At 39.3% G+C, this 288,358-nt stretch overlaps 8 protein-coding genes and 2 long non-coding RNA genes across 20 annotated transcripts; 5 read left to right on the top strand and 5 right to left on the bottom strand.

Moving 5' to 3' along the window:
* Positions 1-109,245: 109,245 nt before the first annotated feature.
* Positions 109,246-118,076, bottom strand: SULT6B1 (sulfotransferase family 6B member 1). The gene is given in 9 exon segments (XM_039384244.1): positions 109,246-109,739; positions 110,645-110,801; positions 111,092-111,110; positions 111,112-111,184; positions 111,837-111,915; positions 111,917-111,964; positions 112,952-113,038; positions 113,286-113,401; positions 117,833-118,076. Coding segments are annotated over 9 exon segments (948 nt in total). The 3' UTR covers positions 109,246-109,614.
* A 969-nt stretch (positions 118,077-119,045) lies between these two features.
* CEBPZ (CCAAT enhancer binding protein zeta) lies at positions 119,046-135,569 on the bottom strand. Its single transcript, XM_027732550.2, has 16 exons — positions 135,411-135,569; positions 133,506-135,022; positions 132,257-132,488; positions 131,773-131,947; positions 131,058-131,146; positions 130,486-130,539; positions 129,708-129,810; positions 128,552-128,620; positions 126,820-126,886; positions 125,362-125,462; positions 123,384-123,441; positions 122,232-122,440; positions 121,456-121,539; positions 120,930-120,991; positions 120,762-120,843; positions 119,046-120,343 (listed from the first exon to the last, which is right to left on the bottom strand). The coding sequence occupies exons 1-16, from the start codon at positions 135,567-135,569 to the stop codon at positions 120,204-120,206; spliced, it is 3,201 nt and encodes a 1,066-aa protein (XP_027588351.1). The 3' UTR covers positions 119,046-120,203.
* Positions 123,929-126,452, top strand: LOC120323785. Its single transcript, XR_005564630.1, has 2 exons — positions 123,929-124,262; positions 124,371-126,452. It is a non-coding gene; the product is annotated as an uncharacterized LOC120323785 (long non-coding RNA).
* Positions 135,570-135,704: 135 nt separating the features above from the next.
* On the top strand, positions 135,705-146,244 carry NDUFAF7 (NADH:ubiquinone oxidoreductase complex assembly factor 7). Its single transcript, XM_027732549.2, has 10 exons — positions 135,705-135,780; positions 135,873-136,033; positions 136,130-136,210; positions 137,474-137,584; positions 138,549-138,759; positions 139,245-139,303; positions 139,970-140,083; positions 140,899-141,042; positions 141,382-141,555; positions 142,113-146,244. The coding sequence occupies exons 1-10, from the start codon at positions 135,705-135,707 to the stop codon at positions 142,323-142,325; spliced, it is 1,344 nt and encodes a 447-aa protein (XP_027588350.1). The 3' UTR covers positions 142,326-146,244.
* PRKD3 (protein kinase D3) lies at positions 143,009-188,439 on the bottom strand. Of its 5 annotated transcripts, XR_005564629.1 has the most exons (20): positions 188,353-188,439; positions 184,862-185,873; positions 173,587-173,725; positions 171,825-171,956; positions 170,951-171,108; positions 168,714-168,903; positions 165,889-165,966; positions 163,719-163,902; positions 162,104-162,227; positions 159,276-159,353; positions 157,359-157,635; positions 153,500-153,552; positions 153,053-153,125; positions 149,995-150,101; positions 149,239-149,400; positions 148,700-148,798; positions 147,691-147,958; positions 146,709-146,794; positions 143,958-145,902; positions 143,009-143,584 (listed from the first exon to the last, which is right to left on the bottom strand). XR_005564629.1 is itself a non-coding variant. In XM_039384249.1 (19 exons), the coding sequence occupies exons 2-19, from the start codon at positions 185,150-185,152 to the stop codon at positions 145,729-145,731; spliced, it is 2,673 nt and encodes an 890-aa protein (XP_039240183.1). In that variant the 5' UTR covers positions 185,153-185,873; positions 188,353-188,439; the 3' UTR covers positions 143,009-145,728. The 5 variants fall into 5 exon arrangements, 4 of the variants coding, with proteins under 4 accessions (XP_039240183.1, XP_039240184.1, XP_039240186.1 ...); XM_039384249.1 differs by having other exon boundaries at positions 143,009-145,902; XM_039384250.1 differs by lacking the exon at positions 188,353-188,439 and adding an exon at positions 187,889-187,927 and having other exon boundaries at positions 143,009-145,902.
* Positions 188,440-188,668: 229 nt separating this feature from the next.
* On the top strand, positions 188,669-191,731 carry LOC120323786. Its single transcript, XR_005564631.1, has 2 exons — positions 188,669-190,825; positions 191,308-191,731. It is a non-coding gene; the product is annotated as an uncharacterized LOC120323786 (long non-coding RNA).
* Positions 191,732-194,644: 2,913 nt separating this feature from the next.
* Positions 194,645-209,864, top strand: QPCT (glutaminyl-peptide cyclotransferase). Its single transcript, XM_027729761.2, has 7 exons — positions 194,645-195,060; positions 198,928-199,074; positions 201,442-201,723; positions 204,182-204,355; positions 205,189-205,288; positions 205,751-205,867; positions 207,935-209,864. Exons 1-7 carry the CDS (start codon positions 194,680-194,682, stop codon positions 208,078-208,080), a joined length of 1,347 nt encoding a protein of 448 aa, XP_027585562.2. The 5' UTR covers positions 194,645-194,679; the 3' UTR covers positions 208,081-209,864.
* A 2,712-nt stretch (positions 209,865-212,576) lies between these two features.
* Positions 212,577-230,493, bottom strand: SLC30A6 (solute carrier family 30 member 6). Its single transcript, XM_027729758.2, has 14 exons — positions 230,436-230,493; positions 227,743-227,829; positions 227,038-227,122; positions 225,510-225,552; positions 223,185-223,250; positions 222,708-222,788; positions 221,233-221,268; positions 220,302-220,396; positions 219,551-219,599; positions 217,451-217,570; positions 217,052-217,154; positions 216,698-216,745; positions 216,048-216,116; positions 212,577-214,450 (listed from the first exon to the last, which is right to left on the bottom strand). The coding sequence occupies exons 1-14, from the start codon at positions 230,436-230,438 to the stop codon at positions 213,953-213,955; spliced, it is 1,383 nt and encodes a 460-aa protein (XP_027585559.1). The 5' UTR covers positions 230,439-230,493; the 3' UTR covers positions 212,577-213,952.
* Positions 230,494-234,573: 4,080 nt separating this feature from the next.
* On the bottom strand, positions 234,574-274,175 carry SPAST (spastin). Of its 5 annotated transcripts, none has more exons than XM_027729762.2 (17): positions 273,688-274,175; positions 269,531-269,617; positions 268,222-268,305; positions 262,596-262,691; positions 255,751-255,938; positions 254,622-254,755; positions 254,200-254,293; positions 250,843-250,917; positions 249,708-249,779; positions 249,121-249,196; positions 248,532-248,623; positions 246,819-246,898; positions 245,972-246,014; positions 245,248-245,327; positions 243,305-243,375; positions 241,390-241,430; positions 234,574-240,137 (listed from the first exon to the last, which is right to left on the bottom strand). In XM_027729762.2, the coding sequence occupies exons 1-17, from the start codon at positions 274,094-274,096 to the stop codon at positions 240,015-240,017; spliced, it is 1,845 nt and encodes a 614-aa protein (XP_027585563.1). In that variant the 5' UTR covers positions 274,097-274,175; the 3' UTR covers positions 234,574-240,014. The 5 variants fall into 5 exon arrangements, with proteins under 5 accessions (XP_027585563.1, XP_027585564.1, XP_027585565.1 ...); XM_027729763.2 differs by having other exon boundaries at positions 269,531-269,614; XM_027729764.2 differs by lacking the exon at positions 262,596-262,691.
* Positions 274,176-278,153: 3,978 nt separating this feature from the next.
* Positions 278,154-284,448, top strand: DPY30 (dpy-30 histone methyltransferase complex regulatory subunit). Of its 3 annotated transcripts, none has more exons than XM_027729768.2 (5): positions 278,154-278,251; positions 278,732-278,804; positions 278,885-278,932; positions 280,755-280,897; positions 284,154-284,448. In XM_027729768.2, the coding sequence occupies exons 2-5, from the start codon at positions 278,769-278,771 to the stop codon at positions 284,224-284,226; spliced, it is 300 nt and encodes a 99-aa protein (XP_027585569.1). In that variant the 5' UTR covers positions 278,154-278,251; positions 278,732-278,768; the 3' UTR covers positions 284,227-284,448. The 3 variants fall into 3 exon arrangements, with proteins under 3 accessions (XP_027585569.1, XP_027585570.1, XP_039240182.1); XM_027729769.2 differs by having other exon boundaries at positions 278,167-278,274; XM_039384248.1 differs by lacking the exon at positions 278,154-278,251 and adding an exon at positions 278,336-278,356.
* Positions 284,449-288,358: the final 3,910 nt, after the last annotated feature.

Here is a 288,358-nt window from a genome sequence, read left to right as displayed (position 1 = left end):
AAGAAGGCCCCAGAGATACTCAGCTGTCATGAAAGCTCTGCATGCCTTTATGAGAAGAGTGAAAATCAAATGAACCAGTCATTTGAAGGGTAGTGGGAAATGACTGAACTTCCAATAAACAAAGTAAGAGAAAGAATCTTATGAGGGTTTGGTAATAACAGTCACTGCAAATTTTCATAAGAGGGTGAGGAGGGGAAACAACAGGTCAAGAAAATCAGGAGGGCAACTTGTTCAGCTGGCAAGCTCTGAGGTGCTATGGCTGCAAGACAGAGCAGCTAGACAGCAAAGTGTGTGTTTATTTCCCTTACAAAATGAAAACATCTGAATTGGAATACAGCTTAAAATAAAAGCAATGAATTTTTTAATTTTAAAGCACAGTCCCACATAGCTAATTCTCTGTGCATGTCACACACATAGTCAGGAGTCAAAGGAATATGCTGTTTTCCATGACTCATCAGCAGTGGGCACAGAGATTCTTGTAAACATCGTCACGCAGAATTTTATTCATTCTGAACAATCCATTAGGGAGTTTAGTGGACACTGTTAAAATTCTTCAAGCAGCACTCTGGAAAATCATGCTAACAAATAACCTACCTTTGTAATCTGCTGTGCATTGAATATAACAATAAGTCACAGCAGGTTGTGCATCAGTAGGCTACTGGCACATGCTTTGGAGGCATTCCGAGGACCAAAGCAGAAGGCCGCGTGTCTCCATCCATCTAAGAGCACTGTCAGCCTAGTAATGCACACCTTGGCCTAGCTAATTGCGATAGCAACATGGCTCATAAATTTCAAATTTTGGGTTTTTAAAAATATTTCTCAAAACATCTAGAGGTAACATTCTTCTCTCTCTAAAAACGGTAGGCAAAAAAAGAAAAATAGGTACCTCTTAAATGTATGATTTCTCTTAAGGGACGATTGTCAAAAGGCAGTATTAGATATTCTTATTATAGGAAACACTTCAGAGCCTATGCACTTACAGCCTCTGACACTGATAATGGCCACTATTGAGAAAGGAGTTTTATTCCATAGGGGTTTTTAACTCCGATAAAGAACAAAACACAAGGAGCTGACCTGACATACCGAAGGTCACAGAACAACCTAGCAACAGGACAGAGATGAACCTGGTTTCCTACATTTTAAACTAGCCACATAACAAGTGAAAAATGTAATGGGAATAGATCAGCAGGAGTTTCCTAAACCATTTACAACCCTTGTCTCTTCCTCATGTAGCTAATCTCCTACTGAAAACTGAACACTGAGAAAACAATTTCTGGTGACAAAATAAAGACAGCTTAGCAAGGAGGGGATACTGCCGGCAGAGGCGGGAACTGCATTCACTGCAGAAACTTAATTTTCTTCATCCTTAAATTCTGACTAAAAAGCCATTTTTCCATTAAGAACATAGAAGCAGAAGCCATAAGCTCTTTAAGAGAAAAACACGATTAAAGGCAGAGAATTACAGAAAATGCAAGAGATCAAGTTATTTGTTCCAAAAAGATTCACGCACAAGCAAGCAACAGCCATCATCAAGTTAACATTGTAACAGAGAATTATTGCACATATAGACTGATGAAGCACATTTGAAACTGGTAATTTTCTGAGCACTCGGCCAGTCTCAGTTTTCCTACAACAGGCTGGAGCAGATATAAAGACTCTGTCACATACAGGCTTGGTCCAGAACTGATAACTACCCTTACCTTCCCAATGAGAACCTGAATCTGCTAGGTATCCTTACTTAGGAGAAACAAGGGTTTCTGAAGAAAATAATCACCACAAACAAATTTACTTAGAGGCAGGTGGGTGAATCAAGGAAAGGATGCATCTCAGAGGTCTTTATATTCCTTTTTTTTAATGGGATAGTTTATGGTAACAGTTGAGCTGACATTCGTTTAATAAAATCATCTATGCTAATAAGATAATTATTCTTTTCTGGACTTGCTAGCTCTCAGAAGAGTGATGGTTTTACTTTAGGATATTGTATTTAAAAGAAAGAGGGGAAACAGTGCAGGATGAAAAATACAATTAGTCAAAGAAAGTCTTAATACCAAACAGAAACAAGCACATTGTATACATACATCAGATGATGCTATAAAGAAGATTAAAGCAACTTTAGCCATTGATCACCAGACTTGAAAAAGAAATAGAGGCCTTAAAAGCATCAGGGAAAGCTGAGTTTAATTGTTAGGAACTTCTATCCACCACAATAAGCAGACAATAAGACAAGCTACTAAGGAAAATGCTGGAATTGGTTATGAGCAACAGATTGGACACTTGTTCCTCTTAGACAACTTAAGAACAAATAGTTCTGCTTTACAACCACTGAGATCTAACTATGTGGTCTCTCTCCCTCTCAATAACACTACACAATATTGCCTTCCCCAGAGCTCATCTACCGAATGAAGTCTTTTATAAAACACTGGGTTCCCCTATAGCAAAAAACAAACAAAGAAAACAAACAAAAAAAACCCACCACCCAAACAAAACTAACACACCAAAAAGTTGCACAATGCCACCATCTGCACAGAAGTCTCCACTCCAAGAGAGCAATGTCAGGTTTCACTAAGACCCTCCAATCCAAAGCACCGAATACTATAATTGTGCAGACATTTTATACACAGCTCACTGTGAAATACATTAGGAAACTATTCTTTTGCATCAAGGAACACTTCAAAAGACACAAGCAAAAGGCAGTCACCATTAGGCAATAACATTACATTAACACCCTTCAATGTTACACTCAATCTCTCGTACTACACAAGAGTGTTCCCAAACAGGAAGCAGCTCAATGCTACCATTACAGCTGAATATATTCATTCAGCTTTCATTCTGACTAAGTATCCCTTGTTTAGGCTGAACTTCTCTGGTTTTGTGAACTCAGTTCGTTAAGTTTTGGGTTTTATTTGTGTCTGACAACTGGATAACTGCCTACAGCTATGAAGAAGGGATCTCCCATGTAATAGTCTGGAATATATTACATATGCCACATCGCTCAAAAAACAATGTTTCAACTGGCTTACCCGTGGCTTCCAAATATGTCAGTGCTCATTAGTATTAAGTTCCTTGTTTCGGTCCAGATTTTTAGCTTAAAAAATGCATCAAGTGATCTGCAAATCTAATTTCACATCTACAACTGAATACTGCAGTCTTTCTAAAGTAAGGTTGGTTTAGGTCACAGGGGAGGTTTGGGTCTGTCTGCCTTGAATGTATCCAGAAACAAGGACTTCCCAAAAGTTGTTCTTTATGTCTTTTACTATATTCCAAGCTTAAGTATTTATATTGGCATGATGCAAGACATCTAATCTCATTTCTTGGCACAGGATTTCAACTCTGAACTTGTGGCAAGGTGTTGTTTCTCATACTGTTCAGAATTAGAAGAGTAAGGACTATAGGCCATTTTCATAGTTCCTAGATGTGGAGATTAAAAAGAATGATGTCCCAACCAAAACTAGAGCATGCCAAAAGATAAATTGAATTATTTCAGTCACACATGGACCTAAAGAACACACAAAGTGTAAGAACAGCTGTAGCTTACATGAATATGAGTCATACCTCCTCAAACACGTGGTACCACAGCACTGCTGGTGGCCCTCTGCCACCCATAGGGAGTTTCCATGTAGCAAGCTAAGATGGAAGTGGTCAAATCTTCACCAAAGGATAGAAACTATGCTTCTGCTTCACAGCCTAAAGTCTTCTAGATTTCCTTCTAACAACAATCCAGACCACCAGTTTTCTATTTGCTCATCCAACCACGCACACGCTTCAGTTAGTTTTTTTGCTGTCTACTTTTTAGGGCATTGCCGTTATTTGACTCCACGACAGAGTATATAGTCTCTTTAAGCAGTGTATCAAGCTGCAAGATCTGTGAAAAAGTGTCTACCAAAAAATAGCAGAAATAAAATGCATTCAGTTCCTCTCACTGGACCAGTTGGACCACTAAAGCAGTTCACAGAATCTGATTAGATGCTCCATTCCATTGCCACTATCATATGTTATTGCTAGCACAATCTCAGCTCTACATCAAGGAAACTGTTGAGGTAGCTAACTCTCCTCCTGACCTTGTCCAGTTTACCAAAAATCATTCCAGTGGGAGAGTCAGCTGACCACAGCTGCTAATAAAAAGAAAAAGGTAGATGGGAACCACTTCCACAGCTCAATATCATTCAAAAACTTTACATAGGTAAGAGAAAAGGAATAAGGAGGACACAATTAAGGTATCTCATTTACCTTATTTCCCTCATCGTCTCTTTCCCTTTCTCTTATTTCCCTCACAGGGAAATAACTGTCAGGGTTGTGGATGAAGAAGACTACGAGAAATGGAAGAAAGAACAGGAGATCTGCCAGGAGATCTGAGGCACCCCTGATAATGAGACCCCTGTTTGAAGTTACTGAGATGTTCTACCCTCATGAACTGCAGGATTTATTGTTATTTACCCTTGATTGTACTCCAAAATGGTTTTCATAAAAAATCCCTCAGTTCTGTATCCCTTGTAACTCCTGTTCCTGATTGGTTCCTGCTTGCTGCATTGCAGTAGTTCCTTTTATGGCTATGATCTCATTCATGGGTAATACCAACCCATACTTTCCTTTATGGTCATTATTTGCATGCTCCTCCCTAGTCCCACCTTCCCTTCCAGCAGTTTCTATCCCTACTCTATAAAAAGCCAGAGCTCCTTTAATAAAGTGCCATTTTCCCCACACATCCCGAGAGTGGTGAACCCTTTTACCCTTTGGGACCATGAAAGGTAACTTCTCATTTTCTTTTTTCCTTGCTGCATCTTCCAAATGTCCTGGAAGGGTTTGGTCTTCAACAGCAAATTAAAGGTACACTGAAAGTTTTAGATGCATCTATGTTTATACTAAGTTGTTGAATCCGAAAACACACACACAAAAAAAAAAAAAAAAAAAAAAAGACCATGTCATCTTTTACTCACAGTAGAAAGTTTCTCCAACATAAAAAAAAAAATCCACTTGTGGGGAAGTTCAAGAGAAATGCTTGTCTCCTGTGAGCCAGCACCTTCACAGGCAGGGTGGAGAGGGTTACAAAGTGGGTCAACCACAAGCAGTCTTTGTAAGAATAGATACTGACTCCGATTCTGCTACAAGCTTCATTCAGTATGACATGAGGGACGAGGCATTTGGTGGGAGACAGATTTGCCCTTCTTCAGGCATAAGGCCACCTAGACATTTTGCTGGGAGACAGCAGGATATAAGAGTTCACTATTAGCTCAGAAGTAATTCAGAACTGCTCATTCTTGAAACATGCAAAGAATTGGGTAGCAATAGCACCTTTGAGTGGGCCTAGAGATTTTTATTCTTCATAGTTTTGCTTATCTATCTGGTTAATTCTGTTCTGGATTAAAAAAGAAATTAAGCATTTTTGAAAATACTCCCAGTAAAGTGCCCTAAATGCCCATTAGCTATTTTTGAGAATGCATACAGCATGAACACCTTGCAAGAGAAAACTTTCCCTAATATACAGTGCAAATATTTCTCTGCAGTGTAAAAGGGTTCATGACAAAAAAAAGAAATCAACCCTGTAGTGAAGAGATTATGAGAATTTAATCCACAGCAGCTGCTGCAACTTTGAAATTATAAAATTAGACAATTCTGGATTGATTACCTTATTTCTTCATCTGGCAGCATGTGAAAGTTTCACTCAAACCTGTTAGATGGCTCCAGGCCTCCCAGTGCTTTCTAAATGGTACTTCTTCCTCATATCTTGAGTTTAAAAACCTAACAGCCTCCCCCTCTGCCTAAAGAGCCTGAGGCAAGTGTAAAGCAGTCTTAAGGCAGCATCATTCTATTCTTTGTCATGGAATATCAGCATTTGTTATCCATTCACCCACTATATATGAAAGGACAATGGAATTACTGCTTGTGAACCCTGAGGACATCAGGGAATAATACAAATTTAATTGTCATTAAGCTATAAGTAGCCCTTGTAGCAAAAGAAGTTCAGACTTTCTCCACCAATTAGCCTTCTTTCCTCAAAGCCAGCACACAAAACTCCACATATCTTGACTGTGTCCTGGAAAAGAAAAGATCTTGTTTGGAAGACCTAATGCTCCTGACTTGAGGGCAGAAGGTCTCTATATGTCTCTGCTCATTCTACTGACCTGCTTACCTTCAGAAAAACAGTAAGGATGCTGACTTCTAGGCTAGATGAAAGTATTTAAAATTCTCATTTGCTACAGGTTGATTAAGATGTTTTAGGTCTCTAGCTGGAATTCTCATACTCGTAAGGAACTCATTGTTTCATGAAATGGAAACAGTTCTTGGCCATTGCTCCCTCCTTATGCTGCGTTTGGTGACAGTCAGGTCTGGGCCCAGTGCTGATGAGTCCTGAACGTAAATAAGCTCTGTAGTCACACATCACAGGATAAACGAGCAGGTAGTGAAGCACAAGTGACAGAGGAAAGCATCCAGTCAGAATCAACCTGTGCTACTACGAAGCAGAGCCGTCCACAGGCTGTTGCACAAACAGTACTCGCTCACAGCAGCAGTCCCATGTGGTTAAACAGTATTAAGTGCACAACCAACATTCTCATACAAGCCTGCCTAACTCTGCTGCCCCCTTGTTCACATTTTAAACATTTTCTCTCACATGTTTCTTTCAGCACAAACCCTTTACTCACACAAGAGGAACATCTTTGTGGATGCAGTACTACTAAGCACCGCAAAAATGATTCTACTGAGTTTGTCAGGAAGGCACACAGATGAGCCACAAGCATGCACAAGAACAAGATGGCCAAGGACAAGACCTCATCCAGCTACCAAGTTCCATCGAAGACAGGGATGGACAACAATTACACCCATATAATTATGACACTTGTCACCAGCAAGGAGGTGTCTTCCTGCAACCTTGCTGGCACCTTACTTAAGAAAAGAAGGTACAGAAAAATTTTTATCAAGTTGAACAACTGTCAGGCCATCTCCTGCTCAAGCCTTTTATTTGAGCTCCGGTTGGGCACTTCAGCAGTTCTGTTTTTACACAATCTTGGTTTTGGCCATAAGCATCGTCTTGATGTAAGGTTGGACCCTACATGCAACCAAAATGCCATGTTGGTGATTTTCGAGGCCACTTCACTATTTCCCGGTAAGTGCCCTAGGAAATGGATACCAGCCTTTTGTCCCTCTTTTCCCATATTCTCCGCTGTGAGCTCCCTATTTTTGTCACAGAGTTTAGACATACTAAGAAATATCTTTTTCAAGTAAACTTCTAAATGGACAATGTTCTAAGCTGCAGTTTAATCCTAGAAAGGAAGGTTATTATTCTCAGTAATTCAACTTAAAAAGTTTTGCCCTTGCTAGAGAACTGAATGGCAGCTTTTTTCTTTCATGCCAAAGGCCAATTACAGCAAGGTTTTATTAATACAATTTAAGCCTTCATGCCCCCTTTCTGTTTTTCACGTTGGGAATATCATATGTTTTGATAGTTTTGCATTGTGCAGTTTTTCACGGCTGGAGACTTCAAACACTGTGATTGTCCTGTCAGGAATCACACTGGGGGCTTTCCTTTAGAAATTCAGCCACTATGATTGCCCTGCCAGGACTCATATAGCTGTGTCCCGATGTGGAATGCCCTATAATTTTACTGTGCTAAGAATTTAACTCAAATGTTTACCTTGAGGGGAATATGGGGACACCAGGATTGAATTATTTCACTCTGACTTGTCCGAGTTCCAGGATGTGATTTCACCTCACTTGACAGGATTTGTACCAATTAGCAGGCACTGAGGGACCTTAGGCACATAACAGCTCAGAGGGGATTCAGTTTGTTTTTCCAAGTCGGTTATTTACATGAAATTCCCTTACAGTCCCTAAAGCTTCGGCTCAGGGGACTATTACAGGACTCTGCTTCTCAGAGCAGCCAAGGTGTTTGCCTGAGTGAAGATCCTGTGTATATGACTGAATCACATTTGTTCTGTTCCTCTGACTGCAGGTGCCAGTCCACAATGGGACATAACAAGCACATGAGTGCCTGTGTTGAGGGCCCTTTTGCAATAAGCAATATGTCAACAGGCTTGACTCTACTCTCTCCTTCCATTGCAGTGCAGCATTTTACTAAAAAGGTGCAACTAAAGTGCCACATCCAGACATTCCTGAAACACCTCCAGGGACGGTGATTCCACCACCTCCCCAGGTAGCCCATTCCAATAACTAATCACCCTTTCTGTGATGAATTTCTTCCTAATGTCCTCTTGTCCTGTCACTAGTTGCCTGGGATAAGAGGCAACTGACCCCCACCTGGCTAAAACCTCCATTCAGGGAGTTGTAGAGAGTGATGAGGTCTCCCCTGAGCCTCCTCTTCTCCAGGCTGAATAACCCCAGCTCCCTCAGCTGCTCCTCATAGGACTTGTGCTCCAGACCCTTCACCAGCTTCATTGCCCTTCTCTAGACCTGCTCCAGCACCTCAATGTCCTTTCTGACCTGAGGGGCCCAGAACTGGACACAGTATTCGAGGTGTGGCCTCGTCAGTGCCAAGTACAGGGGAAGAATCACTTCCTTAGTCCTGCTGTCCACAGTGTTCCTGATACAGAGCAGGATGCCACTGGCCATCTTGGCCACCTGGGCACACTGCTAGTTTATGTTCAGCTTCCTGTTGACCAGCACCCCCCAGGCCCTTGAAGTGCTTTTGCCATGGGGGACAAAAAGAAGTAGAAGCCAAGGGAATAGCGTTTATTGCTGCAACATACACCAACTTCTGACTACCATGGAAAGGGAAACCTTTTCCTGAACAAACTTCCTCCTGCAACCAAAAAGCAACTCAAAAAGTTGTGTATCCTTTCATTCTAGTAACTCAGTTATATTGTAAAAAGAGATTGTGATTCCTCTGGCTGTATCCACACCATGGAATGCCTCTCTACCATCTGCTTTTTGAAGACTGAGTGCTGATTTGAGCCAGCTAGAGGGAATTCCCATCTAGAAAAGACACCCGCTCAACAGTTAGTATATTGTCCCTTTTACAGTCTGTTTCACACAGACTGGGCACATCTGCTTTTTTTCCTGTCACACTGCACCCACGGGAACAGAAAACCCTAAGATTTTCCATTTCAGATTAACTCATTAGGTCCATACAACATAAAGCATACTTAATAATGAAGCACAAACATTTATTCTGCAAGAAAAAATTACACTTGCTGCTGCAAGTCACAAGTAAACAACAGACCACAAGTAAAACAAATTTAAATGCAACCTAAGATAGACCTATCAGCAGGAATTCTTCCCACCTTTCACTGCCCTTCCTCTAGCTCTTCTACAATGAAAGCTCAAACCACCACATCCCACCAGGGTCTACACTCAACTTTCCCCTAGAGATGATCAGGATGACTGAAGGTTTAGATTTCACATTCAAATGTCCAAGGCAACCTTCTGGAACCATACACCATAGATACTTGAAGTTGACTTCTTAGGCCCATCCCAGCCACTGGGTACAGGAAGGGTCAGACACTGATGGCTTTTCTGGAAATCAGTCACAACTGACAGTTTAGTAGGATTTTCTTCCTGCTCCTGATTATCCCATCAGTAGCTGCCTATGCTACTCAGGGATTTGTGGCTACCAATGCATTCATATAAAATATTGTACAAAACACATACAAGTATATTGTTAACCTCATGATTTCTGAGGTACTGACTGATTTTTAGAAATACTACATACAACACCACGGCCAGCAGAGACTCAAGTTAGTTTGCCAGAGGCAGTTCCCCACTCCCTTATCTTCCTATAAAATTCAAAATTTTGATCTTGACTACAGCTTTAACTATAAATATAGCAACCTTATACTTCATCTTCTGCATCTCCTTGCTTTTGAACATAGATCTACATGACAGACAGCTGCCTGCTCTGCCCAGAGGCCTCTAAGCACTCCATTGCACAGGCAATTGGGAGTGCAGAACCTCAGGTGAAGCTTATGCATGTGGGAGATAAAGCTTGTTGAGAAAGAAGATTTAAACAATGAAAATTTTTACAATCATTAAAAACACCATGATTTTCATCCTTTTTATAGTATTTTTAACTCACTTTTTCCCTACCCCAAAGATTTCTTCTTCTTCTCTTCTCAGAAAAGGTCACACTATGAAACAGAGTTAAAAACAAACTTCTGTCTACTCTCATAGCTTGTTCAAGGTAGCAACAGATTTTCTGACGTGCAACCACCATTTCAGCACACATCTTTTCTTATTGACTATAGCTGCTGAGAAACCTCACCTGTTAGGACAATTATCATCAATTTATTGATAGCATACATGCAAAAAAAGGACATTTGAGTTAGAGAGAAGATAATTAATGATGTTATTTGTAGTGCTTTAAAGGGCTTTATAGGGGGTCTTTGCAGTTTTTTCCCCCTCCAGCATACATGAAAAAGTGAGAATGTTTTCTCCTATTTAAACAGCAGTACTTTTAAAATCCTTTCAGCAACATTCTCTTCTGCAAGCTCACTCGTCTCACAGGTTCATGCAGATCCTGCCATCCTCAAGAGTTTGCTAGTTCTAAGTGAGGTAATGTATTTTTCAAAGCAGGTCTACACCAAGACTTCTGCTTTCGAAACATCCTTCAGTGTTTCCAGCATGGAACATGTAAGGTTTCATGTATAAATCTTAGAGACAAACATTTTTGCTGAGGCAGTTCAAATCTCTCACCTAAAGAATTTCATTTGCATTTTATTCACAAAAATGCAATTAAATGCCATTCATGTTGCTTTTAGGTATTGTACAGCATATTAGAGACAGGAAGTAGATGATCTAATCTTCTTTAGTAAAGGTATGCATGTCATAAAATGCCTTCTAGCTGCTCTTCAACTCAAGTCATTCATTCAACTCAGCAACGAAACAACATCTGAAGGACAACCAGAAATACTGCTTCAGTCCTGATTAATAAAGCCTTCTTCTAAAGCACTCTGTCATTTAGAAGTATAGAAGCATAGCCCCCAGAATGTCAGGAGGTGTAGAGGGGGACCGCACACAGGCAGTGTGAGCAAGGAAACTATTCCTTCAGGGCAGCAGAAAAATACTCCTGTGAGGTAACATCAGGGTGCTGATATGCTTTGGGTTTGTATTTGCTGTCACTGCACTGCCTCAATCCCTGGGCCCATGGCAACCTTCACAGGCAAACAACCCATGGTGCTGATGTTTGTACAAGTATTATAAGGATAAGTAACTCAGCTGATGTTGTTCAAAGACCAATTTCAAGATTATCCATTGGAAGATTCAGGGGGTACCTGCTATTATCTGTAATAAGAACACACATGCTTGCTTGCAGCACTGAATGTTTGCCTCTCTTAATTATTTGTCAAATTAGAAGAACACAGCTCATCACTAAGCTTAATAATTGAAAGGGACTATTTGTACTGCTTTTCATGTATTATATTTCCCAGCATCATGCTGTCTAGCTTCTTCTAAAAAGACCTGAGTGGAAATCTCTCCTGCTTCAGGGATACATGATGCATTTTATATTCATTTCTGATTACACAGAGACACCTATAGGTAGAGCTATGAGCACAGGTTTATTTAGAGCCAAAACAAAATGAAGCTGTTTTGAGAACTCTACTGAAGCTCACACAATTCTTTGTTGAAGACTTACATTTGAACTCCCTAGCTTTCAATTTCCTCTCAACTGTGCTATGTCTTTTAGATTCCATGTCAAATATAACATTCAGGAGTTTTTGCACCCAAGTCACCTTGCACAATATTAGCTCCCCCCATTCCCCAACATCTCCAAGCTATCACTAAACTACATTGGAGGAGCAATGAAGGAGCAGATAAACACTCATGTATTGCAAATACTATCTTACTTTGCAAAAGCCTCAAGCAACACAAGGTCCATCGTCTGCCTGTAGAATAGGAGGAATAATTGGAAAGAAATAATTATTTCTAAGTCTGTAGTCAATAAGATAATTAAGTAGCATAACATCCAAACAACCCCATGAAGTACATACTCAGCCAGAATTATCAGCAAGTATGGTTAAGTTTTTCAAAGACAGCTGTTGATCTCAAAAAGTCTTTATGTCAGGAGTGGCCAATCTCATGGAAAACACTTTATATACACTTTAGAAATTAGTACTTTAGTGCCTTGCTGACATTTAATAATAAACAACAGTACTGCAATAATATAAGTGCATAAATGTTAACACTTTTGAGAAAGCGGATTAAAAAAAAAATCTTCCATCTGAGTCAGCGTTCTCATTTTCAGAGGAAGCGTTTTTAACATTAGTCCTATGAGAAGTTAAATTCACTGCCTTCACAATAACACAGACAGAGCCAAGCTCCTCTTTTTATCTGCCTGAAGGCACAAGAACTTTCCTAGGGGCACAAATTATGGGACACCTGGGTTCTTTCATCTATCATCTTTCATCACAGTACCATCAGTTGAAGCTTTTGCTTTTATGCTCCAACTCTTCTTCAGTTCCCTTCTTTTCACAAGGCAAAATGTATGACTTTTTTTTTAACCCTAATAATGGTTAAAGACTTTTTTTCTGCTGCTATAACTGTGACTTCTTGCATCTCTTCCAATCTGTTCTTTATCCCTATGTTTATTTTACATGCTTGTTGAAGATGGCCAACATTACCTCTTTAATCTCAGATCTGTTGCATCTTTTTCTAACATATTTTGTGCAGTGTTGGGAAGAAAATTCATTGCTCATTTTCCTATCTGTTCCAGTGCTTAGGGCTCTTCCTACAGTGCTGACATCACTATTTCTAGCAGGGACTTGTACCTCAATTAAAAGGAATTAACATAGGCCCAGATTAATCACATTCAGGCTGGCAGTTCATTCATTACCTTTATCAGAACGAATGATGAGAATGCAGAAATGTTCTGGCACTGAGAGCATCATCTCCTTTGTCCTTGTATTCATCTGGTATAGTACTCTATGACAATGATAGCATTCATTGCAGTTCCCATCTTGTTGTCTTGCCTGGTCTTATTTGCTGTAGAGTTTCTGCTGTTTCTCTTTTCTGCCTTTAGACTCTTAGCTTGTGCTATTTGAAACTGTTTGCAATTCCCATTTTATGAAAATTCTCTCCAGTGTACAGTAAAATAATGTTCTGCTTAGTTAGTAACAGTGGTAACTGCTAGTCCTTAGTCTTTGCATAGCTGTATTTGAGTAGGTGGTCCCAAAACCCTGCCAGGATTTAATTTCTTTTCACAGCTCAGGTAATCCGGGTATTTTTCGGTACACACAAATATGGTTCACTTTGCATAATCGGTCACTAAGACAAACTCCATCATAGGAAAAGGCTTGTGATAAGATATTAATGCTATTTATTCACAGCAAATATCATCTGGCCCAGGGGACTAAAGATTCCCATGTGTGACTTCAAAGATAGGCAAGAAGGATTTTCACTTCAAAAGTCAAATGTCAGTATAAGCTTCCAACAAGCACCTAAAGGTAAAATTCTTCTGCCTTACACCTAAACTTTTACAGCTCTCCACAACTATTTTCTTTTCTCCAGATACTGCCAAAACTCTCTTCCCTATTTAGTAGATTTTCTAGAACAATTAAAATCTTGTAATTAAACTCACTGGGCCATGATTCCCATGTCTCCTTTTTCTTTCCTGCAAGTATATTTGTCCTTTTGAAACCTCACCTGTCCTCTATGAGTTCTCCAAATTAACTGAGAATGGATCCAATTAACCAGTTCACTGAGCACACCATGTTAAACTTCATCTGTCTGCTGATTTGAATATGCTCAGGTTCTCCAGAAATTCTTTAACAGGCATTTTCCTGATCTGTGACTTTCCCTTCTTTCCTGTCAGTTTTATCAAAGCTCCTGCTGTGTTCTTTTCTAAAGTGAACATTGAGGCAAAAGAACGGTTAAGCACTGCAACCTCCAGAAGTTTCTCCCAAAGGACAAACTGGGTACACATTTCCATCATTGCTAAAACATTACTTACATAAAATACATGCGTTCATTCTTCTCTACCCTCCACAAATGGCAGATGATGACTGATGAATAAACACGACTGTTCTGTACAGCCAGCAGTTTTGTTTTGGTTGCATTACCAGCTTTCATAGCCTAGTTTGCCCCTACATTGACCTTTCAGTGAAATAAAACGTACATGCCCATCTTTAACCAAGGTCATAGCGCTGCTACGGGTTAGTTGACACATCAGCCTGTTCATTGTATGAGGTCCTCAGATGGTTTCCCAAAGCTATTAATGAGATTAACTCTGGACCAGTGCTTAAATATAGTTGAGATCTATATCTTTTTCAGTTTCCTATTTATTTACTCCTTCCCAGTTTATAGCTATTCTTAGTCTAAAGGACTGATGGACCATTACTACACTTAATTGTAAAACTACCATCAGTTTATCTAAATGCTTCACTGTTACGATCTTATCAGCACTTTCTCAAGAATGGCTTACAAATTTATTTCAAAGATAAATATATCAAAATACAAGCACAGCCATTATCTCAGTAAAGCACTGTACATCAAAAGAATAGTGCTATCCTGTCGAACAATCTCATCAAAATTCTGTCAAACCATTTTGAAAAAGTAGAAAAAAGTACATCAAATATATCAAAGTGTGTGTACATTTGTATATCAAATGACAGCACATGTCCTGAAAAGTATAAACAAGACTACTGCACTAAGCAATATTTCTGTCACACAAAAAAAACCCTACTCATACTGCTTACTGAAAGTTGGACACCACAGAAACCAACATCGCTGTGTCTGAAATCACTTCTCCTTTAAAGGGAAAATTTTGCCAATAGCTTCTTGATAATTCAAATACATTTACAATCATGCAATCACAAGTTAGATAGTCCAAAACTGATGGTAATTAAATGAACAAGACTCTGCTGCAGTAAATAGAGGTATGACTAAGTGTCGTAAGCACCAGCAAAGTATTTCAGCCCCACAGCTCTTACTTGGAAAAGCTTAATCCTTGCAGATAAATGAGCAGAAATAGCAATGCTAACAAAAAAAGTCAGCATGAAATACTAACAAAGCTTTGGCTTGAGTAGTTTTAGAAATGCCTTGCAAACTACACAAATTGTACTTCTCTAACTTTTTTTCCACCAGAATACCTGCATTGCACTACCACCCTTTTCCTCTATTTTTGGTAGTTGAAGCTACAGTGAAAGCAACAGCTAAAAATTACTAAACTAATGTAACTGAAAGTAAAGTTTGGTATTTGAATTAGGAAACTGACCAAAAAATACCACAGTTCTTCATGAATTTATGAAAAACTGAATGGAAACACAAAGACCACCACCAAATAGAAAATGCTGCCAATGGATTTTCAGAATTTGTTCTGGCACACAAAGTGCTTCTGTTAATAAGAAGATAGTGTTTCATTACATTGTTCCTATAGAGCACATGCTTCAGCACAAACTATTGATTTCATAGATATTCACCTCATGACAATATTGATCTCATTGGAGAAAATCCCAATAATAGCAACCCCCTACCAACTGCAGCAGAAAAGAATTTATTTCTTGTTACACAAAGCAGTGTCAACTTTATTAGAATGCCAGATTCCATCCTCATGCAACATATTATTCCAACTTCACAATTTATTAACTATTTAAATTCACATTTCTCCAACCAACAGTCACAGGACACAGTTATAGTTCATTAAAATAGCACAATATTTAACAAAAAAAATTTCATATCAACATTTATTCTTACTCTGCATGTGTGTGTTTATATCTTTCCTAACACAGGATTATATTAAATATGGGGGCGGGGGGTGAGGAAGAAGGTGTATAATGGTGTTCAATGGAAAACTACAATCCCTATTAAACTAAATCCCTACTTTATATGCATATTTAGAAACATCTGTTTAAAACACTAGTTGTATTGTCATTACTCTTAATGGCCTTTGCTCATGCATATTATTTCTTGCATATTAGCCCTCACATTTTGTCATTATCAGTATACCTCTGTACTACATTGATAAGGGAACTGCAAATCCCCTTCCTCATAACACAGTTCTTTTTTTTCCTCTCTGCATATTAGTTAACTAAACAGTCTGTTAACCAGCTGCTAATCTCCTGTGACAGCGTGGCAGTCTCCCACGAGCTGGATAGGTGTGCATACAGTATGACTAATTAGGGTACAGTGCTAATGTGATGGAGAGAACGTAAACAGACGTCAGAGGCTGGGCAACCCCTGAGGCTGATGGGTTGCTACTCCTACAGCCCTACGGTACGAAACACTAAGTACACAGAGCATTAGGCAGACATCAGGTAATTTTTTTGGCCATATAGACACATGTATGAATTTATGATTGGAAAGTTGGAGCTGCAGCAGTCACACACAAACTGCAGAGAGCTACAGTGGCTTGCATATTGTCAGAGGTCATCTTTCTAAAGCTCTCTGGATAGTTTTCCTAGGTCAAGAGTTTCATTACAAAGGACAGCTGTGCCAGCCCTAACTGGCACTGCCACTGAGTGAACATAGATAAATGCTCTCGGGAAAAGGGTGAGTTGCTTATAATCTCACATTCTTCATGGGTACTTTACCAGCTGGCAGCAATGGATTAAAATGTATTCACTGCTAACGCTGATCTTTAGGATTCACTGAGGTGAAAACAAAGGGATCAGCCATGGATTTCTGACTCCCTGCATCTAAAACTTAAATATATTTAACAGCAGCTGTGCTAACATACCGAGACCAGCTACAACCTCCCCTCATTGCACTTGATCATGATCAGTCGTTCAGATGCAATAACTGAAAGTTTTAATTTTTAAGAACAATTACTAATAAAGGGCTTTAGGCTGTGGTTTGTATAATAGATAAAGGTTAAAGCATATGGGAGAAGTGTAACAAGTAGATCTCTGTACTTTATACTAAAAAATATTGTTTAAAAATAACAGTCCCTCTCTACCAACCCAGACATATGCCCTGAAATACTGAAGGGAGAACTGCATTTGTTCCTAAACTCTGTTTTGGGCTCAGTAGAGGGAGAAAAACCCTATCCCATAGACTTCTAAACATGCCATTACAGAATGTCAACATTCGAAACTCCATAGACCAAACTCAGACTTCAGCACAAGTTCAGTCCCATCCACAGTGGGAACTCTTAATTACTGAAAAAAAACAACCAAAGAAGACCCACATTTGATAAGGCAGATCTTTTTGCACTACTGCACAGAAAAATACTTAAAGCATAGAAAGTAATCCTTCTGTGGTATATAAATTAGCCTGTTTTCAAGAAAGAATACACTAAGCTTTATGCTTCAATTATGCTCTTTGACAAGGCCGATCTCCAAGGAATATTTAAATATAGATCTGTGGTAGAAAAACAACATATTGTAGGGGTAGTAATTTAATTAGGACTTTCATTGCTAAACTAATAATTGACATGGAATAAGAATGGGAATTGTAATATACTTGACCATAGAACTCTTGTAAAACAACCACAGAATGTTTTAAATTCCTAGTTGTCATGGTTTGAGATAGGCCCAAAAATCCAATTCCCTAGTCTAAGCCCCCTCCCCCATCTCAACCTAATGTGAGATGGGTTTTTCCAGACAAAACACACCAGACTCAAAGTGGGGGAAAGGGGATATATTACAATGACTGTACAAATAAATACCATATCATATTATACACACGATCACAACTATCTCTACCATGACATATGTATTTACAATGGATCAGATCTCTTCTCTCCTCCAAATAAAAGTCCAGGAGGGAAAGAAGGACAGATCCCTTCCAGTCCTTAAGCAGCAGCATCTTCTAAGGCAGCAGTCTGTCTGTCTTCTCCACATGCAGCAGCTGATAGCTGGATTTCTGCCAGCACTCACGAGGGAGGTATCCAAGCTCCCTCGGCCCCCTTGACGCAGGCAAAGGGATCTTCCGTGGGCTTCGTAACCCCAGACAAGGTCGTTTCACCACGTCATATCACGAAGACACAGGGGGGTCTTCGTGACGGTCTGGTATCTCCAGGAGATTCAAAACTCCTTGCAGGGCCTCTGTGCCCTTTCTCTCAGGCTGCCACCGTGGCAGCAGTGCAAGGGGGGGGGAAAGCCAAGGTCACCCCCCTCTGCATTCCTCTCGGAGCTCTCTAGCTCCTTTCTACAGTGCATGTTACACTTTAAGGCTCTTTCAAGTAAGAGTCCATCATCTTCCTCCTTCCAGGAGGTCTCAAAGGAGTTTTGGGGGGTGTGTGGTATCAGTCTTACCCCCAGAACTCTGTCTCTCAGCTGCTGACTCTTTTCCTCAGCTCTCCTTCCAGGAGTCTCCTCTGCGGTGCTGCATGTTGTTTCTGCTGCTCCTCCCGTTCAGGTTCTTATCTATCCTGGCTCTCTGCCACCGTTTCTCTGGTCAGTGTCGGCTGCTGCTCTGCGCCCATGGAGAAAAACATCTCCCAGCATAACTACAGACACTTAGCCCAGTCTAAGACTGTTCCAAGTCTCTGCAATCCCCCCAGCAGGGGCTGGGAGGGGGCCAGAGGCCCCAAGGGGCTCAGAGCCCCTTCCTCGTGTCTCTACAACATGGCCACCTCTCCCAACAACCAAACTACAACTCATCTCTTCCAGTGAGCTTGTGGAATGTTGACATTTTTTGCATGAGCGCCCATTGGGCAGAATTTCAAAACTTCCAGGGGTTTCCACCCCTTGCGGTCTACCACTTTTCTTAGCCTCTGGGGGAAAACAAAATCCAAACCACTACACTAGTTAATTAAGAATAAAGTTTAAAAAAATTATAATAAAAGAAGCTACTATTTTATATTATTCACATATGAGAGTCTGAACATTAACCCACAGAAAACAGAAGTATGCCAAAAATTGCAGTATAAAGAAAGATAACTTCAGGCACTCACAAAATCATAAGTAGACCCCAAAAGAACAACTATATTGGCTTTGAACTCCTGAGACTTTTCAACCTGCACAGTTTAGGATATTTTTCATGGTGTGATAGCACAGAAGGACTTAGAGATTGAGTTCTTAAGTTTTCACTACAAGAAATACTGAACGAACTGTCGGATTCCTTTGTCTTCACTAAAATGAGTATTTGTGCATTGCCCTCAAGGGACAAGACTCAGGCCTTTCAGTTAAATTAAAACTCCAGTAAGTATGACCAAATTTGCATCCCCAGTGGCCATTTCATTGGTTTCTATTTTGACACTTTTAAGGAGCTGAACAGGAGTATCACTTTCAACTGCCATTGCTTCATCAGCAATGTGGGCACTTACCCAGCATAACCCCAGACACTGCTCCTGCAGATGGTGGGAGTTCTGCCATTAGCTGGAGTGACAGGAGGCCCTGCTCCACATCTCCCATTTTCACAGCAGAGTCCCTCTTTCCACAGGCAAAATGCAGACATTCAAGTTCATCAGCCTGAAACCCAATCTTAGGCTCTCCATAAGTTCCTCAGCAACGCTCAAAGCCTTCAGCTCTCTAAAGTTCATGGATTTGTTGAGGTACACAACCTTACAGTCCCTAAGAATCTGCACTCAGGCTCCAGCCCTGAAGAGTTCACTTCAGCAGCCTTGTTTAATCTCAACAACGGGGAACAAGGAGCAACAAGATACCGGTCATCATCAAGCAGTGCACATACAGCTGTTTTATCTAATGCTCAATTGGGCTCAGCTGACACAAACACCTGTAGAAGGCAAGGCAACTCACTTCCCACCGAGCCCCTTTGCAAACAGCACTTCAACATAAATGCAATAAAAGAAGCCAGTGAACATATAATATTCATAAAATGACTCGTGGATTAGCCACTTTGTCCCCATTCATTATATATCATCATCTATGGAAAAAAATAAGCATTGAGTCTTAAATGTAACTGCATTGGAGATTGAAGCAGATCAGGGAGAACAGTGACAGCTCAGTAGCAGATGGAATGAAAGCATTTGCATTTCATCCCATCTCAAAGAATTTGTTAACAAAATAGAATATGAAGGTCAGTATTTCACAGTTCATAAGAGTCCCTATAACGAAATCTTCATAAATAGCATTAACATAATGGCAGACTATAGACCAGAAGAAATTAAGGATTGATTTCGCATGAATAAAGAAGTATTTATAATCTTCACAGTCTATAATTCCATCAGGTCACACTCCCTAAAACATTAATCAGATCATATGATATGAAGGACAAAAGAAATTGTCTCCTCCCCTCTAATGTCGATGAAAAAATATTTCTTACAGCATATTCTCAGTAGTTTTAAGTTAGTCCGACAATGTGTTCCAGAGCTTCACAGCCCTCCCTGATAAAAAGAAAAATAAAAGAAGTGGACTTAAATTTCATTTCTTTGCTCAATTTCATCTCCTAATATCGGCCTTTCCATATCTATGAGGAAGTTATCAAGAAGAGAGAGCCAAGATTCCTTCCAGGGACGAATGGCAGAAGGATGGCAGGCAAAGGCCATATATTGAAAGAAGAAAGGTTCAAGTACATAAACAGCTGTGTAGTCTGCATCCTTGGAGACAGCCAAGAGCTTACTGAGCACCCTGGTCTGATTCTGCCTTGGGTAGGGTGAAAGGGAACAGAGACCCCTCTGAGGTCCCTCCCAGCCTGAATTATCCTATGATCTTATTATATCTTGTTACATCTATGGACAATCTGAAATGATTGCATCTTCTGTCTTGTTTCTTGCATTTTTAAAGTATCCTGTAGGCAGTGACAGGGATAAGGATCTGCATGGATTTGCAAGATTCAGACAGGAGAACACATCTGGATGACATTTGTTCACCAGCCTGGTTTCCAACTTCACTACAGACAACTTTGTAGAAAGGCTGACTATTCATTTCAGTAGTCATCCATGGCTGAAAGGTGTCCTTGTCAGGAATGAATAAGATATGTTCAGTGTTCCCAACTCTCACAGTATATTTGAAGCCTGAGCCGCTAAAGGCACTTGAGATCCTTAATTTCCGGGTTTTTTTCCCACACAGCATATGTGTAAGTCCACAAAGATCTAGCATGTTCCAGATTTAAAATATCAGCTCAGATCCCAGAAGACATACCCATATATCCAGCATACACTGATTTCATTTGGCAACTTGTGATTTTGGTGCCTGATTTGTAAATACCTAGGGTTAGAAGTAGTGAAATTTGCCATACATTTTGGGCTAGGAGTTCCACCTAGCACAATATATACTGGTAGAAATGCAGAGGAGAACAGACAGAATGGAAAGAAACCTAGGCAATAAGAAGTATGCATAACTGCAGATAGACAGGGGAGGTATAATTCATATGCAAAATGTAACATTTTAGCAACTTAATTTGGTTTTGAGTTTATAAGGCAATAAACAAACCCTGAAAAACTCTTCTGAGAAGCATCACCACTCCCTTGGGCTGAGGTCCTGCCATTTATTTGCCAGACGACTTTATTGTCTCATAAAGCAAAAGCCTAGTGAAGCACAAGCAAAGTATTTCTTGCTCTGTAAAACTGTAATATCACACATAGTTATTTACTGCATGGTAGCCCCATTATTTTTGGTCTCCTCACAATGTTAGATGTTGGCATTTGAGGAAAAGAGCATTGCTGTCCCAATTAAAGAGAAACTGCCTCTTTCCCTTTCAAAAAAAAATTGCCCACTGGGAACTTCTGATTGCTGCACAATTTTTTAACATTCTGTCTATTCTGTTTAGGTGCTATTAATGGGGGGCAGAAAAGACAACATTACCAACTTTCAAACTTTGGTATAATCAGAAACTGAGCATATTTAATATGACAGATTTGTTCAACAGCATGATCAAGCTAACGAGCTGAAGTTCTGTGTGGGTAGAGAAACCATTTATTAAGTCAAAATCAGAGTCTCAGGCAAAGGTATTAAGTTATGAGAATTATATCATCAACAAAGTTTAATTGACTGACTGTAAGGCAGGACATGCTTGGCACACAAGTTTGTATAAAGACTTTTTTACCATAAGCACCATTGGGTTCATATTTGTATTAGTGTATTAGTATTGGTGTATTAGTAAATGCTTTGTTATCTTCTAGAACTGCTAATGTAGGAAAAATAAAGATCCATCAGCATAAGCAGATAAGAGAGCCATCTTTTACCTTGAATAATGCAAATTTTCCCAAGTAAAGATTTGTGATTTTATTTTCACTTTCCTCTCATTCTGTGCTTGGGTGCACGCACACCTGAAGGAGAGGGACAGCTAGCTGTTCTGTCAACATGCAGCACACGCTTTCATTTCAACCAAAACTCAGATTTTGGAGGCCATACTACAGAAAGAAAAGACAGGAATGGATGTGAAATTAAAGCAGAAACACAGGAAATAAGGGAAATCCTAGAGAAGGGATGACTGAAATAGCACAGATGACAAAGAGTGTGTCAAAGTCACAAACACTATCATTAGCGAAGCCTGTGTTGCAGGCAATAGGCCATGCTGGAGCCAGGCTGGTTTCACATATGTGCAGAATCCAGGAAAGAAGCCAGTTCTGTTTCAAAATAATTCAACTGAAGCAGTTTGCTGGACCTTTGTTCCCATAACAACAGCAATTCATTTCTCTCAATTCTATGGTTTTGGCACTGTGATGAGAAATATCTTATTCTTTCATTAAAATACTGGATGAAGAACAGTAAGTTACTAAGAAACATCTGATCAATTTACTGTACTTCAAAAATAGTCATTTTTGTTTTTCTTTGGGATATAAAGAGAACTTCTGTCTTGATCAATATCAGTGAATTCTTCTTGGTATTATAAATTCACACAAAGAGTTCATTATAACACAGACTATGTAAATACATTATTCCTAATAGTCTTGGCCAGAAGATACTAACAAATAAAAGAAAGAAGAGGAATGTTGTTGTCTCCATTTCATAGATAGAAAGCCTCTCCTGGGAGAAAAGTTTCCAGTTTTCAGTGGTGAGGCCTGAGTTTTTAATCTCCCCAAAAGGTTTGCATTTTGCTTAAGCCTTTCAGCTTCAATAGCCATTCTAGATACAGAATATTAATTTTGAAACTCCAGTTTAACATCTGGTCCTAGCTATACATATTTTTCCCCTTGCAATATCCCAGTGCCAGTAGTCTCTTAAAAATTTATTCCTTTAGCTCATATCACATCAACAAAGCCTCTGGCATATTAACTGAGAAACTGTGCACCTTTTTGCAATAGGTATATAAATAATTCTTTCATGTGCAGCCATAGGAAAAAGTACATACCTTACATTTTATGAACGCAGAACAACTGTAAAATAAAACAGATAAAATTTTAGCCTCATTGATGTCAGTGCCAAAACTTCTTGCTGACTTCAGTATGATCAGGTTTTCATCTAGGTTCCCAGATTTTCACAGGCGAACGTTTGCAGGTGAAGGCTCCCAGGCTGTGGTTCCTAACCCACAGAGCCAGGTCTGTGGAGATGACATGGAGAGGACACTCTTCTTTTAATTTCTACATGATAAACTGCTCAAAATCCCTACATCTTCATTTTGTCTTCTTCCTACAGAAAAATTTTAGGAAATTCTATACAATGCCATTTACTTCCCTGTGCAGCCAATGCCATTAATGGTCTAAAGGATGCAACCTGTCTCAGTAAAGTACAGATTTTGACTCTTCATAGATGAGATTTTAGTTCTGCAAGTTTTTTGAAGAAATAGGTTTTCATCTATTTTTCTCTATTCCTTCCCCAAAACTTCCCTAAGTCATCAGGTTAACCTTTACTAGTGTTAGTAACATGCAGTTGAAGGAGTCAGGGCATTCTGGGTTTTTTGCACTTTGGTATTTAGGACTGGAGAGACAGAAAGAGAGAAAGGGACAGCAGTTTTAAAAAGAAAGTAATTCTAGATTTTAACAAGAACTTAAAAATATAAGGGAAAATCATTTTTATCTGCATAGATAGATTTTAAAATAAAATTTCATTGTAGTAAGTCAAAACAGTTTGAGTAGTTGTAATGGCAATTAAATGGGGCCAGATTGGATTCCTTCTACTCCTTTCCTTCCCCTTCTCCTCCCAGCCAATATGCTCATGAACATGAGCAAAGTATTAGGCAAATAGACCACCCTGTATGGGTAGGAGGAAAGAATTAAGAAATTTAAAACTCTGGAAAAGATAATGCAGTGTAACCTACTTCATGGGATGGCAAGTATGGAATAATTTACACAGAAGAGGATTAAATTCTCCACAGAAATACAACACTGGATAGGAACTCCAGAGTTTCTGAGTCTCCTGCTGTTGTATATCTTCTACTCCTAAATTTATTAACACCAATCATGAAGTGTTTTCGGTTTTTTTCTCCACCACACAGTAAGAAAATTCTCAGAAACTCACTGCTTCAAAGGTTTGAAACATTCTGTTTTCTCCTAGCACCAGTAGTGTCTCTGAGATTAAACAGGGAGAGAGAGAGAACTGTAATGTCTGCTAAGATAGTAAAGGATTGTTACCACATCACCTCCGAGCTTGAATTTTCTGGGCAAGTCAAGATTTTGCAGCCCCTGCTTGTACAGCAGTACTCCAGTTCTCTGTCCCTCTTAAAATCTCTTGTTTTGTTCACATAGTTGAATATGGGTGACCACCTCTATAGACATGGGAAAATGTCACTAGTGCCTCATATCTATTGCAAATCTGGTGCAAATCTATTGCAGCTACCTCATGAGCTGAGTGTACCAGAAATGTGTCCTGGCCTCCCTATTAAGATCGGATTATCTCAGAAAAAAAAAGGTTTGTGAGAAGACAGACAACTCAGCCCTGAATTTTAACTCTCTAAAGTAGTTGAATATATAACAGGCTCGCAATAGTTGATAATGTCATATTTCTTTTAGTATCTGTATAAGGAAAGATTGAAGTGATGCCTCCCAACATCACTGCAGTTTTACTAAGACTTGGTCATAGAAATTTTCAGCAAAACAAATGCATTTACTGGTGTCCAGGCAGATAGACACTGTGCTAGATTACGCACAAAAACCAAGTTCAACATCACAGTTTTAATCAATAAGGGGGAAAAAGAAGTTACTTACAGTTTTGATAATGGTGCATAGATAAGTGGGACACTCTACAAGAGTAAAGCACGTTTTAATGGCAAAAATCTCTTGTAAGATTTACTTGTGCACTCATGGCAGTATAAGTATATAAGTAAGGTTGATGAGCAGAGGTTGCATCTTCTTTAGAACAACAAATAGGGTGGAAATGAATAAACCATAAGGCACATAAACACTTTTTTGGGTCTGAAAACACAATTCACAAAATAGATAAAGTCTGCAAGAAGTTTATAAGTGGGGAAAAATTGATAAAGACAATCAGGCGTAAAAATCTTGGTAGCATCTCTTCAAAAGTGTAAGTAGCCTCAGAAAGGAAATTCTGAAACAGCATCTCTGTTACGCAATTCTCTGTAAGGGTCTTCCTCAACAGATCTGATGACTGTGGAATTCAGAAAGAAATGTAGGGACCTGTCAGGCAGCCAAATTTATTTCACTACTGGTACAAGGGAAAAAAAGAATACAAAACAGATTTCATTAGACTTAGACCAGATATAAGGAAGAAGTCTTTATAATGAGAGTAGTGAAACACTGCAAGGTTGCCCAGAGAAGTGGTGGATACCCCATCCTTGGAAGTGTTCAAGGCCAGGTTGGATGGGACTCTGAGCAACCTGGTCTAGTTGTCGATGTCTCTGCTTATTGCAAGGAGAGTTGGAATATATGACTTTTAAAGGTCCTCTCCAACACAAAATATGCTATGATTCTATGAACTTCTCTTTTTTTCATCTCAACACCAATAGGGAAAGGCTCTGGGCTTGGTTGCAGTTGTATTTGACACTGCAAGAGGCAAAGTTCAACATTTTTTGTCAAAATAGGAACTCAGAAAACAGACTAGAGCAGAGAATATGATAGTGCATCACACTCAGAGAGTCACTTTTCTTATTGCAGCCATGGTTTCATATTTCCCATTTCCCTCTTAAAAAATAAGAAAATTTCTGATCAACACAGGATATTGAAAGGATTCTTCCTCATTGACACAAACTATAAGCAAGCAGCCCACTTCATCTCTGCCAATAAACAGGATTATGCCAAGTTAGACTTTTCACAAAGGAACATGAATTGTCTGCCAGAAAAAAAACAGGAGGCAGAAAGAATATCAAAAAAGGTTTTTTTCTATCAGAATTCTTGAAAACTCACCCACAATTTCAGTTTTTTCCAACTGATGTGTTACAAGTTCCTCCTTTGACAAGAGAGTGCTTAAGAAGCACAAGCCTTCCCACCACAGTGAGAAGACAGACAAGATCACACACTGACAAGATACCTTCAAAGCACAACACATTTGCAAATAAAGGGAATTCTGAAGTGGAAATTATTAGCATTTTTTATGACAGTGTACAAAAGGTCTCACTATCCTCAGAATCTGACTGCACTGGGTGTTGTACGAAGATGGTAAAAGACTTCTTTGAAGAAGATCTGACAAAGAGCTGTTCATAGTTCACCCAGCAAGACAGGAACAGGGCGAGGTCCAGACCAGACACCATATTACTATCCACTAGAATGACCTGTCTCTGATGAGTTTTAAACATTTTTACAAGTCTTTAAAACTTACAATTAAGTTTTGTAGATGTTAGTCCAGTCCTATTTCACCTTACACAGACACTTAAATGCCTGCATATTAAGTCAACTATTTAGGCACTTCAATAGCCTACTGAGGGAGAAGGGATCTTCCAGGACACTGTTCATATCTTGGATTACCTGAATCACATCATACTGCTGTCAATTCTTGAAAAGCTTTTCCCACCACTAGAAGAAAAGTTTTACCGTCTCTAGCTAAGGATTCGAATTCAAGTGATAGATTATATTTCTGTCACACTAACACCAGGACAGGGTAATGGTAGTGAGCCACAGATGGTCCATATAATGGCAGTGAGACACAGCTAATACATATATTTTTCTATTACTAGAAAGTGTCCCCACCAATAAATACCCTGATGTATTCAAAAATGTATCTTATGTATAATGAGAGATTATAGAGAGATTTTATATATTTAAACATATATGTAAATTTTGGCTATACATTTCACCTTTGCTTACCTGAATATTATATACCTTTGCAAACTGCAACTTCTTAAAGAAAAATATTACAAATTAAATCCCAATTGCATAGATCTGCTATGGACATATAGAGTGAGATCAAGATTTGGTTATTCTTGTACATTCCTTTATATTCAGAACAATCATTATCACTTGGACAATGACCATAGACACACTTTTTCTCCTGTCATTGTATTGAAGTTTTGGACCTGGTTGTGAGACAGGCAATCTATTCAGCCCTTTGGTATTATTTCAACCTGAATAAACAGCTACCCTAATAGTGCTGGCATCAAAAGTTTATTCATTCCATTACACTAGACCACATACATAACACAAGCATGTCACTTACTGCCCTGTGAGAGAAGAAAACAAAACAGAATAGAAAATGGCTGAATTGATGGATGGATTTTGCACCAGAGTGTGTATTGGTGATAAGAATGATGATTTTACTGCTGTATAAATATTTTATAATGCACAATCAATTAACAATTTCCAACATTTTCTTAGAGAGCTGATAAAAGTTATTAAGCTTCGGGCTCATTTCAGCAATGTTTAAATGAAACCTACAGCATGAATCAATCTACTGACATAGTCACCTAGGATTTAGGAATATAACTCAAGTAATTTTTTCTTATCTTACAGAGAGCACTGTGGAAGGTATTTCAATTTATTGTGGATAACATCTATCAAAATAAACCTGCTCAGGACATGTCCTGAATACAAATGAAGCAGTAAGAAAATATAAAAGAAATATGAGTTTTAATTAATCCTGTGGTGGTTCATGGATCCTGAAGCTCTCAGTCTGAAGACAAAGGTCTTCTAAAGTTTATATTCAACTTCCATGCTTCTATAAAGAATCAGACCTATTAAAACACACCACAGGACATTTGTAGATTAGGAAATCATAGAGATGAAACTATTCTGGTACTGTATAGAGCTACAAATTCCTGGATCAATAATAACAGTTCAAACCAGGTATTGCATGCTGGTCCCTCAAGTCACCACTCAAGGTACAACTCCAGCTGCTCCTCTACCACATCAGGTTTAAATATCCCACTCTGAATCTTATGTTATAATCCTGCCATGAAGTAGCTCGGTGTGTGGCCACAGGCTACTTGGCATTTTACTTTCAGCTCCACAATTCATCTGCTAACGTGAGAACCTCCAGCTCTCATAACCTAGGGTGGCAGAGACAGCATATTCCAAAGAACCAAAAGGCAAAAAGAAGGACAAATTATAAAGCAAACCCTTGGGATTTTTTAAGACATACTTGAATTTGGGCTGAGGAAGTAGGATTTAAGTAATGACTTTTTTTTAATGTCGAGTGCTAATAACATCAGGGAATTTATAGAAGAGCATACAAGAGGAACGTTAGCATTGCCTCTTATCACATCGTCTCCTGCAATGAGTTGCCTCAAAGCGGGCAGTGTGAACACCAGCCCTTATCACGTGAGCCCTGTGATTCCTATAATGGGACCAACCTACAGTCAGCCAAGACTCAATGTGCGTAACAAGTGAGCCAATACACAATATGGGTTTATTCTTTGGATACCAAACTATTTCAGCTCTTAGTCTTCTTCATCCTATGTCCTGGGGCATTCTGTCACAGACAAAGGCAGCAGGCAATATCTGCTTCCTTCACTTCAACATCAAAACTCCCATGGACAAGAGCAGGAACCAGGATTGGGGCTTCATTCTGCACCCAGCAGACTTCATGAGAGGTACCTTTTGCAAGCCACATGGGCTGCCCAAAGGTGGTCACAGGCCTGATGTACACTGATCAGGACACAAAAGGTACCCAACTGCTGCCTTTCTGTGTTGCTAGTGCTCACATCCAGACCATACATCAACTTCTGGACAGCAGCATTTCCACCTTGTAGCCATCAGTTTTCATATTCAAAAGGTTGAAGCCTACTACCAGAGGTCTGTGTCTATGCTCTGATGAAAGATTTCCATAAGCCAACCAAAAGGATTTATTAAAGCAGTGCATCAAGGCTCAGAAGAAAGCAGGAGGCAGAGAGTAGGCTGCCAGAAATTTCAGAATAACTCTCTGCAGAGGCATACCTTACAGACTCCTAAAGTTGTCAATACAGACATCATGAATACACTGCCTTTGTTCTTTATTTCCAAAACAGAAACACCTTGGGAAGGGCTCTGAGATCATTCACCTTCTGGAGGTTTGGCTGCCTGTGCTCAGGGACGAACTGGAGACAGCGCCACTATCTCCCTACCCCTTCCGCCTGCTGCCTCTGGAAAGGCTCCAGAGAGTGCTGCAGGAAGACCTCCTACCCATGGGAGCTGCTTTAATCTAAGCCTATACCCCTGAACCCCCACCAGTGCCGCAGCTCCCACAACTGTGCCTGCCACTGGCACCATGAGACCAGACATGGAACCCCACCTGCAGGCCCACATCCAGGATTGGACTCAGCCCAGCACCATTCCCAGGCAGGTGCCCATGGCCCAGGGTGGGGGCTGTCCCTGACTGCCCTGCTCCTGGCTGGCATGTTGGGAGAACAAGGACCTGGCTGCTCAGCCTGGCCCTGACAGAGTTGCCACAGCACCAGGTCCCCAGGCCCCCATCCCAAGGAGACATCAGCCCTGCAGGACCCTGACACTGAGTATTTTGTGAAGATTGTCAGAGAGACCTATTCAGAAAACACAAGGTATTTAGCCTCATAAAAACTCTATCATTGGTATATTAAGCTACAGGTCCTCCTCTGTCCATTAGCAACAGTAATCCCCTGAAAAATGAAAGATTTTTAACCAGTAAATTAATTAGCTGATAAATAGGTGGTTACAAACTATTATTCCTGGCTAAAATTAATGTAGCACCAGTATTTTGATAAATTCTGATAGGAAAAACTTGGAAGCCTCCTCACAATATTTAATAATAAAAAAAAATTAAAGTGCTGGCATTTTTATGGTATTTTAATTAATGAGAATCTAGAGTGGAATTCTCATAGAAATACAGTACGTATTGTGTGACAACCCTATTAATACCAGAGAAGTTAATTATGATTAGTGCTATTACACTGAGTACTAAATGAATTAACAATAATGAGGCACTCCTAATATTATCATCACATTTGTGCATACATTTTAATGGATAGGTTTTACCCTGATTAGAGCTGATAAATTATTAGCAGCAAACAAAATTATCTCTTCCATTTATCACTTTTTCTCTCTGCCCGGTATTCAGAAATCAAAGCTCATTTCTGAGAAAGAATTGTTACTCATGAATACCTAACGTATTTCCAACCTTTATCAAACTGTTTTCACAACTGTTCATTAAAAGAAACTTCAATCACACGGCAGTATTTCTACTCTTAAACATTTTAAGCAGGGAATATCAGCTTCTTTAAGCTTATTTACTTGGGTGTCAGCTATCTGGAGCCTTCCTGTAAGTCACTGGACAAAAGATCACTTAGGAACCTGAACTGCTAAAAGTTAACCCAAAGAAATGAACTTACTGGAAAACTTGAATGATGAAGGGGTCAGTTTCAGACACTATGGTGAGCAAGCAAGTCCCAAATTTAAGAAGGCACCACAGTAGTCAGAAAGGACTCTGGGCGGACTTGAACACTTCTGTCCATAGTTCCCAGTCAGAAGTAGGCATGCGCATGCTGCGGGCTTTGAGCACATCAAACCCAATATTGCCAGGACATTTCTAATACAGAACATGTTCTGCATGTGTGCAATAAATACAACATGTAAGGAGAAGGGAAAGGGGATGCAAACAGGACCAATAAATTTCCTGCAAAGTTGCAAGCACACGGGCAGCAGATACATGGCAAGTGCAGTGCTTCCTGCACATCCTCAGCACAGTGACCTGTCTGTGCACAACCTTGTGAGCACTGAATGGCTGCAGTATACAACACACACACCCTGGTCATTTCTGTAAGTTCAGCATGCCGGAACAGTATCAGGCTTGGCCAGGCCAGAAGACATTCTTAAATCTTATACCACTATAAAATGTTCTCACAATCCACTTTTGCACCATTTTGACTAGAAGATGAGATGCACCCAGGGAAACCCTGACAATTTCTATCCTTAACCTCTGATGGCAGAGTTGACTGGCACCATTTCTTGCTTTGCCTCAGTTGATTCCCCTGTTTCTGCCAACTGACATGGTTTTCTCTCCGAAGAACTGGTTCTGATGCAGATGCACACAGAAAAATAGCGATGAAAAAAAATTACTTTTAGACATATGGGGGAAAAAAGCAGGAAACTGCCAGAAGTAGAAATCTATATAGGAAAAAAGAATAAATCTGAGCTTGAGTGGACTATTTTTATAATGGCAGCTGTGTGAAAAATACTTCATGGAGAGGACAGCTTCTTTGTGATTTATGTTACTTCCTGGTGTTCATTTCTACTTATCTCTATTTGTTTATATTATCCTTGCTTGCAGTATGTTATTTCAATCACTATCACAAAGTAAGCTAATTTCATGTGATCATGAGATATTCTTTGGATCCTCTCACTTCTATACTGCTCTCAGAAACTCAATAGCCAGAGTACAACTAAGTGCTTCTTTAATACAAGTTCAAAATCAATGTAACCAAGTGTTTTTTGATAATTTTTTGCATTGGTTTAGGGAAGAAATAAAATTGTTTCTTATGGTAACCATTAAAAATCCATCTAACAACTCTGTGGAGCCATAAATCCTCTTTGAGAAGAGGTTCTTAATCTCTATCTCATCTTCCAAATGCTATTACAGCAAGGCAGTTAGAAAAGTAGTACTTGCATAGCAATACCTAACATACAAAAGTACACAAAAAATTCATGCAGAGTAGTTTTGGGGGTTTTTCTATACTGAGAAGTAGTCAGATAGTATTCTTTCATTTCGTGTTTCTGATTTTTACTGACAAAGGCACTCGGAAAAAAATAGATTTTGCTGTTCACTATGAAATACTGTTCTGGCTGACTTCCAGTTTCAGGCATATTCATGCCTTACAAAACTGTGGAATACAGTCTAATTAAAACTTGCAGTTTTCGGTTGCTAAGATATTAAAGGAAATAAATTTTAAAGTGCAATCAGGAAGTAACAGTGCTAACTTATACCAGTAGCTCAGCAGAAATAGTAGTGTTATGCTAGTGTATGTTACACTACAATAGTAGTGTAACAACAACCACTGAGAGAAAGCACAGTCATTCAGGAGACCCAGTCCAAGATCACCATCTCCAATTAGTGCCTTACTTCTTAAATAAACCTGCTCATTTCATTGGCCTTCCCAGTAAAGAAAAAAGCTCTTCTAGTAACATGAATAAATCTATTAGAACATAATCTTTAGACAGTATATTCTGCAGTCAACATCTGTACCTACCTATTTCACAATTTTGTCCTCTTTTAACAGATGGCCACTTAAATGTTCTGGTTTGCAAGACTGAGGCAGATCATTAAAGAGTGCAGAAAGGACTTGTCAGTATACATTGTGGTTATGGTTACAAAACTACGATCAAAACTAGCAGCACAATTTCAGATAAAACTTATGGTTCTCCTTGCCCCAGTAGACAGCCCTGCTGGTCTGCGTTCATGTCCTACTAAGCGTTCAGGCAGAGCTTGAAATTAATGCACAATTTTAAATAGGCAGCCGCCAACAGAAGAAGCAAACTGTGTCTTTTTGTAACACACTTGCAGAGGGGAAGAGGAATTGCTACTCTGGAACACATTTCTGTTTATCTCCTAGCATCACATACTTGTGAAAATCCCTTCCCCGGCACACCCAGCTGCTCTAAGCGCCTGCTAGTGCACAATTCCTTTGAGAGAGGGAGGGATCTGCTGCTCCTCCTACTAAGTTGAACAGCAATTTGCAAGTACCTCCTTCAGTTACTGATTGCTCCTTAATACTTTCCAAAAGCTTACCTTTGATAAAGAAAGGCAGAGACATAGATAGCTAGAGGTGTGGGGGAAGATAAGTAATTTAGATGCAGAATTTTAAAAGAGCGTTAAAACTTTTCTTAAACACTGGAAAGGTTTGATGTTTCTTGATAGAGAATTCCAAGTGATAAGGGAACATGAAGAAGAAATAAAAAAGAATGGCAGTGTAGAAGAGAAATTAAGAATAAACTGGACAGGTGGGAAAATATGAAGGGAGGCCAGAGGAAAAAGTTGTAGCAAAAGAAGAGATCAACTCTTCTCTGTGTGTTTCAGCTGATCCTCCCACCCCTTTTCCCAAATACAATTGTCCTTCTGGAAATTATTTCTTTCCTTCTCTCCTTTCAGTAAAAAGTAGTTGTACAGTGGACTTGCTAAGCTACTTGATATTTTTAACAGTTAAACTATATACAAGTAGCTGTATTTGTCAAGCAAGGTAGATATTGGAATGCTCTAGAAGGTTTTCACTGTGACATCTACAAATTATCAGCAGAACATTACAAAAAAATATACTAGAGCAACAAAAGATATTATCAACATTAACTGATAACAATGGCATAAAATCCACACTGGGAAAATCATGTACAGTTCAGTATTTTAAGATGTCTGATTCTTAAGCCTATGCATTTATGAAGTTGATTCAGCATTATTCTTTTGAGACATTATGTCCAGTCTGGATGTCCAATTTTTAAGGTAGATGTTGAGAAAGACTTTTAGACTCTGGCAAGACATAAAAGAATGATTCAAAGGCTGTAAAATCTCATTTGAAAAGTGAGTGAATGACAGAAGCTATGACTGTTTCATTTTTCCCTGAGAAATGTAAAAACATGATGAGAATACAGTCTTTCATGAAGACAGTATTTGCACAGAAAGGAGTTTAGAACACAGCTGTTAAGAACAGGGCTTGCTTTAATCCTTTACAAAAAGGCATGACAGGACGCAGGAGTAACAAATTATTTTAACAGATTGTTAACAAAACAATCTATCTCATAGATCATTGCAATCTCATATATCAAATTTGGATGCTTTTCCAAAATATCCTGCTATCTGTGTGGATGAAACAACATGCTCTGCATTTACAGAAGGTCAGATTATATCTTCCCAGTGGCCCTTTCTAACCTTCAAAATTAATAGTAGAGTCAATGATTCTGTGGGAAAAAGAGAAGCCTCCTGATATGAAAAATGTTATGAGGTCCAAATCCAGCATAGTCAACAAATACATACTTAAGAGCAGAGTTCCAATTATCTCAGTCAAAATGCTATTCAGTTGTTCATCTCATGCGAGTTGTTCATCTAACAGCTCAGTATTCTACACGCTGGACAGTCATATTGTAAGAAACCAAAAGAGCTTACAATTGAAGCAGAAAAAAAAAACTAAAAAGAGAAGAAGCATGGCAGAAATTAGATATAAACCTGTGTCACTCATCAGGAGATGCTGAGTGACGTGGAAATCAGAGACAGACCATGCAGGACAATAATAATGAGCTGATAATGAAACATGGGTCTTAAGGCATTTCTGTTCCCAGTCACAATGCCTCTTTTCCCATAGCATACCCACTAAGCTCTGAGAAGAATCCCTAGTTCACACACTGGCACACTTGTAATACACTCAGAAGGAAGAAGTTGGCTTAAGCAATACACTTCTCCAAAGTTGTTTATATTCTCCACTGTATTAGAGAGAAAAAACATTATGAAGGAGAGAAAAGCACTATTGGGGAGTTCCTCTTTCTTATTAAAAATGAACTGATTGTGATTTGTGCTGGAGACTAACAGTTGGAAGAGGTTTATTTCACCTAAAACCAGAAGACAAATCAAAATATAACCATTTGTATGTAGAAGGTGATATAGAATCACCTTTCCTGAAGTACAGAGTGCACACAGTATTCATCCAAATCTTTTAGACAAAATGCTGAGTGTCTAGCTAGTGTGCTTTGGTTCTGAAGAATAAGTGTTCAGTATTTGAGCAGAGAGAAATACAATGTTCCTCTCTTCAGTCACGTGAAAGGATATAGTCTAACATATCACAAAACCCTTACTAAGCCTTTCTTAGTGCAAGAGGTTCCTTTACATGTGCACCTGGTACCAGACAAAATATACATGCATTTCACCAGAACTTCAGCTTACACATGGATCATGCTAAGTCTTATTACAACAGATTATCTCCACGATGATGATTATGATGATGACTTAAACCACAACAGAAATACCAGTAATAGGATTAGTTTTCATCACAGCATGAACGTAAATCAGTATTGCCTCCTAGCTCTGCATTTATGAAAGTGTGAATATTAGGATGATGTTGAGGTACTTGTCAGGATATACCATTAAGTGGCAGCTGCTTGAAAAGTACATTTAGACGTATTTAGCCTACAAAAAATTTCAACACATCATCAGTTTGATGAATATAAGATGTAAATTAAGACATTAAGGCTCATGATGAAAAAATTAATTGCCAGTTACATGTACACTGGTTCATCTGTAAAGACAGCACAGTTGCTTGTAGTTAGTTTAGTCCTTGTCCAGGTACTTCTTACAAACACATTGACTTGCAGAGATACCGCACACCTTTGCTTGCCAATGAAACCATGATGACTGCACAATTCTTAATATTCCAAGTGCTACACAGTTCCATTTGTCAAAAGACCTTCCCTGTCTTTTGAGATGATCAATGTAAGCACACAGACACCAAGAGTATATTTACTATTCATTAGAGAACTTGCATTTTATGCATCTCTTAAAGATGTAAATGTCCAAAATTATTCCTTTCTTAAGGATCAATAGACCATCAGTATTCTTCCCAAGTTTATGGAAATTTCCTGTAACTGAAGGTCATGCTTGGAGAGCTTATCAATTTGCTTACCACCTTCACTGACAGATACTGATTTACTGATAAAGATGGGCCACCCATCTCTCACTCATATTCTGCCCAAGCTTCTATATAAGATATCGTTCAGGAAGCATTGTAACACTTCTTCAGCAATTCCAGTGCCCTAAGTTTTAAGACACTTCATATTCAGGATCTTTACCTGTGACAATAAGAAGATACTGTGCAGCTGACTTTCTTTCTGAAGATTCTGAGTAGCAAGTCCCTTCCTTCATTAGTAGCCAGACACTTCTAGTAGGCTGCAATGCTAGATTGGTTTGTCATCCTAGTAAAACTGTGGATGGTTTGGCTGCTGAAATAAGTTCTGTGACGCACCTATCAATTCCCTTTTTCTAATATTCCTGAAGTATTTTATTTACAAATACACCAAGCATTCGATAAAGCCTTTTTAATGTAAAAAAAAAAACTATAAATTGCTAGACAACATGGAAGTAAATTAATTATTTTTATCTATAAAACTTCAGTACATTTTATTATTATTGATCTATATTTAACTCTCATTTTTCCAGTAATATGTATTAATTTCTTGGTCAAGGAATTTATTCATCGCTTTGTCTTTCTGCATTGAGTTTGAATCTCCACAGCAATATTCTATTCCCATGTTTAAAGTCAAAGTTTAGGCAATTTCCTTTTTGGTTTTTTAATGCCTTATGATATCACATTCTCTGTTGACAATGACACTCCTTTAAACATATCAAATACAATATGTATGCCTTCCATTGTTCTGCATTTAAAATCAAGCACATGAAGGTAAATCTGTCTTATTTCAACTTTAAATTTTATAAAAGAAGTAGCTCTTTATAGACAGTTTAATTCATTAAAATTGTACAAAATCTATTAGAAGAGTTTCTCATTTTATCTAAATACTATTTATCAGGATTTCTAATTTCATTTTAATAACTCCTCTTACAAAGACTATAAGAGCAATGTCATACATATCTTTTGCATTAACATTTTAAAAAGCCTGAAATGGAGGATAGCTAGGGGCTTTTTTCTGTTCTATAAGTATACTGGAAGAAAAATAATCTTTTAGTGTAATATATTACTGCACACTAAAGGCGGAATTTTTCTTCCAAATGCTTAGTTTGTACATCAGTCAGTCTTAGATTTAGATGACTAAAAATAAGCAAAATATGTTATTTTCCTGGACTGTATATACACTTTGAAAGGCATAATTTGGAAAATTAAAACTTCTTTCTCATCTTTATGTAAGAGAGAAAAAGAAAGATGAAACATATCTTTCTTGCAGCTGTTTCATGAAAAAACAAGCTGTGACCTTGGAAACAACACTTCAAAGAACCAACATAGTTATAACTCACTATTTCATGTGTGCCCTTTAAACATATGTTAATTCAAAATTTAAGCCTCTGTTTCTCTTCACAGAAAATGCTGTTTAGCTACTATAACTCTTTGTTTGTTTGTTTGTTTTTTGTTCTTCTATCATAACATAGACATCACAAGCACACAAAATCTTTACAGATATAGTTAGAACTATGTCATACTGCAACATTTCCATGCCAATCCTGAAGTCAAGGGATCCTTCTAAGTATCTGGGAACAAATCTCACTGAACCAGGTCGAGCACTGCTGAATGTTAGAGAATTATTTCTTGGAATGTGCAAATAACACTAAATGACAAAATACTGCATTGCTGTGGAAGGTGCATCACATCACATAGCAAAAGCGCCTCGCATAACACCACTACTGAGTGAGAAGTCAAGAACTACTGCATAAAACATTAACTGTGTCAGGCTCTTGCGGTCATACTGAATTGTTCCAACGACAAAACAGGCTCAGCCTGCAAAAAATCCCGTGTAAACCATGATACCCATTTTTAAACTGCAAAAATAGAGACTCAGACTCAGGTTTTTTGAAATTTCTGGTTTGTTGCAATTTCTGGATTAGGATGTATGATATGTCATGTCAAAAAACTTGAAGAAATTATGCATGAGTAAGGAATAATTTTGAACTTTAACATTAACAGACCAGCAACATGCTTCTCATTCCTACTACAACTTTATGGTTGCAACACTGTAGCTTCCTATGAATCAATTATTAATGGAAGCTATCACTATTATTTTTCATTTCTCCAGTAGTACCAGCATGTGTGTGATAATATTGCACAAGTTAAACTTCCACCTCAGAATTGCTTGCTTGTAGTGGATGCATACAGCTGTGTTTAAGTGTGTTTGAAAAGAAAAAGTGACTGGACTTTGCAATTGAAGGAAGTTAATAGACTTGAGACATTAAAAACACAGAGTTCCACTATTTTTTATTTGCAGACTATTGAAGAAGTATTTTTCTTGTTGATTTTTACCATAACTCAGCTTTAACTATTTTTGACTCTATTTTTTAGTACAGAGATTTCTAAAGTTGATTTTGAAGCATAATAAGGCTTGAATAGTATAAGAGCTTTCTGAGTACTGCATTGCAAAATCAAAGCTAAGAAATTGTAGCATAGCACAGATATGTGTGAGAGAGAGAACAATATGGTAATTAATAAATTCAGCACTGTTTAATGGTTTAGTTCTGCTCAAGGACAGAGTAACATGAAGTAAGAATTGTGGGAGTAGGAGATGGATAATTACTAGAAGACTGCCTGTGACAATATAGTATCTCCCAGGGACACAGAAAAACTGCAAAACACTACAAATTCACGGGCTTCAACTGTTCTGCAGCTGATGTTGAGCAACAGATTCGGATAGTTCCTCTGAACACCGTACACCTCCCTCATCAAAGATCATTGTCTGTAAAGGCAAAAAATAAGCAGCCATCAGAGGGAGTAACATAATCTTTCTAGATTACCTCTGACAATAAACACTGCAGATTGCTTCTACCCTTATGTTTAATGGATCCATTATTCCAAAAATATGCTGAGCAAGAGAAAGCCCATAATGAGTTGTACTCTGTAGTCTGCAGTTACAGGGGACCAGTACAGGGCTTGCGCAGAAACTTTGGAAGCAGCAGACCTGAGCTCACTGTCAGAATATCCTAAGCTCGACTCAGAGGAAGTCACTCCTTAAGAAATGGATATGTTTCTCTCTGAGACCTTGACTTCTGCCAACCACATGTTTAACACCACTGACTTATTTAAAAATAGCTATGTTTGGTTGATTTTTTTCCTCAATGACCTTAATAAACAATACCTAGAGGTATTTTGGTCATCAGCTGTGTTCAAAATTAAACATTGCTGCAGTTCATTTCTTGGATGTTTTCCTTTTGATAGTACAATATTGTTCTTCAAAGCAACACAAAAATTCCCTGGAGATATTTTCCATATGAAGTTGTATGGAATGGTAAGGTAGTAACTGTGAAGCAGTAAAAAAATAGATCTAATCGATTCTTACTATTTCATCTACTTCTAAAATTCAATAGTTTGCACTCTCTGATTAGAGTATTTTCTCTTAAGGGTGAGTCCTTGCATAGCAATATATATGAGAACATCAGAAATTATTTACCAGGAGAATCACTTGTCAGATAATTCTAAATTGCACTCCTTCAAGGACCAATGTTTCATCAATTCTGCAACGGTCAATATCAGTTTAACTATAAGTCTTTTGAATTAGGTACTCAGATGACATAAGCCAGGGTTAACTCCATTACTTTCCTGTGGCACTTTATACAAATTAAATTGTTGTTTTTATAAGCAAGGGGGTGATTCCGGTTTGGCTATTACCATTTGATTGATTTCAGTAGAGCAAGTGTTATTTTCAAAGATACAAATAGATCAGAATGAAATCTTACTAATTGCATGAATTCCCTACCTTGCTTTAATAAGGAGTTCCAAATTAATTTAATGTTAGTTAATGAGCTTCTAAAATAAACTATTACTGGTAATTGTTTTCGCTTGTTTCAGACACTATTCCAGAGTAACCATATTTAGCAGTTATACTGCTTTTTTTCACAACCCTCTTGTTTATTTTTCACAGTTTTTTGGAAAAATCTTGCTGTCAATTAGCATGAATACTCAGCCTTTTCATTATTGATTTGATAAATTAGTGAGAGACAAATTCTGTTTTCAATGAAGTCACTAGAAAAAGCCTCATAGATTTCAAATGGAGTAGGATCAGTCCATCCAAAGGTGAGATATTCAAGCTTGAAGTTGTTGGGTAGGTATGTAGCTAATTAACTAGCAATCTCCTTAAAATCCAGAATGAAAAAGGGAGGCTTGGGTTTGTCACTACAAATTCTGTACAGGTCTCAATAAGTAGTTCTGACTGAAGTTTTCCTAGTCCTTGTATTCCAAAGCATTGCATAGCTGTAGGATGAGAGCTTTCTTATTTGATAAGGTTTATTTATGAAAAGAAATCCAATTTCACCGAGGTCAGATGTTCACCTGATGTATGCGCTGAGAACATCAAGAGTCTGACAAAGGAGTCAGTAACCATTGCTCTGACATGATTAACTGGAAAGCAGCCTGTTCACACTATGCCATTCAGGACAATGCACCTTCCTGTTCTGTCTCAGCCTCTTATCCATTTCTGAACAAGAGTCTTCACAGTAGGAAATGTTGATTTCATTAATGCTCTGTATACCACAGGCAGAAAAATCGGAATGCTAGTTGCCCCTCCTAATTAGGAGGTTTTCTACTTGCATTGAAAAATTAATTATGGGCAGTAGGATCCATGAGATAGTTTGCTTTTGACTCAGAATGCATTATCTCAGTCTGTATTAATTGGAAAATAGGAAATGATTTTGTGTTAGCTGAGGTGGAGTATATAAAGCCATGATCACCAGATTTATTAGATAGAAAAATAGTGTAGAGTTATGAGAATTTTTTTTACCTGAGGTTAAATTGTAATGGTAACAATGTAACCATGATAAAGCTGTTACTGCAGAAGTGATATAAAAGTGAGTAAAAGTTTAATCCACAAAGTAACCTTCGCCAAGCAATACGAAGCAAACCATTATGTATAGCTTATAGGAATATGTAAAATATTTGCCTTATTTTAAAAATGGCATGGTTGCTGGAGCTGCTTTATTAGTTTTTTCTACATGTATCATTCTATCCAGGTATAAAAAGGAGGCTGACTTTGCTGAAGATAACAAAGGACTTGTTCGAAGTGTTTATTTTGATGTTGCAAATAATAAGTGTTAATTGTGTTTTGTTTGGCTCCTGCTCAGGATCCCCAGTCACAGGAGCATTGGAACAAGGCTGACTCATCCCTACTCTTCTAGGATTTCTGCACCTACAGCTGTTTGAAATTGTCAGCTTTAAACACTGTGGGAAAATATTTCAGCAATGGTATGGTGTGGTGGTTTGACTTGGGCTGGACACCAGGTGCCCACTAAAGACTCTCCTCCTTTAGAGCGATAGGGGAGAGAAAATATAACAAAAATTGTATGAGTTGAGATAAAGACAGGGAAAGATCTCTTGCCGATTATCATCATGGGCAAAACGGACTTGATTTAGAGAAATTAGTTGAATTTGTTAGCAATCAAAATCAGAGCAGAATAATAGCAGTAAAACAAATCTTAAAAACACTTTCATCCCACCCCTCCCTTCTTCTCAGGCTTAACTTTATTCTCAGTTCTCTACCTCCTGCCCCCCCGCAGTGGTGCAGGGACATGGGGAATGAGGGTTATGGTGAGTTCATCACATGTTGTTTCTGCCACTCCTGCCTCCTCAGCAGAAGGACTCCTACACTCTTCCCTCGCTCCAGCATGGGGTCCTTCCCAAGGGAGACAGTCCTCCATGATCTTCTCCAGCATGAGTCCTTCCCACAGACTGCAGTTCTTCACAAACTGCTCCAGCGTGAGACCCTTTCCATGGGGTGCAGCCCTTCAGGAAGAGACTGCTGCAGCATGAGTTCCCCATGGGATTACAAGTCCCGACAGCGAACCTGGTTCAGGAGGCTTGCAGCCCCATAGGGACTGTTTTCAGGATCAGATCCTTTCCCTCCTATGTCACCTTCCTACTCAAGGTGACAATCAACATATACTTTGGAATAACCAAAACTACTTTGGAAGAGAATAGAATTTTCATCTGGTTTGTCAGTACTTCTGTGTGAGGAAGCGTATTATCCCGCTAGTAGGAATGGAACTAGCAAGGATGAAGAAATTACAGAATAATAAAATAACAAGTATTCCAACAGATAAATTCCAGTCCTACATCTCATAGTCCCATTGTTTTGCAATGCTGCAATAGATTTTTCCTATATGGAAATCTCTTTATTTAATTATTGCTTCTAAAGAAATGGGAAAAATATTCTGTTCATTTAAAAAATATTTCATCATCCTTCCAGCAGTATCAAAACTAGAATTTGTACTAGTCAGGGAGGTTTGGAACAACACTGGGAGAGAAAATGGGAAGAAGAATGAGGAAGTTAATTTAATTTAGAGTTCAGCTCTGCCAACACTCTTCACGCTGACTGCTACCTCAGTCAAAGATAAATCCTACTCATTTTAATGCAATTATTCCTTAGGCAAAGTACTTCTGGAGAGAAGGAGGAGGTGGGAAGGTTCATTCCTAGGTTATGAAGCAGTATGGATGTAGAATAACCCTCCCATGCTGTACTGTCATGAGGCCCAATTTTGAAAATGCAAAATGATGAACTGAGTGTGAAGTGGACTTTCCACTAAAAATCATATGCATTTTAAAAGCAAAGACAGTGAAGTCCCCTTTCTGGATGTTGTCTGCTTTATTGGCATTTGAACACCTGGAGTCATTGTTTTAGTTTTAACTATGATAGTTTTGTCATCATGTTCTAAAGAATCAGGATTCTACCTCTAAACTTTTATTCAATTATGATAATCTTACAGTAAATTGCTGTATATCTTACGAATGTAGCATTTTTTTCTACACAATTCTTTATATTATATTCTTCACATGAAATAAACCTTTAGGGCAATGAAGCTCATAAAGGGGCTAAAGAGTAAGTCCTATGAGGAGCAGCTGAGGAAGCTGGGATTGTTTAGATTGGAGAAAAGGAGGCTCAGGGGAGACCATATGGCTCTCTACAACTACCTGAGAGAAGGTTGTAGCAAAGTGGGTGTTGGCCTCTTCTCACATGTAATAAGCAATAGAAAAAGCAAATGGCCTCAAGCTGTGCTGGGGGAGGGTCAAGTTGGACATCAGGATGATTTTTTCCCACTGAAAGGGTGATTAAGCATTGGAACAGGCTACCCAGAGAGTTGGCAGAGTCAACATCCCTGAAAGTGTTCAAGAAATGACTAGATGTGGGACTTAGTGCCATGGTTTAGTTCACATCTTGGAGCTCTTTTCCAACCTTTATTATTCTATGAATAACTTTAACTCCTAGAGTTGTACTGTCTTTCAACACCACTGTTGCATGCTAAAAGTGACAATTTGCCATGACACTGAGAAATCTGTAAATGCACTTGGAAATTACAGTACTTGAATTGATAATTTCCTAAGTTCTATTTTATTTGGAATCCTCTAAGTTAGATGTACTGTATCAGAAATTGGATGTTATTATACACTACTTACCAGAAACCTCTCTTTGACGATGACTCTCACGTCTTGTAAGAAATGAGAATCCTACAGATAAAAGGGGTAAAAAGCTCTGCGGTGTAAGCATAGCTGTAAGCATGGCTATTTTACTTCTTTGTACTGCTGCTTCCCAGAACAAATTAAAATGACCCTGGATATAATGCAAAGAAATTTGTGTATAAACACTACAGAAAAATTGAATATTTTGCTAAAGTATCATGTGTTGCTTCCTGTAAATACAGATAAATAAAGTTATTGTTCCAGGCATGCCTCTTAATTTTTTACATAAATATTCCAATGTACATTGTATTAGGAACTTCCTCATATTTCTCCTACATCAGCCGGACAGACACAGGTGATTAATTAATGTCAGATACTGGCTCTGCAGTGTCTCTATCATCTGAATTCACTTACTTGGAATGCTTTAGAGGTTTGTCACTTGCTGACCCTCTGTTATATGCAGTGAGTGATCTGGGGAACCAATCTGTAACGCTTGGTTTACCGTACAAGAGCACAATTTTTTACCCAGATAGTACACTTGCTTTATTTCACGCTGGGCATAGTTATGCTATGCACAATACAGTGTATGTACATGCAACGCAGGCATTTGTTATGGGAAACATGGAAACACCTACTTGCTGTAATACTCTAGCATCAGCGTACACTGCTGTAGCAGACTAACATCAGTGACTGTAACAGACAGTACTGAAAGAACTATTGCTATGTAAAGGTTTTGTTCACAGAAACAAAATCCAGTTTTCTGTGTGATTCATAGAATAGAAATACTTCCATTAACAAAATCAGAAGTCATATTTGCAAACTGCACAAAGATGTCATTTACCCCCTGGTAGACTGTGTATTACTACATACTGTTGTGTATGGGCTGGCAGAACTACACAGCATTTAGCTCACTTGATGGATTTCTCCATTTTAAGTGGGTATGCTAAAGATTTTATTCCAGGCCCAAAGGTCTTTAAAGAATGACAGCCATGTTTCTCAATAATCAATCTAAAGCCTGAGATCAAAATAATGGCATTTTATTGGGAAAGGTTTCTCAAGACCTGTAGTACAGACTTAGCTTTGTCTCTGTAACCTTGGAAGAGTGAGGTGGAAACTGAACTTTGTCAATTGCCACTTCATGTTGATGGAATTCTCTCATTTTGGTCCAAAATGTCTCCAAAAAGATTAAAATTAAATTCAAAATGAAAAAATTCGATTACAAAAGTGTCAACCCCACCACGATCACAAATATGTTCTGGCTTAATTTGTACAACATGGTATGTATCTGCTGCACAACTGTTTAGAGCAAAATTTTGTGCAACTGCAAATACCTGAGGCAGTGAAATGCTCATCTGCAAACCCCCAGGTATTTGTGTTATTCAACCTTGTGTTGCACACTATTGTGACAGCCATTGCCTCCAGTTATGAACATGGGCTCATACTTGCAAAAACCTAGAGGATACTGAAAAGATCATTGCATTTGCACCCAGACCATTTGAAGAAACTTAGGAGAACATTCCATTTTAGACAGAGCAAAAGCGTATGCTTCTGTGTAGCTACAACAGAGGACCTAAATTAGTGTTACAGATTTACAGCTCAGTGCTGTAATTTATAAAGAGCCATTAAGTACTCCCAGTTTAATAAGGCCAGTCCAGCAAAAATGACACAGCATCTTGCCCACAAGATCTGCTAATTCCAAACCCCCTTGTCCACCTCTACTTATCTACTGTTTCAATTATTCTGCAACCCTTCCCCACCAAAAATCTGTGGTGCAAGTTGGTCAGCAATTTGTTATTCTAGAGAATTTACAAATATATAGTGATAATTTATTCATCTGGATTATGATTCATGTCAGTGGATTGCCAGAACAAAACAACAACTGTAGAACCTCTATTTTCAGTCTTCTGGCAAAGCAGCAGAGACTTATGCATCACCATTGCAACCTGTCCCTTTATGTGATTCATTGTGGGGAAGGTTTGCTGCTGATGTCAAAGACCTATTTGTTCATGCACCATTGACTTCTACTTTGCCATCATCCTGAGAGATTGCTTCAATAAATGGCCAGAAACAGCATTTACATCACAAGTCACACTTGCTGCTGTAATTACTTTCCTGTCCACCCTTTCCTGCAGAGTGGAGCTCAGAAGAACTAGTATCCAATAATGGATCTCAATTCACACTCGCAGAGTCTGAAACTTTTCTGGGGAAGCAAAACTGTACACGCAGAAGATCAAACACTTCAATTAAATTTTGGAAGAAAGGTGTACTGAGTGCTGGGCAGAAGACTTCCTACAAACTTACACAGCATGTACTTTCAAAAATGTAACATAGAAGATGCTTCCTGAATGACTATATATGAAAGAAAAGTGAAAAGCTAAATGCTACTGTATTATAGATAACCTACTCTGAAACAGAAGCACAACTGGATATCAGATAAAACAGCCCAACAGATGCAGTAAAATCACAAAAATCACAAGAGAGAAGTTACTCTCATGGTGCTAAGAAACTGCAAGTATCTCTCTTGTGAGAATATAAAATCTTTGATTCTTTAAAGTAGGAGAATCAAAGTCCACATTGCTTCTTAAGACAGCCAGAAAAGAAAAAAAAAAAAATCTTACACCTCCAAACTACCCAATAAGACAGGTCAGAGTGTTTCTCCCTAACAGAGGAAACACAGCTTGTCTGATGATAACAGAGCATACATAACTTTCTCCAAACAAAAAACACAGGAGGAAATAAAGATTTTTCAACATTCTGCAAAATCCTAATTAACCATTAGCTAATGGCTTGTAGACCATTAGCTAAATAAACATAAAAGCTTAGCTTTAATTTTAATAATTTTGTCCCAAATGAGTTTGCCTATTTGGTCCCTATGTATGTGACTGCCTAGGGTGTAGCTCTATAGCTGCTGAGACAATAGGATAGTGAAGTCACTATTTCATTATTGCTTCAGCATTACATATATGCAGCATCTTTCAAGACAGGCATATGTGGTCTTGCTGTAGATGCTCTGAAGGTGCTGCTTACAAGTTTAGCAGGTTTACTGCTTACAAGTTTGCCCTCCCTCTGTAGACAGCCCAGAAAGGAAACTTTCTGGTTTGCTGCTGCCCTTGCTCTGACCTAACAGAATACACGTTCTGAAGCCTGTCCTTTGCACTTTGTTTTGGCTATGGTTTTAACCACATGGAGAATAAATTCATCCTAAATTATAATTACCAAGGATTACTGAGCAGGAAAATTCCTATAACTTTTTTTCTCAAAAAAAACCCCAAAAAAACAAAACAAAAACAAAAACAAAAACAAACCAAAACAAAAAAACTTAGATAAACATTTGCATTATTCTCTGAAAAAGATACAGAAGCCAGAGAGACCTATCGGGAGGCCTTACAATCACGTAGGCTTTTATGTCTGGTTTCCAAGAATTTTAGATGTGTGTTAGGTTTTTGCACAGTCTCTTCCCCACAGCATTTTTCAAGTACATTTGAGATCAGCAGAGACATATCAAAGATTAATAAACTCTTTCAAGTCTATGAAAACAGGTAACTAGATACACAGTAGACTGATAAATGTCCAGATGGGAAAAAAAGGAATCATTAGGTAACATTTTAAATTATATTCCAACAAATGAACACATAAGAATTCTAATATATGACCCTTCAAACAGCTTATAATTAATTGAGAGGTGCAAATCCAGAGAAAGTCCAGCTTCAGTCTCCTATAACACATTATTACTGAAAAGAAGAAGACTATTGTAAAGACTATATTGCACAGTTTTCGGGTACTGCAGTCATCTTTAACAAGTCAGTGTTCCACGAGAGGATTTGAAAAGCTGCATTTGGCTGCATTTGTCACTAAAAAAAAAGAATGGGCAATGCCTTGGCTGCCTTACCACCATGGAGCTGTGGACAAATACTGATATTACTGGTCTGAGCAAAGCTGTTAATACTGGGATCAGAACACCACAGAATTCTGTTGGCTGCAATGTGTTGCTTTCTGCCATTCCTCATTATCTTTCATTGAAACTCGTATTAAAATATCAGAAAGTAGAGGTGAGTAATGCTATAATGTCCTGGTAGTAGCAATCATTTTTTATTATGATACTCAGTTTATTTTGTCAAACTATGTTAGCATCAGTGATTTGAAATAGCCATTAAGCTTAGTGTTGGATCCCAAAATATAATATCTGCAGAGAGAGATTTGAGTGGTCTTTGCAAAAGGCCATGGGCTACAGAAGCTGGGAAAAACCCTCTTTACTAACCTGTGGATTCTTCCTGCCTTCTTCAGCAGGATGTGAAGAGACTTCTTGCTTGATGTTATCACATGCTCTGCCCAAGTCAGAGAATCTGCACCCTGATCTCATCAGTCCTGTGCAGAAGACCTATTGTACCTTATCTCTCCCCTTGTGTTGCCTGAATCCTTGCATTCCGTAGACCGGAACACCTGTTCCCCTGCTGTAAAATCCCCTAAGATAAAGTGGGTTTTTCCCCATGAGGTAATTGTTAAGACCCCAAAAATTTGTTAATCTGGGTTTTTCCCTTATGTCATCCCCTGAAACCCCCTAATTGTAATAATTGCAATAGTTACAACACCCTGATGAACATGTAGACACTAAACCCTTTAAATGTGAACTTGTAATCCAATAAAGCATTCCAGCTTCTTGCCTCCCTGGGATTGTCTTAGCTTTATTGACTTCCGCAGTTTAGAGGGGTCACACATCTACAGAGAGATAAAGATAACAATTCTGTGCAAGGCACTGATAAGCTATTTACTGTATCACAAATCAAAGGAAACATTTTCACTGAAAAATAGGTATACTATCACCAAACATCTGTGTCATCCAGATCAGAGAGGCATACAGATGTTCAAATGACTTCACAGATCCGGAGTCTGAGCACAAAAGACAAGTTTAAAGAAAAAAAAAATACTGTGTTAACTACTATGTTCTTCCAATATAACAACTTTCAAACCGTAAATTACTTCACCCTACCCTCAGTAGTTTAGCCAGAATCAAACAGAAATGGTAACCTGTTCAGTTCATATTACATCTCAGCTCTGACCTTGTTTGGTTGGAAACCATGTCTGTAAATTCTGGGGGCAGGGGGTAGCAGGGAGTTGGAAATTAGGCTTTGGTCATCGTTATTTTGACCCAAATCATAGGTTGTCTTAATTTTCATCCACTTAGGGCCCATTCATTTTTGCGTGTCGTAGTGCTAAGGTACTAATCCTGTTCTAAGCATCGACTAGACATGCCACAGAACTGTGAACAAATACCAAGTGAATGGTCACCTCTGTACTTCTGACATATTTAGAAGGATACACTTCTATCACAAGCTTTTCTTTTGAGTCTTTGCTGGCTTATCCAAGTGTTTTCTAACACTTGACCAAATCAGCTCTTTACCTGAATCAAGTAAAATACTCAGTGGTGATCCAGCTTCCCTAAATTTGAGGTTGTGTCATTTTATTCCGGCATGAGGGATGTAATTAGCAACAAGGTACCTCTGTGATGGATTATCTCAGCTAAGGGTATCTTCTGACAGTGATGTGTCTTTAAGGAAATGGTTTTTTTCCTCTCCTCTTCCTACAGAGGCACACCACTGAGCAGAGTCACACAAAATTTCAGTCCATTCAGATTATTGCATCCTCTCCTTTCTTTGAATGGGGTTACTGTTTGTCAGAAATGTCAAATCTCTTTCAGCAATGCACTAAATTCTATCACGTGAGGACAGGTGTTTCTTTGAGTCAGGGAGAAGCTTTTCCCTCAGTTTTTAACCTTTCAGCTGTGGCCATTTTAAAAATGAAAATGTCTGCCTGTGCAACAAAAGCTCTGCTAACATTCTGAAGGTTAAGGTCACATACCACAAGATTCAGACATCTTTTCTTAAAATTTATTACAGTGGCTTTAATATTGTCTCTTTCTCCTGCACAACTGCCAAGGACTTGTTTAACTGTCAGCTTAATCAACTGTTGATTCAAACTAAAAAGCTAGATTTTGAAGTAAAATTCTTTCATGCTTTCATGTTTTAAGATTTTTTTTATTTAAGCCTGCCCCTTTGCTGAGTCAGTGTTCCCTTCATTTCAATGATTGCAGAAACTGCCTTTATCTTAATGATAAACTGGAAAGGAGGAAAGAAAATGAGCCTTGGCATTCTTTTCTTTGCTTCCATACAGGACAATTCTGAAAGCTTACTTTAAAAATAAAATTACATTTTTTTAAAAGTTGGTTGAGGTAAGGCTTTATGTCATCCAAAAAACAGGTCTGCTTCCTCACTGGGAGATTACTATTTTGCCAGCCAGTCAAATGAGTTTTCCTTTTTTTTTTTTCTCCCCTGGATATATATAGGGCTGTAAAGCACAAAACACAAACTTTCCTGTCCCTGGCCATGCACACTCTGACTTCTCTCCCAGTAACCTAATCTTCTGGTAGCAATTCTAGTCTGGGTTTTCTTGCAGTACATCTGGGATCTAGTTATAAGCTAGTAAAGGAATTAACAGTGGCAGCTCCAAGCTACAGCTTTTCTTCTCCAGCGGACTGGTAGCTGGTCCTTTTACAGAGTATCTCATAGATGGAATTGAGAGGGACGGTCCAGAAGTCCATTATACCTGTTTCTGGTTGTATTGTGGTAGCAAAGTTCAGACATCTGTCAGGTATTATCAGTGATGAGATGTCCACTGATCTGTTCAACACAAGTAGAAGATCAGGAATATAGAGTCCTTAAATGCACTAAATATTAAAACACACAAAGAACCATTTATCTGGAGTACAGTCTGGAAGCAGCCCTCACATATCATGAAGAGACTCTAGAAAAAAGCTTTCCTTCAAGTTCTCTTCTCCTTAACAATGTCCAAGCAAGGTCCCAAGCTGGTGGTAAGGGCCCACCAGTATTGTAGTCTCCTAGGCTACCTATACCTCATATCACTGTGAGAAACAAGCTAGAAAATTTCTACCCTCCCAGAATAGTGTGATTTTTCATCATTCTTACCCTATGTCCCACCAAAAAGAAAGATTTCACGCAAGAAAAAAAAACATGTTCCCATCACTCTACGTGAGATGGAGGAGAAATGCAGGTCTCACGACCAATATGCTCAGTGAATAATCACACAAGTCTAGTGAGGCTGGAGCATTTCTTAGAGCTGTGAGGAAGCAGAGGCTGCAGTCAGAAGTCTTTGTAATTATGATAGAAAAATCAGCTCTGTAGTTCTCTCTCTGCCTCTCAGACAGGAGAGGGACATGGTGGTAAGCTGGATCCAAATACACCTTCACTGGGCATTTTTGGTAATTGCCTGATTCCTGTTCAGCTTCAAGCTCTTTGTCTATCCTGCCTGACCTGACTCTCAGCTACTCTATGTTCAAGTTTTCTTTCCTGAGCCAGTTCTCAGTCCTCTGCCTAAACCCCCACAGGACTCTCAAACTGTCTCTTTGATCACTTCTCTTCCCTCTCCTCAAGGGATTCAGGAGCATTAACTGTACTTTCCAAAATTACTGTAGCAAGCTCTTCTCTATCATTTCATGTAAGAAACTATGAGGTTTTAATCATCAAGTTCATGTTCATTAAATTATCTATACTGCCTAAAATTTGGGCAATATTTTCCTCAGGGTACTCTGAGATAAACCATCAAAAATTAGAACACAGTGAAAATTAATGTGACACTAAGAAAGGAGAAAAAAAAATGGTACCAGAGCTCAAAAAGAACAATAAGCCTGCTTGCCTTCTAATCAGCCAAACTTGATCCAACAGAAACACTTTAGAAATGAATGTTAAACTAAGAATCTGTTAATATGTGCCAAAAGATAACTGAGCAAAATTCCCATTGACATTACTGGAAATGATTCGAGCTTCGCTCCTGTGAAAGGAAGACTTACAGGTTCCTAGGGAAGGTAGATTATTTTTTTTCTGCCCCTTATATATTATTTCTTTATTATATCCCCGGACAGTAAATAAAGATCACAAAGCCATCATTAGCTACAAAATGGGAAGCTCAAACCTGTAAATTTGAAAAGACAAATTTATTATCTAAGCATAGAAAAAAAATATTTTAAGCTAACCATTAAAGCAAGAATATTTCCTCAGTGGCATTAGATCACTAGATGGCTTTTATAGGCGTTAATTTAAACATTTTGCTACACACCACTGGTAAACTCCAATATTGTACCACTGGGAACTAATTGCTTGATAGGGTTCTATCACAAACATTCTGGTGAGCCTCCACAAGTTCTGATGCTGACCTTGCACATAGAGAAAGGTTCTTGCTTCATATTTACATGGGAGCAAAAGAGGAGAATTTTGCCCTTCTGCTTCATGATATATCATAAATGGTTTTCACTTTCCATCAGGGCAAAAAAAATTGTTCAGATTTCAGAAAAAACTGTACAATAAAGGCAAGATATCCCATTCTTTCAATGCCACTGAAAGAAAATGAAAAAAAAACCCTGAAGGTTCACCAAGACTTAGACACATTTACATTTTGATTAAATTTGTATCTTCTGTCTTTCCACTCAGGTGCTTCCCAATATCATGTCCTTAAACAAGTGCTTCTGAAACAAATAATTCCTTGACATTAGAGGCACAGATGGATTATAAGAATTTGTACTTGAAACAGAGGCACTAATACTGTCAATGAACCCATTTGGGGTTTTTTGCCTTTCCATTACTTATGCGAAGCACTTACAACAAAATACCTTGTTGTCAGTCCTGACCTCTTTGAGAAATGCAGTGATGAATTGCTGAGGTCACTTAACTGAAACAGCAGCATCAAAACATCTAAATATGCAGCTAAATTCTTACAAGGACGCAAGGTAGCAAGTTACTTATCAGAAAATAACAGTGCAAAACAAAACCTCCTCTTTCTCGTGTGGATGTTTTAACATTAGCTGTGTGACTAAACTTGTTCTAAAAGACCTCTGATTTTTTCCAGAGGGATTTATCTGAGATTGCACAATTAGGACAGATTGAACTGTAAAAACCCAAATTCAAATCCCAACCTGTGTATGAACTGTGTGAGCTGATTCATCTCTTCTAACCTGTTTTATTTAACAAAACAAAGCTGTAACCCTTAGGGTGTTAAGAAGTAGCATTAACTATGAGACTGTTCTGCCAATAAAATGAAATCTAATTTTTTAATATCTGATATTTAATGAACACTACTTGCTTTCTGTTCTGGAGTCTGAAATGTAACAGTCTATCTTTGGAGCACAGATCCAAAGCTCTTATTTTGTCAGTACCTTTTACCATAAGAACACAACTCTGGACTTAAGAATTGGGATGCCAATGCCTCATCACAATCCCAGGACTGACATGCAAATATTCAGGTACTGCTTGTCACTCCAGTGACAAAAGACATGCTAATACATTTGCACTGCTCAGTTTTTTTCTGTGGATGGCATCACTTCTAATCAGGGTATTATTTCATTTATTTTTACAGTCAACAAATCACTCATTCTCTATATCCAAAGAACAATTAATGCCTGTAGTCATTCTTTACTCATTAGATGTAATAGAATCACGAATCTGTTTCTGACAACTTTTTGAAGGTTATTAACCAGGTGACTTCTAAGTGCTTTATCTATGCCATTCAGTCTCTCTTCTTTCTCACTTCTGCTCCTGTCTGACAGTTTTACAGACCAGCAATTATCAGCAGATCCACAGCAGCAGCATTGTGATTATTAAAAATGCTACAGTTCAGAGCAATGTTTTTAATTACTCACCAGAGCCATGGTTGAGCTGGATGTGCCTGTCAGCTATTTTTTCCAAGATTCTTTCATTTCCAGTGGTTTGATAAAACCTTTTAGTCACAGATCCCAGATATTCTGAATTTTGAAATAACAGGTTTTTCTCCCTACATCCTCTATGGGCTGATTAGTGATTCAAATCTTAATATGCCTAGGACAATCAGTATTCTCAGTTTATGATACTCAATAGTATCTGCAGTTGTTTCTTGCGTTCAGTAGAGCAGAGTGCATGAAATTTATGTCTCAATGTCTGCTAAAATCTTTCTGGGATGGTGATTCTTCCCAAAGTGTCTCATTCCCATATGTTCATGACTACAAATCATCTTGGGTTTGGACAAAAAAAATTAAACATGAAATACTAGGACTGTATTGTCCATTTGGAAATTGTCTTAATTCCCATCAATCTGAAGCTAACACACGGCAATATAAAAATTTGTAATTAACACTATATCACTAAGCAGTGTTGGGCATGCTTTCAATTCTATGGTCAGTAAGTAACATCTAAAGCCTGTAAAGATCTACACCTTTTCTTCTGTACCACGTCTCTGTCTGAAGTGGAAGTCCAGTTCTACTTTGAGACACAAAGTTTGGCAAGTTAAAAGTAGTAGTACAACGTTAACTGGATCTAATAAGAAGCCTTTTGTTTTAGCTGCTCTTAGCAGTGAGTTAAATATATATAACACACTTTCTTCATTTCCTAAATGTTACAAAGGATATTTGTAGCTGTGTCTCTTTGGCTCTTTGACCATGCATTTCAAATGTTCCAGTGGCAAGGGTGGATGAACAGGAATGATGGATGGTCGACTATCTGATGGATAATGCCGTTATTTTCCATCTCAAAAACTGAATCCAACATAAATAAAGTTTCCTTTCTATATTCTTTATTTTTCCTCTGATACTCACTGCCTTCCATTTCCCCAACTATCATGATTTTTCCCAATATATGATGGGCACTATTTATCAAAAATGACGTTCTCAGATAAAAGCAGCTCCCAAATGTAAGTACGTAGTCTACAGGCTGTAGAGCTCACTTCCACTGCCTTGGCCAGGCTGAGTTTTCTATGTAAACAGTGATTCCCAGTCACCGAGTCTCTTGCACTGACTGCTGTGCTTCTGTTGCTAAAAATGTTTTATCATGAAAAATTAAATAAGAGCAGCCTTGCCCTGGAAATCTGTGAAGCAGTTAGTTGAAAGGGAACAGGACGGACATTCTCAGCTCCACATTTGGTTACTTTTACCCTTTCTTTGTTTCCTGTACTGAATCTTTATCTTACCCAGGTGCCTGTAGAAAATATATCACTCAATGTATGAGGGTTTTTCCCAAGAATGACCTATGGAAATGCTATCAGCTATGTGGGATTATTATTCCTGCGCACAGAGAAGCCAAGAAAATTACCATGAGCAATGTTTCCACTAAATGAAGTGTTTTCCTTAGAGTCAACACAGCTTTTTATATTTCTCACCCTCATTGAATATGACAGCACTAGAAATTCGGTGGTGCACTAAGGGGAAGGGATAATCCTCCTGTGTCCCTCACACACACATACACACATTATACGCATGAAAGATTCAACAGCTATTCCCTTAAAATACTTGGAACCCCGACACCACAAGTGGCTCTGAATCTAGAGGTTGTCTCCCAGATGCTTTCCCACATTCTCCAAATAATTTTGCATAGTGATGCTCTCAAGCATATCAAGGGTAGTTCTGATGAATAAATTTGCAGAAATCACAGCACTTAGCAGTTACGCCTGTAAATAATTTGGGGATTTTTAAAAGCAGACGGTATTTCCAAATGTTGTTCTTGACAATGGTCTTAATGTTCTGAATGGGATTCTTCAAAATTCCTAAAATATGGAATTCTTAAAGGGGAATGCAGGTGCTTTGATGCTCATTTTATGCATCCAGTATCGATTTTTGCAAAATGTTAAGTAACACTGAGATGAGCTCAGAATTTTCAATTCCCAAAGCCACTTAGTAACCTTGAGAGATTAGGCCTTTGTAAAACAGAAATCCTGATAAACTGATGGCAATATGAAAACCTAAAAGAAAAAGTCAGTTCAAAAAAACCCATTCTGGACTATATGGAGAAAACACCTTTCTCGACAGTCATCCTTTATCCCACTTGCAGACTGACTTTGCCATCTTGTTCTAACATCAAGATAAACTACTTTGGATGACTGTTGTCCATCATATGAGTTTATACCACCGTAGGTCAGCTGTGATGATAATTGTATATTCACAAAATGGAGAATCCTCAGTTGTTAACAGTTGTTAACAGTGTAGGTGGCAAGTTATTACTGTCTCAGACTGTTTTCTGTTTGATTAAATATGTAAGACCTGTAGTATTTTCTAGCCAGAAGGCAGGTGCTTTCCATAACTCTGCAATAGGGATAAAGCACAGATTTCAACAAGCAGGATCTGCTATGAGCAAACATAATGAGAAGCCATGGGAAAAGTTCAGACACATGAAAAAGAGGAAACTTTGAGTTAAAAAAAACCAAAACAAAACAGCCTAGAACTGTCCAAATGCTGCTTTGGGTTAAATAACCAATAAAGGTCTTTTCTAACCTAAATGATTCTATAATTCTATAATGTGATAGGATTTTTTTTAAAGCAGCATTTTAAGGTGATTTAAAGCAGCATGATTTTCCATCAATATATTTGCTTTGGTTAGACATGTCCTAGGCTGAATCTACAACAGTTTCCACCTGATGAGAGCTGAGCCAAAGACCTCCAGGACTGCAGGAAAGCAGTATCACCCAAAGCTCTCCCTCCTGTGAGGGAAGTGGAGGCTGAGGTACTATGTGCTCCATTTTAACAGGCAGAAACTTTGGCCAGAAAATGTTTTTCAGCATTGCAACTTCAACAACAAGAAGGGTGGAAACATTTTTTCTGGTAAACTGTTCCATGTAGAAGTTCAACTTGCTACCAAAATCAAAACTACTTTTGCCTCCAGTAGCCCAAAACCATTTTGCCTCAGGTCACCAGAGAGAGTGAATGAGAAGTCAGTCTCAAAATTTGAAAAATGAGGATTTTGTCATTTCTGATAGAAAACATTTCGGACAGAACTATCCTTTAAATGTAAATGAGAAAATTTGTTATAAACCCAATCTTTCTTTTTGTTTTAAGAAGGTATTTTCTTTCTTTATCAGACAAGCTAGTGCTTCAGCAGATACAAGTGTCATACTGTGGGCAAGAAGATTATTTCCTACCTTGCTAATATTAAAGCAGACTTTAGATGCACAGCATGAAAATATCTTCATTAGTCCATTTATCTAGAGAAGAAATACAAGCCTATTCACCTGAGTTTTCTGCAGACTTCACTTTCAGAAATTTCAGGGTTTGTAAATCCAAGCCTATCAATTGCATTTATTTGCTTGTTTTGTAGCTATAAAAATTAACACATTGTAGAGAGTAGGCCTTTCTGGCATAGTTCCTCACTGTTTTCTAGCTGAGAAACTGGGCTGACTATTGGTGGCTAGAGGAAGAGTAATTCTTAAAACAGTCCTAAACACATGCATTCCTAAAACATACCTAAAATACAATTCAAATTGTGACCTTTGAGCAATCAGGACAGCAGATCACTGGATAAAGAAAGTCAGCAGACAGCTAAGAGGGTGAAAATGTGTCCCTGAGAAAATCAGCTGTCATGCAAGAAGCAGTCAATAGCCACAGCCACAAAAACCTGAAAACTGAAGTCTTCATGATCTTGAATTAAAATATTTTACATCCCCAAGGGTTTCTCCTGGTGTAAGTCAAGGTGGTGGTCAGAAGAAAAAACTTCCCAAATTTGCTTAGGTCATTCTTGTAAATGATGATGCCAATTATGATGTCTCTGCATTCAACAAACTCAGTTTATTCACATACAAAGAGTGGGGGGTTGCATTACAATTCCTTTTTTTTTCTCTCTCTTCTTGTATAGCTTGGGTTATTTGTTTATTCTAACCGTAAATTCTAAGGACAGGTATCTTGGCTGAACTATGACCTCAGTCTCAACTTGCTTTTCTGTTCTCATAGAGCATTTTATTCATGCTTTTCTCGTGTTCGGAATAATTTCTATTCCTTCTCTACCAGTCCTCATTTCTCTTTTCCATCCAAGCCCTTACACATCTGCCTGCTTGGTGTACTGCCTTCTGCAATTCTTTCTTAACAGCCTGTTGCAGCCATCCATTCTCATACAGTCGATTTCTCTGGGGATTTTGCAATGTCCATACCAATGGGAACCAAATATGATCTTAGGATTTGTTGCACAAAGTGGTTCTGAAAACTTGCAGTTTCTCTTAGCTTCAATAAGAAATGAGCCTGTTCAACAATGCAGGATTTCTGATTATCATTGCTTTGAAAAATTATTTTTATCAGTGGAATCCTAAATGCATATCTGGCAGAGTGTAATCCTACAAAATCTGAGTATTCTCACTTTGGATATAATTTGTAGTAAGAAACCATACTAATCAAAAAATAGTTTGGGTTTTTTTTTTAAAAGCCAGTAATCTGAGACTGTTGTGTTAAAATTCATCATATACACTGGTTTCCTTTTTGTGATTCCTTAAGCATGCATGTCTCCAGGTGCTGTTTCTATTTACTGTGTCTCACTTCATTCATTGTTTATCAAGTGCTTACACTTCAGATCCCGTTTGGTGAATTTTTTGCAACATTGTGCTGTTGACTATCTTAGCTGTGCTCTTTGTTTGCACATATTTTCAAGTATCTTGTTCACCAAATACACAACCTGTGATTATACAAAATATTTCTTGGACTCTCAATAGCTTTTTTCCAAGAAGAAATGTTCACTTCTGTATTAATTAAGAAAGAGCACACTAGCAGCTGCTTGAAACAAGTGGAAACCACACACTGGAGCTTTCTAAATGGGAAGTCCTTTCTTCTGCAAAACAGAAATACCCAGAAGAAAACTGAAGGGCAGCTTCCCTGAGGGAGCAAGTTTGCATGGAAGCATTTACTAAGGTGTGAGACAGGCCCACAGTTTTCAAAGGTCTAAAATTACTGCATTCCTCCATAATTTTTTCTACATATGTACAGAGTGAACATGTTTTAACAATGACAGCAGTGGGACCAATGTCCTGGCTTTGGTATTGGCCTGTTTAAGTCTCCCTGCCTCTGCTTCTTACCTACTCTTCTGAGTTTATCTTGTCATGTATCCAAGTGCATTCCACAAAAGGAGAGGTGAAGCATGGTTTCATTTTGGTGGTAAATATCCTGCAGGGTCCTGAGGTTTTAAGCTTAGATAATTTATCATGCTCTATCATCCACCCTGTATCTGCTGCGTTTGTTTGAAAAGTAAAAATCATCAGAGCAGAACCTAGCTGCATTTTGTGTTTATAGAAACATGAAGTTTCAGTATTTGTTAATGAGATCAAAACCCCCATGTTTTATAACAAGGATGGAAGTCTAGAATGTATATGTCCAAAATATATTTCAGGATGTTTGACCTTCCTTTACTTTCTCTTTGTTCTATTCTAAAATTAGATCTTCACACCCTATTTCAATCAGCCCTGGACCTGCAAGATTTTCATATATGCTTAATTTTAAGCACTGGGAATAGATTCAGTGTTACTGAAGTAAGTCACTGCCTGCAGTTGTATAAGCAAGTAACACCTTGCAGGACCAGGGCCTAAAGCTTCAATAATATATGGTTTATTTCCTTAGTGCTTTTATTCTTCCAAATTGTTCTTTAATTCCTTCAATTTTCATCTCTCATCAGTATCCTCAGATGACTAGTTTGGGACTGATTAGCACATGAAGAAGCATCATTAAAGCCTACCTTTATGTTCTGCATCTAATTTAATCTAATCTAAGAAGTGTCTTATAAACCTATGTTTAACTTTTCATTGGATCAGTTTTTCTAACTTTAGAGTTCAAAGGTTTTATCCTTCCAGAACTCATAACAGGAAATATTATCACTACAAAGCAGATAACAGGCATAGACTGGGTCACTACTGTACCTCTTGGCACTTTTGGGGAATTTAACAGTTCCACTGTATGTAGATATATCCTTTGCACTAAAATTGCTGCTCCAGTGTCAAGTGGGTATTAGACACTCTATTCGTGTATAGTTATTTCGTGCGGAGTATTTATAAGCTGTTTAATAGTCTTAGTATTTCACCCTGGAGGTGGCTGCACTTCAAGTGTCCCTGGAACAAGTGTGTGTCCTTATGTTGTGCTTTGCATTTTGCAGGAATAAAGATGTTACAAATGTTATATATCAATGTATTTGAAGACAGTTATAAATACAATCTAACAATTTTTATCTCAAATAGATTTATCAAATTAAAAGCTAGTTAGAGAGATATGATCATAGGCTAAGACAGAAGAAAGGAGGTGAGAGAGAAATGAGGCAGAAACAGATGAGCTAGAGTTATGAAAGGCAGAACACAGTAAATGAAGCTGCAAATAAGAGACAGATTCTTGTTGCTGCACTATTGAGATTATGTGATAATAATATAGTAAGAGTGTCAAAGAGCAGAGGGATCAAGAGTCATTTTTATTGGCACCGTGTGCAATAAAAGAAAAGCAGGCAAATGTAACCAACCAAAGCCTTTGTGCAGTAAGAAACTATTGATTAAAAAAAATACTTAGAATGCTAGGTGGGATCAAAAAAGTTACAGGATCTCCAGAACCTTGACAAAAGTCAAGAAACCCAAGAATTTAGAATGAAGATGTGAAAGTGAAAAGCAGGAATATTGGAAGCTGGTTTTAAAGGAAACTAGGGGGAAAATCAGAATCAGAGAAACTGGAAAGGAACTTGAAGGACTTCAGAGGAAGAGATGCATAGCAGAGGCTCAGAGAAGCAGAACAGCACATAGGAAGCGTTCTGCATATGCAGTGCTACACTTCTATGTGTATACGTGTATGTAACATATTTCTGAGTAAGTAACACTACCTTCCTAGTGCAGTCAGGGAAGATCACCTAGTCCATCAGGTGAGATCACAATGATACAGAGAACAAGAGGGGGAGATTTTCCACGTGAAAGAAATGAGTCTGTAAAGAAAGTAATTAAAGTAGTATGACAGTGGAAGTAAAAGCCACAGCTACAGGGCCTTTTTTGAAGCAGTAAGCTGATATTTATTCAAGGGGAATATGGGTAACAGAGATTTTGAAATGCTGAAACTTTTGGATATGGTAGAACTTAATCAAAAGGAGAGGCAGACATATGAATAAAAGTGATCTTGGAAATAAGCATCCTAAGAAAAAGTGATGTCCATGTCTCGCACTCCACAAAGAAGTAAATGAATATTGGAACATACAGAAAAGAAAACTGGATAATGAGGAGGAAATGGGTCAGGAAACATGCAGCAACTAAACAAAGTAGTTGAGTGAAAGCACATGAATGCTCCTCTAAACATCAATCATGAAGAATATTTATAGAGATAAATTACTCTAAAGTGTTGAAAGAAAGTCTCATCTGTAATTGCACAAGTTAATTCAAACAGGAATATATGCTAGGAGAAAGCTATGCCAGACAGAGAATTGTTTAATGTTCCAGTGTCTGAGAGAAGTCAGTCATGATTCTGTTTTTCTCACCATGAGGTCTATCAGATCAGTCTTCTGAGTTTTAAAAGGTATTTATTGCTTTCAAACTTCATAAAAATGAAGTATCCATAATATTTTTGCCTAGGCACTAGGATGCGCCATAAGAATCCTCATCAATGGTTTGCACTCTCCAATAGCAGGGTGGAGCAACCATCTCTGAAGCTTTCCTGTATCCTATCTGGACTTTGGCTGAAAATACACCTCCTCCAGCTAACATATTTCTGACTCCTATTTATAGAAATAAGTTGGGTGAGTTTTTTCTCTTAGATATTTTATGCTTATATGCCACATCACTGACTAAGTGACCTGGCTATGCTTCTGTGTTATTCTCATGTATCATTTCATCTGGGGTTTAATGAGTTACCACCATGAGAACGTTGTAATTTCCCATATCACCACCAGAAAGTTAGTGAAGGTAAAATGTCCCAAAGACATGATAACAGTTTTTCCATGCCAACATGCCTTCACTTGAAAGGTCAAGCTCAGACAAATAATTTATATGTTTAAAGAGATATTGCCCCTCACTTTCAGGTACAAGCTTCAACCTGTTCTATATTTCAGGGAGAAAATTAGTAGAAAGAGCATCCCAGGAGTGCTAGGAAGGTGTATCCTGCTACCAAGAGGTTGATCCAGGGAGTAAAATGGTAGTTACACTGACACTTCATGACAGTAACCACATAGGCAACATATCAAAAGGAAAATATCTCAGTCTGCCCAGCCTGGTTTCTCGCTATGCATGATGCACCAATTCACTGCAGACTCAGTATAGTGTTGATATCATCTCCTGTCTCCTCACTCTTATCCTCCTTCTCAATATGAGGCAAAAACCCGTGGATGACTCCTCCACTGTTCTTTCCTCTTCCCCTAAACCACTTCCTTCACTCCACACTGTGGTGTCCCATTTTGTACTGTACTGCTATCTCTCTTCCTCCAAGTGATAAAAGGAGAGTCAGTTGCCACTTTCATAGAATCATAGAATGGCCTGGGTTGGAAGGGACCTTAAAATCATCTAGTTCCAACTCCCCTGCCATGGGCAGGGACACCTTCCACCAGACCAGATTGCTTAAAGCCCCATCCAATCTGGCCTCGAACACTTCCAGGGATGGGGCATTCACAGCTTTTCTGGGCAACTTGTTCCAGTGCTTCACTATCCTCACAGTAAAGAATTTCTTCCTAAAAGTTTTCTCCTTCCTACACATAACAGAAGCCTTGATTTAAATTTGGTAAACAACCAAATTGTTCAGATTGTGTATTTTGAAGGATCATCTCCACAGAAACAAATGAGCATAGGAGTAGAATGTCAAGCACGAGAACACCAATAACTTGATAAGAGAGAGGGAGCCTCCTGCTCTGGCTGTTCTCAGAAGTGATCAGTCCAGCTGTCCAGGCATTAAAACCATCACTACGAGTCAGTAGGAGCAGTTGTGATTACCTTACAGACTGAGGGGGTAGCAGTTACTGCCTAAAGGGATATGGGATTCGTTTTGGGGTACAGGGGAAGAGTATTTTGGGATCGCACAAGACTTGTTCTAGAAAGTATAGGGAAGAAACCAAAAGTAGGGAAGGGTACGGATGAAGGTAGTCTGGCAAGGAACAAGCACAGGAAAATGGGGAGATACAGAGATGAAAGAGCTGATTGCATAGAAACAGTTTGCTTATCCAGCCATGCCCCACATTTGAATGTTGTGGCCTATCCTTATGAAACTCCTTTTCTCTTTTCCTAGATGAGGAGAATCTACTCTATGTGTAAGTGGGTGTAGAGAAGTTCAAGTGCATCTGCAGTGCCAGCAATTGGATAAACTATAATGCACAAGTGGTCCAAGTGCAAGCAACTCTAGTGGAGATCATAATCCTAGACACACATGTGTCTGTAGTAGCAGCAACTGAAGAGATGGGATAAAGAGCATGTGTATTGTGTGATATATACTGACATGATATTTGTTCTCAGACAACTGCAAGAGAAGTGTAGGGAACAGAATAAAGGTCTCTATGTAACCTTTGTTGATCTCACCAAGGCTTTTGATACTGTGAGCAGAAAAGGTCTATGGATTTTGGAACTTTTAGGATGTCCCCCAAGTTCCTTAAAATGATCATCTCACTTCATGAGGATCAACACGGCCAAGTCAGATATGGCAACCCACTTTCTGAGCCCTTTCTAACAACTAATGGTGTGAAACAAGGCTACGTTCTTGCACCAACCCTATTCACACTCTTTTTCAGCATGATGCTCCAAAGGGCCACAGCAGACCTCGATGATCAGGACGGTATCTACATTCGATACCACACTGATGGAAGCCTCTTCAACCTAAGGCAACTGAAGGCCCACACTAAGACTTAAACCATCTTGTCCAGGAGCTGCTTTATGCTGATGACGCCGCCCTTGTCGCCCACACAGAAGCAGCTCTGCAGCGTTTAACATCCTGCTTTGCAGACGCTGCTGAGCTCTTCGGGCTGGAAGTCAGCTTAAAGAAGACAGAAGTTCTCTATCAACCTGCACCTCAGGAAGTCTTCCATCATCCCCATATCACCATTGGTGAATCAGAGCTCAAATCAGTCCAGCAGTTTAATTACCTCGGTAGCCTCATCTCCGATGGTAAGATTGACGGAGAGATAGACAACAGGTTAGCAGAGGCATAATGCTTTTGGAAAACTCCATAGAAGAGTATGGCATAATAAATACTTGAAGAAAAGTACAAAGATCAGTGTTTACAGAGCCATTGTGCTGTCTACTCTTTTATATGGTTCCGAATCATGGGTCGGGTCATCTACTGCCACCACCTGCGTCTCCTAGAACGCTTCCATCAATGCTGCCTCCATACAATCCTAAACATCCACTGGTCAGATTATGTGACTAATACATCTGTTCTTGAACAGGCAGCAGTTACAAGTGTTGAGGCCATGTTGCTGAGAACACAGTTGCGTTGGGCGGGGCACGTCTCAAGGATGAAGGACCACCGCCTCCCTAAGATCTTGCTTTATGGTGAACTTGCCACCGGCTGCCGCAAGAAAAGAGCCCTGAAGAGAAGATTCAAAGTCTCCCTGAAACAACGTCTCAGTTTTGGCCATATTGATCAACATCACTGGTCTACTCTGGCCTCCGGTCGGGAGGCCTGGAGATACACCATCTATAACGCTGCTGCTTCCTTTGAGAATGCACACAGGATCACTCTTGAGGAGAAAAGACAACACAGAAAGAATCGTGTCTTGCAGAATATACCACGTAAGGAGTCCTTCTGCTGTGCCTTTTGCAACCAGACTTATCTATCTCGTATTGGCCTTTTTAGCCACCAGCACGCTTGTAACAAGTGTGGGTAGAGCCCTTCCCAAATCTTCGTTTGCAAAGCCCAGCCACGATGATGATGATGTCAGTAACAAACAGCTAGTAAGTGTCAAGCTGCATCATCTGGCAAGTAGGATAAGTCACAAGTCTGGGCTGCATATGGGAAAGATTAGAGGGCCTGAGTGCTGGCTACTGGAGAGACAACAAGTCCAAGCAAATTACTGAAGAAACAATGAGGTCTGGGCTCAGTTGAGATACTCACTCACACATGCATGTGTCTGTGGATGACACAACTGAAGATTAAAGGATCCAAGAGCCAGCTACTGGATAGACAGAGTGTCTAAGGCCATTCACAGTATCCATGTCTGTACTCTTCCTTGTGTTTTTGAGGGGGTCTATGTACCAGCAATGGGACTGGGGCAGGCATGCCTAGGTGCCAAAACTGGGGAGACCCAGAAGCCAGGTGCTAGAAACTGGACAGACTGAGATTCTAAAATCAGCCATTGGAAGGATCCCTATTGTATACATTTACACATTTTCCACTAAGACTTTTGTCTTGGTGAGCGAAAGAGGACCAAAAGAAGGCCACTGAAGTTGCTTTTTCTGTATGTGCTGATCTATGTGGTTGGTCATGGCACATGTATGCATATATACATGTGGGAATGCATGCTCAGCCTTGCTACTGGCCAGATCTGTGAAGATGGAGCTGCTGCAGCCTTGCCTTAATAGTGTCTCCATGAACCATGCAGAGACATCCATAGAGGGCATGCTGTGCCCCACACTCCCAGCCAGAAGAATCAATGTGCAACAAGTCCAGTGCACTAAACTCACAACAAGGGCTAACCAGTTCTACTTAGGCAGTGCCACACATCTGGCTATTGCACACGCACAGTGTATTTGCACATGAACAGTAGCCACTGCTCCTTATGCCAGCAGAATATTCTTTGTGGTTTTAATTTGTAGTCAGAACCTATCTATTACACAGGTCCAGATTATATGACATAACTGATGTTTCCTGGACCATATTGACCCAGGACAGTTTCCCCTAGCAATGCTAATCCACACACAAAGTCTACAGGCTAAATACTATTTTGATATCAAGCGTAAAAGAGGTTTTATGTTTTCCCTGATATTGTTTATTTCTTTTATTTCCTGAAGAACATGTGAAGACAAAAATCAAATGTGCAATCTGTGGTATGTGCTTTCTGGTCTTTTTGGCAGCAGGCTTAATAGGGTAATCTGAAGACTCATCATGCAAACTGCGATAGTTTCATAGTTTCTAGTGAAAATGATTTAGCCACATCACCATTTCACTTCCTTCTTCCAGCTTCAGCAAAATTACTTCACTTCAAATCACTCTGATTATGTATCTAAAATTTAAAAACCTTGCTGTCCATCATCCTATCCGTATGTACACATTGTGATCTGAACCAGAAAATAAATGAAAAACTTTTTTCAAAAGAAGGGCCATTGTAGAAGAGCTCGAAGTTTCGGTGTCATATCGTTTGAAGTTGCCTACTGAACTCACATATTTCCAGTGCTTCAGATGCAGGGGTTATGTAGGATTTAAAAAAAAAAAGAAACTCTACTGTTCAGAAGCTTTTTCTAGCTTTGATGACAACTCTGAAATTGCTTATTTTTCAGATCAGTGGAGAGTGATACAGAAGGTCTTGGATCATTACAGAACATGAAGATCCTTACACATCCGAGCATATTGCAAGTGACAGCAGAACACAGAGTGAGCCCCCAACAACACTGTCGGCAGCCAGAGTTAAGAAAACAACATTCACTGGAATTTTTCTTATTTAAAGATGTTTTCTGACTTTTTTATTGACCCAGCACTGTTGTATGTTTAAAGCAGAGATGTGTTACATCAACCCTAGTGCCTGAGGCAGAAACACAGGGAAAAGATCATTCAAAGAACCTCACTGATGATCAGGTCACTAAATCAAACTGCATGCAGATGTATATGGCACCTGTGTTAACAACAGCGCTTTTCCAATCCCTCCATCCAGAAGGAAACTACTACAGGTGTCTGCAGTCAAGGAAAAGACGAGAAACAAAAACAGTGCATGTTGCAGCTCTCCCACAGAAATGGGAACTGTTAAAGCTCAAAACTCTGAGGCTAGCTGCAAGCATAACCACACCATAACAAGAAAAATGGCCATTCTGGAGCCAGCTCAGAGGTAGCACTCCCACGAGCTTGCTGCTCGCATGCTCCTCAAGTCCACAGAGCAGCAGCACATATACCTGCACAGCAGCAAGGACAATGAACCTCATGGTGTTGATATCTCTTTTTAAAACCCTGGCTCTGACATTCACAGACTCCTATGTGAATGATTTTGTTTTCTTTTATTTAAAGAGAGTTTCTGAAAGTCACCACCTAAAAGTTTAAAATTTTAGCTACCAAAGGGATAAGAAATTTATATTCTTTCTCTTAAAGGTAATGCTTTAAATATATTCTCTTCATTTTCATGACATTCAGCACATGATTTTTGACTGCAAAAATTCACTTGTCATTGAAGTTTCCATGCTAAGCACTTTTGCACAGTGCCCACCCAAAATGCTTTTCTCTGGGAGAAAGTAAACAGCCTCACTGGCAGTCAGTGACCTGAGGGTACCAATTAGCAGAGGAGCTGCTCGACTGTCACTAATACTGACCCACTTCACACCCAAGCAAGTGAAGGCAGGTTGCTGTAGGCACATCAACCGCTACAGAGTGCAAGTCCACGTATGGTACCTTCCCAAATCTTTGAGCAGAAGTTTGCTGTTTCACCCTTGAAATGTCAAGCTGAAAAGCTCACCATAGGCTACATCTAAAATAAGGCCACCCACAGCACAGCAGCATTATTTCTCTTCCAGCGTGCCCTTTGAGCAGAACACAGAGCACATAGCCTGCAAAAGGGCATATAGGTGGCACATCTGTGGTTCCCTTATTTTTGCAAGCACCTTGAAAGCTCTAGCCTTCAGCAGGCAGCTGTAAACTGTGAAGAAAAGGGGACCAACTACGTGAATGATATGAAACAGCAGTAAGAGTTTAATAGGAACAACCTGAGAATAAAAAACAGAGAGTTACACAAATCCTGAGAGTCAATGGAACCATTCCCGGAGAAGTACGAACACAGTTTGGTGCTATAAAAGAATTCTATTGACTATTATGACCATCTGGCCCGACCTCAAGGTGTCAGCTTAAATTCTGGTTTAACAGCATCCTCTGATTTTGCTTCTTTCCCTAATGACTTTGTTCCCACTTTAGAAGTTCAACTACCAGCTTACAGAATGGGCTATTTACACACCATTATTGTTTCCATTTATTCAAATAACTAAGTTTTTTGTCTAGACCACACTGCAGCCTCTGGGTTTTCTTTTTCAGGAAAAAGATGGTTTCTGACCCATTTAATCTACCTTCACAAAGGGGAGGGAGATTTGGTTTTATTTTCTTTATACTTGTAATCTTTCCCTCCTCAAATTGCTTTCTTGGAAGATGATCAACAAAGAAGAAAGAACTGTGTCACCTTGTGATTTATTACAGCTTTTCTACCAAGTCACTCTCCTCATCTATTTCATATGACATTTACAAAAGCTAACATGATGTTATATTCATCAGTTTCTAGAGAAAGGAGATGTCTAGCAATGAGAGATCAATTTTTTTCATCAAAAATAATTCTATTTCTTCTCAGTCTATCTTGGGAAACATAATGAGTACTTTAAAACACTTTCCAAAATATTTCTCAGACATATTTCTTATGTTGTATCACATAATACATATTTAATTCTGCTTAGTTATCTGCTGGTACTGTTTCTGAGCTTTCATAAGTCTGTTTTATGCAAAACCTCTCTTTAACCAACTCCACAGACACCTGTATCGCACACACTCATTCCCATTTACTGCACAAAGCCACAGAAAAGCTGTTCAAAGCAACAATTTATATTTAGGACTGAGTTGCATCCTTAACAAAAGATAGTGCAGTTCTGAGCTGCTCCAGAGGCACCACAAGAGGGAATTGCCCTGCAGGCCACTGTTATTTACTGTAAGCACAAATGTAAGCCAGCAGTAAATAACTACTCTGGTGCTCAAGTCCAGTAAGCATCAACTGTGCTGGATCATACTCTGGCAGAAAACACAAAGTTAAAGAATTATTCTGTACCTGTCTTTTCCCATCCATACCTTGCACCCCTGCAGGGAAAGAAAGAGTATGCACATGTTCATTTTACTTCCACAGTGTTCTGGGAAAACATGGAAGGAAGCATGTAGTAGTAAGCCCTTGCCTTGGCATGCAGCCTTCCTTCATGCCCAGTTCCTGGAGGACATCTGGGGCTTCATTGAACCAGGCACAGGCAGTGTCTGTACTGAAGCCAGGCACAAAAACCTGCCTAAAAGCCCCATCTACCCCCCAAGTACACAGTCCCAGGATCACTGTAGAAAGAGTCGGGTCAACACTAGGAGTGAGATATCCTCTCTACTCTTGCAGTGATCACTCTTGCAGTGATCTGTGAACCAGGAAGAGCAATAACACACTCATGATGATCATATGATCATCAAGTGTGCATTTGAGCGTCCTTCAATGCATAGACATCAGTTTTTCATCTGTAAAATACTACCTTAGTTGCCATAAAAACAGTCTGTATATTCTCCAACAGGTCAATGGTCTAGTTCATGAATCTGGTCTCATGACCCTCCTGAAGGCAACATTAAAATTTGGTGTGGGAATGGCCACTGAGCCCAGTGCAGAGCCCTTTTAACTCACCAGGAAAGATCCTTATTAATTTCATTCTCTTTATTGCTAGTATGAAGACTTAGAAACTCTTCATTAACACAGGAATCTGGTAACATTTAGTTCCCACTAAGCAGTTCAACAAAATGGGCTCTGTTGTGTTGAAGAACACTATTTCAGCTCAGTGTATGAAAGGAATATTCACTCTTAAGAACATGAACTGGCAAGCACAAGTCAGGGCCATATTCGGCAGCCACATGCACCAGCAAAAAGCAGGCTGGCTAATATCAAGGGCCTGAGAGGTAGATGTGTTTTGCTTGCTTTCCATTGCAAAATGGTGTCTAATTAACATATTAGTCCACCCTGAAAGAACGAATAGAGGGGTTGTACACAGTCCTCTTGTTAGTCAGAGTCTCCTGTGTGGGCAGGAAAACCGTCTGCAGATTCCAGATAGAGCAGTCCAGACAGGAAGGTACACTGGTTGGCAGATCAAAAACATCCATTCTTCAGCTAAAACCATAGAAAACATACAGCTACAAGAGAAGTCTGAAGAAGAGAAGTCCAAAGACAAGATTTTCAAAAATGGCTGCCTGCTCCCAGCCTTTAAAATGGACTTTGAAAATAACTTCATCCACATATCTGATTTTCCTGCAAACCTTATTACTTTCCCTCTCCCTCCTATAATTGTTTTGTTTGCCATTTCACCCATTTTGGGAGTCCCCTTACTTGTGCCATCTATTTCTGTGACGGTAACATGGAATGCTTTCCTAAGTTTTTCTCATTTTTATTGGCAAGCATCTTTTTTTTCCACTAGATAGCTTCCTCTCAGTTTCCCTGCAGTCAGTCACATCTGCAGCTCTGCTCAAGACCAGGAATACAGATGTAGTTTTGTTATGAGTGCTGCCAGCATCTGCTTTTGAATGAATGACACACAGGAAAGCTCCCAGAAACTGCATTTCGCAGATCCAGCTGTAGCTTTCCAGGATGAAGAACTGAGTATCCAGTTGATAACAGAAGATAGAGGTATATAAACACGGCTCTGAGAAGCCTCTCACAGCAGCTGAGCTCCAGTGACCTCTTACAGAAAGTGCAGACAGCAGCCATGATCAAGCAGACTAACTGCAGCAGTGTTGCTGGGTGTCAGAGCACCAGTATTCGAGGGACATTGAGAGCAGGTCAGACAAGCATATTTAAGGGGGAAAGGAAAAAAAAAAAGATGCTCAACTAAAAGAACGAAAAGTATGTGTGTGTTCCTGGCACCTGGCAGCTCACAAAAATCATTCTGTATCACTCCCACCACAGTCCTAGCCCAGCATTGTAAGCTTAGACCACCTCAGCAGCAAGAGCTGTGATTCTGGCAGATCCATGCTGACCACCAAGACAAGGCAGTCAGCCATCCCTGCGGAGTATCTGAACAGCCCCTCACCCATGCTGCAGCAGCTGCTGGACAAGCACGGGTCAGCACAAAACAGAGTGAACACAGCGAGACAGAGCAGCTACAGGATTTAGTCACATTAACACAACAGCTCACATCTGCGCAGCAACAGCCTGACGTCGACGAGTCATGAAGTGTAGTTATCAGATGTTAGCCAAGTTGATCAGAGTGATGCTAAAATATGTGACCTTGCCTTGATGTCCTCCTTCAGGACGCCATTTTATCCAAGATTTTACAAACTGGACACAAAACTCTGACACTCACAATCTGTGACATCTCAGCGCAGATTCAAATCCAGGTTGAGCGTCCCACATAAACCTTTGTTTCTCACCCACTTTAATAGAAAGTGTTAAAAAGAACATGCTGCTACTTAATTCCTAATAGGCACAAGGTCTGTAGTTGTTTTATTTTTACAAAGGGAAAAGAATAAGTGAACATACACTTTACTCTGATCTTTTACTAGTTCCATGTCCAGAAATCAGAAATGGAAATACACACCAGTTCCAATGATTTACTGTAAAAATATAAATTCATGTTTTCCCTCTGCACAGCTTCCTGTGTCTCCACCCCATTTAGCTATCAAAACTTCCAGGTGCAGGCTGTGTAAATTGGTGCTTCAGGACTGCATCTCTAGAGTTAACAAAGCAGACCACAGCTCAGCAAGCAGCAAACTGCTGGACTGAATCCAAAGCTGGGAAGGTCAAAGAAAAGATTCTCCCTGACTTCAGGGAGATTGAAAGAGGCTCTGGAAGCTGTGTATGAAAATAAATGATAACAAAAAAAGCCAATTAAGTCTCACCAATACAGAAAAAAAAAAAAGAAATCTTGCAAAAGCATTATGCAGCACACTGAATACACTGAATACTGTTCCTCTATTTGGAGACTGGAGAGTAAATTGCAGGGCAACACCCAGATTGCAATACACTCAGTATAGAGAAACAGCCTCAAAAACCCACCAGCCAAATCTATATAAGCTGTTTTTTTCAGTAGTTGTGCTACATGTCATCCTGAACATCTGTGAAAAGCACTCACAAAATACTGGAAAACTCACCGCTAATTGTTGGTGCCCATCCTGAACATGGGTGAAAGAGCAGCAAAGGGGCTGGGCACTACCAACCTCACTGTCTTATGTACTTTGTACAGTAGCCACCAGAGCTGCTGCAGCTGCCTGGTCTTGTGACCAGGTCATGGTGCTGCTCGAAGCAGAGCCCCTGGTCTACTCCATCAGGGGAGAGTGGCTGTACTACACCCAACTAGAAATCCAGGGGAGAGTGGCTGTACTACACCCAACTAGAAATCCAGCACTGTCTACCATAACTCGCATTCAGCGGGAGACATAATTAGAGAAGATCAAGTACCAAATAAGTATGGCATCCTTAACTTTGTCCCAACCTCCCATTGTTTTAGCTCAGGGACATGAGCTGCTGTGTTTTCTGTGTAGTTAGTAATCCCCAACACCAACTTTCTCTTAACTTATCCAGTTTCCATCAAAATTACGTAAATGTGTTCAGGACACCCTTTAACAAAATGGTTCATGTGTCTGATACCCTTTGCAGGAAGATTCAACTTTTTTTCTTTAAGCCTTTCTCCTATCAGCTTCATTTGATGCCCAGCAGTTCTTGGAACTGGAACACACAGTGAATATTCAACAAAGTGAATATTCAGCCCTCTACACACCACTTCTGACAGTCTTGTATCAGAGACTACTCAGCTGTCTCTCTCCAAAGTGAGTCCCAGCTCACTTTGTCATAGCCTTCTACAAAAGATTTTTTTGTGCCTTTGATCATCCTTGCTGTCCTTCTCCAAACCTTTCCAGCTCTACTACATTATTTTTTAAATACAGAGATCAGACCTTCACACATTATTCAGAGGCAGGCAAACAATTTATTTACATGTTAAGTCATGTTTTGTTCTGTATTCCTTTTAAGCCCTCATATTTGATTTGTGTTTTTAACCACTAGTGAGTAAATTGACATTTTTCACAGAATTATTCACTAAAACCTCAGGTTCTCACTCCAGATACCCCAATTCCCAGTATGAGCTCAGCTCGCTACTCATCTTTTATGCAAACTGGATTGTTTGTTCCCCACGTGCATACTTTATCATTACCCAAAGTGAGTTTCATCTGACATGTTATTAGCCAGTCAATCAGTCTCATGAGGTCCTTCTGCAGTTCTCGAGCCAGACTTCACCCTTGTCACTGCTACTTTGACAACTTGGTATCACCAGCAGCTTCTCTCCAAGCCATTTGTGAGAGGAGCCATTGAGCACACAGATCCCATCACACAATCGTTTGTAATCTCCTTCCACTGTAAGACCTGACCATTGACCTTGTTTTCAAACTTTTAACCAAATTATCTATCCATATCAGAACTGTCCTTCTGGTGTCACAACTGCTTAGCTTTCCTAAAATCTAACGAAGAAGCTGATTTTTACAAAGGTGTCTGATAAAATAGACTGCACCACACATCATCTTTACCTACAAGTGTGTTGACTCCTACAGAGAACAGTAATACATTTGCAAGGCAGATGTGCATCCTAACTCTTTCCAAGCACACAATACTTATCTAGATATCCTCTAATTCTACTTTTTATTATAGTTTCTACACTGTACCAAGTACTTATATCAGACTTACAGGCCCAGAATTCCAGACTTACAGGCCTAGAATTCCACAAACCGCGCTGGAAACCTCTTGAAGTTGTATCCTATGTATCCTGCTCCTTAGGTACAAAGGCCAGAGGCCACACAGTGCCGTAAGCTGGAGTTCCTCTGAAGCTTTTGGATAAGTACAATCTAGTTTTGGTGATTTGTTGCTGTTCATTTTAACCTTCTACAGTCACTTCAGTTTCAGAAAGACTTTGTCAATGGTACCCCACAGAAAGGGTTCTGGCATGGCAAATTTCCCCAGGTTATTCCACAGAGAACAACAATGCAAAGAATTAATGAAATTTCCTTGCATTGCCCTTGATAAGTTTGTCGTGGTTTGAAAGCTCCCAAAAATCCAATTTCCAAGCTCCCCCACAATTTGCCTCAATGTAAGAGAGAGAAGGTTTCAGACAGGCATAACTCAGCATGAGGAAATTATATCAAAATTCATTACTAACAGAATAAAGACGATAGAAACTAAAAAGCAAATAAATACACAGCATTAATAGAACTTCTACCACCCCTGGGGATCCTCCCACATCAGTTCAGAAGAAAACCCTTCAGAGCGATAGCTAAAGTCTCTCTCGTTGGGGTATCAGGGAAGGGGTCTTTTGCACCCCCACCATCTCCTCGGCCTCTGCCAAGGTCTCCTCCTGGACTGCAAGGGAACACTTGCTGCACCAGGCCTTCATCATGGGTTACAGGGGATCAGCTTTTGAGTCCTTTCTCCCTGTTTCGTGAAGGTTCCTCCCAGAGAGTAGGATGTCCACTCTTCCTCTCCAGGTTGCAGGATTTCTGGGTTTTTGCTCAGTCTTTATACCCCAAATAGTTTTCCCAAAATCCTTACCCAGAAAAGGCCTGCTTGGTTTGGCTTCTCTCTATCTCAGCTGCTACATCAGCTCGACTTCACACAGCAAGGGGGGTCATTCCCCCTGCACTCCTCATCCTTCAGTTTTTGGCTGCCCTTGTCCAAACCCACAAGGGCACCTCTGAGCCCCTTGGCCTGTCTCCAGGTTTCAGTCTCAGCTCCAGGTCGCCTCCTCTCCTGCCATTGTGGGGGAAGTGGCAGTGAGACTGCTTGAAATTTTCTCTCTCCTCTGCCTGGAATTCTTCCAGCTCTGCACAATCACCACTGCTTCTCCAGGGTCATGACTACTGGCCTGACCCACTCCAGACCACCCCTTGGCCCATCTCTGGCTCAGCTCCAGTGCCATGCCTGCCTGCCAGGGGGGAGCTGGCTCCAGCCCCTGGCTGGCCTCTCCAGCCCCACGCCACCACCTCTTCAGGGCATTTGGGGGGAAACGGCAAAGAAACTGTCTCAGCCCTGGCCGAACCAAGGCCACGGAGGCCCAGGGGCCCCTGGCCACCCCTCATGGCTCCGATTATCTCTCTGCCAACTACTTCCTTTCTGGCTGTTGTAATATGCTAATTTCACAGGGGTGAAACGCAGCTGTCCAGAAACTTACTTGGGATTAACCATTTCCAGCCCCATGGGAGGCTATACGAGTCAAACCACGACACTGTTATACCCCAATCACCTATTATTCCTACACATATTGAAGCAGGTTTCATGCTCCTGATGCATCTGAAGAAACGTGACAATGATTTTAATAAGTTTTGAAACATTTTGGTAGTTGATAGGACAAACACAAAAATTTGAGTACATTAGTTGGCTTTATACACAACTTGCCAGAGTAGGACCTTTTTTTGTTGTTTTTTCAAACCTAACTTCAGCTTCTTGACAGATTCTTCTAACTTTTGATAGCCTCTGTTTGAGGAAAAAGAAATCATCATGACCTCCTGCAAACTATTCTAACAGGTGGAGTGTCCTTAAATAGTATTCATGTTAGCTTGTTGGCAATACACTTCCTCATTTTTACACAATTACCTTTCTCCTCAATGAGGACAACTGTAATGAATTTTTTGACTTCCCTTGCTCTAACAAGGGTGCTGAAACAAAGTACATTATAGTCCTCATAATACAGTGTAGGATTCAGGACCTACACATCACTTGGTACAAAGCCAACATCCACTTACAGAGTGGCTGATCAACTGCTTCATGAACCAGTTATTGGTGAGCACTTGGTTTCTACATCACATCTTATTACCTTCACCCAATCAACATGAGGGAAACCAAAGATTTCCATTACTCTTGTTTTCCTTGTCCCTCACAGGTTTTGTATTTTCCAGATGCACTATTCTGGTTACTCTGTCCTTCACTAAAGTTTTCATCCCTCGTGAAATTCCTTTTCCTTGGAGGCATTAGCAGCCACAGCATATTTCTTCTTAGAAGCTAGTTCCCCAGACAATTTATTGTGTTACTGATGCATGTCATTATTGACAATGTAATGATAGATATCTATTCACACTGTAAACAGAAATAAAGGTAATGGGACTCTGTGGTAACAGTGAAAAGGTTGTTAACTGAAATGAAGGCTTTGGAGTGGAAGACATGACTATAATACCAGCCAAAGTGGATAAAATAAGTAAAGAGGACAGGGAAAAAGAATAAAGTGGGTGAAACTAATCCAGGACTATATTCATCCTACTACCCTATTGCTTCATATAGTCTCACTGTGCTCACAACTCTAGTCAGTGGAGGGACAATAATAACATTAGGCAGAAAAATCCAGGAATTCATATGCATAGTTCCCAATAAAAGTCAGAGAGAAACCACTCCCTACAGTCTATTTTGTTGTACAGAACAACAAAGAGAAAGAACCACAGGGCTTGTTGATAGGAAAAAGACCACATGCCCACACACCAAGAAGATCTGATGCAATGGGACAACAACAAGTTTTAGCTCATCAGGGTTGCTCCCCCTCTTTGTTAAGATATTCCTAGCTTCTTCTTTTGCAGGACCAGAGCTTTACAGAAGACTCCATTACGACTATTAGCATTCCATGAAAAATAGACATGCCAGGAATACATAAAGAAGATACTGTAAGACTCTTTCATGCACGGCATAATTTGCATATCATTTCTGTGATTCCAGGCTGCTTGAACCCACTGCCTGTTCTGCCACAGCTGTAGTAGTTCAGCTTCACAGAATCACAGAATATGCCGAGTTGGAAGGGACCCACAAGGATCATCTAGTCCAACTCTTAGCCCTGCACCCATTGCCAAGAGTCACACCACATGCCCAAGAGTATCATCCAAAAGCTTCTTGAACTCTGTCAGGCTTCGTGCCGTGACCACTTCCCTGGGGGGCCTGTTCCAGTACCCAACTACCCTCTGGGTGAAGAACCTTTTTCTAATATCCAACCAAAACCTCCCCTGATACAACTTCAGGCCATTCCGTCAGGTCCTATCACTGGTTACCACAGAGAAGAGATCAGTAAGGGTGTGACATAATATGGCTGTGCATGCATTCTCTTACTCTGTAAATATTTTAAAAATTATTTTTTACCTATTTCTTGGTGTGGCTCTCACTGAACAATAGTTCTTCCTCAACAGCCTCTTACAAGAGAGCTACAGAAAAAGTGAATTTACTTTTATGTAAGTCCCTATTGATGACAAGTTTTTATGTATTTGCTTTGTTTTACTGCCTTTTGAGCCCTGTTGAACAGTTCACCCTCCATATATTCATGAATTATAACATCCCTAATAGACATGCTACAATAATTTCAGATGGCCTTATGTTCAGATTAAAACAGAAGGAAAGGAAAACTATCTCTGCAGATATCTTTAAATAAATATCTTTAAATAATAGTATTCAGGTGTCCTATGATTTTAATAATGCAAAATTTCTTCTAGAAGAGGAGCGGACTTGTAGATGAAAAACACCTGACTGCCAAGTGACCAAGACTAAGGCATGCTGAGTTTCCCTACCATCTCTTCACCAGAATCCATGGCAGTTTTTCCAGCTCCATCTGAAGAAGCCTTCATTTTATTCCATCAACATGCTTACTAAAATGGCTGTGAATAAAAGATTGTGATACTAACCTATTAAATGTCCGTCCCCAAATCATAGCACATGTACTTTTACAGAACGCGTTTCTTTTATTACCTGTAAGAATTGTTAATACTCAACAGATCTTGAGTTATGCCAGCTTGGCTGACAATGCTTAAGTCACTTTACTGTAGAAAATGCAGTATAAAAAAAACATGTCCTCCAACAATTACAATGCCAAATTAAGGGCCATTTCGCAGTGTTTCTATTTATCTCTTTCAAACCGCACTTTGCAACTTTACTTACAAATAAAATTAGATTAGACTTAAGAGATCAAAGAGAACCTTGTTGCTGGACAGATGTAGGCTAATTGGTAATGTCTTGACCCTCGCAGGGGTCTACATTCAGTGTAGTACATAAAGAGCTATTACAGTTAATGGGTTAGTTCTAATTGCACGTTCTTTCCCTGAACACCGCACTAAAAATATGCCCTGTGGAGACAAAATGTGCTGCTTGGTCATTTAAACAAGACTCGGGCACTCAGGAAAACTTACAGTGCTTACAGTATGGACTAAAGCCCACAACTACGACATGATTTGTTAAAACTGAAAGATAGCAAATACAGGGAAGAGAGTACTCCACAAAGGAGATGACTTAGCTTCTTCCGATACACTTCTGCCTTCACAGATCCCACAGATTTCTGGATGGAATGCACCTCCATACAGACAATCACTTTCCCATCCTCTCTTTGCTCCTTAATTTCCAGAAATGCTGCATAAACCAAGCCACTTTTTTATAAGAAGATTTGAAATCCCAAAATCTCTACTTACTAAAGTTAATCAAAACCCAGAGGATGAGTTAACCACTAACCACATGGGAAGTGAAAGCCACTATCCTTCCCATCACACCAGTCATCACTCTAAGTAGCTTGAAACTTTCGCTTGGTCATAAAGTACTGATCAGTAGCAGAAAAAGATTTCATAGGATGAACCACTAGGCGCATTTTGAGGAGGACTCCTTTATTCCTTGTAGATGGAGCTGAAGTACCACAAGAGCAAACTCAAGAGTCCAGATTTAACCCTAATATGTAATAAGGCCACACCTCATACAATTTTCAGCCTGGTCTCTTTGCAGACTGCAAAGAAGACTTATTTCTATTGTAACTTTTTCTTGTGCAACTTTATTTTAGAAGAACAAGAACATGGACCACATTTCTGACAGCTGTATCAGCCCTAAAATGACTTTCAGAAACCAGAGGGTAGAATGTTGTCAAACACTAGGTAGTCATTAATTTGAAGCTAGGACAAAATCTAGCCTTAAAAATGAAAATTTTCAGGTTATTGGTGATATACTAAAGCACTTTGCACAGATTGCAGAGGCTGTAGGTATTTTCTATGGCAACAAAGAAAGATAAGCAATCCAATGATTATCAAAATCTGACAATATCTAGAAACATCAAAAAAATTTCCTTTCACTGAGTGTATATTTTCACCTTCAGAGGATGCACACAAACTACTCAATTAGTAGGGCTGAGGGGGAAGTAATGAGATTAAAATAGATTAGCTTTTCCAGTTTGAACAAAAATAATCAGCATAGGGTAGTAAGTCTTCTATTCTTCTGCTGAAGTGAAAATACCACAGAATACAGCTTCCCTGTATGTTGGCATTCAGACTGTACTAAAAGTCCTGATGTTTGAATACACAGCAACTGGATATTTTTAGTTGGCTTGCTTAGGCAATGCGAAAAGTACATCTACTTCACACACCACATTATATATTTCTTTTCAGCAGCAAAAATGCCGTATTTGCCTACAACCACAGTTTTGCACTTCAAGCTAAAACGTGTTGTAAACATCTCAAACCCAGAGGCAAAATTGATACAAATTTGAAAGCTGGTAGTTTAGCTCTTGCCATCTGCCCATCTACCTTCCATGATCAAGAAACACTTTCTACTAGTTTCTCTGTGGGTGGTTCTGAGACAGTATAGGATAGGGACAAAACACCCTATTCTTTTTCCTCAGGTTTATTTCTGTCATGATTCAAAAACACAAAGCAATCAACCTGTAGTACTCTTCATTAGAAGAAAGATAACATTTATGTCACATTGCAAAGGTCATGGGACTTTCCCCTTCCCCTACAATAAAAATAAGAAGAATCTCATGAAATTGTATAATATGAATATAGAACTTTTTTCCTCCCCGTGGTAATTTTAGATTCCTAAATTGCCTTTAATGAAAAAAAAGAATTATTTATGCACATGTCCTTTGCAGTTTAACCCCTACAGGCTCACCATATCCCATTGGAAGGCCAGATTCAAAACTTGGGGCTGAGAATCCTGTTAAGTGTCTGAGAGACCAAAAGCGACAAGCCATTCAGTGAAGTTCCTGTGAATTTAGGCACTGTTTGCTCTGTAAGCAAGATCACTTGTTACAGTGATCCATACCAGGGAAATCCTAGCACTCTGAGAAAACCCAGATACTAACCTCAAGAGTGACAAACCCATGTTCTTTCTCCAGCATCCCTGAGACAACGGGGACTAATTAAAAAAAAAAAAAAGCACCACACTCGTATACAGCATATGCAAGTGTTTCATTAGTACAAGGCTCAATTTGGAAAAAGAGGTCCTAAAGAGGCACTCTTCCCTAGCAACACCATAGCACATGCCTTAGCTGACATTTAAAACACACTGGTTAAGTTCCTATCTAAAGCAGACACCTGTCCAAACACCTCCCCAGGGGTCTGCTTTCTCCCTTGCAGTGCCCACTGCCAGAAATGGGAATTAAAAGTTGGAATTGTTGCTGTTTGGCAAAGTAGCCCGAGGTACCCCAACGAGGCCTGGGCTCTGCTTGTAGCCTTCCCACAGCTCTGAGCCTCCCACCTTTGCTCCCTCATCACTGCACCACGCTTGTGCTGCTCGAGACATCCACCCAGCTTTTGCTCAAGTCTGTGATATTCCATAGATGTGGAAAGCGAGGTCTCTTTATTCAACAGTTTTATTATGAGGCTGGGAGCCATACCTGGCCAAACCATTTGGAACGGTATCTTCAGAAGCCAAAATAATCATTTGTACATGTCAACTTTTAGCAGTCTTCTGTCACTTTATAACTCCAGAACCAGCTTAACAGATCAGAAACATTTTATACTAAAAAAAAGATCATGCATTTAGCCTGAAAACCTGGATATTAAGTTTCATCACTGTGGGATTTTAAATAACTGAACATAAATCTCCCAAATCAGGCAACATAGAAGCTGATGGGCCCCATCACTGCCAAGCATTTAGTAATTCCAATTCCTCACTGAAGTATAAGGGCACTGAAAGATGACATGCTTATTGAACAACCCATTTTTTTACTCAGTATGCAAGGTTTTTCTTAACAGGTAGAAAATGAAGCAGAACAAACTTAATCAGCACAGCATCTTATCTTTTAAAGTATGTAAAATTATAATGGCACTTGAAGACAAGAGTGTGGCAAATCCTCATACAAAGTCATTAATTGAATTTTGGTACTAGGCACTGCCTTGCCTAGTATCAGTTTAATACAAACTGTAGTTCTTACTGAGAATGTTCTGTTTTGTTTATTTGTTTAAATCTTAAATCAGACAAAGAGTGACTGAGGTCGTGGTAGCCCTGAAGATAATGTTTTGGCCTCTTGCTCCAGCTTTTCTCCATCTCCAGCCTTACAATACAAAAGCTTATAAGAGTAGCTTGTATTTTAGCTACATATCAACTGTAATTAGTCAAGATGATGTTCAGACTCGACACAAGACTCAAAAAGTTACCTCTTTTTTATTTATTTCCTCCTTATGGTTCCTGGGTAAGAACCATGCATATCAAATAGAGGGGCTGCTGACCTTCTGGATAGATTTTACCAGCATGACAGATTCAGAGTTTTAAATTATTTCCCAGTCCCAAACCTTCCCTACAGCTGACTTAGTGTAAACACTTAGTGAGTAGGTATCTCTTATTTTAAAAAGACTACATGCAAACAAAACATACACAGATAATGCAGATACACACCAGATCATCCTAAGTGTTTGGGAACAAAATTCCAGAATAGTAACATCAAGGCTAAATTTGACCCACATTTCTTTCTCTAGTAGTTCATTCAAACCTTCCAAGGCTTTATTTTATTGCTGGTATTCAGGGTTTAAATAAGTCTTGTGAGTGGGGAGAACTGATCAATACAAGCAAAATGTTGATCTTGTCTTCAGAGCTACTTGTTGCTGGCCATACAGGTATTTCACTGAGTTGAAGAAATCCTCTGTGAGCCTCTGACTTAACAACCTTTCTCACCTTGCAGTTTTAAAGGAGTTAATTTGGCACACCATAAAATGTTAATTTTCCAGGTGTTTCCTTAGAGGAAAGACATGACTTCTACTCACAAAAAAAAAAAAAAAAAAAAAAAATTCTCAGGCTCTGAATTGTAACCTTTCTTTTTGAATTTAAAAGCAAGCTGGGGGAAGGGGCGTGTCACTTACAATTATGTAACAAAGCCAAAGTCACAGATGGGTGACCTTCACTCTACTAAAACCCTAATACACCAAGCAATAAACAATAGGAGCCTTACAAACTCAGAGAACGGTAATCAAACTGAAGCACAACACCTTTTCTGCTCATAGTCCCAAGGGTTACAATGCTTTCTTCCAAGCACATGGCAGCTGCATGCTGGCAGAGGTGAGCTGGTTGTAAGACAGTCTGACCCTCAGCCCTCTGTCCTATCTCCCTTCCCAGCTGGAAAAAAAGCACACACTCCAAAAGGTCCTTCTAAATAAACACAGAGGTTTCAAACAAACCTCTCTCAAGTGTACTTTAGTTGCCACAATCTCAAATCTCACTGACATGCTTCATGACACCTCCCAAGACAGAAAAGTCTGCAGAAGTAGCCTGTACACTCAAAATCTGGAGATGGGACTTTCAGCAGTATGTCCTCGGCATGTGTAAGTCAGTATATGCTTCATTTGGGTCTGTGCCATTTCCCTCAGAAAACAATAAGCTATGTCCAATTTCTCTAAAGAAATAATCCCCCCTCAAAAAGCTGGTCTTTAGATTTCAAGGTTGATGTGGTAGGAAGAAATGTGTTAAAAAAATTAGGTTGGAGAGAAGACAGAAAAATATGCAGGAGGGAGTGAAGACGAGTGAAAGAACATAAGAATCACTACTTGATTACGCCTGTGGAGAAACAGCCCTAGTAAGCACAACTCCTCGATGTTACCTATTTGTATCTTATCACATCCAGGTCAGCATTTCCTAATTTATTATATACTTTAATAGAAATATTTGTATTAGTTTCTGCTCCACACTGTCAACACTGCTTGCAAAACGCAGACTACAGCATTTCTGCCGTATATCAGCACCACCAACAGCCAGAAAACAGAAAACAAATTCTAGTTCTGTAGCATATAGCAGAGTTAACAATTTATATACACCAGAACAAAAGCAGCTGGAGTTCATTTTTAATACCTTTCAAGACAAAACTGCAGATCTGGCTCTTATTCATTTGGACAAGATGGCAGAGATGTCACTAAGGAAACAGAACGAGAACACTACAAGATACTATCTTACCCTGTTGAGTTTTTCCAGAGGGAAACAAAATGAATTGTACTTGCAAAGAGCACAAGCACTTCAATTTGTGCAAAAAGCTTCAGATCCCTATAACCCGGTCCCATGCTCTCAGTGCAGTGAGGCTGACAGGTGCTGCAGATGCTGCAGCAAAGCAGAATCAGGCCTTGAAAGTAATACCAACACTGCTGAAAGTGAGAGACCATGGAAGGGGAAGTGAAAAGGGAAGTTAAACTCATTGCCACAAGAGGCTTCCTGGTACTAAAGCGTGGCGCAAATACTATGCTTAACATCATTGCTCAGCTGGTTGCACCCCAGAGAGGAGGTTGGGGGGATCCTAGCCCTTACAAGCTGATAGTGCCCCATCAAAAACTGACACCAATGAAAAACACCACAGCTGAAGTCCTTTATTTATCCTTAAAATAACTAGAGTAGTCTCCGGGTCATTCCTTTTCTGTTTTGTTTAGTTACTAAAAAGGGTTTCTGTTTTGTTTAGTTACTAGACAGGGATTCTTGAATCACTAATACAAAGTTTAATCCTAGTGGTTAATTTTAAATGCTTCAGTTATGGATGTGAACCATTCCCTCAGCCTGCACACAGGAACAGCACTGCCAGAACAAGGATCCAAGAGGCACTTAAAAAATACCAAGATGACCTTTGTGACAGGAAAGGTTGCAAGTGGTTGAGGTTTGGAGACCTCTTCCAGCAGGTCAATCAACTTCAGAGAGAATTAAATTTTGCAAGTGAGCAAATTATGCTAAGAAGAAATGGGAATATTCTTTCCCTAAATCCAAGAGAAACATGCAGTAGGCTGCTCTCTCACTCAGAGAAATCCCAGGCCAGCCATTTCTGTAAACTTTTGACACAAAAATCAGTGATCTTGCTTCCTCTCAAAGCCTTACAGAAGTGCCTGCACTGTCTCTAGCTCCTAGGCTTCCAAGCACTCTTCACTTCTAGGTGTGCAAAGAGAGAGAGCCTTCCAACCCAACTCTGCATTTCTTAGACACTCAAAAGTCTCCCTAACCCTGACGCACTAGCTCCACAACTTCCACCACTCTTGGAGAACATAAAGGATTGCAGATTTTTTTCTAAACCAAAAAATCTGTTTAGTATAATCCGTTTCCAGAGGCTCACTTGCTGGTGGTCATTATCAGCTTTTAACGTCAAGCCTCTTGATGTCCCCAGGCAACTGCAGTCACATTAGCTTCATTTTGTAGATGGAGAGCAGAGGCAAAGGTGCTTACCTCAATATAAGTAGGGAGTCCATCTGAAACAGCCAAGGCACAACACAAATCTCTTGACACATACCCACACGCTGTTCCTTTTCATGACCACAACCTAATCCCTCTTCATTACAGAGCCATGGAGGAAACAAAATGTCACAATACATTTAAGCCTCTGTAGAGGTAAAGGACAAAGACCCCTGTGGCTTACTCTGCAATAGCAATCAGTACTACTTTCCCCAGTCCACTCATAAAAAAACACTTCTGCAACTAATTTAATGTCTCAAATTTGCCTCTGCATTTAATCAATCTCCAAAGCCCTGTTCATGCTGGGACAATCAGATAATGTTATCAATTTCACTGCTAATGAGCACTGAGGAACAGAGGATGTTCCTACAGTTTTCAGTAGGTACCAGTGAAAGTGTTAGGCACTGTTTGCATTCATTTAACAGCAAAGAACAGTTGCATACCCTTCCCGCAAAGGCAGATACCTGTGTCCAGGAATGACAACACAGGTATTAGCAGGTCCTTTGAATGTTGTAATTTCCTGGAGTCAGTTCAGCCATCGGTCCAAATCAGGAGAAGTAGCATTGTTATTAGGGTAGGTACACTGTTGTAAAAACTACATAGGCAAGACCCAAATATGGGTACTAGGGCTGCCCCAGAATAAAAAATTCTGACTTCCTTCTAAGTGAAGTCAACTACCTTGGGGCATTTGACTCAGCAATGTGCAACAGCAAGCTAAAAGTAAGACTTTAAGAACATGTTGGTTTCCTGCTTTTGAAGTGTATTTGTGCATTCAGCTGGCAAAGGTAATGGTAGGTGATTTTAGGAGGTTGCACTTAAATTCCTACTCACATTTCAAATGCAATTCATTCGAAAAAAAATAATGAAAAAGAATTTAACATGCTTGTTCCTAGTCCTGTTGAAGTCTGGGGAAATTTTGTCAATCATGTCACAAGAACAGATTAACTGGAGAGGAGAAGGCAGGCAGTTAAGATGTCTGTAATCCTGCCACCTCTCCATGCATCACTGCCCAAGGAAGCACACACTGTACAACACAACAGGATGGAGTGACACAACATCCCCCTCAGTAGGGAGGGGATTGCATCCATCAGAGTCAGTGGCAGGTAGTCCCAAAGCCATCACTGATCTGCCTTCACTAGTTGGCTTGTGCCTATAATCTAAATAGAGTCACTTCCCAACTATAAAATTGAAAAGAGGCTAAGTCATCTTGGGATATTCTGTTAGACAGCCCCTATGTAACCATGCCCTCTCATGTGGGACAGTAACAGAGAGAACTTACCACAGAAGGGGGTCATCTTCGCAACAGAAAGCAAGGAGAACTGTGGTCCTTCTAGAGAGACCTTGACAGGCTTGAGAGGTGGGCCTGTGAAAACCTCATGAAGTTCAACAAGGCCCTGCATCTGGGTCAAGGCATCCCCAAGCACAAATACAGACTGGGTACAGAATGGATTGAGAGCAGCCCTGACAAGAAGGGCTTAAGATTGCTGTTGGACGAGAAGCTTGACATGAACCAGCAATGTGTGCTTGCAGCCCAGAAAGCTAATTGTATCCTGGGCTGCATCAAAAGAAGTGTGGGCAGCAAGTCAAGGGAGGTGACTGTCTCCCTCTACTCCACCCTTATGAGACCCTACATTGAGTACTGCATCCAGCTCTGGGGCCCCCAACATAAGAAGGACTGGACCTGCTGGAGTGAGTCCAAAGGAGGGTTATGAAGAGCACTGGAGCACCTCTCCTATGAAGACAGGCTGAGAGAGCTGGGGCTGTTCACCTTGGAGAAGGCCCTGGGGAGACCTTATAGCATCTTCCAATAACTAAAGAGGCCCTACAAGAAAACAGGTAGTGGACATTTTAGAGGGGCATGTAGTGACAGGACAAGGGGGGTGGCTTCAAACTGAAAGAGGGTAGGCTTAGATTAAATATTAGGAAAAAATTCTTTACTGTGAGGGTGGTGAGGCACTGGAACAGGTTGCTCAGAGAACGTGTGGATGTCCCATCCCTGAAAGTGAAAGTCTTCAAGGCCAAGGTGGATGGGGCTTTGAGCAACCTGGTCTAGTGGAAGGTGTTCCTGCCCATAGCAGCGGGGTTGAAATAAGCTGGTCTTTAAGGTCCTTTCCAACTCAAACCATTCTATGATTCTGCCAAAAGAAAGCCAAGATGCAGAGAGGATGTAATCCATCCAGTGATACATCAAGCCTACGGAAGATCACAGAGCCAAAAACATATTTCTTTTGCCCCTTCTATTACCTTCGCTTAAAAAAAGCTGAGTGGCAGTTTTCAGGAAGGAAGGGATAAAAAGAAAAAAAAAAATTAAAATTAGACCTGATGTCCGTGTCAGTTAATGCCCATTGCTCTTGTTTCTGAAGCTACCAGAAGGAAAATCTTACTTATAAGAATCTATACTGTCCATATACTTCCCTGTGTAAAAGGCTTTCTTATTCCAAATATGAAAATGTTCTCTATCCTTGTATAATCCCACAGACCAAAGGGAAATGCACCATTTGATGTAAATCTTCAGAAGGAAACACAAATGGTCCCTGTGGAGAGATAACCCCTTCTTCTGTCTGCATCTGTCAAGTTTGGCTCATGACAGAATTATGACCCCAAAATAACATTTTAATAAGTGTTTACATGCTACCACTCCCCAAAGACTACGCTGATAAAATTCTTCCTCAGAACTAATTATGCTTCAAGACAAGGCTACCCTCAGTGGATGCGGTAGCAAAAAACAGGATAGAGATAGACCTGTCCTCGACAAGCACTGGGCTCCTCCTTGTGGATATCTTTGCAAATATTCCCATGAAAGTAAGGAAGAAGCTGAGGTCATGTTTCAACATGCCTGGAATTTCCAGGGCCTGCTTCAGTTACATTAAGAATACATGAACATATTAGCACGTGTCCCCTTTTTCCACCCTTCATCCCAATGGGACAAGGAGAGATCATCTGCCTGATTTCTGTGGAAACTTTCTTTGCTGTGGGATTCAGGATCAGAGCATTGGAAAGGTAACACCACAGCCATTTGACAGGTCCCTTTCAATCCTAACAATTCTGTGGTTCTGTGATTATCATCCTGTGCAATACAGGCTGTAAAGTGGACATGACCGGACATTGTCATTTCAGGTGTACAGGTGAGAAGAGAAAACACATGGAGACACATACCTGAAGATCTGAGGATCCTCGTGTTTCATATTCTCTCCTATGCATGTCAGATCAGTTTCTATCTGCCCCAGATTGTGAGAGCAGCAAGGAAACAGCACAAAAGTGAGTGGAGATTTAAAATGTTGCCCTTTTCAGTCTTAATGTCCAAAAAAAGAAGGGTTCTACTGCTGACAAAAGCACTGTAGCTTGGCAGAGATAAGAGGACAAATTAGGTCCATGTCAGTATCAGCAGAAGAGCAATTCAGCTTTTGAAATCCCCATATCAAGACTCAGACTAGTGCTACTAGTAAATATTCCAACAGTAGTCCTCAAAACAGCAGGTGTCTCAAGCACATCCTTGAGATATCCAGCTCACAGTCCTTCCCAAAGCAGTGTGGTTTGGAGACACAGTATAGTCCAGTGTTGCATGATTATTTAGTGGCACATCAAATATTTTAGTTGTATGTGTATTAAAAGAATGAAAAGAGCTAAAGAGATCTATCCTCCCACTGTCAACCAAGCCATATAATTCATTCAAGAAAAGCATCAGTTGGGCTTCTCTTGCCTGCACTCTGCCTGTCAGAAGTTCATATAGACATCCCTGCTCTGATGGCAAGACACATTTTACAGTTAGAATGTATACCTACTGTATGTGCACTTGCTCTTTTGCTATCATGGTTCTTCAGCTTTTCCCTCCCCTTCTTTCCTTGTCATTATCAACCCTAAACAGCCTTTCAACATTCATTTTGCTGGTCAAACAAGAAAAGTTGTTGGAGTCTTTTCTTGTACTTTATGGTTCAATAGACCTGGGGCTGTGCTAACACCTATCCTAATCTGAGTTTATCTTCCTTGAAAACACTGATACCAGAACTAAGAGATATATACCTATATATATCAGGATCAGAGATCAGCTTCTCCAGATCGTTGTCTTCCCTGTTTCCAGTGGGAATACTTTATCAGAAACATCCTACACTTACTTTTGATACTAGAATGCCATGGCTATGTATATACTGATGCATATGATGTATGATACACATGTGGTCTTTTCCTAGTCTGCAATCTCCAACTTGCAAAAAAATTCTTGCACAATATGGTGAATCTGCAGTCTCTGTCCTTGAGAAAGTTATTGAAATTATCATCATATAATGTTCATCTGCTACTGTATCAGAAGAAAATTGTTTCTCTTCTGCCACAGATGAGGTTTGTTATTCCAGTTAGCCTTCAATGTTCATATTGGTTTAAAGAATATATTTCTTTAACCCACAAATTATGAATATTGTTTTAATCTGTTATAATTAAGAAATAATATTTCCTGACTTCGCTAGTGATTTCTGAAATCTGCCCTTCTAATAGTATATTTATGCACTCCAAAGAGATTCTATATCCTAATCTCTGGAAAGTGCCTTGGTAGGAACTGAAGAAACTCCAGGGATAGACTTTTGGTCCCAGCAAGTTCCCTTTTGGTATAACATGTGATGTTCACTGGAACCTCTGACCAAAAGCACCTAGACCTTCACAACAAATAGATGTCAGTGCATTCCTGGCCTCTCATCCCTCCAGCTTACACCTTTAAAGAAATCCTATGCTTTGTCTGCTTTCAGCACCAAGGCCTCTGCTTTAAGATAATGTTTACTCTTTCTGGCACATACAGTGTATCCTATTATCAGGTCAGAGTTTGAGTATCAGTCTGAAGTGCATGCCGTTCATGTTTTATTTGTTTACTTGTACAAAACCTAGACTACACTTGGCTATAAAACAGTCACATGAAAAATCATCCATCAACAACAGAATGGAGAAGGCTGCGTCAATGCACAAGGTCAATATCTCAACCTCAGCTTAGGGCTGTCAGAGATCATTATAACTTCAGAAGTACATTTTCATGAAGAAACAAAGCAGTAACGATCCTTCTGTTTGGGCTTTTATGTTTTAAGGACCTTTATCCAAAATTCAAGCCATTACCCTAAGGAACAGTAGCAGCATGTGTCCTTAGACAACCTGAGAACAAACAAGAGCTCTCTAAATAGTTATTTATTTTCTGAGATGGCTGTGTAATCTGCAGTGATAACTTAGTCCTTCATCCTACAGTCTCACAGAACTCTTCACCCTAGCTAAATAACCTGAGTGAAAAAGACCATTTCATCTGCTGATTACAAGAAATAAATAAAAAGCTTGCAACAGGAAGACGAGACTGGCCCTTTCAGCTATGCAACGTTGCCATCTAGTGATCGTACCTAGGTTGTGCTTAAATCTCCTGGCCTTATCCTGAATCACCGGGGAACCTCACGTCTGCAGCTCCATCTGGCCAGCAAAAGTCAGTTAAACTAACTTGTAACAGTGTTGGAGAGACATTATATATCATGGCTAGGCTTTGCAAAGGAAGTATTTTATATATATATATATATATATATATATAAAAATAGAACTATAAAATAATTTGGGTTGGAAGGATCTTTAAAGGTTATCTAGTACAACGCCTCTGCAGTGAGCAAGGACATCTTCAACTAGATCAAGTTGCTCAGAGGCCGGACTAACTTGACCTTGAATGTTTCCAAGGATGGATGGGGCATCAACAACCTCTCTGGGCAACCTGTTCCAGTGCTTCACCACCCTCCTCATCATAAAAATTTTTTTCTTTATATCTAATCTAATCTAAAGCAACCCTCTTTTAGTTTAAAACCACTACCCATCATCCTATTGCAATAGGCCCTGCAAAAACTTTGTCCCCCAAAAAAAAGTTTGTCCCTATATATATATATATATACTGCATACATACGCATATATATACACATATATATGAGGTATATAGATTTTTTTTTCAGGGTGAATAGATACAGAACAAATGTTGGCTCCTAAGCCATTGACCAAAACAGATTTTGTTTACCCTACTTAAGGCTCTATCAAGTTAATGGTGATCTATAAAGCGAGGGATAATAGAAGAAATTGCCTCTAAGTCAATAGTGAGGGTAACTTCTGGAAAACAGAAAACTTGCAACAAACATTTATTCCATAATCAGATTCAAAAACTCAGCAGATAATCATTTACTATGATTAACCTTGGCTAAGGGGCAGTTTTTCCACAACAGGAATTATACAGATACCCAAGACACTAAAAAGGGGAATAGGAGAGAACAGTGGGCAACAATAAAAACAAACACCAAGTGAAGAAATACAACCAGTGAAAAGCCTTTAAGAATGAAAGCACACCAGAATCCATTCAACATGGAGAGCTTTGAAATATCTGGCAGTGTCAGCACCAGGCAGTGCGAGAGGCAATATTTGTGTGTAATGGCTGTGCATCTGCATTGCAGGATATTTTAAAAGGTAGACGATAATGATGATTTTTACCTTCGGGTCTGCCTATGTCTGACTCAGATGGTGGTCAATGGAGAAGATGTCTGGAGTTTGGGAGACTCCAAATAGGCCACTCAAAAACTTTGCTACTAATTTAAAATCTCTTGTGCCTGGGCAAACAGCAGGTCCGAATAGCTTCAGAGGCAGAAAATAAAAGGAATTGCCGCTTTATGTACTGCCCCCTGCCAAACCCTGGATTACTGGCAGCATAGCACTTTCTTCCAGTAAAAACAACAATTTAAAAAAACATACAAAGAAAGTCATTCAAAATTGAAGGAAAGAAAGCTGGGCAATAAGGTTTTACTTTTGTCCTTTAGACATGGTTTAAAATATGCTGGAATTAGAAAGGCACGATTCTCAAAAGAACCAAATTAGCTGCAAGTTCGAGTTATCAAAATAAAATTACTCAAGACAGAAAGGCATCAAGTAAGCACAATAGTACAATGATATAGATAAAACAATGAAAAGCTGTTTACCTCATGTCTTGCTATTCTTGTCTATTTGACAAGGCAATTACTGTCAACATTTAGCACTTTCCTATGTCTTCTAGGAGACAAGGTCTAATTTTTCATCCTTTTGAGGAAGCTCATCACATCAAAATTTCAAGAATAACTAATGACCTTTTTGTAAACACTCAGCAGAAAATCCATTTATAGGGCCAGTTGCATGTGCATACCGGCCCTTTTATGCAGGCTCTTAATTCGCTATCCTCCCTTCCCATAATTTGAGCACTTATAGTGAGAGCACAAGTATTCTTAAGAAATAAATAATACAAACTAAGAGCAAAATAATCTATGGCTAAAAAAACATTATCTGTCTGCCTTTTTAGCAAAGATGTAGTGAAAAGATCTATAATTATCACCTGAGAAAATGCACACTGCCCACAGAAGCCAAGTACTCTGAAGAAGAGAGCACAACAACAGCTGCAGACATTTATGTTTCTCTCTCACTTAATTTTAAATATAAATTTTTCATGAAAAAAATTATGCAAACATGGTTCATGAACTGATGAAACTATATTGTCCACCTCCCTGACCTGGGGAAAGAAGTTCATGTAGAACAGACTTAATGAGTTATCCTCCCTTCATACTTTTTTCTGCTCCTCTGTTTGAATACTGTTCTGATGCTAGCATTTTTATCTCAATTTTGATGCTGTCAAATAAAGATTCAGAAAACTAGTAAGTGCTCTTGGTTGAGGGCCTAATCCAAATATACATCAGAGATTGACATCATTGTTTCATACAGCTTACTGTTTCTGGGCACAGAACACAGTAGATCTGTTTTTCAACTGCATTTTAATCATTATTTACTTTCTTTTTTGTTCTTATAGCTGAGTGGGCTCCTTCTTTCAAGTTGATTTTTCAGACAAACCAAGTCCATATTTTGGATTCAGCACTGACTAAAATGCAACCAGAAAATAAAGACTGGAATCAAAGTCTGCCTCCTCCCAGCTACACATCCTAACCACTAAACCACAAGCACATACTCTTGGGGCAGAACTTTAAATCTAACATACCACATTAAGCAGCAACATTATCCCTTCTCTAAGTGTAATTAAAAAGAAATCAGTCACATGAAACTGTATTTTGTAGGGAGTCCCCTACCACAGACCAACTCCATGAGCACTTGCAGAATCAAGCAGCCTATGAGCCAGAGGCAGAAGAACACTTTCACTTCTGTGCTTACAGAGAGCTCAGATATCATTTAATACCTGAGCTGCTTCACTTGCCAAGAAAAGGATAATCCCTTCTATGTATAGAGAGAAGATACTTGGGGAACTCCAGTCAAGCAAAGATTTCCCTTTGTAAATTAGAAACCTCCAGGGTTTAAACAGTACCTATTCAAAGCTCTTTAGGTCATAATTTAGGATTCAAGGACCTGAATTTATCCTAAATTCAACCTCAAGCATATAAATTCCAACTTGCACTTGGCCTTGTTCCTACCATCTTTCCGTACAATGAGCCTTGAGCCTTGAGGTTCTTAAACTTTGTTGGACAGCTAACAGCAGTCAGAAGTTGAAGCAGGATTACTCAGAGGGAAATGAAACTAGAACAGCCCTGCAGCAACAGGAAAAAAACCCATTCACATGCAAAAGGTATTAATCTACAGCCACATCTGCAAAACTGTGTGCCTCAAAACTGCTTCTCTTGCTCTGACAAGCCTGCTATGGAGATAGATTGATAGAGAACGTCTGAGTCATCTCATTCTGTATCTGTGGTAGTACTTTGAGGTTTTATGGTCATCCACAATACCCTTTTCTTTCTGTAATTGGCTCTGCTCAATACTTTTTCACTATCATTTTTATCCTGTCTCTCCAGAGAGTTTAAAAGGATTTCGACTTTAACTCAGGAGATAAATTAAACTTCTAATTAGACCAGGTGTGCCTAGGACTGCATTCCCCAGGAAAGCTAAATAATTCTGCTTTCATTTTACAAATTTATAAATCATTAGAATGCAAAAACCTGTAAATAGGAATTAGTCAGGAGCTTAAAACTGTACTGAAACACTAGGATGCATGCTTCCCACACTGAAAACATCCCATAAAGCATTAAATTCCTGATCCAAAGCTCACTGGAATTAGTGAAAAGAGACCCATAGGGACTCGAATCAAACCTGAAACCCTGCAGGCATACAGTGTTTAACCAGATAGAGCTGCCCTGGCTTGACAGAAACAGCTCAGGAGCTGCAGATTAGCTTTCTCAATGAGTTATATGAGCTTCTCAAGGCCCATGTAGAGGCTTTGCATAAAGGATGAAAGCATGAATAAAGCTGGACCTGAGGTGCTAAGTGCCCCTAAATGAGAAACTATCTGCCTGCAGCCCAGAGAAAATTAAAGTGGAAAAGAAGAAACAATTTGCTTAAGGTCACGTAGGAGAATCAGAATTACTATACATGTCATCTGAATTCGGTAATCGTGCCTCATCCCCTCCCTCCCAGTTCTGCCTACTGCATTGGAAAGTTTTACACTTCACCCAGCCTCTTTGATAACGCTGCTGCTGCAGGAAAAAGCAGGGTTTCCCGAGTTAAACAGACATCAAACTCACTGTTTGCAAGGAAGAAAAGGTTATCCTGATAGCTCTCCTGAGCAGACAGATCTGTGGAAGAAAAGATTATCCTGATAGCTGTCCTGAGCAGATGGATCTGTGGAGAGAGGTTAACCACATGCATATCAAAAAGTGCCCAAGGGACAGGGATGCTCATATCTCAAAGGGTATTTCTGTGCTATTCATTGGATTGCTTGACTGTCCAAGAAAAAAAAACACCTGTGGAAATCAAGCAAATGGATTTATGGTTTATCCATGCAAATCCAAAAGGACAAAACCTGTTCAGTTAAGCATTCACTGATTTTCTCAATCACGGAACAAATGCTGGCATGTCAGTAATTAAAAATAAATAAATACATAAAACAACTTTTGAGGCATTCATCAACCTGAAAGTCTGCCAGAGAATTCAGAAAAGCAATGGCCCATATTAGGGTTATTATACTGAAGGTTTAAAAGGAATATAGTTTCTGCCTAATGCTAGATCTACCAAAAATTACATGGGGAAAATAATTACATACAATAAATATTTTCCTTCCAAAAGGAAATTAATTTTTCTAACGTTCGTTCTGAGTGTATACTGTGTTCCCTAAGACCTGTTTCTATTCAGTCATAAATCTTCCTCATAGACAAATTAGGCACAACAGCTATCAGGCATTGCAAAACACCAAAGCAAAAAAAAATACTAAAAAAGGTGACTTTGAGAATCACATGGCAGCTAAGGACAAAGCAAGTATGACTTATAATAACCAAAGGAATAGAGTTGATTAAAATGAGGCTTGGATTCTAGTACTTTAGACATATTTTGACATATACAAGAAAGAAAATACTGTTAAAAGCCATTTTTCATGGTCTTTCATATTTTACTATTAATTCAAACAAACAGGAAAAAAATTCCCATTGAAAACAGATATAAATCTGTCATTTCAAGTCTGCAGTAGCCCTTAGCTCTTCTTTATGCAGTAATTTTAGCCGGTGATACCACATTTGCTCAATTTACCTAGTTTTTATTAAATGACGCTCAACACCGAGTCCAAGGCTGTAGCCATGATGCAATTCTAAAATTGACTGGAAAATGATGAAGGGTTGTTTATCTGGTTCAATTTTTAAAACAACTCAAAGTAGATATTTTCATTACTATCCATCATTTTCTGTATTAGCCACTGAGATTAGCGCAGATGAAGTATAGCTTTCTAGCTTATTACTCACAGGAATGAACGTATTTATCTGACAACAATGAATTTTTAAACTTTTCATAAGATAAGAGTAGAAGACTGGTCTAGTTGTATCTAATGATTTTTTTTCCTCTCCAGATTACAAGTTAAGATTCTGTAATTCAATTCTATAAAGCAGATGGGGGGGGATTGTTCTATAACACCCCATAAGTCTTTGTACGATCCTGATTTTCATGTGCAAAAGATTCCACACAGAAGGGGTTCTCTAGATACTGTAAAAAAATATATCTATTCACAAACATTTTACTTTCCAGCAGGAATCTGGTTAGAATATTCCACCACAATTCCAGGTGAACATATTTGGAAAGTTAAGATAAACTTTGGACTGCCCAGTCCCCTAAACTGGGGGACCATAAGTGTGGGAACAGTGACTTTCCATTTGTGGGCACTGAAATAGTAAGGGATCAGTTGAATGGGGGGATCAGTCCACGGGGCCTGATGGAATTCATCTCAAAGTACTAAGGAGCAAGTGGAAATTTTGGCAGGACCTCTCTCAGTTAGCTACCAAAGGTCTTGGGAGTCTGGGGAGGTTCCTTCTGACTGGCAGCTGGCCGGTGTTATTCCAGTCTACAAGAAGGGTGTGAGGGAAGAGCCAGTGAATTGACAGACCTGTCAATCTAACCTCAGTACCTGGAAAAATTGTGGAGAAGATTCTACTGGGTACTGTTGAAAGGTATTTGAAGAATAATGCAATCAGGCACAGTCAACATGGGTTCACAAAGGAAAGTCCTGTTTAACTCATTTGACACCCTTTATGATAAGATCACCTGCCCAGTGGATGAAGAGGTGGTGGGTGTCCTTTTTCTGGATTTCAGTGAGGCTTTTGACACTGCCCCTCACAGCATCTTTCTGGAGAAGTTGTCCAGCTGTACGATGAGAGAGTTCATGGTGTGCTGGGCGATGAACTGGCTGAAGGGCAGAGCTCAGAGGGATGCACTGAATGGGGCTACACCTGGCTGACCACTGGTTCAATTTGAGAGCCAATATATTGTTCAATATATTTGCCAACAATCTGGATGCAGGAGTTGAATGAACCATTAGCAGATTTCCTGATGACACCACACTGGGAGGTGTTGTTTGCTCTCTTGAGGAACAAGTTGCCTTACAGAGGGATCCAGATAGACTGAAGCATGGAGCAGTGATAAATGGGATGAAATTAAACAAGTCAAAATGCCAGATTTTTGTGTCCAGGATGGAGTAACACTGAACACAATTATTATTTGGAGAGGAGTAGCTGGTGAGCAGCCCTGAAGAAAGGGGTGCTGGTTGGCAGCAGCTCAGTATGAGTCAACAGTGTGTTCCCTGGCAGCCAAGAGGGTAAACTGCATCCTGGAGTGCATCAAACTATCCGATCAAAGAGGTGATTGTTCCACTCAGTTCAGAGTTGGTGCAGCCTCACCTTGAATACTTGAGCAGTTCTGGGCCTCACAACTTAAGAAGGTTGTGAAGGTCTCTGAATGCATCCAGAGGACAGCAACAAAGCCAGTGAAAGGGCTGAAAGGACTGTTATACGAAAAGCAGATGAGGACTTTGGACTTGGCTATTTTGGAGCAAAGGAGGCTGAGGAAGGATAACTTCATTGCTCTCTACAGCTTCCTGAGGAGGGGAAAGGGAAAGGGAGATGCTGAGCTCTTCTCCCTGGTGATAAGATGTGTAGGAATGGTTCAAGGCTGTACCAGGGAAGGTTTAGACTGGACATTAGGAAGCATTTCTTTACTGAGAGGATGGTCAAACACTGGAATAGGCTTCCTAGAGAGGTGGCTGATGCCTCAAGCCTGTCAGTGTTTAAGAGGCATTTGGGCAATGCCCTTAACAGCATGCTTTAACTTGGTCAGCCCTGAATTGCTCAGGCATTTGGACTAGATGATCATTGTAGGTACCTTCCAACTGAAATATTCTATTCTAAGATGTCTCCAACACAGCTATATGATTTTTATTTACAAAATAAGTTGATTAGGATCTCTGTGCAAGCCTGAGATTATGTGGTATGGGGCTATGGAACTGCACCTCTAGCTGCCAAGCTCCACCCCAGCTCCACTCCCACCTTCTGGAGTTCCAGTACTGGATATTACGACCAAAAACCTGGTGCAATTTCAACTGAAAGTGTTTCCAATACTACTGTTACTTGAAGTTTCTAAATAAAATCTTAAAAAAAAAAAATTGGATACGGGGAAAGGAGAGAAGGTATGTATACTGTTTTTGTAGTGTGGGCATCCTACAATGTTATTATTGAAGCTCAGACCCATTTAATGGTTTCCATAAACATTTAAGATAGTGATCTCATTCCCTGACAGGCAACTTCAAAGTCACAACAAAACTTCGATGACACAAATAAAACTTCAAGAATTGACTAGGCATAACTTATGACTGCTAATGTATTACATACTCTGTTCTTTCATACCTCACAAAGCCTTCAAGGAATACTGCAAACACAGCACAACAGTGAATGTCTCCATACAGAGAAATGCCCAGAGGCTGCCTGGGTGTGCAGCTCTTCAGTGCTACCCAAGAATGTTTTGTGTTAGCATGAAACACATCACCTACTTCCTCTGGTGTGGGCTCATAAGCAGTGATCCACTCGTTTGGAGAAGCCACATGGCAGAGCTGTAAGGAGTGTCCATACAACAGCAGCACAGCTGAGAAGGGCTGTCACTGGTTTTATGACCTCTGGTAGAATGCAATAAGGTGGCTTTTCCAGAGGAGGCTGCCAGAAAGTGAACATGTCCTCAAGATATGTTCAAGAAAACATACAGGAAAAAGTATTGCAAACTACTTGGATCAGGAACATAGCTTGGCTACTTCATGAGGCCAGTAACTTAACATGGACCCACTGGTGGTCTGTTGCTCTTCATGTCAGGGTGCCTTTTAAAAAACCAAAAACCTCATTTCACTTTTAGAGGTCATTGCTAACTGCCTAGAAATATTGGACTTTAAAATGAATCCCTAATCCTTGAATATCCCATAACATTTAAGAAGCAAAATAGTTCAAATTCAACTTCCTACACCTTTTCACTGTACCACAAATAGAGGTGTTACTCATTGAGGGCTCAATCATGTAATGCACTGATGTAGAAGATACACCACCTACTTCTATCTTGCTCAGTACATACAAGGAAACAACCCTGAATTTGATGACCTTCCACTGGCAGCCCTGTACTGCAGCATCTTCAAATTACAGTCCACGCAGGAGATAAACAGAGGGGAGGAAGGTAAGGACTGACCCTGCAATTAAAATGAAGTTTGCAACCTGGCATTAGCACCCTGTCATTATAACCCATAGAATCCACATAAATATATATTCACACATTCCCCACTCTTAAATGCATAACCAAAATACTTTTGATGCTCAATACTTCACATGATGCCAGAAGGTGAGAGTACATCACAAAGCAATTCAAGGTATTTGGAAGGTTTTTGTGCAGATCAATAAATACTGGAGTTCAGTTACACTTAATTTCAAAAGGTCAGCAAGCCTTTTACATTGCTCCAGAAAATGAACAGTTCTTAGGATCTTTATCTTGTTTGAAGAAAATGTACATCACTCCATGCATGTGGCAAAACACCTTTGGCAGTACACATGAAGGTTATGTCAAAACTATATTTGAGGCCTAAGAAATAGCTGACATTTAAGACACAGGAGCAGCAAATACTTTTACAAACTTACAAAGCAATTGCATAAGCAATCTGAACGGAAGAACCACCTGTATTTGACATAAGGAAGGAAAATTAGAATTCCATTAACTATAGAAACAAATATTACTATATCTGAATTGTTTTAGTACCGTATATCTGATCTTCATCTCAGCAAACTGTTAAAGGTTAGACTGAGAATTTAATCAGGATGAACGCTCTCCCAGGCCTTGTAAATTCCCTAAAACCTAGAGTAACCTGATCCTGTGTGTAACCACATAGGGGCAATTCCTGTATTTCTGAAATAGATATAGCAAAAGATATCATCTGAAGATAAACAACAGAAATAGAAGCTACTGTCACCATAAACATTAAGTCTCCTACAGTATTAAATCTTAAGCAACAGAAAGACAAAAATACCAGTAAAAGATCTCAAGCAATTTCTCAATTAGATGTGCAGTCAGGTGATGGTTTGGTCCTAAATTTCAGCTACAATACACTATACTTTGTGTCTTTGCTATTCAGGGCCTTCAGTAAAAAGATCAGTATAAATCAAACTTATTTGATAAGCAGCTAATGCAGGGATGACCAAATGTAGGGTATATGTTTTTACTTTCCACTGTGGCATGTACATAAGTATGGAACACTTCATAGAAGGTGGATCTTGGAATTTTGTACAGCAGACTGGAGGAAAATATTGTAGAACAATCCAGTTGAAGAAGGATACAATTAATTCATTGCTCCTTTTTACTTACATTGTAGTTTCACCTAGAGGTCTGAGAAGAGAGCCAATGGCTGCTATGCCAAGCACTCCACTGTTACAGATGGATGTGCCTCAGCCTGTGGAACTGGGTTCTTTCCCCCTCCATTAACCCTCATTAACATTCTGCGACAAAAGATGGTTGTACTAAAATACATGCTATTTTACTAAACATCTCCCTGTTTATCAGGTAAGAGAAGTTCTCAGCCTAGCAATACCCTGAACTGGCAGAGCGGCTCTTGACCAACTGGTGCCTGAATTTGAATCCTAACTAAAAACACACTTTATTAGAGTGAGCATGGTTAAAATTCTGGATCCGTATTTCTCAGGTGGTCATATTATCTAAAACAGGCCAACCCCAGATATAAATATATCTTTGTTTTAAGGCATTCAACATTTGGAGTCTCCCTAATTAGGGATCCAGAAGATTATATTTCAGGTACCATTAAATTACAGACAGATTGTGCTTTTGAAAACTAATGGTATTACTTTGTTTTGCTAGCTTAACAATGTCTTGTGTGCAGGACATACACTATTTTAATGTGTATGGAACAAGGAACAAGAGGCATTCCTCTGCAACAAATCCATGGCCTTCATCCTCCTGTGACAGCCATCATTGGACCAGGAGCAGCAGCAACCACTCCCATCCTGAACCCGAAAGAACAGCTGCAGCCATCAGGGACAAAGGAGCCCAGAGCAAGGGTGAGAAGGAGAAAATGTAGTTTCAGCTTTAAATAGAGCAGTCTGTGCAACAATCTCTTAGAGGACTTCGGAGTTCAGGCACCTTAGAACATCCATTTATGGGAAAGGAATATTTTATCGCCATTTGAGATTGAGAAGAGTGGTGGATGAAGGATGAGGGAGACCATGACTAATGGACTTAACCCAACCAGCCTCATAATACAAACACTCTTATTATGTAGGGAGAACCCCCACGTGGCCTACAGAGGACCCTAATCTAAGCCTGTTCTCGCATGTTTTTCTAAATAGGGATTGATTTAAACAAGTGCTTTTTCTTAAAGCAGGGGTTTAACTAGTAGAAAAGTCAATAGAAGCGTTTATCAGAAAAAGACAAAAATCAGCTACTTTTGATTCAAAACAAACACTGTGGGAAAACTAGGTTCAGAGTGCATCCTTCTATGCAAGTGGAATTAGAATTTGGAAAGTTGTCTAATAGAATTGGCTAATTCTTAGCACCAGTCTTTCAACATAAGCCTAAAATCCCCCTACAAGTAAAATGTTATCAAATTTATTAGCAGTTAAACAACGGGGGAAAAAAATCAGTAAACAGTGCTAAAGATAACTGTTATTTAGCTGGTCAACAAACAGTAACTACAGCAGTTTCAGCTTTCTTTGGGGATTAATACAACTGATAATGAGAAGTTTACAAGAGTAATAATCCTGCACAAATTGTTTTTTAATGTACTTTTGTGTAAAAGTAATAGTAACTACGCTAGTACGTGTGTGCCTTGAATACACATGCAACCTTGGAACAACACACAGCTTAGGGTGAGAGGAACTCTTCTGTAGCATGAACAAACTGGTTATAAAATGCTGATAACCAGTTATAAAATGCTGATAACCCTGATTTTTTTTTACTACATTTTTAACTCAGTGATACTCCACATGTTGTTCTCTTACCTGCTGCCTCCTTTTCCTCTTCTCCATCTTGCTACTCCCTTCAGTTATCCCTCCTGAAGTAACTGGCTTTAGGTCATTAACAAACCTTGGGCACCTGCAGGTTGCAGCATTAGGCTCATTTCTTCAGCAGGCCTTCTCCTAGAGAATAAGAGGTAAACAGGATTTGTGCTGTTGAACAGATTCCCAAAAAAAAACAGTGGGGAAAAAATGATACTTCAGAAGCTGAGAACTGACTGATGTTCCCAGGGCTGTTGTACGCCAAGACTTCCATGTAATGCTAGCAAATCTTGGAGCTCTTTAATCTCTTCTCTCCAGAAGAGCTACAGAGGCAGCACAGGCTAGAAATGATACTGCAAACTAGAGATTAACCCATTCTCTTTCTAGGTACCAATGGCAAAGTGCCATTAAAACCAAATAAACCACTTCTTCTCCTATATTTTCTGTGCTGCTTTAGGTGTGTCCACAGTGGCACAGAGCAGGTGAGACAAGGCAGTCATAAAAGCCATCTTGACAGAATGGGTGTCTTCAGACTAGGATTAGGATACAGCATAGGCAAGTCACAGCAAAGACTGAAAACTACAGGACAGTTGGACAAAGAACTACAAGTAGAAGAGTGGGTTGTAACAAAATTTTTAGCAATTTTCAGCTACCTTTTCCCACTATTCTTCTGTCAAAAATTACTTTCTTTAAAATTGCTCCAGCCTCCTTTCTTTGCCATTTATTTCCCAGCAGTTCCTGTTCCTTGTCCTGAGACACACGGAAATGATGAAGACAGGGTAGTGCTCTCTTATTGAGCGAGTGTAGGACAGACAGGCAGAGGAGTCTGCCCAGATGAATACTACTCTGAGAGCTGAAATTTCCATTTGACCTGAGAATCATATTGTTTTCAGGCCCATATGTCCATAATGTTTTCATTCTCCCATGCCAGATTCAGCAGATGAACATTTCCAAGCCTTCTTGAGGACCTCTGACCTCATGTGCCTACCTGACATGCACCCGTAGGATTGCTGTCCACTCCAGACACAGGAGCAGCAGCCATTTACATTCAAGAAATACTGCACAATGCAGAGTTCATCAATTAATGTACTATTGCAGAACGCAAGAGACCAGTAATTTCCTTCCTTCCTCTTCCCCAAGTTTAGCACCTCACCTCCTATCTCCCAATAGCATGTATGTTTACCCAGTTAATGCCATAGTCCCTCAGTCTTAATTTTGATTGTGCAACAGCTTCAACAGGGGAGTGGCTGAAATCTCCTTATAAACCCAGGAGTCTACGACTCAGTTCTTCTGTTATATCTTGAGTTTAATCCCTCTGACTGCAGAAAGAACTAAAGTTAGGAGCCTGATCTCACCATAAGGTTGTCCCATAAACACAAGAAGGGAACACTGGCATCATTGCTTCAGTTAAACAGAGAGGGCCAGTCCCTCCTACTTTTTTGTTTTGCTGGGTGGGGAGGAGCAGAGAGGGGGAAGAATCAGTGTCTAGCCCCAGGGTACCGAGACATTGAAATCCCTTGGGCATTGACCTGAAGGAACTTGAGCTGATATTTTAGGAAACGCAGTGTGTCCTAGTTAGAGCAGATGGGACCAGTTCATCACTGTGTGGGTGTAATCCAAACTGCGTATTCTACACCCTCTGTCATTTCCTAGGAACTGTTAACAATAGACCATTTGCAGCAGCTGCCCAGAGCACACCTGACCCCTCAGGCTATAAGCTGGGTGTTAAAAAGCCTGTGAGATAGGAGGATATTCCTATTCTCACACCAATGACTCAGGTGTGAGAACTCCCCTCCGGGGAGTCATTAGCACCTCCACACCCAGCCTGAGGGGTCATGTCTGCTAGGGTCACCAAGGATTCCAAAAATATCTCACAACTCACAATCACCCATTGTGGAACTCCCCACCCTGGGAGAGGTACTGGCATTCCCACTCCAACCTGAGCGTATATAATCTGGGGGTCTTGGGACTTCTAGTACCACTCGTCAGATCTAGAGGAGGATCAGAACCTCGACTGGACTGCAACCACCACTCTCGACCAGACTGTGACCACCACTCTCGACCAGACTGTGACCACCACTCTCGACCAGACTGTGACCACCACTCTCGACCAGACTGTGACCAGCGCTCACCAACAGGTTTTCCTCCCCTCTTACTTTGGATTCAGGGGGACCACGTGGGGCTCAGCACGGGGGCCAACGAACACCATTCTGTTCATGCCCCAGGGTGCTGGGTTATACGTCTGAGTTTTGTGGGTTAAAACCATATAATTGTATTATTGTATTATTTTTTATTAAATTGTAACTCTGACTTATAATCTCTTTTGAGTTGGGTTCATTTCTCCTGCCATTTTACCTTTAAACCAGCACACAGTGTAAAGAAGGAAATGCAAACTCCAGTATGTTTCTTGTAACCTATAACCACTGACAGTACCTAGCTGCTGATGGCTTCATTCTCAAACCAATTGCCTTGAGAGAAGTGATGAAATTACATACAACTGAAGAGACTTCACTGTCCCTCAGGATTTTTCCTGTAATTTGACATCTCTCTCCTGTAATGGTGCAAAAATACACTGGGTTTTTTCTTTTTAATCTGCACAGAGAAATGGGTTGTTGCAATACAAATAGTAATGTGACATTTGCAGGACAGGATCATGCCATGTTTTGCTGAAGGGCATTTTGATAGGTCTTTTCATATATTTGACCAAACCTGGTAATCAAACAGATAGAACAAAACAAATACTTACTGACTAAACCAATGCCAGCACCTCAGCAATCTGACTGTGTTCCCATGGCACAAAAAAAAGAGCACAATATGAATTCCCTTCTGTTCCCCTCAACAGAAAGGAACTTGGAGCATTTTCCAGTATACATGGGAGTGCACTTAAAGGATTAAAATCATTCCCAATAGACCGATGCCATGACAGCATCTGATTATAAGGAGAGCATTTATCTGAAAACAGAATGTGGCACATAATTTCTGATAACATTTATAGTCCACAGAAGATAAAAATAAGGTTTTTGTTTTGCTGTGAGAATCCCCAACATCCAGCTATGCTCTCTTACAGTAAACATAGGTCTAAACTTTCTCCTCAACCTCAAATTAACTCCTAATTACAGCATTAATTGTATGACATTCTTATGCAAAAACTTGAAAAAGATGGCTCCAAAGACATCAAGCACATATCCTCAGAAGATGGTTTACTCATATTTAAGGGGCAAAAAAAAAAAATCAATTTTACTGAATACATGGCAAATTATTCACAGCATCAGAATTAGCATAATTAAAATTATAATGGATTTCTTCAAAAGGAGACTAGCATAGTAATTACACAAGGCATTCTAAATGGGAAACAAAGCCAACTGCAAATTTCAGATGTTATTTCATGTAAATACTGTTGATATAGTGTTCTGAAGAATTCCATTGTAAGCTGAATTGTCCATTTCTGCTGCTATGAATAATTGCATAGCCATTTATTTCTAATAACCTACTATTTATGTGCAATTTCTTTTGTCCTTTTAAATGCTATGAAGCCATTTAGAGAAACCACCTACATGACAACTTACCAATTATCCTTATAAAACATTGCAACTTTGGATAAGTTACATACAAAATTAAATGCCAACTAACTATTGTGTTCATATAAGTTAGCAAAAGTCTGTGAACCCCAGCAATGTAATATTTCATTTAATTTTAAACAACTATTTCTAAAAGGAGGTGATTTATATAAAATCACTCCAGAACACAATCAAATTGCACTCAGTTTTACCATTAAAAATATTAGTGAGTGCAGGTATCAATATTTAAACAACAACCACCATTTTTCAGACCATCCCCAAAACAAACTCATTCGCTGCTTTACTGTGGCAGTGCACCAATATTGAGCTGCTTACTCACATGTCTAGCAGTATGCCCATGAGCAGCTTCATGGTGCTGTGGATTTACCCTCCCTGTTCACCTCGAGATACACTAACCTTTCAAACTTTGGCTTAGAGTTGGCAAATTGGATTACTCAAGCCAACTGCATCCATGCTGTGGGACTCTGCTTTCATCTGGGTCATACTGCTGAGCATCAATGTCATTCAGAGAGGCTGTGCTCAGGCTCTCAGTCAGCATACAGGTATGGGTCCCACCACTTCCAGCCATACTACTGCCATATCCCTAGTGCCTGGGCAGAGTGAGGCAGCCCACGGTTGCCAACAGCAGAGCAGAAGAGCTACACTACCCGGTATCTCTGCCACCTTTACACTGTAGGCCCCAAGAATGCCAGGATACCAGGATGTCAGGATACCAGGATGTCAGGATCCCAGCTCTCAACGCGGCATACCCCTTGCCACACATTCCTTGCCAGACAGTGTGAGGAGACCAAAGAATTAATTTTTCACAGTCAATGAGAACTTTAGTCAATCTGGGCTTTTGGTGAAAACAGAAGCAATGTGGAAAGACTGTGATAGCACTGAAAAGTAGCAAGGAGAAGACAGATGTGGCGTACATCCTCCAGAGCTCAGAGAATAATGCACAAGCTTGTCAGTGAAAGCCAATGCACTCTCCCCATCCCACGAGTCTGTCAGGATAACTTCCTTGGGTAGGGCCATAACTACAGCACCCCAGAGTAAACACACTAGAGCTACCTGCTATGCAGAGCCATTAACCAAAGATCTAAACAAACCATGCACATCCTCTGACAGCCCCCTCAGAGAGACCAACTTGAGAACAGCCAATCTACAAACCAAGCAACCCAGGCTGGCAAGTTGATGTCCCCCAGGTGATGTCCTCCATACAGTGAATGAGGAGAATTAGAGCATCACAGATGCCTGCACAGTGTGCCCTGCACACTGAATGGGAGTGGCAGAGGGAAGGCAGACGCCATAGCAGCTAACTGCTAGAAAAATCTGCAGAATGTAGCACATCTGAAAAACCACCTTCCCCCTCTCCAGAGCTGGAGTGCAGAGCCTGAAAGCACTTCTTTGGCATTCACCTCTCCCTTCAGCCTCCAGTAATTAGTATGTGCTCTGCCTCCAAAACAGCCCCTCTGGCAGATGATTTGTGGGGCTATTTTAAATAAACACATCTCATTTTATCTATGCAAATCTTTTCTTAGATCCTTTTTTGTCAATGTCTATACCATCTTTCCAAGACACAGCACACAAGTAGCCCAGGGACTATGTTAGTTAATAAACTTGGCCTGTGGTTCTTGCTAATGTGAGTCCTGGGGACTGCAGAAATCATGACTACGCAGCTCCCAGGCTGGAGCTGACTCCTGCCTGGCTAGCTTGGAGCTTCTTCATGTCTACATGCAAACTACACAGCAAACATTCAATGTATTTCTTTTCAAGCTCCTTTCCTCTCTTTAAGTTCACCATAAAATTGCTGTAGTATCCCAGCAGCCCCCATGCCTGGGACACCATTCCTGGCATTGCCTCAGGGGACAGCAGGGCAGCTGTGGGGTGCAGTGGGACCTTCAGGGAGTGACGTGCTGCCATGAGTGGGTTACAGAGGCAGTGAGCAGGATTTGGTCCTTGAAGCCAATGCATCTTGAAACAAGACTTCATGGACATTGATACAAATGAGTGTAAATGTAATCCATGTGCCAGTACGTAAGAGTGGCTCAATTTGCCCAAAGAGATCTTGGCCTAAGTTTTGGCTTTTTATTTTTGGTTTCTTACTTTTAATTTATTCTGTACTTATGTTCATTCTATTGCAATGAGATGATGTATTTGGTTTGATTCCAGCTGAACTGCTCCTTACTCAATGAACATGATTTGCCATATTCCCTCCTTTGATACAACTTCCTTGGTGCATCAGCATGTACCTCTGCTTCTGAAAGACTGCAGCATAGCTGTACCCAAGCTAACACTGTATTAGCTCTTTCTTTTACCCTCAGTGACTTTGATTTACTTATGGACTTTGAGCAGTTTTCCTTCGGAAACAAACTCAGGCCACTTCTGCTATTTTTATTCTGGAGAGTCTGTCATGCCAGCAGACAGCCTTATATTTACAGCAGTTAATAATGATACTTATTCTACTGCATTACATAGTTGTCTTTCTATATTAATGCATTTTTCATCTCTTTTGGTGCCCTTGGGCTTCCGGAACCCATTTCATTTGTGGATAAAGCACTTGTATGGCCTCAATCGTAAACCATTCAAAACATCCACTGTGAAAAATACAACATGAGAGAGCCCTGGAGGGCTTGTCCTCCACTGCCCAGAAACTGTGAAATCACCCATGTATAAAATACACACTCTGCTTCTTGCGCTTCAGATTGCTGATTTTAAATGACAACAGTCAGGGCACAGGGGCTGGAAAGGCATAAAATGGCCTGCAAAAGCAATTAAGTGCCACAGAGACATTTGGATTTGATAACCACGGAAGATTGTTTACTGCCCTGTTTAGTCCTGACCATGAATACTCTGCTCCAGGTACATCAGGAGTCTGAGCACTCCCCAGCACTCTGACACATTTGTTGCTCTGCTGAGACTCTGCAGCACACGCACACTTCCCAGCGGCACCACTGTGGAGGAGGCTTTCCTGAGGCTTTCTGCTCCAAATTATAATCTCCAGTCATATGGGGAACATACTCATCAAACAAATAAGACCTTCAGAGCTGATCTCCATCCTGCACCCACTTGTTTTGTGTGCTTCCATTCTCCCACATTCTCCCACACCATGTTTTTTTCTCTCTGGTAAGACCACAGCCAGGCTTTACTGCTAGAAAATCCTCATGAGTTCAGGATTCAGACAGCATGGAGGACCTACCACACTTACCACCACTTTGCAACCACTGCTCACCCCAGGAAGGCTGGCACCCTCGGTCACCGGGAGGGGAATTAACTCCCTACTGCGTTTGTCCCAGGTCCGAGAGCTAAGGTGTACTTTTCAGACATAGAATAACAACTCTGGACAGCCCAAGAGAGTAGGAGAGCCCCAGGCCAGTGGGCTGTGGCAGCCATGGAGCTTTCCCACTGCCCCACTGCTCCTGAGGTGAGGTGAGAGGGGTTTTCCTGATGCTCCCTCCCCCAGGCATGGTGAGGGCCCTGGCATGACACCACAAGACATCCACACCTGATATTGGAGGGACGGAGGTGCAGGGAAGCCCAGCCTACACTGCTGCTCCTTCAATCCCCGTTAACGCCCCACCCTTGTGAGGCAGGGCTGCCCTGTGTAACTGGGTGACTATTCAGTGGTGCCTGTCAGAGGCAGCATCCACTGGGCCATGCCCAAACTCCCCCAGGCATGGGCAGACCAGACCCCAGGGCCTCCCCCACTCACTGGCAAGAGGTCTCACCACATCTGCAGAACTTGTTTCCATCACTGCCTGTGAGAAACAAAATCAGAAAGACAAAAGATTGTAAGTGCTCCATTTTTGGTTGTTTCTTGGTTTGAGTTTTTAAAACATTTATTGGGACATACGTTTAATGCCTAAGATTATCTAGTATTTCTTTTTTTCCTCTGCATATATATACATTGCCTTGGATATAACAGAAATACACAATAATGAAGCTATGACTTATTTACCTGCTGGGGGAATGCTAATGAGTGTTCTAGTAATGAAAATGCCTTCACTAGTTTGTAAAATGCAAAACAGCAGGGAACTCACTGGAGACCCCACAAGCATATGTCAATAAACTTATATTATTCACAAGTACACAAGCCTCCCAAGACATCAGTTTCCCAGCCTCTTTTCATTTTCTGACAGTTCCTGACTGTCTCATGTTTTGAGCAAAGTCAAAGACTAATTTTCTGTCTTCCTCAAGCCTCTAAAGTTTTTGCAGAAGCCAAATAATCATATGAAAATTGTTCTACTCAGATGCAAACTGAATATTTTATTGGGTAATTCTTCATAGTATCCAATCTACATCTATTACAAAGTGCAATAGCAGTACAGAACAATTGTATCTATGACCATAAACATCTGAACATAAATGATATTTTAAGAGAGTGCTCTATCAATGCACTCAGACACAGCACTGATACAGTGTGCTCTCATTCATAATGGTGCTGTTCTGTTTCTCTCCTTTGCATCAATCCTGACATTAACGTTTGTAACAATCACTAACCAGTCTCATTTCAACACTTCCAGTGTACACTGCCAAGCTCTGCAGTGTGTTACAAGTAAAACAGAAGGTGCTAATCCCCACCAAAGGTGATCATTCAGCCAAAATTCAGATCAGTGTTAGGACTTTAACAAAAAAAGACACATTAGCATACAAGTCCAGGCATCTGTTGACATAAAAAGATTATTAAGAAAATTAAAAGGTAATGTGCCAGGAAAGACAGAAAAACAAGATTTTGTAAGGACTTAAATAAAAAATGACAAGATTTCCAAACTATGAACTGAAGTTAAGCTGTTTAATCATTCCCATCACTGGCAAACTTTTAGAAGGGGATTCTCATCAGCAGTGAATGGCTGAGAGTTTGTTGTGTTTACCATCAGCTAACAAAGTGTGCAGCAGAAGGTCTCACAGAGTCCATTTTTATCAACACCTCAAGTACCCAACACTTGAATTTTCAGCCTAAGGCACATTTTTTACCCAATATATCTGTAACAAACAGTCCTTCTGCCAAGCCACCTACCAGAAGCAATTATTTATGAAAGAGAATCTGACAAACTATGAGAAGACTGTAACCTTCTCTGCTGGTTAAATTAGCAACTGTGTGTCCATTACACACATATTCTTTCTCTGAGTACTTTTTCCCTTGTATTCCTAATTTTTGGAGATAAAGAAATATCTCTGGTGGGGAAAACAACCAGCTGCCAAAGACTGGTGTTTAACCAGCGTCCCAAGGGAAAGCTTCAGCCTAAAAGGGCAGAGACCATTCAGTGTTAAACTGTCTTGTGCACACTGGTCTCCTGGGTTCACCAAAGGACAGTCATTCTGTTTCGGACTGTGACACTTCAAAGCTCCCAGACAGACATCCAGGAAAAATCCACATCCTAGCTATGAGATCATATGGACTACAGTTAGGTTTAAAGTAACCCAAGCAAAAACAGGCAAACCCAGACAACCCAGGAAAAGGCTCCATTTCCAGTGACCTCACACTATCAGAGGAAAGAAAAATAATATTGCTGAAATGGGGAGAAAATTTTCACCACTGAGTTCCTTTACCTTTCTCTTACATTTGTCAGCACACAGAAAGTAGCAAAAGACAACTACAAAACTTTCTGAAATTTCATTTTACACTATGAACTTAGAATTTAAAATTATATATGAATCCTATGAACTTAGAAATTAAGAATCAAAGTGATACTTCATGATTGTTTTAAAAAATCCCTTGGAAAATCACTTCCAACATACAGAACACATTTCCAGTGATTTCAGCATGTTTAATTACCACATATATATTTCACACAGCATTCTACTGGGTAACAAGAAATTAAAGCTAAAAATCAGTGTTAAAAACAAGGGAGGTCAAAGAGCTACAAGTCATTTAAGAGAATCCAGTGACCTCAGTGATACTAACTGCACAGGCAAGGATTGCTTTCTTGAGTTAGGCCAGCAGAAATAGGTTTGCATATTGCATATATATTCAAAATTTTTAAATAGGATATTGTCCTGGTTTCTGTTTTGAAACAGAAGTGAATGAAAAGCAGCCTGAACATTAGTGGGGTTTTTTTATGTAAAGGAGGTTCAGGCCTTACAATAGCCATCATATTTATACTTCACTCCCAGTTTAATTCCTTCTAAGCACACTTAGAATTTGGCATCCTTGTTCAGAGCTTCAGTGAAAAGAATCTTCCAGTCTCCAAAAACACCTGGAAAATGAAGACAAGTAAATTATTACCCTTGACTCTAAGGACCAAAAAGTATAATTTCAAACAAAAGACTAACTTTTCTCTCTTATTATCATACTTTGCGATAATCCATTTTTTTTTAATTTTTTTCCTGTAAGAAAAAAATATCTGACCCAAGAATACACTCATATGTTTGCCTTATGTTTGGTGTCCTCAACAGCATGTAAACATAAAGCGACCACAGGAAGCTACTGTTCTGCCTTCATGAGTTTGACATGCGCTTTGCACAGCTGCAGAAGACTATAAAAGGTGACCAGCAGCTGTGAAACCAATCCAGAAAGTTCAAAGATGGGGCTTTTAACTTCAAAAGCCTTGTGAGCTGCAACCAGACACTGCCCTAAGCTGCAGTTTACCTCTAATCCAGATTTTGGAGAGCCCACAGTCGAAGGCTGTCTGAGATTCTATCCTGATCCATGGCTAAAAGACACAGATCACTCTGGAGTGTGTGGATTCCACGTGTTGATTGTGCAATCAATACATGATAAGCAATCACAAGGGTTATTTAGAAAACCCAAGAAAAATCTGTGGAGGCATCCTGTAGACCAAGTGCCAGGCTATCCCCAGTACTCACAGAAGCCAAAATAAAATTATTCTTTGTTTTAGTTGGTGCTTAGTGCACACCTTGACTAAAGGGTTTGCTACTTGTAGGGCTCTTATGCTAATCATATTATACAGGGCTTTACTGAATGACATAGGCCCTTGTGATGAAATAAGTGAGAGGTTCCTGAAGTACAATCAGTGTTTCTTAAACAACACCTAGCCTTGAAAATTATACATAAAGATTAACCATCTATTGATCCAAATTCCTGTCTGCCCAAGATAAAGATCTACCATTCACCACTCTGGTAAAATACAAACGAATTTACCTTGGCAGAAAAGAATCAAGCCAACAGCATCAGAAATCTCCCGAGCCTTACCTCTCACTGCCTGCAAAGTGTCCCTTTCTGCAATGGCCTGGACCTGTTCAGTTGTTGGGGAGAATCCAAAGAATTCAGCTATCTGCTTTACACTGGCAGTCAGGTTCTGAAAGTAGTACAGTGAAAATGGGACATGCAATATTCTTCCTCTAAAAAAGAGAGTTACCCACTTGGGATGTGCATTGTCATCATCTACAGACAATATAAATTTTCCTTCACAGGATGTTTTCTGTGTTGCATTGGAGCTCTCCTTTTGTACAGCCAAACTCAACCTGTTGCTAAAATCAACTTGATTTTGCTCTTTCAGAAACCCATGACATTTCCTCTTCATTTCAGCAGATTTCAAGGAATGGATTCAGATGTGTTTTTCCTGTCAGCACACAGCATCTGCTTTACCTCTTTCAGGTCTTCATATTATGACCATAGTATTCTCATCCTCAATGTGTTTGTTCCAGGTGACTCCATGATCAAAACAGGATCCCCAGCCAACTGTAAAGAAGAGAAAAAACCATCAGTGTGACCTTCTTTTCATACTTTCTTCTCTCTGACTGACAAATTGTCTTCTGTTGCCTGTCAGTACAGACAAACGGAACAGCCCGTCCTTTCCATGGTACACTGTACCGTGTAACAGAATGACAGAGACTTCCTCTGAACTTCTGTAGGTAAATGGTTTCCACACATAAATATGAATCTCACTATGTGCTTCCCTTCTGTTACTATGTTGTCATGCAACCATCTCCTAAAAGACAAAGCCTGACATCAGTCTAAATCTAAAATTTGGGTTGCTAATGAGGTTTTTGGCCTCATGTTCAGAAAGAGTAAACACAGTAAACTGCCATTTCATTAACACTTCAGATCTATGACATTTTCTCCATCACTAAATGTCAGAATGTTGACCCAACGCCATTGTCCAGCTGCCATGCAACTCCCTCACCCTTGCCTGGAAGAGCAAAATACCCAGAAGCAAAGCATCTTTTGGACATTCTCCCCCTTCTGGCATTCAGCTGCCTCCTTTATCATGACGTATGACCATCAGTAAACTAATTACAGCACAGCTGTTTTCCCACTGGTCCCATCTACATGCTTTTTAAATATTTTTTTCTGCTGCTTTTGCAGCTACAATCAGTAACTGTAACAATACCATTCTCTTTCACTAATCCTGAGAACTCATTCCAGGAGCTGTAACTGGGGATGCTTGTCACATTGTTGTGGAAATGGCAAAATGAAAGAAACAGCTGTATCTTTAGAGTTTTAAAACAACACTACTATCTGGAATAGGAGAAAAGAAGTCAACAAATTTAGATCACTTATTTACCCTGGCAACCAAAATGAGTACAACCAAACATTCTGCAACCAATAACATACTGGGGGCTATAAAATATTTTATTAGTTAAGACATGGAGAACAAAATCATAACATAATTATAATAAAGACCTTGTTATCACTTCTAAGGTTTGCCTATGTCGTAAAAAGAAGTAACTGGAAATACTGTAGTATTGTCCTTGAATACTATCCCATAACTAACTCAGACCTGGCAAACAGTAAGGAGCCATTTGCCAACCCCCTGCTAGGAAAAGCTCCTTTGGAAAACCACAGCTGTTACAATCATCTCTGATTTTTTCAAAGTATGGCATTAGGGTTCTTGAAATCTTTAAGAGACCGTAGTCCTCAGAGAAGCATAAACACTTCTGAAAACACGTTAAACACATTACATATTTTTGTTAGACATGTTTTATTTTTTCCTGCCTCATCCAGGAAAAAATACCAATAATACACGGAAAAAACCTCCCTCCCTTAATCAATTATTTCCTTCATCTGTGGTGCATCTTGTAAGTGCTATGTATCTGCCACCATTCAGTGACCGAGTATCAGAAATACTGAAGTTTTAACCACGTGACTCTTTGCAAGGAGACAGCCAATGTCCCTGAGATACTGCTGCCACATTCATTTCCACCACAGTCATGCACAAAAAAGAGTAGCATAAAAAAGAAAATCATGACACCCCATCAATTTCAGAGCACTGCAACAGCTCTACATCTGCCCTTGTTTATGTTAACTACAGCACTCCTATGGCTACTGTAAATTGTAGGGGTGCTAAGACAGCCCAGGCATTAACAGACTGCCACTGTCTCCAAGTAGCTTTGCCCCAGTGCCACCAGTTTGGGTGCAAGAAAACGATATGGCCCAAAAATTACTCTTGCACACTGGTGCTGTGAGAGAGATGAGGCTTGTTCTTGGAAAAAGAAAAAAGCCCACCTTAGCTTTGTTCTTGAAAATAGACTTGGGGAGGCAATAACAATTCAGATGTGTTACCAAAATCCTTGGAGATGGAATCTATTTCATCTTCTTTAGAATTAATCAGAACCGTAAGTGGGAACAGGTTTATTACACGGGTGCGGCAATGATTTGTGAGAGCCGCCTGTGTGAAACAGCCCCTAATCAAAAGGCATTAGTCATCCAAGATTATCTTTTTTCTCCTCTGAGGAGAAATATCTTTACTTGCTGCATGACTTCATTTTAATAACTTGTGTGTGGGAGTGCAGGAAAGAGAAAACAACAGATTTTTAGAGGTTCGACAGTTTTTTTTCACTAACCTGATATTTACCTGATCTCCATATTCAATAAACTGTAGTTCTGCACTTACAGGCATACTCTGAATAGTTGTAAATATTAAATCACTTAAAAGCTGGATAAGCCATTTCACGCCTGCACCAAGAAACCCAAAGAACAAAATAAAACATATCAGAGGTTTATATAAGATCTCAGAGCCTCCTAATTATGTGGTTTAATTCAGCATAATACTCATTGGATGACAAATAACACTAAAGCACTCAAATGATTCTAAACAAAATAATGTTTTCCACTAACAAGATTCTTGACAGTTTCTTAACTGTGACCTTCCTGGCTCACTAATAGCTAGTATTTGGAAAGCACTGGGGGCAGAACTGATTCAACAACGCACTTTACATTTTTTTCATATATTCATAAAAACAATTAGTGACAGACAATAAAGGGAGCTTTCCTGTCTTTTACAGAGAGAAACATGGGAAGGTTCTGGGTAGGAAAAGGAAGGAATGAGCAAGAAGCTTCACTCCCTCTGCTGAGGGAAGTGTTTGCCTCTCTCTGCTGCCCTGGGTCAAGGACAAAAAGGTGTCACCTATTTGATGGCACTACCGGTGCTTGTCCTCAGTCGTGCCTGTGACTGTCTCCATAAAGCACACGCCAGAACAAGTGCTAGAAGAGCTTTTACCCATAGGACACCTGCATCCTCCCCACCCCTCACCCTTTGGAAGGGATCTTGCAGTAAATTCTCCCCCCCACCCCATCCCACTCCAGCCTAAGCCTGTGGCCAGCTCCCGGAGCTGTGCTATGGAGTCAGCTTCCCCAAGGTTTCCATGAATCACATTTGCCCCACTGATGCTATGATGATTGCTGGCAGGAGAGAGCAAGGGAACAGTGTGTTCACCTTGACCTGCAGCACCTTCCCTGTGTCCTTGTGGGCTTCCCATGGAGCTCACCAAGATGGAGCTGCGGAGCTGCTACTGCCTCCTGCGGCAAATCCCCTGTGAACACAGCTGCCAGATGCACTAACATGGAACACACAGTGCAAGCAGCTTTAACCTCATGCTTTCAGTGGAAAGTTATTCCCAGGCGGAAATAAATTCCACCCTATCTTACATGAAGTGCCTCAGGATGCTTGGATGGAAGCAGCAGATAGATGTCATTTATACAGTAATGTATATACAATGTGTACACATAATAATACATATATCACATTTATAAACCACCCAATATCATATTTATATATGATATTGTATGATGCATATCATTTAAATCACTCTCCCATTTATGTACAGAGACAAAATCACTGAGTTTCCAAATCTGTGCCAACATCTGCCCAGATGTGCACAAAAACAAATTTTATTTTAAATGACAAGTTACAACTGATAAACCTAAATTTCCTAATCTCTAAATCCTCTTACTGGTTTCTCAATCATGTGATCCATCTCTCACAAGTTCTGACTCCTAGAGCTCCACTGTCCTTCACCCCTACCTCACAAATAGTTATTTGCATCAGTTTTCCTCTCTACTACACACACCTGTGCTGGGGGAAACCTTTAATATAATGAGACGTTACTGTAATTTAACCTTCATAATACTTAATGAGTAAAATGAACGAGGGCAATATTAAAGCTTTAAGAAAAAAGCTTTTGAATGGGCTCTATGTGAGTGGCTCTATGAACATCAGCCACGTTCATGCTGCCAAAGAGTTTGAGCCCTGCACAGAAAACACCCATGAAGCTGGTAGAGGAAGCCAGACTCCAGGCTCCCAGATTCAAGAGGGAAAGAGACCTGCAGAGACATTTTTATTTACTGCCTGGTGACACTATGGCTTGGTGAGTCTGAGTGTCACATCAAGGGGCAAGAAGGAGCCCATAAATTTCTGGTTTCAGATTGGGGCAGGTAATCTTTCCTTTTCATTCTTTACCCTTTTGTCTTGCCTTTTTTCCCCACAATTTGCAAGCTATAGGAAATTAGGGCAAGAAATCTATTTAGCACGGTTTGAAAATATAAAAGCAAATATCCAAATGGGAGAAAAATCCAAAATATTTACCTGCAGATTGTAACTACGCCGCACTGCACAAATGTATAATTTTCTCTCCTTCCTGCTTTCCTATTTCTTCTGTGAGACCCCTCACACAGGCTTTTCTACCAGGGCCTGCCAGGTAAGAAGGTGCTGTATTCCTCAGAAAACCAGGGAGTTGTGTACTCCTTTTCCTACTGAATAACCAGCAGTGGTCTTTGGTAAAATTTCCACCTGCTAACCTACCACAAACTGGCCAATATTAACAGTGTGAGATCTCTTTCTTTATCTGCTGCTTCCTCTCCCTGAGCACAAAAGGTTTACTGAATTACTGAACCAGAGGCAATCAGCATCATGTCTGAAGTCTGTGAGAAATAAAAGCCAGTGCCAATATACAACAAATGACCTTTCAGGTCTTTATAGGGTCCAGCAGAAGTCTGGTCCCAAGCCCAAAGGAATTATGGGCTCCTTAAAACAAAGATGTACGTTTCACATTTTGTGCCAGCTCCCTCCTTTTTTATTTGCCCATGCAATTAATTCCTTTCCTAGGTCCATGTTTTCTCCAACAACCCTAGGCTTCTGATGCTTGGGTTGATCCTGTCCACTTAAAATCCTCAGAGTAGGAATTACTTTACTAAGAAATCCCTCAGAGTGAAAGCAATACCTGCAAGCTCAGACACCAGGGAAAATAGACTTGGAAAATGAATCACCCCGTAAGAATGAGCAGCAAAAATATTGTATCTTATCTTACAAAACATTAAAGGGGGGGGGGAAAGCATCTTACAAAGAAAATAAAGTCCCTATTAAGAAAAATCTGAAGAGCTTTTTTTTTGGCAATACATTCAGTCCCATAATATGAGTTAAGAGCAATATGAATACTAAAAAACAATGAAAACAAAACTATAAAACAGAAAGAACACTACTGAGAGGGAAAAAATGCTGCCATTTGAGGTTCTGAATACCTCTCTGTGGGAGCTTGTCTGCACTAATGCCCTTTTTCATGGTAAAAATAATTAAATACTGAGATCTTGTATGGCACTGGCATTTTTTTCACATCTCCATGATAAAACTAGGATCCCTTTTTAACAGCTGTGAGCCTGATGCATCTCACTGTGCCTTCACCTGGAAGAAAACACACAAACAGACCAGTGCTGGCTCCCAGAAGGATCTGAGCTGCTCCTCCACCAGCTGATGATGCAGAAGTGCAGTGCTACCGTGCAGGGCTGCTCCCTCACCCAACTGGGGCACCTGCTCAGGACCCTCAACATGGAGTAACAAGACCTGGCCCAGCCCCTTTGCTGTGTTGCCTGCTCATGTGTTGCCTGAAACAGGGAGGTGAGGACAGCGGGTACCCCCAGGCAGCAGGGAAAGGCGGTGGTGAGTGGGACCTGCTGCCAGCAGCCAGAACATTGTCCCAAAATAGGTTCTTTCCCCCAGTGTGCAAGAGGCCAATTCACATGAAGAGTCGAGGTATTTTATTTATTTACAGTTCTGTGCAGAAAGGGGTGCTGGGTGACAGAACCTGCACAACCACCGTCAAAACTTTTGACTATTTATACATTTTAGCAAACAAAGGCATTAATGTTCATTGGCTACAAGTTACCTAGTTCTCTTATTAATCAGTATTCTATCATCTATTGATTAATGATTCTCTCACTTCTCATACTAATTAGTCCACCTTGATCTGAGATCATTGAAAGATGTTGAACCCTAAACCTTAACACGGCAATTCTATCAACAAATAACTAGTCTTTCTAACACCTGGGTGTTGCAAATTGTGGAATATGCAAAATTTTCTTAAGAAAGGATGTTTTTGATGTTTGATCTTCATATACTTTCAAGCCTAATAAACAAGAAGGGAGATTCAACCCATGAAACAGAGAGTAGCTAACAAGCAAAAGTTTTAAGTGATGTCCACGTGTTCAAAAAACAAATTACCTGTTGGTAGAATTGCCTTGTTAAAGTTTGGGGCTTGACATCCTTCAGTGATCTCAGACCCCAAAGCTTGGGAAGAAGGATGTACCACTGATAAAGGACACAAAGAACGCAGAATTTACAGGCCACGACATTTGGCAGAAGTCTCAAGATGAGGAAAAAACTAATAAAGACCACTCAGCAACTGTGCTGATATCGCTCCAACCGGGTAAAAGGTAATTCCAGCAGGGGCAGATTGTGACCATCATCTCATGGACCACTGATCCAAGAAACCCACCAACCCAGAAGAGAAAGACTGAGCATGTACGTTAGTTAGCGTGGGAAGCAACAGAATCATTAACAAGTGGAAGATAGAATACTAGTTAATAACAGAACTACGTAACCTGTAGCCAATGTACACTAATTCCTTTGTTTGCTAAAATGTATAAATAGTGAAAAGCTTTGATAGTCAGTGTGCTTGATTTATGAAATACTACCGGAGCACCTGGGCTTGTGCAACTCTGACATAAATAATCAATGTCTCTCTCCAGTGTGTAATTATTGCCTTTTTCACACTGGGTAACGAATCCAATTTTCGCGGACAACATGGACATCGCTTAGAGGCTGTTAGCCGCTACCTGCTTTACGAATTAAATCTACTTTCTTTTTGATTAAGCCTGAAAGTATACGAAGATCAAACGTCAGGGGACAGCCTTCCTGTCTTAAGAAAATTTTTACATATCCCGCATTTTCCGACCCCCGCCGGCCGCCGCCCCCGCAGCCCCTCGGCGGCCATGTCGCGGCCGGCCGGGCGGGAGGCGCGGGGCGGCGCCTCAGCGGCGCTACCGGGGGCGGCGGCGGAAGGCGCTGAGCCCCGGCCATGGCGCGGCGCGTCGTGAAGGGGCTGCTGCTGCTGGAGGCGGCGGGGCTGCTCGGCGCCCTCCTGCTCTACCGCGCCATGGACCGCAGCCAAGGTGCGGCGGGGCGGGCGGGGGTCGCACCCCCGGGGCGGGGAGGGGGAGGCGGGCAGGGGAGGCTCCTCCACGCGGCGGCCGCCGCGGGAGCAACCGCGCACCGCCCGGGCTTTTTAAGGAAAACCTGCCGGTTTGGGGTCAGGAGTCCGGCTCGTGTGAGTGCAGGTGCACAGGAGTGGCTTGCTGGGCGGACCCCTGAGGACAGGTCTTGAAGAACCAGCAGCAATTTTAGTTTTTACAAAACCGAGCCCGCGGGGAATCCTTTGGGGGGCAGCACGCGACCGCACCAGGAGCAAAGCCGAATCCTCCTCCTCCTTACAGTAACAGCAGGGACTCATTTAAGGACTTAAAAAGGACAGAGGCCGTCCGCAAATGAGGCAGGAGTTGATTGGTCCTGCTTCAGGCATTTGGTGTTGAGCCCATGAAGGGACGCCCTGCCTGTGTCTGGGTGTCCGGGATTTGACATTTCCCAGGCTGAGGACAGACCCGGCTGGCACGAGGCAGCCAGCATTGTCTTCCAGATTATTTAGCTTCAGTCCCTCAGGTCTCTCAGACTTACACCCCCATGCCTAGGGAGCACAGAAATAAGCCAAGCACCAGCTTAGTTACTGCAAGGATCTTCGCTCTGCAGAGCAATGGCCTTATTTTGCATTCAGGGCTCTGGAGGGCGCAGCAGTACCTTGACAGACTTGTGTCCCTGCAGTAAAAGAGTGCCTGTCCTGCTGCCAAAAGGCAGCTGTTGCTTTGGCCAGGCAGGTAAGAGTCCACCCATTTCAACAGTATTATGGTCTTTATGCAAAGTTCAAGCTGAGCTTTGCCTGCACTACATCAATTTGCATTTGTTTTTTGAGATTCAGATGACATCTGGCTGTTTGGCTATTTTTCTTTGCATTTTTATTAAAGAAATATATAACAAACCCATGGAGAACAGATGTTTCAACCTGTCGTGGTAACTTGGTGCTGAGCATTCACAGTTCTATCTTCCCCTGCTTTTCAGTTCTAGATCCTAATTTTTATATGCTTAGGTAGATTTTCTTAAATTGCAGTTCTGTAAGGTGTAGTGAGCTCATCTAACAGCTCAGTGAGCTCAGAGTGAGGCTTTTACTGCTTTCTTTTTTCTAGCAATAGAATGGATAAGATCCTTCTATGAGCTGCTGTAAATCCTTAGAATAGCATAAAGCTATCATAATTTTCTAGTGAGTTGCCAGAGCAGCCCACAGAAGGATTCATTGAATACCTAAAGCTGCGTAAGGGAACAAAGCAGTTTTCCCAGTTTTGATTTGCATGTCTGTCTATGAGAGGCATTCAGCTTCCTGTGTATCTGTAGCTTGGAGTTGGTTATCACAATTGTGAGGAAGCTCAGAAAACACTGATGATGGGGCTGCACGTACAAGTAACCTCAATACAGTCTGTGATATGATATTAAAAAATAAATTCAGATCATAGTGGTGGCTGTAATTAAAGAGCTCAAACAAATTTAGATAAAACTAATCCACTTAGAAAAACAGTGCATTTAATTACCTTAAAGTATTTTGGGAAAGTAACTGTGATTTACCTTTCTTGTCAGATTTCAGATACACAATGCAGAAGAGGTTTCCATCAATTCTGGAAGGTAGGTTTGCAGCTGTTGGCTTCAGAAGGATGGCTGAAGCTTCCATTGCATCTCTATGTATAAAACCAATGTTACTACTGCTTAATACTCCAGGAGACACTGCCGAAATGTTTATTGTTTTGCATAGGCATGGCTGGAGTGTCAGGCTTTTGGACAGAGACCTTGGAACTAGAGGGGTGTATATCCAATAAAACTAGCCACAAAGTGGCTCTTCTTCAGGTATGTCTAACTTAGAGCTGACAGAGATTTTCCTATTTTTCAGTTTATTACAAATCCAATGAGTGGTCTGGAATTCATGGCATAAGGGAGAATGACCAAATGACGTGGTTAAGCAGCAAGAACTGAAGTAAGAAAAATGTGGGATTAATTAAAAAACTGGTTTTGAATAATTATTTTTAAAATGTCCACATCAAAATGTCCAGTTCATCTTCTTGATTTCTTGCGTTTGTACTTGTTTTTCAGCCCTCTGTGCCTGAACTGTTTCTTCCTCTTGATGATGCTTTTCACGTCCCTGTTGTGAAGCCACTTGTCACGCTCTATTTCCCACTGGATCTGTTTGACATCTGTAGGAGGGAAGGTGAGAAATAAGGAGCCGATGGATACGTCTTACCGTGATGTGGCATACAGATAAATCATGTAGAAGTTAAAACTTGGCTACTGTATTTATAAATGTTTAAATAAAGTGCAAGTGAACATTTTTTTTTTTGAGAAAATTTTGAGGTTTTTTCGCTTCACAAAACAAATCCTACCATCTCAAAGTTTTAGACACTGATTTGTATGTTACTAATGCTAGAAATACTGGCATTAGGAGCAGCTGAAGGAAGCTACGTCATGTCTTTCTGACGTTGAGCAACTGTGCCAACTGTGTGGTTTCTGACTGTGTATTTCAGTTGAAGATGGTCCATCTTTTCAAGTACAGAATCTGAAGGGAAAGAAGTAAACCAGCATAACAACTATCTGCTGTTTGCAGCACGCACTTACTTGCATTATCTCTGTTGGCCATGGCGTTCATTCCAATATTGTCAAACTTGGACCCGGCATTTTCATCCAGCAGATAGCCAAACTTTAAAGAGAGAAAATTTTGTATTTTGTTACAAAGAAACAGGTAAAATGCTTGATCACCTTTTGCTAAGCACCAGTCACACTCACCTCTTCTGCAGATGCCAGTATACCAGCATCTTGGAGTTTTTTCTTCTTTACTCGGTTTGATCCTTTAAACAAAATATGAGACAGAATTTCAAGTTCACAGAGACACTAAAACAAAGTGTTGCCATGTTTTTAATTTTTAAAATTTATTTAATGAGACCATCTAAAATAGCTGTGTTAGAAACCTTTATTCTCCACCTCCCCTAAAAAAAATAGAGAAAAGTTTCTGAGAACTGAATAGCACAAATCCGTGCATCAGATGTAACAGATACACAAACCACCAGAACGACTCCATCCTTCTAAAGAAGTTCCTCCTTCAACTCCCTTCCTTCAACAGCAAATTGTCGCTCTGCATTAGCCATGCTGTCTTGAGGACAACTTCCTTTTTATTTACGGTTTATTCAAATCTGAATCCAGATCCAAAACTGTAGATAATCTACTGTAGCAAAACCCTCCAATTCCACAGTTTTTTAGACTCTGTATTTGTACTGAGCTTTATCAGATGGAAATTATGGCAGTGTTTTCTTACCTTTCAGTGATCCCTCAAAATTCACATCCTTCTTTCTCTTGCCCTTTTTACTCACAGACTTCAATTGCTTGTTCTTGTTTGGATCTGACAGAAAAAAGATTAATCTGTTAACAGCTATATGAACAGTTTATCTCCTCTACCCTGAATCATCTTTCTGTAGCCTTTAGTTAGTCATTCAAATATTCCATTAATCTGTGCTTTTCCAGCCACTTACACTGTATTCTGTGTAAACTCTGCTTTTCAGTTGAAAAAATAAAACCATGCAGGTGCAAGAATCAGTTATTATAGTGGTAATAAAAATTTGGGTGCATAGCTGTATTAGAGGAGTAAGCTGTTACTTGTGAGACAGCATTTTAAATAAAAGTTACCTCATCTAAAAAACAATCAACATTAAGATTCCGAAGAAATTTGAAAATTACTAATTACGAGATTCTTTTATTTTTCTCTTTGAGATCTTTTAATATTTCTCCTACTGTAGCCAGTTATTTGTGTAGAAAGCTACTTTTGTTACTGCCAGTGTTTTCAGAATGAAAGAAACATGTCTCATTTGCAAGTTTTTATACACAGATGCCTAAATCCCACTCTTGCCCAGGAGACTGTCAGGAAATATTTCTCTTAAGACTTCATTGTCTAGCAAAGGACCTGTCATTTCTTTGCTTAAAATCCAAACTCCCCACCTAGGTAACTAAATCAGAATTTACGTGTGTAATTACGTATTAGATAACATATTTTTATGGCTTTTTTTTTCCTGTTTTTTGTAATAAATGGTACTTTACCTAGGTTGTTACCATCATCAGACACATCCATAAATACACCTCCTTCTTCATCCATATCGTCTTCAAAGTCTTCCTCCATACTTCCTAAGGAGACTTCCTCATCATCGAGATCACTGAATTCATCTTCATCATCAGAATCCTCCCAGTCAGCACCAGATTCTTCATTGCTTTTGCCTTTCTTACTGCCTTTGGTTTTCTTTTTTATATTACTAAAGAAAGATGTAACAAGCTTAGCACTTCATCCAGCAAAATGCTGTTTAGAGCTAGGTGACATCTACCTACTGGTAAACACCATGTAGAAAAGTTCAACATCATTGCAAACTACTGTAAATGGAGGCTGAGACCTAAGGTATATGTATTATGCACTCAGGTTATGTTCTCAACATTAGTATAGAGAACTGTATTATAAAAGTCAACCATTTTAAAAAGTTATAGAGAGAATACTATTCTGAAATTAGCAGAAATGTCAGCTGCAGTATTCTGTCTTTGCTCCTTTTCAGAAAGTCTTTGTTTGTAACACACACAAACTGCTCTACTAAACACCACTCTAGATCATAAAAATTTTCAGATTTCACTAGGAGTTTAGACTTCAATTCTTCTGTCACCTCAAGGAAAAGTTTCTGTGCCCATTCAAAAGCTGCATTGTAGATACTTCAAGTAAAAAAAGAGGCTTCTTAATAATTTACGATTGGTCTTTATAATCTTAAAGGTCCTTTCCAACCTAAATGACTCTATAACTAATGAAGCTGCTAACTTCCTGAGAACTGAGCTCTGTGACCCTGTATTCCACAATGTTTATTTACTGTGTTGGTTAGAACCAGTCCTTAAAGCAGTAGAACCATTATGCCTCATACTGCTTCTTCTCTCAAAGAGAAACCTGAGACAATGAAAAACAAGATTTTACCTTGCTTACTGGGTCACTCCATTGTATAAATAATATACTACAGGTCTCTCACGTGTCAAGCCAGCAAACCGTAAGCACCACAGGATCATTATGATCCATTATGGGACACGCAGAAAAACAGAATTACTCAGTGTTCAACTGCTACTGCCTTTTTTGCAAGGTGATAGTCTGAGTCTTTCTGAAAAAGGTCTATCCAGTTTTGCACATCTCTACTGAAACGAGATGTAAGAACCAATTTGAAGTCTTACCCAGCAAAATCAAGGTCATCCTGGTCAATAACGGCATTATCAGCAGCTTCAAAGGTATCTAGGGAGAAAATAAATTATTACTACAAAGCAAGCAAAGAAATATGAATTAAGTCATTGTGTCCAACAAGTACATAGACCTGTTGGAGCAAGTCCAGAGGAGGGCCAGAAAGATCACTAGATTGCTGGAGAACCTCTCCTGTGAAGACAGGTTGAGAGAGTTGGGATTATGCAGCCTGGAGAAGAGAAGGCTTTGGAGTGACCTTATTGTGGCCTGCCACTACCTAAAAGGGGCTACAAGAGAGCTGGGGAGAGACTTTTGACAAGAGCATGTAGTGACAGGACAAGGGGGAAAGGCTTCAAACTGAAAGAGGTAAGTTTAGATTAGATATTAGCAAAGAATTCTTTACTGTGAGGGTAGTGAGGCACTGGGACAGGCTGCCCAGAGAATGTGTGGATGCCCCATCCCTGGCAGTGTTCAAGGCCACATTGAATAGGGCTTTGAGTAACCTGGTCTAGTGGAAGCTGTCCCTGCCCATGGCAGGGTGGTTGGAACTAGATAATCTTTAAGGTCTCACGTAATCCAAGCCATTCTATGATTCTATCATTGCAAAATACCTAATGTTTAGGTATCATGTTCCTGAACGGTTTATATGATCTGCACCAGTGATACCGAAGGTTCATACTCCTGTAGTAAAAAAAATCCACAAAATAGTTACCTAAAGCTAAATGAACTTTTTCTGAGAAAAATACTTTTCTTTGAAAAGTAATGGAAGTTTTATTTTATCCAGGATGTAAATTACCACCAGAACTGGATGACATGGGAAGCAGACAGACACAGACAGACAGACAACTGGCCCGTGATACAAACTTAGTCAGCAGGTGGGATATCAGAAGTCTCAAACACTTGCACCAAGTCAGATAGAACAGAAACTAAATTAAGATACCCAAGCAAATGTCCTGTCAGCTAATCTGTATGTTCATTTTCAGGTCAGAAGTATCCACTATAATTTCTTAAGAAAAGCAAGCAGACTAGAGGTTGAAAGCTCCTATCATAGGATTCACTTTGGAATAATTTGCTATATAAAAAAGGAAATGAAAAAAATAATCTGAAAAATTACAGCTGTTCTGTTTCAAAAAGTAAATACTAACATTAGAGGGTCCTGAATATATGAAGCAAATTTTCATTAGAGATACTAACAGTACAAAGACAAATGCAATTATTAACAGATTCTTGTCATAACAAAGACTCTATTAATTGAGTCACTAAGAACCCTGCTATGAGAATTCAGAATTCTCTAAAAATACTGTATGAAACAGTTATGGAGAGCTAACTGCATTTTCTTTTCTCAAAATGCATATATTACTGTGTAAGTAAAATATGAAATAATAAAATGAGATGTTTTGTGGTACACAAGGAAATTGAGATTCTGGAACAAATCACACACCAATTCCAAAGCAAACAAAGTACATGATACAAGAAGAGCTAAGACTACTGCAGAAGTACACCAAGGACCTTACTGAACAAATAACCTCATAAAATATGTTAGAAACTATGAGAGAAACTGTAAGCAAGATTGAAAAAGGCCAAGCAGCAAAGAAAAAAATGGAAGCAAATGTTACATGCTGCTAGAAAAAGTTACTCGGACTACATTAGGAAAAGAAAAAAAAAGCATGAACTGTCACTCATGAGCTTAAGCTCAAAATCAGATGATTTCCAATCATTCAAACAAGTTGACTACTGGAGTGGTGTGAGCAAGACCTCTTTTATAAGGTGGCCATCCAGTTGGCTTGCACAATGGATCATAGGAGCTGCTGGCTGCAGTACCATAGAATGGCAACTGGAAAGCCAGTTTTCTTCCACTTCCATATTCCTGTATCTTGTTCTTTTATGCAATATGAACTACAAAAAGGATAAACTAATAATCTGAAAAAGCAGGAAATACTGGGATAGTTACTGCAAGGAAGAACACAGCCTTACCCAATACTCTTTCAAATTCATCATCATCTACATCTTCCACACTTTCTTCATCATCCTGACGCCTTTGTTTCTCTCTCTTCTTATCAAACTTTGAATAAAACCTGAAATAATGTATAGCTCTCAGACACAATATTACAGGTGATGATCTTTATGATAACTTTAAAAAAAAAACACCTGCAGATTGTTTCCTGTGTATGCTGCCAGTTGAAAACTGTGATGATTTCAAACACACCTAAAATCAAGAGATTTATATTTCCTTTGTTTTTCAAACAGTCCGTCACTACTGTAAGATTTAAAACAATGAAATTTCACTGGCCAAAGGTGCCAGAAGTTATTTTTAACATGAAAGGGCACAAGAAAGATGTAAAAATTTGCTGTAGACCAGTAATGAAGAAGGGATGAAGTGCAACTTGAATATAATTGGGGAAAAGTATAAAAGACATTGACCCTCAAGTTTTATTACATTTTCTCCGATAGCCCTTTTCTTTTGGGTGCACAGTTTTACCTGCTGTCAGCTATTTTAAAGCACTTTTTCACCTTCATTTTATGTTGAAGAACTACCAAACACAGAAGGCAATTTTGATCATATACAAAAGAGTACTTTGTACAGGTGACTTTAAATCTGTAATCTCAGTTTCAGTAATCTTCATTGCAACAGTACCGTTAACTTTTCAGAGAGGGGCACATTTTTAAGCTGCTCTCCTTTAATCTCGAAATTAAAACCACTATTTATTAATAAGATATTCCTCAATATTATAATATCAATTAATTAAAATTAGTAAGTTCCATTAACCTGACAGTTCAAAAATGTTTAAAGGTCCCTACAGCAATGAATATATTAAACAAAACAAACCAACCAAACAAAAACACTCTAAGTGAATTAAAAAAAAATAAATGAAGTTAATTCAAACACTAATTTCCTAAGGAGACACTCACAGGTAACCAGTATTTTGATCTAATAAAAATAAGTCTTTGCCAAATGTGTATCACTCCAATTTTAGTGCTATAACTGCATTTGTGTATCATACTCTGAAAGGAAATTCAGAGAAACAGAACTATGAGTAATAAAAAAATAAATACTCTGAAAAGTAGCTCCTTTGACTTTTTTTGCTTTGTTCTATTCTAATAAGCTTTGATGCTAATAACGTAAACAAGGTTTATTCCAGCTTTCTTTAAATATACTTCTAATGCATAAGAACTACAACCCACAAGATGTTTACTTAATTTTAGACTACAAGCCCTGACTGCCTTTGTTCATAGGCGATATTCTTTCCTAATCACTTTCGACAAATGTCAAAATTACATCCCAGAAAAGCACTATCATCATAAGTCACTCAAATCAATCAAAATTTGCAAATACTTGAAATACCAGAGAATACTTGAAAATGTAGTGGGTTTTAATGGCATTGCAGTAAAAAACCAACACTTAAAATGAACATTTCACAAGCATTTCATTACCTGTGGAAGAACACTTCATCCACTGGGATTTTGCTTTCATCTTTGGCACGGAATTCCTTACTGTTGACTGCAAAAACAAAAAAAGAACTGATTTTACTTCAAGTTGAAATGATTGTTACTCTTTTAAGAGGTTAAACAGCATGCACAGACAGAAGTACGCAGATACCCAGGGTCATCTGTTAAATAAAGTGAAGCTCATTCAAAACCTCTTCAAATAGTTCTCAGTGTATATACTGATACTTCAGTGGGAACAGACCCCATGGAAAAACAGAAGAGGCAAAGCCCTAACCAGGTTCTAAGTTATGTATCAGCAAGGGGGGGGTTACAATCACCTACAGCAGGAATGCATTTAAAACAAAAACGGGAAAAAAAAGTAGGAAGTAAGATGAACTTGCTGTCATGCACTAAAACGCTGGAACTGCTTCTACCCATCACTCCTGGCAGTAGAAATGCTTGTCAGCAGCTGCAGGGCAGGACCGTGCACCAGCTGAGCACACTGAGGAAGGGATCGAGCCTCAACTTGCCTCCATTTTTGGGGAACTGTGGCAAAATATGACACTGCAACAGCAGACCAGCTAGGATTCCCTGTGGAGAAGATTTTTACCCTCATACGTTCCCCTTCCCTCCTCCTCCTCCTCAGAAGTAAATCAAAGGAAAAAGAGGTACTAATTATCTCAGTGAGAATATACTATAATATTTTCTAAGTGACAAAGGTCCAAGTTTGTGAAACCAGATCCACACACTCACAGAAATACTTCAAATGACCAGTAGAAGGTACCAGAGGATTTGCAATCTCAGCTCTCTAAACCCCAGCAGAGATCAGCTACATGCAACAATTGCACATTGCATATTAACATATCCAAATTTTTGTTATCAAGTGTTTCATTTGTAGAAAATTTAAATTCCTCAAATTCTAAATGTTCAGTCTGCTCCTTCAATTCAGAATAAGTTAAAGAATGTGACAAATAAACTGTACCTTCAAATGCATTCTAGGCTAAAATTCCTACTTTAAGTTTTAACAGCCATAAAGGTACGTCAACTAATCTGTATAACTAAAATCTCTGTGTTACACAACAGACCCAAAGTCAGAGGAAAGCACATCCCTGGGAATGTTACAGAGGCTCTACCACAGAAGATGATACCTCTTCTGTCCTCAAGCTGCAGGTTTTAATGATGGTTTACACTTATTTTTTTTAACTGCTGGTTCTTACCACCAAATCCTGCTCTTAATTATTGGAAACAGTGGGACTAGGGAAAAGGCAGCTTCTTTCTGGAAGCAGGAAGACTCTCAGCAAAATAACAGTGCCAAAGGTACCTTACACTAATCATAACAATAGCTGCAGCTGCAGCTGTGGCATTGTATGGAGTAATCCATATCATTTAATAGAAGAGCTTAATGTGATTTAAATAATTATACAGATCAATTAGCTGAGATTTTAAGTAATTTTTCAATCATAATAGAGTAAAAATGGCTATAGGATAACTGCCTTTCCCTACATCATTTGTTCTTAGAATGATTCAATGATCCAAAATTTCAGCTGTGGAGATTCCATACACCCTTACAAGAAGATGAGACCTGATCCTGAACATCAGGCACCACCACTGTACTTCTGACGGACACAACTCTCTTCTATTGCTACAACAAACAGCATAGACAGTGCAGATAACATGTCTACAACAACCAACCCAGAATTTTTTAGTCATAATCTTAACTGAAAAGCAGCTGACTTACCTGCAAGATTATGCATATCTTTCATAAACTGCTTCTTCTTTGGCTGCATTACCACACTGCTGGTGTTTTCTGTATCATAATATAAATCAGAAAGAAATTACTTTATTACTATTGATACAAAAATGTGAGGAGTGGCTGCTACACCAGTTCATTGTGCTGCCATCCATATGACTTCAAGAGGCTGGACAAATGGGGAACCTCCTGCAGTTCAACAAGGGGAAGTGCAAAGTCCTGCACTAAAGGAGGAACAAACCCAGTGATCAGTACATGCTGGGGGCTGCCCAGCTGGAAAGCGGCTTGGCTGAAAATACCCCGGTAGTCCTGGTGGACACACAGCTGACTGTGAGCCAGCACTGTGCCCCTGCAGCAAAGAAGACTGACAGTATTCCTGGCACTTATTAGACCACATCTGGAGCACTGTGTCCAGGTCTGGGCTCCCCAGAATAAGGCAGATATGAGCATATTGGAGAAAGTCAAGCAAAGTGTCACTAAGCTGGTGAAGGGACTGGACTGGAGCATCTCTCCTGTGGGCAAAGTGTGAGAGAGCTATGATTGTTCAGCCTGGAGAAGATAAGGCTCAGGGGGTTCTCATCAATGCATATAAATACCTGAAGGGAGGGTGTAAAGAAGAGCCAGGTACTTATCAGTGGTGTCCCGTGACGGGGCAAGAGGTGACGGGCACAAACTGAAACACAGGAGACTCCATCTGAACATCAGGAAACATGTTTTCACTGTGAAGGCAACTGTGCACTGGCACAGGTTGCTCAGAGAGGCAGTGGAGTTTCCACTCTTGGAGACATTCAAAAGCCATCTAAACAGTCTGTTCTAGATGGTCTCGCTCTAGGTGGCCCTCTCTGGAGCCTATGAGCTCCAGAGGTCCTTTCCAACCTCAACCTTTCCGCAGTCTTTATATTCCCCTATCACTTGCTTATTCCTGCAAAGTCAGCAGTTCTGCACTGCGAGCGTGAGGGTCAGCAGTACGTGACTGTCAGCTGGTTCTGGCTGCAGACATTTCTCTTGCAGCCCTGAAGACTGATCCCACTCCTCTTGCACCACATGCACTCTGATTACTTGGCAAGGGCAATCTGAGAGAATGAGAATTTGGACAGCATCTATAATCAAGATCACATGCTAATATATACAGAGAAGTGCATACCTTTTCCTTTACTGAGTTTGGGATTTCTGTACACAAAGCGATCCAAAAATCTCATTAATGTGAAATCCTGCAAAGGGTCCCCCGAGTATTGAATGTGATTTCCCTGAAGGAAGCGAAAAGCCAAATAACATTAAGGTCTTCGTTTTCAAAACACAGCATCTAAACGCAGAAGAGTCAATCAGTTCAAGAATAACATTAAACCATAGTTTAAAAAGAAAAAGACTTGGGGATATTACATCACTTAACCCTGATCTGGTTCTTGTTGTTGCAATTTCTATATTTTCTGAAATAAAAGACACCTCCTTTGCTTTGTTTCAGCAATGAACTGCCTTGCAATGTACTTGCTAATAGCAGTTAATACTCAGCGTCATTTGGACACCACACATTCAAATGGAAAATAAATATTTAAAATATGTATTTGTGCAGGTTTGAGTATTTTGGGCATGGTACCCCAACAGTGTTAAAAAAAGAATTTGTTCCTACATTAGGGTTCTGCACATTTAAAAAAAAAAAAGTCACATTAAAAGATATATAAAAACTCTAATAAAGCTTTAAGAATCATATAATACCCACATTTCTACAAAGTTAGAACTTTTGTGAGCAGTCTTCTTTGCACAAAATACTTTAATTCCATGAAAGCTTAGCATTTGAGTTTACAGTAGAGTTCTGCAGAGCTGCAATCTACCCAGAGTGCAAGGAGACTTTATAATGTATTTTTTCTAACAGCAGAAGACACATACCATGAAAAAATCAAACCTTAAAGTTAAAGACTACTTACTTCTAGAATTGTTTTTGCAAATAGGGCCACAGATGGATGAAAATGTTCAGAAAGCTGAAAAACATGAATCATTTATTTCTACTTAAAAAAATAAATGCAGTCATTACTCACGTTGACATATCAGACTCTTGACAACACCACTATGTCATAAGACCACTCTGTAACTCATCAAATAACATGCAGATACACATAGTAGTGCAAGGCTGATGTGCTCTGCCCTTGAACAACTGAAGAACATCTAGTTCTAATCTTTTGTTTGCGTTAAATAAATACATTTTCACTTACAATTTTATTTAATGCAACACTAAAAAGCTTTAGTGATCAAAATTAAGATCCAAAACTCAAGAAATACTATTATTGTCCAAATCTCCACTTAAAAGTTCTTATTCCCTACTCCAGAATATCAGCATTGTAAGGAACATATACAAGCTTAAAGCTGAACAACGTATCATCTTTAAACTTTCTGTTATGTTATCCAGGGAGCTACTCCAAGAATAACCAAGTTCATTTTCCTCTCTTAATACAAGGGCCACACTAAGAAACACAGTAACACCCAGATAAGAATGCCGTACCTTCTTCAGTTCCCAAAGGCTTGTACTTTCAGCACCACAGTATAAAGGACTTCGGTGCATAGGATCATACGAAGTTCCAGTCTTCCTGCCTGAGGGACGGAGGAGAGGAGAACATCTTAAATTTTCTTAGGCAACTTTACAAGAGTATTATTTTCATTTCAATGCTGCCCATCATTCTCAGCTGGACAGGCCATAGATTCATTTGGCAGCAGGTAAAGGCTACATTCAGCTGTCCTTCACCAGTGTATGATCAGGGATATGTACAGGTTAAGTTCCTACGTGCTTCTAAGGAAGGTCTTGAAAACGCCCTGCCCTGTTCCAAAAGGTCTTCAGGAAGGAGTGAAACCGGGCACAGGTTCAAAGCTGGACAAATGAGATGCTACACATGCTAACTCTGGATATGTGGCTCTGAAGGTGTTTGAACACAGAAGCAAAAAAATTCCAAGCCTGTTTATTGCTAAGGCATAATTTATGTGTTTATTACAAACAAATATTTGCTTATTACAAACTGCATAAAGTGAAATACACTAGTCAGAGTCTCTTCATCACTGCTGAGCTATGAAATAAATTATTCTGACTGATTGCTTTCAATCAAACTTCAATTTAAAAACTAAAATAATGTTTTAGTCACTTAACCTTAAAACAACTCTTGATCAACATGTCACTGTTACGGAATGTTACACATTAAATGAATTACATTTTCTTCCTAATTTACCTCCCATATTCAAATGATGCACCCACGAGGCTGTTGAATTTGAATTATTTGTTTTTGCAGAATTTTCCACTGTGTTTCTCTCTTTATCTTTTACTTCTTTGTCTGTATCCACAAATTTTTCCTCATCCTCTTCAGCCTCTTCTTGATCCTTAAAGCACTCTTCATCATCTGACTCCTAAAAACCAAAAAATGTTAGCAAACAGCTTTTCCTTTCCACATTTATTCTGATTTTTTAGAGAAATGCACATATAACTCTTAAGCTACTTACAAAAATCTACGTAAATGATGGCCAATGTTTAAGAAATACAGATTTTTGTCCTTGATACAGGACTTAAAATTGAACACGCAAATGTGATGGTTCCTCCCCACTTCAAGGAACAACATCTGAGCAAACCCTCAGGTTACTAATAAACAGGTCAGGGAAAGGTGCTTATAAAAATAGCTCTTACTGAAAAAGAAATGAGATAAAGAAATCATTTTATACCACGTGATCCTGTAACTGGACTCTTAACTCTGGTTTTACTTTCAGAAGCTCAGACAGAAGGTACAGGGTTCCACAAATGAAGGGTGGCATTTGGCCACAAGTGACTTGAAGTAACCTCTTCACAAAGGCCTTCACGCGCCGTAACACTACATCTGCCTTCAGAGATTTATAGACAAGGTTAAGAAACATGGATGGCTTTGAGCAGGTTGCTAAGGCAGGATCTAGAAGCTTCCTGTAGAACACACAGGAGAAAATATTGCTGATTGTCATAATGCAGGCAGGAGAACAATTGCTATTAACAACAATTATCTACATTTTTCAGAGTGCCATCTAAAGGACCAGTGACACCTTGTTCCCTAATACTCAAAATCATTATGATCACCCTGAACTGTCGACAGCTGTGTAATATATCTGCCTATATATGAGACACTGAAGATTAAAAAAAAAAAGAAAATATAAATAAATAAACTGAATTCAACTGGAAACAGTTTCAAAATTTGAGATATAAAAAAAAAATAGAAAGAAAATGGTTAGGAATCAGCATGCTTCACAGTCAGACCAGATGTATGTACTGGCAGGTTCATTTTCTACCCCAATTTTTTCCAGGCTGTCAGGCACAGTAAGGCGCTTAAATACATTCCACAGTCTGGGGGAACTTAAGATCCCTTTTTAAAAAACCAGCAACTTCCCTTGATCAACTAAACAGAAACCTGTAAAGATCCTATAAAGAGTCTGAACAATCAGATGGGACAAAAAAAAATTCTTTTATAACATGAGGCTTTCCAATTACACAAATTAAATCATCTAAAGAATTCGTTACCAAACTATTCCCCCTCCTCACAACAAGAAAAAAAAAGAGACAAGATTTTAGACTATTTACAGGCTTATTTACTTTACAGGTTAATACTCGTAAAAGTGATTTCAGAAGAAATAGTTATCAATTAGTTTCAATTTATTTATCTGGAATAAAAAACTGCCACCAGAAAAGAGTGGCAAAGGATGAAATGCATATGTTGTGTTCTCAGGACCTATTGTTTTATCCTTTTAACTTTTTGTTTTATCCCCATGCTAAGTCAAAGAAATCACATACATTTTCTTCCAGCTCATACACAACATCAGAAATTTTGAGCCAAATAAACACAAAATTAGCAAGACCTTAAAAGCAAAATAAGTGTTTCTACAACTTTAAATTAATGGTGACTATTTCATAAAATGAAATTTATATAAAAAATGCAAACCTGCCACTTACTTGTATAGTGCTGCATAGTACCTATCTGACACAGTCTGCTGAGAGTCCATCACTTGAAACAGCAACATCAGGGCCTGGACACTGGTACTGAAGTTTGCAAGATGCAGAACTTTAAACAAGGTGTTCATTTGCTCTTTCACTTTCTCATCACCTGTCTCAGCATAAGGGTAAGCTCTGTTTACCCCGCAAAGGAGAGCACTGAGCATTTTGGATTCAACATCTTTTTTCTTAATACAGTTCCGAAAAAAACAGAAGTACAAAGTTATCAGCTTGTTAGCCAATGCACTTTCTTCGTGACTGAGGACTATCTGATTTAGAAAGCAAATGGCATAATATTGAGTTTTCACATTGATGTTTGACCGGTACAAAAGCCTCTCCACCTCACTGCACACCACTCCCTTCATATTTGGATGCTTGTGAAGCAACGTCTCTAAAAGATAAGAGGCTTTGGTGGCGATCTTGTTCTGAGGGTCTCCCAGTTTATTCACCAGCAGGACCAACAGAGCTTTCTCCTGCTCAGGCTTGTTACAGAGAAGCTCATGAGCAACTGCTAGAGCTCGGGATTTCGCGGCTGTCAGACAATCATGGCTCAGTGTTTCTAACGCCTGCACAAACTCTGCTATCTGCAGTTTCAGGTGATGCTCAAAGTACCACAGTATCAACCGTCTGTCTCTGGAATCCTTGTTGCCACTCGACATCTTCACTATGTTGTTAAACGGTCGCTGCGAGAAAGACCACAATTTTCGATTGTCTGGTAAGATATCTGAAATGAGAAGTTCCTTGAAAGTATCCAAAGCCATGAGGCTCTGCTGCCTGCTGCCCTTTTTCTTTATGAGGTTTACCAGGTTCTCAACAAACTGAAGACTGTGGACAGCACTGTCCTGGATGAGAAGGGTCATCGCTGCCATCCTGTCAGCCAAGGTACCCGAGGACACAACAGTTTTCATCCATGCTGAAGAGGCCCCCTTCTGATAGTCTGTCTTGTTCTTAAACAGGTCTGTCTCATGTTCATAGAGCTTTTGGGCCAGGGCCTTATACTGGGACAGAAGTGTCTGATTCTGTGGCTCTGGAGAGAATTCATTGGTGTATTCTAGGTCATACCACTTGCCCCCTGGTTTGATCAGTATTGCTTGCCTAGCATGAAATGCAAAATCTTCTTCCAGTCTTTCTTTCTTTGCTGAAGGTTGCTGGCCCTGATCACCACCAGACTGCTTCTTCTTGCTGTCCTTCACACTGCTTGCCTTTTCCTTGAGTTTTTTTTCTTTTCTCCCCTCTTGTGAAGTAGGATTAGTTTCCTTCTTGCTTTTCTCTTTCTTTGGAGGCTTCTCTTTCTCCTTGCTGCCGCCTTCATCCTCATCCCCCTCCTCCACCAAGCAACTTTTCGCATACTTGCTGAGTCCCAGGGAGCTGATGAACGCCTCCAGCTCCCCTTCCTTCAGGTCATCCATCGTGTCCTTCTTGCCGCCATCCACCATCTCGCCCTCCTCGTCCACGGCACACAGCATCAAGTAATCTTGCTGTGGGCGGCAATGCACAGCTGTTACGGGCAGATGCAGTGCGAGCTCTCTCAAGACTCCCAAGGGCTTCCCCCAGAACGATTTAGGTTGGAAGGGACCTTAAAGACCATTTCGTTCCAATCTCCCTGCCATGGGCAGGGACACCTTCCACTAGACTAGGTTGCTCAAAGTGGCTTTTGAACACTGCAAGGGATGGGGTATCCGTACCATCTCCAGGCAAACCTGTCCCAGTGCCTCACCACCCCCCGAGCACAAAACATATTCCCAATATCTGAGTGGGACCCCACACACCTCGCCCTCCTCCCCCACCCCCCCCGCCCCAGGACCCGTCCCGGGATGGGGAGTCCCATCCACCACGTGCTCCCGTTCCCTCCTCCCCGTCCCTTACCTTCGTGCCGCCGAGGCGCAGCACCTCGTCCAGCGTGAACCCTCCCGCATCTCCATCTCCTCCTTCCTCATCACCATCGTCCTCGCCGTCCTCCTCGCCGCTGTCGCCGCCGCCTTTCCGCGGGTCCCCCACGCCGAAGTCCCACAGCGCTGCCGCCATCGCCGCCCGCCGGAAGGTCTCCCGCGCACACGCGTGACGCGTGTCCGGCCGCTGCCCCGTCCTTGCTGGGGGGCCGGGACCCGGGAGGAGGAGGAGGAACGAGAGGGAGGAGCGGGAGAACCGGGAGCCGCCGCCATGGTGCTGCTGCTGGCGCGCCGGGCGCTCCTGGCCGGCCGCCGGCGGCTCCCCCGCGCCCCGTCCCCGCCCCACGGTGAGCGCCGCCTCTCGCCCCTCCGCGCCTCTCCCTGCCGCTCCTCCCGGGGCCGCCCCGCTGAGCCCCCTCTCTCCCTGCTCTCCCCTCAGCTCCGGCGGCGGCGCGGCTGTGCTCGGGCGCGGGGGGCGAGGCGGCGGCGGCGGCCGGCGGGGACGGGGCGCTGCTGCGGCACCTGTGTCGCAAGGTGCGGGCCAGCGGGCCCGTGACGGTGGCCGAGTACATGCGGGAGGCGCTCACCAACCCTGCACAGGTACGGCGGGAACGGGCCGAGGCGGCCCAGGGGGGCTGTGCCCCGGCCCTGCCGCTCACCGCGGCCCCGGCCCCTCTCCCCTCTCTGTCCCCCCAGGGTTACTACACCCGCCGCGGCGGCATCGGCGAGAGCGGGGACTTCATCACCTCGCCTGAAATAAGTCAGGTGTTCGGAGAGGTAACGCAGTTCCGTGTGTCCTGAGTGATTTTGTTTGTTTGTTTGTTTGTTTGTTTACCTTGTCCCCGCGGGACTGGCTGGGGTCCTGGTGGACAACAAGCTGTCCCTGGGCCAGCAGTGTGCCCCGGTGGCCTACAGGGTCAATGCTATCCTAGGATGCATCAGGAAGAGCATTACCAGCAGGTCAAGGGAGGTGATCCTGCCCCCTTCTCTGTTCTGATGAGGCTGCACCTGGAGTGCTGTGTCCAGATCTGGGCTCCTCAGTACAGGAGAGGCATGGAGCTCCTGGTGTCAGTCCAGTGGAGGGCAACAAAGATAATTAAGGGACTGGAGCATCTCTTTTACGAGGAAAGGCTGAGAGACCTGGGCCTGTTCAGCCTCTTCCTTAAAAAGAGACAACAGAGGGGACTTATCAATATCTATAACTATCTGAAGGGAGGCTATCAAGAGGATGGAGCCAGGCTCTTCTCAGTTGTGCCAAGCAGTAGGACAAGAGGCAAAGAACTGTATGGACACAATCCTGTGCCATGTGCTGTAGGAGGACCCTGCTTGAGCAGGGAGGTTGGACTAGATGTGGTCACTTCCAACTTTACGCATTCTGTGATTTCCAGGCCAGTGTTCTGGTACCTTACCAATGTTAAAATACTTGGGTAGCAATAATAAGATTCAAGTTATTTCCCAAAATCAAAATTGGTTCTGAGGGAGGAAGGGGTGTTTTACTGAAAGTCCTTTCATGTGTATAGTCTGAAACACGGTCTGTGATTATTAACGCTTACTTTCATATGGAACTTGTTTATAAATAAAGAGAGTTATGGTGGTTTCCCACTGTGAAAATTCTCCTCAAAAATAATTTCCAGAGTTCGGTCTGGCTGACTCTGGTTTGTGTTTCGTTTTCAGTAGTGAAGATGCACTGACTGCTGTTCTTGTTAACACTTTGGTAAATGCACTGTTGTGAAGAACAGTTGTTCAGAGGCACCTGGGCAGTGACCTGCATTTGGGCCTTAAGTAAAAGTTCAGCCAGAACAGAGTCCCCGCATTTACTGATGGAGAGTTACTTCTGTTGGGCTGACAGCAATCAATCATCAATTTAATTATTTAAAGAGAAGAGCATGAAGTTATGTATCATTATTATTCTTAACTTTGAAATGTGGGGAGAGAATGTGGCCATATTATCTTAGTTATTATCAAACAAAAGGCAGGTATCACTTTCCACAAGTTCTGAAGTTACTACTGTAAACCCTTTGTGTTGTTTCTCACTGACAGTTAATAGGAATATGGTATATTAGTGAATGGATGGCCATGGGCAAACCTAACACCTTCCAGCTGGTGGAACTGGGCCCAGGGAGGGGCACCCTTACTGAGGATATATTACGGGTAGGTGAAAACTGTTCATATTTTTGTTTCTGGCTTTATTCCCTGGCTACTGTGAAATCTGAAGGAATGATGTTTTGCTGTCAGGGTTTAACCTTCCCTAGTAACCAAATCACTTCAGTCAGGTTTGCAGCTCAGACTCAAATTGAAATAGATGTGTGTTTCTGAGACAGCAGCAGGTCTCTCATTCAGAAGCGGAACACAGGCCATTGTGCACCCACTGCATGGACATGTGTGTGATCTTCCAAACACCACTTGATAGAAGGGGAGGGCAGGAATATTCCATTACAAATTACCTCTGAGTAGGAAAGCATTATCCAAACTGGAAAGCATTTAGGAGCTGTGTGTAACTGGGATGGAAACCTCAGTGCAAGGAATAGGAAGAAGGGAGGGAGAACAGTAACATAGGAGTGAAATTGTATTAGTTCTTTTGGGGATTTTAGGGGCTTATTTCTTTTGAATTAACCCTTTGTGTTCAGTTGTGCTTGCATAGCTGTCAATTAAAATACTGCTGATTCATAAACAGATCACTAATGGGATTTAGCACCTCAGAAGAACTTTTATTTTATTTACATATGTTAATGAATAATAAGAACAGTGGGATATTGAACACTTGTTTATGGTGTCAGTGAAAACTGAACCATTTTTCTCCTAATGTTAAACTCTCTGCAGATCTTAGAGGAGCTGCTATTACTGTTCCAATTAGCATTTCATGTTGTCCTTACAGCCCGTAATATGTCTTTTGCCAACTTTACTAGAAGCATAGCAGCTTTTATTAAAATATATGAAGAAATTCCCACTTCACTTCCTTCTGAATGCAGTCTATTTCACTGAGGCTGTTTTATTAAACAGAAAGCCAAATAAATTTTTTATCTTGACTGTCAATAATGAGATGAAAGGTTAATACTTAAGCCTTTAATGTACACTGCACAAGACTGTGGCTAATAGAACTGATCTGCCTTTATAGGTCTTCAACCAGCTCTCCTCTGTACTTAGTAAATGTGATGTCTCTGTTCACCTGGTAGAAGTGAGTCCCAAACTCGGTGAGATCCAAGCGCGGATGCTGACAGGAGGGAAGATGCAACCAAGTCCCAAGGACGAGTCTGCTTACATGAAAGGCATTAGCAAGACTGGAATTCCCATTTTTTGGTACAGAGACATTCAAGATGTGCCGTCAGGTAAGGAGCTTGAACACCTCATTAAAGGGATGGTGTCCTTCCTTCATATGCAGCTTTTGATAACGGAGGGCATCTCTTCTATCCTTCACACTGGACAGAAAAGTAGTTAAAAATACATATTTGCTCTTACTTGTACAAGCCTGAGGCAGGATATTGACTCATTTTCATAACTGCAACATAGTCCGCCTACCTTCATTTGGGGATGGCTATCCAATTTCATTTTCTGACATTTTCTTTTCATAGAAAACTATTCGCTGGCTTTGCCTGAATTTCCTTTCATGATATAGTGATCTAAAATTCATGGACTGGAAACTAGAACTAGTTGTAGAAATACTGTCTTTGATGTATCCAAGCTGGAAGTAATTATTTCACAACCACATTAATTAGCTTAATTCATTAAAAATCATTTAAAAAATTAATTTTCAACTGGAAGCTGCTACAGAAGCATAAATAATTTAATGCATTCTTTTTTTACCTTCCCCCAGGTTACAGCTTTTACCTAGCACATGAGTTCTTTGATGCCTTGCCAATACATAAATTTCAGGTATAGCAAGATTATTATTGTAATTGTGACCATCTGCTCAAACGCTTTTTCCCTTTGAGGAAGAACAGAATTAGGGTGCCAAATTAGACATATGTACTGTCTCTGCTGATAAAATGGAATGCTGATGAATGGAAAAACTTGTAGAAAGCTAAGGATTTCTTTCTGCTGAAATAATGCTGCAAGTGTTGGGTTTTTTATTTCTGATGTTACATTAGCAAAGTTATTAATTTTCACATGATTTTCTCTAGCATTACTAACAAAAGGCTGAAGGACTTTCATTTAAATGGCAATGAGAGTAGCTAATAGAGGCTGGTTATGATTCAGAAGAAATTAGTTTATGCAAAATCTCTGGTAGAATGAATTATTTTATTTTGATAAATTAAACGTTGCACTGTCAATAGAAGAGGCAACATTTTTCTTCAGAGCATCATTCATTCCTTTTAAGTGTCATTAAACCTGTATTTGTTGGCTCTGCAGATGAGACTCTTACCACAGGCTTTTTCTAAAGCAGTTACTGGAATTAAATAGAATGAGTAACTGGTTTTAATAGCATATTGTGTTCTTAAAACATTTCTGAAAATGCTTGACATACTAGTTCAATCAAATAAACAAGATGCTGTGGTACCCATTAGAATGTAAAATGAGTACTTTGGGCTTGTTAAACAGAGAACTGAGAAAGGCTGGCGGGAAGTGTTGGTTGATATAGATCCAGAAGTTCCTGACAAGCTGCGGTTTGTCCTGTCACCATCCAGCACCCCTGCGACAGAAAACTTCATCCAAGTGAGTTTATGCCTACCAGAGCTCATACTTACACTTTTACTGACTCTTTCAAGTACATTTACTGCTTTTCAATTACCTTGATAGCAAGAGGAGGGCTCTCAGTCTACAAACGAGTAAATAGAGCTTTTTTCCATTCTGCAAAATTTCCACAAGCATTTTATTTTGTATGCTGTGAAAATATAGCACAGAAATAACACATCTACCCAACTCTGCAAAATCAGAGCTTGAACACACAAAATGCTTCAGAGAGCAAACTGAGGCAGCAAGTGACAAGGGAGAGTTCTGCACTGCATGTGTCACATCCCCATCTCGGCAGTGGCCCTGCCCCAGCCAGGCTCTCAGCCTGCTGCATGGTACTGCTGCATGCAGCTGGGCGCTTCTGTGCTACACTGACCTTTAATGGAAAGGGTCCATGAGTGTTTTTTTTTTCCTGAAGTTCACTGGCTACTCAAAGTTATAAAATGAAGTACTGGAGATCAAAACCAACTACAAAATTTCACACAGGAAGGTCTCTTGGAAGCGTGTGCACAGCTGAAGAGCTATTTTCATTCTTTCAGTACCACAGTAAGGAGGTTTCACCTGATGCAGGTATTCTTAATTGGTAGAAAAATTTTTCTTGGACTACAGGTTACTACAGAAGAGGTGACTAAAATCCAGCACTCATTGAAAATGACTGATAGCAAAAACTAGCTCAAGCTGTAGGTAGCCTAGAATACCCCCCCCTGCACCTCAGTCCCAAGACATCAAGTGTGAAGAACTCTTGCCCTGTATTTGTCTGCTAACACAGGTGTTTTGGTCTCTGAACTCTGCACTAGCCGGAAGAAATGAGAGATCACGTGGAAGTGTGTCCTGAGGCTGGTGTCATCATCCAGAGGCTTGCTTGTCGTATAGAGAAGGATGGTGGGGCTGCACTGGTTGCAGATTATGGCCATGATGGAACCAAAACTGACACCTTCCGGGTAAGTCATTTACCCTCAAATAAGAAGCCAAAATACTCTGTTATCTTTTATTTGTCCCTTTGATCATTAGGTTCTTGTAAAAGAAAGTTCTTAAGTGAATGTAATACCAAAAACTGCATTATGCTGCAGTCATAAAATTGAGTAATTCTTATTTAATCTGTACCCACAAAGGTTTCTGTCAGATGGAAGAGGATAATCTGAGCCCTCGCTAGATTTATCTCAAATTTTCCATGTATAATTTGCTATTCTCACCCCTCAAATGCACAACTTAGTTTTTGCTGGCCCCAACTATGACAGCTGGACTACCGCTGAGTATAATCTTCCAATTTAATTTTTCAGGGTTTCCAGAATCACAAACTTCACGATGTGCTGAGCGCTCCAGGCACAGCAGACCTGACAGCAGATGTTGATTTCAGCTATCTCCGAAAGATGACACAGGAAAGAACAACTACATTAGGCCCCATAAAACAGCGGGAGTTTTTAAAAAACATGGGCATTGACCTCCGGTTGCAGGTACGATAGTGCTTACAGGTACATAACCTCTCCTAATCCACAGACAATACTTTTAAGCAGCAAGAGAGCTTTTCATAGAATCATAGAATCGATTGGGTTGGAAAAGACCTCCGAGATCATAGAGTCCAACCCTTGGTCCAAATCCAGTCCATTTACTAGATCATGGCACTCAGTGCCACGTCCAATCTGCATTTAAAAATCTCCAGGGATGGTGAATCCACCACCTCTCTGGGCAGCCCATTCCATTTTATAAACATCTGATTTTAAAATGAAGTTGTTCAAAATAACACATAGATGGGAGATCAAAAAGTTGCTTCTCCTAGACCTAAGTTACTCAGGATCCCTGGAAGTAAACTGATCATACTATATTTAGGAGCATTTAATGCAAAGCTTAGCTCATACATGGATATATGTAGCACCACCAGTGATCTCACCAGTTCCACCAACCATTACAGCACTGTTAATTAGTGTAAGTGAAAAGGATGCAAAAGGGATTGCAGGTATGTGGGAATTTATAGGAAAGCAGGAAGAGCTTTAACCTACATTCTCTTTTTCAGGTGCTCTTGCAGAATTCACGTGACACAGCGACTCGTGAGCAGTTACTTCACAGCTACGATATGCTGATGAATCCTGAGAACATGGGGGACTGCTTTAACTTCTTTGCCCTGCTGCCTCACCACAGACTTGTACATCCTGACAAGAAAGATAAGCCAGAATCGAAGTCTCCTTTACCACCTGTTGCTGGATTTAATGAACTCTTACTGAAGTAATTTCAAATACTATAGCAAAATGTCTGATAGCAGTAGTTTTCAGTAACATCCTGTTAAATTTGAAAAACAAATCCCAGTAAAAGGAATGCATTTTATGGTTTTACATACTAAATGTTTTGCAGTATTGTAATTAACATATATGCAGTAAGGTAAGAACTAAGTATCTTTGAACTGAAAGCAGATAAGTATCACCTTCTTCAGGCAATTTTCTCAAACTGATCTATGCATCAGGGCCCAGCCACATTTTGGTAGGGAGTGCTATTTCAGAGGAAATCTAGTGCAGCACAGTAAACCTCCTGACTGACCTACTCAAAGCAGTATAAGTGGTAATAAAATACTGCTCATACAGAAAGCAGCACACACAGAGCGGAGAATGAACAATGTTTCAAGGGTCTTAGGATAGAGCTGAGTGAAGTATTGACTAGTGAATCAAAACTTGTCAGTAACAAAGAGATGTGCTAAGGAGTCTTTAAATGTACTCAGCTTTTGTACTTGAATAAAATCAAGGTGCCTTGAAAATATTTTTATAAAGAGAATGGTGACAGGATGCATGCAAAAGAAATTACTGCTAACAGAATTCCCAGAGCAGGGCATATCTAATGTCAAATCCACAAACAAGCAAGTATTTACTTCTAAGAACATCTGATAGGTGAGATAATTCATGTAAATAAAAAGAACAAGACTGATAGGGAAATAAATTTTATTTTCAAGCTTATCAGAGGATATTTACAAACAATGGGATGTATAAAAATATAAAAGTACTTGACAGTGTCCTTTCAAGGCTATAAATTTTACATGAGCTTTTTTTCCTAGCATCACCATAGCACTATTGCTTGAATGAATGCAACTTAATTCATCTAGGGATAAGGGTATTAAACACTGTAACCTACTGCTGTCAAAGTTTGCAGTTAAGGTAGAAAAAAAGGGAATAAAAAAACTCAGCTATTTTTACTATTCTGAAGAAAGTTTACTCCTTATGTATGTCTGATTTTTTTTGGTTTCTTGGCTATTAGCTGCTTGTGGCTTCTATTGTCTGGCCCCATAAGTCTGCATATATGATCAGGCAATCTCCTCCAAAGGCCAACAGCATTATTTTTATTTTAATACAACTTGAAGAATAAATAGCTCCTATAATATTTTGAAGCAAAGCAGACTTCATGGGGAGGGACATCAGCCAGGCCTTCTACTTCATTGTTGTCCCCTCCTTCCTCTGTTCCTGTTGTGCTTTTTCAAGTGACTGAGCTGGCTTTATTTCCTCCCTTAAAACAACACAAACAAACAACAAAAGAACCACAGGTAAACTGAAGTGACAGCTCAAGTATTAAATCTGAAGTTTAAAACCAAACTGTATCTACATTATTACAGTTAGGATGGAAGATAGCAATGGCTTCACTGAAATTTGGTCACTTGAGCAGTGGAAGTTGAAAAACAGCACTGCTTCCCTTGCCAAGCCTGGGCAAATGCCAGACTACCAACATCACAGGTTCCAAAGATGAAAAATCGTGCCTCTTTGAAGAATCAGTCCTGAAACCCTCCCCAACAGGGTTAAGAAGCCAGAGCTCAGCCTCCAAAATGCAGTGGCAGTTTAGGGGCAATAGGAAAGGAAAAGGTGGGTCAAAGACCCAAACCTACCTGTGGGCATATACTTCTGCAATTGCCACTGACTTTACTGCCAGGTCACTGCTGTCACAAGCAGCTGCCAACCCTGAAATAACCACGTAACATTTTAAGTTTATCTAACAACTTATAAAGTCTGCTCACCTGTTTCCTTACCTGAATAACAACAATAGAAAAAAATACTTATCTACACAGAAACAAAAAAGAAAATCTTTGTAGGAGAGAGGAGATACCCCAAATCCTCTCACTGACTTTGCAGTTCAAGCCTGTTATCAGTATTTTATAAGTATTTCCAACCAAGCTCCAGTTAAACAGCTTGGCATATCAGTGGTATGTACAGCCATGCTGCACCTTCCAGCACCACAATGCTGTTATCCCCCGCAAAGATAAAGATTTCACCCTTTCTGTTTTTTAAAATAGGACAAAAAACCTCCTCTTCTATTTGCATTTAGCATTCATGGCCCCACACTTCTTTGAAATACCATGAACTCAAACTGTTCTCCAAGGGAATCATTTCCAAAGAACACTACTGTATTGTGCTACAAGTCCAACAGGTGGTTGGGAGTTCTTCAACTGAGGCATCTGCATAAAAAACTGAGTTAGAAGTTGGTTTCAGACTCTTCATTCATCTCAAACAGCACTGGACACCGTAAAAAGTATGGGAGGGGCTGCAGGTTAAGGTGGGAAGGCAAGTCCTTTCTCCTACAATCCAGCTGCCCTGGCAGAAGCAACAGGTGATGCATCCACTGTTACTCCTAGGTTTTGAGCAGAGTTAAGATACAAGCTAGCAGGCTACAAACTACTCTTGATGTAACTCCAAGGAACCTTAAAAAAATTAGAAAAATATTAGAAAAATTTAAAAATCTAATTACTCAAAACAACGGAAGAAAGCTGCATGTATTTTTCCCTATTTTTCCACATCCTTCTGCTAGAAGCTGGTCTTCCAGAGTGAAAGGATATGCTACATCAAGTTTTGTGTGCTCTCTGTACATAACTTGTGTAGTTTTAGGGCAAAATGCCCTTGGTGTGTATCAACTACACATGCCAGCCTCGCACAGTAGCACACCATTGTGGCTTATTGCTTTAACAGACAAAATGAAGGACTAGCATAGCTTTGATTGTCATCTCCTTAGATTGTCACCCAGCATTTCAAGAGGAATGTAAGAAGTTATGGGTTTGGGTTTTTTTGTATCTGGAAAAAGTTCAATTAGGGCAAAGACACACATATTTAACTGTCTTAACAGCAGCAAATTATTCCTTCATCTACAAAGCTGTATTTGACTAAACCACCATGTATTGCTTTAGCCAAGATATTCTGCACCAATTTCTTTTTAGAGTCTCTTTTCAACATCCACAGTTTAGGAAATGGGAAATGTATCTAAGTAACAGAAAACAGTCCTCTATGGCCTAGTAAATAGGGATTAGAAAACTATTACAAAACTCCTATTGCGTAGGCTATGAAAAAAAACAAGAATCCTTGAAAAACACAGAAACCATTCAACCTGTACACATTACACCTCAGAGGTGGCTTTGTAGCCACCCAGCTGAGTGAAATGTTACCCAACAGGGCTTATCCCACTGTCCAGTAACTACTCATAGTTAAAGGCGGAGATGGAGAAAAGCTTGTCAGACGACAGTCTATTCCCATGTCAATGCGGGATCCTCTGGGGCTTTACACACCCAACTACGCATACAGCATTTGGAAAGACCAATAGCTGTTCCAAAACTTATCTTCAGTTTCTGTCTGGAGCATCCCTCTTTGCTGCAATTTAGCATAATGAATAAATCAAGGGTCTTCTTCCATGTCATCTGGATTAGGAGCCATAATGAAATGCTGGGGGTACTCAAGGTTGTGCTCGTAAGCGTGTTCTTTCCAGCGTGCATCGTCGCTCTCGTGGGTAATGTAACGCTCTCCAATGCGGGTTTCAAATTCTCTGAGGTCAAGCCAAGTCTGATAATCCTAAGGAACAAAAGAGATTTATTTAAGGAAGCATTTTTAAGAAACAGCAGCACAATATTCCCACAGATAAATTCTGCAGTTTGTCTCTACTTTAGTATAAAAAGCCACAAGATACAAGCAAGATCTGTCTAAACAATAAAGAAAAAAAAAAAACAAACCCAAACACCCCACAAAATACCTCAGCATTGTCTATAAAGAGTAGTTCAAAATTAAATAGGTTAGTATAGGTTGTAAATAATGAAAACTTTTTGTAACAAGATGGCTATTTACCTTTATTATTAACTGTATACATACACATATATGAAATTATACTCATTTCAATATTGTTTGTTCTCAAAATAATTTGAATTTTCCTCTTAACCTCATGGGTATGTGCATGCAGTATTGTGAAACCACTGTGAAAGTAACCCAGCTCAAAGCAGCAGATAAATTCCATTCCTAACAAATCTGTTCTAAACCAACTACAAGTTACAGCACACACCAGCCCGTGTGTCCACTTCAGCACCAAACAAACAATGTCTGTCTCCATGCTGATTTCACAGGGCTCCCTGCGCTCATCACTGCCCAGATTCAGGGGAGGAGCCAAAAGAGTAAAACCATGTTGTTGTCAGACAGAAAGTAAGGGGTGGGAGAGACAAAACAATGAATGCTCTGGAATCCTGGAGCACATAAAGCTAAAACCAGAAATACTTAAGCCTCCATGAATGCTAGTTAGCAGAATGTGATGGAAGCAGCCTCTGAAGGATTTCAGCCAAAAAAATCACTATTCACCCATTATAAACAGTGAAAAAGGCAGATGGGTTTACCTGTAACCATGGGTGACTAAGGGATTTGTCAACACTGAAACGTTTTCTCATCTTCACTTGAAGCAAATTGTTTATTAAATCAATGGCTGACAAAGAAGAACAAAACAGAAATTGCATTGTTTAAATACTAATAATCTCTGTCATCATTCACATAGTGCAGTGGAAATGAATTTTATGTGCATGTGCATACTTCTGAACTCTTCTAAATTTAACCAAGCTCTTGAATTTCATATTTAGCTTTGCTTATGTTAAACAAGACTACAAAAAAAGGTATGGGATAAGCTTCTCTCTATTTTTGATGGAAACACTAAAAGCTTTACTATGTTATTCATTAATATTTTTCCCTACTGATTTTAATAATTTTCAGAAGTGCCTAAAAAGCTTAAGCATAATCTTGTGTTCCACAATTATGTAGGTACCTCCACTATTGTATACTTTTGTACATGCCCTCCCATATCTACCCGTGTTAGTCGTGTATACATTACTAATACCAAAGCTGGCACCTGGAGAGCTTGAGGACAACATTGTAAACTTCTAGATTGTTCAGACCTGACATTTAAATCCATATTTGCTAATGCACAAAACCTAAATTCCAGATTCAACTTTGAACTGTTTCAGTGCTTACAGTTTAGATTAAGTATGGTTTGAGATCAGCATTCAGCAAATACTTACACACGACTGAACCTTTCACTGGAAATTTTGGGAAGTTTCAGGTTATTCATCCCCCTCCTCATGCATGCAATTCATTTTTCTTGCTAAATCTATTAACTCTCCTGCCCTGAAAATTATCTAAAGCATTATATTTAACAATTTATCTTTCAGAAATGTATGGCAGGTTGTATTTATCTATTTTGGCATAGTCTACTAAACTCAAACTACCAATAATTCACACACTCCTTTCTGACTGAACCTTGAGGTTTAAGCATTTGAATGTGTTATCTTCCTGTAAAAACATTCTAACAGAGAAAATTAATTTCTTTACCTTCACTAGAAATTTCCTTCCAAGGATTTGGTGGGTACATAAATGCTGCATTTTGAATCTGATCATTTATATCCTCATCTTCATTAAATGGGAATGTACCACTGAGGCTCACATAGACAATGACCCCTACTGACCACATGTCTAGGGAGCGGTTGTAACCTTTACTCCTGAGCACTTCAGGGGCAAGATAAGCAGGAGTCCCCACCACAGAGCGCCTGAAAGACTTTTCACCAATGATACGTGCAAAGCCAAAATCACACAGCTTCACCTGCAAAAGAAACATATTTTACTCTGAGAAATCTCTGCTTAATCTCCAAAGCATGCTACTGCCCAAGACCAGAGGGGTACTTGATACCCTTTTGCAGACTGTGAATCAGCCATGCTTCAGATCAAGGCATGAACCTCAGCTCTGAGGCAGTTTGCATAGTACATGGCCACAAGCGTGCAAATAAGGACAAAAAACTTGATTCCAAACTCACCTCATTTCAAAGGTAAATCTGCACCCTCACAAGGCACAGAACCAAAGTTAAAAACACACATGAATCCCAGCCATATCACATTCCTCTTAATCATGTTCTTGAAGCTGGAGGCTTCAGCTACATCGAAATCAAACAATTCTCAAATTCACACCAAACCAACTCTGGACAGAATATCCAGGCAAAAAGCATCAACAGCCTGGTGTGTGCAGCAGTGCTGTAATGTTCATGGTTCTGCAACAGTTCCCTAACTGAACACAGCAGGCACTCGTACAGATAAAAGGATCCAGATCAAGTCCAACCCCAAGTTAATAAGCCCTCCTTAGGGTATAAGAAAAAGCAATGCACTAAAGACATTTTTAGGGGGAAGGGGAAAAAAAGAGACAACTATAATACATGCAGTTCAAGTAATTCTAGGCCATCTCAGTTGAACAATCCCACAAGTGGTTGCTTTTTAAGTTGCAATGTCTACATTTCTTTTAGAAAAGAACAATGAAAAATTATGAAAGCAGTACTTTTTAATCTTCACTCACTTGAGGGAATGGTTCTGCTGATGCTAGTAGTACATTTTCTGGTTTTAAATCACAGTGCACAATATTTTTGAAGTGTAAATTCCTCAAAGCAACAAGTATCTACAAAAAGGAAAGAACATTTTATGAACATATTAAAACAGATTAGAAGTGTCAAACAACACACACACTAACCAATATGGCAATTTCTATCAACATAGTCCTCAAGAACAAACCCATATATACTGTGCAAGTACTGTTTTTTCCAGCCTATCTAGACTTGGAACCAATGGGTTTTATTCCACCACCCCTTTTTTTCTCCTCCTCCACTTACTGTCTTGACATTCATCTTTAGATGCCCATAATCTTATGTCTTAGGGAAGAAGGACCAGAAAAATTAACATCATTAACATCTGAAGTTCTTTTCATGTTTATTCCACTTTCATTAGATGTGCAGCCCTCTGTGTTGTCTCTTAAAATAACCGTCTCCAAATTCCATCCTCTCATAATTACAAAAGCCAAATGTAGTCTTTCCTCCCAAAGCAGAGAAACCGAATGCCAACCTGAGTGACCATGAACTTAGTTATTCGTTCTGGAAGTCGACTTTTCTCACTGGAAAGAATCATCTCTAGCATATCTCCATGCAGCTTTTCCATCACAACAAAGACCCGTTCTGGGGTTTCAAACATACATTCCAGGTTCACAATCCCAGGGTGGTGCAAATTCTAAAATAAAGTAGCATAGGTATATCACTAAAATAAAACAGTATGAAATATCCTGAATTACAAAGAAATGCTGCACCACAAATAAAAGACACAGTTAAGTGCAGAGACAGAGATGAAAAAAAACCCATGATGTCTGATGCAACAAACTAGCCTGAAACAAACATCAAGCTATGAAATATGCCAATTATAACTACAAAGACTAATTTGTTTAACACAAGTTATCCATAACGATTAATTTAATAGTTGATGCATGTTCTGTACTCAAGCTACTGAGTGTACGAATAACACTCAAAGACTGAGGAGCCAGTAGTGGAAGGCAGCAGAAAATAGCACAGTTGCCTGCTACCAAGGGGAGACAACATGGAGCCAAATACATGTCTTTGATGGATCTCATACAGGGGGTAGGTTCCACCCCCAAGTTATCAACTCTACCAAGTAATCAGGAAATCCTGCTCTTTTAAGACTCCCTTTTAAAAAGTACTCAGAAATCACATACGTAGATTTAAAAAACAATTCACAGTGCTTACACACAATAAAAAATGTCATTAATGGTTTGAGACAAAACTCCAGTATTACCCAAAAACACTTTTATACCTGGAGAATGGCTACTTCATTACGAAGCTGACTTTCCTGTTTAGTTGGAAACCTCATCTTGTCAATTACTTTGATAGCCACATCTCTTCCAGTCTTCCTATGTTTTCCTAAACAGAAAGTCAATGTCAGCCATCAAGAGGTAGAAGCAATTCATAGTTATAAAACATTAAAGCAGAAATTCCTTTTTGGGGAAATAAGTATATTCTGTCAAGTGTACGATATTACTATATTTATATTTAAAATTGAAAATTGGCATATGAGTAAAAGAAGTGGTCAGCCTCAACAGGAATTCTGAAGATTAAATTTAAACTAGTTACTACTTTGCTCTCAGGTACACACATTGACATTAGATGTATTAGGTGAAGTTTTTGCTTGTGCAAGGAACTTGCACACAAGCAAGTAATAGATACTCCACAGAATATTGCCTCTCTTCTGTAAAAAAACAACAAAAAAACAATTCAAGGCCAAAGTGAAGACAGATCTACAAGCCTTCTCCAGTGGTTTCACACTTTCATAGGCTCCACATGCACAGGAAATTACATACCTAATACTCCATGGGAACGAGACAGTAATTATGTGCCCTAAGGAGTAACAAGACATTTAACACACAGGGGCAGTTTACTGTGATCAAAAGGCTCTAAAAGATTGTGGTAAGAAAAACCCATGCTCATAGCACCATATACTATTCCTTGCTGCCTGCATCAGCTACATGAGAAGCATTCTGCAATACACAGGAAAGCTGTTTCCAGGGCTGAGTAACTGTAAATGCCTCCCCAGCTTCTTCACAACTTCTAAACTGACTTCTATCACAGTCACATCAGAGGGGTTAATGGGATCACACACTGGAAGACCTTGGTAATCTAAGACATTTAATACTAAACTAATACAGGACAGTAAGTCTGCACCAAAGAAAAAGTAGTCATTACCCACTCAGCAAAAGGTTTGGAAGCCATTTGAGGACAAGGGATGACACACAGCTACAGTGCAAGTGGCACAGAGGGTTCTACCAGCACTGCTATGGGGAGCACAGCTATGCCTCACCAACCACCCAGCTGGCCTTCCCTGCTGCTCTGCAGTCAGTACTGGTGGCCAAGGCTTAGGCAGGCACAGGAAAGGCTGCTGTGCCAAGCAACTAATATTAGCACCTGCCTTAAACATCATCATGAATAAAGGGCTTATGTCCACTGGATGAAGGACATTGAAACGTAGCAGAAATACCATCAATTACAGATGCAAAACAAAGAAGACAAATGCTAGGCTGATAAAGAACATAAAGCAAACCAACCAATCTAAGAAAACGCTGAACTACAGAAGCTAGATCACAGCTAAAAATGAAACATGAAGAAAGACTAACAGAAAAGTAGCTTGAAAATTCCTTTTCTTAAGCAAAACACAGCCAATCAGGTTTCAGTTCAAGTTTTACATCAATAAGAAATGGTCAAGAATAGTTTTTTCTGTTTCCATTTTTCACACACTTCAAATTAACAAAAGTAGGAAAAGTAGAGGGAAACTGTTCTCAGTGAAACATAGCTTCTTGATTTCCAATTTTGGAAATGTTTGTGCAGAATAGAGGACACAAAAAAACCCTCAAAACAACAAGAAAAGCCCCACGACAATGAAAGCAACTTAATTTTACCTTTATTTGTTTAAATAAAAGGATTTTGCTACCATTATATCAGTAAGCCTACACAAGTGGGGATAAGCCAATATTAGAAGTTACCAGATCTAGTCTCCCCAGACAGCAGCAACAATTAAGCAGTGTGCAAGAGCCAGCAAAACAATAGTCCTTTATATTTTCTTTTCATACTGTTTCAGTCTGTGATTTTATCTTAAGAAGTATGCATATCCTATATATTTTAATGCCTCATTAAGGAAAAAAATTTAATATAATGAAAGCTTTTCATAAGTATTTATTATGCTTACAAGCATTTATAAGCTTGTAAATCATGCAAAATACCGACATGAGATTTATCTACAAGGCAATTTAGAAGAATATATTTAGAAATAAAATCCAACCATTAAAATAGTGTCTGCATTTGTGCATTTCTATTCATAATAGAAGGAGCATACTTTGCTTCACACTATGCTCTAAGAAATACAGTGGGGAAAAAAAATGACCTCTCTTGAGAGTGATGTAAAACCAGACCAACCTGTATCTCCATCAAGCAGTTTAGAAGTAATAAAGTATCTAACTATGCAAGTGGTACACAGAAAAATCACAGCCACAATACTTCCTGACTAGAAAGGAAACATGACAGAAGCAGAAAAGTTACCACTTTTAAATCATTACTTATGACTTTTTCTTTCTTTCCAGATTTATGGTCTGTGGTTTTCTCAACACTTGAGATATAACACGAGATTTAAAAAAAAAAAAAAAAAAAGAGATAGAAACAGTTCATATGATGTATTTCTAGTATTTCTTCTTTTTGTTATTACATATTATAAAAAAGTTATATGTGGCAGTAGAAGTTTTTAAAAACTAGGTGATAAAATACATTTGAAACCTAGGTTTGGGTTTCAAGGCTCTTGACAAAGAATTCTTCTCTCTAATTTATCCCGCTGACAGAAATTTGTTTGCATAAAATCTGTCAATAATATGTTTGCATAAATACTGTCAAACCCTTAACTATGTGTTTTTCTAATTACTTTTGGCCACATCTCTCAGAGGTCATTCAAAACAGGTATAACTCACCGCCTCTTCAAATACATGACTTCTAATACCATATAACACAGACAACAGTGCTAGAATTTGCAAATTAAAAAAAAAAAAGAATTCCAAATTCAGAATAGGATTGCTTTGTATTTAACTGAATACAGATATGCAATGCATACTCTAAACTGATTATGATGCCAATGCAAAACTGTAAATGCAAAAATTTAATTGTAAGAAATACTGTACATAAAACTGCAGAGACACAAGACAAAGTAATCTGAACAAAACTTTTAACAAGATAAACTTCACGTAGACATTCCAGATACAGCTAAGTAAATAAGAAAAGGCTAATTTTATCAGACATTCTACCTTCATAAAAGCATAATGGAACATAATGCCATTTACCTCCATATACAATACCAAACTGACCAGAACCCAGCACTTCATCAGCAAATATTTGGTACACAGAGCTGATATCCTAAAGTATGAAAAAAGAAATCACAAATATCAGAAGTAATCAAAATGTTTAGGACTGTTTTAGTGAGTACTGGCTAAGCTGTATTTATATTTGGCATTAATCAAACTCTGTAAAGGATACCATCGTTACACTGAAGGGAGTAGGAAAACACAACAAACTTTTCCTGAAGAGAATCCACTTAGCTGCACTATAAGCAGGGATATTTTCATACAAACTAACAGCTGTGGCAGGTAAATAGTGCTTCCTGCATGTAACGTGGATTTCTTCAGCTACAGTGCCCTGGTGTTGTTTTCTGAGCCAGATACTGTTACTACCAATTACTTTGTAATCCCCAGATAAATAAATATGACTATAATACAATGCACATGACTCACCACATTCTCCTGGACCTGGCAATTTGAAACAGAGATGCTTAGAGACAACTCTTCTGCAATAAAGAAGATAAAACTGAGTAAGTAAACAGGAAGGACAGACTTTTTCTAGCAAAAAGAAAGGGGGAAATGAAAAATCAACAACCTCTACTGACTTCTAACCCAGTCATGGTGAAATGATTTTTACTGTTATTCTGCAGAAACATCATACCCTGACACTCATATTTTACAGATGGATTAGAAAAATAACCATGGGAGTTTTGCTGGGATTGTCTGTCTACTTTTGTCCTATTTTATTTTGTATTGATTACAAAAATAGTAGAACAGTACAAGTGTGTACACAATAGACAGCTGGAGAACCAAAAGCAACAGTAATGCAGCAATTGTATCAGAGTTCATTAAATGAACAAGGATTTCTGGTAGTAATATAGAAAAATACAGGCAAGAAGACCAGATAGATCCCTTATAGTCAAATATAGGTTGCCTATTTTCTGTGGCACCAATATATACAGAATTAACACGTAAGAAAAGGAAATAAATCAGGGAAATCAAATAACAAAAGAACTGATAATTAAAAAGGCAATAAAGCCCATAATGTTAAAAAAAAATAAAAATCTTGTTTAACGTATAAACTACAGAAGCATATCAATCCTTGGAATATATAAGCACATTCAGGAAATGTAATTTGCAAGTAAAAGCACCAGATAAAGAATTCTTCAGTCTGCAGCAGACATTGACATGAAGATTTCATTACATTAGGATGCATGGACAAGAAGAGATATACCAAGGAGGGCAGAAAACATGCTTCTCTCTCCTTTGACTTCCAAGACCGAAGCAAAGCATCTCACACTAATGGACATCTATCATTTGTTGGTGGGATCTCCCTCTCTGGAGACATTCCAGGCCCACCTGGACACGTTCCTGTGTAACCTGTTCCAGGTGACCCAGGGAGGTTGGACTAGATGATCTGCAGAGCTCCCTTCAAACCCTAACAATTCTGTGATTCTGTTATGTTAACCTCTTAAAAAAAAGAACAAAAAAGAATGAACGAACTCATCCTCAAGGTGGATAGAAAATACACTATAGATTTATTAGCACTTTGAGAAGAGTCTTTATCACTCTGAAAGGAGTCTTGAGCTTTGAAAACACAATTTTAGGAACAAAGAAAATGTCTGTATCTGATTTTTGCCACCTGTGCTTTATCTCAAAGAAGGAATTTACAGAGATAGGACAGCAACAAATACTAATTCTCAAAGACTCTCTGAATTATGTGACCCTGCATCTGAAATATGAACTGTAATTACAGCCTTGCATATGCCTATTGATTATTGACTATAGTCAAGCCTGTATTGGAATAACCAATAAAACAGAACACAAGGAAAATCAAGAAAGAAGTTGAACAAAACAGTTCCTAAGGTCAACACAAACTGCAGCAAGGTAACTAGAAAGTGAAGATAAAGTTTTTGAAACTGTTTAAAGAGAACATACTGAACCCTTCTCCACAGATGGCTACAGAACACAAAATATCTGGTAGGTAAAGATTGAGTCAACTCCTTCCAAATAAATCCATTTTTCTGGTGTCTGAAATAGGCAACAGTAAGGGCTGAAAAGTAGTCACTTCTGGAGAAATCAGTAATGCCACAATTCAATATATAACCTATAATAATAATGGCCAGTCTTCGCGAGCGAAGATTTGGGAAAGGTCATTAACCCTTCCAGCCTGCGCAGTGGATTTTTTAGGTGAGACACAGCGTGCGCTGAACTGAGCCCACCCTTTAGTCCTGAGGTTCATCTGCCAGGGCCGAGCAAAGCTTGGACAGTGGCAGTGAGGTCCCCAGGATGTAGGTTTGTTTAGAGTGACCTTCTCTTAGGTGGATTGCCTTCCACGGCTGACGAGCTCCACCTGCCCAGGGGGCCGGGAATCGAACCTGGGTCGCAGCGGTGAGAGTCAGACACTCTAACCACTAGACCACCAGAGGCAATATAACCTATACCAGGTAAACAACTTACTAACTCACTCATTTGAGCTCCAAAACATCCCACAAAGAAACATCCCACTCCAAACATCAGGTACAAAGTTAGAAAAGGTTCCTTCCCATGGGTCAAACTGGAAGAGCATCCTCATTTCTAGCTACTTTCTAGCCAGGATGTGGTATAAAGTGACTGGTTAGCGTCTCGTGGACATTTTGACACTACAAATTCCTTGCTCCAAGTATTTCGAGCACTAGCAATGTCTCCCTCCTCCTTTTGGTATTTTCATTTAAAAGAACGTATTTGAGACTCTTGGGACTTTTTTTAACTAAAGTCTAATTTTCCGAAAGGCTCTTGGGATACATTTAATGGTTCACAATGTGCAGTAAGAAGAGGGATGAACGGACATTTTGTGGGTTTCTGAGAGCTTAAAAAACAATTTGACTTGTCTAAGAATATGTAAATGCCACTCCCTGAGTCATAGTAGTTTCTTATAGTTCTACAGTCCTAAACATGCTAAAATACTACTTCTTGGTATCTACCCCTGCAGTTCTATTCCCTACGAATGTCACTGAAATGTTATTATTTATACGTGAAAAAATACTTGTTTTGGAAAAAGCAACTGTCTTTGCAAATCTCAACAACAGTAAGACTTAGATTCTAGAAAACAAAGACAGCTTTGGTATGTATATATACATTTGGAACTAAGAATTCCATAGTAAAAGTGGCATTTTAGGTACATATAAGGCCAGGTATGAGATATCATCTTACAGGTGTGTTTCTTCACTGTAATTAAATACTGATACCAGTACTGGCATTTCATAGTTTACTATTTTAGACCATGGTTGCATTTTCAGAAAGTGCCTTTATCTCAGACTAGCATTTCTTAACTGTTGGCTGATGCAGAGTAGCAGACATCAGAGGCAGAGAAACTAATCTCAGAATCTCAAGCGAAAGAAAATATCAGTGAAAGAAGATTAAAGAATAGCTGAAAGATGAAAGGAAACTAAAAACGAAAGCATAAATCTCAGTACAGAATGTGAATCAATGTCATTGCAAGGAAGAAGGAGATGTTTGAAGAGAAAGAACTCAATACATAGTTTAGTGGAGCCTTGATAATTAATATGATTCTATGCCACAGAAGGAAAGGGAGGGCAGCTGCATAAAAAGAAGAATAGGGTACTTTTTATAGTACACAACTATATAGTACACAACTATATAGTACACAACTATATAGTACACAACTATATAGTACACAACTATATAGTACACAACTATATAGTACACAACTATATAGTACACAACTATATAGTACACAACTATATAGTACACAACTATATAGTACACAACTATATAGTACACAACTATATAGTACACAACTATATAGTACACAACAAGTTCTTTCCATCACTGATGGTATTTACATTGCAACACTAACTCCTTCTCTTCTCCTTAGCTACTGCGGTCTCACACAATTTAAAAAAAAATATATGTAGGCAATAACATCAAAAAGTATCCAAATTTAGTTCTTTCAAAGTATATGTATATAATCTGAATCTATTTTGTTAGTTATGTATATTAGAAATATCCAATCTATGCTCCCTTTTTACATTCAGCAACTATGTGTTCTTAATGCTCCTACAATAAAACTCTGCAATATGCATTCACATTGTAAATCGGATTCTTTACTACTTCCTGCCACAACAGATTAAAGGATTTGCCCACCCTCCAAAAACCTGAGTGTCACTCTTTAGAGACTCGGAAAATTATGGACCCAATTCAGCAAAGAATCAACAGACAAAACTTCACTCTAAATAAGCACTTTCCTGAAAGGAAACACTACTTTAACTGCTTCAGCAGATGAATAATAGTGCCTTGTCTGCCTGCTTACTGTGATCTTTTCCTTGTCCTGCAGCAGTGCAAACGCTAGCTTGAGGAGTGACTGGCATCAAAGCCTGACGAATGGCTTTCTCCCAGCCCTGAGCTACATCAAGTCCAACTCCGGAGGCAGCAAGAACTGGACTGTGATGACTGCTGCCATTGTTTTCGCCAACAAAGTACACCATCGTGTCAGTGATGATCTCAAAACAGTACGGGTTGCTGCCCTGCACCACGTTTGAAAAATCTCGAGGCTGAGTCACCTGGAGAATTTCTGAAAGTGGAATCTCCTGAAGAAAGACATTAAAGATTAAAAAATGAAAACACATGTAACATACTAATATACTAACACTCAAAACTTGAAGCATTGCAAAGAAATCAAATCAAATATTAAAAAAAAAAACAAACCAAAAACAAACAAACAAAAAACACCAAGCTGCATAACTAATGACAAACTGTGCATGACCATTGCCCACCCACAGTTTTCTGAATTCCTATATACAAGCCTAGAGAGACTTTCAGGCCCACCAGTTCTCTCTATACAACTATACTACTTTCTGCTCAAACTACATTTATATTCATCATGAGACAGAACCCCATTACATGTGCAAATGATGCACATCTATAGAATGACCACTTTCCCCTTGTAGTTTATACAGTTCAGCTATAGAAGAGCATGACAGGGGAGAAAAGTGAAAATATGACATTAAAAAGAGGATGTAGTTATACAAGCTAGTCAATAAGCACTGCTTCATGCATCTGAATCATTTTGGGTAAAGATTCTTTCATACAGATATTAACAATTAATACTGACTCCTCCACCCGGTCAGTTTAAGGCCATGGTAAAAAGCAGTACTAGAGAACAGATCTGAAAGAAGAAAGGGTTACAAGTTCACACTAGCTGGAGGAGGACATTCCACATCCATGGGAAGGTGTGCAGGTGCATGCCACTTGCAAGAGTAGTAAACAAGCAAGTGAACACCAGGTTGGCATTAGGGGGATAAGAGACAGTAGCTGATTAAGATGAAGAGCAAGTAAATGTAAATGTAAAGGCAAAAACTGTGAATGACTCTAACAGAAAAGACAAACAACCTGAGATCTAAGCAGTTTACAAAAGGGATGCAAAGGGGCAAGTCAAAGGACTAAAAGCAGTGACATAACGGAGCAACAAGCAAGGAACATATTTTACCAGCTGTGTTTTGAATGCACAGGGCAATACAAGTATCAGAGAGGTCTGAGAAGAGACTGCATTGGTCAAGATAGGGATGACAAGGATCTGGGCAAGTTTAGCTGGGTGTACAGAGAAAAGGCTTGATCTTAGAGATGCTATGAAGGAAGAAGCTGCAAGATTTGGAACCACACCTAAAGGTATAAGACAAGAAAGGGAAAATCCTGTTTATACATTCAAATGCATTTTCTGAATATTCCACCACCGAACACAATACTACATCAACAATACACTAAGATTCATTTATATAAACTCCAGGCTGCACAGTAAGTTTTCTTCTAAAACTTGTTTGCAACCTTCAGTTGTACAGTTGGGAATAATTTAATTTTGGGAACCTAGAAATAAAATACATAAGCATGCAAATTTTCAGTCACTACTTGGAGAACAAAAAATCCTAGCCTTTATTTGACTGGCAACCAAATTGTGAGGAAAGCTTAATGTGCCAGGTAATTCAGGAGAACAGTACATGCAAAATGTAAGGAGAGACATACTCAAGGGAATTAGAACAGCAGCTGCAAGCACCTTCTCAGAGTTAGTCTTGGTCCTTCTCACTTACAGGCTTTGGCCAACAATTAACCTGGGCACAGTATTGATTAAAAAAGAGATGGGGAAACGCAGATAATACTTCTCACAAGTAGATTTCAGACCTATAAAGCACTGAGTACATCAAGTGAAACAGAATTATTACTCATAATTAATTACCTTGTAATATTTTGTTCCAGATTCATTTTGAAATAGTGTGAGGCATTTGCTGTCCAGTCTCCAGTAATGTCTTTTTCTCTACAAAATGCAGAGTACACTTACATAAGGAATAAATCACTGAAGTGGCTTTTGTTATCTCATTATTTAAATTAGAAATGCCTTAAATTACTAAGATAATCAATTAACATTAATCTACAGTTGCATCTTAGACTACAGAAATTAAAAAATAAACTTTGGGAATATAGGGGTTTTTTAATTGAAGAATAAGCTCAAAAATCATTTCAACAAACCAGCTAAAGTATCATTTACCTTACAGTAATAGCAGTGACAACAGTGTTTACCTCATACAGGAAAAAACAGTTCCTATACAGGTTTTACTCTAGGTGCATGTGCTCAAAAAATCTGAATTATTTTAATTTAGTAACAATTGTACCAGACACATTATGAGACTCAAATGGACAAAATACTTCAGGATGTTAAAAAAAAAAAATCAAGACTAAACAGCCATTTGGTGGAAGTCTCCACCAATGAGAAATATCTTCTCCACCAAAAAGTAATCTGAATAAACTGTTGCACATTACTGTCTTGTAATTTAAGTGGAAGAATATTCCTCAAAACAAAGAAACATTTAGAAAGTTAATATGGCTGCATGAATCTAATATACTTTGCTTGCACTATGCTCATATAGTTAGAAACCCATTTTCATTTTTCTGTGACAAAAATCCAAGACCCTTAACTCTGACCCAGGATGACAAAGTTTGAAATATTATTATATTATATAACTTTGACATATTAAAAGCAGAGCATTTTTGTCATATTTAAGCAGAGTTTAAATCACTTCAGCCATGGGGAAGCTAAAACTACCTATAGGAGTTAGACAAAGAAAGCTCGGTTGTGAATGGAATTCACAACTAATTAACTACATTAACTGAAAGGAATTCCCACACAGCACTGAATGGAAAATGGATGAAACCACAAGATTAAACCTGTCCTTTGGACATACATACTCTTTATTAAATCATGAATCAGGAAAGACTTTCGAGGAGGGCAATTAAGGAACAGATTGGTAACTTACTCAGGGATTCAAAATCTACTCCATACCCTATCCTGAGAAAGGATGGGCTCAGGGTCAGGAAAAGAATAGAGATGATGATACAGAAACTCCACGTTATAAAGAGTGAATATCTTGTTATCCAGAGACCACAAAACGCATAGAGACACTGCTGTTAAAATGAACCTGTTCGGAACTGATAGAAAGCCCAGGTTGTCTCAGGAATAGGAAACAGCCTGACATTGCTGAGAATGGAGCAGTCAAGGGAAATAGCCGATGTTGTAATGCCTAGTACGGAAGTCTCCTCCCATTAGGAAGCTCTATGAGATCTTGCTTGGCTGAAGGTACGTTGCTTGGGGTCAGAACACTCCACCTTATTTGTATGGCCTTTTTCAGTAGATGTCATCAAGGTAGCAGCCAGACTGACAGATGAGGAAAATCAAACTAAGCTAAGATGTATCATCTGATCACTATTCTATGAGGAGGTTCAAAAAAAGTCCACGGAAAAACACAGTGGTTGTACTGAAAGTTTAAACCAGAGCTGAATACCAGGTCTGCCCTGAACAGTTCTACTAGAACTACTCACCTTTGTCTGCTACCTGGCCTTAGTTCTTCCATAGCTAGCTGATGATAATTGTGACTGTTATGTAGCCTTGACTTTAATCTCTGAAATATGTTAGATACTTATTTTGGATTGTGATAAATACATCTAGGTATTAGGAAACTGTACCTAGAAAGGCTGTTTCTGACAGATCACTTACAGCAGTCAGGTTAGCTGATGATCACAAGAAGTGAAAATATTACAGTAACCTGAGAATTATTACCCCTAAGCTTCATTTCAGCAGTGCTTAAATAACTTCTCTAAATTCCCTAAGTCCCCTTCAATCAGACGCCACAGTGAAAAGAATGCAAATGTATTTACGCTGCCTTTCATGAACAGTCTCAATATGACATAATTCTCCACGAGATCTGAGAACTTCTTGACTTCATCTTTTTCATTAATCTACCAACAGACAAGAGGATTCCCTATCTCTCATCAGATAACACTAAGGAACCCTGTTACTCTTCCTTGTCTTCCTCCTCAACACACAAAACCAAGGAGCTTGCCTAAGAAGGCTTAATTAAGAGATCATTATTGGTAGCATGGGCAACAAACAACATAGTCCTTTTGGAGGATGCATCCAAGACCAAGGACATATAGCCAAGTCACAACTCTTTATTCCACCGACATTGAGAGAAATAGTGAGTTTGTTCAGGGGGAGAGACTGGTATTTAATAATGCTTACTTAAAAGTAGAGTAAATTGCTAGAGGAATGAAGGGTTCCCATATCTACACATAAATATTTATAAACATCTAGATCATTAGAATAATATTGTCAACCACTTCAGTACTCATCATTTTGTAATGATTTCCATATTTTCTTGTAATAAAATTTTAAAAAGATACAAATATTTAGTTCAACTGCTAAAGAGAAAAAAGACATAAACAAATTATTCCAAATTATCATCTCCTGAAAGCTGTAATACTACACATGCAATTCATTTGAGACAATTTAGAGATGCTTTTCCTTCCTAAAGAGAAGGAAAACTACTGTTCAATCACCACATGAAGAATTCTGAATTAACTACAGTTTCTCCCTTGCACCACATTTCTTTATAATTAAAATCATAGCTAAGGTCTTTAAAATGATACTGTAAATCAGAAAATTTAATTCAGAAATAAAATACACTGGTCTAGAGAATTAATTTAATGTACAAAGAAACTAAAGTAACTGACCAGGTTGTCTCTACTAGTATAGTGAACCATCCATCCTTCTTTCACCATTGTACTGCTCTTCCTCTTTGTGTGTTTGATTGACTGTACAACTCGCATGAGAGGAATATTATTGCTTGTGGAAGGACTAAAAAAAAAGAAGATACAACAATTTAATATGTAACAAGTTAAAATACAACAATACTGCAATTATACCAGTACTACACATTTAGTCCATAATTTTCAGGAACAGGCACCTTTTTTTCCCATACAAATTTAGTTGATGGATGAAATTGATAAGGTATTGATTAGCTCCCACTAGCTCTCCTAGGGCAAGTATTGCAGTACTTAAATTACTCTGAGAAACACAGAAGAACCACACTAGAGTGAGGACACCTACAGAAATCATCCTCTCTCAAAACAATTTGCTGAGACAGGTTGTCTTAATGCAGCATAAAAATATAATTAACATCAGCATAATTATTATTTTCTCTTGTTTATGTAAGTTGACTATGCTGGTTCTTAATATGGTCACTATGAAGCTCCCTATCTAAGCATACTTTCAATTTATGAAAACATAAAAGGGTGTGTTAATTCAAATCACAACTGCACTAGAAAATTCCGTCAACACTCAAGGATATTAAGTGTCCTGCAGACAAGGATTTGACAATCTCTAATATTAAGAGTCATTAGTTAAAATGTACAGGTCTGAATGGCACTGAAGATGAAGTCAACCACCAAGCTGTCTGTCTACCAGACCTCCTACATGTGGCACTAACAAACATCTGTAAATACGCAAAATCACCAGGTAGATTCAAACTCAAAAATGATGCTTTAATGTAAAGATGCTTTAACATGGCATATAGTTACACTATAGAATTGGCTATGGGATGCTGTACATGCCAAAATCCCTGAATTGCTTCAAATCTGATCAGAAATAAATGGAAAAATCCTACTTAGAGGTAAATGCTACTTCCAACTCAGGAAGTCCTTGAGCTATAAATCACTCAAAGTTGTGAAGATATCACTATATGCTCTTCCTCACAAAGTTGCTATTAAGCCCTGAGCTGCAATGACCTTTAGCTTGACCAAATATAACTGTTTTTATGTCATTAAGAATTACTAAGAAAAATAGGAGGACATTATTCAGAATAATACAGCAAGTAAAGAGACCAAACTTGATTTAGGGAACTATGTAAGTTATTGGACAAAAAAACCTCAGAAAAATCACATTCAAGATAAATAAAGCAAACTTTTGCCTAAAATGCTTATAGACTATGATGGAAATATTAAAATATCTCAACTAATTCCTTTTAAGTCCACACATATAACAGTAACTAAATTAGGCTAAAGTCACAAAGACCTTAATCATGTATTAACCTTGTTAAGCCATAAATTTTACCATGCTTTGAACAGTTATAGCACAACACTTCTTGCAATTGGAAGCGACTATATTCTTTCAATTTATTTATGTTTCAGATTTTCTTGAGACAAGAGAACTTAAAAAAGTATTTTCAAGTAAAAAAAAACAAAAACAAAACCCACACAAATGAAAAAAACACTTTCAGCAGTAAAACTGGGCTAATCAGAAACATTTAACTTACAATATTGAAAAAAGTACATCCACCTTATGACTTACCTGATTGTTTTGACAGCTTCCTCATCTTTGTCAGCATCAAGGTCAGATGGATCCATAAAGAAGATTTTGTCCTCTGGAGGAGAGGGCTCTTCAGCATCATCTAGAACTCGACTACCATCACTGTTCATTTCACTGCTATCGACTTCCATTGGCATATCCAAGTCCTGGCCTGGGCTAGCAGGTTCTGGAAACAACACATGATTCAGATATTAGTTCAAACACACATTTTAAAAAAGTACTAAAATCCCTCTCAAAACTCACAGATTTTTTTTCTTCAGTCTACATTTATGCAAATAAATATAAAAGTGCAATCACAAAATATAAAATCTTCACATTTTTGCTGAACGATGCAGAATACGCTAATGAACGTTATCAATCTGGTTTTACTAAATGCCAAGAGAGATCCAACTAAAACAAGAACCATATTGAAAGAAACGGTGAATAGCTTAAAGTCTAAACCTAAATCTCATTACGTAATTCTGTTTCACAAGTAATGAGGACAAAGTAACCTTTCCATGGCTAGAGATGATCCAGAGAATTATTCCTGTGCAAATGAAATTCTCCATCAACAGAAACCCAACTCTGCTGTTGTTGCCCTTGTAGCCCATAATAACAAAAGAGAGAATAGGGAGGGCTGTGGTATTGCAGGAAAAAAGAAAAGCATAACACATCTTATTCGCATCTGATTTTCTGCTGGCAGAAGTTCAGTGTTTCCAAAAGGTGCACAACTTGCACTGCAGAAAACTAAAAATTAAGATACAAAAATACCTTCATCTGTAGCTTTTTTTTGGGGGTTGTGGGGGGTATTTTTGTTTGGTTGGTTTGGAGTTTTTCATTTGGGTTTTTTTTTTATCTGATGCAAACTCAATTTAAGAGCGGGAGAAAGAACAAGAACTAAATGACTCCTTACATCCACAGAAGAATTATATGAAACCATAGTTCCCAAACTATGTGCCCTAGCACCTTAGCATCACAAGAGTGGTAAAAGCAGGCTGCAGCAACATCATGTTGCACATTACTGCTCATGGCCACCAACCTCAAGACCCAGGCATGAGCCTTGGAGCTGGAGAAGGCAGGTATGAATGGATGGGATACATTTTGCAATGGCTAACAGAGCTGCTGCCCAGGCCTCTGAATCAAGTTGTACAGTCTGGTGTGAACTGCTATATGTCGCCAATTTTATTCCACTCAAAAATATGGTGACAAGGATCAAGGCAACACAATCACAGAATGGCTGAAGTTGGAAGGGACCTCTGAAGGTCATCTGATCCCACAGTCTCCCTGAGTTCATTTCTCCGGCCTGTTGAAGTCCCTCTGGATGGCTGCACAACCCTCTGGCGTATCACCAGCAAACCTGCTGAGGGTACACTCTGCCCCATCATCGAGATCATTAATTGAGATGTTGAACAGGATTGAATCCAGTACTGGCCCCTGGGTACACCACTAGTTCCCAGCCTACCACTAGACTGCATGCCACTGATAACCACTCTATAGGTCCACCCATTCAACCAGTTTTTAATGCACCTGCCTGTCTGCTCATCCATTTCATATTTTATCAACTTAACACTGATCTAAAACTTAAAAGAATAAGACACTAAAAATTCTTCCACAAACTGTTTCCTACATTCCTCTTCAATTCTGTAAGGTCTACTCAGAAAATAGTCCTACTTCATTGAGGTTTCCAAAATTTAGAGTGGGTTTCTTTGTTTTGGTTTGCCTTGGGTTGCTTTTTTTCTTTCTCCTTCATCCCCTAAACTGCTGGGCTAACTCTGGCCACTAAAAATCATGGATATGAGAAAGTCATAAAAAATGGTACTTGTCTTCCAATATTTTCATTTTAAAATATATATTTCATGGTGAACAACGAGCAGATTGATCACAACAGTTGTTTAAATTTTGTACATTAGGATGACTTCTTGATTTTTCATTTCCCTTGAGCAAACTCAAGCAAAGCGTACTAAACTTGCCAAGACTGGATAAGTAAAATTTAAGTCACGAAAGTGTAAGTTTTACAGTGAAACTTCTTCACTTTCAGTGACCACAGGTGAAAAAACCGAGAAGATAAAATTAAAAAATGTAAAATATCCAAAGATGACAGAACCAAATGCTAATGCATCTTGTTCAGCCTAAAAAGATCTGTCAGTATTTGAAAGCATGTTTCTCATCTTACCTCCATTGAAAATCACCTCTCCAAGACAGTCTCGAGGTACTTTAGATGCACAGCGTTTGTGACAGTTGAATCTGCAATCTAAAACAAAAGATAAATAAGCCCATGATATCAGAACCTCACTCCTACTCAGACACTAACATTCTATCATTCGCTACTTCCAAATGCAAGCTTCAGTTCAGATTCATACATTTGCATGTAACTAAAGACAGCACCAATGAGGTCACCTCCAGGAGGAAATTAACAATCTTGTCCTGATGTCACATGTTGATTTGTCCCACCACTATTTATTATGTCAGCACTTCCCCTTCCAGTACAAAATAATTTTCTACTTCTCTAGCTTTCTCTGTAGCTATTTTTTCCATCATGATGTAATTTTTCCCATTCTCTCATTTGATCCACATCCTTTTTTCCATTGCTATATGATTTAAATGTCTCATCTCTAACATTTTTCCCCACCTGCCAACTAAGACTTGCAGACATCAGAGGCTCTAAAATCACACACCTATATCACAGAGCAAATGCCTTCTGCAGTAAATACCAAAGTCCAGTTCCCCTACCATTCAGGTTACAGATTTGGCTGACTACTGAAGTTCCATTTCTGTCTGCTGACACAGGGCAGACAGAAAAACATTATGACCAGATTTGGCCTGACATGGAGATGGAATCTAACCTGGATGTGTGCCATTTCTGTACCTGAGGTATCAGATGTAGCCCCCTGAACAACATTAGTGGTATTAACAGGAATTTCCTTTATTAGCACCATCCCTGTAATTTTCAACTCTATCATCACCATGAATTTCAAAAATCCCTATTGCCCCCACAATTGTTTTAATACTGATAATTTAGCCTCTTTTTGCTATCTAAAACAAGCTCAATGTGTTTTCCTTTTAAGCCCAGACAAGAGAAAAGTCATTATCTCTCCATGTTTTGTAGCAAAGAAGCCCAATTCTAAAGGAGAATACAATACTGTTAGGCTTCTGAGTGCCTAGAAGGATGTACCCTAGCAGACCCATGAACTGTCTTTTTTATAGTAGTGGTTTCAATCCATATTATGGAATACAATTACTTCACTAGTTTGAAGGGGGCTGGAAGAAAGAGACGTTTCAAACCCTGTCAGGAAACTAGAAAACTGAGTCTATCCTAATAAATTAAACTACACTCAGAAACAGTTTTGGATACTGCAATACAACTCTCTAGTCTAGTAAATAGTTACAAATACCCCCTGGCATGCTTCTGGCCCACAGCATTAGCACAATCCCAAACAATTCCAAGGTCTAGCTCATAAACCAGAGCATCCTATGAAATTGCTCAGAACAGGCAGTCTGCAACGAGCTGCCCAGGCTGAGATGCTAAGGAAACGTGTTCATGAACACAGGTCACTTTATCCCAGTTGATCTCAGTGTGCAGTAATGTTTCTGTGCACATTTAATTTATTACCACGAATACAGCCTTAACATCCCAAAGATCATCCTCAGAGTCCAAGTAGTAGCCTGGATGAATTCAAGAAATCCAGGGTACTCAGGAACATAAGACTGCTGAAAGATCCCAAGCGTTGGGAATGTGCACAAGGAAGTTGGTGGGAAACCTTAAGAATCTGTAGGAGAAGGCAGTATGAAAATATTTGGATTGTTTGATATCAACTCCTGATATACTGAAAATAAGTATAGGATCATACTGCATAAATAGAGGCCTATTAATACACTTATTTCTGTCCCATGCATATACATAATATTTCTCTAGGTTGTTTTCCCTCCATAAATGCTATTTTTACCCAGTATCACTCATTTCCCTGAAACTGATGTGGTAGCCCCACTTGTTCAGCTGGATATAGTCACAGCAATCGTATATGGTCTGCAGCATCTGTATGTTAAAACTGCAAAGCATCTTTTTCAGGCTTTATTATTTATATATTACATCTATTCAAGAAAGACACACACTGACTGAAAAAAAAAATCAAAAACAGTTCAGGATGCAGACTTCAAACAGACTACAAAGACTGCAAATTAATAACAACAGAAACGAAAGATAAAACTACTTCCTTACTTACATGAGACAGCAGTATATTTTAGTCAAAAAATGTTACCACAGCTGTAAGTTTAATTTTTTTTTCTCTCCTCTGATAAAGCAAACTGAAAATGTATTAAATGACCTCTCTCAAAATGCTGACCTTTGGTATTCACATTTGACAAACTCACGAGAGAAATGCAAAGTCCTTTCCATATTCATGTTTATGATTCATCACTAGACTTTTGTTTACTGCAACAAAGCTGACAGATCTGCACTATCGAGCCATAAAGAGCCAGGAGATCATCACAGTGTCATAGTTACGCCCTAGGAACTGCATGGAAGAGTCTGAGAACTGAAGGCACGCATGTTAACATATGCTACATAAAAACTACGCAGCTGATGAAGTCTAAGCTGGTTCAGGATGGGCACCTACCAGTATAAAATATTTCCAAAAGACAGTAACCAGTATCCTGTACTAGAATAATAGAATGAAAATTCACAAATTCTTTAGTGATGAGTCTAGAAGACAGACACTGAACAAAAGGAAGCACTTCTTGTTTTTATTAATTCATAATTATCCTTCTAGAATTAAGGTCTTCTCAATCCATGTATGATTAAATCTTATTTTTCAGAAAAATGTACAATGCACAGTCTATTAAAATGAAAATGACAGTTGCTGTAATCTTCTCAAAATTACACAATTTTTCAAAAATTACACTGCCCTATTTTGCACTATGCAAACCACCTAAGCTGAAATTAGTTTTAAATACAAGACCTTTATTGAAATTTATCACTGCAGCAGAAAATGAAATTGTTACCTTTACACTGCATGCCTTGGCGAAAAAGGCCCTTAAGCAGCCGTTTGCAGTACTGGCATATGGTGGGACGAGTGTAGGAGTGAACAGCAAAGGTGTGTGGAACCTTCACTCTGCAAAGCACCATCTTTTCCATCCAGATGGGGCGGCCACTCCAAGAGGGAATTCTTTTACTCGGTTCTGGGCAGCAGCGCTGGAATAAAGAAGGTGTACATAATGCGTGCCAAAAAACAGTTTTACTGCCATGACTGCTTTGAAAAGTCATAGTTGTCAGGCTAAGTCTGTGGTGACTGTGAGGAGGCAAACAATGCACCCATTTTTAACCACGTTTGAAAGGAGGATTCTGGGAACTACCGACCTGTCAGCCTCACCTCTGTGCTTGGGAATATCATGGAGCAGATTCTACTAGAAGCTATGCTAAGGCACATGGAAGACAGGAAGGTGACTTGAGACAGCAAGCATGGCTTCATCAGAGGCAAGTCCTGCCTGACCAAACTACTGGCTTTCTACAATGGAGTGACTACAGCAGTAGACAAGGAAAGGGCTACAGATGTGATTTATCTGGACCTCTGTAAGGCCTTTGACACAACCACATCCTTCACTCTAAACTGGAGAGATGGATTCAATGGGCGGACTTTTAGGTGGATAAGGAATTGGTTGGACAGTCACATTCAGAGGGTAGTGGTCAATGGTTCAGTGTCCTGATAGACATCAGTGACAAGTGGCGTCCCTCAGGGGCTCATACTGGGACCCGTACTGTTTAAATGCTTTCATCATTGCCACAGAGAGTGGGACTGAGTCCACCCTCATCAAGTTTGAGGATGTTACCAAGCTGAGTGGTGCAGCTGACACATGAGAGGGACAGGATGCCATACAGAGGGACCTGGACAAGCTGAAGAAGTGGGTCTTATGGGAAGCTCATGCAGTTCAACAAGGCCAAGTACAAGGTGCTGCACCCAGGTCAGGGCAACCCCCAGTATCAATACAGGCTGGGGGATGAACAGCTCGAGAGCAGCTCTGCTGAGAGGGACTTGGAATTGCTGGTGGATGAAAAAAAAAAGTCAGTGGGGTTGTAAGGGAGGTGTTGACTCAAAGTGACCAGATAAGAAAGCAACCTGGTCAAGAAGCTTTAAGAGGACATTCTGGTATTGTAAAACAAAACCAAGAAAACACCAGATGGAAAAGCCTTATAGAGAACAGGAAAGTAGGTAGGAACCTTTATTTCCACAGAAGATAAAATGGTAAATATTTGTTCATTACTTTTTTTTATTTCTTAAGCAACCTGTCAAGGTTCACAGACAGCACATACAGACCCCCATACAGAGGATAAACTGGAAGACACTAGAGGTAGGCAAACCAAATTCCAATCACTACCTCAAGCTATCAGTTTTTAAAACCAAAGTATGGCATGCCTTTTAGGCAAGAGTATTTAGAAAATTTAAAAATTATTTTGAAAATTAATCCCCTAAAAAAAATCTTTGAAATTAAGTTAAAAGAAAAACTTTAGCAGTTAAAACAGAAAAGGTGTTGAGTATAACAAAAAAGAGGTATCGAAGAGGTACTAAACATGCACATAGAAACAAAAGTTAAATTCTGTGATAAATGGTTACAATTCTATATTCACTGAATAAATCTTACCAGTATTTACAAACATCAGAATATTTTTTCATGACTAGGCTTTTATAGCCTCTAGCTAAAATAAATATGTTCTTGAACTAGGCTATACACTTTGTATTTTAAACTATGCTTAAACTAAGAATGGTTACACTGTAAAGTAATGGATAAGTAGAAAAGACTAAGGCACAATCAAACAAATGGATCTAATCACTGCCTGTCCTGTCTTATGATCCCAATATAGTTGCAGTATAATTGATAACCTCTCAGTAATCATCATAACCATTATAAAAAGGAACTCCTATGGATGCCTGTTTTTACTGTAAGCCCTTGATCCCCTACACCCTCCTTGATAGGGCTTGGGGTTTTTTAGATTAACTCTGTGAAAAGCTTAACAGCATATCAGGAACACTCTCTCCTCCCCAGCATAAAAGCCTACAATTTGTATCCCTTTAGCCAAGTAACTATTTTATCCTGATACCATAATTACAGAATGAATCTGTATTACAAAGAACACAAGATGTTTTATCATTCTGAAACCAAAGTTCTCAGAGTTCACATAACCATGAGTGAAAGGCTAATAACAATTTAATAGCAGAAATTGATTCCCCTTTCACACTACATACTTCTTCAGAGGCAGAGGATGTATGTTCAGCTTGTGCTGGTCTTGGAACTGAAAGCCCTGCTCCTGGTAAAGACACGTTAGACAGACGCCTCTTTCTCACTCCACTGCAGTTGTTTGGAATCTTGAAGGCACATCGTTTATGGTAGTTTAAACCACAACCTGGAAGAGTAGTTTTTTAATTCAAAAAAACTCCCAACATTCAAAGTAACAAAAACTGTACTAATGTTTTAAAGTGTACTAATGTTTTGACCAAGCACTTTTAAAAAGACGATCCAAAAATTGTAAAGGCAGAAATAGAGCGTTGTGTTAAATTCTCTTATTTTAGTGCTCTTGATGCAATTCACAGAAACAGCTTTTTCTGCAGTACTTCTTATAGTACTGGTCTCCAGTAAGCCCAGCTCGAGAAACAAGGAAGCAGCTGATCTCCCACCACCAGGAGGCTTTCACCACTCTCTCACTTTGGAGCACAGAGCCAGAGAGAAGCCAGTGAGAAGGCAGCTTCAGTACCTGACAGCAGGCTGCCGAGTGCTCGGCAGCCAGCTGGATGAAAGCCACAAGGAAAAGGATTCCCCTTTGGGAGTCTCTCCAGAGAGACTCTCCAGAGTGTGTGCTCCTTGTGCAAAGAACACATGGTCATAAGCTAGCTATTTGTTTCAAACCGGGAAACAAGAACACTTCTTAAGTCATTCGCCCAAGGTCATGCACAGTTTGTGTTAACGCCAAGATCAGAACTTGGGCTTTCTGATGCACAAACCCTTCCAACAATGAAATAATACATTTATCACTCGCTAATATACCAAACACGATACAATTTCTTCTTCCTCATCTTCTACAGATATACACACACACAAATACACTAAATATCATAGACTTACCTTCACATTTTAATCCTTGTCGTACCAAACCCCAAAGCATCTCTCCGCAGTAGTCACAAAAAGTTGGAGCCTTGTAGGAATGCACATAAAGTGCATGAGGACGAATCTGGAAATCTTCAACTGTAGCCAAAGCTTTTAAAAAATTGCAGTAAGTTATGGTTCTTACCACTGGGTCAACAAGGATTTATGGAAAGAACATGCTGTGTAAAAAAATGGTTAATTCAAAGAACACTAACGAGTTGTTTAGACATCAGCATTTTACTGTATACCATTTAAATACACATTTAGAAGACTAAATGGTTTTCAGTAAACTTTTTTATTGAGGAAAAAGATCCATTGGACTCTGTAGGCTAATGGCCACAACTAATCAACAGTATGAATCAGTGCTGAAAACCTCACTAAGTTGAAGGCAAGTACAAGAAGCTTTGCTAAAAATAACAGCAAACATTTAGAAGAGCAACTTAATTTTCAAGTTGTAATCTACAACTGTTTTGTAATCTGCAAAATTTTCAAAGAAAAGACAGTTCTACAGGTTAGATTTTTATCTTCTAAAGGATTTTTTCAGTAAAAGTTTATTAGATTGAATTCTTGGTGTATCAAAACAGAACTGTGGATAGAGTTTCCAGGGAACACTGCAAACTTCATTAATAATGTTCTTTTTCTTAAACAAGCATAGATATATTTAAATTAAAAGGTATTTAACACCTTGCTCTGATGGTTATTCATTCTTTGATCAAATAAGTACTAACACTTCCTATTCAGATTCTTTTTTTAAAAATCCTACTGAAAGAGATTTACATGTCTACAAAATGCCTCAGTTCAGGTCTGTCTGTCTATAAGGAAACTGTCAGAGATTGTCAAAAGACACACAGCAAATTTTCCAAACATGCCATTTATGAGAAGCAATGAAAAGCTCAAACCAAGATGATCAATTACTGAACACCCCAGACACACCTACAACAGTAGGCCTTGAAATGCAGCCAAGGAACTCAGCCTTACGGCTCTGGAATTCATATTTTATTGATCAAATTTACACGTCTAATCCCATGAGAGTCAAGAGGTCTCTCTTCCTAAAATGTGACCTCAGTTTGGCACTTCATCCTCAAAGTCTTAAAAAACTGCTTGTTACTAAGTCCAGCTTTTATTTGTAGTTTAACTACAGCTGGCTCTTTTGACTGAATTTGACAGAATATTGATTAAACACATACAATGAGAAACAGTTAGGGCTGGGGGTTTTTTTGTCCCAATTATTGAAGAGTACTACAGGTTAATAACTACCATTCTAAGGATTTTATCATTTAAAGAAACTGTTTTTAAGTACTACAATAAGTCTTAAGAGTCTGTTCTTACAGGTATGAAAGCCTTACAGCAGTATAAGCCATCAATAGCAAACACTATAGAACAAAAAGATAGAGCTAAGCAAAAGAAAACAAATGACAGGGTTGGAAGAACAAATTCTGGATCCAACCTGCATTTTACCTTAAGTAATTATAATATTATATTGATATAATTTCATATTTGCATAATTCAGATTTATTTATAATAGTAAACCAGAAGAAGAATAAATAGGACAACAAAAAAATAACAAAACTGAGTACGGAAGCACCAGTATCACTCAGATTTTCTTGGAAACCTCTACCCCAAAGTATATAAGACTTAAGTCAAAGAGCTTAAGGCAGGCACGAAAATAGTGCTCTATGAAGTCCTATTTTCTATTAATCTACTGAATAAAGCATTGTTCCACTGTTACAACAATACCTACCAGAGAGTACAACCTCAACAAGATCTCCCTCATGTATCTCTTCTGCTGATGTAATTCGTTGCAAAATATTATCTGAGTTCAGGTCATGACGGAACAGGAGAATTTTGTCATACATGCCGAAGAAACCACACTCTGGGAACTGCAACAGAAAACAAACTCTGAATTAATACATGTTTTTTGATAATCCTATCCATCGATGTTTTTAATAACATCTACAGAACTCAAGTGTTTTAAAGTGTTTCATGGAAACAAAATTGGTCTGCTTATTTTTGAGGAAACAAAGGATCTTCTGAACTAAAATGTTGCATAACAAGTTAAAAAACAAACAATGACAAGACAAAAACCAAAACAAAAAAACCACCAGAACAAAACATACTAAAACTCATCAACTTCTTCCCTGTTGCCCCCCCCCCCCCCAACAGTCACACTTTTTTTTACAGCTGAAAAGAAAAAAAGGTAAGCTTTTCATTTCTTTGGGTTTTTAGTCTCTCAAACCTGCATAATCAGTCTGGCAAGTGAAAGCCAATGGAGGTCTCTAACTTGGATACCACGACCTGTAATCCTTATTTCACAGATATTCTGATCAGGCAGGTATTCAGCTCAGGACATAAATCCCCACAAGGACAGAAGATAATATTGCAAATCCATACAGGAAATAGATACACTAAGTAACATGCCATTTTTACATGACACTTCACTGAAAAAAATACCTTTCTTGGTTTGTATTTTCCCTACTCCTCAAAATATTGTCAAGTGTGAGCAAAACTTCCTAAAATGAAGACTTCTTAAAATGAAAAGCTTAAAAGTAAATATTTCTCAGAGAGAAAGAGCAGGAACAGACCCTGGAGATGAATGAGTACCACTCAATTAGCTACTCTGGCCTTTTTGTTTAAACCAGAATTCAAACTTGAGGTAGGAACACACACACACAGAAGAAAACAGGAAGAATGCAGGAAAGAAATATGGAAAAGCCCAGAAGAAATTTTCAATTAATGAGGTAACAGACTACAGTTTTACTGAGTTAATTTAGATCTTACACAGTCAATAAATAACAGGACCTAAACCCCATGAAGCTTGGGGTATATTAACTGTACACTAAAGTAATCAAAGACTTGTTCTACCAAATCAGAGACATAATGAAGGTATCCATCATGCCCATTGTTTTCACACTCTCTTTCCATTCAGAGAGAAAATAATGTCCTCTCTACAGCAGTAATTTTATCTGAAATATCAAGTTGTTCTTCTCTGTTTTGGTGTGCACACACTAAACAATTACATTACACATAATACTGAAGAATTTCTGGAAATTCTGCTCTGGAAAGCATACTACCTACCTTGGACAGTCACAAAGAGAGGCAGAATTTGTGCCACTGAATGCACATAAAACCAAAAGACAGAGCTGGCAAATTTAAACTGACACCAATAGATATTTAATCCACAGCACCAAGAAACTCATTTACTGGGCTGATGCCAAAGCAGCAGGCTCCTTCATCTGCCTTTGGAACTCTTCTTTTTCCAATTGTCCAAAGATCATTTGTATTAGGAAAGCAAATATATAAGCTTGATAATTAGCTGTGTTGCCCAAATATGTCTCAGTATCTCTGCAAGCGTGCACAGGACTTGGCTTCATATTCAGAGCATGCACAGATGCAGCATGCTAATAATTCTTTCAAGAAAACTAACAGTTCTTTATAAGTGAAACACTGCATAAACCTACTTTAGGCTCTAACTCAAAATTCCACCGTGCCTTGATGGACAAGAAAACAAGTTATATTTACATCATTAAAATAAGTGCTGTGAGGTTTTGTTCCTTGATACTATATGCACTGTTAAGCTAGGTATCATATCTTAATGTTAGTATCAACAAGAGGAAGGTACCACCTCAATGACCATCAATTGTATCCGCAAGATAACTCCTATCAATTGCATCATGCTGCTGAAAACTAACTTACAACAAAAGGGAGATAAAAATCAACATGACTATGGTATGTATCTGCCTGCAGATAAACACAACTTCTTTTATTAATGCCAATATTACTTTCAGCTGCCAGGAGGGATAACTCACAATCCAGGGAACCAGGGTGAACTCTCTGTATTAAGTTCACAGAACCACCCATAAACCACAGATTTTAAGGAACCTCTAAGATACTTCACAGGTTTAAGTCTCCTTCTCTTGATAAAGACGTGATTGTTTCTCTTTTTCTTTTTTTCACTCTTTGAGACCATAAACACACTATGCAGCTGCCAGAATATCCCTGCACATATTCCCCCAACCCTAGTAACCAGAGGTCACATAATAAGTGCTGCCCAAGCAGCACTTATTTTAAATGCTATGACCATATTTATTCTGCATATGCACCATTTACCCCTTTTCATGTACAAATCTTGGATTTATTAAAATGTTTTAAACACACTACATTAACTTTCATTACTAAAAAGCATTAGCTGACACAATAAACTAGTTAGAGATGAATACCCAAGTCTTCTTTGTGACAGCAAGTGTAATCATTAATGAGACACTACATTCCTTAGAAAGCAGCATCAACATTAACTCCAGAGTTTGTAAATAACATTATAATGCCTATAATTAAGATTTGGTTTTCAAATAAATTCCAGACAAATGCAAAATTAAATTCTAGAGAGTAAAAGTATTGTAAAAAAAGCAAAATCATCTATTACAGACTGTTAGAACTGTTGGCATCAACACCCTCATTTGGTTCTCGATTAATTAAATTGACCTTTTAAGCTGTGTATCATGAATGCTTCTCATATTGTTGTGACAATTTACTGCCCTATTCTTTCAAAACAAATATACATACACATGGATGAAATGACTGTGAAAGATTGTCTGGTTTTGTAACTGTAACATTTAACCCCCTAAAAGATAATACTTTTACTTACAAGCTTGAGTTTGGTTAGTAGCTCCTAGACTGAGCTGCAGGATCACAAGTCCGGATCTAACAAGACTTAAGAATAATCTCCACTAGCATTGAGTACAAGAAGTTTTTCACTAAACATAGCTCCATATACAGGTTCTATTATATGTGACAAGACTTCACCTATTCATTGGTACTTATGAGTTGCAGTTGCTACGAGATCTTCCTGAATCCACAACAGGAAAAGGCGGTAGCTGAGGAACCTTGCAACAGCTCCTTTACCTATTCTGCTTGTTCAGTGTTTGTCTGCATGCACACAAAGCAGCACAGAGCAACAAAGCAGGTGGGGCAGCCCCTACAGCACCCTGCCCAGGGCCTCCCAAACCCATCACAGGAGCAATCAGCCCACCAAAGGCCCATCTCCACAAGCCAGGGGTGCACAGAGAAACAAGGGCAGGTGGGAAACCAAATTAAGGACTCTACGGAAAGGATACCCTGTCCAGTCCCTCCCAGGGCTCCCACGGGACATTGTCAGACCCAGTTTCCACAAAAATGATCAAGACAAGTCAACACTAAAACACCTTTTGGGCTGAGAGGGGTTGCTGTCCAGTGGTACGGCACTGATTATAAAATGCTGGGGAATTAGGATTGTACAATACTTATTATGGAATGTTTGTGGAAGGAACTAAAGGCAAGGAATAAATGTGGAAAAAATAAAGGTATAAAAAGATTAAAAAAGGCTGGTCACCTGTAAACAGGGGTTGGGTCGAACAATTGCCTGTCTGATCATGTCCTGTGCATGATCAGCACCACCTGTCCTACCTTTCATTAAATTCAACTTCTAAATATTTTCCTGGACGATCTTCTCTCATTCTGAGCACATGTGTGTGTATGGGGGGGTCTGACTACCAGCAACTAGAGCTGGAGGAACCTGTGATGTGACTGGAGAGGTTAGAGTAAGCAAAATCAAGAGCTTGAATATACAGGTGCCAGCAACTGGAAAGACCAAGATCCAGCAGCTGATACTTGGCAAACAGTTTATGAGCCCAGCTGCTGGAGACATCCACTTTTTCTTTGTTCATGGTTTTCTTCTTGGGGGCGTGGGTATGTGTCTGCATGGCTTTTTCCCCACTAACAGACCTTCATCCTGAACCACCAGAGAAGGGTACAGCATGAGACCACTGGTGCTGTTTGTGTTCATGTGAGAGCTCACAGATAGACACACTGTTGATCTGTTTTGATCTGTGTGTACACACACATATGCTGTAAACCTGTATCCAAGTGCTGCTGCCTACCGGGAATATGTGGTCAATCTTACTGGCCATGATTGGACATGGAGCACAGAGCTGCAGCAGCCTCACCTCTGCCAGGAGGATGTCAGATTCAATTATCCCTAACAAAACTTTTCAAGATTGATGAATAAATCCTGCTCTTTCCTTACCACCTTGCCCTCATGTCCTTCTGTTATAAAAGAACAGACCCTACCAGGAAGATGCCTGTTTGACTGTTCCTTCCCACACCCCCCAGCCCGGATCACTCCCCTCTGCCCCCACTGCAGCCCTGTGCACCCATGCAGTGGAAACGCTGGCTGACTGCCCTCTGCATGGCCGGCGCTGATGAGCTGCAGGTGGCCTGTCAGAGCCCAAGTCTCAGGCACTTGGCCGGGCTTCCGTGGGGGGAGCAATCAGCTCCAAGCAAGCAGCTTGGCTCCTTACAGGCATGCAGCGTCCTGCTCTCTCTTCCACTCCCCAGTACATTCGGGAATACAGCATTCCTTGCTAGCACCTTGGCCAGAAGGCTATGTGCAGACTGCTGGCCAAGAATAACCTCATCGATTAACAAGTTTTTCATTTCAAGTAGTATCTTTTAACAGAAATTTTACGCAAAGCTTAAACTATGTTCAATAGCTGAACTATGTTCAAGTTGTACACTACCAAATTTTTCTCTCTTGTACTGCAGCAAAGTACAGCTTTTATAGCCTTCCTTATGCTCAATTACATAGGAAGAACACTGTCCAGTTCCTTTGAAGTGTTAAGAGCTCATAATGTAAACTTGAAAACAAAACTCAAAGCAGGATTTTTTTAAGCCTGTTTTATCTTACAGGATTATACAGCTATTACTTTCCTGCATAAAAGCCCAAAGTATCTGCACAGTGACTCAGAGCATATAAATTGCTAATCCCAGTATTACTGTGTTTCCTAAAAGCAAAAAGATGACTGTTTCCAGTGTTAACAGTTCCAAAAGAGCATCTAGCTACAGGAAATCACTTGTGGGAAGTCTACGTATGCAACAGACTGTTCCAAAATTAATCTCTGGTATATCGATATCATCACCTTACATCAAGAATATATGCAAACCTTAGTACTTGGGTTGTACTAGCACAAGGAACACTACTAGTACATGATTGCAGTTACACTGAGGAAAAACAGTTGGTGTTATCTAGAATGCTTATACTGTAAGTACTACAGTATGACCAGCTTTAATTGATAGTACATTACATTGTCCTTTGTATCCAGAAGAACTCAACATACAGTGGTCAGTATCGCTGAGCAAAACATAACTGAGGCTTCTTTCTATCTTGGCAGTAACTGAAAAAATCCCTCTATTTCAGGTTCCAGGACTTGCTTTACAAAGTTCTGGACTACTCGCCAAAAATTCACACTAGGGAAAAGCGTAGGAGGATATTGTTTCAAGGTCCAATATCTCATGACCCATCATAACTCAAAACAAATGCTTCAAACCACTGAAAGTTAATGCCAAAGTCTAATGGTGCAAAACACCATTGGAAAGTCTCTTCGTTCATTGAAATTGCTCCATTCTATTATCCTGCATCCCTACCCAGTTATTCACTCCCACTCTTTAGAATCATGTGCCAAATCACGTTATCACACAGACAATTAGCTTCAAACATGTTGCAGATCTTTCCCTCATCAGATGCATCAGTACAGGCATACTTGGGCTACTGCTTGGCTAGGTTTTCCAGCATACAAACCTATCACCATACTGGAAATGCTGATCTGCCCCACATATAACACCACTGCACCCCCAGTAACTGCCCAGCTCCCACCTTCTCACAAGCATGCCTCAACTCTCTCTTACTCTGCTGCATTATTTAGCTCATATGAAGAAAGCAGATGACAAGAAGGCAGAGCAGTAGGGGAAAAAAATTTCAGCACAGCTGACGGACAGAGAACATGATTTACGTTAATTTTAGAGCCATTCAAAAATAAATACCATGAATTATTACAAGTTTAACCTGGAGAAAAAAAACAGGATGATGGTTGCAGTACCATTACCTATTTATTACACTCAATTAAGTTTTTACTGCAAAAGTTGTAAAGATCCATTTGTAATATGGATGGATTGTAACATGATCCTTGTATTATGATACTTTTACTTCTCAATCTTTTATTAGTAAAACATCAGTTAACACTTGAGAAATCATATTAAGCTTTAAGTCAACACCTCTGCCACAATTTGGTTAGACAGCCATTACCATAACAGTGTCCAAACCTTTGGAAGACTACACATATTATTCTACATGTTTTGGTGTTTTCACATGACAATTTACAGTATTTTAAAGTAAATACTTCTTTTTCCCTTCAGCAGCCCTCACTGAAAAGCCAGCCCAAACTACTTTAACTCAGCCCCATTAAAACTTGAGTTCTTAGTTAAATCAGTGATACAAATATACAGTAAAATGTCTCTTGGTTAGAAGATTCTACAGATACATTTGTATGTTCGTGTCAGGCTTTTTTTTCTCCTTGATTATCAAAGCAAAATGTTTGAACGCATCTCCTCATCTCTCTCCTCCTCATGCCCTAGCCTGCTTCATTTTCAAAGAAAACTGGCTAGTTTTCCAAACAATCCAAGGACTTCAGTCATACTCCAATTATTGAAAATTAAACCCCACATAGTCTAATTAAAAAAACAGGTAGGACTATCAAAAAGTGCATACATACTAATAGGATCACATTCAACTTAGATTATTCAAATTATTAACCAGGGAATACAGCAATACCAGAACTTCAACATTTATAAGAACAATGCAAGTACAAAACTACAGAAATAGTAGAAAGACTCACAAGCAGGTGTAATATACAAAATTTAACTCCTTATAAACACAGCTATACTTCCAGTGACTGTGTTCACAACACCTTACCCAGTACAGAGTCCTGAAGAAACAAATAGAAGTGTATACATATTAAGTACCTACCTAAGAAGCTATTGACAGAGATTCAAGACAAAACAGCATAATGAGGTGGGAAACAATCAGACAATTAACATTAGTAAGAAAACGTAAATACTGTTTTGACATCTGAAAGACTCTGCCTATAGAGACCACAGAAAAAAAATAGCCAAAAAATATGATGAAGGAACAAAGAAGCACAAAGAAAGCCAATAATCAAGCAGAAATGAGATTATACGCAATTGTTAATTGGCTGTTGAGAGACAGACAATTATAGACACAGTTTAAAGAGAATGATCATGACAGGATGAAGAAAATACATAACATAACAAAAGTATTACTGCTACCAAAAGCAGTATCAGCAAATAAAAAAGAGTTACAGGAATCAAGATGAAAGCAACAGGTGCTAGATAAGGTTTTCAAGACTATACACAAGCAAGACAAATATGAGACTACTTTGAAAAAAGAAATGAAAAAAATCAAAGCACTACATACGGAAGACTTCAACAACAGCAGAATTATAAACACTGCTGGCAAAGAAGGTTTAAGAGAAAACCAGAAACAGGCAGATCATGGAAGGGAAAATTACTTTCAGAGGTTAACTAAGACACAAAATAATACTAGCCTGAATCAAAATCGATATGAAAAAGATAAATAGACAGGAAACAAGTGCAGTAAACATGAATGAAACACTAGAAGTACATAAGGACAGAGGAAAAAAGAGGTAGAAAGTGAGAAAATAAGTTTGATTGGCTTTTTTTATTTTATTTAAGACATATGAGAGCACAATATGATGAAAATAGAGAAGAAAAATCCAATAAGTAAGACAAAAAAATCCCTTAGACTTTGCTAAGTGCCGACTGCTTGGATGGGTTCAGTGAAGTAGAAAAACTAGTTTGGAAGAGTAAGAAACAGAGTGCCTGGGTAAATAATGTATCGGTATTCAAGTCAAAAAGAGGGCAACAGTTAAAGAATCGGGAGAATTTCAGGCAAACACTCTAAAGCAGGAGAGCAACTGGTCTATTTCAGAGCAAAATGTAGCAAAACCATCAGAGGAAACATATGTAAAGAAGGAGAATACTGAGCATGACTGAAAGTGAAAATGATGAGGGAGGGGTCTGTAGCCCAAAAAAGCAGATAAGAGAAGTTACAGAAACACAGAAATTGAATATTCTTAAGTTTAAGGAAGAAGTTATGATAAATCTTGCAGGTCCTGATACTAAAAAAGTAATAGTACAGAACTATCAAACGTTTTTCACTTATGGCTATCAGTTTAACTAGAACAAAATAAATAAGCTAGAATAAAGCATTTATAGCATGCTGTCCTACATAATTCTCCGTTTGCCAGCAGTGAAGCATCACCACATTGCAAGTTTCTAGTTTTAAGTTAGTAATACCTTTGTTCTTCTTCATGTGCTCTCACACGAGGAATAAAAAAAACAATATTCCAACACAAAACAGGATTAAGAACTTGACTCTGTAACATCTGATCATCGTGCAGGGACACACACTGTCCACCTGCAAATTTTGCTACACATTTTCTGCTCCTAAACAGACCCCCTCTGTTCCAGCAGCCATAACTGTTCATGCTTAGGTTCCTCTTCAGATTGCCCCCGAGAACTGCATGTCCGATACTTTAATATACAGCAATCTAAATAAGGAATGAACAAAGAAGATGGAGACCATAAGCAAGAACTTTTTGAAGTATCCCTATAAAGTCTTAATTTGGCTTTTCTGAGGACTTCTATTAAGCATTTCAATACATAATAACCCTAACATAATGCCCCTCAAATTCAAATTTAAACTTGAAAATTTCAAGTTTAAAGAAAAACATTTAAAAAGTAAAAATATCTCCTGATGTTTAGAAGATTTGTAACAGAGCTAAGAGGCACACCAAATGTTTGCATTACTCATCTCGCTCTCCTTGCAGGCATATGCCTCTTTAGTTTCAGTTCTGTTGATGCTGCTTCTAATCACACTTCTGTAAAACCCAAACAAGCTACACAGACGACCTGTGTCTTAAGCAGAAAGCACAGGTAACCATCAACAATATAGCAAGTCTGGCAATATATAAAGCGCTATGAAAATGCTTTAGGTAAACACAGTATTTTTCCTAACTAAACCGCTCTCCAACACTGCTTTTGCAGGACTGCCTTCCTCCCAGTGGATTATTTCCCCTGAAAGAAATAAAGGTAATGCATGAAGTTATTTTTCTGAAAATGTCTGAGGATGCTATAATTAGTTTTACAAATGTTAAAATCCAGCCTTCTCGGAGATCCTCTAGTCCTAATCAACATTTTTGATACCGTAATTGTAGTCTCAAATACAAGTAGGTAGGTAGTTCAATATCCCAAGTAAATGAAGGACTCCTTAAAGTTTTATTTTGTTCCAGATATGTAGAGAAACACAAGTCTGAAATGTGATTTTAAAGTAAGGAAACGTCCATTTAACTCTAGTAAAGATAAAACTTAAATAAGAAGAAAAATCGTAAATTATTATTCCAAATAAAAGAAGTATTTCTCCTTATTCATTAAAGAATGCAACAGTAAGTAGATACTGCTAAGTACAGAACTATCAAAAGAACAAACTATACAGTACCCTGAAGTGACATCAAGACAAGACAGCTGAAGCAGGCTGTGGAATACCACAGGAAAGGGAAGCTTTTACACTGTTGAGCCTCAACAGCATACCCAGTAGATTCAAAGCTTTCAACTAGAAAAAAAAGGCAACCATACACATGACTACACAGAATAGCACAGTTTTATGTATATACTAATCCAGAATATTTAATCTTGCAACAGTCTTGCAACAGTCAACAGATCTAAGAGAAAAAAGTCAAGGCAGGACCTTTTGCTGTCAAACAGAGGGTAGAGGCAGTGGCTGCAAAACTACTTATGAAAGATGAATCCACCACACGTGAGGTTGTTTCCTGATCAGTTTGCTGCCTGCAAACATGTTTTAACTGAGCAGTCATTTATTCATAGCATCGGCTACAGGAGAGCAAAAACTGCAGCAAAGCCAGACAAAAGAGGAAAACTGATCATGAAATCCTCATCAGTTTTGCAGTAGATTAGGCTCAGCATGTAAGAAGTTTCTTGAGCTATAACAAGAACTTGAGCTAAACGTTTAGCTGAGCCTGCCAAGAGAACAGAAAGGAAAAAGAAAAGTAAGTGTATTTGTTTTCATCTTTCTTTAAGACAGAAGACAGGAAATATGTAGATACAAAGAAAAAGAGCTCATATAGAAAGAAAAAGCGGCCCCTAAAATGGCTGCAAAAAGGTGTAGCTAACACACAGGGTACACGAAAAAAAAGAATTTGACCCAAATAACTCATCTCTTCAGAAAGGAACTAACATGCTGAACTATATTTTGGTAGTCATTCCGAAATTGGCTTGCTTGACAACTAGTTTGTAAAAATATGGAAGATGCAGTAAGTTATGAGATGGGGAAAAAAGATACATAAGCATATGGAAATAACATAAAATATATGAGTTTACATTCTTTCAAGCTATTAAGTAAAAAAAACATATAAAACTAACCAACCATAAATACCAATCACAATAATGAAAGACATAGAGAAAACAATTCCCTACAAAATAATTCACTTTCAACTCCCTCACTCTCACTCACCCATGGCCTTGCAGGGAAAGAGCAATTATTTTTTTATTTATGAAATATTGTTAACTGCTTTTAAGGTTGCTTAGTAGGATCTAACCTAGCAAACCTAAATAAAGATAAAACTTGGATGCAAAACCAGCAAGATCAGTGTTATTTCCTCCTGCAAGTCTGCAAGTGTGCAGTGCACGTCTATAGCCACAACTGGTCCTTTCATTAGGGCTGGCTATACAGTTCCAAGAATACTCCTTAACAACAGTAAGCACAAAATATAAAACCCTGAGGTATCAGTGACAATTGCTGAAAGGAAAGAACATAGTCTCCATATTGTGAAAAGTAATTCTTGCAGAAAATTTACTACTACATCTTCTTTTACTAGATTTCACAAGTGAGAAAGTAACAGGAGGGTCTACTCCTTTTAAATTAAAAGCTTCTACCTGGAGAGTTAGCAAAATTTGTGCAAAACTGCAAATACCTAACATGGATCTTTATCATTGTACCAAATCTCTTGGCATCATTCAGTCACACGTTGTTATTACTAAGCAGTCTGTTAGCAAACAAGGGATGCCATGAACAGAATGTGGTTAAACCCTACCTTCTGGTAAACTATTGAGCACACGAGGTCTTTAACAGCAGAGAGGGACAGGTCCTGAGCTTCAATGGTGACAGTCTCTCGAGTGAGACCAATCTGCAGAAGGAAGGAGATCCCGTGCACAGAGCCTCGGGAGTTGGTGAGGCTCTGGGTACTGAAACTGCCATTGGAGAGTCGACTGGAGAGCCCCGACTGGGGACTTGAAGACAAAGTTGGGGTCTGTGGTGCAGCAACATGACACGTAGATGGGGAAAACTTCTGTAAGGATGGGGGAGAAGAGTCGTTTGCTGACATCTGACTTGCTTTACTCTGTCAAGATCTCTGTAGTAGTCAAATTCTAAGAAAAATACGTTATCAGTTCTTAGTTTGAAATGCAAACAAGGATAATGTAAGTTTCCCTTTCTTAGTTCAGTAAAATGACCAGTAAAACTTAAATTTCCCTTTCATTCGTGCAAGCCAAAGAGCAAAATAATTACAGCTGCAAGTTACTTTAAATTAAAGGTTGTCTTTCTGCAGTTACAATCATTGAAAGCAGATTGCCTGTCCTTTAGCACCACATCCAGACAACAGAGGCTTACATAAAGGCCTCACAGAAACGCATCAGCTCTGCTGTTTTATACTTGTTCTTCATTTTTCTTAAAAAACAAAAGCTGGAGAAACAGATGGAAATAGATGCTGGTAATTCATTAAAAATATCCTCATTCACCTAATTGCACAGATATCTCAAATGCAGATGCATCTTCATGAAGATAGGCTTTTAGAATGAAAAAAAAGGTGTATCCTTGAGTAACAACAGAAGTCCATGTATGATGAATCAATTCCTCCTTCAGAAAGGCTTCTCTGAATTCACAGGACACAGTTAACCTGCAGATCAGTGAAGATATCTGATTTCATTTTTATAAAATATTTTAGCTCATGAAATTGAGGAGCAGAATGTCTGAAGACTGAATCACATTAAATGTAATCTCTAGCTTCACCCAGATAATCTCCAGCATTTTGAAACGTTGTACTCTGCCTGCAGGGGAAAAGATAAAGCTGTCATTTCACATGAAATGCATAGTCGCATAGCAGTGTCATAACCGCTGTACTTTGAAGCAGCAGAATCACCAACTTCTTTTACTCAAATGTGTTATTTTAGTAATGTTTTGTACTTATAGTTCTACTCAACTACTTTCCCACTCTGTGATACTCAAGACAAATCAGATGTAACACTGCCCAGTATGTTACCACAACTTCTAATTAATGGTAATTTGGCAGAGCAAAGTACTTAGCACTTAAGAGGAAAAAAATTAAAAAGGTGGGGAGAGGGGGCAGTAGACCACAGCTCTGCTCTGTAGGTCTATATTGAGAAGCTGGTGGGTAGAGAAGGAAATTTATTAAATGCATTGAAATGTCAAAAAACCCCCCATAAAGTCAAAACTCAAACTCTACATAGCATGTACTCAGGATTTTAATACTGTGATTCCAGACAACTGAAGAACGTCTTGCATAAACTCCAACTACAGGAAGATATGCAGAGCATACAATTGAGCATTGGTTCCTCTGGAAAAAAATCAAATTAATTTACATTCACATGTCTGATGAAAAAAGCAAGTTGGCTACAACTTTTTAAAATAAATAATTTCATGAGCATGGGCTCAAGATACTTGTTACAAAATGCTATTTTACCCAATTCGATATTTCAGGCATTTCATGAGCAACTGAAATATTTTAAAAGAATAATTTTTAGATTCCCCATGCAACTTCTGCCACAGGAAAAGGTTTTCTTTCCTTCCCTTATGTACAAAAAAAAAAATCTCTGAAAGAACATAATTCTTGAAATGAAATTTCAGAAGAGAAACGCCACAGTTTATTGCACATAGTATAAGCTGCCCTTACCAGAAATAAGGCTGAGAATTGGTAAAAGAGTCAATTTAATAGACTGTGCACTCCTGGTATATTTACCAGTGTAATAACTCAAAGCCCCACTGCCATTGCATTCTGAAAGGTAAGTAAGGAAAGAGAGGTACACGAATTGCATTACTGGAAGGAAGAGAAGCTCTTGGCAGTGTGATAAAAATTCCTAACAAGTGCTCCATGAGAGAACAATTTGATAACTTCCAGATTTTCAGCACAGGTACCTAGAAACTGTTGTCTTCAAATATGCAACAGTTGCTGGACATGTAGCAACAACATATGAAAAGATAATTTCTGCCTTAAAGAACACACTGAATGTGATACAGGTGAAGGTCAAAAACAGGAAGAGTAAGAACAGCAACGTTTAAGAACCCTTCTCAAGAAAGCAGCTTCATAGTGCCTTCAGCTTTGCTTGAAGATGACTGTTGTTTTCTACATACTGCTTTTCCTTCCCGTACCTCTCAGAGACACCAGAGCAAGCAAATACAAAGCCTTAGGTGTGGATCAGAATTACAGTAATGCCTAACCAACATAACAGAGAACACAAAAGCCTTATGATGAGAAAGAATTAATGAGCCTACTAAGCAAATTTAATTTACATAGTGAAAACACACTGCAAAAGCTGCCTAATTAGAACATCAATTATATTTACCAAAAGCATGATACATTTGCATTGACAAAGCCTTTTCATAGCACCTGTATTTGCATATAAGCCTTTAAAGAAGGCTATTTTTGCTACTTGGCGGGAAAGAATGGACCTTTCTAAGAAAGGAAAGTCATACAAACTGCTCATTTTGTAGTGAGGATAGAGTTCTTCCGAACATCAAATAAATTAAGTGCATGTCGAAATTTACGTGCAGTCTACAACTCCGTATTTTATTTATGTAAAGGAAACCCCACACCTAGAGAGCAGAGAGGTACAAAGGCTAGGAAGGGAGCCTCTCTGTCCCCTTCCCCTGCTCCCAGCTCGCAGCTTCCCCTCGCCCAGAAGCGCTAACCCTCCCGTTCCTTGCTGGGCTGCTCCCAAGCCGAGCAGCTCCCGGGCAGCTTCTCAAATTCCTGGTACTTAACCCGCTGCGAGGTGAGGCGCAGCCGTCGCACCCCATTCCCAGCGACTCCCCCGGCTGTCCTTACCCCCGCGGGTGCCGGTTCCCGCCGGGAGGGACAGCGGTTCCCCCCGCACGGCCCGGGCGGGACCGGCGGGACGCGTCGCGCCTGCCGCGGGTCACGCAGCCCCGGCCGGGCCGGCGCTGGCACCCGCCCGTCCCGTCCGCCCGTCCAAGGTTTAAATCCCCGCTGCGCGACCCGCCTCCGCCGGCACCATCTCCGGAGATGATGTGGCCTCGGCCCGTCGCCCCCACCCCGGGATACCCAGGGCGAAGCTGTTGCCGCGACGGCGCTTCCCCCGCGGGGGGAGCGGTGGGGGCTCCCCCGGGACACGGCCCCTGCCGGAGCCGCCGCTCCCGCCGCCGCGGCAGGAACTTTCCGAGTCCGCCCCCGCCCTTCCCCGGCGCGGCGGCGGCAGCCCCGACCCCCGCACCCCGCTCTCCCGCGCCGGCCGCCGACGGCGAAGGCGCCCGCGGCCCCGCCGCGCTCACCTGCGGCCCCGCTGTCCCGGGCCGGAGCGGCCGCTCGCGCATCTCCAGCCCCGCGGCTCCCCGCACACTCCAGCGCCGCCCGGGACGGGACGGGGCTGCGCCGCGGGGGCTGCCGGGAGCTGTAGTCCCGCGACCGCGTTCAGGCACCGTCCACCCGGCCCCGACGAACCACGAGTCCCGGCATGCCCTGCGCGGGCTGGGGGGCTCAGCGCGCGCGGCGGCGCAGGCGCAGGGCTCCCCGAAAGAGTTTCCGTTAGTTATCCTCGCCCGTGGCGGGCGCTGCCCAGAACCGCTACAGCGGGATGGGATGGAATGGGATGGGACGGCGCGCGGTGGAACGGCACGGCGCCGGCAGCGGGGCCCTCCGCTCCGTGTTGCAGCCACCGCCCCGCTGCCGCCCTCGCCTCCCCAACCCCCGCCGCCTCCAGCCCTGCCAAAGGCTGGGGCGACGCCAGCTCGCGCCCTCCGGGGCTGTGCCAGCGCCGGCCGCGCGCCCGGGCAGCCCCCGCGCCCTCCCCGCGGCGCCTCGCGGCGCGCCCCGCGCCCTCCCCGCGGCCGCCGCAGCCCGTGTGTCCGGCCACCCACGCCCCCCCCGGTTCACCTCGCCGGGCTGGGGGCGGCGCAGCCCCGCGGGGGTGTCCCCAGGGCCGCGGGCAGGCCCTCCATCGCTGCACAGGAAATACTTGACCTAGTGTGTCACAGCATCGCGCTGGTCTTTTCCGTGGCCGCGCTGACCTGGGAGCTGGGAAGGGCTTTCAGCGTCCCCGCCGCCTCCCGGTAGCCCCTACGGACGTGCGTGTGGCTCAGCAAGATCTCAGTTCTCCAGGCCCTTTCGGACGTAACTGTCACCGTCTGCTAGTACGTTTCAGTCCCCCCTTCTAATACTCTGATACACCCAAATCCTGTCTTCCTGCTCTGCGTTAATGATGCCACTCTTGCATCAGCACCAAATCTCTGCACGCAAGATACTTAGCAAACACAACGAGCAAAAGTACCAAATAAAACTGGTCACAAGGCAAAACTGCATCTGTAACCTCCCTCCAGTCCAAAAGCTCCCTGTGAAGAGACAACCCGTAATCTTCCTTCTTGAATTTGGATTCAATTTCTGTGTACAAATCTTAAAATGATATCCACTACCATAGGAAGTTGCTGAAGTTTAAATTATATACCAGACCAAAAACACTTGGAAAAGGCAAACTGTCAACAGAAATTCAAAGGCTTCCAATGCTCAGCTCGGCGAGAAACAGATGGAGAAGCAGATTAGTGCCTTGTCATTTATAGCGCTGTTTGTTACATAGGTTACATGCGTTCTCATTTCCTTCATCTTACACTCCTGAGGCCTGGCCTAAAACCCGCTGAAACTGAAGGGAGTCTTTCCGCTTTACTTCACCCTGTTTTGCATCAGATCTTTACACAGTGCAGCTGATACGGAGCGTAACCAGGTCTGCACTCTGATTGGAGCCAGTTCATTAGATAAATAATTAGCATGCAGCTTCTTGTCAAAATCTGGAAGTACTTTAAACTGAAACTGTAGCAGTTAATGGTTGATTCTGCTTTTTACTGGTTTTGAATGCCAAAAACCACCCTGGGACTTCTTAATGAAGGCTATTCCATGAATAGAGGATGTTCTTGCCAAAGCTCTGCACCAGATAACTGAGCAATCTTCGTTTCCTTTTTCCTCTGAAGTGGGACTCCCACACGCCACCACTGTAAACATAGAGCTTGCCTCCATAAACATGATTTTTGATGTTTAGCACAACACATACTCTAGTGTACTTAAAGTGCAGCAAGCTTCTCACATTCTGAGTAACAGCCCTAAAAATAGCTGTTTATGGACAATACCAGATGGATATTAGGAATTAGCACAGTCACTGGGCAACGATTATACTTCTTTGTAAAGAAGCTCAGCTTTCTACCATCCAATAGGGTTGGTGCCATTTAATTTGCTGCCCTAAGCCATAATATCTGCTTTTTCATAAATCAGAAGATGGATTAGTTAAAATCAATTTATTACAGAACACAAGAAAATATCAGCCAAAATAAACCAAACTTCTGTAAGTATTTGTCCAATGTTACTTTCTACAAATATTCTTGAAGCATCCAAAACCTGTTCTGTTTGTAAAGATCTCTGTGTGAAACACATCCGAAAGCAGCTCTGCATTCAGCATCTGTGTATAGAGCAGCACACACATCTGTCCATATGCACAGCCCACTTTGTGTGACTGTGTAGCAGCACCATGACATCATCAGCCTTGTCTGCAGTAATTGACAGGGCGAGCATTCTGTTTTGTTATTTTTATGACTACCATAATTAGTGATTTCCTGTGGATTTCATCAATGTTTCTTTTTTTTCTGAGTCCACATCATTCCCTCAGATGGTTAGCTTGTTTTCACAGCTCAGCTTTCCCTGCTGAAGCCAGCTGCCCTTTAGAAATCACTCTCTCTCGCGTCTACAAGATAGCAGGAAACAAGGGTAACTTTTACTGTATTTATTTGCTTTTATAAACAAAAACTGTTTTTCATTCTGTATGGACCACAAGGTCTACATAGACAAACTGCATTTGGAACAACTGTTTTATAACTCTAAAAATGCATTATGTTTTTCCAGTTAGAAAATAATACCACTAGCATTTGGATAATTGGTATCTGAAAATGGATACATAATATATTCATTTCTATTCACCTATCTGATGTTTTATTTTCATGTCATCTAACTGGGTTAAAAAAAAAAAACGTCTTGGAAGACCTGAGTGGTGCATTTGTCTGTGAAATTCCATAAGCACATGCTGCCATTATTTTTACACTGCTTTTGACACTGATGCTGCATAGCAAATGCACCCATTCAGGATTTGCAAGATCTGCAATAAATGCTTGCAAAAAGAGAAAAGAGGAAGTAGTATCTCTGTGGACAAAATATAAAAATGCTTTTCTTTTTCTTTTTTTTTTTTTTTTCAGGTCATTGTCTCATTTCTTCCCCTTCCCCCAAAAGAGTTAGGAGTTCAGGTTTGGTTTGGATAAAATCCTGAAATGTGGATATGCCTCTGAATTACCTCATCGTCTTGGTTTGAGCCCTTAGTTGAACTTTGTCCCAAAATCCAACTCCAACTAACCAGTGAAAAGTTTAGTATAGACTTAAAAAAGCATGGAATCAAAATTTACCTTGGTATAAACATATATTTTGAAAACAAAATACATACTTATATTATAAATTATATGTAATTGGCTTTTTGGAATTCTTACCCCCACCAGTTTAAGGAATGATCTCACAGATCCTTGCATCTGCCAGATGAGTAGCTTCATTCATATCATATATATATAATTCTACCGTACCAACTGTGAAATAAAGTTATTTGCCTAAATAAATGTTTACATTTAACCCGCACATTTCACTTATTAAAACTTCATCTGTGAAAACATCAGCCCGTAGAAACAGAATCTCTTAAACCTGAGTCACCAAGTGCAGTGCTTCCACAGCCTGATAAAGTCTGTTCCAAACCCTATAGAGATCAGTGGTGCAGGAGTTAACCAGGATGAACAGCAGCTCAAACCCACAGGTTGCACGTGAGCACTGGGCACCTGCAGGCCCCTGTGCTTCTCTGTGAACATCAGCCCCACCACCCTTTCCCTCTGGGCTGTAAGAGCTGCCTATGGATTTCTGAGCCTGCAGTAGCTCAGGCTGCCAAACACTGGAAATCTCAGCCTGTATATTCTAACTGCTGGATTACCACTGTTGGCAAATCAGCCATAGCTCAGGCACAAAATCACAGGATCGTAGAATGGCTTGGGTTGGAAAGGACCTTAAAGATCGACTAGTTCCAACCTCTCTGCCATGGGCAGGGACACCTCCCACTAGACCAGGCTGCTCAGAGCTCCATCCAACCTGGCCTCAAAATTACCTTGTATTAGGTGGATTCAAGACAAACAACCAACCAAACCACCTAAACAAACCACACTCACTCTGCTCGCCCTGCCATGGGTCTGCCAGTTGAAAAAGCTGAGCATCACAACCGCATTTGCAATGGTGGAAGGTGCAAGAGTTCCTCTTCTGGAGAAAACTGGTGAGCATTAAATCCGCGGCATTTGGCAGCACATTTCTCTAGAGTTAATAGCCAAGGTAATGACGGAGCACATGGCCTCAGCTTCCAAGAGGTGGTTTGGCCTCTGATATGTTGGAGAGTCAGCAGAAGGAAAAGCTTTTGACAGCACTGCCTCTACCGTCTGTCTGTCGGGACTTCAGTAGATGGCACTGTCACACCAACTGGGGCACAGGAAGAGACAGTGTACACATTATTCTGTCACAGATTGTGTATGCTTTTCTTCAAATAAACTCTCTTCTTTTTTTTCCCCCTCTAGATGACATCTGATTACCTTTATTTGATTTTCTGGGGTAATAAACCAACTATTTTAAGTGTATAAAATAGAACGGATGACCACTTAGAAATCTGTTGACACCTTTTCAATAAGGTGGTATGGAATAGGACTAAACAACATTTTTCCCTTATAAATCCCTGGAAAAAACCAAAATGTCCATCAACTTTGATTTTTTTAAACTTTGTGTATTATTTTTTAAAATAGTTACATAATTCTATTTTCAGCTGTGAATCGTTCCGATTTCTGTTACATTTCAATGGATTTTTTTTCCCTCAGTCTTCTTTATACCATTAGGCAAAGAACTTTCTGGGGTAGTTATGGGGAGGAGGGAGGCAACATCTCCACCCCAAATTTTAAAAGTAACACCTTTAAAAAAATCCCATTCAATCTCTCTATGCATCTGGCCCAGCACTTACACTTCTATATGTGTTTCCCATGTAGGTGATATTAACACTACCTAAATCTGACTTTACACTTGCCAAGTTTGTAATCCATCAAAGAACTGTAGCCCTTGGTGCAACCACAATCCCTTCAGGAAAAACAGTGTTAGCTAAGTCCTGACTCAAGCTTATATTCTTGTCAGAATTCTCCTATTACTATTGTATTTTTTTTTTTTTCTGCTAATGAGAACTCTGGCAAATCAGCCAAAAGTTTTGCCCAGCATCTGGATTGTACGGTCAACCACAGGAAGTCTCATGGAGGGGCAACAGATTTTTGTTCTTCATGTAGTCCTGTTGGGATCACTGTCATCTTGGTAGTTGGATTTAGACTAATTTCCTGTGACTTGATCTCTGCTGACATGCCAGAGCTTTTGCAAAAAATCTGTAAACTGTGCTGATTTTTCTTGGTAATCAAATGACTGCCCATTTCTCCCTATTAACCAGTGACTTGGCTTTGCATTTAGAACAATTTCCTAACGAAGCAATGAGTGGATTTTTGTGACTGAAAAGAAAGAAAAAGGCACCGATTTAACTTAACTCTTCGTTTTCCCATATATGAAAAATTTGGATACAGCCACATTCTGAGTATCAGCTAGAAGGATGCTGATCCTGCAGTAAAGCAGGATCACCACCAGCGACGTTATCTGTATGCTGGGCAGCAGATCCTTCAGCTTTTCTAGGAAATCTGTGAAAACTGGGTCAACAATCTGCAAATCACAAATTGGCCTATTTCTCTAATATTACCCTTGTAGACACTCTGAATACTTGCAAAGCTGTAGTTTCCAGGATTTGACTTTCCAGTATTAGGCTGGAGAGCAGCAATATGATTACTCCTGCTCCCTCCCTCTTTCCTTTCTTTCATCTTTTTTTTTTTTTCTCTTGTTTTGGCATTGAGCCTGAGCTTTAAGAAACATGTAAAAACTGGAGACTTTAAAAGGAGTATCTTTGATGCAGAATAGTTAGATGTTTTCTGCGACATCGTAGAGCAAGAACGGTGATGTCAAATGACATAAAGAAGGGATCACGAGCTCAGAAACTTGTATCTTTGGTTTAATAATTTTAATTGGTCTACTGCAAAATACCACCTCACCACAGATTTTGCTTCATTGGTAGTTGATAGTATAATTACAGAATTTAAAATGCCTGAAGAATGGATTTTTATTCTAGCAAGTATTGTTGGTTTAGGCCTAAAAAGGATATTAAGAAGAGCTTATAAACTAATAAATTAAACCCCTTTGCAGTTCTGTAGGTCTTTGCCCTGTCAGACCCTTCACGAATATCCGTTCCGAGCTGGCCATCAGCCATGAGCGCTGATCCCGGCCCGTTCCCAGCAGGAGCCCGAGCGGAGCAGCAGAGCCCTCCCTCATTCCAGCGCCCGCAGCTCCCACCGGTGCCCGAACGCGATGAGATCACGCGGGGCCCCCGACCCCCAGCCCATCCCAGAGCCGCCCCTCGGAACACAAAACCAGCTTTCAGGGGAAAGCCGCAGGCTCCGGCTTTTCCCACAGTGGGAATCATGAGTCCCTGCGCGCCGCCCCTCACAGCGCGGCGGGAGGAGGGGAGCGGGCCCGTGGCACTGCTGACGTGCTGCCGGGGACGGGGCTCATTTCGGAGGGCACACGGGCTGGGAGAGGCTGGCAGGGCTGCGGCTCCATCAGCCACAGCCGCTCCTGCAGCAGCAGCCTCCTCCCTCCCTCCGTCCGTCCCTCCTCCGCCTCCACCTCCGCCGGCACAGCGCCGGCTCTACCCTTTCCACCCTCGGGACTCGGAGAGGCGGAGGGAAGGGATGGCGGGGGTCTCGGGGGGCGCTCCCCGGCTGCCCGGGGCGCTGTGCCTCGCCGCCTGCCTGCACCTGGCGCTCGGGAGGGACGCCGGAGCACAGTGGACCCTGGAGAAGGTGGGTCGCGTTTGCGTTTCCCGGGCGCTTCTTGCCTCGCTTGGTGGAGGTGGGGAGCACCTTCCCGGCGGGCAGGGGTCAGCGGCTGGGCGGGGGTACAGCCTCATGCCCTCCTGCCCTAGGCGCCAACATGAATTCGGGTTGGGGGTCGCCCTTGGCGCGGGAGCCAAGGGGCCGGCCCGCAGGTGAGGGTGGGTGACACGGCTTTCCTCGTACCCCGAGCTTGGTGACTGCAGAGAACAAGCCGCCTTCACACGTTTGACGTCTCGGTGAGACCGGGCAGCGAGAGCGATATGCTTTGTCAGAGGCAGTTTGTGACATTAAGGGAAGCCCAAAGACGACAAGACGGATCAAAATCTGAAATCATATTCCATATAACATTCTATTGTACTCCAATTTTCATTGTGATTATAGTGAGTCAGAGGTTAGTGTCTTAGTTTAAGAATAGCTCCTCCAGCAGTGATGCACATGTATCTAGGAAAAACAAGTAGGAATGGTACGGAGATCCACTACAAAATTGTTTTGAAAGGATATAATACTCTAATATGTTGCAGACCCATATTATATTGTTTCTAATTCATGGTATGTGAACCAGTGAAAAAAGCACTCTCAAGGTTTAATTAAACAGTAGTAAGCCTTAAACCACAGATTTCTCTGTGTAACAACTCAATGGTCCATTATGAAACACTAACATAGTTTCTTTGTGAAGAACTAAACCACATGAAACATAGGAGAGCATACAACCACAAATCACATTCGATTAAAAGTTTCAGGAATTTCCAAACAGAAAATGTATGTCTAGGGCCCATCCCCAGGTGTTTATAGAAGAGCTGAACTCAAAGTTCAGTCAGAAGCAACTGAACTCCACTAATCTAGTGCACCATTCTCTTCACCAATAGATCAGAGTCCAGGACAAACTGGCAAAATGAAGCTTCCCTCATACTTTTCCACTCACTTCCCCTTAGTCATTCCCTTTCTCCTTGATTTTGTTCACTCCCCATTCAAGTTAGTGTTGGGTTGTTTGTTTATGAGATACTTTGTCTTTCTGTTCTGTTAATTATATCTTATTATATATACATGTATAGCTCATGTATTGACTACATATCTGTAACATAATACATCTCTATTATGCATAATACATGTATATGTACATATATATGTAAGAATATGTGAGGCTAATTCTTTAGTCATACTAGTCAATGAACACGAACGTAGCCCCAGTGCTCCTTTTCTCAGCCCCCTTGAGTCCCACCAATTCACTCTTTAGTTCATTCCACTCCCACTAGTCGTCACTCTACTCCCCAGTGCTGTCAGTAGTACCATCTAACCGCAGAACCATTGCATCTGATCGCCTCTGCCTGTGCACACACTAAGCAAGAACCACTTCCTCTTTCTCATCAACTTGTTGTCCCTTGACAACTTTAGTTCTTTATCTCTGAAGGAATGTGAGCCAGAAGTTCAAAATCCTACGGGTGAGCATGGGCTACTTGTAGAACTTGAAGTCTTGCAGTTTTATGCAGCTTAGTACAACAGGTTTAGTGACAACCCTGTCATAAATACATTGTTCTGCCTCCCTGTTGTGGCAACATTGTAAAGAATGAGTCACCTACAGATCTTATTTTGCTTATTTCATAACCACTTTTGCAATTACTTTCACTTCCCAAATTTGAAGGTATCTCCCTTATTAGAAATGGAATTTGATTCCTCCCTCCTGAAGTATTTTCATGCATTTGTACTTTAAAAATTTCTTTGCAGAGTGATTCAATTACCCCAATTACCAGGCATGCTCTACAGTTGGAAGCAAGATGATTCCTCATTCTAATTGAACCCTTCACTTGTTCAACTGCAGACATATTTTCTGAACTTCCTTAAATTGTCCTCCTACACTCTTCTGAAGTACATAGCTTTAGCTTTTCTCTCTCCCCTTATACCCTGCTCCTCCTAAACAGAATAACTCCCTGACAACATCATCTCTTGTCTGTGCCTCTTCTACACTGGTCTAAATCCACTGTATTAAACTTCTAGTCTTTCAAGAGACAGTTTTACAACTTCCACAGTACAATTTCCGAACTTTTAAAAGTTCTTCCTTATATCAGACAAAATGCAATTTTTATTTTACCCATGTCTAAATTTCCTAGCATTAAGAATATTGACTGCACATCCTAAAATTTGGTGTCCTTACAGTCTTAAAATTCAGCTTTAAATGCTGTATTAAAATTGGCACAGTAAGATTTGGTGTCTTTGCATCATCCCTCTGCTTAATTTCACTAAACTTAAATGGAATTAGAGGAAAGGTCTACATGTAGATAAACAACTAGGAAACAAGAGAAAGGCAGAATTAAATCTTTACAGTAAAGTCGAGAAAACACTTGTGCTTGTACCTGCTCTGCTCAGTACACACACAAATGAAGTAGAAAAGAAGTCAAATAGCGAGATAAACCCCATTTTTAACAATATTCATCATTCAGGGTAATAAAATAACAAGTCATTATACCTGACTGTCAAGGTGAGTATACTTTCTTGCCAGGTCATGAGTTTTAGTTGGTATTTCAGACACGTGTGAAATGACGCACGAGTGAGTGGAAAAGGAGAGGGAATGATTATTTTTTGCTAACACATGCAGTGATGGCATTAGACTACAGATATCTATGAAAATGTCAGTTTGAGGCAGCAACACCCCAAAAGCAAGTCAGCTGTTAAACAGTTTGAAGAAAGGAAAAGAGTAAAATAGAAAATACCATTATCCTACAGTTTAGACTATGGTGTGCTCATGTTCCAGTTTCTCTCCCCTTACTCATCTCAAAAAGGATGAGGTAGACAGGGTACACTGAAGGATAGCAAGTGTGATCAATCCTTTAAGGCAGTTCTGATAAAGAACAAATAAACAGAGCAGGATTTTTCATTAGGAGAAAGACAGGAGTAGAGGGAAGACCCTATGATATAAATAAGGAATGGATATGATAGTGCCTGAAACAGGAATCTATAAAAACAGGAGTGGTTCAGGAAGTTCCTGAGGAGACAACTGCTAGAGGTCAGATAGGTTCAAACCAGGTGTCCAAAGGGGCATTTGAGATATCCTTGGGGATCCCATCTGGCATTCACCTACCACTCCAGAACAGCACGGGCTGTTGACATGTAAGACATGCACTTGGGAGCCCCATGAGGATGCCTCCAGCACTCCAGGTCACCTGAAGTAGCCCTGAAGTTCTGTGCTTGGGCAACAGAAAGGCAGTCCTGTGGGAGATAGCTAACATGCTAATGGTTGTCACAGGAGACAAGCCATCAGTTCTGAGGTTAACCCATGTGTCACCAAGCTGACATACAGCCCCAAATGTGCCACGCCTTGCTGTGTAGTCACACTCATACCACTGCTGTGGGCAGAGGCCACAATGACACAGCTTCACTCTCTCTGAGAATGAGCTACCTTATGCATTTCTTTGCAGTACTGCACCTCATAACATACACACAGCATAAAGCTAAGCATTATTACCACTAGAAACAAAGCTTCTGGTGTTTGTCTCAATAGAAACTTCAGCTGAAGGTGGCATGGTTGCAGACATGACTGTATGTATGTAGAATTAAGATATTAGGAAACAGAGAACCCATTCATGGGTTGAGGTTTTACAGCTAGCTAGTATGTAGAACTTACTCACATATTTTTGATATTAGTATATTTTGCCTGGTAATAAAAGATACAGAGCAAATAATTTCAGAGTGATAACTTTTTAAAATTACTTTTTGTTGTGAGTAAATCAAACTAGCACAATATATCATATTTACTGTAATTTTGAAGAAAACTATGATTAAAGAGGTAATAGTAATAGTTATAGCAGTTATAGCAGTCTTCCTTTTCTCTGCCTTCTACAGTATTCTCACCAACCAAGAATTTTAGGTTCTGATGCTATTCAAAAAGTTGTGGCAAACACAGATATTTCTGAAATGTGGCAGAACGATTTGCGCCCTATCCTGATAGAAAGATACCCAGGATCACCGGGAAATTATTTCGTACGACAGGTAAGACAACACTTCCTGAAAACCTCTAAGAACATCTATTATTTATATTCTGGTAATGCCTTTGGTGACCACTAAAGGGACAATCACATTCCTTTCATTCAGTAGGATGAACTCTATCATTGTTCAAGTCTAGACTGCATAGAGCCTACATGACACAGCTTGCACTTTAGCTGACATTATTTCCCAGGGCTGCATAGCATGACAAAAAATTTTACTTTTTTTTTTTTTTTTTAATTAAAAAGTTTGCCTCAGGTTTGGTATCCAAAGTACAACACAACCATTGCCCTTTCCCTCACATGAGCAAGTTTTGGTCACTGGTTCAAATCCTCTGAGACCATGCATGAGGATAAAATACATACACACACACACACACACACACACCTTTTTCCAGAGGGGTCCTGTGCTGTTACAGTCCTCTGAAGTGTTCCTTCAGATGGATGTATCAACAACAAAAGGGATCAGAGGGGCCCAAACGGGCAGGCAGATGAAATGGCCAGCACAACAAAGTGCAGCATTGGTCCACATACCATGCTCACTCCACTGGCCCAAGCACAGCCGTGTGCTAATGCTGGGCTAACATGCCCAGATTGCAGCTGACCCCAAGCCAGTAAAGGCTCCAGCACACTGTCTTTGAGCCACAAGGAGTTGCCACACAATTGGGCTGCTGCCCGGTCAGCACCTCTGCTCTGTGCTCACAGCATGGGCATCTTCAGGACAGTGTACCATGCTGGCTCTGGATTGCATTAACTAAGCAGGAGACAAACAATAGTACAGCTGAGTTTGCTAGAAGACATTCACAACATCTCACTAGCCTTCATCCACCCTTTACGCAGTGACTCAACAGCTCTAAGACAGCTCTAACTACCATAAATTTATTTGCCACTCTGCAATTGGTAGACTGCAAAAATGCAGCCTTTTTATGTTTTGTGTGTGTGTGTGTGAGGGCACATATCTCTATAGATTTAGTTTCGTGGTTTCTTTAGTGATACTCTGGAAGGCAGCCAAATCAAAAGGGGAAAAGGAAGAAAAACAAAAAAATAGCTGAGCCTGGGCTAGAAAACCACGAATCACATTCAAAATAGAATCATCCTGTTAGAAGGTAACAGCATGTATTAAATTAGACCCCCATCAAAGGAAAAAAAGAAGAGTCTCCCATTGTCGAAGCACAGTGGAGTTTGAAATGGATGACACTTCTTTGTTGAGACACAGAAAAAGCATCAGACTCCTTCAGGGGAAAAGGCTAGTGCCAACCATGGCTGCTGCACACTGGAAACTCCATCCACGCTTATATATTCCCGTTAATCCATAACAGACATCCTTTGCTCTGCCTACTGATAGCTGATAGACCATACAATGCCATAAAAGCTTTCAGTGGGTGACCACAAACAAAATGGAAGTTTGTTCTAGCACTAAAACACACAGCAATATTCCCACTGAGTTCACTAAGAGCAGAACAAGTCTTCAAAGTTTATTTTCCCCTTAGAGGCTTTTCCTAATGTTTACTTAAAGAAAGAGGAATCTGCCTTGAAGAAGCACTCTAGGGACCCATAAAAATAAGTTGCTCAACAGAGAAACAGAGATGTCCCTCTTAATAAGAGTTAGCCAGAACTCTGCATGAAGTACAACTGGGGTTGTTAGAGGTATTGTCTTTAGTAGGAAGATAACTAAAATAAATTATCTCTTTTACAGATTTACTGTCTTCTTATCTTTACATGAGCTACACTTAGAGGGTTTGATTTTTAAAATGTTGTTCTGAAATGTTTAATTCTTTCTTTAATTTAAAGGAATCATCTCTTATAGCCTTTTAAACAACTTCGGTCACTTGAAAGGCAGATTGCTCATAGAAGCTAAAAAACCCCCACCACCTCACATCAACCAACCAAACCAAAGAGCATTTTATTATTATTATGCCGTGGCATCTCTGTGTGGTAATTGTCAAAATAGCCACACCAAGGTCTCTGCAGCCAATTCTGAGTTTTAAGGGCACAAATGAGTTTAGATTTTAAGAGGTAAACATTAAATCTGCTCTAGTTACACATGAAAAAAACACTGGCCTGGAAACTTCAGAGATCAAGATCTTAATGTGTCATATTAATGGGCCATAATTCAAAACACCTTCAGGCTCCGAAGACAGGAGTCAAAAGGGAGAAATGAAAAGCAAATGAGCTAGTCAAAGGCTAAGGTAGCAAAGCTGTCACTTATTTTATATAGTGACATTACATTTTTTGCTATAAAATTTATCCTTTAAAAATATCATGAACTTACAGAAGTAAGCTTAAGGGTCACTATTAATTAGGTAATGACAACTTGTCTGCAACATCTTTCTGAAGCAAGCAATATTGATCTGATTATTTTTTATAATTGCAGCATATCAAGCACCGTCTTCAAAGATTAAAGGCTGGTTGGGAAATTGAAGAAGATACATTTCAGAGATACACACCATATGGATATCAAACATTTTCGAATATTATCAGCACTCTTGACCCCTCTGCAAAACGCCATCTAGTACTTGCTTGCCACTACGACTCAAAATTCTTTGGACAACAATGGCAGGAGAGAGTGTTTGTAGGAGCAACTGATTCAGCCGTGCCCTGTGCTATGATATTGGAGTTGGCACGTGCTCTGGATAACAAGCTTCAGTTAATCAAGGTAGTGTACTTGTTTCTTTTGCATTTGCTTTTGCAACAGCAATAGGACTTAGGGCACTTCCACATTCTTTCCGCGGCCTGCATGCCTGGTTCTCCAATTGTTGTGCCTGTGATAAAACTCCCATTGACTTCAAGAAGAACAGAGATCTGTACATATAATAAACATATACTATATAAAAATAACAAATTTTACATCAATAATACATGCTTCATAGACTTGCTACTTTCAAGCTAAAACGCACAGAACCCTACTCAGAAGGTCCTATTGTATCCAATAACATCTAGGGTCACTGACAAAGTTTTGTTGCATTCCAAATCTTGCATTTTTAAAATTTCTCAGTTGTATTCTGCTTTGGGACACAGATGAACTAATTGCTGTGCAGGAGAGTGACACTTATGTCCCTCCATCCCATAAGGATTTTAAGCTTTTCTTCCTGTATCACAATTTGAATAGTTTATTTATAAAACAAGTATAACGTTATCAGTCTGTTGTTACCTATGCTATGAAAATCTGCTTCAAAGTGCTGCAATTGCTAGGCATAAAAATCTGTTGAGCCCACAAACTCTAAAAGCTTGTAGGATTACAAATCTGTAGGATTACAGATTCAGGAGTGCCACCTACTGGTTCAGTATTCACTATTTACAAAAAATAATTTTCATACACTTACAGATTTTTCACAGGAAAAGGTCTCTCACATGTGAGGAACCCTTTACAGAGTGTCAGGAATACACTCAGCTCAGGTATTACAATTACTTGTCAACGATAGTTTCCAGAAACTGATTTGATGCCTTCTGACATGCAAATATGTAAGAATGAGAAGATTAGGAATATGCCAATATTTTTAATCACAAAACAAAACACTCCTGTAATACATATGCTTTCATTTGGAAGCTTCATTTAGAATAAATTTGCCTGATGCTTATTTATAGAACAACTTGCACACTGACTTTCAAGACTGGCATTTTTCACTAGTAATGCATCACGTTACAATAAAAATTGTTTTATGTATTTCATGTAAGATGACAGCATTTGACAAAAGGGCAATTAATTACTTTGCACAGGCTACCATTTGTGCAGTCTGTTAAAAATATACTTTAGGATCCATCTGCTTAATACATTAGCTATGACCTTTTTGCTCTACTCATGGTAGCACAACAGACTTTGTTATGTTTTCATCTACATCTATTTATACTTTGATTTGAAGCTGTGATTTTTAGTTTGATGTTTCTCCAGTTATATACAGTAAGTTTAATATTAATAGGCAAAGACATCTCTCTATGTTATTAAAATGTGTTAAACAGCAATAATAACACAAATACTACTTTCTAAAACTCAAATGGCATCAATAAAGTTTCCTCCAGAACGTAATGCAAAATGACTGCTGTCGAAAGACCTCTGTCCTGTGCAAAGGACAAAGGGCAGCAAACCACTGCCAGTAATCAATATATCACTGTAAGCATAATCAATATAATCTTGCCTGTGTGAGCGACATTTTAGAGAAGTTTTCCACTACTGTTTATATTGGATCAGCTCCAGCCAGCTGGGAGTTGTAGCCCATACAGGACATGACTGCTGCCAGTGACTCCACCTTTTTAACCACATCATGCAATTTCACTTGAAGTAGTGTTAATTCAGAGGGGTTAAAATATTTATAGCAACTGCGAAGACTACAGTTCCCAAAACTGTTCATTTAGTGGAACCTGACTGGGTTTAGCCATGTTGTAGATTAGTAGGAAATGCTTACAGTTCAAACAAGGCTTCATACAGTAGACAGAGAGAGAAGGGGACATGGGAAAGAAATTTCACAGAGATATCTCTTTTGTGACCTTAAATACATTTATCATATATATCCTCAGTTTTTAGTGCTGTGATATTTTCGGTTGTTGAAATAGAAGGGCATATCTACTCCACTCTCTCTGCTTTGGTTTTAGGGTAAAGTTGCCTCAGTGATTACAAGTTCCCCTGAAAAAAAAGAAATAGTCATTCTTTTCATGAATGAAAAATGGCTCTGTCCCTCAAAGAACCACCAACTCCACAAATACATAATTCTCCTCCACTGATGCACAGCTGTAGCAATTATATTAATCCTCGTGGCACAATCAAGTAATAATATCAGCCTCCATCCGGTGTTGTTACTGACATGTCTCCTCCTTATTTGAGATACTGTTTCTGCGACCTAGTTTTGCAGACCTGTCTCAACACTCGGCTCATGTCTGCTAAAGTCAGAAATGAAACTTTTAACCAGAACCAAAATGATACGAGACTGCAGAATCTGTCACCATGCTACATAAATTGCTACCATTATTACACCATAATGTGTTTAACAGCCAAAGGAAGGTTTGCATCAGGGACCTTGAAAATATACCCTTACTGTTGCTTATGTTGCTTATATGGCTACAGTGTTTGTCCTTTATTTAATGTTCTGGCCAATTATTTTACTTCTAACTTCCTCCAACAGACCAGCTCAACTTCAAGACCAGACCTTTCACTTCAGCTCATTTTTTTTGATGGTGAAGAAGCCTTTGTCCGGTGGTCCCCTTCCGATTCCCTCTATGGATCTAAACACTTAGCTCAAAAAATGGTATCTACTCCACATCCACCTGGTTCAACTACAAACCAGCTGCAGGGCATAGTAAGTGGCTTTCACCTCCATAATGAATAATAGTAAATTGCATTTTTTAAAATATTTAATTTGTAGGTAATTGGCCAAATTCCCAAGAAACCATGAACTCCCCAAAGTTAAAGGAAGAAGCAGGCTTATGAGATATGATAAAATACAGAGTTGGCAAGAGCTGTTCAGATGAATCTGCTTAGACCTGCCCATGAAAGTATAAGGAGCAGTCATAGAAAAATCAAAATACACAAATGTATTAGAACATAAACTAGGATACCCACCTTCTTCAGGAAAGATTATTCAAAGTGATAAGGAAAGAACACATAGTATTGGCCTACGAACAAATCTCCCCTAGCTCAGTACTAAGTTACAGCAATCTCTGTTTCCCTTTGATTCCTACTAACGTTCTGGTTGTCTGTTCCCTTCTACATTCCCTACTCACTGCTGAGGCACTTCTGTCACTGCTTCTTGTGACTCATAAAATGGCTTTCCCTTGACAGACCTTGTTGTTCTTAGGGGAAGAAGCAATTTCCTCTTCTTTCTCCCCACCTACCATAGTTTTTCTTTTAAAGGGATATAACACACAAACTGCAAACAAAGCAAGGCAGCCTGCTTCAGCTGGAGGAACAGAGAAATAGCCTACTTTTCCCCTCCTTAGAAAGACAGCAAAATGTGCCAGTTTGGAATAATGTTCTGCTAATAAATTCTTCTCAGGCACCATGGTAGAAAAGCCAGACGTTTAGCCAGAGCTAGCAAAGACCTGGTCATGACCTATACAGGAACTAAGAAGCTCATTGCTGTTGGTGGTGTTGTAGTAAAGAGTTCTATATTAAAGATTCTTTCTTCTGTAGGACCTGCTTGTACTACTGGATTTAATTGGTGCACCAAACCCAGTCTTTCCCAATTATTTTCCAAACACTACTCGATGGTTTCAGAGGCTTCAAGCAATTGGTAAGCAGAGGGATATGGGCTTTGGATGAATCTCAAAATGTAGTGTGTAGTTTCTAAGTGTATTAAGTCCTGGAAATCAGATTTTTAGATAAATTTTCTGGTTTACAGTAATAATATATACTAATGTAAACATTAAATTTAATTTATCTTAAACCTATATGAAGATTTAGATATTTAATTAATAAAACAACTGAGGAAGACTCGCAGACACTTGGAAGCCACAAAACAGAGTCCATTGCTGATTGTCACTCTGTGACTCTTGGGAACTGCTTCACTTCTGTGTTTTAGTATTCACGTCTGTAAAATGATGGTAATAGCACCAGTCTTGAGATCTTTTAAGTACTAAACAAACGCAAAAGACAGTCACCAACTCCTTTTTCTTCTTTGATGGAAAAAGCTTCATTGTGAGAGGAAAAACAATTCAAATATGCTAACATGCCTCACTGTCCTTATGCATTACAGAGCAAAAGCTACACAACATGAATCTGTTGAAGAATCACCTTGTTGAAGGACAGTATTTCCACAGTACTTTACATCGAGGCTTGGTTGAAGATGACCACATTCCATTTTTATTAAGAGGTACCAGAGGTTCTTGTATTTTAAAGTATATGTTCGGCAAGAAACGCATCAATTTACTGAATGAGCAAGTGCATATGATCCTGTTTTTCAAGCTTATTTGCCCCAACTTGAGGCTTCTGAATCCAACTTTACAACTTTGAAAAACATACCCCAAAAAAAGCAGCAATAAAACACACCCATCATAACTTTGCGGGAACACAGCTTCAATAGTATGGAGAGAATGGAAATTTCTGTCAGCAGCAGTGTCCTACAAAGATAAGTGACCCTGATCCAGCGGGATATCACTACATACCACACTAGTCAGCTAGTTACTATTCTAGGAGCAGTGAAACACTTAAGGTTATGTCTCTAAAAACTACAAAAATTTTTAAAGATCTGTTGTCAAAGTTACAATAACGTCACTAGTTTAAAGAGTGTTTAAAGACTTAAGACTCCTGCAAAACTTCACATTTTCAAATTAGATATCCTCGTTCCCTAAAAAGAATGGAGATTTCATAGCTGTCACCTTGAGGATGGGAAAAGTGCAGACAGTAGTCCACAGACATACCAAAGGACACACTATGCCTGAAATCCCTTCTGGAATTAGGCAGATACCTGAAACTGTAATCCCCAATCTAAGCATCTTCTTCTGGCAGACACCTGGGTCTAGCTCTGTGTTCATTCTTTTCCTTTGGGATTTGATCAAAGAAAGGGAAAGCAACTGTCATACTGCTTCTCACTTGTCAAGCTACAGGTCAATAATTAAAGCACTTGTCCAAGTTTGAAATGTGTATTTCATGTCCCTCTTAGTTTAAGCACTCAGCAAAGCATCTTAAAAACGAAGGTGGGGCAAATAAGGGTAGTAGATTAGTGAAACTCTTCTGATTGAAGCTTTCTACTGTACAGCAAGGATTGCAAGAGTCATATTGCTAGAGAAGGGTTGACCAGAAAGGAATGCGACACAAGTTCAGTGAAGAGGGTGTCTCCCTAGGAAAGGAGGGAGGTATCTTCATATCCAGCCCCTAATTTTACCATTGCTTATGCTCTGTTAACTACTGAATAACATAAAATGTGCACACAGCTCTGGAAGCAGGCACAAGGGCAGCCACACCTCTCCACTTCTAAGTGAGTGCTCTCTTCACTGAGTTGTGCTTACTGTCTGCTCCTCAATGGCTCTCCAACTCCACAAATCTTTCATTTTTCACATCAAGACAGAGTCCAGGTCCAACAGATCCAACACAGCCATCCTATGTGTGTCCAGGGATATAAAAAATCCTACATGGGAGAAGCTGATAGGGGAAAACAATGACTACACCTTATCTTTTCTAATAACACAACACCCAGTGAGGAAAATGGATTCCTTAAGGGTACACAGTTGAAAAATTAGAGGAAAAGCAGTAAAACAGGAAAAAGGCTGGAGAAAAAAAGTGTTCCTCTCCCAAAAGTGATCAGGAAGCAGAAGTCTGATTTAATTCCTCTTTTATCTGCAGTATTCCTCTTTTAAGCTGCAGTATGTATAGGTGGCTTGATGCATATATATATATATATATATATATATAATATATATATAAAGTATACAGTGGTATAATCCTTTCAAGTGGAAGTTCCTTATCTGAAGATAACAGTGGTTCTATTTTACAGAGCAAAAATAAGAGACCCTACTTTACCATTTATGGAGAGAACTAAAAAAAATGCTTCTAAAATGCTCAATCATTTGTCATGGTAATCAGTTTTCAGTTTGAGGAGCTGCAGTCGTTTCTCTGCCCTTCTGTGGCTCCTAAACATTCTACAATGAAAGGAATCTCAAACAAAAACCCCAACAAGTAACTACAGGTGCCTTAAAAATAAAAGGAGGCAAAAGTACTCGAAGGAAAGGAAGGTGACAGTTTTAGGGAACACACAATTTAATGACAGGATGCAGTCACAAGCTTCAAAATAAGACAAGATAAAAGGAAGCTGCAGTGACACACCCTATAAAGCAAGTTTATTAAGTAGTTACCTGACTCTGTTGCTAAATGGCGACATATCATTTGGCTTAACAGAACTTCTCCAATATTTCTTCTCCAAATTTCACTTTTCTTTTTATAGGAGTTCCAGTCCTACATCTGATTCCATCCCCTTTTCCTGCAGTATGGCATACCATGGAGGACACAGAAGAAAACCTTGACAAAACCACTATCGACAATCTCAACAAAATCCTACAAGTGTTTGTACTGGAATATCTCAACCTGTGATAGACAAAACATCAACAAATTGTACTCCATTTTAAATACTGTTTGCCCACCTTCACATTTGCTATTTAATTGAACTGGAGAGCAGTAAAGCAAAGCAAAATAAGATAGCTCTTGCTAGACTGATTATTGATTCAGCTGTTCCTGGCCCAATGTTCCATGTAGCCAAATAAGAGAGCATTAAATAAGAACTAGTTCAGCCTGGAAAGAATTTGATCTTTCCATGTCTTCCCTCTGAATAAAAAATAACCCAGAATTTCTTCCAGATTGTTATCATGTTTTTTGTCACATATTATGATCCCAGGAAGGGATGCCTGCCAACTTAAGTGTTGGATAGTTTTTACAAGGCATGACCAACTTTTGCGATGTTCAGCAATGGAAATGTATGCCACATTATCAAAAGATGCTCTAAAACAGACTTCTATTTTGGGTTGAACTAAATCACCTCATCCTGAAATGGGATGTGATTTTTTAAGTCTCTCTGCTCCCTCTCCTCCTTCCCCTACGAAGAGGGCTACAAGGGCTCTGCAGACAGCAGGCCACCAGTAAACAGAGCAATACCCAAATTGTTTTTTTGAGGGAGAATGGTGGTGAGGAGTGATGGTAACAGGAAGGTATGGGGGGGTTTCCATTGTGCTTTGACTGCAACACAGGAGATATAAAGAGATCAGGTGGTGTGTGTGGGAACAATGCCTCAGCACACACCATTCAATCACATGAGAATCATTCATTTGACCCAAAAAAACCCCAAACCCCCACCCACCTGCCATTTTTAATACAAACCACAACAGAAATAATCATACTAGGCAAATGATCACTTTAGAAACAATCATTTTATCTAAATACCATTTTAAAGGCAAAGTGCTATCAAAAATAAAATTACTTAGAAGCAAAACGGTAGTTTAGGCACCAAAAAGATACTCACCAATTTAGCAACCCTGTGTTTTTACATCCCTTAGTGGAATTATTCAAAAAATTTAGTGTAACACTAGCAAAAAGAAAGCCTGTAATGAAATCAATGGAAGCCAGAAGAACAGTATTCAGAAGCTACTCACAGAATTATGGTTTCCACTGGTGAGAAAAAGATAAGAGCATTTGAAGAAAAAAATAAAAATATCAAGCTGGTGGAAGATGAAGTGAGAGAAAACAAGTCAGTATTTTACTCCTCTGAACTTCTTCCCTTAGGAAGTTCTATCCTGAGCAAAGAGACTTAAAAAGGAGATAAGCCATGGGGACTTACGTCAGGATGTCAGATTTGGCCTGTATTTTACCATTTTCCTAAAGCAAAGATTTCTGAGCCTAAGACAACATTTAAATCCATATTTTAAAGTTGTAACAGAAATATACATTTACGGCAATGAAAATTTGTAAAATTTTAGTATTAGTGATAGCCTGAAAATTAAATTCCATCAGATTTTGGTTGCTCAAGACGGAACAAACGCATTTTATGTTTTCCCATCACTTTAACATTTGTGAGAAATGTTTGTTTTGCATGCAAGTTCTGAAACAGAATACAATGAAAATTCTAAAAAGCTGGACAGATGTGTTTATTTTCAGGTATTACTGTACATCTGTGTAAATATATCAAAGCTATCTGAACTCCTTGCAATCATATTCTCCTCTACTGCAGCCCATGAGAAAATAGTTTAACAAACAAAATTAAATCTTCTAAAGTTTGAATACTCTGAGCGGTATAAGGCACCCTCTTCACCCTCCTACATGGTGAAAAAAGGTAAGAGAATGGCTATATACAGCAATATTAAACATGAGTTTGTGTGGCTGATTTATTCTGGTGAACTTTTGTGGTACTTTATACTTTACAGGGCCTCTGAAAAATGCAGTACACATTTGCAGTGTGCACTGCTGCTCTGCTTCTTCAGGAATTTGAAAGTTACCTTAAAATAGGCTTCATTATGAAATGCTGGATCAGAGGGTTGTTATAACTGGGAAAAGCTATTTTTTTAAAAAATCTCTATTAAGACTGAGTTGAAACCGTAACTTAACCTTGTAGTACACCAAATTTACTCAGTTCAAAGAAATGAGACACAGTTTGGTGAAATATGAATCAATGTTTCTCAAAATGTGAAGAAAACATGAAAAAGCTTCCTTTTCCCCCCACCCTCCACCTTGGGTTTTGGGGTTGGTTCTTTTTGGTACAGGAAAAGAGAGGCATCTCCTAACTGGATGTTTAAAGAGGGGAGGGTCATCATCTTAATAATTTATATGTTCTGTCATTCATTTAAAAAATAATTGTTGGAAGGAAAATTTATATCAGCCCAGTAACCATGTGAATCCAAGAATCTAAACTCGCAAAAGCACAAGAACCTGAAGTAGCCAGTAAAGCAAAGACATGGTGCAAGGTGGGTTCTCATGGTTACTAAGGCAGGGAAGAACAAGCAGGCAGGAGAAAGTCAAAGCCATTTGATAAAATGCCCAGAAAACAAAAAATACAAGTGAAAAGACCAGGACTGGTATCTCTTCTACTCTCAGTTTCAACACTGAATATGACCAAGTATCCAGATCCATAGGGTCTGGACAAGCACAGGACAGATAATCAATTCAGAATTCAGACAGAGGCTTTATATTGAAGAACCTATCCCCGCATAGTTTCTGTCTCTGTTGGATGGTGGCAGCAGGGGACAGAAATCAAAAGAGCGACTTCAACTAATCTAATGAGCAGAATTGCTGCACAGGTTCTCTCCTTGAATAGGATTTGTCACATCTCAGTCAAGGGGAGGGGAATAAAAATCATCAGTCTACCATCCACAAGACACTGCACTGGCTTTGTCCTCCCAAAGGTATATGTGGTTATTACCTGCGTAAAGGGAGTGCAGAACCGAATGAACTCAGGAGTCAAAACTCAACATGTAAAGCTCCAAAAAAACCCATATTATGTTAGTTATTTATATTGTAATAGGTGCTCTGGCTCCTTTTGTATCAGGACAGCACAGTTGCTCACAAGAATCTTAAGTCTAAATAACGGTACATGCCCCTCAAACTCTCTAATTGATGCATTTACCTAGAAGTGAAATTTTTCTGTTCAATCAAGTTGAAAAAACTTAAGGGAATAATGATGCCAAATCCTCTGGCAGATAGAAATGACAGCAAGTACCAGTCCTCTTTTCTCTCTAGCTGGGGCAGTACTCCTATCATTAGGAATGAAGATGATATAAATTCACAATTCTTATTTGCTATATAGCAAATAAACATTTAGATTGTGACCACCTAAGAGCAAAATACAGTTAAAGACAGTAAATATACAGTAATGCAGTAATGCAGTAAAAATACTGTCTGTAGAATTATTCCAAGGACCCAGTGAACATTGGTAGCAGATCCATCAAAACAGTTCTGAAGTTTGACACATCTGCTCATTGAGATTGATGTATCACCCGAGCGCATCACTTAAACAATCAATATATATAAAAAGATAACTATAAAATCTTGTACACAAATTACCACTTTTTCCTTGTCATTTAAGAATTACACTGATTTTATTTTCCTCATATAAAAGGAGACATTTTACTCTGTGCTGATTTAACAAATATTCTTAATATAGTCACAACAATAACACGGCTAAAAAGCTATTCTAATCTCTAAAAGAATCTTTATCATCTGCACATGTGATATATACTGTAAACAATCACTCTGAAAAATATTTTTGTTAAAGTGATTATATTGCACTCAGAATTCTGGGATTCTCGTCCTCCCTTCCGATTTTAAATAAAAGATCAGCTTCATAAAATGGAGCTTTAATTTTCTACTAAAAACAAGTAGGCATGCAATCAATATAATACAATGTATTGAAAATGTCAGAAAAAGGGCGCGTGTTTGGTTATGAAACTGGAGTAAGGAACAATTCTCAAATAGGCCACACAAGAGTAGTATATTGTAAACATTCTGCTGGCTCTAAGGTGTTGCAGATGCTGTAGAAAGTGCAGTCTAGTTCAGCACCCAAGAGGTACAGAGAATCTGTTCAAGTGTTCTGTACTTCAGGAATTTCCATGCAGCAATGGCATGTGTAATAGACCACACAGAAAGACAGGGTAACGAAACAGAGGTGATTACTGAGTTAATACTGACCTCATGAAAACAGAGCCAATCTTTATAAGTTCATTGTAATCTTTAAATGCAAGTTTTCCAGGTCTTTACATTTTCTAAAACAGCAATGAAATTGTCATTCTCGCTGCAAATGAAGTACAGAACTAGATTCCCTACTTGTAACTTACATGGATTGTATCCCAGTAGCAGTCTGGACATTACTCCCAGTCTAAAATATCCCCACAAGATACCATAATGCAGAATGTCACCTTGCTTTTACACAAGTTTGCAGGAATGATACCCTTCTCCATGCACTGGCTGGAGAAACACAGGTAATGGAGAGGGAGGGAAAAAAAAAAGAGGAATGCAGTGTTCTTATGCAGAAAAAGAAATCCTCAGCCAGCGTGAAGAGGCCACAGATCTTTAAAATTCAAATGAAGACTGTTTTCTCCACTCAGTTGTACAAGAGAATGATTTCTTTATCAAAGCCATTATCTTCAGGTAACATAATATCTTTGGAATCCCTGAGATACTACAGCTCCATGTAACCACCTCAGACAAATGGAGAGACCACTTAGTATACAAATGAACAAGGTGTAAGCCAATATATAGCACCCTGAGTTGCAAGTGAAACAACAGGAATGGGCAACCCATTCCTCAACAGCCAAGAGATGCAGAAGAATGTGCAGAGGAGCAATCATAAGATAGATACCACACAGGAGAACAGAAAAAATTGAAGTATTTCTAAAAGGCCTTTCCCTGTTGTCAGAGCAGTGAAGAAAAAGAAAACAGTCAGAGCAAAGAGCTATCTGAGAAAGGCCCTGAAGAAATATGGCCATCTAGATGTACAGCAGAACAGTAATGCAAAAGCAGAGACAAGGTAAGTGTTCTTGTTCCAAGTGTGCCCCAAAGGTCAAGCACTCCAGCAGTGACTAAGAACTGTCAGCAATCTGCACTCTGGATATAAACCAGGAATATAAATAGATACTTTTCCCCCTGAAACTACAGAAAGAATACAAAGAGGAAAAATACAAAGTCACAATCAAATCACAGAATACTTTCCATAGTCAAAAATTAAATACTGGCTTCAGAAACAATACAGTCATCTGCTCTGTATCCTAAATAGGGTTAATTGTAAAAAAGAGGTGCTTGTAAAATCTTTTAGGTTTTAAATATTTTATTTCCCAGTATATTGCTAGATAATTTTGCAGTTAAACCAAAAAGGAAGAAATATCAGAGATGAATATGAAATACTTATAACTAGAAAATGGTTGCTGAACCATCTGAATTTCTATAAAGGCATCAATAAAAATGTAAAAACGTGGTCTCACAAAATTAATTACAATCTGAAATGCCAGATTGTCTTCACAATGGCCACAATACAAATACTGATGGATTTCTGCAACCAAAAACTAATTGTGACTTTGCCAAAAGATGGCTTAATAAAGCAATCAAAACATCTCTGAAAATTGGGACTTGTATTTCTGTAAGCAATTTGCATTAGAAAAAAAATGCTACCTGGTCACAATTCTACTCTCTTATGGAGTTGTGCTATGTCTCAATACATTCTTGGATGAATGAAGAAAAGTGGATAAAAAGATGAGTAGAAATAGACACTCTATAAAAACTACTTGTAAAGTATCATAAGTCTGAAAAATATCTGTGGCATTACACAGGCTGATGCAAAGAAAAAAGTTGCAATTTAACCATTTCATGAATATGAACAATGCACTTGTTCCCAGCCATTTAGAATGATCTGACATTCCAAATGTTTATAAAAATTGGGTAATAAAAGAATTAAGTCAATACCCTTAAGTACAATAAATAATGGTGTTTATTATGGTCGGGGCTGACCACGAGCATTTGTTCCATATCTGCTTGGGACATTTGTAAAACCAGTCCTGAATCCTTGAGCTGCTCCCATCCCTGGTATTCCAAGTCCTTGATTGAGTACACTGCTGTAGGGTGTGGATCCATGATTAAAGCCCAATCCATAGGGCTTTGTTTGAGTGTTTAAAAGGATGACTGGACTCACGTTTTTGCCTGGCGTGTTAAAAGAAAATTCTGGCGGTGGGCTGCTGGGCTTAGCTGGAGTGGACGTAACAGGGTTCAAATTATCAACAGCTTTCAAAGATGGCATTGGAATAACATGATGATCCGAAAGGTTCAGAATATTGTTTGCAATAGGCACAGATGATAAGGTAGGTCTGATCCAGTCATCTTTGAAAATCTGAACAGTCAAAGTAGAGACCAATGTGTACAATCTGTTAGTGACATGAGCAAGTACCATTTGTTCATTTGCATCTCTCCGAATTCGGACATGTACTGATCCAGCCTAGAAAGTGACAAAAATAAGTTGGCTGTTAACTGTTACTTCAATAAAGGTTCTCTCTATGCATCAAGAAGAAGTTAAGTTATCCTGCAGAGAATTATGGCAAGACCTTCTGCAGTGGAGACCACTGACTAAATTAAGAACTTTAATACATACTTCCATAATTATGATACATTTTGATCTTTGCTAACGCTTCGATCTCATGAGCATATCAAGATCATAATTCGAGAAAAGTGAGTCTTAAAACCAAACTATACAATACAACATGTGATAGTAGGAAAGACAACAGTTGGGGAGAAAAAATGGCTCAAAAGAAGAACAAAGTGCAGACAAACTTCATATTCCAAATTGAGGCAAAAGTGTCATCACTGTGTTACTGGAGCAGGCAAGAGGACAATGTGCATGGCAAAGAGGCTCAAATGGGGACCATTAGCAAGAACAGAGGCAATGGTTGTGTGGAGCTCAGGCCTAGAGCTTTCCCTGGATGTGCATGTAACTGCAGGCTCCCCCTACCTTCCTCTTAGTAACATTATCTCATTGACCTTGATCTACTGCTGCAGAAGAGAGCAGGACACAACACAGAACCCCTCACATGCTTTTTCAGCACATATTTAATAAAGAACATGGTTCACGGTTTGTGCCGTACAAGCCATTTTTACATCAGATGGTGCAGCTGAAAACATATCCAGGTCTCAGGAGGTTTCTACTACAATCTGGAAGATGCCAATAGCTAAATATGCACACAAAGTTCTTGTAAATATCTGTCATCAATCCAACAATGCTGTGATCCAGTATTTTGGGTGACAGAATAGTAAACTGAAAGCTATTTTCACATCAGCAAGTAGGAACTGCAGCCTTTTTCTTTTTTTAAGAAGGGTAGCATACTGGAAGAATTCAGAAGTAGAGAAATATCCTAAGAGTATTAATTTTCCAACTGTCACAACATCCCTGCATCAACTTATGAATAACCAAGTTCTGTGTGATCATTCTGTATCAGCAGAAAAACCCAAAAAACCCAAACAAACAAAAAACCCAAAACCAAAAAACCAAACCAAAACCAAACCAAACAAAAAACCCAAACAAACAAAAAACACACCAAAAAAACCCAAAGCAAACCAAAAAACCCTTCTTTTTTTTTTATTGGTACATATCTCTAGTTGTTTTATTCTACCTTCTCCCCTAGAAATGCTGAAAAAAATACAATTCTACTGTCTACTGTAGACTTTTAGTACCTAAAGGGTTACAGTTTTCTTCTATTTTCCTAGACATGTACACTAACACACCATTTGAAAAATGTTTTTGCTGTTGTTTGGGATTTTCTTCACTGCCAAAATACAAAAGAATTCTATAGTTGCAAAATGCATACTTTAATCCAGAACTGCAGTATACATTCATAATATTACCCAATAGCAAGGCTTTTGAAAAATATAAAGGGCAGGGGAAGAGAAGTTTTAAAATAAAGCACAAGGACTGCATACTGACTCCATCAATTTTTTTATAGTTAAGATTTTAGAAGAAATATCTTTATTTAAATAAAAAGTTTAAAGTAGTAACTGATGACTTTTTTTTAAAGGCTAAAAAGATAATAGACATGACTTACCAAAGTGCCAAAACCTAATGTCCAAAAATGCTCATTTCGAACTTCCAGCACACCATCCAAAGTTGAAACCTAATTTTGCACAAACATCCAGAAATATGAAAATAAATTATAAGTTTCAAATCCCTTTAGAAATGTACTTTTATGCAAACATAACTGAATAATACATAATTTTCAGTAGTGAAACAAAAGCTCTATACACAGAACAGACGACATCTGCTAATGCCACTATTGCTCATCTACTACTTTTCTATCCTCAGACATCCAAATCAATAAAAAAAGATTTAAGGAACTTATTTCAAGTAACTCTTGCTGACAAACTGCTGTATGTTCTCAACTCAATATGCTGTAAGTCAACAGCTGCCTGTACTCCTTTTCCTCCTCTAACTCACATTTGTAGTAAACCACTTCAATGGTAGCTCAAATTTAAATAAAAACCGACTTCGCTACTTGAACAGATGTGTTCCAGATACCTGAATTTCACTATTCATCTTTGAAAGCAAGTTTCATATTTTCTACATGCAGCTAAAAAATAATATTTAAAAAATAATTTTTTAGCAATCTTCTTGGACTACTAGGAAAAACTCTTCACATTCTTGAATGCTTATTTAGTTAGCTGTGCACACTGTGCTATGTATTATACACTGGCTTACCTCTCTAAGAAGTTTATCCAACTGGCCAATCACATGAGGTGGGGTTGTCTTCAAAAAGAAGAGGAAAAAAAAAGAAAAAGTTATAATAAAGACTAGTTGGCCCTGTTTAAATAAGAGAGCCTTTAAGCCCGGTCTACTTACACAAGAAACCAATGGTATTAAACAATAAATTCTTATGACTTCATGATGCATATTTCCACTGCCTTTAAAATTCTTATAGCACATCACAAATTTCCATGGGAACACTTCTATTTACATGCTTAAAACAGATTTTAAGGTTTGTTTGCTTTTGTTAATGAGGACATTTAACAAAACTGAAATCACAAAACCCATTGTTTTGTGACAATGCCTTACCTGGAGTAGTACTTTCCCACTGTAGACACTCATGGGATACATGGTACCAAATGTCATCAATGCGATTGCTATAGCAGAGGCTGTGTCTACAGCAAAATAATTGCTAGAGAGAAAGAGCAATTTTAAAGAAAAACTGCTATTTACATTTTTGAAAGGCAGGAAAACTTTCTTATGATTCTTTTTTATTCTTTTAAGTTATATACAATTATAGAATATTACACATACTAATCTCATTTGAACCGTACATCTTGGAAAATAGACAAATGCATTTGTGGAGTTGCAATGCCATTCATACAAAATACAGCTCTAGACGAGATCATTCCTTTCATGTAAAAAATGTATTTTCCCATAGACTGGATACAAAAAGAGTTACTTTTTAAAAACAACAACTGTACCTACTTGATTTCGATGAGCATATATGTAATGCAAAGAGCTAGAGCTCCAGCAATATCAATCAAGACAAAAGGGTTCATCCGTGGCAGAAAGATGCTACTTAATCCTGGGATGATTCCACAAATACTGTAACAAAACAGGAAAAGCAGTTGTCAGCCAGCTGTTCATCATTACTTCGAAACCCAGAAGTTACACCCACTATTTCAGCATTTGACTTCAAACACACCTTGCTGTCACAGCGTATGATGAGTACTGTAAAGGCCCTTCTAATTCTGCTTAAAGGCTGCTGTCAGCAAAGATTAATCAAGTTTAGATCCATGTCATATTCTTTCCTTTAAACAAGTTTCTCATCAGATATAGTGCTACATCTTTCTTTCCCATATTTAATACTTGACTCTTCCATCTTAAAAAAAATTTGCCTTAAATCTATCTCCCCATCTACAAAACATTATATTATGCTAATCTTTATGCAGTTTTTCTACACATTAAAATACACGTCTTGTGCCAGTTTCTTTTTTTCTGGTAACTCAGCTGGCTGTGTCAGCCATATGCAACACAAGTACTTTACAGGTTCAGATACTGTTCTTACATGTATGTAAGTCTTGAGGGGTTTGCATATCACTAGTCTACAACCCATCTGCCACCTTACTGTGCAAAAGTGTTCTAAAGCCAAAGCTAACTAATTCATGGAGTCTGAAAAGAGTAAGGAGACCAGCTAGCTGAATAAGAGGAGACCAAAAAAACCCATGAGGGAACACTGGGAAAAGTTACTTATTTATAGCTATCTCCTGTCAATGGAAGAATGAAGAGAGAAAGGAGGTTCTGTACTTCCCAGTTAATACAACTGCATGTCACGTCATGGAAAATTTAAAGGCAGGGACAAAATGAAACATCTTGTTGTTCTGTTTAGAGCCAACCTATGTTTAGACATCATGTGCTGGCCTGCTCCTGTAAGAATCTTAATCAACATAATTATATACAGGTGCAGATATTTTGTAATCAGCACTGCTCCACATGAGGCATCTGAAACAGCTGCTGTATACATACTAATTCTTTTTTTTTAATTATTATTATTGGCATAATTGTATACAGCTTATCTCAAAACCCTGTAATAATTCTACACTCTTGATCTCGGACCCCTTCAAGTTACCCATCAGTGTCCTTCCCCATCACACCATGTTTCTACACTGATAAAAGAAAAACTCTGTTACTGTCTGTGATTTCTATCCAACTTTTTTTTTTCTTTTTTATATTGAAACTCCAGGTACTTGGGCAACCCAATTATTAGTCTTCCAAAGCTATTTTGCATAATTTGGCTCTGATGCCCATATAATATCAATTATTCTTTTTAACAAGTCAGCGTTCTCTGCTTTCCTCAACTGTAAAAAGATCACAACACCCAGAAACAGATGGACTTTGAAGCATAGTTAACATGTTTTACAATATACTTTAACATTCTTATTTCGATACTGACAGATACTTGGAAGAACATGTATGGATTAAAATAAACTTTTCTGACATCTGACAAAATTATATGCAAACAATGGTTCAGACATCCAGTACAAGCAAGAGAGTTAACAGACAAGATGAATGAGCAACACTGCTTCTGTCCCTGGAAGACACAGACTTTCCAGTGTCCTGCTGGACAGATGAGGAGTTTCCATAGCTATGTTTCTGTGAGTAACCTGTTTCACATATCACTTTTAAACTCAACCATCTCAGTCATTTGCCCAGCCCACACAGTAAATAAACACAAATTACTACAAAATATATCACTCATTGAGAAATGCAGTTCAAGTATGTACAAGATAATGCTAGTTCTCCTCGTCTCATTCAAGGGGAATTACATACAATGTACTGAACACATACATTCAAAAGGAAAGATATCCAGAAAGATGTATTTCTGTTAGATTGATATGTCTGGGAAATATGGCAGACAATGTTTGTTCCAGAGTTCATACACTAAACCTAGAGTAGGTAAAGCTATTTTAAAAGCTCTAATACAACAGTTTATGCCTCAATACCTATCCAAATTGTTATTATACACACAAAACCAACATTGCCTTTCAGAAGCTAACAATTTTGAAAAACAGTATAAAGCTTTACCTTCTACTAAGATCTGCGACATGCTCCTGAAGCCAGCTTGTGCTGGCAGCTGCAAAAGAAAGAGGGTAATAAAGTTACTACAAGTAAAGGTATCCATTTTAAAGTACCTAAATTTTATTTTAAGGAAAGAATCCAATAAATACACTGTGAAGTAGTAAATGCATCTCAATAGATTCACTGGCATGTGAAAAAAACCAAACTGACTTTTCCAGGCAGTAAGTAAAACACCCATCTTGTAATAATCTGAACTGATTAAATACAAAACAATTGCAGATTATAACCATTATCTTTTGTGTAAGAAAAAGTATAATGTATAATATATAATTATTACTATAAACAATTTACAGTTAGATGGAATGAATGCAAGCCTATCTCACAATGAAAAATGTAAAAGAGCTATTAAGAAGAATTATTACATTATTTTTATCCATTAATATATCCATAAAATGTCTTCCAAGTTCCGCTATCTGTCAGATGACCTTCACTGGTTGAATCCAAAAGATTGAAAATAAAGGAAAATTCAACATTAAAATGACCCTTAATTTATCATATTAATGACTACATTCTACTCAGAGCCTTATAAGCAAACTAAAGTTTGCTTATAATCAGATGGCAATTTTAAACTGCATGAGGTTATAATAGCAATATATGCCCCCTAGTTAATAAAGTTACCAGACAAGTTATATCTTAATAAAAATACGAACATTAAAATCTTATCTCAGTTGTTGTTATGATTTAATTAATCACATACCTTCAGAGACGTAAGCAAAAGGCTTATTCCTAATGGAAAGCATTGTAAATAAGTTGAAAAACAGGGCCACAAAAGTACCAACCAGCAGTCGTCCCCTAGGGAGGGGAAAATAAGTATCTTAATTTCACACCATCACAAACTACATTAAGCTATATAAAACTATATATAAATATATATAAATGTATAGTAAAACTACAGTAATTACATCAAACTGTAATTACTAGAAACGATACCAAAATACTTTGCTTGGTATTTTTCACTGAGGCTGAAAACAAGAGTAAGATAAACTAGTGTAATGCTTAATAACTGGCAGCGTATTATCACTGTAAGGGTTATATGAGATCACTGAATTTTGTCCATTATTGTTATCACATTAGGCTGTACCTAATGTTGAATAACAGTTCTTAACTAATTACGTTTGTCCTTTGAAGATACGAATAAATTGTCCCCTCATCAGCACACCTAAAAAGCTTAGTTTCCTACAGTATGCCCCTATCCTTCTTCTAGAACTACAACTTCACCATACATCCCATGTCCCAGATTTTCGCCATGTAACACCTTCTTTTCCTTTCTACACTTTCTTTATAGTCTTCATGACCTTTGCAACACCTTCAGCTCCCTCATGACCACAGCATCCTTCCCCTCAACATACAAGGCCTCCTAAGAGGCCTCGATAAGAAATGAGAGTAACTAAACTAGAAAACCCAGCAATATAGAGTTAAATCATTATTTAAGAGAGCATCAGAATTACGTTTCAACTGTACCTTGAAAAAACTGTTCATAATACAGCTTGCACATAGTTTGAAACAAATGCCAAGGTACCAAAAGCAATTTGGTGTTGAATGTACTTGCATAACTAACACATGATAGATTAAGAACTAGAAACATAAAGGGACACGGACACATTGTACATGTCAAAATAATTTCTTACGTGTGTATCTCAGGCTGTTCCAGAAACCGCTCTGCGCTACAAAAATAATTGAAAATTTGAGTTATGTTCATACAGTAAAACCTTGAAACCTGAAGCGTATTTTCATAGTTCTGTATATGCCATTCATAAACAAAAACTAACGGATACAGCACTGAAAAAAATTAATTGCTTAGATAAACACAGCAATTTTTACAAGCAATGAAAGCATTTAACACTGAATCAAAGCAGATGTAACTTAGATTTTCCAAATATTTCCAAACTGTGTTACATAGGTGCTAGCTACCATGAATGCTGCCTACATGATAAAAAGATGCTTGTAAATGAACATGCAAGAACATACTGCTACTGCTACCACCACCACTGTTGGTGACTACAAAAAACTAAGTCTGAAATTTCTGACTTACAGCCTCTCACTAAGTAAGGTCAAATAAAGTAGACATTGGACACTGTGGAAGACACATTGATCTTTTTTTTTTTACGCACTGGTAAATTACCAAATGAGATGTAACAGAAAAGCCTACGATCAGTTTTGATGTTGGAAAATTTGGAGGCTTTGACAGTGGGTCCATTCCAGTGTACTGTCAGTATAACAGATCAACCTTATAGTATAAAATCACTAAGTTGTTAACATAGCCCTTTATATAGAAAACAGAGCCCTTGAATAGAAAAAGGGATGGTACACTGCCCCAGTTTTAAATTCCAGATGTTAACAAAAGCTTCTTCATCTTTAAACACTAAAATAATTTTTTAAGCTAACCTCCTGAAACACAAATGCTTTCAATCATAGATGGTATGTCAAATTAATATATGAACAAATTTTGCAGGAGTGAAGCAGTTGATAGTTTAAACATTCAGATTCTTAATATATTACGTAGCTGCTTTACTTCACGAAGTAACAGAAGTAAAAGAGAAAAAATAATTAAAAACAATTTTATTTGTTACTGAATTTAAAAAGTGAAGATGCATAAGGAAATGCATTAAGTTAATTACCCAACATTTTGGAAAAATATATTCTTAAAGACATTGAAACTTTCTCTTGAGAGTTGTTTAATTATATTTATCAATTCCTATCATTATATCTAAACCCTACATGTAGAGTAATAAATGTGAGTAAGTGGTATTGTTTAGCAATATTTAAAAAAAAATTTTTAAATTTTTTTCTAAAATATCTCTAAAATAGCAGTTCTGGAACGCATGTGCTTTTGCTCGATCTGGACCATATCTCAGAATCACAGATTCACAGAATATGCCGATTTGGAAGGGACATACAAGAATCAGTGAGTCCAACTCTTAGGCCTGTACAGGACCGTCCCCAAGAGTCACAGCATGTGCCTGAGAGTATCATCTAAACGCTTCTGTCAGGCTTGGTGCTGTGACTACTTCCCTGCGGAGCCTGTTCCAGCACCCAACTACCCTCTAGGGGAAGAATATCTTCATATATTACAAAAAATTAAAGAAAACAGTACACAACTTACCTTTCTTTCAGTATAAAAAGAGCACCAAGCTGTGCCAGAACTGTAGATGCAAATACGGCTAGTACTTCAAACCTTTCAAACCTGAAATTTGAGAATTTAGTTTAGGAACACTGAACATCAAACAGAGTCTTTTCCGTACAGTAACCAGCAGGACAGACCTACTCTTTCCAATTCCTTCAAAAGCAGACAGATGGGAAGAAACGGGAAGTTTTACAGAGTGGGCATTATTTTCTGTTTCTTTTAAGTCAATACTCCTCTTACCAGATACAGCTTAAAATTAAGTATTTCTTAATTCTTCTTCCTGTCCCTCCCCTACTCTGTAACTGTTCTTTACAACATCAGTCTTGGCCCTCCTTATTTCTGGGCTCTTTCACACACAAATTATTACTCATGGCTGTTAGGGGATCCAGGCAATGATAGCCAGCAACATATCAAATGCTGCAGTATCAAACACCAGATCTTGTTATTAGTACTTACCCAAATGAATAGACTGGGCTGGGTTTCTTCATCATTACCCAGTAGCTTATTAGACATGTTATCAAACTGAAAAAAGGGGGAGAATTAGACTATGATAAATAACTGCAGCCTTTATAAACTGGACAATCTACAAATACACTTGAGCCATCAGAACTCCACAAACAAATATGACCACATCTTACCCTGACTCAACACCTCCACCACTGTCACAATGACTGTTCCAGTGAATCCAGAAAAGGTTGTGCTTGGGAACAAAGCTGAGACTGCACGATGACGTCTCAGTTGGTCCCATAAAAAGGGCAGCAAATAATTTTAGCAGAATGGTAGTCGATCTAATTCCTCAGAGCAGGAGACAGCCTAACGCTGCCCTTACGGCATGCTGTGCTTACAAAGGCTACCACCAACCTTCTTCAATATAGAACATCACCCAGCCTAAATGAAGTTTACCATAACTCCAAATGCAATGCATTTTTCCTCTGAGACCCTGACACAAAATAGCATAACCAGTGTTTAATTTGCATGTGCTCCATGAATTTTTCTGAAAGGGACCTGGAGCATACGAGACCAGGTACCCCAGAACCTGACTAACAGGCAAAAGTGATTTGACAAAATCTTCTTAATACTGTCTGGGACCACACATAGTAATGAAAAGTACAAAGCAAAAGCCAGGGAAAGTATCAAACTAGACACCCAGTAAATGTTCCCCTTGCATTTGCTTTTTGAATTTGCCTAGAGATACTGTAACCTGAGAAAGGCCATTTAAATAAGAAGGAAGCTAATCAGCAAGACTGTGAAAAGAAAGAAATCAGCAAGAAAAGTGAAAAAAAAAAGGCAAAGGAAGTTTTCCACTAAACTCTTCTTTTAGAGATACATCAGGAATTCAGTTTAGCACCCTAGACTGAGTCTCAGGCCACGGCCAAGTATTGCCTTTCTTTGTCACAGTGTAATTGCTCTACATATATGGCCAAAACAGATTTACTTTCTTTGGCTGCACTGATGTATACAACCTCTAATCTAACTGGCCATTCATTGACAGCTACAGGTCTCTCTTGCTATCTTCTTTCCACGTTTTTCTTTCACAATTAACACTAGAATTCCAATTATTTTATCCCCATGGTACTAGCCTGAATTTTTCAAGGATGAGTCTCATTTACTTTGCCTATTTTTAACTCCATTGACTCCTTTGGACAGTTTTTTTAAACAGGAATCCATACGGATTTGATGCCAACTCTGCCTTCATGCAGTCCTTTCATAATTAATGACAATGTTAAATCAGACTGGATCAAGAACTGATCCCTACAACTGATGTACAATCACATCCTCACAACCTGATCCCCAGCTGTGCAGAGTGAAAGAAAAATCAGAGGAAATAATACTGCTCATACACAAAACAGCAAATTCATATACTCAGTAAGACTATTATAAACAACCAGGAAGATGAGAAAACTGAAATAACCACAAATTGAATTTTGCAGCAGAATTACTGAGCATTGTTCTCCCTTAGAGTAAATCAAAACTCTTGAAAGAGATCGCTGTGAGTTAGAATAATCTTCTAGTCCAACCCCAGAAAAGTTGCCAGGGGTATTCTATCTTCTCCTAAAACTAAAATTCTACACAACCAGGAAGTACAACATCAAAACTTCCCCCAAGGTGAAAAGGGTATTTTGGGTCAAGATGACAAAACTCAGCAGATACAAAATTGTAAGAAAAATATGAGATTCATTAAAGTTAAATTACAATTCTAATGCAGTACAGATTAATTTAACTGAATATATTTCACATCTGTACTACCAATATTACCAAAAGTGTTCAGAACTATCATACTTAAAGTAGTTTTAATATAATTTTCTTAAGAAACAAGAAAAACACTAAAAATATCTAATACCACATGGGAAGAGTGCCTGGGACTCAGCTCATTAATATTTTTGAAATAGAAATACAATTACCTACTCCTTGTTTACTGATGCTAAAACTGAGGGTTACTTCAAAATCAATGACTCTGGCATTAGGGAAATGCTCTGAGTGAACAACTACATGACAGTTTGATGCTAGAATCTGTTTTATGTTGTCATGCATCTGCACAGAGAATTCCATGACTGAACTGATTTGCTACTAGTCATTCTCAATACATCTATGGTGGGTTTTATAACCTATTTATTGTGATGTCCAATTTTATACTTATTTATTCTATATTTAAACCAGTTACTGTTTCTGTACTGATGACTAAGTTACATGTGTTTGCATCTGTAAGTAAATGTTAAGTGTATGGAAATATAAAAAGACAGGCACAAATGAACAGTAAGACAAAATGGGAAAAAAACTCACCTGAAAAGGTCAAAGATTGTCAAATATGTGTAAGCAGTTAAAGCTGTAAAAAAAGCAAATATTAAAAATTAATATAGTTTTTCAATGCAGAAATCACTTGTATTCTAAGTCCCTTTCATGCAGCTCTTTTCAATCTTCTATTTACATAAACCGTCTCTGCTTGATAGAACAAGTCTCTGTGAATGTTCTAAACACATCAATATATTTAACATCAAACAGATTGATTATGGCAATCCTAATTCTACTAAACCATGTAATAATGCCGAGATACAAAATGTATTACATTTGTGACTGTGTTGTGACTAGGAATTTAAATACAGAAAAGTCGGGAGATCTTCCAAAAGCACATCACCCACCAAAGCAAGAGATTTCTTATGTGCATTATTGCAGTGAAAAGTAGGTTCAACAGAATTTTTTACTTGCTTTGCATGTCTCACCTATCTCAAAACCACAAGGAAACCTGTGGCAAAAAATTAAAAATGTTCAACCTTCTATTTTCAGTACAGGAGATCTCGAAGCCCCTATTCAGAAGTAGAAGACATACAAAACTGCACTGGGTCTGGCTGAGATGGAGTTCATTTCCCCACAGCAGCCCTCGCAGTGCTGTGCTCTGCATTGGTAGCTACCAAGGTGTTGATAACACACCGGTGTTTTGGCTGCTGCTGAGCAGTGCTGGCACAGCATCAGCACTGTCTCTCAACATTCCCCCCCTATCAAGGGGTTGGGGGTGGGCAAGATCCTGGGAGGGGACACAACTAGGACAGCTCATCCAAACTGACCAAATGGATATTCCATACCATGTGATGTCAGCTCAAATATAAAAGCTAAGAAAAGGAGGGGGAAGAGGAGGGCATTCGTTATTAGAACGTTTGCCTTCCAGAGCAATTGCTACGCGTGCTGAAGCCCTGCTTCCTGGGAAGTGGATGAACATCACTTGCTGATGGGACGTAGGGAGTAATTTTTTTTCTCTTTGCTTATGAGTGTGCAACCTTTTGAACCTTTTGGTAAAGTGCCTTATCTCACCCTAAAAGTTGTCTTCCATCTTATCTTCTCTTCCCTTTTTCTCTCCACAGCTGGGTGGGCAATGTTCAGCCAAGGTCAACATACCACAGAAACACTGAAAAGGGGCATTCCTGGAATCAAAGAAGCCTAAGCCATTTGCCACACTACAAACATCTTCATTCAACTGCAAGTGAGGGCCGTTGTATGTCACTGGTGATATTTATGCAAGGAACAGGTTTGAGGACTAACTCAAAAGTCTACTGGATTTCAGTCTTAAAGATGAAGAAGATACTGCAGGAAGCAAACAACCAGCAGGTCGGGAAAACCTTTCATTCATTCACACTTGACTGTGAAAAATGTCTCTAAACTGACTGTGGCAAATCAAAAGGAAGCTCTTTCTGAACCTGGCTGTGTAGCCACCTACCTCCACTACCTGTTGAACTTTGCTTTTTCAGTCTGTTAGAACTTCACAAGCTAAGAAACACATGGTAGTTGGTTGTAGCTTCAGTACAGGAGAGTCACCTACCTATGCTGTTTGTAGAGCTGCACCACATGAGCAGGAAGCCAATACATATTAAATTTATAGCACCAAACAGCAAAATCTTCCAGGACTGTTGATGAGAATAAATATGTATTTTACATCTTCCAAAATTTACAAGACAAAAATATATCTATTTGGTTTTAAAAAACAATATTGCAGGACTTCATCATGAAAATAGAACTGGCTTCTCTTCCCTCCCAAAAATTTACCACTCGTTTCAGAACAACAAGCTCTTATTCTATTTTAAACTTCATAGATTATTTCAAAACTCCTTTATAAACAGCCCTTGTTCACCATGCTTAAAATACCTTTTTGGTCTGAAAACCAATCACCCCTGTATAACATTTGCATTTTATTGTAGCACACGCCATCTGACTTCTGAAGACAGATTTGTACAACTTTATATTAATGGGTTCCTTTTTTTTGAGACGAAACTTTGGACCCAAAAACATCTGCACATATTCAGTTTAGGGTTCTACTGAACACATTAAATATAAGTATAATTCTGGAGAACACTAATCAACAGGGACAGTGCACAGGAAGGAATCCAGCTTCAGAGCTGGATTCTTTTTTTAAGCACAACTAGAAAATTCAAAGAATAATTTTCAAAATATACTTAAAAATATATTTTAACTTATCACAGCTAATGTCTTTTTATTATTGTGATGATTTTTTTAAAGCAATACTTACCCTTCTATCTGCTACAACCAACCTAAATTCATGTGTTAACTTTCCAACCAATGATCTCTGTGATTTACGGAACAGATGTATTGTCCCCTTAAAAAAAATTCAATAGTTTAATTAAAACATTTTACTTAAGCCATGGTTTAAATTAGCAAAAAGAAAATATTCATTTGTGAACTATTTTCATAATTATATCAAAGACTCAAAATTTTTTGTGTAACTAGTAAATATCTCATAGACAATAAATAAAACAGTATTTTGGTAGCCATTTCGCATGGTTATTCTATTAGAAAATGATGAATTACTTAGAATCAAGCTTCATTTAGACATAATCCACAATTCAAGCTTACAGGAAAACATACTAAAATACCATTTAAAGAGTGGGTTTAAACTTTTATTTAGATAAAACTACTACAGACAGTCTGACAACACAAATATTTTTCTTTATCAAAGCATACTTCCCACCTAAAGCCAAGAGATTTACTAAACAGGAAAATACTGTTTATGTATCTATAAAAGAGAACCCATCAGAGAAGTAAAAACAATGCTAGTATCATCTGTGATGTGGTGGACACAAGGCCAATAACACTATGAGAGATACAAACAAGCTCAGTTACGGCTTAACTTAATCATGCACAGTAGACGTGGTCACTGCAGGTGCTCTGTCTCCTAACTTCCAGTGGCATGCAGATAAGCTCTTTCCTGGTGTGGAGGGGATGTATGTGCATACAGGAGATGGGAATGAGGGGGAGCTATGTGCCTTTCCTGAAAGCATGACAGGGAGCAAACAATTCATCAGCCATGCCACTTGGCTCCCGTCCCTCAGAGGGCTCAAGCTTCTAGTCAGTTGTTTTCCATCCTGCTGTCCCCACAAAGAAATAAGCTTTCCATGTGAAAAGCCCTTCTGATCTGCAATAGAAATTTGTGGATTTGTAATGGATGGTCTGTCATCTGCAGCAATTTGGGGCTGGACAAAATAAGGTTTGATTTTAAACTATCACACTTCAGGTACCACCAGAAGACAAAAAGATATCCTAATGGGCTGGTCACCAAAGCAAACTCAATTAACTTACAGACATCTTTGTCAACACAGCTGTATTTTACATTATCTGAGAAATATATGTGTGCCATGAATTAAAATTTAAGCAGTAGTACAGATCCAAGTTTAGGTCATCTGGGGCAAAACACTGGCACTTATTGTTTTCTTTACTAGCAAATCATTACAGGATTATTTTATTTCTCAACGGAGACATGCAGGATGCCAGAACACTTTGGAAAGCTTTTCTAACAGGCAGTGGACTGCCTACCTATGAAGGTTGCTGTACTGCAGAATCGCAGAATATCCTGAGTTGGAAGGGACCCACAAGGATCACCAAATTCCAACTCCTGGCCCTGCATAGGACAGCCCCAAGAATCACATCATGTGCCTGAGAGCATTGTTCAAACACCTCTTGAACTCTGTCAGGCTTGGCGCTGTGACCGCTTCCCCAGAGAGCCTGTTCCAGTAGCCAATCACCTATGGGTGAAGAGCCCTTTCCTAATATCCAACCTAAACCTCCCCGACACAACTTCAGGCCATTCCCTTGGGTCCTGTCACTGATCACCAGAGGGAAGAGATTAGTCCCTGTACCTCCTCTTTCTCTCAAGAGGAAGTTGCAGACTGCCATGAGGTCTCCCCTCAGTCTCCTTCAGGCTGAACAGACCAAGTGACCTCCCCTTCAAGCCCTCCACCATCTCCGCAGCCCTCTCTGTTGCCTTCGCACCCATTTCTTTCCCGCACTATGTCCCTTGCCCAGCCACATTGTGCCCCATCTCCCTGCTTACTGAAGGATGCTGTGCTGTATATTCTGTGCCACAGAGAACCTCGCACAAACCCATCCTAATCACAGCTCACCCCACAAGCGAGCTCTAACGCAGCAGGTGTTGCACCTTGGCATTAAAGCTTCCCTAAATCCTAGTGTTCTGCCAACACCTCAGTGCGGGCGAGGAGGGCAGCTGCCCCACACCTCAGCCTCTGAGGGTCCCCGTGTGGTGCTAAAAGAGCTGCACAAGAAGTGTTTCCGCAGCGAGCGCCCGCCTCTGCTCCGACAATGCCAACAGGTGACAGCACCTGTTATTGACACCGATGTCACTTCATTGATACTCAGCATGGAAAGAGAACATTTCGCCGCCCAGATGAACACACACACAAAGCGGTCGTTCCCACAAGAACGACTTCTCTTTGGGAAGCGAGACACAGAGTGACAGCCCCGTGTTCCCGCCGACAGACAGGAGCAAGGGCACTGTAACCTGCTTGTCCTGGGGTGAATCCCAGTTCCCTGACTGATGTGCCGGGGAGTGAAAACTCTGAGGCTCAGACCCAGCCCGGTTATCTCATTCGAGACGCCCCTCCGGCAGAGCAGCCCCCACGACCCCGGCACCATCCCGCCTCTGCCGCGGTGCCGGCTGGCCGCGGCCCCGAGAGCCCGCGGCGACCGCGCTCGAGGGGAGGGCGGGGAGCTCCGAGGAGGAAACACCGCACGGACACCGACGCCCTCCGCAGCCCTCGGGCCCCGCGGCCCCAAAAGGCCGCGTCAACCCGGGCGCCCCGCGGCGCCGCCGCCCCGGCGGAGAAAGGGGCGCCTCCAGCAGCCTCCTCGCTCCCTGTCCGAGGCACGACTTCCCTTGCCCCCTCCCTCCCCCCGGCGGGGGCCACTCACCATATTACTCCCCGCAGCGGAAGAGACGGCGCCATGCGAGGCCGGAAGGGGCGGGGCGGCTCCCGTCGCCGCGGCAACGAGCGGGCCCGGCCGGACACGTGGCGGAAGCGGCGCCCGCCCGGAGCCCGCGGCGGCTCCGTCCTGCTGCCCCGGGGGATGCGCGGCCAAACCCGCCCTCCCTGCCTCCCTTCGCAGGCACAAGTGGCGGCCCACGCACGTCCCTTGGGAGATGCGGGTCGTATACGCCGCCGCACCGCATTGCTGCGGTTTATCTGCCCGCTGCCTGCGAGAATCCGAGAAAAGGGCTCAGACGGGTGGTCACGATCACAGAATAAACTGGATTGGAAAAAGATCATCGAGACCAACCTATGACCGAACATCACCACGTCAACTAGACTAGGGTACTAAGTGCCACGTCCAGTCTTTCCTTAAACACCTCCAGGGACACCTCCATTCGTTCCAGTGTCTAATCACCCTTTCAGTGAAGAAATTCTTCCTAGGGTCCAACCCGAACCTCCCCTGGCGCTGCTTGAGACCGTGTCCTCTTGTCGTGTCACTAGTTGCCTGAGAGAAGATGCCGACCCCCATCTCGCTACAACCTCCTTTCAGGTGATTGTAGAGAGCAATAAGATCCCCCGAGTCTCCTTTTTCCTAGACTAAACAACCCCAGCTCCCCCAGCTGCTTCTGGTAGGACTCGTGCTCCAGACCCTTCCCCAGCCTCGTTGCCCTTCTCTGGACATGCTCGAGCACCTCAATGCCCTTCCTAAATTGAGGGGCCCAGAACTGAACACAGTACTCAAGCTGTGGCCTCACCAGTGCCGAGTACAGGGGGACGATCACTGCCCTGGTCCTGCTGGACACACTGTGGATGATACAAGCCAGGATGCCCTTGGACTTTTTGGCCACTAGGGCACACTGCTGGCTCATGTTCAGCCAGTCAAACAGCACGCCCAGGTCTTTTTCCACTTGGCTGCCTTCCAGCCACTCCTCCGCCAGCCCGTAGTGCTGCATGGGGTTGTAACTCAAGTGCAGGACCTGGCTCTTTGCCTTATGGAACCTCAAACAAGTATCTTGTATACCACCCCACATTTCTGCGGTTTATCTGCTCACTGCCTGCGAGAACACAAGGAAAGGTTTCTGATGTGGTGGTCATGATTCAGCAACTCTGCAAGGATGGGTTTGCTCCCAGTATAAAGATATACCTGAAGTCACACTAGCATCACCACAGCCAGCACTCGCTCTGCTGCTGTACAGGGCACTAATGGCAGTCAGTACACAGCTTTCAGAAGGGATTTTTTTTCCCAGCAAAACTCCCAAAGGACAGTAGCTCTCCAAACTACAGAAACTCTGTTGAAAATCTAGTCACTTTGTTATGTGCTAAAATTCTGAGAACTGCTCCCGTTGCCCTGAATGTGTTAAAAACATTAGAAGCATTACAGTCTAGATGAGGAATCTACATCCCAAAGTCTATTGCAGTCTGAAGCAGAAAGCAAGCTTTGAAGAAGAATTCTGCTGGGGACTATTGCTACTGAGGCTCTGGAACACCAGGACATGAGGACTGCAAGGTGACAGCCATCCCCTCGTGTGGGCTGACCAGCAGACTGCTTAACTGTGCCCTATTGTTTCTGTCAGAAGGAATTTGCACGCTAAGATCACTTCACATGGAACCAGCATTCACGAGAACAAAATACAGAACAGAAGTCACCTTTGAAGTTTAGATAGCTCTCTTAAGGAAAATTGTGTTGTAAAACACCTGCATGGGATTTAATGAACCAAAAGATTTAGTCATAAAACAGCTTATTTATTATTGCATTTGCAAACCAATTAGAAAAGAGGTAGGAACAAAAATTGAAGCAAGCTATTTTATTAAAACAGATTATTGTACATACTAAGATACAACTTTCTCTAACACTGCCCTATCTTTGTTCTTTCAACAGTCTATTCAGTTGTCTAGTGCTCAAAGTGGTTAAAAATGTTATTTGCATCTCATCTGTTCTGTAAAACATACCAGAAGACTTACCTGCCTGTGGCTGAGAGACGCCTCTACATCAACTGAAACCAGGAACAAGCCATGTTCTTGTTTCCCAGCCACTCTGCGTAAACTTTAAGTGTGTATTGTCTCCTGTTCGTGTGCATTTGCAAAGCATTGTGATTGAATTATTGATAAAAAAACAAAATAATTTTTATTTTCCAGAGTGTTATCTGGTCCTTACACAGCACAGGATCATTAATTAAGAACAACTATCAGACTGGATAGGTAATTATATTCCATGAAACACGTATTTAATGTCCCAGACCTCATTCTAAGCTGTTGGCTGTAATCAACAATTTTTTTCCAGTCTACAGAAGTAGTTTTGGGAACATTTTCAGAAAATAAGCTTTGCACTCTATAGAATCTGCATGACAGGTAAGAGAATTCAAATTGCACCTGCTGCCTCCATTCAAATTTAACCAGGCAATCAGAACTTAACATGAACCACTAGGGTCACATTTTATCTTGTATGATTTGCTCCACAAATACAAAATTGTTTGGTTACTTCATTATTGACATACTGTCAGGCTTTTTGATTATTTCATGCCTTATTCCCAGAAGAGGCCAACAGTTAGAAACTCCATTAGTAGAAGTGTCTTCTCAGAAGACAAATACTACAACTAATAGCACAGCTAATACCAGCCTTCTGCATATAACAAAACTAACAGTCTTCAAGGATGTCTTACAACAGAGGTAATTTTTAGGCCTTTTAGAAATTGCTAAAAGGAGATTTGAAAATAACAGAAGTTACAGTATTAAAAAGAATATATTGGTTTTACAGTATATACTTGCCAAAAAAAGTGAAATATTCAAAAGCATTTGGTAAAAACAGCACTTTGCATATTAGGTTGTTTGTAGGCTGATTTCTGAAAAATACCTTTTTTTATAGCTGCAACACAGCACCTGGAATAAATCACGTGTTGAGAGGTGGATTTTAGTTAAATTGTATTTTTCTGCCTTCACCACAACATAATATTTTCTGTATTATCACTACACATAGAATAAAAAATTACTCAGAGATGAAGTTGCATAACACAAGTTCACAAAGTATTTGGAAATTTGCAGAAAGATGGCATGAGTCAAAAAACAAAACAGAACAGAAAACCCCAAACAAAAGCCAACAACTTTAAACTTAGTTTTTCTCACTTTTCTCTGGCAAACTTAGAGCACTAAAATATAGAAATAAACAGATTTTCATCTGAGATATGCCTGCATCTGACACCAGGCATGCATCTGACACCAGGCATGTCATCTTGGCTGGAATGGGAAAGATTTAGTGAGTCCAAGATACTTCAGTCCAGGGTATGCTGCCAAGTACATAATCTCTGTAGACTTCAACACAGCAAGTGGTGGGATATTTTTTCAGGCTCTTGCTTCTCCACTAATTTTAGTTTACCTGAGCATCTCCTCAGAATAGAAGTCTATTTAACCTCCAAGAAGCAGCATTTCAGCCAAAAAGAGATACTGGATAATTACCCCGCATAGATAACATTGATGTCCTTCTATCCCAAGGAATTAACCCTTGACAGAATCGCAGAAACAGCTCACATGGTTCAGTCCAAAACATTGGTTTTTTTTCCTCATTGCTGTATTGATTTTTATTTGGCTTGCTTGTTTTAGCAGTGATTGATAAAATGATGCGTGGAAGGCAGTGGTCATGGCTGCTTTCTGAGAGCCCCCTAATGCTGCAAGATATGTAATATTAAAATTACTCTAAAAAAAGTTTGATTCATCTTATCTTTGGGATGTAAAAACGTAACGCCCCAGTAGTTCCTAGCAGTCCAGACACAGCCTCAAGACTGTGGAATTACAAGCAGTAAGGAAATGGAGATAAGTGTAGAATTTAGATTGTTAACTCAAAATTAACAGCAGCAGTCTCACCCAAGCAAAAGAAAAGGTGTCATTTTGAAGCCAAGTAAATTGGCTCCAAATTTTTCAGGACTTCACCGTGACCACTAGAATCAGTTATGTGAAACCTCCTGGTTTTTACTACGATCTAGGCAAGACTAGGATAAGCACACACTTTCAAGTTCAGCACATTTATTTAGGAAGTAGCACTTCTGTTTACATTAGTTTTAAGAACCTGAGTTAAGTCCTTTAGAAACTGATTTATTTACACATTTATTGTTCCATCATCTGGTATACGACATCTGATTTTTTAATTTTTTTTTTTTTTAAACCAGCAGCAATTTAATGGGCTTCAGGTTTAATGAAAATTCTCTTAGTTTTGGACATTTTATCTGAAAAACAGACAAGAAAACAGTAAGAACAGGACAAATGCAACATTTTATTGTGAAGCTAAAGCTATGTGACTGCTCATCATGCTTTTTTACACTGCTTATTAGTAAAATGGTGTTCCAACATTTCAGAAAACATTCTTAAAAGAACAATGAAATAAAAGTGCTTCAAAACAACAAAATACAAATATTAACCCCATCCCAGACTGGAGTCGTCCAATATACTTAATGGGGGTGGGGTATGCTGTTTTGTCTCCACCTTTGGTTTTTGTCACTTTAATACATATTTCTGAAAAATACTGACTAGCCCTTCACATGAGTAAAAATTTGAATCATGTGGTATAAACGGTTTCTGTGTTCCCAGTCCCTTTGATGGGTGTGCGACTGTTAGATAAAGTACTTTATTCCCCACTTCTAATGGTAAAAAACCCTGCCTGAAAGGCTACTCCTGGCATCTTTGAGAACATGCCTGTACTAACCAACTACAAAGAACGCTGACCTTTTATCCTCAAAGCTGCTTCTCCAAAGAAAGGATTTTAAGAAGTGCATCTCATGAAGGCAAGGAAAGTCTTACAGCAAAACAAGGTTGATCACCATAGTTTCCAGAAATAACGTCAAACATTTGCAAATCAAAAGATCAGCCTCTGAAGAAGTGTTTAGCCAATATATTGAATCCACTGGAGGAGTGTATATCTTGTCAATTATTGCCAAAGTCAGGAGGTAGTTATTGACAAGGTAAGAAGTTTCCACTATAAGACAGTTAACAAAGGAAAAACAGAATACACATTTCCCCATACTTCACAAAATGATTTTGTATTTTCAGGAAGTGACAGCTTAACTTCCTTGTCCTGTGGAACTATAGTTACAATATTTATAAGAAAAAATATTGAAAATTATAATGAAAGAAAAAGATTCTAGAATAAAATAACTCATCAATTGTTCATTTCTTAGGATGTCTGCAGATCATCCTAAACATGAAAATACACACAGGATGGTAAGACAACATTCTTCAACGCTAAACAGCAGCTCAAGAGAAAATAATAATGTAACTGCCTGTAATTAGCACAATGACTGAGATAATTACTTGCGTTCACTACCTGCTTGCTACTCTTCATTCCATTTTTGACATCTGGTAGAAGTCCCCAACAACTAAAAACATCACAAAAGCTTGAGGCTGCCACAGACAATGGATGAAAATCAAGTTAAGATGCAGTAGGGCTGGACACCTCCCAAAGCTGCCACATGCAGAAGCATCACTGAAGCGCTGGAGTAGTTGGAGAAGCAGGTCTTAGGCACAGCTATGCATTATCCATGTCTTGGGGAGGAAAACACTGTGAAAATCTAGGGCATGAAGTCTCACCATAGGTGATTAAAGAAACTCTAAGGAGCATGCTGCTTTCCAGTTGCAGAACAGATGTCTCAGTTAAATTTGCCAGCATATCTGACTTCAATATTCCCAGCAAAAAGTACTTAAATTTCACAAGATGGACTTGACAGCAATGCCAAGCAATTTATTCTAAACCCGTTTGTTTAGAATATAAAAAATACTATTTATTCTACACCAGAAGGTAAGGTTAGTTGAGTTATATGTATAAAAACTGTCATTTTAAAAACATTTGAGAGAATCTAACAGTGAAACCAGCAATGGCATCTAATTAATGCAGTGACAACACTCCTCAGTTTAGAGATCCCATTCTTCTCCATTTTAAAGTGTTACTATCACATTTATTATGTACTTAAAGTAAGTTGCAGGGCCATATTCAACAGAACTATATTAGCAACTGACTGTCCAAAGTAGAGTCAGGTAAATGTCTCAGGGACAGAATGCCTATTTCTAATACACTAAACCCTGTAAAGTCTAAGAAATTAACAGGACAGAGAGACTTATATGTGCATAAATACCCTAATTTAATATTCTGTGTTGGTTTGTCTTAGCCATAAGGACACAACCTGTACAGGTTTGGTGTAGTCTACAGAAAAGTCAACATTAGTAATGGGGACATCATAACACATAACGAATTGTCATTTTAAGTAGAAAGAGCATTCTACAGTGCTTGAGTTTTTCCCTCCTGTTATGCCAATAAAAGTAGCAACCTGCAGTCTGAGGAGACATTGTTCTTCCAACATGGAGAAAGACAAAAGGTGCTACTCCTCCTTAATAAAAGCAGGAACCTGTTTAATAGAAGGAGAAAGATGTATAAAGAAAGTAGCTAAAAAACACAGGGAGCTTGGATTGGTTGGGTTTTTTTTTTCTCCCTCCAGTAACTGCTACACTTAAGGTCAGTAAAACACAGTTGCAGAAAGCCAGACAAGCTGCTTCCTAATCACCTCAAAAAAGTGGGTCAAGTCACTCATTAGCAGTGGGTAGATTCACCAAAAAAAAAAAAAAAAAAGGAAAAGACAGTTTAGAGAGCTAATGTAATACCAGTCTTTGCAAAGGTTAAAAGCACCCAAGCTGCTGTCCTGTGTATCTGAATTCAAGGTACTGTATTAGAACAGAACTTGATTTTATGGAAAATATAGATGCAAAGTTCTATATATGTACTACAGACTTGGGAAATACAGGTAATTTGAGGTTTGGGCGGGTGGTATGGGGGGAGAGGGGTGTTTAGTAGGCTTTTTTGTTGGTTGTTTTACTCAGATCTGCTCTTATACACAGTTAATCCAACACAAAAACAAAATCACTGAGATGGGACGTGTAAAACAAGAAAGAAGATGCAAGATAATGCCTTAAGAGGAACAGAATTATTCTTAAAAGACACTATTCAGAAAATAGCATAAGACAAGACATTTAAAGGAGATTTATGAACTAAACAGCACTTGGTCATGGGCTAAGAATCCAGCAGCTGTGGAGCAAACTGATGTTGCAGAACAAAGTTTTGTTCTTTTTACTGTGTTCCAGCACTAATTTATAGAGCTGTAGTTTACCCATTAAGCAGAAATCAGGTCATAATAGACAACCAAAAAGTAGTGCACAGACTCTCTTGATCTGAACTGGTTGCACAAAGCAGTGAAAGGGCTTTTCTTTCTGAAGTAGCAGCTTGTGATTCTGACCCTTTGTGCTGCATATTGGTGCTACTTTAGCAGATGGGAGCTTCTACCTCAACATTTCAGGTACCCATCACATGCCAATAAGGATGTATTTGAAATAAATAACCAGTATATCCCTCAAAATTAAGTGGAGGAAAACAAGAGGTTTGTAACAATCATTTAGGAACACTCAAAACCAAAGTAGCCGTCAAAGTTCTCATTTGCAAAGGATCTCAAGGAAAGGTCACGAAACCTTTAGGAATAGAACAACCAAGGGTCTTTCTTAGCTGTAGCTATTTGGCAGATGCTAATACAATAGTAAGAGTCATGCTTAGCACTATGAAGTCTATTATAAGTGTGGATCAAGTCAGCCAGGAATCTCCAACAACACAGATAGCCTACTGAAGGCAGAACTAAGGCAAAGCAAGACATGAGATTTAAGAGTCCAAAATCTTTTAGCATTTCTCAGTTCTCCAGAAAAGTGAATCAGGGGATCAGAAGTCACATGTTTCATTCATATCAGACATACATTTGAGAGAGTCCTATTCTTAGAAGGCTAGAAGTGGTTTGGTTAGACTACTTCAAAAGGCATACTAGTGTAACACAATCTTCTCTCATTTGATTGCTTTTAACCTTAAGATCAGTTAAAAGCATCTCTGGTTAAAAAAAACCCAAAAACAGAATCCCAAACATATTGCATTGTGCATTTCAGAAGTTCAACAATTTCTGCTTATTTAGTAGTCAATACCACACAGTGAGCACAGAGTCCTCTACTAATACTGCATCTATCAGCTAGGGGGTTTTTCATATATACATATAATATATTATTTAAAGTCAACTTTTAGGTGCGCAGTTCCAAAAAATAAGTTAAATGAAAAATTAAAAACAAATTTTCTGTTAAGACCAAAAGCAAAGAACACTTGTAACTCATTTTAATTAAAACAACAGTAAACAATATGCATTTTTGTAATATCACTATTGAGAGTTGTAAAAAAACCCAAAATCAACCAAACAAAAAACAACCCACAAACCTGCTTTAACAAGGAACTAGTGTTCTGCCTTGCAAATATCTGTGTTTAATCCATGTAGAATTTGTAAACAAGATGTTTGGCCTTTAGAAGTAAAGGCAAAGATGCTTTCCTTTATTACAGTATTTAAACGCTATCACTTAAGAGTTTGTTTTTTTAATAGCTTGTCATTTATATAATAAAAACAAGTATTTGTACAAAGATGCAGTTTCTCTTTAAAAAAAGCAGATCAGTTGAGTGTTTCATACTTTAATATATAAACCTAAACATATGAAAGCTATAAAAACATTAAGGTGTGCCATGTATTAAACATGTAGCCTCATATTTTAATGCTTACATGTGGAGATTAAAAAAATTATCACAATGGAAATTTTACTTTCAATTATCATAAACAGACCAAATACAGAGTAGAAACACATCATTTCTGAAATCTGACAATTAGCATCACTCTCTCAAACATCAGCTGGGTTCAAGTTGTACACTATAAGCATAAGCTAACATTCTACCAATGGAAGCGTTACAAAATGCATTAAGAGAAAATACTGCCAGTAAATGAATATCTTAGTCTATTCTTTTATTTAGTTTTTTTTCTTTAAAGACAGTTTGAATTGGTTTTAAAGGGTTGGGTGGTTTTGCTGTTCTGCTATCAAAGGTCTTCTTTAAAACTGTTCTGTGAACAATACAGTCACATTACAATGAAACAAAAAGACAAATAATAACAGACCAGCTGCTTTTTACATTTTAATAATCATAATTCCCCAATGCTGTTCTTTCTATCTGCACAGGGAAATTGTTTTATTTGGCACATTAAGGATAAAAAAGTCAAAAACTGAACCAAAGTTTACAAACCTCCAATTGAACATCATTGTTCCATGTTAGTTGTTCACCAATGTCATGGTAAAATTAAAAACAAAAAGCCACACACACAACATAGGGAAAAGGTCTTCCAATGATCAACATCATCAGAGCCTTGCAACTGAAACCATATACATATATTATTGTTTAAACCATAATCAGATTGCTAGGAATCTTATCTCAAGTCCTATTGTGCTCTTACTTACAGTGTGTAAATCCTCACTAAATGGCAAGGAGGCTTCGATGAAAACATTTCACATCGTATAATTTTTTCTTAATCTCAAGTTTCAATGCAGATACTTAAATATCTGTAAAGTCCTGTAAACTCTGGCTGCTTTCCAGTAGTCTGCACCAACTGCTTGCCAGGCAGCACTTTGTTTCACATCAAGTAGTGTTTCACACTGTGGTATCTCCAAAGTCCTTGTTCCAGCGAATATATGCTTCCAGCGTCTGAGGGCTCAAACTGCGCTTTATCTTCTTCAAAGACTCAGTGAAATCTGATAGTTTGATATTTCTCATCTAAACAGAAAATGAAAGACATCAGGGTCATAAATGATCTATGTACTCTGGTTTGGTCAAGAAGTACTTTAGTATTCACTTCTAACAAAGCATCTTGATGTAAGACAGAAATTTTTACAGTGAGAAGAGTCATTCACTGGAACAGCCTCCCCAGGGATGTGGCAGAGTCCCCACTGCTGGAGGTTCTGAAGATGTGATTGGACAGGGTGCTAAATAGTCTCATCTGCGTTCTCTTTCCCACAAAAAGTTGGACCAGAAGGTCTTTAAAGGCCCCTTCCAACCTGGAGTGTTCTATGATTCTATGACCTGGTGCAAGAGTCTTGTAATTTAAGACTACCAGTATTTACCATTTTATTACCCTGGGTAATAGTAACATCTGTCTTGTTATTTAATAGCTCATGAGGCTGTGATATTACTCCCTGTTTGACTAGGTGGTGTGAGCTGCTACATATGAGGGCAGCACAACAAATTATCACAGATGTTGTCAAGTTCTTGCAACAAATCCTTTCTGCTTTTCATAGCCTTAGCTGCGATCTCAAGCCAAACACCAAAAGCAACTGAGAAATTAAGTTTTGCTGCATTTTTCTCTACTTAACTGTGGTTTGCACACACACTTCAACAGAAACTTTAGTACACAGGACCAACCTCTACCTTTCCTTTTGATGTTTACTGATGGTGACAAGCTTAATTATTTTTCTTTATGATGTTCACATTCCATGTGAATGAATGTAAGTATTATACATATACACACACAGAAATCTGTTCTAAAATCGCTCATTCTTCTTAAGTTAACCTGCTTTATGTAAATATGGGGTGGAGTGAGTAGAAACAATTTGACATAATACTTCTGAGAACGCTCTGGGGGAGTAACACTGTGAGAAAATAAAAGCCAGGCCTCTGACAGGATCTAACAGGTAACAGACATTGCAGTTCAGTGTGAAGGAAAAGACAGGACAGTCAGCTGAAATGAAGATCAATAAAGACTTGCTATCAGAAAAAGAGATGCTCTTAAGCCTGATAACCAACAAACAACACAGATGTCCTCAAACATCTGAGGACAGATCTTGTATTCAATCACTAATTCTACAGAATTTTCTTTAATGAAGAAGTGATCAAAAATGATAATAACCCCCAAAATTATCTTAGGTATTTTGTATGATACTATGTGTAAAAAAAAAAAAGGGACCTTAAAAGTTTCTAGTGAGCATGCACTTTATTCAGAGGTGAAAACACAACTGCTGGTACAGCTTACCTCACTGGCAGACATGTTCTTCACCTGTTCAGGTTTTAATTCTGTAAAAATAAAAGATCAGTGAGTTTCGTAAGAACAACTTTCATCACTTCTGACAAATAAAACATGTTAAAAGCACTTTTAATCTGGAAAAAAACCCTGCAGGTAAATATTATACCTTTCTGCCTCAACATAATCTCCTGTACAGAAAGGTACATGGTGTTTTTGCCTCCTTCTTCCCCATTTATCAGCTCCTCAACCAGGCTGCTCCCCCACTCAGCCACTGCAGATGCAGTACAAAGCAGTAGCAGAATTACTCCTTCTTCCTAAAGTATGGGAAACAGCACATGAGCTAACAGAGCTTACCTTCCCCCGTATCATTCCTGGCACCCAGAACTGCCCTACTCCCTACTCAGTTACAGGAAACAGTCAGCCAAGAACACAGAAATAAAATCAGGCAGGGCATACTAGAGTGTTTCCTGCCCTATGCTGCCCTTGTGGGATCTAATCCTTCCCATATCATTCACCATTTTACCGTTCTTTTTTCTCCTTTACTTGCAATGCTGTTATGGTATCAACATATTACAGCAAACATTTTGCTCTGAGGGTGCAAGAAAAGTAATCTAGGCAGGACTGGCAAGGCTGACATTGAAAAACATTTTAAAAAATAAATTGTTTTATATGGAAGCCAGGAGCAGGTGGAAGAAAGACATAGCACAACATTTCATGGTCTCTTCTCAAAATGGACTTTAGTGTGAAGTGAGTTATCAGCAAAGTAAAGCCTGCATACCTAAATGCATACACTATTAATTCCACCACTCTAAATAAATATATTCAAATTCTTAGGAGATATGATGTCTCTTATAAGAGCCATTTAATGCAATTCTGTTTCTAGTTATTATGCAGGATTTTGGAAGATGTACCTTACAATCTCAACAGCTGAAAGAAAATGTGTAGAAAACATTACTTTCCAACAGCTGCTTTCAAAAAGATAGTGCACTGGCAAAACTGCATGCTATAGGATTTTTGACTAAATGAAAAGAATAAGAAAACAAACACACCCACAAAACATGCACAGACCTCTCCTCCCCAGCTATAATTTAAGAGGGTTGCAATAACATATAATATTACAGAACTGATATTACAGAACCCTTCTGCTCTGCCTGCCTTTAGTACCTTTCTGTCGGGTAGGACGATATGGCTGCAAACAGAAAGCTAATATCAAATCTTCACAATCTTTTCTTCACAAAAGCCCCACTACTGATCTCCACTAAACAAAATCAGCCCCTTCAGATGTGGCTACTGGACACATAATAACTAGCTAGTGGAACAGAGAGAACATAGAGAGGGAATGTTGGACAAAATCATTCACATTAAAATTGTTTTTTTCAAAGTTGGAAATGTCAGATGAAGAACAAATACTTAAAACTCTATTTGAGTCTCAACTATCATCTGGATCACAATTCCACTTTAAGAAGACTGAAAAATAAAAGCAGCTATGCCATTCAAACTGTATGTAAAAAGAACCTCACAAAATTGCTTGTTTCAGTTTTCCTTCCTTTAAAGTTGAAAAAGATTTGCACCCTTAATCAAGACAAATAATGCAATCAGAGACTGCTATTCAAGTAATAATTTAGATAAAACAGAACTGACACCAACCTCAGAAAGACATACTAGTTAAAAGTCCCATAAACCTTCAAGAAACACTTCACCCTGCTTTCCTCCTAAGAGACAAGAATGGTCTGTTTCACATGGTGAGATACTGAAGTTTTGTGTAAGGGAAGTCTTATAAAGATGCTATTATGAAAACTAGACTAAAATCCAATGTGAAAAGTTTAATTTCAGAAGTTTAAGAATTATAAAGATGTAAGAAAATATCTCTAATGTCAGGGCAATAAGTTTGTTCAAAACCTAAATAAAAATCTATACAGCTTACCTCGAATGGGGCCCAGGGCTGCATCCTTTGCTAATGCAGTTAGGTCACTTCCAGAGTATCCATCTGTCATTCTTTGTTAAAGTAAAAAGTGGGGGAAAGGAGGGGAAAAGAAAAAAATAAACACCTGCTTTAAACTGTATAAATATAATTGCAGGTAATTAAAATGTTACCTACTCAGAAGAAGTATTACTTTGATGTTATTTTGCAAGTAAATAAACCAGAAGTGAATTTTAGTTAAGTGATCTATATTTAAGTCTTTCCTAGATTAAATTTAAAGTACTTCAAGTCCCAAATAACATTCTAGAAAAAGCAAAAAGGTAGCAACCAGCTTGGATTTGTAGATAAAAACTAATCTCAAGCACATTTACTATTTCTGTAATGAGAACTCCCTACCACTAGTTTATCAACATTTGTCAAATTAATATCAAACCAAACCTCAACTGTTCTCTACTCTTTCAGCCTGATCAGCACAATGAGAGAACCCAATACCACACATTAAATATGATGTGATATGAAGTGAACTGAAAGGAGGATAAATTCTGATATCTACTGGGGTTTGGTTTTTTGTTTTTATTATAAAACTGGCAGTCATACAAATCATCCAAATCCTCAGAACTACAAGGTAGGGGGTAAAAATATTCAATCCAAGGAGCCAATCTCTGTGGGAGCTTTTCCAGAATTATATTTAACATCCAAGGTAACCGATTAAATACTTTGCAGAATAAAGGTCTCCACTAAACCAGGAAACCACCAATACATCATGCCAACATAAATGAAAAGTAGTAGTACAGGTTACCTAAAGGAAAATTTCAAAACAAAAAAAAACCCACCCTTGTAGAGCAGCGGCTAGCTGCAGCAACAAGAGTTTAGTCTTATGAAGATCATTAAGTCTGTTATAGTTTATAGAAAAAGTTGCAGAGGAGCAAAGGAACACAAAATCATGAAGGAGGTTAAATACCTATTTCTTTCAAAACAAAGAAAGATGGAAAACAAAGCAGGCAGGACCCTCATCTTTTATATTTTCTCTAAACCCTTTAAAAAAAAGGTGTACTTAAGCTGCATTTGTAATATAGTTCATAAATTTGCAGTTAGAATACAAGACACTGTCTTTTTCCTCCAGTTAGCTAGTACTGCAGCCTAAATGAGGCCTGAGCTAGCAACCTTCAAGTACAGAGAGAATATGTTCAGTTGGATTACACATCAACCTTTGTAATATTACTAAGAGGCTGACAAATGCTACATACAAGACTGTACTCATGTCCTGTGTACTACCACAAACAGGAACAAAGACTAAAGTACATCCACTTGCATATTTTTGCTATCTCACACTCTGTTTTGATTCTTTCTTGCCCTAGGTGCTCTGCCTGCTTTTTAGTCTAACTTCTTTCATACCTATTATTAGATTTAGATGACTAAAAGCCGTAGTGTCAATCTTAATGATGAAAAACATAAGCCAACTCAGTTTCACAACAGGAAGGGCATTTAACTCACATTTTCCCAATCAAATATGAAAGTGAAAAGAATCTAAAACTATCCAGTGCTTGCTCTGCTATGTTGGCAATACATTCAACAAACCTAGCAATGGACCACCACAGAAAAGTTAGTTCTGATTTGAAATGCATGCCAAGTGTAAAATTGGTCCTGCCTGTTTGCATCAGGGAGGAGAGCTGGACTGCCTGGGGGACGGGTGGAGAAGCAGCCCCCCCCTCCTCTTCGAAGGAAACTCATGAGCATGTTTCAACACCAGAAACCTGACTGGGTGTGTGTGTATACATACATACATATAAATATATATGCACTTTCATACAGCTTGACAGGAAACCATCTTCCCAAAATGCATGTAACTCATGTTGTCACTATCTGATGATTTACCTCAGTTACATCTGGAATTAATAAAACAGTCTGATCAGTATACTTATTCAGTATAACTACAAAATACTTACCTAGCTAGTTGAGCCAACTCTTTTTGGGTCAGTGGACTTCCTTGCTTACTTAGAAGGTTTTTTAGTAAAATCAATCTTGTCTAAAAGAAGATACAATTATCAGATGTAAAACCCATTTTCACGGTACACTTAAAGTTGTGTTGCAAGAACAAAATTACATGTTTGTCGGTTTGACTTTTGTGCTTCACCAGTTTAAACTTGCCTTTAGTGCTTTTGTGATTAGACTGTACACTATCATCTCTTCAGGAGGAGAGACAGGGACTGGATAATAACAAGATCAAGGGTCTAACTACTCCAAGAATAATACATAAGAATCCTCATCAAAAGTCCTGATCTGCTGTTGAGGTGAAAAACATTAAGAAAATTACTTTAATCTTTTGCAATAAACACTCTCCTCCAGCCAACCAACTGTGCTCCTGCAAGTCCCACTTCAGACTTGTCCATGCCTGCCAGTAAGTAAGCAACGCCTCACTAACCAAGACATACTGAGTAGCTACTACCAGATTTGCTAGTAGCATGAGTTTAAAAAACCAAAAAAGCAAACACTTAAAATAGTTGCCAGAATTAAAGCACAGTGCATATATGGTCAAGCTGGGCCAGAGGTTAATTCACAGAACTGTAATCACCCACAAGGGCAAGCTAATTGCTTATAAATATATCTTATAGTATTTTTTTATTAAAATTGATCTGAAAATGAGAAATAGGAATGGAAAACAATACTTACTTCTTCATTTGGTAAAGATACATATACCCGTTTGGTGAATCGTCTGGGAGAAAAAACAAACAAAAAACCCTCCATACATATACACACACACAAACACACACTTTCATAACTTTTGGCACATACAGATCTAACATTTGGTTTGGTAACTGTCAAAAATTTAACTTCCATTATCAAATTGTAAAGCTTAGAACTACAGATTTAAAAAAAACAACACCAACAACCAAACAAAAAATATGCACAAGCTACTGGCGTCACCTTACTCTTATTTGAAGTTGCAAGACTCCTCCCAGAGAGGAAACACTCTAAAGGTAGAAATACCAGTGACTACCAGTAACAAAATGAAGCATCTCTTCATTGTACACAAAAAGTCTTTGGAATCATTTGAACAGACAGTGCTGACATATCTATTTTCCTCAATCAAGAATGAAAAGAGAATAAAGTATGAGTGCTTTTAGCAAAAAGTCCTAAGGCAAATCTACAGGAAGATCTGTAATTGCATGGGACGTCAGAAGTCCAATATTCACAGAGAAGGAATACTGGATTTCACCGGTCAATTTTTCTCCTTCACTTTGCCATTAAGATCCAAGTAATAAAAGAGCAACACATATGCAAGAAATTTAAAAAGCACTGACTTGATCTCAACAGGTACTGCTGTTTCAATTCAAGGCCACCATGACTGTGCAGATGTATCCCAAAACAGAAGAATAAAGCATCTCTGAGAGGTTAAATAATTTCACCTTGCTTCTACTTATTCCAAAACTTCACTGAGACACTAAGTAGCAAAACCTGTTCTTCATAATGAACATCATATTACTATATTCAAAAAAAGTAAGAGACATTTTGATACCTGAGGACAGCATCATCAAGCTCCTGAGGCCTGTTTGTTGCTCCCATCACAAGTATTCTGTCCTCTCCAGAAGACTGCACCTGTATAATGTAGGAAGGCAAGACAGATTTCAGTTTACACAGTTTACTGTAAGTAGTAATAAAATAAAAGCAGTTGGAGACTTGCAATGTATTCAGCACACTGATGAGATCTTAATACATGTGCTTTTTTCCCCCCATTAAGTTATCTTTAAAATATTCTCAGATAAATGTAAAGGCAAACTAGAAAAAAGAAAAAAAGGAAAAAAAAAGAAAAAAACCAAGAGGGAAAAGAAAGGGAGAAGAGACAGAGAGAGAAGAGACAGAGAGAGAGAGACAGAGAGAGAAGAGAGAAAAGAGGAGAGAGAAAAGAGGAGAGAGAAAAGAGAGAGAAAAAAAGAAAGAAAAAGAAAAAATAATGTAAACATGGGACACTATGATACTATGCCCAAGTCATATTGCTTGACAAATCTTGCTGGAGAAACCTGAGACTATAAAAGGCACTCAAAAGTTAGTCATTCAGAGATAATTATGTTTTAAAAGCCAGAGACTTTCTACTGTTTTAGTTTTAACACCAAACAGTGTTTTGAAGCCTACAGAGGGAGAATCAAAACTTTAAAGTATAGCTGGAACCACTACACCAGATCAGAGATTCATCGAACATAGGTCTCACAACAATCTGGGAATCAAAATGAGAAGCTATTCAATAGGAGAAAGACACAACTAATTTCCCTCCCAATTCACTCAATTGCAAGACTTGATTTTATACCCAATAAGAGGGAGACTTATAGCTTCCACACCTTGGAGAAAACTTCTGGGTGTCAGAGACATTATTCACCTGGTGTCCAATTCTTCATAGACTTAAGTTCACTGCTACCTTACCAAGTTCAAGAAGTTCCACAAAAATATTGTATGATATAGTTACACCTTAATGCAAAGTCTGCTAACTTAATATTTATGTTTAATTTGTCCTTTTCATTCTAAGAGAAAACTGTGTGTGTGTCTGTTATCATTTCTGCATGTCATTGTCACATTGTCCTGATTCATCAGTTTTGGAGTTTTTCCCAGTCTTGTTGTCTCTCCATATAGTCATCTTCTCCTCCTGTACCTCATTACTATTGCTTCATCACTGAAGCAATATTCCACTGTGCTAATGCAACATAAACTAAATTTATTCAATACCAGAAAACAGTGCTGTGTGACAGAAAAATATTCTGATACTCATTTGTGTGTGTGTGCCACTCTGAAGCCCAATTCTTCTTTCTGGATAATGCATACATGCTATTAAATATATTCTTACTGTACCCTGTCTTCTCTAGCTCACCATGCGAAGAAAAACGCTCAACTCTCCCTAACCCTCAAATGTCCCGCCTGCTCCGTAAGAACATTTGTCCTCACAGTTCCTTTATTATTGCCATTTGTTATCCTTTCTCCTGTGTGCATCATTCTTCAACCCATTATTTCAGCTCATATCTAGATTACTGCCTTAAACTTCAGATTGAGTTTTCCAGAATACCAGTTTTCCAGAATACCTTCCAGTAAGAAGGTAAAAGATTAACAGGAACTGAAAAAAGGAGGGAGACAGAGCTAAGCCCCCAGCAGCCAAATCTTTTGTACTTGATCTATAGCTTGTACTGGCACCCACTACATCAGCCAATTCAGCTAAATCAAACAATACCCAAGACTAAATACTTACACCATCAAATGCTATTAAAAATTCTGTTTTTAAACGCCTGCTAGCATCATGTTCACCTTCTCGTCTTTCACACAAAAGGCTATCAACTTCATCTAAAAAACAAAGAAATACATCTTAATTAAGGATACAACATCAAAGTCTTCATATTTGCCTAAGTTCTTTTGCTAACACAGGGCTCCATAAGAGAGATCAGATCTTTATTTCTTAGGAGACAGCTTGTGTAATGTGTTGTCCTTTGAATATGTAATACCAAGCACAGAGGAGAGGAAAAAAAGTCTTGCTGAAAAACTGCAGTGGAGGACAAGCAAAACCCATTTTCATGTTTGAAGTTTAATATATAAATGGACTTACTCTGTAGAGTCAGCACAGTATTTGTGGTTCTGAGGGCATTTCTTCGCACTATTAACACCAATTAAATAACATAACAGTAATTTAACATGCTCTATTATGGAACAACTGATAAACCACAAGGTCACATCAGAGATACTTGTCCTGCAGTGCAGAATTACCCAAAAGAAATTTACCCAACTATTCCAATTTAATAAGATTATTTAAGAAAATAAACAAAAGTCAACATTTAAGCTCTTACCAATAAAAATTATAGAAGGTTGAAGTTCTCTGGCTACAGCAAATAGAGCACGCACCAGCTTCTCCCCTTCGCCAACCTAAAACAATAATAAATTGGTTTTGGAGGGAGTTTAGAAAGTTTTTACTACAAGACAGATATATAAGCCGCCTACAGAAAATCTTGCTGATAGCCAGTCACACTCAGTCCATTTATACACACTCAGATTATCACTAGTTCAGTATTGCATAAGTCTTAAAAGAAACATTACAACTTCACTTATGATCACAATTCAGCTAACTGTCAAGAAATTTTGGTGCCTAAATTAAGAGAGTTAAAGGGAGCTGGGACCCACTTAATTTACTTTTTAAAGAAAAAATATTCCATAAACACTCATCTACAGGACAGTCAGACATCCTAAAGTGCAAAGACCTTTGACATTAATTTATCACAAGCACAAACTGAAATTTTTTACATCACAAGTCACTTTTTAAAAACTATGCTCAGTACAGGCTAACAGGTCACCAAGGACTCAGAAATCTCTAGCTTTCTCAAGCCCAAATTACAGCATGTGTGTTTTCAGATCAGTATAATTTACAGCTGCTACTTACGTATTTTGAAGTTAGGCTCGCTGCACTTATATTAAAGAAAGTAGCATTTGATTCTGCAGCAACTGCCTTGGCCTAGGAGGAGGGGGGAAAAAAAGTACTTTTTGAAACATCACACTGAAGATAGTTCTCTCCTTCTGTAGCAAACATTCATGGCCTGATTGATGGTTTTGAAAAACCCTATTTTTTCAAAGAGAACACCTTGTAAATGGTACAGAAAACTTCTGTACAGGCCACTTACAAATAAGAACGGATAAGCAGGCAAACCACTAGAGAAGTTTCCAGACTCCCTTAGACTTCTCTAATTACATTTATTCCATAGCCAAGTATAACTTGCTTACTAAAGAATACAAGTCCCCAACTCCTTTCAATTTATCCTCAATAGACATTTGAATCAACTTTACCACTCGGGTGGTAATTTAAGGCAGCAGTTGGAACAAATCACATTAAAAGTTATGGTGGTTTTTTTTTTTCCTCCTTATCCTATCTATACAAAAACTAGCTTTCCTGAAATACAATCAGTTCAGTCAGAATGCTCATTCAGACTACCTTCTTCAACAGTTTCACCATATTCAAGTAATTATGATTGTCTGGTTATACAGTTTAATTTTAGTGATCAGCAATTATGTTCCAGCATGCAAAACACAACAGATGAGCCCAAGTGGGCTCCTCAACATTCACACTCCTGCACTTCAGAGCTGATCCAGCTTCAGTGCCAGCAAAGAGAGTATGCAGCTGCAGCCACGCCATGTGATGCAGGACAATGTGCCCAGCTCAGCTGCATCAGGACACTCAATGCTCCCTGGCTGATGCACAGCCATTTCACTCCAGTTCCCCAAATCTAGTACATCAGGCTGAGAAAACAAGCTGCAGCCAGACAGTTCAACAGCCCTTACGCTCTTTGCATATCAGTGCGTGAGACAATCCCCTTTCTTGCTACTGTGCTCCCTTCCCATTTTCAAAATGTATTTCTCCATAAAATTCACTGTTAAGAACAATTTTGCATTTTTGTCTATAAAATGACACCATAATACATACTCAAGAATATACAGTTTATTACCACACAAGCCAAACTAAAAGCCACCCTTCCTGGTTACATTTTAAGCCCACCAACTCATGCATGAAGTAATTTTCTCACCAACATTGTCTTCCCATTTCCTGGTGGGCCAAACAGCAATAAACCACGTGCAGGAGCTCTTAGACCTGTAAACAACTGAAAAGTACATCATCGTAAGTTATCTTCAAAGACTTAAATAAAATGTGGCTTTGCCTTTGTAAGACAATGGTCTAAGACTGAGGAATGGCTCATTGGTGCAGTGCTTTTAACAGTAGCAGTGCCACAACAGTACAGGCTTCCAGAGAGCTATGCTCTCTGTTACTAACTTGACCTAATGCACACCACTATTGTTTCCCACACAACAGTTAAATTACATTACGATTGTTCTGTGCATGGATGCACTGTGAAAGTAGTTTAAAACACTGTCTACAAGACAGACTAGCCTATCAAGTTTAAAGCATCAATTCCATTTACAAAGGAGGTAATACAGGTGTGTAGTAGGAGAGCTAAAGCAATGTTCCTACAAACTCCATATGGAAGAACTCCTTCGTCTTTCTTTTTTTTATTAAATGAAACTTGAGAAGACAAGCTTTCAACGAAACTATTTAGAATATTACTTAACAACCACCTACTCCCTCTATGTGCTACTGATAGTCATCTCCTCCCTCTCACTTTGCACTGGCTTCATCTTTCCTACACTATAAAATAGCACCAATCATACGTATCAGCACAGCAAGCAAGTGTAAAAATTCTCATAGAGCACATATCTTTTAGTTATTATTGTTGCCTGTCTTCTCCAGCACTTTGTCTTTACCCCTTTCCTCAAAAGTTTCAGAGTTCCTTTTCTGGTCTCACACTCACCCATCCCTTCCAGGTTCTAATAATTCCACCAAACAAGTAAAAGGAAAAGTAGGGAATCTCTCGTATATACATCCCATGTCTAAATAGCTCTGTCAGGAGGCATTTCTTTCCACAATATCCACAAAAACAAATAGCTCCATTACCAGTGTTGTATTTCTACCATGACTAACATGCATTTTCTCTGTTATTTCATCCACAGCATTTTGTTTGTGCTTGACTCTGATCACTAAAAGTGGTTACCCGGCTATTCACTAAGTGAACGCTCCAGTGTTTCTGCTTTCCATGCTGCATACCACCGTGTGCATTTTCTGTCTGATTCCTTTTGTTTGAAATCATTCTTTGGAAGTTCACGTAGCCCAGACCAAATCTGTAACTTCCTTACCTTGATCATCACCTACACAGTTCAGCTGCAACTGCCATTTATCACCAAGACACATTAAGCTTTTCAGGTTTTGTTAACCGACTAATCATGGTCTGAACTAATTGCTACCATTCCATTAGCATCTTACTGCTGAAATGACTGCAGCCTGTATTTTCTGTTTATGCACCTCAACTCTTGCTCTCCTACAAAAATACCATTTATTGGCTTGTTAAACATGAATTTGAGTTCAAAACTCATTGAAGTTAAAACTTAACTAGGGTTAATTTACTAAATATCCCCCTATACTTGCTACATCTACTATGTTCATTTACAAGGAATAAAACCAACCTCTCTTCTTCCAAGGAAAGTTTAAAAATTCACAGGATTCTCTGCCCCTATTACATCTCAACCTACACCGAGGTCAGGCCAGCTATAGTAATATGAAGACGACCTTATTGAAAATACCACCTGTTACTGGAAAAGAGCCATAACTACTCCCAGCCTCACATCTCAAAGTCCTACCCACCCAGCTCATTTATCAGTGTTACCAAACAACAAACTTAACATACCATAGCACTTTAATAACAGAGATGGTACAATGACATTTTCCTTCTGCATAACAACATCAGAGCATGCACATTTATTGCCAAAGTTTTCCTTAAGCTTAATATTTCTGTGATGCTATGTCAGGTTTAGGGTTTCTTTCCTGTGATGCTTCAAAACCAGAAGCTGCATTAAGGGAAAGAGGAAAACCAGAGCAATTCCAGTCACCTGTCATGTGACAAATGAGACCCAGAAGCAAACAAAAAGTACAAACAGCAATTTTGCTTCAATAATCATAGACTCATAGAGTGGTTTGGGTTCGAAGGGACCTAAAGATCATCTACTTCCAACTCTCCTGCCATGGGCAGAGACACCTCTCAATAGACCAGGCTGCCCCTTCCAACCTGGCTTGAACGCTTCCAGGGATGGAGCATCCACAATTTCTCTGTGCAACATGTTCCAGCACCTCACCACCCCCACAGTGAAAAATTTCTTCTTAATATCCAAATCTAAGCCTACTCTTAGCTTGAAGCCTTTCCCCCTTGTCCTGTCACTACCTGCCCTTTTAAACAGCTCCCCTCCAGTTTCCTTGTAGGTCTCCTTCAGGTACTGAAATGCTGTAATAAGGTTACCCTAGAGCCCCCTCTCTCCAAGCTTAATAATCCCTATTCTCTCAGCCTTTCCTCATAGGAGAGGTGCTCCATCCCTCTGATCATCTTGGTGTTCCTCCTCTGGACTCACTCCAACAGGCCAATGTCCTTTCTCTGCTGGGGACCCCAGAGCTGGACACAGTACTGCAGGTGGGGCCTCACCAGAGCACCACAGAAAATGACCGCACACAATTTCTGCAAAAGTCACGCCACTTTTAGCAAGCCCTGCTCTAGAAAATGACCAATTTGATTTCTTTTAAGTAACTTAGAAAACTCCAGTAGTATATAGACCAGGCCTGAATCTAGGCAGTAACAGTAGTTGAGGTACCACCTATGATCAATAAAAGCCTAAATGACCAATTTCCACACTGCTAAATAAAGAGGAAATCTGTTCTCAAATATTATGTACTTCAGTGTACTTGCTTGTTCACTACACTTCCTTGCATCCTCTCCTGCTAGAATAAACTATTCAGAGTGCCTAACCAACATGCTCACAGAGAGGATGACCACAGTAACAATATAACATTTTTCCAATCTGATAGTGCCATGACCTAATTTGCTTATACAAATCTCATCTGTTTCAGTCTTCCAATTCGGGTCTTTGTCCTTTACATGGCCATATAGGGTTGGACACAGAGTTATAGCTATCTGGAACACTCAGCCTCACGAACTGTGAGGATTTTTCTCTGTTCCTGTTGTTTGTTTGTTTTGTGCGGTTTTGTTGGGTTTTTTTAGGGGGTTGTGGTTTGCTGGTTTGGTTTTGGCTTGGACTTTTGTTTTCTTTTTAAGCTCTTGCCTCAGTCCCTTTCTCCAACATTGACTAACCAGAAAACAAGGAATTTTATGATAGTATTTTAACACATCAATCCTACATTCTTCTTTTCCAAGATGGCTATCACCACACAGCTACTGATAGCAATCATGATCAGTAAAGACAGGATTCAAGAATCACCACTTCATGTGTGAAGCACAATACATTTCTTTCATCCTGTCACAGATTGATAACAACACCCAGTTGCTTACCTCAGGTCTAAGAGAAGGAAGGATAACAATTTCTTGCAAAGCTTGTTTAGCCAATTCCTGCCCTGCGATATCATCAAATTTGACAGCTGGCCCACTAACAAAGAAATGGAATACTAATTAGTCTAACAATGAGATACTCTTTTTCAGCTGCAGCTGACTAATTTAATGCGCTTGACTATTTATACAGAACTCTTCTAAGAAAACCTACAACTTACATTGCTAAGCATTTAAAAAGAGAAGTATTTCTGAATTGAATGTTTTATCCTTTTGCCAAAGTAACAACAAAAAAAATATACCCAAAACAATCCTCCCAAAACCTCTCGACAAACTAGAAGCACTAATTTCATTCCAAGTAGACCAAGACTGTACTGAATGAAAAACTGATTTTCTGCATTAAAAAGCCTAATTTTCTTCAGACTTACCTATCAACAACTTCATTTAGGATAAGATTAGCAAGATTACTGTCCACGTTTCTAAATATCTTCATGTCTTTCTTTTTTCGAGGAGCAGGGGTAGGAGTAGAAGGCTTATTTGTTCTGCTGTTTTTAGGAGCAGCCTGGAGAGGGGGAAGGAAAAAACCAAACAAAAAAACCAGATCAATACTTTAAAAGCACAGTGTTAACAAAACAACTTCTACATTTCTTTCGCTCCAGTAGAACATAATACATTAACAAATACCAGATATTCTGATGCTGTATTTTGCTACAAATCATATTATCACATTCAGCCATGGGTAGAACACCTTAGGCTCCAGTGGTGAGGAGTCTTTGGTTTGGGGTTTTTTTGTTTGATAATTCATTATATTTAACTACAGTATTGTCCCTCAGCATATTCTAGAAATAAGCATTACAAACCACTTCAGATCCTCCATACTATGAGCAAGAATTTCTACTGCTGTCATATTTTAATAACAGGTCACTTAAAAGCTTTCATATTGTAGTAGCAATAACATTTTAACCACTTTTATGTTCAGTCCATTCTGCTCTTTATTTTACTTTACTGTAGGAGGAATGGGGGTGGGAGGGTGATAAGGATGGAAGGGAAAAAGATGGGTCAACCGAAACGCTGTATTTTTCTGTATTCTTAGGATAGGACATATTTTTCTGTTTCAGTCACAACCTAACCATAACTTGCTTTTCAATACAACCTGTGCATGCATGAATGCTTCAGAAGAGTAGGAACTCATAGAGGGAAAAATCTGTAGTTCTGGAATAAGATGTTTTTTCCCCACTATCTTTACATACTGCTATTTATTTTCCCCCTAGATAGCCTTCACTCTGTTTCCCATGCAATTTTAAAAACAAGTATTATTTATTACTGTGATTAAATTTAAAATCCATTTGCCCATGCACCCACTCAATGTCCCCCAATTTCTGAAATCCACTCTGCAGCCTAGTTCAAGAGGCTTGGCCAAAAAAATGTAGGGGTTTCAGGTTTTTTTCAAAACTTCCTGCTGCTACGACACTGCAATAAAGGCATTAAATCCACTGTTCGTTCTGGAACTTACATTCATTTTTCAGTAGTATACTCCTGTGTTTATCCTCACCATACCTTGTGAGTTGAAGCTGCAGAATTGGGTGCTGGTCTAGACACAGATGATGATGATATCCCACTGTAGCTGGGCGTTCTATGGTGACCTGAAAGGCCTGCGGATCCGGTTTTTGCAACAGTTTTTGAACGAGGAAGCGAATTACTCGTGTGTGTTAAGGGATCCTTCTTTTTTGGAACTGCTCCACTTTCTATAAAGAAAACCAATGTAATAAGAACATTTGCTGCAGTCATATTTTTACCATCAACTCTAACTTGAAGACAGAATTATTGAAACATGTAATACAGTTTTATAGAAGAATAACGCACATTTCTAAAGAGATTTAGTACTTTTAGGGGGATATTAACTGCTGCTTTCACCTAAAGTTAAGATTTGAAATTTTAGGAGCTCTCAAAATGAACACTAGTTAGCCATCTTAGAAAAGCCAGAGATAACTGAGTCCTTTTATCAAGAGATGAACTCCGTCTATCCCTTACAATGCAAAGTCTTCTGGCTTGTGTTCTGCCGCCTTCTTTCCAAAGAACTCCTAAAATTATCATTATAATCATCCCCAAATTTCAAGCATTTAGATTCAGAGCATTCATTCCTTAAGTAGTGTTAGCAGGCTTCTTACTTTAGATTCCAGCTAACACTATCCAGACTTTCCACACAGAGGCGTCACCAAGGCATTTTAAATTGGGAATACTGAAATAGTTATACCTGCAAGCAACTGTCAGATGTTTTTTCTTACAACTTTCTTTCACTCAAGGGGTAAGTAAATTCTAAATGGACAGCTCTGAAGCAGCTTACCTTCCTACCTTTAAAATTAAGTCTTAAAATATATTATACCATTGATTTAAGCACCGCCAAACATTCCATTCACACTACTAATTCACCTCAAGGATGAAGCAGTGAAGTCTCAATTCAGGTGACAGAGAAAAACTTAAAATATTGGCCCCAAGCCATCACATTACAAGAGGCCATTTTGGTCTAAACAAAATAGCACTTGATTTCTACATTCTCCATATGGGATACAAGATAAAAAGAAGTTTTTTAGCACAGAAACAGCAACTGTAAAACATCAAATCAGAGACTAAGATTAGAACATGCTACAGCAAGCAGGCAGGTTGGTCAGGCTGGTTAATGATTAGAGAACAGCATTAGATGGGAGACTTTTTGTAGTGGGAATACACTACTGGAAACTGTCTAGTACAGTACTGTTGTCTGCAATGAAAACTGTAAATACTGTCTTATTTTATATCCTTTTTAAAGGACTAAGGAACCTTTTGATTAGATAAGAGAAATATGGTTTCAGAGGTAAGGAAGCTCAAGATGGATTTCAGCTACAAGTTTCTTCACAAAGTTTTTAGAAATCTGCAACTCAATTTGTTCTGTTTTAAGGAACAGGCCAAAAACCTCTGATTTTTAAGGAAATTAATGACTGAAGTATTTTTAACATAACATTGCAATTCAGTGAAAAATGCTTTAAGTAAAAAGGGTTGTAGTTTTTAATATTGTGCTTAAAAAATTCATAGAATACTTTAGTGAAACAGTATCATGGAAGGATCAATTAACTACTACCATGTTCTCAGCCTCTTTAAACATACTACCAGGAGCAAATCTCTACACAGCCTGCAGGTATCCTTAACTACCTGGCTAAAAGGTTTCCAAAGCCTTTGTTCCATCACAAATCTACTCCTTTTTAGAGTTAAAGAAATTCTACAGGGGTCATCGTAAACAATGCAGATATATCAATATGCAAAAAACAAGGGAACTTGAAGCATAGAATTAAGTATATTTACCTGTAAGATATTTCTTGAAAAAAGAAAACAAAAAACCACCCAAGACAGAACAAGAAAAACCACCAAAACTGGCTACTGATTAAATCACACACAGCTCCAGAGATGGTTAAATTTACTTAGTCATTCCTACACAGGAATTTCCAAGTCAAAAACTCTTTAGTCATACTCAGTAACTTTAAAGTTCAAAAAGCAGCATATGAATCTCTTAAAACATCTAGCTACTCAAAACTTTGACTGGCCCAATTTAATCAAAAGGTGGCACTCAGTTTTGTTGTGGCTTTTTTTTCCTCAACCTCATTTGCACAGTTGGCTTAAAGTCAACATGGGAAGGCTTCAAAAAGCCAAAGTAGTTTTTCTCCATCTCCTTCACCCCAACCAGTTGCTCAGTTATCACACTTTCCCAGAACTACGCCCTCCTATTGAGAATAATACACAGACACTGCAATTTTGAGGATCATAAAACTGCACACGTAAAGAGTATTTCAGGAAGCAGGAAATACAAGGGGAGAAAGAGGGGAAAAGAGAAAGGTTTAAACGCAAATTATGATTTACTGTAGCTGTACCTCCAGGACTGAAGACTGCTAAGTTTACATATGTTTTGTGGTCAGTCCTGATGGGTAGCACACAAAGAAGCGCTGATGAACAGCTCTTGAACATAATTGTTTGTTCAGTATCAACTCCAGAGGGAAACTTCATTTTATATACAAATTGTCATTGAACCAACAAATAAAAATGTGATCAAATTTTTCAGAATTACTGTTTATCTAAAGTTTCCCTGTTTCTAAAGTTTCCCTGTTTCTAAAGTTTCCCTGTTTCTAAAGTTTCCCTGTTTCTAAAGTGTGAAGTGTTTAAGTGCACGTCACTTGTCAGATAGCTCTCACTGTTTCATTATGCAAGATATATATTTTGCTGTAACAAATGCAAAAGCCCCAAAACACATTCCTTACCCATTTGTATTTGTCGCCTACTGAAAGACTGAAAATACAGAGCAAGTGACCTTAAAACCTTCACAATATCTCCAGCAGCCTTTTGCCAAATGTTTCACTGTTTTGTTTAAAACAATAATGAAGTGCCTGAAGTAAGTTCTAATGGCAAAGAGACACCATGGTATTTTTTCAAGCGTATTTGAAACACTCAGCAGTTCAATTGTCTATTTCATATATACTTACAGGATAGCAATAGGGGCTTGATCAGTTTGATGTTACTCTCTAATTCTGGACAGAATTTACTTTAAAGCTCCAAGTTAACACCACTGGATTACACAGACATAATAGCTGTCTGGTCCTGAGAGCATCCCTGAGATTTTTATCTGCCATCCAAATATATACACAACACAAACAAATCACAAACAAGCAAGTAACAAAATTTTGTCTGGGGTTTTCTATTGGTTAAATTTTGTTAAGCTGCAGACATAGGTGCCAATTTCAGACTCCCTTCCAAAGAGAAATGTTAAAATTACATAATATATTTATTATATTAAACTGTTTTTAAAGATAAAATAAAGTATGGATATGTTTGAACAATTTTAAAAGAAGCTTGATTATACTAAGTGCCTGGAAACACAAAACCAATCTGAAAAACATGCAGTTGTAACTCATTTATTTAAAAAATATAACAACATGCTTTATATTTCTAAAAAGTGAACCAATTATATTTTCTTTTGTGCATTTAAACTAGATTAAAGCAGATCTTAATAAAGAAGTTTCTACTAGTCTATAACTTTTTAAGCATTCAAGAGAAAGTTTTAATTAAAATTAGCAACAGCAATTCCAGTATTGTAGAACAATTTCCAGCCTTTAGTTGTGACACCTTAAATATCATCAGCAAATATTCCTCAGAAATTCTTTACATATGCCTATTGATAACCAATGTAAAGTGACTAAGAGGAGTTATTGTACATGGTCTGTGGACCCCACACTGGGAAAAAAAACCTTCTCCGGTCTAGAATTGTCTGTAACTTTATGTAAGTAATTATTAAAAAAAAACAAACAACTTTAACTGCTTTAAACTTGCAGCAATTGCAAGACTGATCATCAGGATCAGCATTCACAATAGCCCTCAAAACAGCAATTCTTTCAAATATTCTATTCAGATTTTTCAAATAGGTAGAGTCAAGTATTAAAAGCTACCTAACAGAAAGCTTCAGCAACTAAGAAGGACACGTTCCATATTTTAAATGGTAGTACAGCTGCCCAGGTCAGAAAGACAGCTATTCTTCTTTTTGAACTGACAGAGTCTTACCAGTCAGACCTGCTGTTGCCAAATTATAGTATTAAAAATTACTTTATTGCTACTTTTTCTTCTACTTGGGAAACTCCTTAAAAATTCAGTATTAGTAGAACCTTTGCACTTGGATAAACATTGTCAATATATGTCTACTACTAAAGACTAGCCAGCAAATCGTTCATGTGAAAACTGAGGTAAAATACTAGCTAGCTGCACAGTGTTCATGTTGTAGTACATAAGAGAAACTTAATGCATTCTCTGATCATACATCCTGCTGAGATTTACATGTTAAATGTAAAATGGTACACTGGGATTACTGTAATACTATCAGTACTGTATGCCCAGTAAATGAGTCCATAAGACTCAAACTCTGCCTTTGGCAAGACTGGCACAATCTCCTTTCCAAGCCCATTTAAAATCAACATCTGTAAAGACTTTGGCCTGTAAAGGCAAATGAAACAAAGCAAAGCAATTTTAGACCAAAGAACTGGCAAAAAGGCATTTCCTTGATATTAAAACTAAGAATGACCATGTTTCACACTTCATAAAATCCTGGACTTTTAAAAAGCTCATGTTTTTAGGCAACAGCCCAGGTAATACTTCATGTAGACAGAAAACTAAGTCTGTGCCAGTGCCCTGCTGCTCAGTACCTCTGAAGTACCTCTACTTTCTCAATAACAGCAGTTCTCTTATCTGAAGTAGCCTGCAAACTGATTTTGTACAGCTTCCTAAGAATTTGTCATCTAGTTTGTGGCTTTGAATTATTGAAGCTACCTGTGTGAAAAAACCATTTTCCATGTATAAAGGAAGAACAACAGCAAGATGATTAGCACATTGAAGCACAATCAATATATTACTTTTAAGAAAAAAGTGTAGTACCAGCACGTTCTTACAAGCAAGGTTCCCTCCTCCCACACCCCAAAAAGAGAGACACAAAAAGCAAGCACAACAGCACAGGCACCAGCCAATTAAGAAATTCAGACAACTGTTAATAGGCGGACTTTCATGGTACTGTCAGGGACCCACAGCTGCGTGAAAAGTTCAGTACTTTAGGTAATGATCTGACTTCCACAAGTTATAAATCTAAAGTCTACCTTTGGCAAATGGAAATGGAACAAGCCTCTTGAAATCAGTAATCAGTAGACGTCTGGTACCTAATTTTTTTTTTATGACCTGCTCTTGAGCCCTTCTGTCCCTCCTCAGATCCCATGGTGTTTGGTACATGACCTCTGCTAGCCCACACTCCTTTTCAGAAAGTGAGAAGACTCTCAAAAAAATGCATTCCCAGAAGGCCATGGCTCTTTGCAGTCATTTCACTACCGTTTCCTTCACAGTTTTGCAAAAGTGGTTCATCTTCTCTAACTCACCTGGAGTATGACTCCAAGTGGGTAAATTGACTCATGATCACTTTCCACAAGTTTACCAACAGTGACCACCTTCTGCTACAGTAACTTCTGTGAATACAAATGCCTGCCAAAGAACTGGCAAAATATTTCTTCATTTCCAGTAGATGTCTATGAATATTCTATGCTTTGTTACTAACATATTAAGTAAAATAACAGTTTTAAGAGTGAAAGTTCAGTCTAACCTTCTCCTGCAGTATCCAATTCTGAGACACATTGAGACAAAGGTACAATAAAATATTACAAAAAGAGTTTAAAGAAAAAGCCGTTCATATTAAATAGAATATGTTATCAACTTTTGTGTGTCTATGTATGTACTTGTTCATTCAGTCTCTAGCCAGCCTGCTAAAAAGACAAGAGTTGTTCTGGATCATTTAAGGTAGAGAGTTGTCAACGTCCATGTACCTAAGAACTTACACCGACGAGCCATTTTAACTACACTTTTTTCAGAAATGCAGTTAAACAAAAATACCACACATACAGTAATGTAAAGGTGCCTAACATGACACAGTACTTTAACTTCTTATACCTTGGAAAGAATAAAACCAAACAGTAAGATGACTTAAGAACTAGAAACAGATCCAAAAAAAAAAAAAAAGACAACAACAAAAACCAAACAGAAGAAAAGCATGTGGTATACACTAAGTTTCAGTTTTCTTACTTTAAAAACTGAATACTGCTCTTGACTCAGTTAGACAAGCCTTATGAATTCCGATGCTTGTTAGCTCTCTATTTTATTTAACCTCATTGTAGTCTGCTGTATGAATTACCAGTTGAAATCACAGTTATGACAAGAGCTTACTGCTGGCTTAAAACACTCACCGAAGGCAATTCACAAACCTCACAGTAGCTTTACTCTTTCTGTACGGAGAAGCAAGTTTACTTCTGCTATTTTAGTATACCTGGTTGAGTCTCCTGGGAAAGGATTAAAACAACGTTCTTTGACAAAACACAAGAGCTGCTGTGGTCCCCCCCCGGTTTTAACTGTGTATCACTTTCTCAGTGTAAAAAACCCTGAAATTTAAAGTAGCTTACTGCAAATGCACATTCACTCCCACAATATCATAAAGGAAGAACTATCTATGTAGGCACAATATATAACCTACATATCCAACGTTGACACTTCCTAAAACAGGTTTAAGTTAATTCCTTAAAAAATATAACATGAGAAATATTTTCAAAAATGTTGTTTTAGTAAATAGTTTTGAATTCTAAGACAGTCATTGTAAGAGAACTGAATACTACAAAATAAAACAGTGTTGTCAAAGCCGTGGAAAGGACGCGATGTATTTTATACAAAGCTTTTAAAACCAGAAATATAAACAATTTTTCTTTAAAGTTAGTGGGACCAGAACACAGCATTGCATTATTTTTCCCTGTAATACATCAGAAACTGAGAGACATCCCCTCAATAGGTGCTGGTAAAACCAAACCCACCTGACTGGAGATGTCCATTGCGGCATGCCAGGTTAGTACTGTCATTATAGACCTCCATTTGCGGCTTGGAAATTTGCAAAACTGCCTGCAGCTTCTCTACATAGTAGACAGAGGGGGAGGGAGGAAAAAGGATAAAATAAACAAACAAAAACCAAAAATGAACCAAGAAAATTTATGTATGTTGAACACACAAACGTCAAGTTTGGCTTTGTTATAGTTAAAGATAAAAGGAATATTTCTAACTATTCTACAACGTTTAGCAAACTTGTAAGAAAATTCTGTTAGTGAGAGCATGACTGAAAACAGCTTTAAAACTCACCATTTATGGTTGAGTTAAATACAACAATCTTTCCACAATCTTACTGATTGTGGTTACTTTTCCAAAGCCAAGTTCATGATTGACTCTATTTACTTTACTAAATATTTGTGTTGATAACCCATTTCTCAAAGTCCTCCCCAAGGTGTTACTTTTGACCAACTGCAAGGAGTCATCACCTCCTTGCATATTAAATGTTTCACTTAAGTAGTAACAGCCAGTAAACATTTTACAGAAACCTCAAACTTCAAGCAAAACAACATATATACATTACAATTATATCTCTTAGGATCTCTATTTAGAAATATAACTGCTTAGAAATTATGTCAATAAAACTGTCATGCAAACTGTATTCTTTAGGAATATTAACCAAAAAAACATCTGAATACAACACTTATAAAGTTAAAGATTAAGGAGAAAGAAATTAACTCTGAGAAGAATGAACACCAGCCAAACCATAAGTAAAAGAGGTATAAGGCTGAAAAGAACACAAAAAAATAATTAAGGACTACTTGTTCTCTGCAGCTCAGCTACCACTCCTGCTTTTCCCACTGCAGTTTAAAACCTCTAGACCTTATTTTTGGGGCACTTTACTGCCTCTCCCACCTTTATTTCACAAAAATCCTCTGGTTTTAAAATCAAGACATGGTTTGTAAGGATGCAAGGCATACGTTGCCAAGCTCTTTTTCCCTTCGCCTTTTTTTTTCTGCTCACCCCCAAAAGATAACAGTACCAAGAAGCTGCAGGAAAAGAGATGGCCAAGTAGAAGAGCAATGTCCTCTGGCAACATAAAAGCACATTCTGTAAAAGCAGACAAATTCCACTGAAAACGTGCACACTCAAGATAGTAAATGTCCTGACTGAAGGAAGAATTGCCATTGCAGATCATTGCTTGTAGATCATACAAACAAGAAGCACGAGCACTTCCTTCTTTATGCTTCTTTATCTGTTACAGATCTTTCTCCAATTTTTTCTGCTTCATTCCTTTCTTCTTCCTGCTCCTGATCATTCACTGTTTTGCTTCCCTGAATAATATATTTACACCTCATAATAATGAGGTTTAATAATAATATTCAGATGGAACAAGATAAGGTTTAGGTGAAAACTTAGAAGCCACAGGCAAATGCAAAAAGCTTAAGTTCAAGATTAGCACGTGCACCAAGGTTTAGCTTTGTTTTAAATTGAAAGCATTGAAGAGTCGGGCACAGTAAAACAAAAAATATTAGTCACACAAGAATGGCCTACAAACAACCACAAGCTTTGCAACTTCCAAGAAGTTACCCTAATAACCTTTCCTCCGTAGAGGTGTAAGGAAAGTCCTTTAAGTACAACTGACTGCAAAGACAGTGCACCATTTCAGTGGATGCAGCACTACCAAAGGAGACAGCAGAATGGTCTACTCCCTGCCTGGTGCATGCAATCAGAATGGACAGTTCATACAGAAGCTTATGAAGCACAATTAGTATTAAAAGACTTTCTAAGATACTAGATAATCAGTTATGTTTTGGAGAACATATCTGCATTTTAAAAAAAAAGCTTTCTAGTGGGGGACTGTAACAACATCAACTGGCCTGGGCAAGAATTCAGGAAATGCTATTTGCTTCAAAGCTACAATTTGACACTGAGGTTTTCCTACAATTATCAACAGCTCAGCTAGTTCTACATATTCAGGAACTCCAGAACTCCAACGAAAAAAAAAAAAAGTGTAATCCAAGTGTTGTCCAGTTTCAGTTCATGCACTGTCTTCTCATCACACTACATATTAACATGTAATTTTGGTATTGCATATAAAATCAAAAAAAAAACCCCATATCATTGTTCTTTAGTGACAGTGTAGCTCTAAGGTCCTACAGAATATCAAAGATAAATTAGGCTATTAAATATTATTCCAGGGAATTAACAGGACACCATCACCTTCCATGTAAAAGCTTTCTCCCTCTGCCTCCAGACATTGAAAAAAAAAGTTTACAGAATCTCATTCATTATTTCTCCTTGATGATACAATGCTGACACAAACCTACCAAATAAACAGCACTGCAGCCATTGTCTTAGTTAGACAACACCAGACCTTGAGTTCAAGGTAACTAATTTCTAATAAAAAAAAAAAAAAGTCATCCTATAACACAAGCCTGAAGCAAAAAACACCATTGCCTTCAAGACAGTGGAGGACCCCAAAAGGTGTCCATTGAAGCCCCTATGTATACAAGGGCAGCATTGAGGAGTATCAATATCCTCCAAAGAGGATTCTGATGAAAGATATTTGAATTATGTGCCATGTGCACCCTTCAATCAAAATACTGAAGCTATGCATAGTACACACAAAGGCACTTGTGGTGACAAAAGTCTGTCACCCTTCGGAAAGTCTCTCTGAAACAGAGAACACAAATAGGTAAAACATACAAATAGCATTAGAAGAGAACAGTATTGCACTGGACATTGTGGTTCTCTATCTTTAGGAACAACAAACTGCTGAGTTCTGTGTATCTGACTGCAGAAAACAAATATCCTCCTGTCATTCTAAATATATCAAATATAATGACTAACATGAGTGATAAGTTATCCAGGAGAGATCAGGTCTGTGAAGACCATCAGAGCAAGATTTAGCCACTCATCTGAGTAAGCACAGAAATAACACACCCAAAACCATGTCAAAAATGGGGGCTGCCACCAATGCAAATGGTAGAACTTGGAAGTCCCCTGACAGCTGGCATCACCCAATACTGTCAGTGCACTGGCAAAGCGACCAAGTCACCTTGAGGTGCTCTGAAACACACCGGTAGCAACTTCAGCTTCCAGACTGTGTCATATTACAGCTTCAAACAGAGTAAGATACAGAAATTTAGACTCAAAATGAAAACAGGGCTCAAAATAGAAAACCCATCAACCAAGGTAAGTAGCTCCACCCTCCTGCAACATTAAAAGGCACTAGTGGTGTGATGACACATGGTGATAATACACGTGTGTGATCAGATATCACACTCCTGTCAGTGGGGTCTTGCAACTTAAACTTGTGCTGATGTACAAACACGCTTCAAAAAAAGATGAAGACACTGAGCACTTCCAATGGGCAGTTATAATCCATATGATTTAATTTTCACTTTATATATTACCAATGTAACTTGACTGACTGGATGGTATTTCAGTTAAGCAGACTCTGTCTAGCAGGCGAGATGAAATATTTCATATTATTGTCTACTTTGTTTTATCCTGTCTGCTAATGCAATAAGGGACTTGCCTATTTTGCCTCAAGAAATGGAGAAATTCCACATGGCTAGAGGAAAACACTCTCTCATCTTATGAGTTGAATTCATAGGAAAAATCACTTTATGAACCTTAAGAGCTTCAAGAGCCTCATGTTTAGTTCAACTACAAAAGGTTCTCTATGCCACTTAAAAATTCCAAATATCTGTTACTATAAGTAAAAGGCTAAAAGCTATGTTTAGAACTGCACAGGCAATTAAACTCTAAATGACCTTAAATTTCCAAAGACTCCATGTAAAATTACATAGAAAGTAATAAAAAGAGATGCTGTCAAATACTTGAAAGTTGGTTAGATGGTATAAAAATACTACTCAAATAGATCCGCAATGATCAAACTCGCAGGGAATTAAATCCATTAGAATATCTCTCCAAACCACATCTTTTTCCTTCCTAAAGGGCACATGATTTCACTCACTCTTTTTTATCCAAATTTTGCTCTCAGGTACATTGTTTGAAGCAGATCCTCAGTGCAAACCAAACAAGAACCTAGGCAGAACAAAGTACTAAATTTCTGATAATATAAAAGTAAAAATAAAATAATATTTTACATCAACTTATGGAATAAACACTGTTCTATCTGTCTACCTTTCAATCTGCACTCTCAATGAAGCAAACAAATAGCGTGTGATAACACGTCCGGATCAACGTACTTCAACTTCAGGGGTTTTTGTGATGTTTACCCTTTTTTCTTTTCAGTCAGATCACAGCAAGTGATAACACAAGCAATGATGAAGCAATACCCACAAAATACAGACATTGTTACTTCAAGTTTCAAAGAACTGCAAATTTTTTAAAAGAAATTCTAGTTACTTGCAACTAGGATGTTTGCAACAAGCCATATTTTATCAAAGGCTGTTAGCACGTAATCACTTTCTGTCTATTGTTCCCTAGTTTATATTACCTCTAGAAGTCAGCCTTTAACCCTAAGAAGTAGAAAATATCTTTTTTGCACATACCAAGGTTGCACCAACAAACATCCATATTAGAGCACAGAAGCCACGTGCCTCTTTAACCCCATTTCCCTTCAACTTTTTACAAAAAGTTCTAAGGACACCAGGACCTCAAGGGAAACAAGAGACTCACTTTCTTGTGGTTGTCACAACTTCCCTGTCAATCACCAGTTAGGACTACAGTCACAAAGCATAAGAGGAGAAAAGAACACGAACTTTCCTGTCTGCTCTATATGCTCCTAGGAAAATGACTTAGTAGAGCACCAAACAACAGAGTGCAAGATTAAAGCTGCAGATACGCAAGTTAAACTGACATACATTTGTTAGTTCACCCATAGAAAGCAATTTTAAAAAATCATCTTATCTTCATTTTACTGACTGAACTGAAAGCATTTCCCAAGTTTTCAGTTTAGAGGATGCACTGCACAAAATTTTGGGTTTGTTGCTTGACGGGGGGATCTGTGCCTGTTTATCAGGCACAGTAAGATGCAATTTCCAATCCTGCTTGTTTTACTCTGTCCATTAAGAGCTGATATAGAGTGCCTAATTTTAATAAAGTTAAAACTATACAACACCATGCTTCTGAAAAGCACCTTACCTGCTAGTCTTAAAATAGAACACTACTAGAAAAAAAAATTAAGGGAATTAGCATTTCACAACCTTATGGTCTACACAATGCTAAAGAATTACTATTATATATAAATAGCAAGGCAAAATGTTGTGTTAAGTGACAGTAAAATTAACAGAAGATGAAGTAGTTACACTTACAGGAGGCACACTTGGCACTCACGATCATCAATATTTCAAGTTTTACTACAGTTCCAATGCAAAAATCCTGAATTTCAACAAGAGTTGAACAAGACTTCCTGACTTTATGAGTCAAGCGTACTATGACAAAGCCTTTCCAGTTACTTTTATAACTGAAATTCCATTTTTAAAATGCATCAACAGCACTTACTCTAAACTAAAAACTAAAGAGACCCTACAGAGATAATGACTCCTTCCCTTTAAAAATCAAAGTAATATTTTAGAAGAATGCATTACATGAAGTTGTGCAAATAATTACAAACTTTCCAAAGTCATGAATTGTAACTGGTACCTAAAAGCTGCAAGCGATCCTTGGCCATTGCCAAATTTGTCATCATTTTAGACTGGAGACGTCGAGCCCGTTCACACTGATCACCTTACAAAGAAAAATCAACGTTAAAACACAATTTGGCAAATAAACTTTAAGTGCTAAAATACTGATACCCAGTCTTCCCTCCTCTTCCTCCCACCCCTAATCTATTCCCTCCGCTAAGGAACTTTGTTACAAAACTAATGAAAAAAATTCTAAAGCTTCCTGTTTAATCAAGAATTTAAAGTTAGTTGACTCTATCTGCTTCACAGTACTGCTCATAGAGCTGTGGTAACCCAAACATTGCTTTGCATCTAATATATGTTTTTTGTCACTGCATTTCTCTGATGAGAAGTCAAATAAAAAAAGATTTTTACAAAGCTTGAAAAGTGACCGAGAGGCAAGTACAATTAAAAAGATCTCACTTTGGCAAAATTAACAGATTTAAATTCAGTTGACTGTGTCCCTTTACATTTCAAAACACATAGAATTAGACATTAATGTCACTACTTCCTAAGAAATACTGTCTGTCCAAGTCAGTTTTTTTTTAAACTGTGCAATTTACACAGGTTGTATCAAATGCCACTGGTATTGCCCTGTAAGCAACGTCACCATACACTTCTAAACATAGCTGAGGAATAAAATAGCAGTCTGCAAAAGCACTTACAGGTTTGGGGTTGGGGCAGGTGATTTGAGTTATTATTATAATTACAGTATTATTTTGAGGACAGATTCTTAGCAAGTGCTTCACTACATCTGTTTCTCTATGGTACATACCTGCTTCTGCACTACAGGTTAAAATGGTTCCATATATAGAGATGGCTTTTTTTGTTGCTGGAAATGTTCAGCTACTTTGGCCTAAGCTACTCGGAAACACAATATCAGACCATTCCAAATCGGGGGGGTTGTTTTTAAGTTATACTGAAGGGAATATAAAATTCTGCATAAGTGAGAACATGAACTGTCAACTTTGGCAAATCAAATCAGAACTCAGTGTTTCAGCACTCCCATTATATAAGAAATCAAGTGTTTTACTTTAGGATTTTCATGAACTGCTTATGATTTTGGAGAGTCTGAAAATATTTGGAACAAAATTTGCATGTGTTATAGACATAGAACAGAGAAATGGACCAGCGTTCACCTACGGCTAAAACAAGAATAAGAAACACTCTTATGAATTAATTCATACAGCAGACCATTCCTAGCACCTACCATATTTAGCAATATTGATTTCTCACTTTGAAGAACTCATAAACCAAAATCTGTTCCACAAAACTCAAAACTGGCTTACCTTGACCAATTACTAAGACAGCTATTCCTTTTTCCAGTTCTTCAATTCCTTTCTTATACCATTCAACAGCTTGTTCCTTTTGTCCTGCTTAAAAAGGAAGTGAACCCATTATTTTCTGTAATGAATTAAAGCTTAGGAATGGTTCCATATAATGCTGCATAAAACAAGTAAGAGGAAGGAAGAGATATTTTAACAAAATCCTATGATTTAAAGAAACTCTTAAAGGGACACTGTCAACTTTATATCTACTTAAGTTTCAAGTAAGATTTTCTATTAAAAACAGGTACTACACCAGCCTCAAATCACTTTTGCCTGTTTTAAGAATAATTCTTCATCTGCCTTAAAAAGATAAATCCCCTTAAAAACCAACCAACCAAAACAAGGTAAAAAATCTCACCTATACAAATTCATTCACAACAGAAATGGCGAAATTAACAGGTTTTGTTTCTGGAACAGCAAATAGAGATGTACTTCTTAACCATCCAGTGACAGATTATATCAATACCAAAGTAACACCACAAGCATAGAAGCTCAAGAAGAAAAGCAACAAGTCTAAGACACTACATGAGTGAGATGAGACACTTCTCCTCTGGTTAACTTTTGTATAGAGCGGCTCTTTTGCCATAAGGGTATTTCTTTGTTTATCCTGTTATGAAACTGCTGTACTGCAGGTGTGTGTCAACTTTAACACAAAGTACAATGCAAGCAGAATTAAGAGTACGCCTCTGTACCAGCCACATCCTAAATGGGTATTACAGCAAATATAACCATGAACATGGCTATGCCTAACCTATGCTACGGGACACCATAACAGCAAGTAAGCCACTGAAGACCTATTAATATCTACTCCATATTGCTCCCCTTCCATAAATACTCTGCATTAAAAGATATTTGCCTGCATATGGAAACACACTTTTGCAAGGTAGTTATGTCACACTAAGCATGCCTTTCCACAGAGGAATATAGCACATTCTGTATTACAAGTTAAACCTGATCAGCTGCAAGCGGTAGAAAAAACCAAAAATGCCTACAATGAAACCTTCAGATATCATTACTCTAATTTCAGATATCATTACTCTAATTTCAGATGACATTACGTTTCACAAAACTATTCCTAAGTGCCAGTTACCAGTGATTGTGTTGGTTCCACACTCAAATCTTTTGATGACTTCAGTCTCAAACCTACTTTTTACCAAATTTATTTTGTAAAAATATTTCAATACATTTCTAGAATCCTCTTCAGAGTTTTCTCTTGCTCCTCTCCAGAAGCAAAATCTTATAATAATAACATTTAGCAAGATTCCCTGTGCAGGTAATTTCATGCTTTGCTCTTCTTACCAACACAAAGCACAGCAGCACCTTCCTACAGTCACGAACATTGCACACCCTGGGAATCATTTTATTACTGCCCTTTCTTCACCACCTCATATATCCTGATTGTTAAGGACAAACCTAGAGAAATCAAATCATTGAAGCTGAGTGACTTCGATCCTCTTTTTAGCCCTTTTTTTTTTACTTTAAGCTTCTTCTCCCCATCAACCATAGAAACATTTTTGACTGCAGTGTAAATCTAATGCTGATTATAGCGAATAGAAATCAAATTTGCCATGATCCCAGCCTCCTCTGCTATTGCCTGACTTCCTTTGCTATTCTGAGTATCTGCTGCAAACATGCCAAGGTCATTAAAATTTCACTTCCAGCTTATAAATGGACAAAGTTTTAAAAGCACTATACCACAGCAAGCTGTTTTCAAAATTTGTGCTCCGACTCCACACAGAATGCTTTACTAGCTTTCAGTGATTCTGACATTAAAAATACAATAAATGTCACATTTCTTGGAAGTCGCTGTATTGGGTCTGGCTGGAATGGAGATAATTTTCTACAGACAGTCCAAATGCTGCTGTGTTTTGGATTTGTGACTAACACAGTGTTGATAACAGAGAATTGGTTTGGGTATTGCTTGAACAACATAACCTCAAGGTTTTCCTTTTCCCACACTAGATTCCCAGTGAGTAGGTTGGAGGTGCACAAGAAGCTGGGAGGGGACACTGGCAGGATGACTGACACAAACTGGCCTAAGGAATATTCTGTATCAGACAACATAATCCTCATCAATAAAATCTTGTGTAGGTGAATAACTGGATGGGGGCTGTCTTCCAAGGCAGCCATTGCTCAATAAGTTTTCTCACTTTTTTTTCTAACTTTTGCTCCTCCTATGCTCTTCCCTGTCCCAGTGAGGAGAGGAACAAGCAGCTGTATGGATGCTTAGCTGAGGGCAGGGGTCAACCCAACACATGTACCTTCTCAGTCCCAGAAAAAGATATTAAGCTTGATTGTGAAAATATCAAAACAAGAATAACTGCCACAATAATTCAGAAGCACAAAAAATTACCAGAAGTGCTATCAAAACTACTGAAGTCTGCATAGCTTCCACAACAGCAAAAACACCACATAACTAACAGGACGTTAGACAATTCAGAAATTCCAACCATTTCACACACTATGCCTAACATATGGTTTTCTGGTGGAAGCTTTAAAAAGCTTATTTACACATTAAAAAAAAAAATCAAAGATAGACATATATTCCTGCAAAAACAGATAAGGAAATAGCAAATCTATGCATTAAAGCAAAGTGAGTTCTTTCTCAGTGAAATGTATGGCTGGAAGGGTTAATGACCTTTCCCAAATCTTCGCTCGCGAAGACTGGCCATTATAGTATACTGCAATTGCAGGGCTGTAACAGCTGTGCAACTGCTCCCATTAGCAGCAAAAATGATCCTATTAGATGTATGACCTGTGCAGCTAATTCATATACGATAAATCTAAAGGTATCTACAGAGCAAGTCCGGGATTAAAATTGATATTTAAGGGCTTAACCTCCAAACCACCAACAGTTATCGGTCACAACAGTGGAACAGGTACCTGATAAAATAAGACTTGGCTACTCCTCACAGAGCAATCATCAACAACACTGAAGCTTTAAGTTACCTCACCTTCTTTCATGTTTTGCTCCTATGACCCTCAGTGCTCTCTCACTGTACATCTGTTCTGAACTAATCTTACTGCACATGGTAAGGTTTTTTTTCTCTCCCAGAGCTTGCCACTGCCACTCCCAAATTGTCAACGCAAAGCAAGACACATCCCTCGCTTTTATGGTGCTCTCAGCATGTAGCTTCTATTGAAGGCCTACTCCTCTATTTTTAATGTCCTCCTCTAAGACAGCAGTTTCACTGAAGCTCACCTTAAAAGTGTAGAATAAGGTATTCCAATGTTTCCAGAGAATTTTAAAAAACACCACAGCATGCCCCTAAAGGCCTGCCTTTTGGCTGCTGACAGAACTATGCTGCTGTGTTTAAAGTAAATGGCTAAATCAAAAGCAGTAGCAAATATTTTTGGTTTTTTAATGCTCCAGACAAAAAAAAAACCAACAAAACCCAGAAACACAAAACATAGAAACAAGTACCTCACTCCTGTGTTTTATTTACCCGAACCCTAAACATCTTCCTTAAGATCCTCTGGTCACACTGTGATAGGTTTTTAGGTTTTTCAAGAGTGTGTCAAACAGCTTAAGCAAAACATAAAAAAAAAAAACAACCTGTCAAAATACAAGTAAGTATTTCTTTCTTTAAAAGTCAAGACAACTCCAAATGGGCATTTTGGGGGTCAAGTTTCCTGAAGACTTGCTTCAGCACTTGCATCATTTGTCAGGCAGTGTATTAAAGGATGCACCCTTATTATTGTCCTTGGTGCTTTTGTTGTCCGGCAGGCTTGCTGAAACCCAAGGCTTGTTAGTCACCTACCCTGTCTTTCGCCCCAGTTTTTAACCGCTTCACCCAGACCTCCGCAGCAAAAACTTTATTGGGGCGAAATACAAGGGCCTGCATTGCGTGGGGAACGAGCCCGAGCCGCAGCTTTTTGATCCAACCTGCACCTGCCGGGGCCAAAGCATCGGCCACCGCATGCGGGCACGGGCGGGCATCGGGCACGGCACACTCCCCGCTCCCTCCCGCACTGTTCCCCCCGCAGGCCGCATCCATCACACGAGCGGGTTTTGTTTGTCCTCAGGGGAAAGCGGTTCCCCAGCACAGGACGCGAAGGCCCTGCCTGCCCACCCCCCGCACCCTGGAGAAGCCGCCGGCGCTCCCCTCCCTCCCTACCTGTCTCGTCCTCGTCGATGCGCAGCGCCATGGAGATGCACTCGAAGGCCCGCTTGTGACACGCCCGCACCGTCTCGGGCGCCCCGCCGGGCTCGGGCGCGTCGCCGGCCCCGGCCCTGCTGCCCTTGGCGGCCATGAGGGCGCCGCGGGAGAGGCGCTCGCAGAGCCAGGCGAAGAGCAGCCCGAGCTGGAAGGCGACGAAGCGGAGCAGGGCGAAGGCGGCGAACAGCGGGTACGAGAAGTAGTACAGGTTCCGCTTGTGCGGGGACGCCGCTGCCGTCGCCGCCCCCGCCGGCGGCACGGGGGGCGCCGGCCCGGGCGGCGAGGAGGGAAAGGCGCCGGCGGCCGGAGGCGCGGAGCTGGAGCCGGCTGAGCCCTTCTTCTTCCCTCGGCCGCCTGGAGAATTCATTCACCGCCGTCGCCATAACCCGCTGCCAGGGACTGACAACAACCGGCCATGGCGGTGGCGATGGCGGCGGCAACGCCCCTTTCGGCCGCCCCAGGGGGAGGGATGGAGGGAAAGAGGGAGGGAGAGAGGGATGCGGGCGGCCCCGGCCGGGAGTGGGGCGGGGCTTTCCAGCGCTGTGCCTGGAGAGAATCAAGGCTGCTCCAGCCGTGGCCGAGGCCGTTAGATGTCGGCACATGGAAACACACTGAGTGGACGGAGGATGAATAATTTAATAGGATTAATTATTCTGACTGGAGTCGTGAGCCGCCCCGCAGGCACAATGCAGCGCGGATCTCTGGCGTCGCTCCCGCCGGGAGTCATTGCTAGAGGCACACGAGGAGGGCCCGGGGAATTCCCTCGCACGGAGGGACGTGTGGCAGCCAGTCACTGGCGGTGTCCGTGCTTCCGCCGCCTGGAATTGCCCCCGGGAGAGCGTCCTCCCGTGCTTTGTCTGCTCCGCATCTCTGTAATGGAAATGACAGGCTGTCTGCTCACATAGAGGGAGCTAATGTAATTCAGTATACATTATAGATACATCGTCCTGGGAAGAAAAAAAAAAAATCTGAACTCTATTACCACCCTCGTTACAAAAAGTGATCACCCAGTTGTCCTTGTTTGTCAATTATTTGCCCAGCTATAATATTTATTTATTTGTGTCTCCACTAATGAGACAGATCCTCCAGCTCTCTACTCTTTCGGTTATTTCAAACCTTAAAAATGCTTTGGTACCTTTGGTCTAGGAAACAAGGGGAGGCACCCACACAACAGCATTCCCACGTTCTGTGCCTACTGCTATATTCAACAGTGTAGCAAGGCCCTTCCTCTGTGCTTCGGTCTTCCTCCCCTTTTGGTTGCCTTGCCCATTGGTTGATCTTTTTTCCTGTTGTTTTGCTTTGTCACGCACTCTGTTCTACAAATAAAATACTGAGCTCCTGATGTTAATTATGACAGATCATCTCTCTCCTACACCTCTGAACTGCACACAGTAGCCCAGAGAGTCCCCAAACAGTAGACACATAATTCAGTGCACAAGCAAGTTTCCCCTGTTTATAGCAAGAAATTGCAGTTGGTGCTGTGTGTTAATTAAAAGGACATGCCAAATTGAAATCACTGCTGTCTGCCATGTTTTATTTATTATGATTATTTATGTTTCCAAAATTACTATAAAACTACTGTTTTTTTCTTGTTTGCTTATGCCTTGTATAGTTACTTCTAGTTCCCTTGGTAATGTGTATTGATTTTCTTAAATGACTGTGTGATCTGTTTTAATGACAGAACTGATTATTTTATTACTGTATAAAACACAGAATTTTATTAAAATATAAAATAACTATTCATGACCTAGAACCATTACTAGACAGAGATAGTGAACCTGTCTCTGTCTAATTTGAAAATGTAGTAATGTACATCAAGTATTTTTCTCCTGTACTTGGTAAGAAGGATGACGTACTACTATTATGAAAATATTACTGAAGTATTTTCCAGTCCACTCATGACTGAACAAAGTTCAGCATCTTTTTTTTTTTCAGTATGCTTAACTATCCTTTAAAAAAAAAATCTCATTTGCCGATATAAAGGCTTAACAAATTTTGGAATATCAAAGAAATTCCAGAAGCTTCAAGCTGAGTTAATACTAAGTAGCATTCAAAAATGGGATGTGAAATAAGCCCCATGACAACAGATTACTGAACTACTGTCTTTATTATCTCATTACTATCTAAAGTATCATCCCACTCCTGATCAAAATCAAAAAGCTAGTGAAGAAACAAGTTTATTAACAAGGACAGATTGCATGACAATAGAAGACCATGTACCTCAGTCAATCCTGACTGGTCAATCTATTCAGTTATTTTTACTTTTAAAAAAATTTAGAATGACACCTTTGTAAATCATGTGAATGTATCATGGCAATAAAGGAGTGCACCTGTTAGGGGAATAACATCATGTTAAACCAAAAACACAGCTTCAGAAGCAGACACCAGTCAGGAATTGTGAGAAAACCTAGAGAATCAGTTCACTATTGTGGCTATTAAATATTTGAGCAATCTGCAAGTTGAATCTCCCTACCCTCCTACATTAAACTGGCTCTAGCAGTCTTTGGTCTGGTCTGTGAGATATTCTAATTAATAATCTGGCATAAGATTAATGCTAGTTTGAAAAAAAACCAACAAAACCCAACAAACAAATCTTAAACCGCATCAGTCCATTGGACGGCTTTCTGCTGGCTTAGTGAAATGTTCTGGCTCAGCAAGGGGTGATGGACATCAGCAAGGGGTGGATGAAGAAGTGAAACCTCATTTCCTGGAGTGGACAACTGTTGGATCAGCTCATCCACCTGATTTGACTTTGCTCTGAAGATTGTACCTCCTGTATTACATGAGTCCTCAATCTGGTATCTCAGCTAAAGGTTTTAGAATTAGAGCAGGCAAACACTACAGTCACAGGAATTAGAAAGATGCAACTAACCTGACACCACAACTTACCATTGCACAAAAGGTCAAGGTAGGAAACCTTTTCTCACTCCCAACACGATATCGCCACAAAACCTGAATATAATAGAGAATACATAAATGTGGAAACTGGGCTAAGGGTACAAGGATTTTTCAAGTATTCTAAATGCAATTCTCAAAAATGTCATTGCTAGAACCGCATGAAAAATTAGGAGAGAGCCTCAAAACGGACCAAAAAGCTTATACCTCTTCACATTAAGAATTTGTTTGTATTCCTGTTTTAAGTTTTAGAAAAAAAACTCAATTGTTTTGCCTTCTGTGTTTTCACCTCACCTCCTCATCAGCTAAGTTTGCCAGCACTAGGTACTAAAATTGACGCAAAGACAGTATGCAGTTCTGCTATAATTCCAAATATTTCAGTTGAGTATCAAATCTGTGACTGACCACACACAAATTTTTAAGCCTGCTTATCACACTGGTAACATTGTCAGTTCTGCAAATATGGTTGTTTCAAGTTCACTGATGTACACATACTTAATCATTACCATTACTAGATTATTATATCAGAGCACAATCTAGTGAAAACATGGCATTTACCATTATTTCTCCACGTTGTTCATCTTTTAAGAGCATCAGGTAAGTCACTCATATACATTGTCATTACTGCAGCAAGGGCAGAAAAAAAACAGACCTATTTTTATAAAACAACAACAAAAATGGTTTTCTCAAAAGAAAAAGACTACAGGAATATAACTACTTCATCAAGTCAAAAATAAAAGATTCTTAAGGTCTTTTTAATCCTCTAGCACAAACCATGTTGCCAGACAAAGAGATCACAGTATCACAGAATTGTTAGGGTTTGAAGGGGCTTCTGGAGATCATCTAGTCCAATGTCCCTGCCAAGACAAGGTCACCTAGAGCCGGTGATACAAGAACGCATCCAGGTGGGTTTGTAATGTCTCCAGAGAGAGAGACTCCACGACCTTCCTGGGCAGCCTGTTTCAGAGTTCTGTCACCCTCAGTGTAAAGAAGTTGTTCCTCAGATTTAATTCCTAATAAAAACAAAGAAATCAGGCACAAATGTTCTAGCATCGGTACAATTTGTTAACAGCGCAACAACTACAGAAGCAACAGATTCCTTCATTTTCCGACAGTTTCCAGTCGGGACAGGATGCTTAAAGCCGATACCTGGACAAAGCTGAGCAGCCGCGTTTTTGTTTACAGAGAGAAAATTAACGGCCAACAGTCATCGCTGTGAAAACCGCATTCTACACAGCTCTGGAAGGTTATGCCCCTAACAAATCCCCACTTTCAGTTCCACATTAACTTTAGCACAGTTATTTTTCGTGACCACCTCAGGGAGCTCCTCAGACACCAAACCGCGCTGACGATGAGCACAATTGTGTAGCACAAAGCCCCCAGGCACCAGCGTTTCTCAAAGGTTTGGTCAGAGCCACAAACACCCCACAAGACACCCAGGAATGACCGCCCTTCCCGAGCTCCCGCACCACTTTCCCCGCCCCGCGCACGCGCAGTGCGCCGGGGGGCGGTGGCGGCGCGGCCGCCTCACTGACGTCAGAACAACTCGCGACGGCGGCCGCGGTTGCTGCGGAGCCGCTCCTGCTGTCCCGCCGATCCCGGAGTCCCGGAGTCCCGCCGACTGCCGGTGAGAGCCCGAACCGACTGCCGGTGAGAGCCGAGTGGCGAGGCCACCTTTCCCCCGCGGGGCGCCTGAGGCACGGCCGGGGGCGGCGGCCGTACGTGGCCTGAGGTGCGGCGGAGCCCCAGCCCGGCCCTGCCCACGGGGGGTCTCGCGGCGCTGTGGCGGGCAGGGGGGGACGGACGGACGGACGGACGGACGGACGGAGGATAAGGGGTGTCTCCGGCTTCCCTCGGGGATGAATGCTGTGTTTCCTAGTCCCGGTACCGCTCTGTTCGGGGGACGTGCCCCGAACCTTAAGGCACTTCTCGGCTCTGCGTGTGGGAAAAACGCGTTCAAGTTTGGCGCGGGGGGAGCGCAGAGGAACTCTCTCTGCACTCTCGTAATTGTGCCTTAGTAACCATTAGTAACCAACTGATGCAGTATCGCTTAACTCACACTGGGCTCCATCTCACCTGCTAACCGGTGTTTTTATTGCTTTCCAAGATTTTCTGCACGTCCAGCAAATTCCAGTTTTCAAATCATGGAGGGAGAACAGATTATGGAGGGACAGCCACAGGTATTGCAATATTTTATGTGTATAATGCTACATGCATAAAAGGAGCATTTTCTCTTTGCTGACCATCTGTTATTTTACAGGTTCCAGAAAATCCGCATTCCGAATACGGTCTCACTGAAAATGTAGAGGTAACAAAGCTGTTGTTGTTGTAAAGAACAGTGGAAGTCACATTCCTGATCAAGGGAAAAAACATTGAGTCTTGAGTCTGACTTCAGCAATTGTAATGTTCCCAAGAAAGTTAGCTGGAAATCAAGCCAATGGATACCTGTCCCTTGCATAAATGGCTGTATATATTTTCTGTTATATTGCTTCCATTGCACTAAATGGTTCTGAAGTAAATAATGCACCTTTTAATGAGATGGTGGGTTTTTTTAAGTATCTTATGATCATTATCTATTCTGTCGCTATCTATGATATATATACATTTGTATAATCTATTATGCCGCAAAAAAAGCCATCTGGACTTTTATTACAGGGAGGGGAATAGAAGGAGTTTATGGTATTTCTATGGAAATATCAAAGGGACAAATTCTTTTCATATTCTTGTCAATAGAAAAATTGCATCAGAATAATCCAAGCTGTCTTTAATTACTTATGCTGAGAAGGAGCAGATACAGTTCATTCTCTTGCTGTTGGTAACAGTGTGGATTAGAGTAATAGAATCACAGGGTATTCTGAGGTGGAAGAAACCCACAAGAGTCATCAAAGTCTAGCTCCTGATCCCGCACAGGACAGCCCCAAGAATCACATCATATGCCGGAGGGCATTGTCAAAACACTTCTTGGACTTTGTCAGGTTTGAGGCTGTGACCACTTCTCTGGGGAGCCTGATTCATTGCTCAGCCTGATTCATTGCTGGGTGAAAAGTCCTTTCCTAAAATCCAATCTAACCCTTCCCTATCACAGCTTCGTGCCATTCACGAGAGAGGACATTGGTGTCTGCCCCTCTGCTTTGCCATGTGAGGAAGTTGTAGACTGCAATGAGGTCTCCCCTCAGTCTCTTCCAGACTGAACAGACCAAGTGACCTCCTCATATGCTCTTCCTCTTCCAAGCTGCTCCTCATATGTCTTCCCCTCTAGACTCTTCACCATCTTAGTAGCCCTCCTTTGGATGCTCTCTAATAGCTTTATATTTTTCTTATATTGTGGTGCCCAAAACTGCACACAATATTACAGGTGAGGCTGCACCAGCACAGAGTAGAGCAGGACAGTCCCATCCTACCTCTATGGCATTATTCCTTCAAAAGCCTTCAGTCTCCCTCCATTATAAGGTCCTGCTCTGTGCTAAGCTTTTGCAGAAACTATTCTTAAACATCTTTCATGACTTGTCTCCCCTGATATGTTGGTCCTGTATCGGTAGATTCATGTACTTTGCGTCAAATACATTTGGTTTCCTGGCAGTGGTAGGGTATCATTTTTTAACTACAGTTAATGGTGTAAGATGATTTTTGACTAAAAAGCACATGGAAGCACTTTCTTTAATGTGTCCATCAGTACTTGAATAGAGCATGGTCTCAAAGTATTCAACTTTAGCAGAGTCCCCTTTGTCAGACTTCACCTGAATTTCTTGTGCTTTTAGCATTTTGTATAAGAAGCACATGCATACAGGAACCATGTAATTGAAACTGCTCTTGTTAGTAGTCATTTGTGTCTTAGTGGTGTAGAATTCAAATCTGTGAATGCAAAAGCAGAAACAATAATTATACAGATTGGATGTCTTCTGTTTTAGAAAACTGTCGACTTCCTAACATTCTTTCCCCAAGACATAAGAATTTAACAGAAGGCTCCTCTGGATTAGGTTTCTGTGCAAGGAAAAATACGCACTTAAATTTTCTTAGAAGATGTAAAGAAGTTATTGCCAGTGAATTGCATAGAGATGGGTATTTTGTACTTCCAAAGTAGATGTGGCTGCTGTTATCAATGTGGATTCACTTTTTCTTTTGTACTTCAGAGGATAGTAGAAAACGAGAAACTAAATGCAGAGAAAACATCAAAGCAGAAGGTTGATCTTCAGTCGTTACCCACACGTGCCTACTTGGATCAGACAGTTGTACCTATCTTGCTACAGGGACTTGCTGTTCTTGCAAAAGAGAGGTAAGATGCTTCAGTGTTCCTTCTGTTCTTGGCAAAATGTAGGTCTCAAACTTGGGTGGTACGTCACCTTTCAGGCACATGGTTCTGGTAGTTGCACACGTTGTTCTGGTAGTTGTAAGAACGTCGTTACAACAGGTTTATGAACCTATAAATTACTGTGATTGGCTGTGCAGGATGTGTTCCCCAGTGAGGTGCTTATCATGCTTATTGGGTGCATATGGCATGATAAGAGTTATTCATTTAATTCATGATCCCCCAATGAGGTGTGCTACTGCAAAAGTTTTGGAGGGAAAAATGGGGTTATTTTTGTTACTAATTTTATCACGTAATTCACCTTATAAAAGTAAGGCAAGAAGTTGCTCTAGTTCTGAAGATTTTTGTAGTGTGAAATTATAAAGAGTTCTTGCTGTTTGAAAGAAAGCAAGACAAATCAGGCCTGACATGCGTCTTTGTTGGAGATTAAAATGCTTTCCAAGAAGTCAGGCTGACCCTGCACTGTCAACACAGCAAGAAGCAAACTGATAGTTTATCCTGAGTGAAGATTATGCTGTCGAGGTGCCCCAAATCTCTTACCAGTCAATGCAGAAGGGTATCCTTCAATAACAGCAAACAGCTGTTCATCTTAGCCAAAATAATTTTGAGCCTTTTAGTGTATCCTTGCTAGTGGCAAGTAGAACTGCATGTGACCATCACTCAATTTCACTGAAATAACAAAATCAAAAGCTGGTATGGATGACCATAAAGGCATCATGGCACCTACAGTCAGAACAACCATCAGCAGTGTCTTAACTTCAAAAGGAGTTGTGAATTTGAACTACAGGGTACAGACAGCTAATTAGGCAAAAATCAGGCACCTAGGAAGGTCCACCCTGTGTGTACAGCTGAGCAGTGTGCAGATCTTCAGCTGACATCTGTGGGAGTTCTGCTGCACACTCAGTATAAAACACCTGTGAGGTGCATACCCCACACTTACACTCTGGATACTTGTGTTACAGGCTAGCTTTTTCCTTTATTCTTTTTTTTTTTATTTATTTAAATCTTCATTATGGAAGAAGCTTTTTTTATGGGGACTCATCACGTGAGTGAAACTGGACCATTGATAGAAGAGGTTGGGGAATGTGTAGGTATAAAATCCAACAGTATCAAAGTGGCAGGTCAAATTGGCTGTTCAGTGGAGCATAATAACCCCTCGGGAGGGAGAAAACTGAGCTATCAGCTCTGCTGTATAATCTTCTGATTAAAATTAAAGTGGAAAGTAACTAATGGATGCCAAGTTCTTTTTCTAAGGAATATAAAAATATTCAGGGAACAGCCCATTCCGTCTGTTGGCTACGCCTGGAATTCAGTAGAAATTATGCAGGATAGTGAGCCAGTAATTGGGAGGAGTCAACACAATTTTTCGTCGGGTGTTGTAAGTGTCTTAGAGTTTATTGAAGGAGTCACCAAGCACATGTAAAGAGGAATGCAGATGATACAGTCTGTTTAAATTTCCAAAAAGTTTCTCACACAGCCATTCACTAAAAGCTTTTAAAGAGAGTTAGTTGCTGTGGGATTAAAGGAAAAGTCTTTATAAGGATGTAGAACTCAGTGGACAAAACAGAGGGTAGAAGTAAATAGTGAATTTTCGTGGTGAAATAAGATCAACACTAGAATAATGGAAAGTATAATTTATAACAGTTTGAAGAAGAGGCTGATAAAATTTGTTAATGAGACTGAGTTTTACAGACCAGGTATAGGTGTTTTGGTTTCTGTTGTTTGTTTGTTTTTTTTAAGTTGATGAATTGCAAGTAATTGCACAGGAATTTCATAAAACCCTCAAGACTGCGATGAAAAATTGAAACTATGGCAAAAAGCAAAAGATTGAATCCAAATAACAGAAAATTTTAGACCTAGGGGGGTAGTGACAAATGCTAGTGACAAAATGTTAGATTCTGAGTTGACAATTACCCGTATGAAAACATATCTTTAAGCTCTTACATATATATGTCAATGCATTGCTCTAGTAAAAAATAAATTCTGAATAGTAGTACTTAAAAATTGAAGGGGTAAAAACCAAGCATTATGTCATTATTTGAATTTATAATGTTCTTGTATTTATAATATTATGTGTAATTCCAACTCTCCTGTATTCTGGTAGAAAGTGAAAAAATAAGAAGAGTGACAAGGTGGTCAGAAGGAATACTGTCTGTCTACAGAGTGACTTGAATAGATGATATCTAGAAAAGAGACTTCTCTGGGAGAATATATTAGGAATCTGTTAAATCACAACAGTGTAGAGATGATGAGTTGGGATGGACTATTATCTCTTCTGATACAATAATGAAATAAGTGAAACAGGTAGCAAATTTATAATGAACAAAAGGAGCTGATCCTTCACAGGTCACATAATTAAGCTACATAATTTTTTTTGCCTTAGGTTGAGGACATTAAGGTTTTATTTGTGCTCAAGAGGCAACTGGTCAAAGCTGTAGAGGAATCCACCCGGACTGTTAAGGGTGGTAGCTCAGAAACTGGTACATGCTTGGGAGCCAAAAGGGTGGTCCAGAAAAATATCTCTGTGCATGTCTTCCATTTTTTATGCTTCTTTATAGGTGTATTTGCTCACTGCCAGACCTTTTGTCTGACCCAATGTGGAAAAATTAAGTTTGTCATTTATTCTGTGGACAAAATCCAGATTAGCAGGATTCATGCACTGTAGCTGGAGGAGCTTTTTTTTTAAAAAAAATTATAAACTAAGGCCAGTGATCAGAAGTGTTTATTATTGACTACTTGCAAGTTACAGCACTTCTCAAGCTTAAAGTTTTGTTGTGTTCATTTCAGTTGCCAGAAACCATGAAAACAACTTTAATCCACAAAGCTACACAATAACCGCTTGAAGAAAATGAAGCAAAAAAGCACTGACAGATTCAGTTTTACTTTATATAGCATGAGTCAAAGAAATAGGCAAATGCATGTCACATCTAATCGTGTACATACCGTATTTATACTTACAGACTATACCCTAGTTTTAGATATATAACCACAGCAATTTAGTAATATTGAACCAACAGAGACTAAGACCCCTTTTTAAAAACTTTCTCATTAGACATAAACTGGAAATTCAGAGTCACTCTAGGTAGTCAGTCATCCCTAAATCAATGCTTGCAAGTGTTTGGGAGGAGTTATGTTTCTTTTAAGGGATGGTGATCAGTTCTTCAGCTACCTAATTTCATATTAAAAAAATAATTGCTTTTGATTTACTTTTTTTTCTTTACAGACCGCCAAATCCCATTGAATTTCTAGCAGCATATCTTTTAAAAAACAAGTCACAATTTGAAGACCGAAATTAGCTCCATAAAAATGAGGACAGTTTGGCTGCTAGACTGAAATGCTCATTCGCCGCTGTTTTGTTTTCTGCTGTAAAAATCCTTTGGCCACATTGTTGTCTTTCTTAACTGCACAGTTTGCTTTACCTTTTGAGTTATTTAATAAAGAACACTTTACATTTAATTTGTTCTCTTGTTTTAAAACTAGGTATTAAGAGACTTTCAAAATAAAGTACTGAAACTGCACTGCTGGATGAAAGTCTGAATAATTCCATGGGGCTACGTCACCTGAGGGCATGGAAAAATGGGGAACAATTTGTGATGAGAATCACATGGGTGAAAATGTATATAACTTAATTGGATTTTTATGTAGCATCCCGCCACACGCAACATGCCTAAACAGAAAGCAAACAAATGAAGAACAATTAGAATTTCTTTTGAGGAAGTATTGATTAAGTAGGGAGGAGAGGACTTACTTCAGAACACCAGGAAATGGGTTTAGTTAAAACAAACAATTAGATCCAGCAGCTGAATAGATCACCTACAGACAGTGGCCAGCATTTCACATATTTGCATTAGTGAGATGTGCTGCTCAGCATTTGTCATTGATCTCCTGTGACTGGTGTGCTGGATTTAGCTGAAACACAGAATAAAGTTTGAAGTAACTTATAAAGGTTCTGTAACTCAGTTCTCTGTGCTGCTACTCCCAGCTGGAGTGATTTTTCTCTGTCAAAGATGGAATCATCAAGTTGGGATGGACCCATAAGGATCATCAAGTCTAACTCCCTCCTGCTCACAGGACCATCTAAATCATATGATTAAGAGCATCATCCAGATGCTCCTTGTATTCTCACAGGCTTGGTGCTATGACCACTTCACCGGGGAGCCTGTTCCAATAACCAACCATCCTCTGGCTGAAGAGTCTGGATGTCTTTTTCTGATGTCCAGGGTAATCCTAATCTAAGTGGTAAAATACCAAGTAATCTGATTGATTTTTTTCCCCTTGGATTTACTAATGTCTTTTGGTTTTGTTTGGTCTTCTCAAATGTTTTCATAACTTCTTTTTCTGACCCTTTGTTTATTTTTCCTGTAATCTCAGTAGAGCTAAAGGCCACAAACCTTAGGATACAATATAATAAGTTGCAGCAGAAGACAGGATCAGAAGAAAATGATAGAATTAAGACAGAAAACACCATTTCGTCAAATAATAGTATAAAAGCTCTGAAAATAAGATTATGACTGTAGAATTGACTCATTAGGTTATTGACAGCCCTCCGAATTCCTTTTTTTGTTTTTTGACACTTCTAACAAGGACCATACATAATGTTGTTCACTAGCACTGGATACTGGAATCCAGATTATGCATAGCCCTATTTTTCACAGACTGGGAGAATAAACATTTTTTTTGACAGTCACAGAAATGGCAAACTTGGCCTCCAAGAGTAGTTAAATTAATCAAAATCCTAAATTTTTATTAAAATATTTCTAATATTGCCATCTTACCATTATCATTTCCATTCAGTGTTTCTTAGCTAATTGCTTTAATATAGCAAGCAGTTAAAACTTTTAAATTAAAGTCTTTGCTGCAAGGGTTGGTTTTTCCTCATGTGCTATGAAAGGCTGCATATTTTTTTGTAATTATGCGTAAATTCACACGAGAGAGACTTGGCTCTCTCATTTGACTTGTTCCTGTAACAGTTTGTAGATACACACTGTATTTGCAGTGTAATAAGAATTATTTTCCTTAGTTCTCTGACATGTAGTTGACTTTCCTATGGTAATCTGAAGATTTTTTTTTTTTTAACAGAGCTTTTCTTCTTTAATACCTTAGATACATGGGTGTAAGAGTGGCCAGAAGAAAGATTCTTCAGAGGAAAAAAATTAACTTTTCAATTGTCTACAAACTTGCAGGGACTGAGGTCTCGTCATTACTCCTAACAGGAAGGCTCTCACTATTTTACGTATATATTAGTATGCTAACAGGGAAACATTGAATTAGTGCAGTCTAAAAGCAGTAAAATTGGGGAAAAAGTAAAAGCTGAAAGAGGTCTGTAAACCCAAAATCGAGCCTAAAAAGCTTTATTTTGGAAAATGTACCAAAATCGTGGAATGAGATTACTAATTCTATTGCATTGTGGTGAACACAGTCTCCATCAAACCATGACACTTTAAAAGATACTGAAAGGATTTTAACAACAGTGGTTTGACTTTCTGGAATGAGTAATAACATTTAAGTGAAGACAAGGAGACACGATAAAGACTTGGTACTGCTATTTTTATTGCTAAAGTGGCATTCCAAGCTTTCATAAATAACAACTTCGCAAGACTGTTAAAGAATTGTTAAAAGCAGGGGGAATCTATGCTGCTCCCCAGTTTCTATGTTGAGAATTTGTGCAAGACCATACAAAAAGAAGCAGTTCCACTATTAATCCTCCCTCAACAGAGCAATTTTCTTATATCATCATACCTGAATTCAGAATACAAAGAAATCGGACTTCTCACCTTACAGTAACACTTGTCAAGCAGCTGCATAAAATTTGAAATACTCTGTCTTTCTACACAACTCTTGCATCAACCTAGAATCTCAAAGCATCAGTACCAGTCCTAAGGCAAGCTGTCCCTGCCAGCAGCATGCCATCTACTCAGCTGCTGGTATCAGTGGTACATCATGTCATCTGCTGTTGTTTTCCCACCCAGTCTAGAGATTTAATTCAAAAGAATGAAAAAGCCATGTTCACAAGGGGATGATGTTAGAAGATTTTACTACAGCAGCTTTTCTGGGCAGCCTTCTCTGAGAAAATAAGTTTAAATGTTACTAGCAGCAGTGAACTCAACAGTCCTAAGAACTGTCATACCTTCCTGCAAAGGTATGACAAGTCAACCTTGTTTATTTGTTAAACTGGCTTCATCAGTTGAGATCTGCTGCATAGGGAATACTGTGTAACAGGAACAAGTACTAAGTTACTATCTGAATAAGCAGATCATACCTGAATAGTCCAGTTCTCAGTTACAAAAGTAATGATAAAGTCCAAATTTTCAAAGCATTTACTTCTTTTAAATGTTCCCCACTAGAAACCAATGAAAATTCTGTGAAGAGACTTGACAGATGCTTGCTATCCCAATTGAATCCAGAAACAAGGAAGTACTATTTTTCCACAGGAAACAGCAGCTCTGAAGGCTTCAAAATAAATGTATTTAACTTGGGAGTAAAAATAGATGTAGAGAAAAAGCTTAAAGAAATATTTGAAAATGGCAACTTCAGATGTATGACAGGCCACTGCTAAGTAGCTGAAAGCCATTATCTCTTGGTTTTTGAACAATTATTTTTTTTATTTCTCCACACTACCCTAGGTGAGTCAGTAGATGCTCTAAATAGCAGTAAAATTGGGCAGAAAATAAAATGGAATGCCTGGTTTATACCACAGCATATCATGCAAGATGACTATTTTAGATCTCTGATATCCAGAAGTTACTATTTAGTAACTGTGAAAGAATTATATATGAGTCATATGGAGTATTTTGAAATCTGCCTTTTTAACTGCTTCTACCGAGAACATTTATCTCTTACCTTGAAGGGAACAGTGACAGAAGAAAGAATTTCCCACTAAAAGCAATTCTGATCAAAGGATTCTACATCCTCATATTCTGAAGCCTCTTACCACCTAAAAATACAGTTTGACTTGCCAAATCTTTTTTTTTTTTTTGCATCTCCAATTTATCAAGGACTTTCTCCAAAGTCAGTACATGTCTTTGAGCTATCCATTTTATTGAAGTGTTGTCACTATTGTAAATGCAGTCTGATCAAAAGAACTCTCTCCCCAACAGACTTTCTGGAAATAAAACAGCTGCTTTCAAACAAATGAAAAATCTGAAAAATTCTGAGAGATACAAGCAGTTGAAACCAGTAGGCTGGAAAGGAAATATGAGAAGAATCCCTATGCCTACCACGCTAGAGAGAGTACAGGTTTTGATATATTCTTATCATTGTACTAATTACATAACAAATTATTCTTAGCCGAGCCTTAGCTTGTGTTTCCTATTCTATTTCATAGTGAGGATTCATTTTAAGAGTGACTACATAGCCTAGATCACAGAAGTACAGAATGCCAGCTGTTACAGAAACAGGCATTTTACCATGATGAAAAGACAATCAGCA

This window comes from Pipra filicauda, unplaced genomic scaffold (genome assembly GCF_003945595.2).
Source record: "Pipra filicauda isolate LSUMZ 115617 unplaced genomic scaffold, ASM394559v2 scaffold342_size772408_pilon, whole genome shotgun sequence".
Lineage (NCBI taxonomy): Eukaryota > Metazoa > Chordata > Aves > Passeriformes > Pipridae > Pipra > Pipra filicauda.
Note: the sequence above shows the minus strand (reverse complement) of the source record. Positions and strands in the feature narration are given on the sequence as shown.

Coding starts and splice junctions, on each gene's coding strand:
- CEBPZ (XM_027732550.2), bottom strand. CDS start 135,569: ATGGCGGCAGCGCTGTGGGACTTCGGCGTGGGGGACCCGCGGAAAGGC. Junction 126,887..128,551: donor AGATATGCATAATCTTGCAG/GTAAGTCAGCTG, acceptor TTGTTTTTGCAG/TCAACAGTAAGGAATTCCGT. Junction 122,441..123,383: donor GATGACCTTGATTTTGCTGG/GTAAGACTTCAA, acceptor ATCTTTCTTTAG/TAATATAAAAAAGAAAACCA.
- NDUFAF7 (XM_027732549.2), top strand. CDS start 135,705: ATGGTGCTGCTGCTGGCGCGCCGGGCGCTCCTGGCCGGCCGCCGGCGG. Junction 140,084..140,898: donor CGACAGAAAACTTCATCCAA/GTGAGTTTATGC, acceptor ACTCTGCACTAG/CCGGAAGAAATGAGAGATCA. Junction 141,556..142,112: donor GCATTGACCTCCGGTTGCAG/GTACGATAGTGC, acceptor TCTCTTTTTCAG/GTGCTCTTGCAGAATTCACG.
- PRKD3 (XM_039384249.1), bottom strand. CDS start 185,152: ATGTCAGCAAACGACTCTTCTCCCCCATCCTTACAGAAGTTTTCCCCA. Junction 171,109..171,824: donor ACAAGGATTAAAATGTGAAG/GTAAGTCTATGA, acceptor CTACTCTTCCAG/GTTGTGGTTTAAACTACCAT. Junction 146,795..147,690: donor GAAGGAAATTTCTAGTGAAG/GTAAAGAAATTA, acceptor CTTCTTTGTCAG/CCATTGATTTAATAAACAAT.
- QPCT (XM_027729761.2), top strand. CDS start 194,680: ATGAGTCCCTGCGCGCCGCCCCTCACAGCGCGGCGGGAGGAGGGGAGC. Junction 201,724..204,181: donor ACAAGCTTCAGTTAATCAAG/GTAGTGTACTTG, acceptor TTCCTCCAACAG/ACCAGCTCAACTTCAAGACC. Junction 204,356..205,188: donor CAAACCAGCTGCAGGGCATA/GTAAGTGGCTTT, acceptor TTTCTTCTGTAG/GACCTGCTTGTACTACTGGA.
- SLC30A6 (XM_027729758.2), bottom strand. Junction 225,553..227,037: donor CAGCTCTACAAACAGCATAG/GTAGGTGACTCT, acceptor CTTTTTTTACAG/CTTTAACTGCTTACACATAT. Junction 214,451..216,047: donor CATTAGGTTTTGGCACTTTG/GTAAGTCATGTC, acceptor GTCACTTTCTAG/GCTGGATCAGTACATGTCCG.
- SPAST (XM_027729762.2), bottom strand. CDS start 274,096: ATGAATTCTCCAGGCGGCCGAGGGAAGAAGAAGGGCTCAGCCGGCTCC. Junction 262,692..268,221: donor GGATCGCTTGCAGCTTTTAG/GTACCAGTTACA, acceptor TCTACTATGTAG/AGAAGCTGCAGGCAGTTTTG. Junction 246,899..248,531: donor TTTTAATAGCATTTGATGGT/GTAAGTATTTAG, acceptor TACATTATACAG/GTGCAGTCTTCTGGAGAGGA.
- DPY30 (XM_027729768.2), top strand. CDS start 278,769: ATGGAGGGAGAACAGATTATGGAGGGACAGCCACAG. Junction 278,805..278,884: donor TTATGGAGGGACAGCCACAG/GTATTGCAATAT, acceptor GTTATTTTACAG/GTTCCAGAAAATCCGCATTC. Junction 278,933..280,754: donor GTCTCACTGAAAATGTAGAG/GTAACAAAGCTG, acceptor TTTGTACTTCAG/AGGATAGTAGAAAACGAGAA.